Source organism: Balearica regulorum, chromosome 1 (assembly GCF_011004875.1).
Source record: "Balearica regulorum gibbericeps isolate bBalReg1 chromosome 1, bBalReg1.pri, whole genome shotgun sequence".
NCBI lineage: Eukaryota > Metazoa > Chordata > Aves > Gruiformes > Gruidae > Balearica > Balearica regulorum.
Window position 1 is genome coordinate 16843270 of NC_046184.1, and position 288358 is coordinate 17131627.

The window sequence follows — 288358 nt, forward strand, 5'->3', positions numbered from 1 at the left end:
GCCATGCGTGTGTGCAGAAAGGCGTGTGCAATGAGTGTGCAAGAGGTGCGTGTGGCAAGGGCTGTGTGTGAGGTGTACTACACCAAGTAACAGGTGTGTGTGCGTGGAGAGGCGGGTGTGTGAGGGGGACGTGTGTGTGTGGCGAGGGGAGTATGTCGAGCGGAGTGCGTGCGTGTGTGTGTGTGTGTGTGTGTGTGGAGAGCTGTGCCGTGGGCCGTGTGCCCGTGTGAGGAGAGGCCCGTGAGGCGGGCGCCCTCCCGCCCATCGTGCCCGCGTGGCCGGCGGCGCTGCCCGGGGCGGGGCCTGCTGACGCATTGCGGCTGGAGCGGGCGCGGGGCGGCCGGACCCCGAGGGGCGGGGGGCGCTGCCCGGGGCCTGTCCCTCCGCCCGCCGGTGGGCTGACTGACAGCGCTCCCCGCCCAGGGACTGGAAGGGCCGGAGCGGAGCGGGGCGGGGGGAGGAGGAGGAGGAGCGGCGCGAACCGCCCTGTGCTGCCGCGGCTCCTACCTATTCATTCAGGCAACTAAAATGGCTGGAGAGAGGAGGCGGCGGAGCAGGAGGAGGAGGTGAGGGGGGAGCCGCAGCAGTGCCCCCACGTCCTCCCCGGCGGGCCCCTCCTCGGCCCGGCAGCGCACCCCGCTCCGGCAAGACTCGCAGCCGCCCCTCGCCTGCCCCCTGACACCATGTCGGCCGGCCAGGACGAAAGCTCGGTGCGGGTGGCGGTCAGGTAAGCGGCGGCGCCGCCCCTCCTGCGGGGGCTGGAGGGGGGGCGGGCGGCGGCGGCGGGGAGCGGCCGGCCGTGCCCGCAGCCCCGGGGAGCGGGCCCTCTGCGCGGGGCGGCCGCGGGCGGTGCGCGGGAGCGGGGGTGCGAGCTCCCCACCCGTGGGGAGCGGCATCGTCGCACAGGGACATCTTCTCTGCAGAGAAGATCACCTCGGCTCCTGCTGAGCCTTTATTTCCTTGCAGCAGTTAAAAATAGCCGAGGGAGAGGGGAAAAACACCCCCCAAACCCCTCTCTGAGGTCTTTCTCAGTCATTTCTCTAATTTTCAGCAATGACCCTAAAAATATTCCAACTAATTATAGCCCGGTGCTGCAATGCTTACTCATGGAAGTGAAGCAGTCCCTAGGCTGTACCGATGCCCTTTGCATCACGGAGCTTTGCGAGAGTGGATCCTGGCAGGCTGATATTTTTAGAAGGATAAAGGCTTTTATTCCACGGAGGCTGTGTCTAGCCTTGCATACCGGGAGGGATGGACCTCCATGAGGCTGCTCACAGTAAATGAGAATAGGTGTATGTAGAAGTCATGATGGGAGTGGAGCTTATATAATTTTAAACCATCAGCTAATTAAAATTACTTTTATCAGAGATAAAAATCTGTTGTTCATCAGTGAACTCTTGGATCTTCTTGGTTTTTTATGTGAAGATATTATTTTATTGTTTGAAGAACTTCCAGATTAGCCCACCATTGCCTTGATTTCCAAAATGTCTTTACATAATTCAAGCATGAGGGGAAAAATATATATAATGTGTGTGTATATAGGTATATGCATGTCAGTATTGGAGCTTTGATTGTGATAATGACGATTTATTTCTTTCCTTTGAAAAAAGTTTCTTTATATTATATGCTGATGCACTTGGAGTATTATGCCGCAAGGCTTTAGGGGAAGGTCTGTATCTACCGGTGGGTCCTTGGAATCACTACACTCGCCACACCTTGGTGGATAATTCAAGGGTTGTGCAGGAAAACAAAGAGGGTGGATCGTTTTTCCTCTGAAGGGTATAGGAATAAGCAATGTAAGTGCATGCTGTTGTTGGTATGTGCGTGTGGGGGGGAGTGGTTCAATAACATTTTCAATAACCAGAGAAACACCGCCCCTGCATGATAACATGGGGTGTATGCTGCAGTTGTTCGTTTAAGTCTACTCACCAGTTGCAGTAGCGTTTTGTATGCAGAGAGATGCTTTTGTGAGTGGTGTTATCTGTTGAAGCATTTTTCACATAAAGTACAGAGAGGTATTATTCCAAAGCATAATTAGGCTGTATTTTTAAAAAGGAAAATATGAGTGAGGTGTGATCCTAAAAATAGGGTGTGTTACTGGTTTACAGACTGCTCTGTCATTTGAAGAAAATATTAAATATGTTCTGAGCCAAAAAAAATAGTGATGTAGAAGTTCATTTACAAAATACAGAGGTTCGTTGCAGCTAGGAATTAAATAAAACCTACTGGTGCAAATATGTTTATAGTTGTAGGTGTGTGACAAATAGATCAGAAATAATATATGGCAAAGAATTTGTAAAAATTAATTAAAATCACCCAGCAGTAGCTCTTGAAAACAAATCCCTTATGTTACAAGGCATATTTATGTAATGTAATTGTCTGACATCTTATGTCTGAGTGCAGTTCACTAGTAAAGAAGAATTGCATCTTTCTTCCTGTCTGTTTTCTTCCTTTTGGAAGACTACTACTTATGTACAAGATTTCTCCCTTTCTGCTTAGCAATCATGAACAAAAGCATGCAACGATTTTTTTTTTTCCCACCAGTACCTCTTTGTAGATGGTTTTCTATTTTTTTTCTGGCTGTGTATTTTGCACAGTCCTATAATTCAACTGGTCTTGCAACTGACAGTGTATCAGTACCATGCTGTACTGTGCATTATAAATATTATGTTCTCTTTCCTTGTTGGTTTTGTTCTTCAGCTCTTTTTGGGAACTAGAGCTTAGTTCAATGATGATCTCTGCTGTTGTGATGAATTAGTCGTTGTTTTTGTGTGTATGATTCCTGAATAAGGCTTGCTCTGCAGCAGGACCAGCTTCTAGCTTGCAACCCCCATGGTAGTAACTGAAGTGAGATCCTGCCAAGGCATATTGCACTGAGCTTACTGCAAAGCTGAATTGGCTTAGACTTTAAACATGGGTTATAGAATAGACATCACTGAAATTGTTTAGCAAATTGTTTTTTCAGAACCTGGTTATCTCACTTAATTGTATACAACAGGATTCAAAAATACCTCATTCTTTCCAATTAGCACCACCTTTAAGCTATCATCTTGTATGCTAATTGCCCCCCATCTTCTTCAGTGTAATAATGGGTTTGTGAACGATGAACTAAATACTCTGGTTTAGTGAAGCATGAAAGCTGAAAATAGTTTGGCAGATAATCCAGTAACTGATGTTAAATTCCCCAATTAACAAAAAAAATTCTTTCTCTATTGTCAGCCACCACTGAAAGATTTCTGGACTTACAATTTTGATGATGGTGTGCAACTTCAACAATGAGTTTTGCTCTCTGTGTGACTGTGTATAGTGTCTGTTTTCAGATGAAATCAGAGGGATAGTTATCTAATCAGAGGGATAGTTATCTAATCAGATGGCTGGCTTTTGTTTCAACTGTGAAAAACTACCATTTTTGTAAATCTGAAATTGGCATCTTGGTTTTGTAAATATCTTTACAGTATATGAAAACTAACTTTTGCTGAGAGGGCTATGCAACAGTATAAACATCGTAGTACATGTTTCTGGAAGTGAGACCATAAAAATTATATAGGTTATAGTTCCTAATTCTAGTGTGTCTTGCCACTTTAGTGGTGTCCACAGCCAAAATACAGTGTGTAGGCTTCCTGCATGCCGGGCAGATGAAGTTCTCGCCTAAGACTGAGATCCTCAATAGCCAGTGGTCTGTGTCAGTATTGCATTTTAGTGAGTCATTGTACGAGCTATCCAGGGACTGGATGGGGTCACTGCAGTCTGCTCATAACCATTAGGTCGAAGTTACATTACTTTTACCAACCAGACCTGAGCTGTGGCATAAGAATCGAAATAGCTCCAACTGGAGAGGTAACAATTAGTGCCTATTCTCACTCCATGTGGCTGGGAGCTGTGGAGTTAGGACATCCTAGCAGTGATGATCTAAGAAGATAGGAAAGTTTGACTTAGGTTCTCGGCATTTTTGGACACATGCTAAACAAGGAACTCTTGGAGAGCAATAATGTTTGGATAGAGCTCACCAGAAGGCTTGTATGGAGGACTACTATCTGATAAAGGATGGATGTCTGTTATTTGGATCCTGTTGTGGAAAAGACATAACAATGTAGAATATTGAAGTAAACATCTATCTTCTAGTCCTCTAAAGGAGGAAGGTGGCCTTGATTCACTCTGAGTCAGTGGAGGCCCCAGACATATAGATGATAAGCTTCAGTGTTGATTTGCAATACTGCCTTTTAAGATGCTGTATGAAAACAGAAGAGGAAATAATTAAGAACAAAGTGAAAAGATGAATAGCTGTGGAAGCTGACCAGTAGTCTGGAAAAAATGGTTATTCAAATACGCTTGGGTGACACCTCAGGTGGAGTGGATGATAATAGGATGTGAAATGACAGCTAGTGAAGCTAAAGGAAATAGGGCTTTGGCATTGGGCATGTTGCCATTGTGAAAGATGGAGCCCAGTTAAAACTGTGTTAATGGGCAGGACACAAAGAACTAGAGGAGAGAGGAGTTAAGGGATGGTGTTTTATAATCAGATACATTTAACATCAGTAAGTAGTAAAGAGCAGAGTTGTTCAAGTTTCCACTTTTCATCATCCTTGGTATGTTTGTGGATATGTGCCCTCTTCCCTACTTGGGCAAGAGTACCTCACTGCTACTGCTTCAGCCTCTGTGATTGGCATCTGCTCTGTGTTTCACGCCTCAAGCAAAGAAGGAGAGTGTTGCTACCTTCCTCCTCACGTGTGTAGAATGGCTGTGGGATCTGGCCACCCAGCTCTTCCCTGAAGCATCTAAAAAGCTTCCTTAGTGTACCCACCCTGGGTGTCTACAATATGTTGTGACAGCAAAGGTGAAATGTTGATGTTTGCCAAGTATGGAAATTACGTTTCGCAGACATAATGAATCTATCAGGAAACTTTTTTAATAACAGTGGGAGTAATAAGTGTAGCTGATGCATTCAAATCACCTAACTTCTATTTCTAGTATTCTAACAGGGAGATGAAGTACTCTAGAAAAACATGTTGATTACTAATTCCATTTAGGAACAGAGATTTTTGCAACTAATGAAGCTGCTTGTGACATGAAATCAGGATACAGTGTTAACTTTTGATAAGGCAAATGGGATATGCTCATCCCTTGTAACCTTAGCCTTCCACTGCAAAGGTTTATTATGGGAACACTGAATTTCTTCTTTTTGTACCTCCAGTTCTTGAACTATGTGACCAGTTGGACCTCTCCCACTTTTTCTCCTTTGCTAGTTTCTGTGTGTTTTGTCTCCTCATACAGAATCTGCTGTTTGTTTGTTGTTATGCCTTTCTCTACCTTTACATCTTTTGCATTCTGCTTTTTCAGCCTCTTTTTCTAATAGCCTTTATGCTGAAGTTGTTCTCTGGGCTAGATCCAGCTACTGTTAAATGCATTAGGAAGGAGCCTGTCTTTTTTGATAGGCGTGTTTTGAATCACTTTGGCTGTTGAAATTGATTTTCTTTCTTGGGCTGCTGTTCTGCAAACAGTTACAGTTGTGTTTAAGCTTCCTTCCATGAATAGATCCTCAAATGTCAGATGAATGGCCATGTATGCTGTACTATATATCATAAGCTCTGGAGGGCAGAGGTACTCATTTCATGCTTTCCATACAGTGCTGAGCATTCTCATAAATCATTCTGTAACTAGATAAGCAACAGCAATAGATCACAGCACTAGCCATTGGCTCCTTAAAATGAACCAAAGTTTTCCTTTCAGTAGACAATAGTTATTACCCATCCATGTGGAGCTGTAATCATGTGAAGCTGTAAAAGGGTGGAGGTATTTTTTGGGAAAATGTCTCCAAGTAACTGTACTAATGAAGTTCAGCAGTCTATCAGTATGCAAGTATGCCCCACCAAAGAAAAAAAAAAAAAAAAAATTGTTCAACAGTATTAAATAGTAATTTTTTTCAGGTGTTGGCAAATACCTCTTTTGGAGAGAGAGTCTGTTAATGGAAAGCTACAAAAGAGATCTTGGTTTTTGGAAAGCTCATGTTGCATCTCTTTTGTTCATTTTGATGTTTCTCTTTGCTCCCTGACTTAAACAAACATTCCCTTGTCTTTTACTGAAACTTTACTCTTCCCCAACCATATGTTTTGCATTTTAGCTGGAAAAAAAAGACACGACACCATCTGCTGCTGAATTAATTCAGGTTTCATCATATCTGACTTGATCATCCGTAACTGATATTGCTTGGGGCACGCTGAAATCTGTGATCTTGCTTTCTAGGAAATAAACTTCCCTTTCCACAACTCATGTGATGTAAACACAAACTCATTCTTTGATGGAGGGGAAAGAAACCCTAGTCGGACATTTCCCTTGATGTCATGTATGCCTTCCCAAAAAGATGGATATGTCTTGAATTTAGGAAGAAGACAAAGCAGAGAGTGGTGTGTGTGAGTGGTCTGTTCATGCTTGTGGATGAATTATATTTTTAAGTTGACATTTCACAATGTTTGTAGAAGACTTGGGAGTTTACTTTGGTGGCTAACTTGATGGATTTTCAAAGCAATTTCCACTTAATGCTGTTTTCTTTACTACTTATGCTCTATGGAGAGTTAGGATTTATATCCTTGGCCTAGACATTCCTTTATTACTGAACTCCAGGCTTCATATTTTCAGTTTTTCTGTGTGACTTCTGTAAATTCTTCTGTAGTAGCTGAATGGCCCTTGTGCTTGGGATCAAGGGAGCCTTGCTCCCTCCCTCTGCTTTCCCTTTATTTGCTTCAAGCGTTTTATAGATTGCCCTTGCTGCCCACTCAGAGATGGCTGCTGGAATTCTTGCTTTCATGTTCTGTTGCCTGATTACTGCTGGGGAAAAAAGCCATGTTAGGTGTATTTTTTTTGTCTGTTGAAGGAACAGCTTCAGTATCCTGTTGTATCTGCGGCTGCTGGAGCAGAGAATTTTTTGTTATGCTAATATTATTCCTATGTAAAATACTTGCAAGAAGTTAAAAGTATCATTTGGACTAGGAACAAGAAAGTTTAATTAGAAATCAAACCAGATCTGAACAAGTCCAGCAAGAGTAACTACGTGAGCTGTGCCTTTTTCTTGTGCTTTCTCTTCTCTGAAATTGTTTTAAATCTTGGTTCATTTTCTTCCTGTCTTTCCTCCTCTTTTGTAGTTCTCCATGTTTATTTCCACATTTCCCTGGTGAAACTTTTCTGGAATAAATGTGTCTGCTCCAGTGTGACTAAAGGAAGAAATGCAGCCTTTTTTTTTTTTTTTCTTTTCCCTTCCCCTCCAAACATGTTCTCTTGTTTGATGTGTTTACCATAGCAACAAGATGCAAATGGAGAACAGTGAAAGGATTTTAAGGTCAGCGTCACAGTGAGTTTGATGCATAGAGAACGTCTATTCAATATATATTTTAAAATGTTAAAAACTGCTGATTCAGAGCTAACCATTGATGAACATGAAATATTTCTTGGATAGACTCTGTATGGAAATAAGGAGTGAGGAGGGGTACCATCTGGTCCTTTATTTTTGTTGGTATCCTCAACAGATTTAGTAAAGTCAGCCACTGCTGGCATAATTAATTTTTGTGTAAAGAACATTTTTTTTTAATCAACTGACAAATGCTTGCAGTATGGAACAATGTCCCCTTTCAGCATCTTTAGGTCTTTAAGTCTACCTGACAAGCCTGTTTACTGTGGAGTTGCAACACAGAAAGCTGAGAGCAACAAAACCCTAGTAAAAGTTTGACGTTATTTTCTACTACACACAGCAATTTATATGCATTCAAATTGAAAAGTGCATTTCCATTGTTGAATTTGTGGTTATTGTCATTATTTAAGCTTGTGTATTTTTTCATTATTTTCACTGACTATTTTGTTCCCTCCCATTTCTAACCATGTTAGTTGTCTTCTGCTTAATACTGCTAAAGGGGGCATCTTAAGCTGAAAAGCTATGTAGCTGTGGAGTATTAATGTCAGTCAAGAGAGTATATTGAGGTATGTGACTTGTCAGCAATGTTGATTAAAAGGTTGTGCAACTCATCAGTAATAGTTTAAAACATAAAAGAAAGAGTATTCTCTAGAAATATGTTGCAAGGAATGAAATAGTCTTGCATAATTCTGGGGTCACTAGCAAGCCTGCTAAGGAAAGTTCCATGTACAGTATAACTATTAGTACTGTATAGAATGTAGGAACCCAGCTAAGACACTTTCTTTAAAGCATTTGGTACCATGTTGCCTGTGAGACTGCATCTTCTTGGAATAAAGTGATAAGAAGTTAGACTGCCTTAAGTAATTTCTTCACTTTCAATATTTTGAGTAAACTATATAAACAGACATCTAATTACTTTTATTTTTCAAAGCCAGTAAGTCTTAACATTCATTTAGTATGGATGTTTCTTTACTGTGGGGTTAATTGGGAGATGAGTCCTGAGATCTTTTGTGTCGCTCTGAGTAGCTCCTTATTCCAAGATCTTGGAGTTGCTAATATCTCAGTCAATAGTATTGATTAAATATATTTGCCAACTGCCTTTGTCTCAGTTTGTGCGAGGGACAGAATCTCTATGTTCTCATCTCCACCCTTACAAGGATATCACAGAATCCTAGAATGGGTTGGGTTGGAAGGAACCTCAAAGACCATCTAGTTCCAACCCCCCTGCAGTGAGCAGGGACACCCTCCACTAGACCAGGTTGCCCAAAGCCCCATCCAACTTGGCCTTGAACACTTCCAGGGAGGGGGCATCCACAGCTTCTCTGGGCAACCTGTTCCATCACCCTCACAGTAAAGAATTTCCTCCTAACAGCTAATCCAAATCTACCTTCTTTCAGTTTAGAGCCATTACCCCTTGTCCTATTACTACATGCCCTGGTAAACAGTACCTCTCCAGCTTTTGAGAGGGCTATGAGTGTAGGTAGTGAGTCTTTTGTCTTTTTTTTAATATTGTCTTCCTGCTCCACTAGCGCTTTGTTTACTGACATCTCAGAATTATGTCACAAGCTCCTCAGGCCAAAGATGTAGCTTCAAAGTGATATAAATAATACATGATGTAGTATCATGAGAAAAGCAACTGCTACTAAAACACCCAAGTTAGTCATTACCTACTATGAAAAGTGTTACAATTAAAAATTCTGTTTTGCTAAAGCATGTATATGGCTTTGTTCCCCCCTCCATTTGTTTCTGTGTGAAGAGAAAAAAAATTAACCCTGTACCAGACACTTTGATCTGTAGGAAATAGCTGACTAATCTTTTTTTTACCTGCTAAGCAAACCGTGCATTGTTTCAGTTTTCACTCTGCATAAGTTGTCCAGGTAAGGTTTATTTCATTCCCTGGTCTCAAATGCATTCTTTTTGAAGTTTGATCTTTAATTTTAAGTACACATGAAATCATTAATTTTAGGCTCTGGCTCTGTAAAGTGATGCCTTTGAATGTTGTGGTGTGTGTGTGGGTTTATTTATTTTTATTTTTATTTAAGAAGTCTTATCTACACACATGACTTTGCAGACTAGGGATATTGATGCCATCTAAATATGTCCTGTATTTTCTTTTTCTAGTTACAATTATATCATGCATGTAAATAACTGGTATATTTGGGAAAGGTTGATTTGTTTTATGAGCAAACTGAAATACATTAAAGACCATAAAAATATTTTCATGTTGGGTTAGGGGGGAGTAAATATCGGAATATATATTTTCTAGGCATGATAGAAAAGAGAGGAATTCCACTTTTAACAGTGTTTGAAGAGGTAGTAGATCAGAGAGAAGGCCACCTGTTCAATCTGTATCAGTTAGAGTGCAGCTTACGCTTCTGTCTAATCAGTCAGCCCATCACTCAGGAACAATAAAATTACCATTTTGATCTTCACTGGCAGAACTTTGAGTTCAGCAAAAGTGGGTTGGTGTTCAGTGAGCTCTAAAAATGAGATCTGAGATAGGGCTGAACTGGTATTGACAGGTAAGCTATTTGACATTTAAACATCAGTATAATTAAATGTGTTTTCTTTTTGTACTCCCAAAAGCTTCAGACTTTAGTGTGGTGGGTGTTTGTGGGATTTTTTTGGTTTTATTTTGTGCATGTCTGTTGTTTCGTTTTCTTTTTTTTTTCTTCCCCACACAGTCCCTGAAGGGATCTATGTTGGCTGGTCACCTAGACAACCCACTAAAACATCACTGTAGATATATTTAATTATCATTGTTAGCAAAGCTTTTGGGGGGCAGATGGACTTTTTATTGCTGTCTAAATGTCAACAAGTAAAGCCTTGGTAGGCCCGAAAGAGGAAGAAACACTGTACAGCTGAGAGCTTCAGATGAAAGTTCTTTGTTTTGTGCTTGCAGCCCTGAAAGCAGGGTTGGCCCATGCCAGGCCAACACTTCTGTCGATTTTTAACTCTTGTGACTGCTGAATGCTGAGATATTTCTTTGGGAAGAGGGGACATAAAGTGGTGTTGGCCTATATCTTGGATGATAGTTGCCTGAAAATAAATGGCCAGTGCGTGCTCTGCTGCTCCTGTAGGCGAGAATTCAAGTGACGATGAATAATGTGTAAAAATTAAGCATGAAACAGCAGTATCGTATGGTGGCAAAAGAAGAAAACTAGTGTACATAGAAATTGGAGTTTCTGTGTTAAGGTGCAAAGTAATCCATACACTTTGCTAATGTCTTGGCTAGTGTTTGGTTTTGGGTGCTGCAGTTCAAGAAAAATGTGGACTAATGGGAGAATTGAAAAGAGAAGGGAAATGACTGTTTACATAGAAAACGTGACCGGTTCCATAGTGCTTGATATGAGGAGTGAAGATTGCTAAGAGACACATCTTGAAATACCTGGAGCCCAATACAAAGTAGAAGAGAATTTTTCTTTGTGTTCAAGGTGAAGTGAATAAAAACTAATAGGTTTAAATTATGGTAAGAAAAGTAAAAGATAGGAAGAAAGCATTTTTCTATTGTAAGGATGGATGTCCTGGAACAATTTATCTGTGGAGCTATGGAATTTGCCATATAGGAGACTTTTAAAAACAGTTCAAGCTGATCACTGCTGGGAGCATTTTGGACATAGCTGATCCTAATTTTGTGCAGAAAGATAAAGTGGGTGAATAAACTCAATGACCTTTCCAGCTCTTTTCCATCCCAATTGTCTGAATTCTGTGAAGCTGCATATTGAGCACCAGGACTTTAATTCAGCACAGCTGAATGATCCCATTCAGATGTCAGAATATGTTTACAGAGGTGTGACAATGTCCACATGAATAATAAATTAGCCTTACAGATTTGGAAGGGTAAGCTTAGACTAAGTCAAGTTTAAAGGGACCTCAGAAGGTTATCTGATCCAACCTCCCACTCAGAGCAGGATCAAAACTAAATTCAAGCCAGGTTGCTTAGGGCTCTGTAAAGTTAGGTCTTGGAAAAACCTCCAAGGATGAAGATTGCGCAGTCTCTCTGGGTAACCAATCCTTAACTGTCCTCATGGGGAAATTTTTTTTCCTTATGCCACATTGGGAAGTCTCTTGCTTTAGTTTATGATCACTGCTGCTTGTCCTCTTCATGTGAACCTCAGTAAGGAGCTTGGCTCTGTCATCTTGGTAGTCTTTTGTATTGGAAGAGGGTAGGCAAGGTCTAAAAGTCAGGAAGATATTGAAGAGCTCTGTGCCTGTGATCTGTTGGAAAGGATGAGATATGGGGGACAGCTTCAGCAAAAGGTGTGCAGCCTCTTTTCCAGATGAGTTCTGAATATGATGGAGCAGATTCTTGGAGGACTGACAGTCATCTAGTGGTGCTGGTGATAGGGTTGCTATTAGGAGGTAACGTGCTGTAAGCATACACAGCATGAAGTACTGGAGACTTGTTTGTTTACATGGTTTCTATATTATTTCTGTTCTAAAGCCTATTCCTTCCCCTCATCCAACCCTCCCCTACCTGTTTTGAAGACTATTTCATGGTAGATGTGATGTTGCTATGAAGGCATTTGGAGTGTGATTCAGTGATGGGTAACAATCCGCTTTCCTCTTCTCCCAGCAGGAATATGTGGCAGTCACCTTCTGCCTGCATTTCCTCTGCCACAGTTTAAGCTCACTTATTCTTTTGGCCAAGCTGACTAACAAGAATAATTTACCTCCATCACTGTTAAACGTTTCTTTGCTTTACACATGTTTGTGCTGTCCTTAGCCATCTCGTAGAATAATTGTGTCTGTTTCCCTGTGTTCCCCCTGTGACAGTTCATGTTTCACTCTTTCGGTTCTTCTGGCTTGTTCAAACAATATCTTCTGTAAGTCAGAAAGAAATGCAGACAATAGTCAGTGGTTTATCACATGAGGCGTGTGATAATCTTGTGAATACAACCCAAAGCATCAGTTACTTGGAACAGTTTCTGATGACTCTTTGGAAATTACTTATTATTTGTGCATTATCAGTTTTTGTCTCGTCTATGAAAAATGGATTTTTAAATTTTACTTCTTTGGGTTTGTGTGTTCATATAAAGTGTGTGGAGCACTGGGCAAAGTTAACATTCAGCTTGGTTTGTATTATTGGATGTCTGCCTAGTGTCTGTGTAGGAGTTGTCCGGTTGAAGTTCAATCTGTTTAAAACAGAGGAATGTATTGGTAGACTGAGGAAAGTGCTACAAAGCTCATGATATCTGCATCTCTTGAGGATATATGCTTTTGATTTCTCAGATTGCAGCTAGGAAATGCTACTGACTTTCAAATTTTATCAGATATGTTCAGGATATTTGACAAATTTTAGTCTAGCCAGATTACTGCCTTTTTTTTTTAATATGTGTATTCTGTAATTTACAAGTGCATTTTATCATCTTAAGATGAAACTTCTTTTGGCCAAGCCTATACATCTAACTAATAGGGCAGAATGCTTGTAATGTACTGCACTGTTTTAGTGAAATTTGTTCTCCTGTGTTGCTGCCTCCTTGGTGTAGAGGGCGATGGTCACTCCAGCACAGCAATGTGTGTGAGAGGTCCTCTCCTTTGTTTACAAGTTACGTGAATTGGCATTGTGTTACTTTTCCAGCCTGATAATAAAAAATAAACTGTAGGATCCTGACTGTTAACCCACTTTCTGTTCAAAATAGCAACAGTGCTACAATTTGAATTTAGTGTGTTTAATACATTACATGTGTTAGTGATAGTAACTGTATTTCAAATACTAAATTTGTAAACCTGGTTTTTCTTGAGTCAATCTTGCTGTTTTCTGTAGGGTTTTTGGTTTGTTTCTTCCTTACCAGCTAATAATGCATTGGTCATTTATTTGTCTTGCATTTCTGCAAGATCTGCCTCCAGCTTCTGAATGTCAGATCCTTCAGAATTGCTCTGGGGGTGGCATTCAAATATTTAAAACCAATCAGTTTAAGGCATGATTTTAAGTTATGTTGTAACCCAGGGTTTCAGGTATTAATGCATTCAACATATGGTAAGACTTTTTCCCTCTGAGTCACTTTACAAGTAAAGTGCAATATAGAAATTAGATTGTTGAGGCTTATTTTTTCTTATCTGTTTGTCCTTTGAGGCTGAAAGCTCCATTTCTGGACATCTTAAAAGTAGATGAGGGAAACACCAGAAGGAAAAGTGCTAGGTTAAAACAAAGACATGAATATATTAATATGTGAGCACTAGTGTTGGTCGATATAAAGTGATACAAGATGGATAGCTGAGAAGGTATTGCTGGGAGAAATAGCTGGAAGAGATTTTTGTGCTTAAGGGGTCTGTGTCTCTGCTGCAGCTGTTACCAGTAGTGGGAATTCTCTGGGTATACTCCTACCTGTTGAGGTGGGTGATGCTGCACACCCTATATATGCCAGTGTCCCCACTTGTGAGCAAATGCCTGGTTAGGGGACACTGGTTGTCTCACTTTCAAAGTAGGAAATACTTAAGTAATCTGTGTGACTTATTTTAGGGTTTTTTATTCAGTACAGGGCTAAGTGTTGGACATCTGCTGCTGTTTATAGGGTCGGATCTGGTGTTGGAGTATCAATGACCCCATCTTCTGAGTATTGAAAGTACTGTTGCGTAGTGATCTAGGTACAATTGGAGCACAAAGGTAAGGGATATCTTCAATTACTTTGGAAATAGCTGAAAAATTTTCTTCACAAAGGAAACGGCCTTTCAAAGCTATCCTTTTCTCCTCCCCACCCCAGCTAGGTAGGAATCACAGGAGGGTGTAGAGCTAAGGACTTTCCAGTTTTATTGTGAATTGTGAAGGGCTCAAGGACAGCCAGAGCTTTTTTCCTTTCTTCTAATCCACAAATCTTTCTGGATATCCTTATTATGTGCCATTACATACTGCTTGAGAGTGATGCAAAAATCACGGGAGAGCTACAGATTGCAGAAGGACCTCTCTTATATGGGTGTATTTATTTTTTTTTTTTAAAAAAAGGAAAACCAATTTTTTTTTGGGGGGGGCAGATTTTTCTCACTTGTTTGAGTCCTCGTCTGGTTTGTTTACTTTAAATTGCTAGCTAAGGTAGGTGACAAAGGACTTCATATATCAGATTTTTTTGTTTTAAAAAAAAACAACCCATGGTTCCAGCAAGACTTGCTAGAGGTACTGAAGCTAGCAGTTCCTGCTGTGACAGCAGGTTTTAGGTGCAGTGTCACTGCTGCTGAGTCTGTGTTGCTCCATTTCTGCTGCCTTTGCAAGACCCCTCTGCCAACACTGCTGCTGTAGATCAGAGGTCAACAACCGAAACGTGCTGCTTTGCAATGGCTGCCTGGGAACACAGGACTGAAGTCTCATTTCTCTGAACTGAAAACTGTGATACCCCCAGATTAGGAGGATGTTGATAGGTACTATAGAAAAGACATGAGATTGTGTACATTTTTGATCCATTCTGATGCTGATAAGATTATCTGACATATTGTGTAACACCAGTCAACTGGATTTGATTGAGAATCCAATTATGTGTTTAGTTAAAAATGTGATTGTATCTGAAGTGCAGCCAGTTCTGACCTCAAACTACAAGAGGCAGGGAAATCCTCTCCTTTCATTAGTTCCAGGTAATCCTGCTCCTTGTCCTGAATCTGTCGCTCACTTATAATTTCAGTTTGTCTTGTTCCCATTCTTCAGACACTGGTTCTTAATTCAGTGGTTTAGAAATGGATAACTCTGGTAAGTATAGTTGGGAAATAAGCTATTTGTAATTTCCTATGGGCTCTGCTAATTATTCATGTGATGAGGCTTACATAAAGGCTGCATTGCAGTTGCACTTCATTTGATGACAGAGTTCTCTATTTCTGTGTCAACAAAATTCAAGTGATAAGGCATGGACAAGCAAAGTCTATAGTTGAAACCAGGGAGAAAACAAATTTTTCAGGGAAGATCTTAAGGTGGTACTACCTGCTTAACTGTCATATTTCTTCTAAAAATAAAAAACAAACCCTGACAATATTTTATTAAAAAAATTTAAAAATTAAGAACTGAAAGACCCTTCATTGCTATCATTGTTCCTTGCTTTAGCATTTCTCCAGATTCAGTGGTGAAATCAATTAAATCGTACAATTAAAGTTTTGTGTAGCACGAGTTAGCAAAACACTAAAACTTAAAACAGCACAGATATTTTACAATTTCAGTGTCAAAGCTAAAGAGAAAAAGCAGGCTGTTGTGGAAGAATAAGTGCATGTTTTAGAGAAAACTGGAAATTCTAGAAAAAATAAGTAGTATTGTTCTACTAAGACCCTTTTAAGACCTTGCTTAATACTTCTGGACAATTTGTGTAGAACACCAGATAGCTTAAGAAGTTTTGTCTAAATATTCAACTTTTCTTTCTAAATAGCTGTTACCATAGCATATGCTGGAATGAGAGCCTTCTACCTATTCTCCCCATCCCCCAAACATTGTTCGTAGTGCTGAAGAAAATTATTTTAAGTGGAAACAAGGTTGGCCGAAACAGTAGAGCTTTGTTATTGCTGTATATTTTTTTTCCTTTTTCTTTTTTTTATTTTTGAGCTGTACTGTGAAAGCAGTGGTAGGATGTGGCTGAAGCTGAGGCTGGCAATGGAGTAAGAGTCATGTGCATGTATGGGGTGGGAAGCAGCTGCCTGATTCATAGCATTTGGCGATGCAGAGGTTGCAGCTTGTGTTAACATCCAGTCTTCTGACTTCTTGGTGCTGGTGAGGAAACAGTTTGAAAAAGCTTTAAAGTTATGGATTATTATGTGGATATATCTATCTGTAGCTTTTAATAAATGTATGACCATTTATGAAAGCCTTAGCGTAAGACCCTCCCTGGCCTTTAGGCACTCTCAGTATGCCATTAGCGCATTATTTAGTTCTCAATTTCCCAGCAAAGTTTCTTGTTAGCTTAAGTATCGATCCTGGAAAACCTTGTGTGTACCTCCCTTCCTGCACTGTGTCTCATTTAAGCCAAAGGATCTCTTACCTTGTATGATGTTAAGTGCTGAGAGGAATGAAGTATTTGGTCACAAGTTTTGTGGCAAGGACCATAGCCATCGCGGTTTTGCTGTAGTCCTGATATGTAAACAGTTACTGTAAACTTAAATTTCTAGTGCGACTTGAAACAGCTTATTTTATACAAGAATACTTGTTTTAAAAGCATCTGTGCTACCTCCAGTGCATGAGGGACTATGAAGGCTCATGCAGACAAATGACAAGTGATTTGCATTGATGATTTCTGACAGCAGCTGGGAAATGCCTGATTTGAAGTATTATGTGCCAAGAAGAGCTGATTTAATTCAGTCAAGACAAAGAAATGGTTTTGACCCTGAAGAAGCTCATCAGGACAGACTTTTCTTCCTGTCCCCAAGGAGCTGCAGCCGAGTGTTCAGCAGACAGAAATGATCCCAAGATCAGGTGTTGCTGCTTTGTGTGTGCTGGAGCTGAGGGAGACTGGCAGAGCAGTGCCCAGGCTAGCAGCTGCCCACGGAAGAGGAAGATTCTTCCAGAAATGGAGGCAGAGCCTCCTATGATTGTAATGTAAAATTGAGACACCTGTTTTTAATTTCTGTGAGTTACCGTGCTGCATGATTTATCTCTGTCTTTTTTTTTTTTTAAGTGACCTTGCATTAATAGTTTTGGAGTTCTGGCTGGATTTGTAATCTAATCAGGGAACCTGAGCCCTAATGAAAAATTAAGCCTACAGCTAGAACATGAAGCAGAAAGTACTTAGCCTCACTGTTATGTCAGCATAGATATTAGTTGTTTAAAGCAGATATGAGTAGCAAGGAAGTAGCTAGTTCTTTCTAGAATTTATTCACAGTGTGTATGTCATGAGTTAACCGTGTAGTTGACTTGTGAACCTGCCAGTTTACATTATGGTGCATTACCAGGGTGAGCTTATTTTGTGGACATGCTCTGTTCTGGAGCTAAAATTTTGCTGAAATGGTATGACCAGTATTATTTTTATTAGTGCTAATTCCAAACTGTAGGCTTGCTAGTACAGTGAGGTCTACTTGCTAGTAACAATTAAACAACGAGAATAACTGCATTTCCACATTGATTTCCACATTGAATTTCTTCAGCCTAGCCAACAAGAACTTTCTACCTGCCTGGAGCAGAAGCTCAACTGTTAGAAAATCACACAGCCTTTTCTATTTTCTGTGTTATCACAGGTCAAGAATATGAAATTAGCCTTTCCCGATGAGGTAGCAGAGCACGCTCTTCCACTTCCTTTTAGGTTAAAATCTCCAGTGATATGTTGGATAACACAGTAAGTTATTTGTATAGTTTTAACTCTTAATGGAGAACCAGTAAAGTAATATTGAAGCATCGCATCTGTAACTTTAGTAGATGGTAAGCAGTCGATGATCAGTCAATCATTTTTTAAATGTTTTCTTTGACTTAAGCCAATCTCTGATATGTTTCTCCATCTTTACATAGAGGATGCTCTTCTCTACTGGCAGTGGGGAAATTTAGTACCCATTGCCACTAGGCAATGTGGAAGAAGCCATAGTGGCTGCAGCTTTTTTGCCCAGTGTAGATATTTGTTTGATTTGGGCAAATATATACAGTTGAAATATTCCAGTTATTTGTATATTTAGTAAAATATTTAGAACTTGTTTCTGGTTTATCAGCCAGAAAGTTATTTTCCATAGAATCATAGAATGGTTTGGGTTGGAAGGGACCTTAAAGATCATCTAGTTCCAACCCCCCTGCTGTGGGCAGGGACACCCTCCACTAGACCACGTTGCCCAAAGCCCCATCCAACCTGGTCTTAAACACTTCCAGGGATGGGGCCTCCGCGACCTCTCTGGGCAACCTGTTCCAGTACCTCACCACTCTAACAGTAAAGAATTTCTTTCTAGCATCTAGTCAAAATCGACCCTCCTTCAGCTTAAACCCATTACCCCTTGTCCTGTCACTACAGTCCCTCATAAACAGTCCCTCACCATCTTTCCTGTAGGCCCCTTCAGGTACTGAAAGGCTGCAACTAGATCTCCCTGGAGCCACCTTTTCTCCAGGCTGAACAACCCCAACTCTCTCAGCCTGTCCTCATAGGAGAGGTGCTCCAGCCCTCTGATCAGCTTCGTGGCCCTCCTGGACTCTCCAACAGCTCCATGTCTCTCCTGTACTGGGGCCCCAGAGCTGGACGCAGTACTCCAGGTGGGGTCTCACCAGAGTGGAGTAGAGGGGCAGGATCACCTCCCTCGACCTGCTGGTCACACTTCTTTTGATGCAGCCCAGGACACAGTTGGCTTTGTGGGCTGCAAGTGCACACTGCCGGCTCATGTTGAGCTTCTCATCAATCAATACCCCCAAGTCCTTCTCCTCGGGGCTGCTTTTGATCCATTCCCCGCCCAGCCTGTAGTTGTGCTTGGGATTGTGCCGACCCACGTGCAGGACCTTGCCCTTGGCCTTGTTGAACTTCATGCGATTTGCATGGACCTACCTCTCCAGCTTGTCAAGGTCCCTCTGGATGGCATCCCTTCCCTCCAGTGTGTCGACCACACCACACAGCTTGGTGTCATCGTCAAACTTGCTGAGGATGCACTCGATCCCACACTCCATGTCGCCGACAAAGATGTTGAACAGTGCCGGTCCCAGTACCGACCCCTGAGGGATGCCACTCGTCACTGTTCTCCACTTGGACATTGAGCCATTGACCACAACCCTTTGAGTGCGGCCATCCAGTCAATTCCTTATCCACTGAGTGGTCCATCCATCAAATCCATGTCTCTCCAATTTAGAGACAAGGATGTCGTGCGGGACAGTATCAAATGCCTTGCACAAGTCCAGGTAGATGACGTCAGTTGCTCTTCCCTTGTATACCAATGCTGTAACCCCATCACGCTGGTTTCTTGTCTTTCTTCAGGGTAATACATCTGAGTGTATGCTGCAGGTGGTTTCTTCTATGGGAAGTGAAGGTGTATAAATGAAGAGAACTGGATTTGTCTATGCGATGCTACTACCCTGCACTTTTGTAGTCCCATGTATATATTGGTCGATAGCCGGCTGAATATGAGCCAGCAGTGTGCCCAGGTGGCCCAGAAGGCCAACAGCATCCTGGCTTGTATCAGCCATAGTGTGGCCAGCAGGACTAGGGCAGTGATTGTCCCCCTGTACTCGGCCCTGGTGAGGCCACACCTCGAGTGCTGTGTTTAGTTTTGGGCCCCTCACTCCAAGAAAGACACTGAGGTGCTGGAGCATGTCCAGAGAAGGGCAACGCAGCTGGTGAAGGGTCTGGAGCACAAGTCTGATGAGGAGTGGCTGAGGGATCTGGGGTTGTTTAGCCTGGAGAAAAGGAGGCTGAGGGGAGACCTTATCGCTCCCTACAGCTACCTGAAAGGAGGTTGTAGCCAGGTGGCTGTTGGTCTCTTCTCCCAAGTAACAAGCGATAGGACAAGAGGAAATGGCCTCAAGTTGTGCCCAGGGAGGTTTAGTTTGGGTATTAGGAAAAATTTCTTCACTGACAGGGTTGTCAAGCACAGGAACAGGCTGCCCAGGGAAGTGGTGGAGTCACCATCCCTGGAGGTATTTAAAAGACGTGTAGGGACATGGTTTAGTGGTGGACTTGGCAGTGCTAGGTTAATGGTTGGACTTGATGATCTTAAAGGTCTTTTCCAACCAAAACGATTCTATGACTATTGTCTCATAAGTCCTTCTGCATTACTTCCCTCAGACTGGATAAAAGGCTGAGGATGTGCAATGCTGGCAGCTCAGCCCTTGATGCAGGTGTTGCTGCAGCAGAGAGTACTCTTCCTGCCTTGGGATGTGAATTTGTGTGCGGAAACTCGCTTTCCTGTGAAGTTCCAGATTCCAGCAGGTTTCTTGCACAAATGATGTTGAGCAAGGCCCTGATAGTCTTTATAGCAGTACCAACTGCAAACTTGTTTCCCTGGTCAGCTGTGACCAGTCCCTTTATTTTGACTTCTCTTGTTATTTAAGCTCCAATTATTTCAGCTTTCCATGGGTATTTCCATATAAATGCTAAATGGTTTATCATTAACAAAAATATTTCTTTTTTTTTTCTCCCTGTCCCCTCTCCACCACATCTGAAAATCAGCCTGCAGTTAGCAGACCAAAAGAGTATGGCCTGTAGATAATCCAAGTTTTGCACCTGGTTGAAACTTCATGCGGAGTGTTGTTAGAAACAGTACCAAGAGACTTGCAAACATCTCAACTGTTGGGGAAGATGGGAAAACAGAGGAGAGGTGGGAGAGTTTAGGGACTGTCAATTTATGTTTCCTTGCAACAAAAGAGCATCCAGCATCATACTGAACAATGTTTGGAGCATGACTCAGTGTGGAAAATGCTACCTACTGAATTTCTGGCATAGTTTCCTGAATTACGCTGACTTTTAATTAACTTTTTAGAGGCTTTATTTAAAAGCATTATCTGAAGCCAACAAAGAGCAGTGAGGTGGTCAAGTCTTCACAGGGCAGCTGAATACGGTGTCACTGCATAGGAACAGAAGGATGGAAAAATTAATCTTTAATTTTTTGATGCTTTTGCTGCTAATGTGAATGTTTTTGCAGACTTGCAAATAGGATGAATAGACATGTAGGAAAAAATTAAAATTGGGGATTGACATTCAGACATGTAAAAATGTGTAGCTGAACCAGAAAGACTGAAGAAGGTGGATAATATTGTTCCTTTCTGTTTTGCACATATTAAAACAGACAGTTCTAAATAAAGCAAGTGTGTTATTTTCCCTTACTGCACAGTTGGGATTTACCAGCTTAGAGTTTTCAGTCACTGCTTGAACAGTCTACCTTCTGTTTTGAAACAGAGCAACTTCTGTTCATTAGAAACAGTCAACAATAAATACGAAGAAATTTTCTCCAGTTTGCTTTGGAACTTGGTGGATCGGGTGTTATGGATACAACACTCTTTTAAAAAAAAATTTTTTTTTTTTTTACAAGGAGTGGCAGGAAAGTCGTACAGTGTTTTTTGTTCCAAGAATGTTGTACTGAAAATTAACAGAGTGAAGGCAGTATTCAGAGCAGATTATTGAAACACTGGTTTTAGTTGTTTTGTCCCGTTGTAAAGTGTGTGGTTGTTATTTTAGTAGCATTAGCTAAGCAGTTGTTTCAGTAATGATTAATGACAACTTGTAATTTTCTTTTAACCGACCTGGTCCTCCTTTTCTTTTGTTGTTGTATTTAACTGTAATTACTTGGGAAGTGGCTTATAGCTTTAGCTATAATAAGTATGTTGGTAACTTTATGTTTGTTTTGAGTTGGTGAAATACAATTCTTGGACCTGTGGCTCATAAATGTAAAGCAACCAACTGCCCTAGTCTCGAGAATATATAACTGGGGAGATAAATTCTCTGTATGGAGGTGAAAGAAATGGAAACAGTTTTCAGAGGTACAGTAGTCTTGGCATGAACATGTAGTGATTTCTGGACTATTGCTCTAGGGGCTGGGAGAGTAAGTGTATTTGTGTGTTTGTGAAAAGGAAAGGGAAATCTGTGTAAAGGAGGTAATAATTAAGAGTCGTCCTTTGCTGCAGACATAGGAAAACTTTTTAATTTTGTTGAAAAATAATAATTACCTCTTTTTAAAAACTAGGCTATTTTGAAGTAGTAGTGGACTTCTAGAATAGATATACATTTAACTGTTATGAGGAAGAAATTGGATGAAGCCTAGTGTTGTCGTAACTGACAGTTTTTTGGTCATCTGGATAATCTTGCATTACATCAGTTTTTCTCTCATATTAAAAAAATTATTTTCTTATAGTGAATAAACATTACTTTGCTTATTTCTGAATATACTTGTGGTACTTATTCTTGATTTTCCTGAAGGTGCTGTTAACTTGGAATGTGAGGAAGCTCTTAAAAATATTTCACTTATGGTCTTGGTGTGTTAGGCAGATTGGGCCCTGGCTTACAAGAGGTACCTGAATTACCCCCAAATCTCTGAACTCTAAACGTCACATTTAGGTTTGCAGGTGCTCAGACTGTGGGTGTTTTTTGGTGGGTTTTTTAATATCCTTCCTCTTTTTTTCCCCCCGTACACCTAAATTATTGTTATTCTGTAGCTTGGTAAAGCAGCAGTGACTACAGTATTTTTGACAGTACTGTTTATCTCAGCTGAATTCTTGCATTCAAAACTTCATGAAACAAAGTGTCTCTCAAATACTGGCAGCACTTGTTATCATGACTCATTACTGGGCTGCTGGGCTCTGCAGTCTTCAACAAGCTTTCCTTATACTCTTTTTATTAAGTTTTTTCATCTGAAGTTACATACAATGACATTTGTTTAGCAGATTTAATCTGTTAAGCATTCAGTCATACAGCAGAAAGGTGCTATAGAAAGTACATTCCTTTACCTGATACTGCCCTAATTACATAATTAATACCAGGCTCTGGTAAGCTTTACCAGTGGCGTGACTCAGCCACTCCTTACAGTTACACGCTCCAGAGCAGGAATGATGAGAACTGCTAACTTACCTGTTAAAGGTAAATTTTGCTGGAAAAAGTAACTGCAATTTGCAAAAGAAATATAGGGTGCTATGTTTGTTCTTTTGTAGATACAATTACTTTCGGCATGAATCCTTATCCACAGAAAGATACACTTGATTGCCTAACTGGCCTCTTTGTATCCATGAGCGCAGTAGTTGTAGACAGTTGAAAGACCTTGCTTTCCCCTTTCTTTTTGGATTTCACCTATACCTTCTTTAAGCTGTGTGACCATTGGGTGATATTACCATAAATTTTTCATAATAGTAATCTTTACTAGTCTTCGGTATTGTCAGTGCTAGGGATTGATGTGAAACAACACCAGCGAAGTGAAGATGGTGTTTCATACTTATATGCGTGAGCTTATGAGTCATAAAAGCTAACATATATTTTTTTTTTTTCAGTAGAAACCTTAAACTTACAAGAAGCAAGTGCACTCATGTGAGAGGGACAGATCCAACATGCAGTTTAAGGCAGTCCTTCTGTGGTTGGTTTGGGTTTTGGGTATTGAGCTTGGTACACAAATATATCCAGGGCACAGCCATCAAATTGCAGGCTTCTAGCTGGTTGAACCCTCTGGGAAACTACATTGAGCAGTCATCCAAGCCCAGAGCCACAGATGGCTCAGCTTCTTTGTGGTAAATTTTTGGGTTACGTATTTGCCTTGTTCCTGCATTTCCTACGTTGGCTCTGAAGGCATTTCTTTTATTTCTGACAGGCCTTTTGGAGATGTTAGGTTTCCCAGACCTGCCTTTTATGCCTGAACCAGGTATTTGGGATGTCTCTGCTGTTGTACTAGCTGTAGGGTGATGTCCAGAAGTGCGGTGTAAGCAGGCTAACAAACTGAAAGTATACATAGGGTTTTCTAAAAGACTAGAAGCCACTGCTCAAAACCTGAAATGAGCTAGCACCTTCTGGTGCAAATTTTGCTCCTTTTTTAAAAGGTGAAAAAGATTTCTATGAATTTTATTTTCAGGGTTAATCCTTACAGGGGGAGTAGCCTGTGACTGACTTGAATATTTCAGGGTATGTCCACACTAGTAGTACAGCTGAGCACTATGTTCCACTGTGCTGTAATAGCAGAGATACTTATGCTTCTTACTCTCTAAAATTACTTGTTCCTGCTCTCTGGAGAGGAGAGGCAGCCTCTCCAGGCTAGGGAGCTACGTGAAGATCTGGTGTCTGTAGTCCCTTTCAGCACTGGAGTATGTTTGATCCATCATTGCTGGGTGTCTATTCTGCAATTTTTATTGCATGATACAGATGTGCCTGCATTCCTGTGTGGTATGAAATTAATTTTGAAGTTTAGTTTTAGGAAAGACTAACTCCTTGTTTCACTTATGGTAATAAACCATAGATACTTCAGGTCTTAATTCATAAATTAAACTTTGCTGCAGTTGCTTAGATCTCATTTATCTCTAAGATATTGTAGTATTCTCTTCTAGTTTTCTGAGAGCGGTGAGACATATAACACTAGATGTTCACAAAAAACAAGGCAAGTAGCATAGTAGAACAATTTTTAAAAAATGTGTTTGCCTTAGAAATGTTGTTTCCAGTATCAGTTTAGTTCTAATCAAATTGCACTTGGATTTGGAGGTGTTCCAGTTCTGTGCTTGGCAGGCACGTGGAAGCTTATGGTAGTGCTGCTTTTCCATCGCAGCTGTCCTTGTCTTGAGCTAGAAATAATCAAGGCCTGTACAAATTCTGCAGTACAGTCTCCCCTTCTGTCTCAAAAGTCAAATTGTTCCCGAAAGCTGTGGATTTCTTTGCTCACTAGACAGTAAATTAGTCCAGGAGAAATCATGAGGAGGTTTGGATGAAAGCATTCATTCATGTTATAAGGAAAGATGCCGGAGATCTGCTAGATGATCTGGATGGTCTTTTACCCTTCCGCGGGAGGTGGACATGGGGAAGGGAGCCTGTGGGGCAGTAGGAGGTCTGCATGAGGGCAGGCTCGGATTTTCCCCTCCCTGTGTCGTCTTTTCTTGGCAAAAGCACGGGACTGTGCCTGTCAGTGTGAGGATGCCATCTGCATTGCATAGCCTGCTAGGCTGTTACAGAATTGCACAAGAATTAATCTGAAATCATACTGTTAAACTGTTTTCTGGCTAGCTGTAGCGGCTGCCTAGAGATGCAGCTATTGTACGGTGTGTTGGGAACCAAGCAAAAGCAGCAGCCTGTGAAACTGCCTCAGCCTGGCACTGCGAATGTAATCCTCAGCACGAACAGTTAATGGGTAGATGGGCTGATCAGACTCAAGCTGCTGAAAAGGGTAATTGTTTTATGACATTAAATTGGTGTTTTTTTAAAAAAAAAGTAGCTGAAGAGGTAGAGGTTGAGCGTAGAGAGGGAGAACTGGACAAATCTAGTTACAGCAGTGGTAGATTTCCTCCACTTAATTTAATTCCAGTTTTCCATTTGCTGCCTTCTCATTATGTGCAAATTGGAAGTGACAGTCTGCGGCACTGAAACAAAGTATTCTGCATGTGTATTTTTGAATAGGACTTGGGTTTGTTTGCAGTGAAGTAAGTTAGCTATTGAAAATGTAATATCTCAGAGCCCATTTGGTAATTTAGTGGCTGATTTTGCTGGATGTTTGAAGCTAAGAGCTTAATGGTCGTGTTTGATGGCTACACATGGATCGAAGGGATGCTGATACCTCTTTATCAATATCTTAATGGGACTTCTGAGTAAAATCTGGACCATATAGATCCTGTTCTAGCTTCTGTCACAGTCCTTAATTTTTTTTTATGTCCAAGAGCTATCCAGGAAGTTTTATGCTCCAGTGTTGCCAAACTTGCATGAAGATAGCTACTTGACATGCCTGAGTTTCCTGGTGTCTAAAGGCGAGCATCGGTACACGTGCAAAACATCTGCCCCACTTGTGCTTGCCTAGGGGGCTGGTGTAAATTTAGGCTGAGTAACATCTGGGCTCTGCCTAATTTCTGTGGGCTCTGAGCATGCACAACACCTGCTGGCAGCACTGAGCTCAGTCTAGACCATGGCAGCCATGGCAACTTTAGAGAAACATTGATGGGAGCGGTGCCCAAATCTTACATAAGAGTGATTGAGTTACAGTCACAGCGAGCTACTGCTTGTGGCCCCGGCTGGGGGCTGGCGTGTGCCCGTGCCTCCCGCAGGAGAAGCAGGTTCACAGGGTGGGAGCTGACCTGCGGTGGGGGCAAAGACTTGGCGATGTCCTGGGTGGCCAACTGCCACAGCTTGGCTGCTGAGCAGCGTCTCCTGTAATTGCTATGACATGCAGTTACAGACATGCAAGTTCTTTTTACATCTTAATACCAGTATGTGTAATACCAGTGACTGATATCATTAATATGAAATTGTACCATTAACTGATAGCACTGAATATTAATGATTAAGGCATCCAGAAATGGATTTAGTCTTTCTGCTGAAGTGGCCTGTTACAAAGATACCCTGAATTTGTCTTGCACTTTGTTTGCTTTTGTTTATAAGAATGGCTTTTATTTCATTATTCATTGAGTTGTTAAAGTACTTTATGAAGGCTTGTTTCTTCTGCCATTGTAGGTACCTGAAACAAATGGATTTCACCCTGAAGGTCAAATACGTACTGCTAGTACAATGTATTTATGGCTTGCTTGGAGACAACTGTCTGGCATTTAAAAAGAAAAGCAGGAGACAAATGACCTGGACTTTACCTGGAGTTTACTGTAACAGCTAGCGGGTTGTTTCGTTGCTAACCTTCTGGAGAGATTGCTATATGGTATTATTTGTAGGCACTGAGTTTGAATTTAGTTTGTAATTTGGCTCATTCTGAAGTGGAGTTAAAAAAAAATAAAATTGTTGTGATATTTCTTCAGAAGGAGTTGGGCTGGAAGGTGGGGTATTAGGATATGTGTGTATGTATGTATATCTATCTATATTCTTATATATTCCTGATATATCCTTATGTATATTCATCTATATTTAAATCACTGGTACAATTTTCCGTCCTTAGAAATAAACTAAAACACGATGCTTTTCAAAGGGATATTATGATATCTAGTTTAAACAGGAATTAATTCTGGGAAGTCTGATGTCTTGCATAACACAGGGTATTGACCTGATGATTGCTGTAGTCCCTGAACTGTATTATTTGAGTCTGTTCCAGCCAACAATATTTTTAGCAGAGACACTGTGCACTTATGCTACTGAGAATTAGTTCCAGTACAATACAGAGCACTACTGTGCCACCACTGGCTATTTTAGCCCTTCCTAATTAGACAGCTTGTCCCAGTGTGCTGGGGCAGAATAGATTTAGGGGATTAAGTTTCGTGTGTGTGGCCTGGAGGCTCTGCAAAGTACACGTAAACAAGAGTTGGGTGTGTTTCTGCTTTGGAGAGGAGGAGATGGAAGGATGCAAGGCAAAATGCTGTTTGGGAAGCTGCCACATCTAAGGAGATGTGATTGGAAATAGGTAGAAAACACCTGATTGTATACAATTAAGAGAGTAGCCTGAAAAACAGGTGAGATGGGGCCATGTAGAAGACAAAATGAGTGAAGTCAGACTGGTCCTGGAGAAAAATCCCAGTGGCAGACTGCCAGGCTGGGAACTGGGCAAGGAGAGATGACCAAAATGAACTCTTTCACATTTTAAATCGTGGGCCCTGCCTGCTTTGCTGACAGAAGTGACCACATTAAGACATGAGAGTGGAAAAGGTTTGTCTGTAAGCAGAAGGCAAAATCACTTTCCCAAATGATGTGTAGGGTGGAGGAGGAGGAGATGTTCTTATAGCCAGTGCTGGAGCAGAGTCTGACTTGCATGAGGACTGTTACTTGCTGGAACACGCATTCATTGTGAATAGTAAGACTGAGAGCGCCATGAGATTCAGGTAATCCACTCACGCTGTTCATAAGTGGGCAGAAATCAAGTTGAAGGTGAGACATTTGTTGCTTCCTCATTAAGATCACCACATTAGCTTGGTGCTAAGCTTATCAAGAGGACTGTATAGATTTCAGAGCATGAAGTATCCATTGAGCAGACCTTTGGTTGGATGATGATGATCTCTTGTCTGCACATCCTTTTTGGGGAAGATAACTTTCAAACTGGATGCAGGCATGGTCTCTCTCTAGCTGCTACCTCCCAGCCGTGGCAGAGTGGGACATTGTGTAAAAGCAATTAAAAAATGAGAAGGGAGGCTGTATTTGGGGTGAAGCTTTCCTGGTGGGGTGAGTCTTGCTTTATTTTTCCTTTGTGTTGCATATGAGCTGGTGAAATGCTACTTTTTCCTCTTAGCACTGCCTTCAGATTTAGTGGTAAGTTAGGGAGGGAAGGACACTATCATTGCTGCTGGGTCTCTGGATGTTATGTTACAACCCAGGGGAACTGATTGAGCCGATAACAAGCTGCTAGTAGTGACATAGATTTCCATCAGCTCAGCTAGTCTCTGGAATGGTATCTTGCTGTGGCCTGATAATGGTCATACATAACCTGCTTGCAGCTTGCTGTTGGCCTGGGTTTTACAGCAGCGGAGCACTCGGAGGTGCTGCCTGGCTGCAAGACAGGGAGCTGGTTGGGATGATTCTCATGGGAAGTCTCTGCAGGCTGACATCGAAACTGCTCACTTGACAGTCCTGTCATCACTGTAATAATTATCATGCAAATTATTGATATTTTAGGCATGCTGTTCCTCTTGTGGTCACTCTGAGCCTGTACTTAGTAGAAAGGAGAAAATTATTCAGCACCTGTTATGATTGCATCAATTCCTCAGCATAGAAAATAAATTTTCTCTTTTTTTAAAAGACAGAATGAAAATATATGAAGAAAAAAACCTCTTTTTTTTTTTTTTTTTTCAGTTGTCAACTCTCATTCTATGAGTCAGTGCTATAAGCCTTTCAGAACTGGGGGGAAGTTGGGTTTTTGGATGCACAAAAGGCTACTTAATTTTGAAAACATGTTTTCCATCTTGATTTTTTTTTTTATTTAGAAAAGGCCTTTCTAGGCATTCTTGTACTAGAAAACAATGTGAGAAGTACCTCTGGAGCTTTAGAAGCCCTCAGAGTTCATGCTTGTAAGAACAATTGATTGCATTTGTGCTGTCTGCACTGGATTAGTGAAAGAGTAAGAGTGCTTAGTCTTAAAAAGAAGCTTGCCCTGTGACTGACTTAATGGCATTAAAATAAGGCAGTAGAATAGCCTACTAAGTTGGCATTTTCTAAACATTGTTATAGGCGGTGTTCTACAATATTTTATTTGCTCAATTTTTCCAGTTGTGTAGAGTGCTTTTAGGAAAGGCATATGATTGATTTCTCTTTGAAGACTTTCTCTCTCTCTCTCTCTACCAAGAAATAACAGCTATTTTATTTTAAAATGTTCATTAGTTTAGAACAAAGTAGATTTATCACAAGCTTAGGTATGTGTTCATCAGGTTTTGTGTTTAGTGGACACAGGTGCTAGTGGAGTTACGTGTTAGTGAACGAGCTGTGTAACTCCTGAATTATTTTTAGCATTCTTGTTTCATTTAAGGGGAGAAAAACCTTATGATAATGAGTATGTTATTAGAGAAAAAATCTGTGACCTATATTACACACTCCATGTCGTTAAATGCAAATACTGTTTGCAGAATATTTGTGCCTGTTTTACACATCATATAGTCGTTCCCTTTAATGATACTTTTCAAAGGTTTTGTCTAATTTCCACTCTACACTAGAGAGTATGCAGATAAGGGAGGTACCTCCTGATCATTAATGAACATTCTGTAACGGAATTAATGTGCAAAACCCCCATCTTTTTTACAGGATATTGTATATGTGTGCTGAAAAAATTTGAATTAGTCTGCAGCAGTCCGCTCAGAGCTGTTGGAGACTAACTCGCTCCGCATCAGCGAGCATTGGCTCAGTAGGTAGCTTTGGGTCCTTATGTTTCCATTAGATTTTGGAACAAGTCTCGTGTGTCTGGAGTGGAGCGCTTTGGCTTCCTTTCCTCTGAAAGGGGTATAATTTGTGCACACTGAAACTGCTTTGTGATCCAAAGCAACATGTGATAAGTGAAGATGTCGGAGGAATTTGCTTCAAGACAGCACAGCTACTCCAAACCAAGCACTATTGTAGACATGGCCCTTAAAGCACGGAATATGAAATGAATAGCCTTTAAAGTGTACTCTGTATATACAAGTCTTCAACTTTGACATTGTGTAACTAAAAGTAGCCACACAGAGGTAAATATAGATACATATAGATTCTCTATTTATATCAAACTTTTAAAAAATACTCCATGAGTTAGTTTGTATGTACCTGTACTGCTAACATTTTATCACTCTTATATAGCCTTATTTGTCCCCTGTCTTTTAAGCTGCACACTTCTTTTTTTAATTTGTTGCTGCTTTGAGAACTTGGAAATACTAAAAAAAAAAAAAAAAAGATAATTTTGTAAACAAATTATTAGTTAATTATAGCTAGAATAATATGTTATGTTGGCCAGAGTGTTTCTTCCTGATAGTTAACCAATTGAATCACAAACTTCCACAGTCTTGTTTAGTCACAAAGCTAATACATGAATTCAATTTTGATGAGACTGCAAGAGTATTAAGAATGCAGAGTAATTAATAAAGTGATAGAATGTAAGAAGTCTGAGATGGCTGTGTTCTGTGAAGTAGTTTGTCAGGAATGGAACAAACTGATATAAAAGCTGGTATTTGTCTCAGTGGGGAAGTAATGAGGAGCGAGACACTTACTTTTAGAACTTGTTAGAAATAGTTCATTTTTTTTCTCCTCTGAAGGTATGCTGCTTCACTGAACCCAAACATTTCACAGAAGTGTTCTGGCTGGGACAAAGCTCCTTTCCTGTCAAACGAAAAGAAATGTGAGCCTTCTCTCGCTCTCATAGCAAGGAGGCTTTCATCTAAGATGATATGTAGGCTTTGGGGGTCCTTGCTCCCAAATTTCTACTTAAATTATCCTGATTTTTTTTTTTCATATTTCTGTTGCTATAAAAAAATTATTCATTTTTACAAAGAAAGCATGAAGAAATATAATAAAACTGGGAAGCTTTATTTTAAAGTCAAGCAGATTGTGCAAGTTACTCTATAGTAATGCGTGGTATACATATAGAAACCTAGGCAGGTCATCAACTTGAAGGTGGTAGGTCAGCTTTCAGGGAAGATAACATCATTTGCATGAACAGTTGTATGAATGGACTTCTGATATCGTTAGTACTGTGGCTCAAACATCTGGAAGCTTCCTTGCTTGATGAAAAATTCTTATTTTTTTCAGTCAGTAACAAATTTTCTTCAGATCTCTTTATTTACATTGTTCATATGCTCCTCTTCCTGATTATGAGAATTTCTAATTGTTCTTTTTGTCTCTTCCAAAACAGAATTAGACCACAGCTAGCCAAAGAGAAGATTGAAGGATGCCATATTTGTACATCTGTCACACCTGGTGAACCTCAAGTGTTCTTGGGAAAAGATAAGGCCTTCACTTTTGATTATGTCTTTAACATTGACTCACAGCAAGAAGAGATCTATATACAGTGTATAGAAAAACTCATTGAAGGTTGCTTTGAAGGCTATAATGCCACTGTCTTTGCTTATGGCCAAGTAAGCTTTACAATTTTGTTTTAAAATATTTATTTTGGAAAAAACAGTTTCTTGTAACTGATCTTTCTCTTAAATGCATGAACCTGTTTTTTAGTGTCTTGCTTTTATTTTAAATGAAAGATCCTGTAGGAGATGCACAGAATCTATACAACTGAATCCCAGAAGATAGATATATATATGTAGGCAGTAGATCTGAGTTAATAGTAATGCTGAAAATAGCATAAATCCATATAATTCCTGAAATCACTCCAATGCAGCAATGCAAACGAGCGACTTAGTTGATATATAGAGATAGGTTGTACTGAGATTCTTTTCTGAGCAATTATCCATCCCTCTGAATTTTCAGACACTTCTGAGAAGAGGAGATTCCTTAGAGCAGATCCTAGGGAACTTCAGGCCACGTTTCTTGTTTGTGGGCAAAATGTAGAGATCACATTCCAAAGTTGGAGAACTTTTCATAGAGAACACACCCTCTCAGTACACTGAGCACACATTTCACTTCCCAAAGCTGAAATATCATTGAGCACAATGTAGAGAATGCGTTATTGTCTTCTGAATATTCCTTTAGGAATTGATTGCATAAAATTTGGTGTTGAATGCTGAATTTCACTGCTGTTAAATGTCATATCTCAAATTAAATAGATGAAGTCTAGTCCTGGTGAAACAAAGCAGCTTGTAGATCCAATTTAGTAGATTATGTTCAGCTGCATGATGCTATCTTTGTCTTAGACTTGACCCACTAATTAAGTGAAAACACAACACTACCTTGTCTTCTATAGGACTTCACATTTAATTAAGTTATCTTCCTAGTGAAGGTACAGCTTGTATTCTTCAGTGCTGTCTGTAAATTGAGAACAATAGTAATATTCTGAGATATTCAGTCATCATAATTACGGGAGTCATTTGATCTATTTCAGTAAAGAATTGCAAATGCTACTTCTGCCTCCAAAATATATGCTTTAATTAACAGTCTCAGTTGAAAACATTAGCTATTCTTTTGACCTCAGAGCTGATAGCTCAAGGTTGATGTAAGCAGCTTAGAGGAAGTTTGTAGAGGAAAGGTTATGAGGGATTGAACTGGTCTCTGCCTTTTTGTATGTGATCTATGGATGAACAGTGGAGGTTGTCCAACTTCTGCTGTTTATCCATTTTTCAAAATGACCTGTTGTGCATGTTAATATTGTAAAAGTGACAGACTGACTTAGTTGCTATCTAGCACTAGTGTTTGCAAACTGCGTTTCTCTGTGATGATTTGGTACTATTAATGTGTTCTAGTAGCTACTCTTTTTTTCAATTTAGACAGGTGCTGGCAAAACATACACCATGGGCACTGGATTTGATGTCAACATAACGGAAGAGGAACAAGGCATTATATCGCGTGCTGTTAAGCATCTTTTCAGATGTATCGAAGAAAAAAAACAAGCTGCTATTAAACAAGGATTTCCACCTCCAGATTTTAAAGTGAATGCACAGTTCTTAGAGGTAAATGTGATCTGTGGTTGTGTGGGTAACTTCATGGTGTGGGTTGGGGTTTTTTTTGTTTGTGTTTTTTTTTTTTTTTTAAAGCCAATTAAACTTTTTTTTTTCTGGTTACTACTTTTACATTCTTTTCCCACAAGATGTTTTGAATTAATCTTCAAGATTTCAAAACGAAACTTTATGGAGTTTGCTTTGGCTCTCCAATTTATGAAAAAGAACCTTTTTATCTTATTCCAATTATTTTAGTAATTTCCTTTACAGCATTATTTTGAAGTGTGGAAACAGTTATATTAGTCATCACTTATCCCTTTCTCCAGCACACATTTGTTTGTGGGGCCTGTTGCTCTTACCTGTCTGTAATTCTTTACAACAGTGACCATGTTTCACCTGCTGGTGTCACTTTGCTATAGATTTCTTTAGCTTTCAAAGTCTGCTCAGGAGACTTGTTATATTCCTTTCACCAAAGAAGAAACCCAGCATAAATATACTTCTTTCTGTGATCCCCAATGGCTCAGGACTGGGTTTCTGTGTCACTGTTCCCTCTTTCATTAGGCCCAGAGAAAACCTGGGTCAGTGCTGTGGAAAAACCTGTTCCATTTGTGTTTTCTTGTACACACAGCTACTGGTAAGAGAGGCCATAACATCTATGATCTTTCTGACCTGCAGCAGCTGTTGGTTTAAGTCTTGCAACTTTTGTGCTGTGTCTCTTGCCCAGGGAACTAATTTTTTTAAATTGATTGATTTGGGTGTAATATATTTACATTCGCTACCAAGCTGCAATTTCTGATACTTTAAGCACATGGAGAAGAAGAATCAATTTAAGGAAGAACAGGTGTAAATGTGTATTACTTAATTCAGTATTTGCAACTTTATATACTTTAGGGGGGAAACCCAACTTTTATATTACCCAAGAAAAAAGCGGTTGTTTTTATTAATGCTGAAGTAAACTAGGTCCTTTAGTCATATGTTCCTATAATTGTTTTAAAGATTAACAAGCGGGCATGAGTTTTGCATTAGTATAGGTTTGTCACTGCTAACCTTAAGCAGAGCTTTTTGTCTCTCTGGCTAATGATTACCTAGAGAGAGTCGAAGCCTGAGCATGGGCTGTGGGAATGCTGTACTCTTCTGTTCTCTCTGTTTGAACATCGGGGGACTGAAGCTTTATTTCTGCGTAGGCAGCTGCAACAGTAGTAGTGTAAGGAGTAGTAACCGATGTAGCTTCTGAATTCCTTATGTTTTTTGACATAGCACTACAAATGTGACTGCTGGGGGTCCCAAAATACAGAGCAGTAATTGAATGTTACAGTGATAACAGAATCATAGAATGGTTTGGGTTGGAAGGGACCTCAAAGATCATCTAGTTCCAACCCCCCTGCTGTGAGCAGGGACACCCTCCACTACACCACGTTGCCCAAAGCCCCATCCAACCTGGCCTTGAACACTTCCAGGGAGGGGGCCTCCACAACCTCTCTGGGCAACCTGTTCCAGTGCCTCACCACCCTCACAGGGAAGAATTTCTTTCTAACATCTAATCTAAATCGACCCTCCTTCAGCTTAAACCCATTACCCCTTGTCCTGTCACTACATTCCCTCATAAACAGTCCCTCACCATCTTTCCTGGAGGCCCCTTCAGGTACTGGTAAGCTGCAATTACATCTCCCCGGAGCTGCATTTTCTCCAGGCTGAACAACCCCAACTCTCTCAGCCTGTCCTCATAGCAGAGGTGCTCCAGCCCTCTGATCAGCTTCGTGGCCCTCCTCTGGACTCTCTCCAACAGCTCCATGTCTCTCCTGTACTGGGGCCCCCAGAGCTGGATGCAGTACTCCAGGTGGGGTCTCACAAGAGCGGAGTAGAGGGGCAGGATCACCTCCCTCGACCTGCTGGTCACGCCTCTCTTGATGCAGCCCAGGACACGGTTGGCTTTGTGGGCTGCAAGTGCACACTGCCAGCTCATGTTGAGCTTCTCATCAATCAATACCCCCAAGTCCTTCTCCTCGGGGCTGCTTTTGATCCATTCCTCGCCCAGCCTGTAGTCGTGCTTGGGATTGTGCCGACCCACATGCAGGACCTTGCCCTTGGCCTTGTTGAACTTCATGCGATTTGCACGGGCCCACCTCTCCAGCTTGTCAAGGTCCCTCTGGATGGCATCCCTTCCCTCCAGTGTGTCGACCACACCACACAGCTTGGTGTCGTCGGCAAACTTGCTGAGGGTGCACTCGATCCCACTGTCCATGTCGCTGACAAAGATGTTGAACAGTGGTGGTCCCAGTACCGACCCCTGAGGAACACCACTCGTCACCGTTCTCCACTTGGACATTGAGCCGTTGACCACAACCCTTTGAGTGCGGCCATCCAGTCAATTCCTTATCCACCGAGTGGTCCATCCATTGAATCCATGTCTCTCCAATTTAGAGACAAGGATGTTGTGTGGGACAGTGCCAAATGCCTTGCACAAATCCAGGTAGATGACGTCAGTTGCCCTTCCCTTATCCACGGACGCTGTAACCCCATCATAGAAGGCCACCAAGTTTGTCAGGCATGATTTGCCCCTCATGAAGCCGTGTTGGCTGTCACCAATCACCTCCTTATCTTCCATGTGCCTGAGCATAGTCTCCAGGAGGGTCTGCTCCATAGTCTTGCCAGGCACGGAGGTGAGACTGACGGGCCTGTAGTTCCCTGGGTCTTCCTTTTTACCCTTCTTAAAAATGGGGGTTATGTTCCCCCTCTTCCAGTTGTCGGGAACTTTGCCAGACTGCCAGGAGCTCTCAAATATGATGGCAAGTGGCCTGGCCACTTCATCCGCCAGTTCCCTCAAGACCTGGGGATGCAACTCATCAGGTCCCATGGACTTGTGCCCCTTCAGGTTCCTTAGATGTTCTCGAACCTGATCTTCTCCTACAGTGGGCAGTTCTGCATTCTCCCAGTCCCTGCCTTCTGTGACCTGGGCAGTGTGGCTCAAGCATTTGCCAGTGAAGACTGAGGCAAAGAAGTCATTGAGTACCTCCGCTTTCTCCGTATCCTGGGTAACCAGGTCACCCGTTTCCTTCCGGAGGGGACCCAGAGTTTCCCTCGTCCTCCTTTTATCACTGACATACCTATAGAAGCTTTTCTTGTTGTCTTTGACACCCCTGGCCAGACTAATTTCTATCATCAGGGCTTTGTCTTTCCTAACCTGCTCCCTGGCTGCTCGGACAGTTTCTCTGTATTCTTCCCAGGCTACCTGCCCTTGCTTCCACCCTCTGTAGGCTTCCTTTTTGTGTTTCACTTTGCCCAGGAACTCCTTGTTCATCCACAGGGGCCTCTTGGTGTTTTTGCTTGACTTGCTCTTTGTTGGGATTCATCGCTGCTGGGCTTGGAGGAGGTGATCCTTGAATATTAGCCAGCTGTCTTGGGCCCCTCTTCCTTCCAGGGCTTTGTCCCATGGTATTCTACCAAGCAGATCTCTGAAGAGGCCAAAGTCTGCGCTCCTGACGTCCAGGGTAGTAGTGAGCTTGCTGCGCGCCCTCCTTGCTGCCGTGAGGATCCTGAATTCCACCATTTCGTGGTCACTGCAGCCAAGGCTGCCCTTGAGCTTGATGTCCCCTACCAGGCCCTCCTTATTTGTGAGAATAAGGTCCAGCATGGCACCTCTTCTCCTGGGCTCTTCTATCACTTGGAGGAGAAAGTTGTCATAATAGTATGTGGAATTGCGGATGTTGCAACATATTTCAGATGAAATGTACATACTAAAACCCTTCTTGTTTTATCTAATTTAGAGAAAGGTTAAATGATGTATGTAATAGTTTTTCCCTTAACAAAATATCACTTTTTGGTAATTTTTTCATTGTACTGTGGCTAAATTGGAGCTTTCCCAGAAAGAGCTTTTTCTGATTAGTTGCATGCTATACTGTCTTGTATCAGAAACTATCCTCTTCCTCCCACCCTATCTACTATTAGAACTGGATTACATAAATGATAATGTATTCATTGAAGCAATGTTTTATTCTGGAGTAACTTTAAAGGCTGACAGCTGGGTAACTTTTGGGAACAGCGACTTCTGTTTGATACGTTCTTGCTTTTCTTTAGTTTGCTGCAGTCTGCTTCTGGTAACTCCTTGCTTTCTTGCTAACTTTTCTGAAAGAGAGGCATATGCAGTCCCATGGAATTGTAGGTGCGTTATCAGGATCCTCTCTAAATTGTGGCATGTTTGTTTGCACTTAGCAAGGTAAAACATTAGTAAGAAGGCTGCTACTTAGAATATTTATCCCTAATAATTAAATATAATTCCTTTTTGATATGTAAAGAATTAAAAGCACCACATTCAGAAATGCTGAGCCTCTTCTCAGGGAAGGATTTTCACTCGTGAGAGGAGATGACCTCTTGCTTTCAGTGTGTAAGAAAGGTGTGTATTCACCCAATGTACTATTGCACTGGGCCTTTGGCTTTTACCTAGGGACTTTGATCAGAGATTTAATCAGACCTAAGCTCTGCTGAAATGAATTGGTATAACCAAATTGAAGACTCTGTAACTGTTCTAGTGTACATCAGCAGAGATCTGAGCCATGAGATTCCCAGTGGGATGCTGTTTTTTCTGGGTGGGTTTTTTGTTTCTTTGTTGTTTTTTGTCTGCCCTGATATCTTCAGTTGGATCTAACCACCTTTCCTAAAACCCAGAATGTTCTTATGAAATTATAATCTATCTCCTCTAACACTGAAAACTGCACAGGAATTTCTGATGTCTTTGGTTCTGATATCATTGACTGACCTAAAAGTCCAATGTGCTTAATGATACTGAGTTGAAAGACCACTAAATGTACATGTACTTACCTTCAGGAGACCCGGTGAAACAGGCAGTAAATAGGAGGCAGCCTGAAACACATAGTAAATAGTTGCTGTTGCTCATATGATTGTGCCTGAAAATTTGGTGCCCCAGATTTAGTAACAAGTGTAGATATTGTATGGAGGAAAATACAAAAGCTCTGCTCAAGAAACCATGTCATAGTATGTTTGGCCTGCTGGTTGGTGTCTTTAATAATCAGCTTGCACAAAAACTATTATATGTTAAATTCCTTCCAGAACAGGAACAGTTTATCTAAATGAAAGAGACATAAAACTACTAAGGTGTGAGAGAGATGAGAAAAGGTATGATGGCAGGGAGAGCAAGTGGAGTGAGTTTGAAGTGTTTGGAGGACGGTGCAGCCAACTGAATCAACAAAAGAAAAGAAAAGTCCAAGGTCAAACCTGAAGGCAGGGGTGCCTGCCACAGAAACCACTGCCGCCGTTGTTCTGCTGGCATCGAGTGCCTCCCTTTGCCTGGTCCCACCATAGAATTTTCTCCCAGGTCTGATGATGTGGTGGAAGTTATCGCTTCTTTAGGCATCATAATAGTAAGGTGTGCAGGTGACTTAATTTGTGGCTGCTGTATCATCCTGTTGTCCTTGTAAGCTTGGATGTTTTGCAGCATCCTTTTTTTTTTTTTTTTTGAGAGCCTTAGCATTTGGATTTTTAGAACTTCCTGCATGTGCCTTGCACAAACTTGTTAGTCTTTGGAGGAATTCCTTCCTAAAGTAATATAATTTTTTGCTTTTTTTTTTTTTCCTCTTCAGCTTTACAATGAAGAAATTCTTGATCTGTTTGATACCACACGTGATATTGATGCAAAGAATAAAAAATCAAATATTAAAATACATGAAGATTCAGCGGGAGGAATTTATACAGTGGGTGTTACGACCCGAACTGTGAATGGCGAATCAGAGGTGATCATTGAAAATAAATTACTCCACAGTATACCAAGCGCATTCTAAATATGTTGTTTGTGTGTTGTGATAAGCAAGCATAACCTCTATTTTTAAGTGCTAACATCTGCATCTTAGACGATTTAGTTGCAAAATTTAGTTGAAATATTTATTTTCTTCAGTTTCTGTAGATTCAAATCTGATAAATGTTTTCTATTAAGTGTATACCACTTTCACTTAATGCTAGAAACAGACTTTTGCTAACAATATAGTTCTGCTGGGAGAGAAAATTTTGACATGTGTGTAAATCTGATCTCCCAAATCTTTTACCTGTGACAGGAAAGCTTTGCATGATGACTTTGCATGATGACTAATGTGAGGTGAACTGCTGTTTGTGTGCATTGCAAATCTGAATACAAATGTTTTGTACTGTACATTTTTGTACAAAAGGTACAGAAATTGTACATTTTTGCCACAGGTGAATGGAAGGAAGATTACTATGTTACTACCAGGGGACAGTAAAAAGAGGGGTACAAAGATTTAAGTGTTTTTTATTTCAGAAACCACAAAAGATACTTTTAGTTTGCTTATTTAAGAATCTTTGTGCTTTTGGCATATAGGAACTGAAATCACTGCAAAGAGAAAAAGCTTATTTATATCCAAAACAATAAGTGTTATAGGAAGACTTTTTATTTAAACTGCAAGCAATGCAATATACTTCTTGTCTGTCTTCTAGATGATGCAGTGCTTGAAGCTGGGGGCTTTGTCTCGAACCACTGCCAGCACTCAGATGAACGTTCAGAGCTCACGATCACATGCTATCTTTACTATACATTTATGTCAAACCAGAGTTTGTCCTGCGTTTAACACTGTACGTATCCTTGCTGTTGTTAAACTTCACTTTAGTAACCATTTTTCAAAATGTGAATATTGTTTTGGCAGCCACTGCTATTTGAATTGCACTTAGTAAAGATGCTACAGTCATCATCATGCTCGATGAATTTGCTAAGCATTATAATAATTTGATTTAATCTGTGCATATGTAACCATCATTTAGCCAGAGGCAACAATAAACTGCAGCCTCTTACATGAACCTGCCCATTCTCCTCTAGCGTTTTCTTCAGTATTTCATTGCAACATGCACGAGTAAGAAAGTTAAAATGTAATTTGTCTTTAATTGAGAAAGCATTTTTAAGTGTAGTACTTAGTGAGTTAAAGACTGCAGTCAGCTGACTGAAAATGCTTGGATATTCCAGATTAAGGGTTGATATCCAACAAGGAGCAAGTAGAAAAGTATTTGATTCTGAAGCTTAGTGTATTTATTTTAAATAGAGGTATATTTGGTGTTCAGATGTGTTGTTAAGTGTATGCACTTAACCTGAAATTTAAACTGTGAACGTACATGGAACTGTTCTGTAGAAGGTTTTCATGTGACTAGTGTTAGTTGCTGTTGGTGTATCTTGTAAAGAGAAGAGTTCTGAATAAATCCATGCTACTGAAAACTATAGTACCTTCAGGAGGGCTTAATCTGATGATTGTAAACATATCAAAATTTTTAAAGAATTGCATTTTACACATAGATATCGCATTTTTTAAGCATGTGGAACAGTGATGTGGATTTATGGTGCTTTTTGGGGGAGTTGCTTTTTTTTAACACTACAAATAATAATTTGCAGGCAAAATGAGGGTTGCTCACTGGTCTTTCATGGTATGTAGACCTGCTTTATACACCTGTTAAAAACACTTCTTCCTGCTTTCCACACTGTGGACCTGGTTGTGTGGGCAGCTGTCTGTCTTCTCACCCGGGAGGGACTGGCACCACACTTGGAGACCTGATAGGGCACCTGAGTCACTGCGTGATGACACTGTCTGCTTGGAGGTTTTGTTGAAAACTGTCTGTGCAGCTGGGGAGTGAGAGAACTCATCTGTGAGCCTCATTTCCTGCAGGCTGTCAGTCCGGGAATCTACCTGTGCTGGTGCACTTGCAGCCTTCCCCACCAGCTGAGCCACCTGTAGGACCCTGTTTTTTTTAGCCCTGCCTGGTTTTTAACAAAAACTTGTGTTACAAAGAGGAGTAGGTGGCTGCCTTCTGCTTTGTGTCAAAATGTGTTTTGTTCCTTCTTTTTTGGAGGTATGAGCAAGATAATTTGACCATCTGCAGTGGGACGTGTCTAGATCCTGAATCTGAAGACAGCACCCTCTTCTTTCCCTGCAGTATTTAGGAGAGTGGAGATTAGACCTGACATTGGCCTCTGAACGCTCCTGGAATATAAATTAATACAAGCTCCTATATAGGTGGTCAGGAGAGATGCAACTTAAGCTTCTGTTGTTGCTGCCATCTGCGGACAGCAGTTTTGGGAGACCTTTGTAACTGGTTCCTGGGATGACGCTGTCGGCTCTGTGCCTGTCTCTCTGTGCATGGTCCCAGTGCCCGGGGTGCAGGTGGCCAGGCGTGCAGTGCACAGGCATGCCGCTCCTCGCACTGCATTCATGCCGCCTGTGCTTCTCAGAAGTTTCTGGATGTACATTTGATTTACTAAGTGTGAGAGAAGGAATGCATTGATCCTTGCTTTGAGGGCTGGTAGTGATCCACAAGCCACGTAAATGTCAAAATAGCCAAAAAGGTGTGATAGTCTAGTCTCTGGAAGTGGCACAATTCCTGTTCTCTTCTAAAACTGCTACAACAGGAGATCACTTAAGAAGCCTGAAGTGTTTAACTGCTGTGAGAACAGTTCGGTCTGCAGCCACACACATTACCCCTTGCAATAGCGCAGGGAGCTGTGGGCTACCTAAAGACATAAAGATTGTTGCCACAGAATACATGAGGTTTTTTTTAAAGAAAAAACAAAACTATCGATGCTTACTGTGATAGAATATTCCTAATAAAGCCTGCAGATTGGGCTATGTGAATGTAAGTCCAGCATACACTCGATATATGCCTGTTAGGTGCTGCCGGGGCAAGTAGAAATTGCCCTGCAATGGGTATCTGAGCAGGAAGTTCAGGAACTGAGTGATTTAAAGATTTTTTTCATTCACTGTTGATTTCATGACAACAGGTCTAACTACGCTTAGAGTTAAATAATTCTCCATAGTATATGGTACAGCTACACTAATTGACAGAAAAAAGGTTGGGATTATTTAATGAAAAAGGATAACTGTACTGCTGTGCTTTGGGATGTGAAGTGGAAAGAGGACGAGGCTACGGTACCTGCCCGTAGCACACGCTCACTGCACTGATGGAGGTGTGCCTCAAGTGCCAGTCATTGCTGTGTACTTGGTGGGGGAAAAAAGGAAAGGAACCTCTTCTTTCTCCCTTATTCCCTCTGCTGTCCTTATTTCCTGGTGAAGTAAGAAGTGCTGGTGGAATACTGACTGCGAAGAAAACTGACTTAAAAATAATTTCTAAAATACAGTTGAAGAATCTTGCCACAGGGAAGCTGATGATGGGGATTAGAGAGGTATAAAGTCAAAATATCTTTCAGTTATTTGGCAGGTTTATGAGCTGGTAATTTAGGATGGTAATATTATCAATACTTTTTTTTTTTAAATTGGTTTCCTTTGACAACTGTTTTAAAGAGTGCATTCCAGGAGAGGTACAAATTTTGTTGCCCAACTTTCTGATGAGTTTTGCATTTTTTACTATATATATGTTCTCCCTTGCCCTGAAACAATTGTAGCTCATACGTAGAAGTAATTGGTGTATTGGTATTCATGTGCATCTAGAGCCGGATCTTCAAGAATGATATGTTAGTGGGTAGGACTAAAATGGAGACAGTTTTTTGAGAGATACTGGTAATGTTGTGAGAGAATGAGTAAATAGGGAAGGAGATGAACATTACAAATGGGTACTCTGATTGAACTTTGCAGTAGACAGATGTTAATGTGAAAGATCTTACCAAGTTTTTTGGGTTCTTCTTCATTTCAGGATAATGCCACCGATAACAGGATAATATCTGAATCTTCTGAGATGAATGAATTTGAAACTCTTACTGCCAAATTCCATTTTGTTGATCTAGCGGGATCTGAAAGGTTAAAGCGAACAGGAGCTACAGGAGAAAGGGCAAAAGAAGGCATTTCCATCAACTGTGGACTAGTAAGACTATACAATTTGTTTCCATAGGCTGTTGGTACAATCTTCTCTTCCCTTCCCTTTTGGATCACTGGTCTTTAGTAATCACTAAAGTAGAAATGCATCATGTGCAGAAGAAGGAATGTAGCATGAGACATAACAGTATATATTGATTCTTACTGAGTTCTGGCTTGCAAACATTTTCTTGGTTGTACTAGACCCTGACTAGCAAATTATAGTACTTACAACTGTTGTGAAAGATAGTTAGTTACTCTAACTTTTAAAAGATATTGTAGAAGTGTTCCTTTTACTTTTTTTTTTTATTTTTATTCTGTCAAGACCCAAACAGTTGGAGAAAATCTCAAGCAGTTTACAAGGAGTACTGGCATGTAAAATGTGCACAATGAAGCTTAATTGATCAATAAATGCTGGTTCTTTGTTATAATTATGAAACATAACGTAAAACAACCCCAGGCAAAACACTTCTAAGTAGAAATAAAATTTTTAACTTACAGATAGCATCAGTTCATTTTTTTTCTAGGTACTGTCTCTCTATGCAGTTTTTTTAATTAACTATTAAATGTTTTATTTAATTATGACTACACTGAAAAGTAGAGCTGGTGATTATCAGTGGAGACTGTAGTTTCACACCTTTTGTTTTGAGCTGCTTGGCTGTGTGGAGGCTATGTGCAATTCTGTTTTAAAGACTCAACAATACATGTTTATTTTATATGTGAAAACATGTCTCTCTTTCTGGCCTAGTGTGTAGTACCAGAGAAGTATTCTGCAACTAAAACTTTGTTAGTGATTCTCTTGCCATCATGACAGTGATTATATTCTGTAGTTATTTTGGTTATGTTATATAGAATGTACGAAGGTGAAAAATCAACGTGATAAAAGTAATACTTATGATCACAAAACTTTCATTTACAGTGAATTCCAGCCCTCAGCTTTGGGAAACAGATTGAAAGTGATTTAAACACGTCAAAGAAGTCACAGAATGGGGTGTATAGGCAGTTGTTCAGCTGCTGGGTGCAGTAGGACTGTTTTCAAGACTAAGAACTGGCTGTACAGGGTGCCATCTAGAGGAATGTTCTTTAATTTGGCATATGATTGAAGTGCATGCTGTTGCATGTTAACAATAATTTTACAGCCAAATGTTAGGTTGTTTATAAACATGAATTAGACCCTTTTAGCAATAAAATAGGACAGCCATGGACTACATAATTTCAAGCCTTAAGGAATGTCTGATGAAGATTTAAACATTTATTTCATATCTGTAGAGGTAGTAAACCTTGGGGTTTTTTTCCCCCCATATAAATACCCTATATTTTATTATTATTTATTTTATTATATTTTATTATAAAGCAGATTGATTAAAATTAATTTTAAAAATAATATAGCTACTGCTAGAAGTAGAGATCAGCTTTAATAATCATCAAAAGTAAATGTTTGTTACATGAAGTTGTTCTAACTTTAGTTTGCTACTGACATCAATAGACAGTGCACACAAATTGTGATAAGCACTTAGCACTTGCAGATACCAGACTGCAAGTCATCTGATTCACTGTTGATAGCATGAAAATTTATAGATGTCTATTGTAAAATGTAAAAAATCTTCAGAAATACTTTTTTGTGTTAACTTTCATGAATATATTAATTTTTTCACAATATGCAGACCTCAGTTTACAGTTAATTTTAAAATAAAACTACTCAGGAACTGATTCTAACTTGTGTGTTACATAATTTGGTGTTTTATAGCTGGCACTTGGCAATGTTATAAGTGCACTGGGAGATAAAAGCAAGAAGGCAACTCATGTACCATACAGGGATTCAAAGCTTACAAGGCTACTTCAAGACTCTCTTGGGGGAAACAGGTATGAAAACTAGATATTTTATATATTCATTGTGAATGAACTTGAATGAGTACATAATCTTCAGAAAGTAAAATAAACATTAAATAATGATAAAAATAGCCACTCTTTTTGGAGGGAAGTTCCAAAGATAAATTACTGTCATGATACAAAACATGCAGGGAAAAGATTTTAAAGAGGCTTTTTGCATCTGTACTGTATTTTGACCCTGTACTGTATACTTGCTGCACAGAGAAGGAAGAAAGGCTTTGGCCTCTGGAAACTTCATTTAAGCAAACATGTAACATTAACATGTACAAATACAGAAGGGACCATAGAATCAATCACAGAATCGCAGAATGGTTTGGATTGGAAGGGACATCAAAGATCATCTAGTTCCAATCCCCCTGCCATGTGCAGGGACACCCTCCACTACACCAGGTTGCCCAAAGCCCAAGTGTAGTTGAGTGTGTTTTAGCAAGGTAGTACTCTTATTCTTCTGTTTAATCCAATATGGTAGACTGCTATTTTTAGGAGGACAGGAAGTTTTCTGGGCATTTCACAAAGGAATAGGGAGAAGTGGAAGAGAATTCGTAAATTGTGCTCTGCTCTTCAGAGTGAGAACTTCAGCAACACCCTGCAGCACTACTGTGCAAGGGAAAGCAACAATCCAGCAAAACAAGTAAAATAAAGGCTAATAAAGGGTAGAATTTTCAGAAGTGCTTAAGGGAGGAAGAAACTTGAAAATTATGAAAAAAATCAGCAGAAATCAAGAGCAAAGCTCTTCTAAGCTCTTTCTAGAAGTAACTAGAAAGAACACTTCTTGACTAAGTTTTATATCAAATACACTAGCTAATGAGCATTTTTTCTAACCACTTCTAAAATTGTACTTTTGTTGAAATGTTATTTTGACTTTAAAATATTTTCCTGTCTTACAGCTCCACTGCTCCCTCTCCTGTTCTTTAGGAGAAATCACATAGTTTAGTGTACAGAGCATTTACACGGAGATTCAGATATATTCTTTCTGTCTGTTTCTGCCCGACGTTAAATTTGTGGACAGTCACCACCACCTATTTTTATTTGTGATACACATGCTAAGACATGTCAAACTAGCAGTTTGCTGTTAAGGAATATTAACGTATTAACACAATTTGAATATTATCCATGCTTTGGCAACCAAAACGTGTAGGGAAGCTAAATTTTAATAAATATGCTGGTTTTCTTCTGGGAAATGAGATTATTAGATTCTTGTTAGCCTGTTCCACAGCCTTCCAAATTCTATTCTAAGTATTACAGTTCATATTATAGTTCCTATTTTGCAAGTACTTAAAAAATGATTCAGGTTAGATTGCAGTGAGTTCTGAGTTAATGATGATGAAAGCATTGTATCATTGTACTATTTGCACTATAATCCTGACTTTAAATATAATGCTGTAACAGATCTGAAGCACCATTTAAATATGAATGTTTCTTGAATTATTCCAGTAAGAATATGGGGTATTGGTGGTTTCGGAAAGGATTTTTCATAATGTATAATATGAAAAATGAAAACTTAACTTTGGGGGGAGTAGTTTTAAAGAAGTGAAAAATAAAATAAAGAGAGTAGAGTAAAATTAAAGTAAAATAAAGGGAGTAGAACAGTTATTTTAAAAACTAGTTCATTATACAATTCAGATAGGAAAGCAGAGTTCAAGTTATTCAGTTTTCAAGACAGACACCTAGCAGAACCAGTCATCTGAATTTTAGAAAAGTTTTCACCTTCTGAACTGAAAGCACAAGTAATTCTGATGTCAGAATTAAAAATTTGTTCTTAATCTCACATATTCTTTTTTTGAGGACTAAACTCAAACAGTTGGGGAACTGACACAAAGGCCTGCAGGAGGTCTGAGGAAGAATTGCTGAAACTGAATCTTTATTATATCCTCAGGCTAGTTACTATTTCCAGTTTAGTTTCTCAATGTGTATGGTGAAGGTAACTGTTTGCCTCAAAGGGCTGCAGGGATTAATTTGTCTCAGTCTGAAATCAAGGAAGGTGAATATCAGGATCCGGTTTGCCTAATGCAGATATTGCTCCATTGGTTTGGAAACAGTGCTGTCTTCCTAACGCAACCACCTAAGCTTTCACATACAACAGAGAAGCAAATTCCTCTAAGGCTTGGTGGGGAGGACTCAGTCCATCACATGTAGGTGTTTTCCCCTATCTGTTGAGAATTTAGGCTGTGTAGGCACCTTCAGAGTACGATCTACAGCTGGAGCTCTGGTTCTGACCCCTCTAGGCTGTTCTCATCTGATGTGAAGTGAGAGTGTGCTCCAGGGAGTGAGGGAAGGCATCCTGGTTCCTCCATCTTTCCCTGTTGAATGATGAAACTACTTGGTTGGAATGAAGAACTTTTTTGCCTTTTTCTGCTTTTGTCCCACTGGTTCTTGCTGGTTTGTCTGCACAGTCTTTCATTTGGAGCAGGGACTATGTTCTCCCCTGCATATCCCATGATGGGATGGCTAGAGGGTGTTGTAGGAACTGAAAAGGAAGATGGCTGTTCATAGGTCTCTTGGGCCTCGAGCTCAGGTCCTGCTGCTTTTTGTGGAAGTTCTCTAAGCAGTGGTGGTATGAAAGATGGAATAACTAGTTATAGCCAGATGTACTAAGGGCAAGTACTAGCTTTTGTGCTCCTGTTGGAGAATAGGAGATAATTTGCAATGGAAAATTCAGGCAGTTTGGATCTCCGTAGAACGCAAGGTAGACGGACCTTAGGCAGTTGTGCGCATGTGTGGGCAACAGAGATGAGTATTCAAGCATCGCTCACGTTAAGAGGGCAGGAATGTGAGGAATTAATGAAAGTAGGCAGTCCTGACTACTGTGTGATCCAAATCACTGTCTAGGACTTGAGGTGAATCTTAAGGACTTAAAATCTCAGTTTATGTATGATTAAGCAAACTGAATATAATATGAAAAACATTTATAGGAATACCAATTAATTGCTAGTATAAGTTTACATGTAGAATAATGACCTAGCATTTCCCTAGCTCTGCTAGGGTGATACAAAATGTAACAGTACTGAACTTTGTGGCTGACAGTCTTCTACTGTGAGGCCCCTCACTACAAGACAGACATTGAGGTGCTGGAGCGTGTCCAGAGAAGGGCAACGCAGCTGGTGAAGGGTCTGGAGCACAAGTCTGATGAGGAGCAGCTGAGGGACCTGTGGTTGTTTAGCCTGGAGAAAAGGAGGCTGAGGGGAGACCTTATTGCTCCCTACAACTACCTGAAAGGAGCTTGTAGCCAGGTGGCTGTTGGTCTCTTCTCCCAAGGAACAAGTGATAGGACAAGAGGAAACAGCCTCAAGTTGTGCCCAGGGAGGTTTAGATTGGATATTACGAGAAATTTCTTCACTGACAGGGTTGTCAAGCACAGGAACAGGCTGCCCAGGGAAGAGGTGGAGTCACCATCCCTGGAGGTATTTAAAAGATGTGTAGGTGTGGTGCTTGGGGACATGGTTTAGTGGTGGACTTGGCAGTGCTAGGTTAATGGTTGGACTTGATGATCTTAAAGGTCTTTTCCAACCTAAATGATTCTATGATTAGAGGAATATTTTTCACAAATGTTATGAAATCACTGTTCTTGTTTCACTTTCTACTTGAAGATCTATTAGCTTCTCTACTCTTTTTGTTCTTGATGTGTGTAATGCTGACCTATGTTTGTAACTTGCAGTCAAACACTCATGATAGCGTGTGTGAGCCCTTCAGATCGAGACTTCATGGAAACCTTGAACACCTTAAAGTATGCCAATAGGGCACGGAACATCAAGAACAAGGTGATGGTTAATCAGGATAGGGCTAGTCAACAAATAAATGCATTGCGCAGTGAGATTACACGGCTACAGATGGAACTAATGGAATACAAAACAGTAAGTTTATCCTCTTAGGAGTACTTGTGCTTTAAAATGCTTGTTTTTCTGTTGGCTACTTCCACTTCATACACTAAAAAAATTTGAATAGCAACAGTAACTTAATCACTGGAATTAGAAGTGTTGTTTACCAATTGTTTTTAGAAAACTTAGATTGCATCCCCAGAGAAAAGATACATCAATGAATGCTAATGACGTCAACAGATGCTACATGCTATTTACTTTTTGAAAGGCAAAAATTGACCTTGTCATGCTCAGCAATAAGAAATAGTCACTTCCAAAGCAAAACCACAATTTAGATTTGCACATAAATGAATATGAACAGCTGTGTATTGCTTTTAAAAAACTTACCAGACAGCTAAAACAATGTTTTAAAAATACATTTTAAATCATATAACCCACATACTCATATTACGCTATGCCCACTTCTTCCTGAAATTTTAAACAAATAATGTTTTCAGCAATAAATGTGGTTACCAAACAGTGTCCTCCTCCTTTATTATCCTTGAGACAGAATCCTGATTTGATAAAGGCTTGTTTTCTCATTTGTTAACCTCTTCAAGAACTACTATTTCAGACTAAGATGGAATTACACAGGACCCAAATGCTAAGGCATTGGCCAGACATCCATGTTTTGAAAACTATCCATTTATCCATTGTTTTAAATTTTTTGAGAGAAGATTGTCTTTTGCTATGAGTATCTATTTATTTGGAATTTCAAGTAATCTGTGGATTGCCTTTGCCAAGTTAAAAACTTTTCATGTTGTAGGTCAGCCTTTACTAGTAATAAAATATATTTACTTTCTTAAGGGTAAAAGAATTATAGATGAAGAAGGCGTTGAAAGCATCAATGACATGTTTCATGAAAATGCAATGCTACAAACAGAAAACAACAACCTGCGTGTTAGAATTAAAGCTATGCAAGAGACTATTGATGCACTGAGAGCCAGAATAACACAACTTATGAGTGATCAGGCCAACCAAGTGCTAGCCAGAGCAGGTATGCCGTGGATGTGTTGTGCGTGTGTGTAAACTGCTTAATAAGTTCATGGACTTAAATCACTTACATATTCTTGCTTCATAGCTCCCTTGGAATGAAGTGATGCCTTTGTAACAGTAATGCAGGACCTGCTTTGGCAGGGATAGGCCCACATCTAATTCTTTCCTCTGTTTCTGGAGACTTCTATTAATAGAAATAGTTTGGTACCCTGATTTGACCATTCATTTAGGACTACGAGCAACATGAAATAATACCTTTGGATAGGAATTACTTGTATGTTTAGCTATACATGGACTTAATATTTTGCTTTGGGTGAAGACCTGGACATGGCTGAATGTTGGCTTGCTTTTCACCTCATAGAATAATCAACCAATTGACTTACCGTGACTGCATTGTTCTTACAGTGCACCGTTTGTCAGGTTACTTTTTGATTTAGGGTACGTGCATTGTTAAAAAGTGCTTTTATGGAAAACAAATGAAATGAAAAAGTTACTTGTAATAATTCTGATCATATGATGCAGAGAAACAAAAAACTTAGTGCAGCTGAAGGAGGAAATATATTTTGTGAATCAGCTAAGATCTAAACGTGTAGCCCATATGACTGTTTCTCTTTGCTGTTTCCTTGTGCCTAGTAGCTGTGTTCAGATATTTATATTATTGTCCCTTCTCAATCTTTCTTTTTTCCCCACCACCTCTATCTCTCTGTACTTCAAAGGAGAAGGAAATGAAGAAATTAGCAACATGATTCATAACTATATCAAGGAAATTGAAGATCTCAGGTATTTGCATATGTATTTGAACAATTTTTATTGAAAAAACACCCCAAACAAACTCACAAATGAAAACTGTTAGCAAGTAAATACTTCAGCTTTTTTCCTGCGTGGGGATTACTTTAGGACAGTGGTCCTTCAGCTTTGAAGGTTGTCTGGTGTTGCTCTTGGCAACAGAAAATTAAAATGTTAAAATGAAGCTGACAGTAGAAGTGAAAGTAAGATGTTGCCTAAATAATGATCATGACTTGATATTGTCGCACAAAGGACAACAAAACTTGGAATGGTTGTTTTCTAACTTTGTGTATAGATGACAGTACTGAGAAATTACTTGTTACAACTTAGTGTTAAAGAAAAAGCATCTGCTTTCCTTTAAAAAAAAGTATTAGATATTTTAGATAATTTTTTGCATGACACCTCCAAGAAATAAAGAAATAAATAATACTTGACCTATTCCAAATTAGTATTAGAACTACATAATATTGTAGCTTTTGTGTAATGTGTTCATACATACAGTGTATGCAGATATATATCTGTGTGTATATTTGTACAGACATTTATATTTATATGTATTCTGTCTAGGGTATATGATATACGTACAATATACATCACTGTTGTGTAAAATGGTCTCATCACGGGATTTACTACAATTCTGTTTTGTGAGACTTCACCTTGTTTTGTAGTTTCATTTTAAACTGAAGGTAATGCATCACAACTACAGATGACAAAGAGTATACAACTCATGGGTTAGTAATAGTTGTGATTCATGGTCTACAATTCTTCTTGTTTTTTTAAGAGCAAAATTATTAGAAAGTGAAGCAGTGAATGAGAATCTTCGACGCAACTTGTCAAGAGCTTCAACGAGATCCACGTACTTTGGTGGACCATCAGCATTTTCTGCTTCTATGCTTTCTTCAGAGAAAGAGACAATGGAAATTCTAGATATAGCCAAGAAAGATCTAGAAAAGCTGAAAAAAAAAGAAAGGAAAAAGAAAAAGAGGTGGTGTATGAATTATAATGCTATTTGTTTTCTCTTTATTAGTAGAGATGTATTTTTTTTTTTTTAAACCACTGAGACTTTAAAATTCACTCGTTGCTGTGTGGGTTTGGATCCTAAACGGCTGTTCCTTCAAACCCTTTTACACATTGAAGTTATAAATGTTTTTCATTTGCATCTTTCTTCAGTGAAGATGATGCAGTATCTTTAGAGTGAGTGTCTCTGTTGTAATGAATTTTTCTATATAATTATGCATAATAGTAAGAGCACAGGTGCTCTCCATAAATGTTGATTTATTTTTTTTTAATTCTTAAAAATGCATCTGAAATTCAACAGAAGTTTTCAAAAACTAAAGTTATAAAGTTTTTTTCCTACCATGTGTCAAGACTGAAACAGCTTTCTGAAGAAATGATATTCTGAATAGCTGGGAATTCTTTAGTAGCTCTTGGAATGGCTTCTTTTGCTTTATCTTCTGCTTTTATGAATGTTTTTAATTTGAGGTTTCCTAATTGTCTGCAACATCATGCTTTGCTGGTTTTTGCCGTCCAACTTCTCATCTACTAAAATGCTCATAGACATTGATATAAATGCCTGTTCAGACAGCAGTTAGTACAGCAAGAATCTGTTTGTGTACTTTGAGACTCTGATTCCATCAGAAATCTTTCCCTTTTCCTTGAAATTTTCCATGCTTCTAATCTATTACTCTTGCTACTAATGTCCCTTTTAGGCTTCTTCAAGTTCAAAGTAAAACTAAAACAGTATAAGCCTGAAATACAGTTGAAGTATGAAGTAGAATTGAGTTGGTGATATCTGCTATTTGAGGTTATATATCTATAAATCCATTCACCACACAAATGTCTGATATTGTAGAGAACATTCATTTTAATAACAACTAGATTCTTCCATTGTGTATCATTTTTCAGGAAACTCTTATACTTTTATGGGGATTTTAATAGATTTTGTGTGTCATGTTTGTAGGAACTTGAGGGGAGGGTGGAAGTATTAAATGAAATCAGCAGAATCTTCTGGCATCTCTTCAGCCAAACAATTCAATATGTTTGTTTTTTAACCATAAATACCAGAACAGAGAGATTTGATTTTGTATGTTTCAACACATTTTAAAATCAAGCACGAATTTAAATACATGCTTAGATGGAGCCCCAATTGTTAGGTTGGGGCCTGAGTATCAGGTAGCAGCCAGGATTGTGACTATAAAACAGATAAAGATTACTAGATATATTGAGTAATACCTCTTATTGTAGGACATAATCACTTTTTAAAAAAAAAAAAAAAAAAAAAAGGAAATTTTACCCCACATACAGCAGTAAGTAAAACACATGGCTGTTTATGTTTGGGTTTTCTTTCTTCTTTTCTTCTGAAAGAAGCTTCTGTGTCTAGTAACACTTGCTTACACCAGGCCAATAACATTGTGAATGGGATAGCCAAGTGGTCTGATCCAGAAGTAGGGACTACTTATCATAAGCTATTTTTGAGATCAGTTTTCTATCCTAGTATTATAGAATTAGAGAACCGTAGAAAAAATTAAGCTGGAAGAGACCTCTTGATGTTCCAGCCTCCATCTTAAAGTGAGTCTTGTGTTCTATAGAATGAGATCATACTCTTTAAAGTGCTGGTAAGGTTTGAATATATCTATTGGCCCATCTGCAGACTGCTTTGTAATAAATATTTATAAATTCCTGAGGTGCATATGTTAGGAGAAAAATTCCCTGGAAGCTAAGAAATGTTAGAATTTGAGAGCTTACGCATATAGTCTGTCAAACTTTTTGCCTTCAGTGCTTCTATCTAATTAATGAAAAGCAAGGTCTGTGCTCAGGATATGTCACTACAAATTTTTATTCTATTGGGATTTCAGAGACAGTTTACCCTGCAGTTTGGTAGGGATTCTTTGCTCTACTTCTGTCTTCTACAGGCATTTAGCTGCTTTTACTGTACTATTTCTTTTTAGGGTTGCTGTTCATTTAAAATTGTCTAACTAGCATTTTCCTATTACAATGGGATCAATGAGCCTAGTTACTAGTTCTGCCCTATCTGCTGCCTTTCTTGCTGTTTGTTTCCTGGTTATGGGGTCAGTATGATGAAAGGTGTGTAATTTTAAGTACATGCAACTTATCTAAATTATTGTGAGCTAGCCTGAAGATCTAAGAGCCAGTTTCTGAATGAGCAGCAGGTATGTACTGCTATATATCTGTAGCCTTTAATAAGCATCTGTCATAAAGTTTATCGGAAAAAGTTTGCGCAGCAGTAATGTTCTGGCTACTGAAATACCGACATGCTTGATTAGTGTCCCACGGTGTGACCTACTCACCAGAAGCCCCAGAGCAAACCTCCCATGTCCCTTTCAATTGTTAGTCAGCCTTACATACCTGGTAACCTTTTTTGACTGTTGTCTTTTGGCTTCCCTAACCTTTATTAAACTAAATTAGTGATAAATTTACAGGGGGTTCAGCATGTTAGCTCCTAGCTGATACTGAAGGAAGATGGCAGGCAGTATAAGGTGAAAAGGCAGCAAAAGCTCTTGCTCAAAACTTGCTCATGATGGGAAAATGAGGAATTCAGTTGTTGACATTTAAGCCATCTCTGCACTTACACAAGTCATGCAGATGTTTCTTTACTGATACATCCACATTTGTTCAAGAGGAAAAAGTACAAGTAAAAATACTAACATTTTGTCCATCTCATTGCTTCTGATGCATATTTTTTGTTAATTTATGAAAAAATAACAAGCAATCATTGGCATGTACTTTTTGAATCCCAGAAAAACAAACTGCAATTTTCTGCTTTTTATTAAAAACCAAACAACAAAACCCCAAGCAAAAAAAAAATATGCACTTTAAAGATTTTTCTATTAATTATATTCAGAATATATGATTTAGAATATTAGTACTAAAAATTTCTCATTATTTTATATTACAATATGGTATCAGCATATATAAAACTAGTATGTTGTTTTTTTCCTGATCTATTCCTGTGGATATATCACTTTGGTTCAATGGCAGTACTTCTTGCAATTTTCAGTATTTTACCTGCCAATTTTAGGTGTCAAAAGAGCAGAAAGCTTTTTCTAGAGCTAAGAGATTTTTTTTTTTAATCCATATTAGAAATAATACTCAAAGGGAAATATATTGTCTATATCTAAAACATCTTCCTTAGTGTAACTTGAATTTATAATTGTTGACAGTGACAGATTAGTTAACCTACAAATGCTTCTTCTTTGTTTTCTATTTACTTTCCAACTGTGCAAATGTATTGCCTTTTTACTACTTGTTGTCTCTTGATGGTATCTTTTAAAATTTCATTTTAAACTCCACAAGCTCATATATCATTTTTTTTACCTTCTTATCACTTTTGCTTTTCACTGTCTGGTTTGTCCTTCATTGGCTTGGCCTTCCAATACTGTACCTCGTGCTTTTGAAGGCTACAGAAACTTGAGGAAAGCAGTCAAGAAGAAAGAAGGTTGGAATATTTCCCAGGTTTTTAATTACCTGTCATTTCAATTAACTGGTTATCATACATGAAAAGAAGTTGGGCAGATTCATAGGTACTTCAAAAATAGTTAGTTTGGCTTTTCAAAAGTCTTTCCTGTGTTTTGACTTTCCACAAGTGTTTTAACTGGAAGAAACCTCTGTTGTGGAAGTGAGGTTAACTCTGGGATTGCAGTGTTGAGCAAGCGTTTGTGGGGAGGTGGTGTCCTCGGGAATCACTGTAGAATTAAGTAGGCTTCTTTCTTGCATGGCCTGTATGGAATGAAAGGCAGGAGGAAGGTACAAAAGCTCATGTGGTATGAAATGTATAGCAGGATGTATATGACTATATAATAATTTTGGCATGTGAGATCAAGAAGGTCTTGGACATTCACACCTCGGTTGTGCGCTGTTTTTATTTTTGAAAGCATGTGACTGTAGCCTTGACTGTCTCTTCTGTTCAGTTTCAGCCAAAGCAGTAGATAAAGTAGTTAGTCATACAGAGCAGTTCAGTTGAGGGCTCTAAAAAGAGAAATATACTGTCATTAAAAATGCAAGTTACAGAGGTTTTATTTTTCAGCTGTCTGCTTTGATCCAAAAAACCCCCACTGAACTTATGCAGATGAAGTGAATCCACAGATCAGTAGCACACAAATTAAGCAGTACAATTCTGCCTGGGAGAGCTGCTGGCTCTCCTTCCTCCTGTCTCCTTCTCCTCCCCTTTATTAGGCAGGACAGAAATTCTCTGTAGTGGTGAGCTCCATGCTGTATGCACGCAGAACGGAAACTGGGGATTTGCCTCGATCTCTGTAAGGATTGCAGCTAAGATCTGTTATTGTTTAGGCTTATTAACCAACAAAAACCAAACATATGGGCTGAGATGAGAATCTGCAGAAATGAGATTGCATGGCTCAGTGTTCCCTGTTTGGCATTTTTTTCCTGTACAAATCTGGTTAGGCTTTTTATTTTCAGTCTCCCCGGCTGCTGCATGGATTCAGGTAGTCCAGGCAAAAGCTTTCTGCCTTGCACATGGTCAGCTGTGGCTGGATTTGGTTTCACTGGTGATGGGTGGGGCAGAAGGAACCGGTTAGTACTGAGCACGTTAAAATGGTATAACAAAAAATTGTGTGTGCACACAAGTGCTGTGTTACTGAACTCTTCGGAGTAGAGCTCTGTTTTAAAGGTAGCTTTTAGGTGTCACTTGTCAAACTATAGTGTCTCAAATCTGCTGAACATTTCTTGTCACTGCACTGAGTATTGGTTTTGTTTAAGAGTTAGACCTTGACTCTGAGCTTTTTTTGGTGTCAGTGGAGGAAGATGCGCATTTGTAGTTACCCTACCTGATCAGTGACAGCATATAACTTGCCAAACTTTTATGCAGCTGAAGTTAGGTGAGGTGGATTCTGCATTATGCAGTCCTAACCACATTTTTTATTATTACCACCTGTGGTGTCTAGCCCTGTTCTATCACAATTTCCCATCTCTTGGGGATGGTTCAGGTTTTGCACATGTAGTACTAGAGGAACTGATTTTTGGTCCATGACAATTTGCAGAGTTCCGTTGACTTTTGAATTTTACATTTGCATATGATGTCTCAAATATGCACTTAAAAATGTTAAAACTTGTCTTAATGGCTAATACACCAAACCTTTAAAACAAAACAGAAAAACCCCCTGCTGTAATTTGCATACGCCGTCACTACAGTTCAGGTTGCCAAGAGAGGAAAGAATATAGAGATATTTGACTTTTAAATAAGTTTTGAACCATAATCTGAAAAACAAAAGCATGGGAATATACTAAAATGTAATCTTAATAGTTGGGAAAAGTTTCTTTTTGAGATGGACAGTCCTGTTGCAAAAAGTCAGTATTTCTTAACTCTTTGTTGTTGTATCAATGCCTATTTTGAGCATTCCCTTGATGTCAAAGTACATAACTGATCAAAAGAGTAGTTATAGAATGATAAATTAGAATATCATTTAAGGCGTATAGATAAATTTTCAGATTAATGTAAGCACAGTAGGCTCTGTTATAGCTTGAGAGTGAAGCAATACCTGTAATGTCTGTTGTACCTGCACACAATATTCTTTATCTGTTTTGTGAAAGCTATTCTGGGTACACTGCAACTTCCATCCAAAATACGTACTGCTGTAGTATATGAAGATGTACATTCTGAATGTCCTAGTTGTGCAATATGCCCTAAAACAATGTGCTAATCATTAATATTATTTTGTAAGATTAAGAATAATTAAGCATTATTTTCTTATCTGTGGGAGACTGGAAGTTGTGTTTTACCCATGCCCAACACCTGTAACTTTGTCTAACTACACTTTGGTTTTAATCTTTATTTGGAATTACAAATTACTGGTTTGGGGGATGGGAAGCACATGCCATTTCAGTTTGTGAGTATTTTGTGTCTGTACCTCTTCTGCTAGTGTTAAAGAGGATAACACAGATAATGAGCAGGAGAAGAGAGATGAAAAAGGCACCTCGGAGAGAGAAAATAATGAATTGGAAGCAGTAAGTATTGATTTAAGTTCATTGTCTGTTTAAACATTTACAAGGTTATAGAAAGGAAATTAGGAATGGGTCAGGTGAATACATAGTCAGAAGTGGTTGGGGATGGAAAAGTGGTGGACGTGCTTCAACATCTTTCTGTTTTGTAGGAGGAAGTTCAGGAAGTAAGTGATCATGAGGATGAAGAAGAGGAAGATGATGAGGATGAAGATGACATGGAAGTTGTCGAAAGCTCAGATGAATCAGATTCTGACTCTGATGAAAAAGGTGATGTCAGTGCAATATTTTGTAGAATTTTACAAAATACTATCTGTCATTTCTTGGGTTTTGGTAGGAATGATTGCATGCTGTTAACCCACTGTCCATAATTCTCTGTGGATTGTATGTCCAGTGAATTATTTTTTGGTTATGGTGCTAAAACATGTAATATACATCTGATCAAGTGTCTCCATATTGGTTTTAAAATTGACCAGAGGCCATCAGGTGTTTGATAACACATTTCTTCCTTAGTTAAGGTTTAAGTGCTGCGTTATTTTTAAGTCTTGAGACTAATCACCAAGGTGATAGCTCCCATTCAGCTAATTTGGAAACTGGTAGAATTTAATTTTGAAAGGCCTCATTTTCAGAGGCTGTAGCTTTATGTAGAAGCATTAACAGCTGGTTTGTGTGTGGCATGCAAATTAGGACTGCTAGAGTCAGAGACAGCATCACCAGCAATTCTCTCATGTGAGTAAGGCCAAATGGGCAAGCCAAGTCTGTTGGTTCCTTCTTGTTTGAGAGTCACGCAAACTGTTATCAAGAGTTGCAGAACCTGGAAAAAAAAATCCTCAACTGACATCTTTATTCTGGGGCACATAATCTTAATCCAAAAAAAGGATGTAATTGATTAAAGAAATCAATTAAACTTTTATAAAATTAGCATGTGGGTTAGTCCTTTTTCCTCACTTTTTCCTCCTCCTTCTCTTGTTCCCTTCACCATTCCACTTCCATGATTGAGGTGGCTCCTCTCTTCTCAGAATTTTGGCTGTAATTTTCTAAGAACTAGAGAAGGGACAGTCTCCCCTTGGAGTGTGCCAGCAGTCAAATTTTCCTTTTATAATCTGCTGCCTTTATGAATGACAGTTATTCTCCAGCCCTGAGATGTGATTGAAGTCTCGCAGCCTGTGCAACTTCTGTATGGGGCAGGACAGATTGCTGATGTTGAGATCTAAATGTGAAGAGTTACAACATATGGGCAGCTGTGATCCAATGAGAGATATCTTTCCTTATCTCTTTCTCAGTTCTAGGATGGGGAGAGTGTTTAAGGTGGAGACTTTATCATGAATTGCAGATAATAGTTTCACTTGCTACATTGTGCTTTGTGTAGAATTCTCCAATGCACAATTTATGCGTCAGGAAATGACCCTAACATTGCAGGGGGTATCTATAGTTACTGATTTTCACTGTCTCTAACTTTTCATTACTCAAATCTCTTTATTTTAGAAAATTATCAAGCTGACTTGGCAAATATCACCTGTGAAATAGCCATAAAGCAGAAACTGATAGATGAGTTAGAGAACAGCCAGCGAAGGTTGCAAACACTGAAAAAACAATATGAAGAGAAACTAATGATGCTACAACATAAGATTCGAGACACTCAGCTTGAAAGAGATCAGGTTCTTCAAAACTTGGGTAAGAAGTACAAAATTATTTAAATCTAGATGTTGTGTAAGATATTCACATCGAATTGTTTGCTACTTCCCTCACTTCCTTTTTCAAATGTGATAAGAAATTGCAGAAAAGAGGAACAGGTTTGTACCCATAATGCCAGTGAAACGTACTTTACGCATGCTAGTTTCTACCAGAATTGAGAGAGATTGTCCTTAAAATATACTGCTCCTAACTGGTATTTGATTTGGTTGAATAAGCGTTTTCAATTTTCTAGGAGCTCTCATTTTAACATAGTCCTTGAAATATTTCCTGAATTAAAAGTACTTTCCTGCTTCCCCACCTTTCTTTTGATTTGCATGAAAGTAAGCACTAGGATCAGTGTCCTTGAAGAGATGTTTTACTGACCAAACTCTTCTGAATATGTAATCATATTGAGAAGAAGAACTAACTCTAGGTCAGGAAGTCCTAAGTCACAAATAGCTGAACTTCAGGGGAGTACTGTGGGAAGCATTTTCTTTGTTTGTTTCTTTTTAAAATCATACTAATTTACTTTGTAGTTATGTACTTTATATGCTTTTGCTGTTCCCTTATTCTTCCTTATACTTTCCCTTCTGATCAGTGCCAGAAAGGGGATATTAGGCTTGATGGCTTTCAAGACTGTTGTTATGATCTTGTGCACATCTGTGTGAACAAGCATGTGCGTATCTGTGTCTTCATGTACTCAGATATTTGTTGTCTAGTGAAAAAAAAAAAAAATCAGAAACAAAGTGTTACTACTTGGTCTCTTATCCAAGAAGGCATACAAGGTGGAAACTCCGAAGCAGTGCAGGTGACAGGAGCTAGAGACAAATAAAACTTTTCAAAGATGTGCAGATAATGCTAAAAGCAGAGGAATCAGTCATCTGCTGTGGCTGGCAAAGTGAAAATATCCTGAACAAAATCAGATTAAGAACTCCCTTTTGCTCTAGGTTCTGTAGAGACTTATTCAGAAGAAAAGGCAAAAAAAATCAAGTCAGAATATGAAAAGAAACTCCAAGCCATGAATAAGGAACTGCAGAGGCTTCAAACAGCACAAAAGGAACATGCACGATTGCTTAAAAATCAGTCTCAATATGAAAAGCAACTGAAGAAATTGCAGCAGGAGGTGACAGAGATGAAGAAAACCAAGGTATGTGTCAGTATATTGAAGTGTTGGTCAATGAGCATTTACTGAAAAATGGGTTGAAATCTCCTGTGCGTTTACCTACCAATAACTCAGTTCTTGCTGTCAGCTGTTCAAAAGTCTGAAAACAGAGAAGATGTGAAGACTAGGCTATTCCTGGGGGAGAGGGGTGGCTTTTAGGTTTAATCAACAGAAATTACAGTATCAAACATGGAGAAGTTTGCACTGCTTATTAGCTGTTAGCTGAGTGAAGAAGACACATTGGACGGAGGAGGTAAATTGCTAAAAGCATGTAATATGCTGGAAAATGTCAATTTGAGGAAGAAACTCTAGATGAGAGGAGGCAGGGAACAGCACTTCAGTGCAAACAGCTTTTTGAAATGATGGCCTCTTTACAGGTTCGCTTGATGAAACAAATGAAAGAAGAGCAGGAGAAAGCTAGAATGACTGAATCTAGAAGAAATAGAGAGATTGCACAGCTTAAAAAGGAGCAACGCAAACGAGAGGTGACTTGACAGATAAAGACCTTTCATTTGGAATAAGCATGTATTATTGCGATGTGGTTCTGCTTGCAGGCACACACCATGTGTATATGCATTCACTGAGGCAGGCGTGTACCTGTATATTTTCACCAATCAAAATGCGCATAATTTGATTTGACTTCTATGATAATCAAGTTCCTAGGTTCAGGTGGTAAGTGCAACAGAAAATAGAAAGATTATTGAATATGTCTATCAGTATTAATTTATTAGTAAATCTTCACAAAACTGTTGCTACCACCTTGCTTGCATGCATTTTTTTAATAGTGAATCGATATAGTGAAATACTTACTCTGCACTAGAAAGAGCAAGAAACAATTGTGACTCGACCTCTTCACGTTAACAACAGTTTTGCAAACTTGTATTAATGGATAAAGGTCTCTTTTATATAATACAGTCCTTGTGGCAGATAATGGAAGAAATATCATGTGCTGCTTCTTTTTTTTTTCTTTCACAGCATCAGCTGAAGCTTCTGGAAGCTCAGAAAAGAAATCAAGAAGTTATCTTACGTCGCAAAACTGAAGAGGTATTGTGGTAAAACAGTAATGCATCTTTGAAAACAAATTGATATTGTATTGCTGTAACTTAGAATGCAGTTTTGGGGACAGGTAATTGTGTCTCTACGCTCTGTTTCAGGTTACAGCCCTTCGTCGGCAAGTAAGGCCTCTGTCTGATAAAGCGGCAGGAAAAGTAAGTCGAAAACTGAGCCTGCCTGAGCATCCTATACAGGAAGCAAGTTCTAGCTCATCAGTCGAGCACGATGGTTCAAGAACAGCAGCACAGCAGAAGATGAGAATTCCTGTTGCAAGGGTTCAAGCGTTATCTGTAACCACAACAAATGGAACAGGGTAAGGATTAAAACTGTTTAGTACTCTCTCAATTGCATGGACTTCCTAGCAGATAATCTTGTCATGATGCATATTGCAGTAGCTGTTATTTTTCAAACTACTGTTATGTATTAAATGCAATGTGAGTTTTGTGGGTTTAATATGGTGTGGAATAATATAAAATGGTATTAAAGAATAAGCTATATTAAGAAATCCCAAAATTTAAAAGTCCAGTTAATCTGCTCTTAAAGAGAAATGCCCTTCGTGGTCCCATGCCTGCAGCATTCTTAAGTACAAAGAAAAACTTGTTGGAAAACACAGTTTAATGTATTGTGGTTTGAAGCAGATCCCCTTGTTAAATAGGGAACAACTCTTAGATGGCATTTGGTTTGAATGGTGCATCATACAAGATCCCACAGTGTTTGATACTTGTTTTTCAAATGCAGTATATTAGAGTTCAGTAGAGTTCAGGGCTGGGTGCAGGTAGTTGTCTGGTGCAGTGAAAAACATCAGGAAATTCTGCAAGAAATTTAAGTTGTCTGTGAAAAATATTCTGGCCTGATCATTTCCATATTCGAATGTGTAATATGACTACTTTACACTTAGCTGTATGTTTCTCTTGAATTTATCACAGAAAGAAATATCAGCGGAAAGCAGTGACAAGCAGAGTTTACTCCTCAAAGGCAGCCAGGATGAAGTGGCAGTTACTTGAACGCAGAGTGACTGATATCATTATGCAGAGGATGACCATTTCCAACATGGAGGCAGATATGAACAGGTTACTTACGGTAGGTGATCTACTACACACTGTTGGCTGTATCATCATATTAAAGAGAGAGCAGTGCATTTGTTTGCTGTAAATGAATTGCTGTGATTGTGGCATAGGCAAAGTGATTGGAATCTATTGCAGTCAATGAATGAGCTCTGAACAACTCCAGTAAGTATTTGGACCATGGGATTGCTGTGCTTAGTAAGAGATTAAAAAGCACATTAATGGAATAATGCTCAAATATATAATTTATTTATCTGTATAAATTCTTCCTGTAGAAATCATATGTTAGTTAAAGTATAGCCAGGATTAAAAAAAGGCACTTAAATGCCTTGTTTACTAATTCCTTTTTGTGTAATATTATGTCTTTGGGGAAAATAGCAACGTGAAGAACTTACAAAAAGAAGAGAAAAGCTTTCAAAGAAAAGGGAGAAGCTTATCAAGGATGGGGGTGGCAGTGAAGCAGATAGAAATGTCCAAAACATAAATGAAGAGATGGAATCACTAACTGCTAATATAGACTACATTAACGACAGCATTTCTGACTGCCAAGCAAATATTATGCAAATGGAAGAAGCAAAGGTAGGTCAAATATTAATGCAAAAATGGTAACATGGAGAAAAGACAAAACAACTGGGTTAGCCTTGAAAGTGTTCTCATTTAGAAATGAATTTTGGTTTGGCTGTATAATTATTGAACCAGGAAGTGAGAATTGGTAAAAACTTGTGTAAAGTCTGAAATGAAGAGTGTTTGTGCAACTGAACTTTCAGATCTGAGTTTTAGCATCAATAGTGTAATGCAAGTTAAGATTGCAAAGCATTTAAATGTCAAAGCTGATGCTTTCCATTCTGCTGGCATTAAATTCACATAATTCTTGGGACTGAAGGCTAACAGCTTGTGTCATCTTCCTGCAGCTGTTGATATGCTTCCACTCCCTTGTATTGTTTTTGTATACTTGAAATAGATTGTATTTTTGTATGTAAGAATTACACTAAAATGCAATATAATTCATATAATTCTTACATGTGTATATTTTCAATTATGGAACAATGGCTTTCTATAACTAAAGAGCCTCTTCAGGCCAAGTTGCTTGTTTAGGGTTGACTTTTCAAATAGTAATTTAGTAAAGGGAAATTGTCTATTATGATTGATGTAGAAATTCAAATATTACCAAAAGCAGTGAAATCCAAATGTGAAAACTCTTATAACACACATCATACTTTACATGATCTAGCAGGAAGAATCCACCTTGTCTTTTGGCACATGGTAGCATGAAGTCTGAACTGTAACACTTACCAGTATTTTTATATGACGGTGCTTGAGTTCTTCCTCTCCCACCTTGGACTAATTTGTGCTTTAATGCATGTTATGTTGCCAGCAGCTCTTACTATTTTACTCACATCAGGGTTTCTTGAATTTTGGACAGCATGGTGCAAGGTTATAGGACTTTACCAGTAAAGAAGTAGTGAACACAAAAGGCTTAATAATCCTTAAGGGTACCAAAGTGCTTACTACTGACTGAGAATAATCAGAAGAAAAATGAGGAAAAGACTACAGGGAGAAATCTTCAAATGCACGAAGGCTTCAGAGAGCGAAGAAATGCGCTCATTTCTGCATCCACTGTGAATAGCTTAGCTTGTAGAAAGAAGGGCTCTAAGTTGGAGGTTGATAAGAGCTTTCTAATAGGAAAGGAACTGAAGCACTGGAAGAGACTGGGAAGGCTGCAGAATCTGTACTGTGGGGTGTGTTGGGGATAGTTTGGAAAAAAAGTAATCCTTTAGACATGGTTTAGAGGTACCAAGGGGATGAACTGGGCGATATTGCAGCATCTTCACTGTTTCTATTTTGTATGACTACTGTAATGAATTTTAGAAAAATAATTAAAAAATGTATTTTTCACCATCTGACTGTTGTTGCACATGTAGGAAGAAGGAGAGACCTTGGATGTAACAGCAGTGATTAATGCATGCACTCTGACAGAAGCTCGATATTTGCTTGATCACTTCCTCACAATGGGTATCAATAAGGTAAGGCATTAAGTGAAACATGCATATACTAGGACTATGCAATGTACCATGAACAGAGCTGTGCTGACATAAATTCACATTACTTAGTCTTTATACCTGTGGAAAGTGAGCCAGACAAAACAAAGCTGGTCAACGCTACTGAGTCACGCTGGTTCTCAGTGTGAAGGCCCTTGAGATCCTGTGTCCCCTTCACTCTGTTGCCTGTTTTTCAACCCCCAGTAGAGCCTACTTCATTAATTACCTCATGTTGTTCTTATAAGAGCACTAGCTTTTCATAATCAAATAAATAATGTCCTTCTATGTTTTCCAACAAGCTGCAGAATGCTCAGAAAATTCCCCCACTCACAGTGGCTTCTGCAAATTCAGTCTTTTGATTTCCCCTGCCAGCCCTTGGGTGGGTTGAATGGATATCTGATTCCTTGCAGCACAGTTAATATGAGAAATGCTTGTGACTGACTTGGTTAACAATTTCTCCGCATAATGGAGTTTTTTATCGTGATAAGAAGGTGTTTCTCCTCTTTCTGATAAGTGATTATCATGTAGAAAAACTGAAGACACGCTTTCATGCAAAATTTGTCATGCCTGATGTCTATTCTATTGTTTGTTTCCAAATGCAAGATGTTTCTATTGATGCATTGTTTTAGTTCATGATAAAACTGGAATCTAATGTGTAATTCCAAAGTACTACACTTTTCTCAAGTGCTAGCACTCAGTCCACTGTTATCCTACAAGTCCTTGAGAAGATGTGTTGTACCTTCATTTTTCCCTACTGTTTCTTCTATTTGGAAACAATTTTCTGTAAATTTAATTGGCTACATTTTCTGCAACTAATTCCTGCTAATCCACAGGTCTAGGGAAGCTCCCTTAGAATGGATTCTCCCTTAAGTTAGGCCATGAGATCTTTCAGCAGAAGCTGAAAGTTCACCGAGTGATTCTCCAGGAAAGATTACTGTTCTGGGATTGGTGTGGGTTTGGTTTTTGGGGTTTTTTGTGTGTTTTTTTCCCTGATGTTTGTTATAAAGTATCACAGGTTATAATTAAAAAAAAAAACCAAAAAAAGTACTTATTTGTGAAAAATGGAGGTGTTGATTTTTCAGATGCTTGCTACTCTTTAAATGCAAAGAATCTATGAATTGTATTTGGGAGTCACATCCAACTTAGCTACTAGATGCATGTTTTCAAGGCAGAGTCTGAGGAACACAAGTTAAATGAATGCTTAATGAGTCCCTTTAAAATAAATTTAAAAAAAATTAAAAATTTCAGGTTCACACCTGATTTTTAGGATATGAGAGGAAGGTTACAATGTACACATTGTTTGTAGCTTTTAAAGTTTTGGCAATTCTTGTTTTGTAACAAGAGTTGTAATACTTTTGTCATCTCTCTCCTCTCTCTCCTTGCTGTCTCTCCCCTAGGGTCTCCAAGCAGCTCAGAAAGAAGCTCAGATTAAAGTTCTTGAAGGACGCCTTAAGCAGACTGAAATTACTAGTGCTACTCAAAACCAACTGCTGTTTCATATGCTAAAAGAAAAAGCTGAGTTAAATCCTGAACTTGATGCTTTGCTGGGTCATGCTTTGCAAGGTAATTTTATCATCTTGTATTCTGAATAGTCAGCTGCATGTCATGTTTGCCTTTCATGCATGCTGTACTGGGCATTCTAGGCTATTTCTTTTCTGAATAGATGCTGTATTTTAACATCTTAAACTCTATTTCACAACTGATGTGCATGTATGTAATTTTTAACTATGTCCCCTTGGTAGTGAAATGTTAAAAATAAGGTTTTTTTATTATTGAGACTTTTTAAATTCAAATAATCTGCTTGTTATTTTTACAAAAGACTATGCATTTACAATTTGGTATGATTTTAACTTCTGGATGTGAAATTCTAAATATGCAATCCTGTTCAATCCCCCATATGTTAGTGATTTTGAAAATGGCATCACGTCTGTTACGGCATCTATTCTACTTCTCATGAGATGATATTTAGAAAAATTTAGAATACATTTGGGTACTTTTGTTTTATTTCTTTTTATAAATGGATATGTTTTGATTGGAGTGTTGCTTTTGTTTCCTTGTTGCTGTTATTTACACAGACCTAGATAGCATACCGTTGGGTAAGTATATTTAGCTTTCTGTGTACTGTACAGCTGCATGAGTTACTAATTCATTCATGTTCACTAACTCTGGTGCATCTTAGAATTTGTGAGTTTGTGAAGTTTGCATGAAGCATTCTGTAAATGTACTCATTATCAGAGCATTTCTTTCTTTCTGAAACCACCCATAGCCCTCATGTTAGGTTTGTCAGATAAAAGTGAACACAGTAAGCAGAGCTGTATTTCAAATTTATGACTTACAGCTTACGACCCTAGATTATGTTCAGACTACATAAAGCTATTTCATGATATACTGCTGCTGTAGTTGTGACAAATTCTGCTCATCTTTTTAAGTCCGAAAAAAAGTAATTCGTAAGATGCAGGTCAGTTTAACCTTTTGCAGATAGCTTATTTTGTTATATAAATATTTTACAGAATGCAGATTATATCTCACTTTTTCAATTGGTTTTAGTTACTGACTTCACTGATTTTGAGATGAGTCTTTTGTTGTCGCTTTTAAATGATTCCCAAATAAGTGACGCTTTTCTCCCCTCCTTTGCTCCTAGCCACAAAATCAGCTGTGTTTGAAACCTGAAAAAAATATTCCTGATGTCAGTAACAATTCCTTTTGTATTGCCTTGTGTTACTTCTAATCCTATTATGCTGTCCTGTGCTAGTTTGCATAGGCATTGGATACAGTTCAAAAGCACAAGACTGCCTGAAGTGTATAGATCATCATCTGGTGTAAACTGGTGAGAACTTTGCCAGCTTCCTGACAGGTGACACTGAAGATCTGTGCCATGGCATCTTGCTGCATATAGCCAGTAGTTATTCAGGAACCTCAGTGGTTATTAATATCATAGTGTATCTAAACTAGACCCTCGATGCGTGTGCACGTGCGTGTGTTCACCCCTGTTGGAGTGAGAGCAATGCTTCTCCAGCCGGGAAGTTAGCATTGCATTTTGTTTAGCTCTGGACAGGTTTTCACTTATTAACAGCATCTGGAGCAGTGAAAGGAGACTTGTTAAATGCATTGAAACAGGAGCTCTATTGTGACAATTTTTGTAGAATACATCTCATTAAAGAAGCTTTTTAACACTTTGCACGCATGAACAGGCTTTTAAAATGCCTAAGCCACTCAGTCCTGTGTTAACACTTTATAGGAAGAAGACTTCGCTGTGGGTGTACCTTGGCTGAATATGCCACACTAACCTCAGTCCACACTGAAATCCAAACTGTTGATAGTCTGTGTGTTGTAAACCATTAGTGGCTAAACCTTTTGATCTGCAAGGAGTTCAAATGCTGTTGTAGTGAGGCTTCGAGGCTGGGCCTGCCAGCTGGTCAGCAAGGACTTTGTGGGTGCAGGGGCTCCCTGGTAACCTGATGTGATTCCCAGGGGTGGAAGTGTGGGTGGCAGCTGGTCCCGAGACCAACCTCACCAGGCTGCCTAGCAGCTCAGCAGCAGTACCCAGCCAACCCCATCCCAAGCAGAGGGATGGCACTTCCAGGGTGCTTGTCATCAGCTGCTTGTGAACCACTCCCTTGATGTCTACTTTCAGCTTTGATATCTTCAAAAGTTCTTAGTCATTTGAACGTACTTGGCTTGAAGAACTTCGGGCATTCCCCAGTGTAGTTGGGCACCTGCATTCAAGCATAGACTTGAGAAAAGGGTTCAGTCTGCAGCAAAGCACACCACAGGTTTGGGTTTTGACCCTCAGAATGGGTTTTGAATGTGCACCTACTTTGGATGAACTAGCTGCCATTCACTATCCCATCTACTCTTATGAAAAGTTAACATGACCACAAAGTTGAATTCTGAAGTGTTGCTGGAGTGACTCCTTTCTGAAGGATTGTAGGAGCTGCTTTTCCTTCTCACCTGTGACATCTGGATGTTCATGGATGTGACTCACAGCCATGTATGTGCAGATCTTAAGAGGGCTGGTCAAATGTCGTCTCCTCTGGATGAACTGTGCTGGTGTACTGCACTGTACTGGTACTGTCCACTTGCCTCTGTGTGAGGATGAAGACAAGTCATCAGAAAACCTCTCCACTGTTCTTCAATCATTGATTTATTAGCAGTCATCTCTGCTGCTTCTTGCAAGCAGTACTGCCTTTACTAATTTTATTGTTCCTTTCCTCTCTTCTTGTTCAGAACTTCTTGCAGAATCTTGCCCTTCTTCATTTCTTTTTGTTGATTCTGCATGCTGGTTTCTACCTGGGGGCTTCCTGCAGTCTTCCTGTGCTGAATTGCAGACAAACTGAAGGAAAATATCAATATACATCAGGTCACATGAGTGTGAGCCGACAAATAAAATCCCATCTTTTGTGGCCATCTCACACTTTCTACTTTGTGACCTGTAAAAGCTCATCACAAGTTCTTTATGAGAAGGGGATGAAGTCACATCACCCTAATATGAATCTTATCTTTAAAAAAAAAAAAAAAGGCATTTATTTTATTGACACTGCTTTTGTGCCTTGCTGGAAGAAGTAGTACTCTAGATCCCCTCTTCTGCAGATGACATAGAATAATAACGCCCATAGAAAAGATTTAATGTGGACTCAAATCCAGGATGGAACAAAAACGAAAGTTCAGACTGCTATTCCTGTGACCCTGCTTTCTTTATAATATTGTTCTGTTTCTGATAGTTAAGGTTACATTGCTAAAACTAATACAGTAGTTGAGTACCTCTGAAGCGCATTATTGATGTTGGTGCTCAATTGACGTATGTTTTTGACTTTTTCAGGAAACGTTTTTAGATATAGCATACACAAGAAGGCAGAATTTTCCTTTTCTTCATTCCTTCTCATAATTCAACTGGAAACTATAAATCCTTCCTCCCTTTCTCCAAAGCATGAACTTGTACTTAAAACATATACACGGACAAACTTATTTTAATATGGGTACCAAATATATTGGTTCTATGCATTACAAATGGTATCTGCTTTCTTGCAGAAATTAATAAACCTAAAGCATCTCTAATAATAAAGAAGAGAAGTAATGGAATTTCATGAGTATGTTTAAAAAAAAAAAGGAACTTTACCTGTAGGAATGTATTACCTATGTCCTTAAATTATGCTTAATATATATTATTAGATTAATATGCAAGTTAGGGGATTTAGTTTCCCAACAGTTTGGAATCGATTGTACATAACCCCTGGACTGGTTGTCTGAACTTAATGTTTTGCACTGTTTGCATGCAGACATGTTAATCTGATGTTTGACAGTGTTAGTGTGTGACATGCATGCTGGTTTGGTCTTTTGTGAGCAGCTTTGTGTACCCATTTTACTTCAGGAGCATTTCTACTGAAATGCGCCATTTTACCATTAACTTCAATATAATTAATCTCTTTAGGAAGCAGTTCTAAAGTCTTAAATGGTGGCATCATCCTGTTTTGAAACCTAAATATTTATATGTTAATAAAGTGCTTGCTTCTTGTCAGCCCAAATAATGCCATTCTATATAAGCTGAGGCCGAGCCTCAGCTCCCTAGCTAGTTAAAAATACAATATTTTTTTTTTCATTATAACCAGGCTGATTCTGTCTTAGAGCAAGAAAATAAAATAAAAAAAAGAGGAGGAAGAGACATCCTTACTGTCCATTGATTTACATCCTGTCTCTTCCATGTCTTGCAGTTAATTACCTTTGCTTTATCTTCTTTCTTCCAGATTTCCTTCTAGAATTTATTTCTGGTTCTCTGTCATCCCTGTTGCTCTGCTACAATAAATAAAGGATTGCATTTAGCACAGTATGCCTAGGTGTATGACTTACTTATACTATATGAAAAAAAACCCAAACAACTTAGAGATACCAGGGAAATTCAATGGGAACTGGCTAGCAAATTGTCAAGCTATTTTGAAATTCCCTGCCTTTCGTATGCTGTTCATCTACATTCAACATTCTGAGCTGTTTTGTATAGCACTTAAAACCTGCACATCCTGTTGTAGATGGACAGACTAATGTTACTCTTTCGGAAATTTTCTAGAAAATTTGGAAGATAGTACTGATGAGGATGCCCCATTGCATAGTCCTGGGACAGAAGGAAGGTGAGAAATCTTCGTTAACCGGTAATTGGATCTGATTCTACAAAAATTACTGTCATTTCCTCTTTTTGTAATGCATCATGTATCCATTAGAAGATACTTCTGACATTGTTTCATTCCACTTTGCCCACAATTTCAGTAGAAAGAAGAATTGAATAACAATACACATTCTGCAAAAATAGGACTATTTTCTGTCTAACTGTGATGCAATTTTTCTTTCAGTTCATTATCTTCAGATCTTTTGAAGCTTTGTGGTGAAGTCAAACCCAAAAGTAAGGTAGGCTGTACAATGATGATAATAATTCTTACTTTAATGGCACCTTCTGGGGAATGCTCTTGCTTTTGCTCTAGAGACATTACTGAACAAAGACAAGCAACAGGTGAACTGACATACTGCTCATGTGATTTGTATGTAATATGCTTCTGTCTGATACTCCTCTCTGAGAAGCAATGATAAAAATGTACTTTTTCAATATTTTGTGGTTGAATGTTTACAGTTTCAGAAAGACATACATTCTTCCAATTATTAACATTCAAACTGGAGTAGATTTGCAGGTTAGTATTAGTTAGGCTGCAGTTTAATGTTAATGCCAGTGGGAACTGTGGACATGCTTATTGTTTGTGATTTGCTTCTGTGGTCATAGAAATGTAAAGTTTATAAAATAAATCAAAGTTTGACCTCCAGGCTCTTAATTACAGTTGGCATTAGAGGAATATACCCAGGCTGCAGTTTAATATTAATGGCAGTGGGAACTGGAAACATGTGCACTGATTGTGATTTTTTGCTTCTGTGCTCACAGGAGCATAAACCAAGTTTGCAAAGTAAATAGAAGCTTAGTCTCCACTCTTCTAACTGCAATTGGCTTTGGAGGAATATATCTAGGATGGCTGTTGCATTATTGGTAGCATTCATTGGCGTGCAGCTCTTTGGGCAGGTAGATTGAATGGGTTTGGTCTGAAATTGTTGGCATAAAATAAACATGTCATTTTTGTAATGACTCTGTTCAGAGCGGACCTTTGTCTTTCCCAGCAACCTTTCTTTCCCTGAAGAATAGATCGTAATTTCACAGCATCATCACACCTAACGTGTATGATCAGTTTTTTTAAGAATGACTGTGATGCATAAAGGTTGATTACTTTATGAGGTTTTCTGTTGTTTTCAAATTGTGGAATTGCTGACTGAATATTAATTCATGTTGGCCTAAACTACTTTTGAAGTGACATAAACTAAGCAAGAAACAGAGGTTTTTTATATTCAAAGAAGCATCAGTGTAAGAAGTCATATCAGTATAATTGTAGTTATTTAAATTCACACTTTGCTTTATAACATTTAATTTGGCTAAACCTTAGGAGAATAATATTGTACTCCTGTAGTATTGACATGCACTTGTAGCTGGTTGAAAGGATATCCTTGGAAACCAGTTGTCAAATCGGTGTTTCATGCTGTTGAATTTGACTTGCTTCCTCTGAAATCGTTGCCAAAGAGTAGAGGAGAGCTCCTTGATTTAGTTTCCAAAGGTAGTTGCCAAGTGAATTGAGGGGGATGCTAATTACCAGCTGATAAGCCCTTTTGACATGTACCACAAAATGTTTAAGTCACAACTTGGTTTTTATTTGTCTTCAGGCCCGCCGGAGGACCACTACCCAGATGGAATTGCTATATGCAGACAGCAGCGATTTAGTCTCTGACATTAGTGCTGCAGATTCTACTTTGGCTGGCCCTCTTGCATCAGTTGCAGAAACCCAAGAAAGTGGGATGGTGGCTGATACAAATGATATTTCTGCTAGGGACAGAGAGTTTATTCCCCCACCATCTGGCTTACCTTCTAAGATAGGCAGCATGTAAGTTTGGCCATGCTGTACTAATTTTCCTTTGCTTTTAAAAAATTGCATGTTGCCAATTTCTTGTGATCTGTTATTTTAACTTTACAAAGGAGGTTGATAGACTTGAAGCTTACTAAATAATACTGACAAAGCTCCTCCTTCTTTTCTACCATCACCACTCTAAAAAGTATAAATGCACTGTTGTAAGTTCTGATAAGTTGCTTTGTCATAGTAAAGTTATTGTAGCCTTGTTTCTAAGTAATGGGAAAAATGCATCTAGTACCTTGGATACTTTACTTTATTAGTGCTATGGGAAATACACATTCTAGGGAGGTAATGAGAATCTGCTTGGAACAGCAGAGAAAAAAAACCCACCCCAAAATCTTTATATAACATATAATATGTATATATGGTCCTAACTATTAGGTAAAATCTTTCTGTGAGTCATCTTGTGTGGACCATGCTTAAAATGAAGAAGTCTATACAATAGAGTGTGCAAGTGTAAAGTTGAAAGAAGCACGTTGGATATTATGAATCCTCAAAAATCCTCTCTATTTGCAGGTCGTACTTACCTGCAGAACGGTTTTACTAATTGAAATTATTACTTGATGCCAAATATAACTAAAAATATTATTTTTGTCTTTTTTGGGGGAGGCCAGCAGGTCTCTCGCATGCACGCTCTTTTTTTCTCCTGGCTCTTGTTGTTCTTTTTATATCTACCAATATCACCATTGACTATCAGCCATTCACTGCCAGAAACCCTTTTCATGCGTTTTTAGGTCCTAGCTCCTATGTTGCACAAACTCATGCGTAAACTGAGTGTGCTTGCCACATTCAGTGATAAAGAAAAACTGCGTCCCATAGTTGTCTTCATGTTACAGATTCTGGAATTATGCATCTTTTACTATCTGTCTGTCCTATTTGCATAATATTTTTACAGCAGTCTCCATCTAATGCACACTTGCAATTTGTATTATTTTTACTATGTATTTCTAGCATGTGCTTGAGGTGGCAGTCATGAACAGTAAAACACTGCTGACAGCAATTATTAACCCAATGCTGATGGCTTCAGTGCATTTTACAAGTAGAATCTGCTTGGAAAGAATGCTCTTGGGGGTGAGGATAGGTGGAGAAACCCACTTGTTTCAGCAGTTAGTGTGAGATCACTAGAGACTTTTGAAGCATCGAGATGTAAATCATCAAGTGTTATGACCTGACATCCAAGACTCAGGTAATACCAACTTTTGCCTCACTCCATCTTATAGAACATATCCATTTATGAAAGCGAGCCAGCAACGAGGCAAAATAGGATTTTCCCAAAACTGCGTTCTGTGAGCATTAGTTACGTGCTGTCAGTAAATCAATTCAATCAGCAGTAGACCCCACATATATTTTGGTTTGTTATTGATCATGTTTTAGCAGATAAGTGATCAAAAATTCCCATAATCAGTCTGCAGTGACTTTCTCACTGTAATTGAGATGCTTTTTCAAAACTAGAACTCAGTATAGTTTATATAGTATTGCTATTTTTGCTGGTCATTGTTGAAGAAAAGTTTTTTGTGAGTGATCTGGCCTTCCTATGTGGGCCTGTGGTGCCATCATATCTCTTGTAATAAAATACAGGCTTTGGGAGCAGAGTGTGGTCTTATCTGCAGTAAATATTATCTCCCTTGTGCCACTTTAAGTAGCATTCAGGGATTTGAAGCAGTAACAGTGATCCAAAGCATGCAATTCTCTGGAAGCAACAGAAATTAATTATATGCTTAGGTGCAAATTTAGGTGTCTGCATATGTACAGACTGCTCCACTCGGGAAACTCCTCAGTTTTCTCAGATCTGTGGTGATTCAGAGAGGCACCTAAATGCATGTGGGCAACAAGTTAGTTTGGTTGGAATTCTGTTTACAAGGATGGCTAGCGCTGTTGGCCTTTTGATATGGTCAACTCACCCACAGCAGCCTCTTCAGAGTAGGGTGATCTCCTGTAGGTCTTGTGCCAGCTCTTTTTTATAATACCTGCATTTCCAGGCTTTCAAAAAGAATTCATAATGTGATCATGCTCTTTACACCTTCTTCTGAGAATGTGCCCTTGCGGAGTCAAAGATGGAAGACTCAAGGGGCAGGTAGAGAGTGGACAAGAGGGAGCTGGCTCTGTATCTGAGTATGCAGAACGCTGGTGTGAGGCAGAGGAGCTTGAGTTCTAGTTTCTGGTGTGGTTATTTAATCTAGTAGCTGCACAGTGGACACATAGGCAGCCATGGCAGCAGAGACTATAACCAAGTTTGTCATCCTTGCTGAAACATCTACCTATCAGGCTGATCCTAGGATTTGCCTTGTGACCCCAGAATTTTTGCGTTCCCAAATGCATACTGGTCCAGTGTAAAGAGAGGGAGGGAGTCTGTCCTGTTCCACCTCTTTCTGTGTCCTTTGCAGAGTATGCCTAGAGGTAAGGAAGCCCTGCAGAGAAATGGGTGCTCTGGTCTTGAGGAGAGAATTGAACCCACCTTCCTCTTCTTTTTGTGTATGCTATCTGCTAGGCTCTTGTGCAAAACCAGACAGGTTATCACTTGTCCTCCTTGTCCTGTCTTGTGAAGACCCTGGAGGGACCCTAGGGTCTGCATGCAACTCTTGGCACTAGGTCCTACAGGTAGGACCTTCACCTTTTAATTAGGACTTGTTCAGGGTGCATGTGGTTGCTTGAGATAGTCAATCTCAGCTACTTAAGTAGCTGGTTTTGGTTGTGCTTTCCTTGGTCAATCATGTTATTCTGCATGCCAGTCTCCAGATGGGTTTTATATAGCACAGGGAAACTGCTGCAGCTTTTCTCATGTAGATAATTTGCAGTGATGTAGATCCAGAGCCTGTAGAGCTCTGAGATAAGATGCTGGTAGCAGTGTCAGGCAGGTGGCCTGACTGGACTTTGTCTGCTTAATAAAGTTGTGTGTGTGTCACAAAAGCACTTTCAGAATCTGCTTTCTCTCTTTTAGTGAGTGTTTCTGGTCCTTATATTCATAGAGCAACTTCTAAACACAGAAAAAAGATAAAGCAAAGTAAATGTTGCTTTTTTGATTGCTCAGCTAGTGAGAAACAGGAGTTCATAAGAGTGGAGACAATCCAGATTACTTTTTTTGATCTGACTGTGGTCAAATGATGACATCCAAATGTCATCATTAATATTGCATTTTGAAGGAAGAACAGAGAGAAGCAATGTTATAATAGTCACAACGGACAATGGGAAATAATTTTTCTCAGTTCATAATTTTGAATTTGATACTGAAACATGAATGTATTTAATGGAAAGTGTAATTCATATGTAAGGGTCATCGTGATTTCTCTGTTCTTCATGTCTGTAAGTGGTCTGTTGTAAATGAAAGTTGTGGAATCTGAAATTTTAGGTTTTAGACTTTCCATCCTCTCTGTGGTCTTAACTTGAGATGTATATTCTGCTGTATTTCTTTTAGTTGGTCCTTTTTATTATTCAATTAGTACATCTCCTTTGCACATTCAGTATCTGGCTCTTCATATGTTGATGAACTGTGAAAGTTAATAAATTAGGCGTATTTTTATATTAAAATGTGAGAACAAATTTAGAGTCCATAGATTCAAGAAAGACAATAATAGATTAAGCACATTCTGTAGTTTGAAATCTGTGTGGGAGAATGAAAGCTAGAAAGAAAAGCAAGAAAAGAAAGAGAAAGAAAGAAAAGCAAGTCTGTAAAGAGCCTTAAAGTAAGATAATGATTCCTCTTGCTTTAGTTCTAGACAGCCATCTCTGTCAGAGAAGAAGATACCTGAGCCTTCACCTTTAGCAAAGAGAAAAGCCTATGAGAAAGCAGTGGAAAAGACAAAGGCAAAAGAACAAAAACTGTAAGATTCTTTCAAATTTATATTCTCTGAAATAATTTAAACCTTGGGTAAATTTTCTTGAACAATAAATCTGTATTTTTCTATTTCTTTAATTCTAGGACAGTTTTTATTGTTGGCAGTGAAATTATTCACTGCGGAACTTCTGTATGTGAGTTTGTTCCAGAATATTTTTTGTACAAAACAACTCAGGAGCAGAGCCCTGAGCAAATGTCTGCAGCATTTGCAAATGACTTTTTTTTTTTTTTAAATGGAAGTCATCAATTTCTCTAACAAAATGCAGCTTTATAACAATTTCTTCATTTTACATACATGTGTGTTCTGCCTGGAGCTGTCACTGTTAGCACGTAAAATTTGAACGTTGTGCCACCTTGCACTCTGCAGCAGTTTGTAGTCTTAAGTTTATTACCTTCTCTGGGAAACATCTGTAGCTAGCCTTATTTTATTTATTCGCTTAAGAAAAGAGCATCTAACATTTGAGGCATGTTGCATTTAACTTCTCTAACCATTCATAACCTATTAAAGAAGATGTTCTTTTTTTCTTGTAGCTCAGATTCTGGAGCCCCAGAGCCTAGTCTGTCACCTCCTACTTCCCCACCAAGCCGGCCCCGTAATGAAATGAATGTTTTTAGTCGTCTTACTGTTTCTCAGGGAAACACATCAGTTCAGCAGGATAAGTAAGTCACAGAGGGAAGCCTCAGCCCCCAACCAGGGAATTGCAAAGTGCACTTAGTGTAGTATCTGTTAGATATTTTGCTCCTCTCCTGCTAGACAGGAGGAGACATTTCTCGTGTTTTCATGTAGCTTTCAAAGAAAATACTTTAAACTTCACGGAACCATTGTAAAAATTCAAGAAAAGCAATTTCCTGCTGAACCTTGTTTTCTGTTTTCTAGGCTATGTCTGGTATTTGTAGTTTTAAACCCAAAATAGAAAAGAATGGTAGAAATCTTAGATGTTTGTGTATTTGTGCGCGTGTTTACACTTGAAAGTAGGTTTTAGCTGACAATTTAGGAAATAGTGCTTTTGACAGTTATTCGGTTACTCCAGCATTGCTCCAAGTGCTGTCACAACAGCACCCCAGAGGATGGGACGTTGAAATGGCTAGAACACATGAGAGGTTATCCAAATTATTGAACAGACTGACTTTAGGAGGTGATCTGGAGGAGCAGATGCTATTCTTGTTTAGAAGCAGTAGAGCTCAGTTTCCTGGTATGTTAGGTATCTGTTTCTGTAGGAGCCTTCCTCCAAATTGCAGTGGACTTGACTTGAGCAGAATCTTTATTGCAGGTTTCAGTACTGACACTAGTGCCGTGCAACGCTTATCAACTGCAGCTCAAACTTAGGATAAACCTTTAGTTCTGACTGTAGCAAGACAAGAAATTGTTCTGGTCTGTTTACACTATTGTTTTTTTTATAAAACTTTGGGGTTTTTTTCAGTGGTCTACAGAGTCACTACATACTGAGCAGTAGCTTGCAAGGCTTTCGGTAGTTTAACTGTGCTTGTAACTTCTTTATCTCAGCTATGTCACCTTTATTGTATTGCTAACTCCCACCTAACACTTTTCATTTTCTCTGGACTGACTTTGAAGTCAAACTGAAACTGCTGAATCCAATTTGAGTTGAAAATGAAGGACATCTTAAGAGATACTGCAAATGTTCATACCTCGGGGGGGGTGGGGCGGGTGAGATTTTTTCTTGTTGTGTGTTTTCTTGGGTTTTTTTATTTTTAAAGATTTTTGAAAATGAGAAGTGAAGGATTTTGAACGTAGGATCGTTTGTAAATTGCTGTTCTTAGTGGGCTATCAATATACTCAATACTTATATTTTTATAATTAACATTTTACCTGTTTCTTTTACACTATATATATATTATACAATAGGAATTGATGTTCAGAACATTTTTTTTCCTTTTCATATTTTCAACAAGCACTATGTTACAGAGGTTAAATGATGCATCCATCTTCTCCTTTTACTTTGTTGCCTTTACTGTAAGAAAAAGTTTGGGAAGTAAGAAATGGTTCAGCTGGTGTTAGGCAGCTTCTTGGGCTGAGACAGTCTACCAATGTAACTTACTGCTGAAAGTGCTATTTTAAGATTATTATTCTGCTCTCCCCCCCCCAATATTATCACGGTTTTAAGGTATACTCTGAGCAATGCTGCATACTGTATGTGGATTTGCATTGCTTTTCTGAATTGGCCATGCTGTTTGTTCTTCTCATATGGAGGCTTTACTTTGCTGATACCTATATTCTTTCTCCTCACAATTCCATCACTGTTGATTGTAGGTCTGATGAAAGTGATTCCTCTCTGTCGGAGGTACACAGGTACTCTCTCTTTCTCTTTTCTGTTTTCTTGGCATCTCTCACTGAAGTTATTCCAGTTCTTAGGAAATTTCATTTTGCTGCATGAATTTTCCTGATACTTCTGCACTGTATCTCTTTTGTTTTTGCCAGAAGTTTAAAAATCTGAAATTTTGGTCAAGCATGTCTCCCCCTGTCATTTTTTAGGGTGTTCTTTATCATTGTTGAGCATGTCAGGTTTTTTCTTTTTAAATGAAGTAAGATATAAACCTTTCCTAAGACATATTTTTTTTCTTTCTTTAAAAAAATGAGGAACAGACATTTTCTTAGGTTTTATATGCTTTTCTCTCTTTTTGTTTTTCTTGTTCAGTTCTATGCTTTGGTTACTAAAAATTAAATCCCAGTGTAAATAAAAATAAGTAGACTTTTTTTTAAGTTTCTGACAGAATGCACAGCGGCTTAAGAGATGAAAGGAATGTCCCCACTTGCGTTCATAAAATGGGGCTTAGGGTTTTGGTACTCAGTGAAAAATTAGTTTATCAAGAGAAGGGCAGTGAAAGGGCTAATGATAGTGTGATGTTGGCTTTGTCTGGTCGTTGTAGCAGTTGTAGCATTTTTGTCTGTAGATTTCAGAGCACTGCACATAGGTAGATAAATAGCTCCAGGATATGTATTTTACACGGCTTGTCAAGGGAAAGAGTGGGTGAGAACAGCAGTAGGAATAAATCAGGCTAGAGACAACATGATCCACTGGGGAATACTACAGAGAAAACCATATCAGTTTTGTGTGGTGTTAGAAAACAAAAGCATAGAGACCTAAATTAATAATAATAATAACGTAAAATCTTCCTGTATTCTTGAAAACACAAAAAGGTGTTGATTGAAAGGTGAATGCCTTTCCAAAATGAGGAAGTTAATGTCAAACAATTTAAGGCTATATTAATATTAGCAAAACCTATAAAAAGGTTGTGGAGGAGTAATGACTTATATGAATGAAGATGTCCTGAGCAGTAAAAATGTATAAAATAATACTTTCCAAGACTGTACTAGAAAAAACAGATAATTGTAACAATGTTAGATAGTATCAGGAAGGACTTTTTCATTCTTGTAGCAAGCTTCTGGGCAATATTATGGAATTTTTACATTTTCCTAAAGCATCTGACACTCTTTTTGGTGAGATAGGACTATGACTTAGTTCTTTTTTCTCACAGTTCCATGTGTAATACCCAGAAAAGCATGACAGTGAGTCTTAGCTGCAAGCTGGTCAGGTCACAGCATTGTGCTGCATGTTTGTGGGCATTATCCTGAGGCTTTTCTACACTTCACAGACGTCAATGGGGTTCACGTGTGTGTGCAGTTGTATGCATGGGATTTTAGTCTGCTAATAATTTTTGTTTGGTGATGAACTGTAATTTTTTTTTTTTTTTTTTCTTCAGGCTGAGTTAGTCTTTTGGCATCACCACAGAACTAGCTACAAATCCCCAGGAAGATTTCTCTGGGGTATCTGTACTCCAACCATAGTCCTTTTAGCCATTTGAGTACCAGTGTGGTGTTGGGTACAGGGTGCAGTAGGAACCTTCCTCAGGCACAGAGTTAGCAGCAGTTCTCCAAGCATGCCTGTAGAAGGCAGTTGATGTGAAATGCCTGCTGAGTTTGGGATTGGCAGTGGACACTATGCTTGCTCTGTTTTTCAGACGTGCCATTTAGACTAAGATGTCTTTATGCAATTTGCAGTTTTAAGGTTAGTCCTATGAATCCAGGAGCTTTAAGCATCCTGGTTTTTTTAGCATTATGCAGACTTTCCCATATATCAAATACTCAGCATCTTGTCTTTTTCATTTGTTTGGTTTTGTTTATGATTTCCTTTAACTGATAGTCCAGAGTTGACAATTCTTGAAGCTAAACAGTAAAAATCCTTATGTAGCTTATGAAAGGCATTCAGCTGTTCTGCCCATGTAGGAAAATTAGATTAGCTTTTTCCCTACATTTAAGTAAACTAATTTGATTTGTGTCTATCGCTATGCCCAACTCACATTCTCTTTTTTATTTAGGGGGATAATTAACCCATTCCCTGCTTCAAAATGCATCAGATCGTCCCCGCTTCAGTGTATCTATACAGCTGAAGGACATGCCAAGGCTGTACTTTGTGTTGATGCAACTGATGATCTTCTCTTCACTGGATCTAAAGGTTAGGAAAGCTTCATGCATCCGTGCTGCCTACAGAGACTGCTTTGACATCTTGGGGTATTGTGAAATTCTCAGTTTCTGCTTAGTGCCATAAACACACTGGAAAATTGTGAGGATCCATTTTGCAATATAAGCTGAAGAAGGATTTATATTAACTGTCTACAGGCTTTTAATTCCAATGGCTAGTATTTGGCTTTTTATTTGTAGTGGAAAAAGTAAATCTCAAGAACAACATTCACTTTTGTTGAGTGATATGATGGAATGAATTATGGTAAGGTGTGCACACATGACGTGCAGTGCAAATAGCCTGAGCGTAGGGGCAGAGATAGAAATTAGCACATCTTTGGCTGTGCTACCTACCGAGTTTGAATAGATTCTTCCTGCCATAGTTGATCCTTTGACCAGAGCTAGGGCCGTCTTCTGTTTCCCCTGTGCACCTTGTCCTGTCCCTTGTGGGTGTAAGAGTTGTATGGCTATCGTAGGAGGGACTAGATCTAGTAGTCAGTAAATTCCCTACTGGATGGAGCAGCTGCTCTATGAACTCTTCAAGCTGGTAGAAATAGGGTTTTGGAAGAAAGGTATGATTTCCATGGCTATTCTGATACCTGGCTGTTAAAAATACCAAAACATGTTCTTACAGTGAATTGGCAAACTTTTGGTCTAATAAGTTTTAAGCCAATGTTTTAGCATTTGTGCAAGTGCGAAACAGGACATATTTTAAATTTCTGTTTATGGAAGAATTTTTTTCTGTATGTATGTATTTTAGGAGGGGAAAACTTTACAAAGTGTACTTGTACTCAAGAGTACAAAAGCGTAGACGGCAGTATAATTAAAGTTAAATCTTTTGGAAATTGTTGCTGAAGCAGAAAGCCTTAGCTCGCTGACAGCCATAACGCTAGCAGACAGTGACAATTCAGGAATGCCAATAAGTTTTCAGGTGCATTGCGGATATTGGGCTCTGGTCTTGATAGTTGGCATTTTTAAAGTGGCTGATGAGTTTTGGTATACTTACCTTCTTCGTACTCTTACGAACACTGCCTACACAAAGTTTTCTCTTCATCCTCCCAGTACTTGTTCCAGTAAAAATGTACTTCTAAAATATATGGAGTGACATAGTACAACAAGGAGAATTTCCTGTGTGGACTCCATTTGTGTTACAAAAGTCTTGAAAACTTCTAGGCACCTGGGTCTTTAGTACACAAAAGGTTGCAGTATTTAAATTCCTTTGCTCCTGAACGAAAACTGTGACTAAAGCACTTACGCTGGGATTTTCAGAGGCTCCTAAAGCACCAAATTGTTTGGATCACATCTCACCTTTGTAATTTTATTGTGGCAGTCAGACCTGTCATGCTGAGGCTCAAAGCCCCTCCTGAACTATGTTCTTGATGAAGAATCCTTGAATTAAAAATTGAGTAGTACTCTTCATCTGTCATCATCCAAACTTTACAGCCTCCAAACTGTTTGACAGTTTGGGGTTGACATGGGATTTTATCCTTTTAAAATGTTATAGGAGCTAATATGCACATCCTCAACATGACATTTAATGATTAATCTTGCTCAGTTTTGATGATGGTAGATATGCCCATGTGTGCTCTACAAAAACAGATTAATTAAATAGATTTTTAAAAGTGCCTACCAAAATGGAGGGTTATGTATGAGTGCAAATTAATGTATGGATTTTTTTTAAATTAATTGAGTTCTAGAAACACATGGTTTTGGTGGTGTTTCTTGTTTGTTTAATTTTTTTTAAATTTTTTTCCTCTTTTTGCTTGTCTTTATTTAGATCGTACCTGTAAAGTCTGGAATCTGGTAACTGGACAAGAGATTATGTCTCTGGGGGGTCATCCAAATAACGTTGTTTCTATAAAGTATTGCAACTACACTAGCCTGGTCTTCACAGTCTCGACCTCCTATATCAAGGTGTGGGACATCAGAGATTCTGCTAAGTGTATTCGGACGTTGACGTAAGTATACTAAACCTCCAATGCCAAGAGTTTAAATGAATCTTACTTTTAGATTAAAAGAAAATATTAGATTCAATATTGCAGCACAGTGTAATTTAAGTATGCTGTTTGGGGCTGGAGGCCTTCTTTACGTGTTCAGGCTAAGTCTGTAGGGCATTGGTAATATAAGGAAACAAAACAATTTGCATTCATGCCTATTTATTTGACAGGGTTTTATCAAATGTTCAGTATTCATAATTGGGTTATTATGAATACATAATAAGGAAGTTTTTATTTTTAATTTATTTTTTATTCTCCTGCCTCCCTGTACTCAGGTCTTCGGGCCAGGCGATGCCTGGTGATGTGTGTTCAGGAAGTACTAACAGAACAGTCACTATCCCAGCTGGAGAGAACCAGATAAATCAGATTGCACTAAATCCAACTGGTACATTCCTCTATGCGGCTGCTGGAAACTCAGTGAGGATGTGGGACCTGAAAAGGTACTGAGCACCAGCAGAAGAGAATGTTCTTTAGGTGGTTATATGTGCATACGAAACAAAGTCAATGAAGTGTTTCCTGTTTATGGTAATGTCCATAACCTGGGCAAAATATGGTCAAGATATGGATCAACTAATCCATGCTGTGGTGGTTACTGAAATAATGGAGGGGCTTATGATGTCCTTGTGTGTTAAGGTTATGGTGAATCGTTTCAGTAAAAATGATTGGAAAAATCATAGAATAGTTTGAGTTGGAAGGGATCTTCAAAGGTGATCTAGCCCAATCCCCCTGCCATGGGCAGGGACACCCTCCACTAGACCAGGTTGCCCAAAGCCCCATCCAACCTGGCGTTGAACACTTCCAGGGATGGGGCATCTACCACCTCTCTGGGCAACCTGTTCCAGTGTTTCACCGCCTTCATTCTAAAAAAAACTTCTTCATTAGATCTAGTCTGAATCTACCCTCTTTTAGTTTAAAAACATTACTCCTTGTACTATTGTTACAGGCCCTACTAAAAAGTCTGTTTCCATCTTTTTTATAAGTCCCCTTTAAGTACTGAAAGGACAAACACAGGAAAGGAAAAAGGACAAAACACATTAAAAGGAAAACCACAAGATTTCAGGCGTTATAAAATAGACTCTTGTAAGGTGACAGATGCATGAATCCTGACTAATAATTGTAGATGAGATGATGAAAGCCAACTGATGTATTGTAATATGGGTTTAAGCTGAAGGAGAGTCCATTTAGACTAGATGTTAGAAAGAAATTCTTTACTGTTAGAGTGGTGAGGCACCGGAACAGGTTGCCCAGAGAGATTGTGGGTGCCCCATCCCTGGAAGTGTTTAAGACCAGGTTAGATGAGGCTTTGGGCAACGTGGTGTAGTGGAGGGTGTCCTTGCCTGCAGCAGGAGGGTTGGAACTAGATGATCTTTAAGGTCCCTTCCAACCCAAACCATTCTATGATTTTATGAATATAATATGCGTCTATGATTGATAGCCACACTATAATGCCATTTTTCCAAACAGAACCCACACCCAAAGAGTGCGTTCAAAATAGAGAATACTTTGAGGTATCTGATTTGTCTTTAATACTTTTTAATTCTTGTTTTACATAAATAGAAACTTTTGTTTACATTTAACATAGATTGAATATTTTCACATGGATATGAGCAATGGAGTATATGTAACCAGGAAAAGAATATTGATTACATGGGGAAAATGAAAAGGTCCATTCTGGTAGAAACTGTGCTATAGATGGTGTTTGATATATGAAAAACATAACAAATCCTCATTTCTTCTCTTATTGTTGAAGATTTCAGTCTACAGGAAAGCTAACTGGTCACCAGGGTCCTGTTATGTGCCTTACTGTAGATCGAATTTCCAATGGACAAGATCTTATTGTCACTGGTTCAAAGGATCATTATATAAAGGTAAATTGTTAGTATTCGCTTATTTTTTTTTTAACTCTTCACATGAGCATGGGATGCAGACTTCAGCAGAAGTGACTCACATCTCCGTATCTGAAACGTGATAGCCAAGATGGAAATTATTTCATCACTTACAGATTATGAATTATGTTCAATCTTAATAAATGCGTATTACTTCAGTGCTATTTTTATTTGGACGGTTGTCTGTAGTTAAACTGTTTCTTCATCCCCAGTAAGGTGGATGTGAAGTCTTAGAGAAATATTCATAACACCTACTCTTAAGTAACATTTAGCTCTTGAAAGCATATTAAGCTCTGTTTTGGAGCGCAGACCCAATTGCCTCAGCAGAGACACTCTGTGTGCTCCCCACAGGAGAGAGTCTGGGGTCTGGCCCAGGCTCTCGCTTAAGTGTTACCTGAGTTCTGGAGTGAGGAAGCAGAGAGGGATCAGCACATCTCAGCTGAGGTGCCCAGTCTATTTGATGTACTCATTAGCACGCAGGTTGCTCTGTGTTGTGTTCAAAGCATAGCCAGTGGTGTTATGATACTTTTCTGCTTCTTGGCATTGTGATTAATTTGCTCAAGGATAGGGAGTCTGGTTTTTTTGGAGGGGTGTCAGTCAGGAGTTTTTTTGGTTGGTTGGTTTGTTTGTGGTTTTTTTCTTCTCTTCTTTCTTATTTCTTTTTTGGGCCCACCTCAGCCAGGGGGTATTTGAACCCACTAGCTCCTGTTTCTTAGGACTATGCCCAAACCACTAGACTACAGGAACTATACATCGTCTTCCCTGTAAAGTTGACCCTCACACTGCAAAGAACATGTGATTCATGAGGCCAAAGGGAGAATGAGCAAGATACTCAAGCTTGTTGTGAGGGGCTACCCTTCGTTCTGGTCTTTATACTCGCACACTGGAAAAAGGGTATAAACACATCTGGGAGTGGAGCAGGAGCAAGTACCCGAGTGAGCGTTCTCGTGGAGCTGGGCTTTCTCTTGTTGACATTACCCTGGAATTCTTGGACACTTGGCTGCGCACTGGCCCAGCCTCAGCAGACTGCCTGGGAAGTGGGTGTGTAGCTTGACAGTTTGGCCATGGGTTTGAATCCCATCAGCAGTCCCTGTGGTTAATGGCCAGAGGATTCTTAGGCAGCAGAGCCACAGAGAGGCACTCTAATAATTACTTCTCTGCACAGTTCAGAATATTGGGTTGGTTAAGAGCTACCATCCTGGCACAGTAATGAGTATAGGATGTCAGTGAGGACAACAGGATGTGATCATGTAATGCAAGTTTGTCATGCTTCCAACTCATGTGACTAGCAAGGAAGTGGAAGGGCTTTTAGAAAACAGAGCTGTCAACAGTCAGACAAGTTTATCTGCCATTCTTGTGTGCTCCCTGGCTGTGGATGGGCTATGTAAATCCTTATGAGGCTGCCTGCTTATTGACTTACACCACTAGAATATCCAGGGATATTTTGGCCATGTGTATGTGCTGCAGAGGAGTGGGTGTTCTGCAAGGTGAATCCATCCAAGGCGCTTTGAAGAGTGCAAATGATCTGTACGTACATGGTCAGTGCGGCAGTTTGGGAATTCTCCGTGCTTCTCCATGTGGGTAGGTCCACTCAGGGTAGTAGGTCTGGTCACAGATACTACTTTCCCCTGCCTCAGGAAACTACTGTCTTATCTACTGAGCCAGGAATGTTAGTCACCTTTAAGTTCCTAATTTTTCTGGTGTATCATTGAACTTTTTTGTTACAACTGGAACTGATGTATGTTAATTGAATGTGGTAACTTTTAAAATACCTTTATGTCACTTAGGGTATTCTTTTACACTACCAAGCTGTCCCTTTTTTACTGCCAAGCTTATTAATTTTAAAAGGTCAATGAAGAGCAAATAATAGGGGATGAAGTCTGACATTTGATTGTGAAACAGAGGTAGTGTTCTAAAAAGCTACGGCTCATCTGTTCCTCAGTCTGAGTGAGTTCTGGCTTGCTACAATGCAAGATGAAACAGGGTTGCTTACATTGCTCTGGGGACAAAGAGCTGATGGAGTTGATCATGCCTTAAATTGTTAAATGGCCTCACTTAAAGCAGATTCTTTAAGACACCATTCTTGGAGCACAGGCAAGGAGAGAGGTGTGTCTAGTCCATGGAAAGCATTAGCATGTAATGGTGTGTAACCCTTGCCAAAACACCTTGTCCAGAACAATGTGTTAATGCCTCTTCCTGCAGCTGCCTGTACAATTCTCCCAGTGTGAGTTGTTTCCCGTACTCACTCGTGAGCTTTGTTTCTCTAGCCCACCACACAGTACATATAGCCTCTTCCATGTGAAGGCACTGTGTATTTCATAACCAAGTAGTAGCACTTTCCTGAAGTCAGTGAAGCATTCCTGCTTCAAGCAAGAGGTAGAAGAGGAGAAAGGAGTTGTTCTGGTAGATAAATTCTGTCAAATATACATCATGATACAGTGGCCTGTAGTAAAACTTTCCAAGTTTTTCCCCTGAAGTTATTAACTGCGTGTCTTCCAAGCTGGTTAGATGATAACTTTGCTTAACATATTTGGTCATTTATTTATGTATTTTAGATGTTTGATGTGACTGAAGGGGCTCTCGGAAGTGTAAGTCCTACACACAATTTTGAACCTCCTCATTATGATGGCATTGAAGCACTTGCTATTATGGGAGACAACCTTTTTAGTGGATCCAGAGATAATGGAATTAAGAAATGGGATTTGACTCAAAAAGACCTTCTTCAGGTAATGGAAAGAGTCATACGGCTAATGTGACAGTCATGCTGTAGAACTGTTTTCAGGCTGTGTAAATGTTCAGGCTCGTACAATGACTATTCACTTAGATACTGATGTTTTTAATAGGGAAGGCACAGAGCACCAACGAAGAAAGAAATCGATAATGTACTTGATCTTTACACTAGGAACACAGTTGCTTTCCAGCCCATGTCAGGAAATTCTGAAGTGGGTAGCCTTTTATTCTGGCTCCGAGTATGTGGTTTAGTTTTTGGTGGTGGGTTTTTTTGTTTTGTTTTGGGGTTGGTTTTTTTGGTTTTTTGGGTTTTTTTGCTTTGGAATGCAGGCAGCAGTTTTCTCCTCTATGATTGGAACCATTGGATATCAACCTTGTCATTGACAGGTTGCTAAATTTTGGGCTGGGAACTCATTAATGACAAACAATGCCTTAGATCAGGCTACAGAATATTTTTTTTTATGAAGAGGGTTTACAACACACCTTGCTCCACCTGGTCTTGTTTCTAAAAAGCTTACTCTTTAGATCTCCATTCATCTTGTTATACAATGCATATGTTATTTAATGTATACAACACACATAATAATCTACTTGCTGTTAGAACATATTTGCTGTAAGTTCTTATTGTTTAAAAAAAGGGGGGGAGGAGGGAAGCAAAGGGGACTTCAAATCCAGGGAAACTTTGAAGTTCATTGTAATTCCTCTGACATTGAGAAATTTGATTTTTGGCTACTTGCAATAAGCCAGTCTCTTTTAGGTCTTATGAGAGGTTGTTGAGGTAGATACAATTATTGAAGCTGAGACTGTGTGAGAAATGGAAGGCAGAAAAAAGCAGAAGATACTGCTGTTTTTGCAAAGGTTTGGTTAGATACAAATCATTTAATAAGTTTTGGAGGAAGGAGGAGCATGTCTTATGTGCATTTAATGTGCAGACTGATAGCAAGGAAACAAATAGAATATTAAAGCTTTTGGGCATGAGAGAATAATGGACTGTTCACCTTAAGAAGAAAATTTCTATATGGGCATACATCATATTCCATAAATACACAATCTTTCTTGACCTTCTTTCAAAATTGCCCAATTAGGTGCTAGTTCCTTTTAAGAATACTAGTAAGACTTCACAGTTAAAATAAGGATTCAGAAATGAATCAGCTTCTTACAGAAAATCTTCACTTGGCCGTACTGGGACATCGACCCTCATATCCATCTGTCTATGGAAACGTACTAAGCAGCTTGTTAGCAAAAACAGGAGGACTGCAGGAACAGGAAAGATTTTGCATTCTCAGGATGACTTTATTAAACTTGTAAGAAGCGTCTTCACTCTTGCATTTTAGGCTCATTAAAATATTATGCAATGTGCATTTTTACTGTTGCAATTAATTTAACGTCAGCAAGAATACATGGGCAGGAGTGAAGCAGTATGTAACAGTGTTTCTTATTTTCCTTTCAGTATGTGTACATCTAATAATTTCTGTACTTCATGTTCCCCTGTTTGTTGGTTTTAAAAGTAGGACTTAATAAAAATGATCTCACAATTCCTACTTTTTTATTTTTATAAAATGTGTGAGGTGAGACTAAAACATTTGACAAAACTATAAATAATTGTTATTCACTGTCTTTTTGGGGAATGAAGAAAAGTGCTGTTACTTTTTCTAGTCATGGGGTGATTCAGGATGAAAGGGCCCACTGGAGGTCATACAGCGTGAAGTTGGCCTGCTGATCCAAGCAAGGCCAACTTTGTTGTTAGGTCTGGTTACTCAAGGCCTTGCCCAGCTGAGTTTTCACAATCTCCAAGGTCACAGATTGCACAGCTGCTCTGGGTGACCCATTGCAATCCTTAAACTACTCTTGCATGAATTTCCCCCCCCTCCCCTATATCCAGTCAGAATTTCTATTGCTGCTACTTTCTTTTGGCGTGTACACTGTTTTAGGTGAAGGGTAAAAAAACCCAAACAACCCCACCCTGAAAACAGAGCTGCCCTGCTTTAAAGTATAAATGCCTACATTTCAATAGCAGTCCTGGTTTTGCATTCATGTGTTAAATAAGGTTGGTCCTCTGTAATTGATGATAAACATTTAACAAACATGCTATTCAAAAGAATTCGGACATCATCTACTTCACCTGGCACTATACAGCCCAAGCCACAAAACGCTTCTGTGACAGAATTAAGATTTATAGTAACAACCTCCTCCCAGTTTGAAGCGCTGCAGGACCAGACCACCAGTGTTGTGACAGCAGTGTGTATTATAGGTAAAATGCCAAGATGATCCTAGAAAGCTGAATGCGCCTCATAATATGAGGAAGGCAGCAAGCCAAAGCAGCTCCTGCCAAACTGAACTGGAGAAGAGCCACTCCTCGTCCCCTTAAAAGACAGCAAACTTGGGCTACTGTTTCCCCAGTGTTGTTATCAAATTGGTGGTGTTCTCAGCTGGTCTGTGCAGCATTTTGCTTTCTGGATCAGCAGTAAAATGCTAGTGTCCTTCCTCAATAAAGAATTAATGTGTTTTTGTTAAGTGCTACATCACAAAATCAATTTATAATGTGTAATGGGAAAAGAACAAAGGAGGAAGGCAAATACAGAAACAGTTTCTGTCTCCCTGGTGTATTTTCTGAGCAGTATTTTGGATTTTCTTTTTATGTGTTTTATAACTGTTTTACAGGCAGACTTGAAACCCATACAGGGACCATATGTTCAAATATGCATTTGGACGTATGCAGATTTAGCATTATACTAAACTAATTTCTGTTCCACGTCAGGTCAGTTGTGTATATTGGATTTTATTTTTGTTTTGCAGCATTATCTCACAAAGAGAAGCAAACTCATGGCATAGGAGTAGCCTCATGGAAGATAGCACCCTCTTTGCTCTAAAGGAGGAGAAGCCAGAGGGCTGGGATATACCCGGCATCATGTAGCAAATCTACTGCAGCACAGGAATCAGGCTTAGAACTTGGGATTTTTCCATTTCTGCTAGAAGCTTTTGCAGCCCTGTGAGACATGCCTGCCTTCTCTTTTTCAGCAAGTTCCTAATGCTCATAAAGACTGGGTGTGTGCTCTTGGGCTGGTACCTGGCGCTCCGGTTCTGCTCAGTGGCTGCAGAGGTGGCACCCTCAAGCTCTGGAATGTGGAAACCTTCGCACCCATCGGGGAGATGAAGGGGCATGACAGCCCTATAAATGCAATCTGCACCAACTCCAGCCAGATTTTCACAGCAGCTGAGTGAGTTTTTCCTCTCTGTGAATCTTTCTTTTCCATAGCTCCTGCTAGAATTCTGTCCATGCAAATGTATTCAGGAGACTTCCAGTTGTGTAAGTCACTTACTAGTCTATGCCCGTAAATGCTAATAATATATGGCAGTGATCCCCAAAGTGGGGTGCATACACCGCAGGGGATGTACAATATGATCCATTGGGGTGTGGGAAGAAAATATTAGAACTTCAATAGTACATGTATATAATTTATAAATGAATAAATACACGAGGGTGTATGCTCAGAAATTTTTTAATGGCCGGGGTGCACTATCAAAAAAGTTTGGAGACAACTGATCTACAGGATGGCAGGGAGAATTTGGCAATAGTTGAGAACTTCACCAGCTTGTGTCTACCGTTGGGCTATTTACTGCTAGGACTGATTCCTGATCTGTGGGAATTTTTCTAAAACATATAGTATGTGGTTGTGTTTTTCTTTTTGTTCTTAAGTGCTGGCATATAGCAGAAGCTTTGCAAGCTGTCCTACTGTCCTTTAAACACCTTGATTTGAATATTTACTTCCTCAGCAAAAGTGACCATACTGAGTACCTGAAACCTCAGGAGACTTGGCCAAGAAAAATACCTCATTCTGGAGAAAGTGCAGGAGACAACAGCAGAGCTCGCTGAGCAGTGTAGTCAGCACGGCAGCTGTGAAAGCTGTCGTGTTATCCGCTAGCGCCAAAGGCGGAAGCTTCTGGCCTTCTGAATTGAAAGCTGCTTCGATTCAGAAAGACGTGGATTTCAAAGTTGCCAAGTTTCCACATTTAGTGGCCTATTTTTCTGTTTAAGCATTAATAGATAGGGGTGGAGACGTCAAAGCTTATGTCTCTGTTTGCCTAAAGATCATTAATAAAGTCTAGAACATACATGCACCTGAAATGTATTCTTTATTACTAGTGAAAGAAAATCCCAGCCTTTTGGCACTTGCGACATTGTGGTGAAGGTTTACAGAACTTAAGGTATTCCTGCCGAATTACAGGGAAGTGAAGGCTCAAGTCAGAAAACCTCTATTCTGTGATAGAATCTGTCCTGACTGCTGCCTCTGTTTTTTTTGTTTTTTTTTTTTTTGAGGGGGTATACACTTTCCAGCACCTGGCAAAGGGGCTGTGGTTTTTCTGTGGGTTTTTTTTTGGGGGGGACGACGATGGCACGGTTTAGAACTTTGTGTCATCTCGTGGCTCTGTACTTTTTTTTTAATCTTTTCTTATTATACAGTGACACCTCTTGTGCACGGAGCACGTTTCAGGTCCTGTTTGATTTAACCTGTTATAACTTTTCATGCTTCTGTTTTGATGACAGGAAGTAGTCTTGTCCTGTTGAGCCTGTCTCTCTAATTCTGTGGTACACTGGCTGTTTGCCTGTGGTCTGCTGAGTTGCAAATAGTTACATGATGGAAGCTCTTCTCTGATGGCAGCTCTTCTCTGATGTCAGTCTACTTCAGCCTATTACCATGAGCTGTATTTTAAGAAATTAAGTAATAGAAGAATAGGATTTTTACTTTCCTTAGACACATAACCATCCAAGCAAGTATACAGATTAAAAGTAGTAGCCAGTGCTGTCATAAGGTTAGGGAATCTTAAATGTTGTACGTCTTGGATTACAAAGTCTCCTGGAGGTGGAATGACCCTTGCATATCCATTAAGGAAATATTATTTTGCTGACAAAGCCTTTCTGAATAAGACACTTGAGCTTTTAAGAAAGCTTTGCTGGTCCCCTCGCTGTCTCCCTCCCTCCCCACTGTAATTACCTAGCTCTAATACTGCTTTGGTTTGGTTTTCAGTGACCGGACTGTGAGGATCTGGAAAGCTCGAAGTGTAATAGATGGACAGATCTCAGATACAGGAGATGCAAGTGAAGATCTTGCCAGTAATTGAAAAGATGGGGATAAATGAATATATTGATGAATTTGAGGTGCACTCTATGCAGTTTGCTGCATGCTTATTAGGTAAACACTGATGACTGGAATGAACTGACAAATAAGAGTGAACTCTTCTACTAGACCTGCTGTCCTTAAAATATGTACTGTATTTAAGGAAAAAATAACCTCTTGGTAACATGCTTGTGTCTCAATGATCACATATATATGTCTATATATTATGGTTGAATTTGTGTGCATATGTAACACTTGCAGTTTAACTGGAAATCAGTCTTCTCTAATGACCATCTCAAAATTTTAACTTTGAATATATAACAAAAGTGCTCTGCTGTATTTCACTCACAAGAATGATCAGTTGTTTTGCATTTTAGGGTAGCAGGGGCATGATGAGCCCCAGTAATGAGCCTTTGATTAGGAGAGGCAGTTTCAAGATTCTAAAGGTCACTTACACTGTTGTTAGGAAAGCGGAGTGGATAAAAGATGGGAAGAAGCTGTTAATGACACATCTATCTGACATGGCTGTATCCTGCTAACAGCAAATGCCATATGATTTGTGTTAATGTTAGCATATAATCCTTGTTGACCAAAGTTGTGCAGCTACGTATACTCTGTGCTCAGGACTAGAACTCAAATGCTCATAAATTGGTACGTTTTATTAGTGTTTTGCCTATGTTCTCTAATGACTAGGTGTTCTTAATGTCATGACAGAAGTATACCCGAATCTATTTTTCTTATGGATTTGTTTCTATCATCTCACATTTTCTTTATTAAAGCAAAATGTCTTTCCTTTTTATCTAATTTTATATGCTGCTAAATGTATTTTAAATACACTGTTTTGCAAACCTTGGCAGTTACTCTGAGAACTGAACCACGTGTACTGGAAAAAGCTATGTAAATAGATGGTTGTACAAAGAAAAATATCTTATCTTGTGCCTGTATGACTTTTAAAGCTCTTGGAGTGTGGATATAGAGGGAGGATGTATAATTTACCCAACTGCTCTGAATATTAATTTGTAAATTCTGCAAATTTTAAAAATTTATGTAGATTCAGACACAGTGTTTGAATATTGAGGTTTTTTTGGTTGGTTTTTTTTTGTTTTATTTTTTCCAGAAAATATCAGTCTGTAAATTATAGCTTATGTAGGTAACACTTAAATAAAGATGTGAATGTGAACTATATCTCTTTGTGTTTTTCATCATACCTCCTTATAAAAAATTTACTTCCCTTGCAAAGGCCCTGAATATAAAATGCACAATTTTACACAATGCAGTAGATTAGCTTGCTGAGTACTGTAGCCCAGAGGTTGTGCTGGTATCCCACCTCTGTGTTCTCGTTGGCCATTATTGATAGTACTTAGGAACCCTAGTAGGATTCCCTCATACTAAGCACAGTACAGACTTAAAATGAAGCAGATGGCTCCTCTTCCTAAGAGATGACAGTTCTTGCCTTATTACATATGGTCTGTCAAACAAAGAAAAGTTCTGATGCCTCTTGCTCATCGTGGAGGAATTATTTACTTCTCGGCTCAGCTTAAAAGGAGATGAAAACATGTAGTGCTTGTGATTTTGAGGTTACTGATTTATTCCAGGTTTTGGCAGAAACGAGTAATGATGCATATTGTTAAACAACAATGTATAGGTTAGTTCAAATAAACAGCAGCAATACCAATTAGTGTTTATCTGTCATGCTTTTTGACTACTTAAGGGCTGTACACACAGAAGATTTGGGACCATATCACAACTTTGAGCAAAACTCCTAGTGGAGAGTGGATTTATGTGCACAACTCGTGAGAGGCTTTGTGTGCCTGGGACAGGGTCCCTGTTCCCCCTGGCGCAGTGGGGAAGGGCCACCCGCAGTGCCACGCTACACAAATGAAGCCAACAGCTTGGTGAGCCCTGGTTTTGGAGCTGAACACTTGTGGCTGCCAGCTGGGAGCCCTGGGTAGTTGTGGTTTTTTGCGTGTGTGCGTGTAAGATTCATATGAATCCTGTGGTTTGCAACTGCAGGACAGAAGTCCTTACAAACCGAGGAAATGAGTACCTGCTCTCAGGCTGCTCTACTTTTAACAGACTGTATGGTGACAGGCTGTCCTGGCACCAGTTTGCAGATGCTTCTCTCTGGTGATGCTTGGCAGCACAGACATCTTGTTTTATGAAGTTATCTCCTGATCGGCACCAATGTAACTTAGATAATGTGTGTATAGATTTTTATAGGCCAAGTGCAAGGTCCTGCACGTGGGTTAGGGCAATCCCAAGCACAACTACAGACTGCATGGAGAATGGATTGAGAGCAGCCCTGAGGAGAAGGACTTGGGGGTGTTGGTGGATGAAAAATTCAACATGACCCAGCAGTGTGCGCTTGCAGCCCAGAAAGCCAACTGTGTCCTGGGCTGCATCAAAAGAAGTGTGACCAGCAGGTCAAGGGAGGGGATCCTGCCCCTCTACTCCACTCTCGTGAGACCCCACCTGGAGTACTGCGTCCAGCTCTGGGGGCCCCAGTACAGGAGAGACATGGAGCTGTTGGAGAGAGTCCAGAGGAGGGCCACGAAGCTGATCAGAGGGCTGGAGCACCTCTCCTATGAAGACAGGCTGAGAGAGTTGGGGTTGTTCAGCCTGGAGAAAATGCAGCTCCGGGGAGATGTAATTGCAGCTTACCAGTACCTGAAGATACCTACAGGAAAGCTGGAGAGGGACTGTTTACAAGGGCATGTGGTGATAGGAAAAGGGATAATGGCCTTAAGCTGAAGGAGGGGAGCTTTAGATTGGATATTAGGAAGAAATTCTTCCCTGTGAGGGTGGTGAGGCACTGGAACAGGTTGCCCAGAGAAGCTGTGGGTGCCCCCTCCCTGGAAGTGTTGAAGGGCAGGTTGGATGAGGCTTTGGTCAACCTGGTCTAGTGGAGGGTGTCCCTGCCCATGGCAGGGGGTTGGAACTAGATGATCTGTGAGGTCCCTTCCAACCCAAACCATTCTATGATTTTATTTTTTTTCCTCCAGGAAGACATTCAACCTAAACCAGATCTCACCATGTAACACAGGTTTACTCTGAAAGTTCTTGCCATTAAGTAATTGGAAGAAAACTGTCATTTTGTAAAGGTCACAGTATGAGTGCATTGTTTTAATGGGGAATTCTTCAACTGTTTGTTTTTCTCCAAACTTTTCATTTGTACTATAAAACTACATATGTGAGAAAAGGTAATATGAAATCAGAAAAAGGTAAGCACTGGACTCAGATTGTCTGAAGATGTTTGTTTAAAAAGAATGGAAGATGGTCTCTGAAAAGTTAATTTTCTCAGAAGTCATGGGAAAATCATGTTTTCTCGCAAAGTTGGAATTCAAAAGTTGAGCAAAGTTTGCAGACAAATTAATAACTACATCCCATCTTATCTGCTTAGATACATTCTTAAATACAGGCAAGGTCATGTGTTATAATTAATCTCATGCAAGATAGGAATGCTGAGAAAATATTTGCATTGTTTCCTACTGTGTATCGGAACAAATGCTTATCATGCCTCTGCCTCGTATAAAAGCCTCCACGCTGCCTGCAGAAATCGGCGTTCGACCATGGAGAGGATCAGGATTCCGTGTTTCTTCGCTGTTGTGCTAGCAGGTAAAAGTATGGCAACTTGTATTTTGTCATGGGCTTCAAAGCAAGGTATAAATGTGATAACGACAGGAGAGCTATTAGGGGAGATGATCTTTTTTACATGGAAAAGGAGAGAACGGGCATGGCTTTAACTCCACCTGAGGTGGCTCTGTGGGGAAGACAACAGGGCTGGCTTGTAGAGAAATATGTCCCCGTCCACGCTTGGGCACCAGCAGAGACGCGCTGGAGTCAATGGGACCGTTCAACTGCTGAAAGCTACCCTGTGCTTTTGCTGTGCTTAGTACCCCCGTACACCAGAGGTTAACTCTGTCCAGAGTCCAGTAAAGGCAGAGTACATCTCACCCGGGCGCTAGATAAAGGAAGAGGGAATCTCTGCAGCAAAAGCCTTCAAAATGTGTGGATGAATCCAAAATGTAAAGACTAATACTATCAAATTAAAAGGCATGTGTTAATACTTTAATTCCTTGCTTATGCCTTATTGCAGCATTTTCTAAGCTAATTTCATAAAATTGAAGTCAGGGTTTTTAAAAATCAGTGGGGATAATTTTTCACGTATATCTTTCAAACTACCTTGCTTTAGCTTTGTTCCCATGGAAATTATCATGGAAAAGCAGCAAATAGCTACTGCTAAATTCCACTGCTGGTTTGCATTTCATCTTCCATGTACATTTACAGACATGGGCCATAAATGCACTGAAAATGCATTGATGCATTGAAAATGGAATGATATGGAGATTTTAAAATATTTTTTTTAAAAAGTAGAGAAGGAAAATTACATCTTTCCACTTGCTACTATCCCATTTGTACTATAATAGAAATAAATCCAGGAACAAGGGATGAATGAGGTTGCAGCCTTGTTCAGCTGCTTATACCTCTAAGTGCTTGTTTTCAAAATTTGCTGGAAAATTTAAGCTTCACATTGATGAGGTAAAAAAAAAAAACCCAAAATTCTTGGCTCCTGCTGGGGCAATCTTTTTCCCCTAGAACTAGCTTTTTCTTTCACAATATCATTCTTATAAAGTATTTTGAAAGTATTTTACTATACAACTGGGTTGATAAAAGTCTCCTGTGAACTGATGCTATGTAAAGTGATGCCAAGTTAATAACATGCTCAGTCATATTCTTTGATTTCAGCAATGAAAACACTGATGCTGCATTTGGCTCCCATTAAAAAACCCCACAAACCCAAACCTAAATTAAATGTGATGGGTTTACTCTATTTTGTGCTTTGTCTGCCAAGGTGTTAACTCGGATGTGCAAGGCACGGCAGCGCAAAGCTGCTGGACCCAGAAGCCATGCTTTGACTGCAGAGGTGGTGCTTGGAACGGCGTTTTTTTAGCCTCTGGGGTTGCACAGGTTTAAGGACCGCAGGAGATCCAGAGGGCTGCAGGAGGCCTTTGAAATCCTGTCACCAATAAGGAAGGCATGGCAGTTATTTCTACGGGACTTGCAATCTGTCTGCCTGTCCCACATCTACAGCAGGGACACAGCACAAGAAGGCAAGGCTTGTCCCATCTAGCCCAGTCTTTAGTGTTTCATTAGACCATTGACGAATCCTTCCCAATTTCCGCTCCAAGAAAAAATAGTTTAGGGATTGCAGAGGGGTGTTCATATTCCTGTTATGCTTTGGATGAAAAAGGGGATCAGAATTTAGGGCTTTTCTATGTGACAGATCACGGGGGGGTGAATGCTGGACAGAAAGCAGCCAGCCTGTGGGGCATGACTGCCCACCCCAGGAACCAAAGGTGGAACCAAGCCTGCCTGCCTGGCAGCTGGTGAAGGTTACCAGGATTTCACCCATTAATTCCTGTTAATTCCTGCCTCTCCAAGGTGGTACAAGATGTAGTGGCATCCGGGGAACATCAGACCTGAGTGTCAGATGCTCCTGCATCAGAGGAGGGATGAGAGTTTTCTCAAAAGACAAATGTAGACAGCACTCAGCTCCTGTTTTCTGCATTCCCACCCCTACTTGGAACTCAGCTCTGGCATCACAGCGTGATGGCATTTTCTAGTTTTATTCTCTAAATTTTCCCAGTATATACAATTATTGCTTGTGCACATCTGCTTGTAAAATTCTTTATATGGAGAAGCCCAGACTGCATCAGCAATCACGTTTTCAGCTTTCAAGCACACAACAGTCCACGTAAAAAAAAAAGTAAAGCAGAGGTATTAGTCATTTTATTGAAAAGAGCAATTATCTTTCAAGTAGATTGCATTTTTAAATATTGCTGTAATGACTAAAATGACATAAGTTAACTTCAAAATAAGTATGCTGCCTGTGGTATGCCTGATCTCTTTAAGAGTATTTGATAACCGAGTGTTTTGTCGGCACGGCAGGGAGCTGGTCTCACAGTCCCCCTGCTCTCAGGAGGTTTGCTCCGTGCTGGGGAACCACAGGGCTCGACCTGCAGCTGCAGAAAGGAAGATTTAGGTTTTGTCAGGATGCTTCTGCAGATGACTGATTTGTGCCTTTTCTTTTACTGCTGGCATTTTTCCTTTACTCATAGCCATTCCTGTACTAACACAAACTACTAATACACTATTACACATGTATAGCATTCATATAATATATAAAAGAAATCTAATACAGACATATGTAATCAGTATTTTTATATTTATACATATCATCTAGGTGCATGCTGATTGCATATATTTTTATACATATATGTCTTCTCTGTATCACACAAGTGAGAATAAGAACACAGAAAATGTAGTATTTTAATATCTTTAACAGTTCTAGTCCTTACTGATGTAGACCTCCTGTTCAGCTAGCCTGAAGTGCTGCTCTCGCGCCTCACCAGCAGTTTCATCAGCCCGCTATTTAACTTTCCATGATTACTTCAGAGCAAGTCGTGCTTCAGCTGAGCACCAGCAGCTCTGAGCACCGAACAATACAGACCGACTGCCTTGGTTTGTAGAAGAAACCGGTTGCTCTTGTCTCGGTCATGAGCAGGCATGCTGCTCTGCCATCATCTTAGTCAAAAGAATCGTGTATTGGCCCCCAAATGGGGAAAAAACATCACAAAAATACAATCGATTAAGAAGGTTGGATGGGGCTTTGGGCAACCTGGTCTAGTGGAGGGTGTCCCTGCCCATGGCAGGGGGGGTTGGAACTAGATGATCTTTGAGGTCCAACCCAAACCATTCTATGATTCTAAGACTGCATTGCCTTTTTTTTAAAAAAAACACCCTTGGTTTTCTATGGCTCTGACTGCTTTACCCCCGGGTCCAGCCCTAGGCGGGTGCCTCGGCTCCGACCAGGACGGGCAGTGTGCCGGGGCTGTGGCGGTGCAGAAGCGCATCGACTGCCACCCCCAGCCGGGCGCTTCCCAGGAGGTCTGCGAGGCGCGAGGCTGCACCTGGTGTGCCACCGATGTGGCCAACGCTCCCTGGTGCTTCTTCCCTGAGGACAGTCCCTACGGGTACTCCCTGAGCGGGAGCTCTGAGAAGACAGACAATGGCTGGAGGTAAGCCTGCGCCGCGCCTTCCGTGCTGCAGCCCGGCACTGCACGCCGACCACCGCTGCCGTCCCGGGGGCAGCTTGGCAGACACCTTCCCCAAGCTGCTTCACTACTGCGTGCTCAGCTTGCGGTGAGGAGGGTGATGGACGTATTTCCCTGCGTATAAGCCACACAGAGTTGGGGTACTGTGCTCGCATCACGCCACCGGTGAGGAAACTGGTGGTCCCTCCCAGCCTGAGAGCTGTGTCCCAGGAGATCACGATGTCTCCTTGCTTCAGGAGCACCTATTTTATCCATTAACGGCAAGGAGAGCCTAAGCTAATAAAGCAATGATTTTTTAAACAGCTGAGGTAGAGTAGCTGAGCTGTCCCCCCCGGCCATGCCAGGGTGCTCGCAGGCAGCAAGTGGTGGTGGTGGGCAGCAGCGCGTGTTTCTGCCACAGGGTAACACTGAACAAGCGCCAGGCCTTGTCCCTCTTCGGAAATGACATTTCTCCGGTCGTCTTGGAAGTAGAGTTCCAGACAAAGGACAGGCTCCGGTTCAGGGTGAGTATTTGGGGGTGGTGGTGGCATCATTTAACCAAAGCAGTGATGCTAATGAACAAGCTAACCTGCCTCCTCCTTGCCTTGCTTCAGCTCTATGACCCCAACAGACAGCGGTTTGAAGTCCCACTGAAGATCGACTCCCCGGGGGTTACCGCTGATGAGGCCAGCTACGACGTGGAGTTTGTGGATGACTCCTCGCGCTTCAGGATCAAGAGGAAAAGCACCGGCACTGTGCTGTGAGTACTAACATTGTTTTCCACAGAAATTAGATGTGACGGGGTAAGCACTATTTCCTCATACCCTATTGCTTGGTTTTATGCCTTGTCCCTGGATAACACTCATTATTAATAGAAGTATGTGCCTGTATAATAGATGATTATCTACGAGTGTGTAGGAAAGGTTATTCAGCAAGTCAACTTTTGAGGCTACAATTTCACAGCTTGGGATGGTGGTAGACTCAGCTCATGAAAGCACTGAACTAAGTTTTCTGAAATTTGGGGTGTTTTAATATGTCAGAAATTGAGCATCAAATCTGACGCTTTCCAAGACCTAGGTCTAGGAAACTAGAGCTCAAAGCCACAGGGGCTGTCAGCCTCTAACTTCCACTGACTTCAGTGAAGGGCATCTATGGGTCTGGTTTGTCACGCTGCAGAAATACCAGTTGTATTGTCAAGCTGGAACTGTAAGTTTAACTTCAGCTAAAGCCCCCTTCACCAGAAAATGTCACCAAGCATCATAATTTCCCATTTTGTTGGCTTCCAATGTGTCTTTAGTGTGTAATGCTATTTAGCAAGAGAGTGTTTTGGAAGGAGCAGCTCCCTGCGTCCCAGTTGAAGTGTGCTCCTGGCAGTTGCCTTCAGGGATGCTACAGCATGGGGCTAGCAGCAGTCTCTGGCTGGCTGCGGTGACAAATGACAGTGTTACAGACCGCTCTGGGTTATCACCGCTTGACTCAGGAGGGCGAAGGAGATGCACAGAACATAGAAATATGGGTACTGTTTGCATCAGGCTGTGGTTGTGTCTGTATCAGCATTTTAATTCAGATCAGCAGCATCTTTTGATGTGAATATCCTGGTTATACCTACGTCTTGCACACTGGCTGACCTTGCAGTGGTCCTGAGGAGCATGGATGAGGTCCCTTCCACATGACCTTACCAGGAGGTGTGCTCCAGCTGCTTCAGAGCAAGCCCCAACACGTGTGTGGCCGCTGGGTCCTCAGCACCAGCTCTGCCTGTCTCACACCCCACCACTAGTGCAGGTGCATTCCCAGAAGGTCATTGGGATCCAAGTGGTTCATTCCATTCATTAGAAAAATCTAACCCCAACCCAAGAAATTAAAAAGGCAGATCAGATTTCCCCCATCCCAGGAAACTCTTGGTTAAACAGAATCAAAATATAAGCATTATCTTTGTGAGCAATGTAAGGATGACTTAACATTTGTGATGCAAGACAATACAGCCTCTAGAATGGCTTGAGTCTGCAGATGGAACCACCACACTGGGTTTTTAATTAGCTGCCCATCCTTCTAAATTAGAGTCTAATGGCATCTCTTTTCATACACGTCACAGCCAATTCTGTAAAGTTTTCTTTTTTGCGGGCTATTGTAAATGTATTATGCATTACTCCGATAACAAAAATAATTTCATTCCTTGTTAGACTTAACAGCTTTGTGAAAAGAGTGGGCTTACGTTAAAGGCCCAATTTTCTTCTCTTTGTAGTAAGAGATTTTTGTAAAGGCTCATTAATTGGAATGGTGATGTAAGAGGTGAATGCATAACAAGATGTGGTGAGCAGCTAGCTCATGGCCTGTTCCCATTCAGCCTCCTCATCTTCACCCAAACCTCAAGGGTTTAGCCTCGGTTAGTCAGGGCATCCTCAAATTTGGGGCGTCCCAGTTAAGGGAAGGGGCCTGCCGTGAAGCAGCCGCAGGGTTTGGTCCGCCGAGCTGCCAAAGGCACAACCCCAGCGAGAGGCAGAGGAGCACGAGCCGGTCCCTGCTGAGCGCGTTTCCAGGAGGGCACGTTCACCAGCCCGCCGTGAGCCCGGGGAAGCCTCCTGCATAACCCTGGCTGTGGGGCACCCCGTGTCCCCCGAAATCTGTACTCGGCAGCAGTGCGGGCATGGGGTGCAGCAGCGATGTGCTGCAGAGCCCGGGGAGGTAGAGGGCAGTCTTGGCTAGTAGCATCCGCGCAGCGCTCGGCAGCGATGCTCTGCAGCGCGGCTGGAAAAGCATATGCTGCCTCGGGGCAGGTAAAGGAGTTCTCCTGAAACCCAAGTGACCCCAAAAAGAGGAAATTGCGAGTGAATATAATGTGCAGTTAATGGATTTTTATCCTGCAAACAATGGCAGGGCTGCTTCTGAAAGATTCTCATCAGCAGAGACACAGGATTTTGCATACAGAAAGGGAAATTATATGTTCCTGGGAATTTTTGTTTCGTGTGAAATGGCACAGTCGGTACTTAGAGACTGAAGGATCACATCCCGGCAGGGAGCCATTCCTCTCACAGCTGAATCATATTTGGAGTTAAATTCCCTGTGTGAGGAGCAAAAATTCTTCCTTTTCATTTGCTTGCCTGTCCATCCTGTCAGAGTGAGTGAATGCAGATGCTCAGGGATACCTCCACAGCCTGACTTAGAGGGATTTGCAACCTCCTTAGCCACCAGGAGAGCTGTGCAGATGGAAATCTTCTTTCAAACCAGGAAAGCAGGTTATATATCCTGGCCTAAAAGCTATGGGTGGCTGCATTTTCCTGACTGGGGAGGATGAACCCTCAGCAAGCGGCATTACAGGAGCATCCCCACCAGTGACGGCACCGGCTGGCTCGGTCCAGGGGAGCACTGGTGGCATCTGGCATGTTAAGTAGATTTTCGTGTTAGTTCAACCTGCCTAAAGGCAGGCTTGCGTGAGTGGGAGGTGGGTCTGACTGTGCTCCACGACTGCAGCAAGGGCTCAGCAGGAACCGCTGCAGAGCATCTTCATTGTTGGCTTGTCCCCCGTCCCAGGTGCAGTCTGCAGAGAAGGCATTGAACCCCAAATCTTCCTCTGGGCTCTCTCCAGAGGTGGGATCTACCGCTCTCCAGGACACCGTGTGCCCGGGGCCAGGCGCCGAGCTGCGCAGCCGTGGCTGTGCCGGGTTGGGGCAGGCTGTGTAGGCAAGTGTCCCTGAGAAACAGGCAAGCACGTAACAGCTGCAGGGACTTCAGTCTCCTATTTTAAGATGTGAACGGCTGTGGCCTTGCTGTCTCAACGAACAGCTGAATCAATCGTTATCTTCATATGCACACAAATATCGCTCAGAACAGCTGATGTGGGCAAACAAAACCTCTTTGACAGGTGTTGCTGTTGCACTCCCCAGGTGTGAGTGGATAATAACTAGTATCTACACCAAACCAGGTCCAGATGCTCTGCTGGACATTTCTAATATCTCTGAGGAAGGCTTGTAAAGCAATCCCAAATACTCAGAAATCTGTTTTACATGATGCTCCTTATCCTCACCAGCAGCTTCACACTGCCGGATGACCCACCCGCCAAAAACGGCCTAAAATCCCTCACGATCCCCAGTGTGCTCTGGCACGGCTGACCCAGTCCACGTGGGGAGGGAGCAGCCCGTCCTGACCAAAAATGTGGTATAGGTTTGGGTGTTTTTTTGAAAATCCACGCTTGTATTTCTCTCCCCTCCTTTCCACGGTGCAGTCTACCCCACTGCCAGTGTCTTTGCAGCGACTGGGTAGCTGACAGCAGGCTCCCCGTCTGTCTGCTTGATATAAAACCCCATCCCAGCTCTGCCACTCGTGCGCACAAAGCCGCCTCCTCGTGAGGAATGATTTAATACCATGTTGGAAATGTTGCAGGGGAGAGGCGGCGGAGACTTTGAGATATTCCTGAATGTGCTTCACAGGCGTTTCTCCTCCTCGTTGAGCTCGAGGAGCCTTTGCCGTACCTGAGCTACCAAAGCATGGGTTCAAGGAGGGCAGGACAAACTCAGGGCTCTGTGTAATCACAATAACAGGGGAGAGGAATGAATTATGTGAGGGGAGAGCCATTAAAAGCTGATTGCAAACCTCACGCAGAGCCAGAAGCAAGAATAAAAGGCCAAGTCCCGCTACATTTTCAGCTTGCTCCGAGGTAATCAGGTGACAGCCGCTGCTTCGCCTGCATGGGGTGAAAATTAGATGGGGTCGTGCAGGGAAATGATCCAGGCGCTGCTGGGGTCTCCAGGACCAGGAGCTCTCGGGCTGCCTCCCTTTCTCCTCCTGGCAATGTCTCTTGGCTTCCTCCCTCTTACCTCTCTCCTTCCCCTACACTGCTGCCATTTTGTCTACCCCATCCAGTCCTGCCTGCTCCTGCCCCTCTTCCCCCTCTCCCACGCTGTGCTGTTTTGCTGGTGGCCAGGGAAGGTCCTTCCCTGTGCCAGCAGCTCTCCAAAGCCATGGGGGTGAGGAGGTGCCACCTCCATGCATTTGCCGGTGAGGTGCTGAGGAGGTCAGATGAGACGAGGGGCAGGCAGAGCCCCCGCTCCCGTACAGATGTCAGGTGTTTTCCATTTTGCTGGGAATGTAACCCAAACCTGCATCTGATTTAAGGCTCCAAGTTTTAGATCTGAACCAGGAGGGACAGGGACTCGAGCCTGGGTCTCCCACTCCAGAGATGAACCTCCCAAACTACCGGCATTGTGTGGCAGTGGAGGCTGTGGGGAACCTCTCCCTGCTCCCATGATGTTTAGAAAATAGCTCTTTTGGCAAATCAGCACGATCAGTGGCAAAATGTTTTGTCAAGAAATTTGTAATCAGCTATAGTTTAATAAATCCTTGCTCGCACTGTCCTAGCTGATCTTGTGGCTCTGCTGGGAAACTGGCCCATTGCTGGACAGGGCTCTACAGTAATAAAAAACAGAAGAGAAAATATTGGGTTGTAATAAGGCAGGCAAGGGAGCAAAACGGAGCCTCTGTGTTATTTAGTGGCATGTGCTCTCAGGTTGAGTACTATTCTCCTTTCTGCACCTGCCATGGAGAGCAGCAACCACTGGAGGAGGTACTATCGAGTGTGAGCATGAAGGCTTCAAGAAAGCATAGATTTCCTCAAGAACAGAGAGTAAAAGGCCGGGAACTGTTTGCTTTAAGGCAGCGATAAATAACAAAGACATCCTCATTTTGCAGTGTGTGATTACTCTGTGGGACTCGTTGCCCCAGGGCAGTACTGACACGGTAGGCTTAGCAGGATACACATTCACGCATAATAAAAAAATTATCTGTAAAAAAAAAAAACCTAACTATTTTTGTCTCCATGTCTCAAAACATAAGCTAATCCTATGAAAACAGCCAGAAACTTCCTCCATAAGCAGATTATTGCAAGATTGGCTCTGAGTGACATCTTATGCCTTCCTCTGTGATATCTGGCCTGGGCCATTGCTGGAGACAGGCAGCGGAGGGATGGACTATTGATTTGATTCTCCACTTTAATATCCGTTCTGCGAGTGACTTTTCCTTCATGATGTCATACGAATAATGGAAGGCAGAACACTTTTCCCAAGCCAGATAAGTGCTCCATTCTCTCTATTAAGAGTTTGGAATACCTTGTTTGCTATCACACTTGGGAAGACACGACACAAATAAAAATCTAATCAAGATTTTCCCTGATTTCCAAAAAGGCTGCTGCAGAGTTTAGCTGCCTTTTTTATTGATCATGGTAGTAAGCACAGATGCCACTTACCATGAAGATGCTTTTACATAGGCAAGGCTATTAGAATGATTTATAATGCTATTGTCTTAAACTGCAATTTTGCTGAAAGCAACAGGAGCAAATTGTGTGCATCATGGGTAGCTTGGGTTTGCTCCTAGTTTGTAAGAGCCGTTATTTTAGTCTTCTAATCATTAAGATTTATGTTACGTAGGCAAGAAGTATTGTAGGTATATCACTTACCCAAGTGTTTTTCAGAACAAATATGAAGCATTATATATCCAGCCACTTATAGGAGATGCCCTGATACTATGACAATGAATACAGTAGAAGTAGAGCAGAACTGTGTCAATAACTGCAAATATACTCTGCGATTCTTTCTTTTAAAATGTCACATCTGTGGAAAATCTGTTGGTTACTCATGCTGACTTTCTCCACCTATTTGATAAATCACCTTAAAAGTAAGATAAGCATATAAAAATTCATTCTTGGTGTGCCTTCTGCAGTCCAGTGGTGCCCCAAGACTTACAGCTAATAAGGAATATGGCTGTTGTGAGAGAGTAGAAACATTTTTTCAGCAATCTGAGAGCAATGGAAAATCACAGAGCTGATTTTCTTAATCTGATGCTCCTCCACAGCTGAAGTGGGGCAAGTCAGGGGCCAAGCACATTTGAGGTTCTTCTGAAAATAGGGCCTATATTCCTCAATCTCTAAGGTGCTTTACTGCTTTGTAGGCAGCCAGTGCATACAGCGATAGCCTGTGCCCTCTGCACAGGTATGCCCAAGCTCTGCCAGGATGTTAGACCCACTTGTGATAGACATGTGAAGGTTCTGCCTGAATTCGCACACAGATAATATATATGGTGTGCTCCCTTTCACAAGGCTATGGTTTCCAAAGAGTCTGGAGGCCAAGAACAGCAGATGTTAGAGAGGACATTTTCTCCAAGCAGCTGAGTGGGATAGATGTTCACACCTTAATGAGCTCATTTCTCTTGAATTCATTGCAACAAGAAGGAAAAAAAAACCCTCTTCCAACCTAAAATGACTTTTGAATGTCTAAATAATGCATTATGCATGTCTTAATGGTGCATCATATGCATGTCCCAAGTCTCCTAAATCTGGAGGTTTTATAAGACCTCTCAGTGTGTGCCACCAGCTGCTTGCTCACGGCAGGCGAGAGTCCGTGCTCTGAGCCATTGCATACACCATAGTTATTGGTCTCCAATAAACTTCAGAGTGAAGTCATTCAACCAGGCAAACCGTCACGTCCAGTCTGTATTACAAAGGACTGATGATTGCACTTCTCAAAACTATTTTATATTGCTTTTAGTCATCCCGCTCAAACATTGTGACAATGTTAGTCATAAACTGCACCTTCAACATGAACAGGATGTTTTATCTATCTGCCTACCCACCTTCCTTTAATACTATTTCCCTGGTCCGCTGCAGTTACGTTTCGTCCTGGTGGCCTGAGGGTTGACTGCTGGATGTGAGACTGGTTTACTTGCTGCCCAGAAATGTTAGTTTTCATATAGACCTTTTCAATCCTGAATCATTCTTTTTTTTCCTTAATGCAAGGTTAAAAATTAGAGAGGTTTACTCTTGAGTATAGCGCACGGTATTTGGAAGAAAACACTAACTTTTATCAGTCAGACTTTCCGGACAGGCAGCAGGCAAATGTCAGCAGGCAATGGGCCAGGCAGATGTGTGGGGAGCCCGGTTTGTATTTCCACAGGCAGGAGTGTTCCCCACACAGAGGCACTACAGGGTTAGGACTTTCGGCAGTGAACCTTGTGCAAAGAAAAGGGTTCTTGTCTTCGTAGGCTTTGCCATGTCTGACTCCTGGTAGGGGGTGAATTTTTGACAGCGAACAACTGCTCAGCTGTATTTTTAGATTTTTTAGATTTTTAGATCCCTTCTGTTGTCCATCACAGCACTCTTATGGTTTGTAGGACTGTTGGAGGAGGACTACGCAAATTCCTGCGCACATGGTGTCATTTTATGCTTCCTCCTGTTTTGTTCCTTCTATCTGCTTTAAACCAGCAGGAGGAGAGGTGGGAGAAATATAATGTTTTCTTTTATTGTCTCCAAGTGCTTAAGGAATGACAGACATCATTTTTTCATTTAAATGATTGCTCTTTGCCAACACAACACAAGCAAACGCATGAAGTAACACAACACTTATCACAGTGCGCTGCCAAGCACAAGGGCAGCCACTTGGGAGTGGAGGCAGAGAGGGATGCCAGGGGAAAACCTGTCCACGCTTTCCTTCAGATGGAGAAGACATAATGGTGCCTGGAAAAAAAGAGACAGTCATTACCAGTCTTTTTATGTCATAGTTAATGTTATATTTAGCGCGTGGCTGTTCTGGCAAGCAGAGGTCTAATGGAAGACGAGGCTGATGAAGAGCGATGGCTCGCAGCCCGGCACAGGGAGCTGTGCTGTGGAGAGTGGCAGCCCCCGGGGAGCTGAGCGATGGAGGGGTGCAGAGCAGGGCGCTCTTTTGGTGATGCCATGCAGGAGTTGAGTGCGTGATGGTGGCCCAAGGGAATGCATGAGATATAAAACTGTTTCTCCGTGCCATTTAAAGACGTGGTGGGGCAGAAGGGTTGTTCTTAGGGTTGTGGTTTGTACCATCCCAGTGACACTCCTGGGCAGGGAGAGGAGTTGCTGAGTGGAAGGGGCACTTTTAGTGCCATGGTAACACTAATTGCTCTCATGACGGGAAATGTCAGTGTGTAACGTGGGTACCATGAAAGCACAGAGCCTCACGTCCTCTGAAGAGGCATCATGGAGAGCGCTCAATGAGTTAGGACAGATATTTAAGCTCTTTGCAAAGCATTTCCCCTCCGGCATCCTTTGCTTTTTGCATAACCCCGTGGTCTGCTCAGAGCGGTGACTGTGCCTGCCTTGGCACAGAGCAGAGCTGTGTGACAGTGCTCCTTTGGACAGGAATATAGCTCCAGAGCCCATCCCCATTCCTACACAGCAGCACCCTCTTGCAGAAAGGCCTCTGTTTGCCAAGGGCTGGATCTGATTCTCAGGAATATTTTGTGTGCGTTAACCTTTCTATAAGAAAATAACCTTATTCACTACTGTGTGTAGGTGGAGGAGATGATGGAAGGGAGGGTTGCTGCTGGCAAACAACCAAATCAAGACTTAAATGCAAATTCTTACTTTTCCTGCTTGTGAGAAAGGCCAAACAGACTTTAAAAAAAACCCACATAGACTCTTCAGTACGTGTGCTTGACTTAGGACTTGTCTAGGACACTTTAGGGATAGATTGTACCTGCTTTTTGCATGGAGAGGCAGGAGGGTGCCTTGGATCCACCTCTGGGCACCCCTGTGAGCGGTTGTCCTTGCTTCCTTGCGGGGAGAGCAGAGCTGCCCGAGGCCGGTGTGGTGGGAGCGGCGGTGCCCTCCCAGTCTTCCCAGCAGCAGGGACTTGTCCCCAAGCAGGGCTGCCAGTGGCACCGCGGCGGCCAGGGCTCACCAGGGAGTGGTCCCCTCCCGGGGGCGGTGCTGCTCCCCACCGACACAGCCCGTCTTCCACTTCTCTGATTTACCAGTCAATTTGATCAAACATTTAATTTTGTCAAAATCATTGACAAAAGACCATTAAAAGGAGAGTTATGCCACTTGCATGCTCTATGGCTTTGGCTCATTTATTTTAATTAGCTGTAACAAATTCATGGTTAAACAAGGCTCGAGAGGGTGCTATCTAAATGTGGTACTCATGGCATACGCAGTACCATTAACGAAACACTTCTCCACAGCTTGACTATGTTCTCCCCCATCTAGCTTGCAGCTCATTATAGCACTAGAGATAGGAAACAGAATGTAACACCTAATTAAAATGTGAGCTTGTGTCCACAGATGATTCAATAGAAATAAAGGCATTAAGCTGGCGAGAGAAGCAGGAGAGAGTCATCACAATAAAAACATCTCATTCAAGCAGAGTCTGGAGGAAGCTATCCCTCTGCTTTAGGCGCCTGCATAAAGTTGGGGGTAACAAGAGTATTTGGCTCCTCATCCAGCAAAAGATTAAAAAGTAAAAACTGATAACAACTAAATGTCTGTTGTTCTCAACCCCACTGCGTAATAACAATTTTAGCCTGCCCCGTTGGTTGTCATAGAAATAGCAAAAGCAACCACTTATTTTGGTAATAGGATTATAGACAGTGTCTTCTGTTTTTTTAGTTGTTCTTTTCAAAATTATACTGATGCATTTTATTGTATAAGTAGATGAGATATCTGCAGCCATTGCAAGATGAATTTAATGTGTTTTAGATTAAGCATGTTAGAGGCATGCATAGAATTTAATGCTTTTTTAATGTTGTTACTCTCCAAGATACAGAAGAAGTATAAATAGCCAGATGTGAACCCAAAATGATGAATATCAAAGATAAGCAAACTAATCATGCCTCTGTTTGTTACAGGTGGGACAGTCCCCTGGTTGATCTGTTTTTCTCCAACCAGTTTCTTCAGATCACAACTACTGTGCCATCCACTTCGGTGTATGGGTTTGGTGAACATGAGCACCTGTCCTTCAAACACAACATGGACTTTGTTACCTACGGCATGTTCAGCAGGGATCAGGCACCAACGGTAATTCACTTCATACAACTCTTTGTCCTAACTCGTATCACCAAAAGGAGATGGTGAGGTACAGCGCTGCCGAGGGAGCGCCTCTCTCTGTATGGTAATGCTGCTAATGTGAATCGATGGCAAACATGGAATGTCACAGGTTTTGCAGGTGTCGTAAGTTTTAATTAAATGACAAAACCATGAGTCATTTTGAGGGGACTTTGAAACCTTTCATCAGAAGATTTCTCACAGTGCAGTTAATTTTCAGAAAAAAGTATTTTGTGTGCCAAGATCCTGGTTCAGGAAAGCATTTAATTTCATGTTGGGTTAATCCCTGTTCTTCCAAACGAGCTGGACTTCAGCAGGCCTCATTCATTAGACGTTTGGCTAAACTGGGGTCAGTGGCTGATGAGTCCGTTTTAACTAGCAAAGTATTTCTTACCCATGCCATTTTGGAGGATTTGGCAAAATATGAAGGGTTTAACTAAGATTAATAAGAAGCACTGTGTTGAGGCAGAAAAAATAACTCTCTTCTATCAATTTGACTTCACACCAGTTCAGATGAAAAAATCCCAAACCTTTCAGAACAAGTCTCTATCTATGAATGAATTTATTTCCTTGTCTTTGCGTATGTACCTAACTGACAAAAATGGTGAAAAATAGCAAATTCAAGCCTAACTAATGTGCTGTTTATGTTTCAGTCATTTGCTAACCTCTACGGAGTTCACCCTTTCTATATGTGTGTGGAAGCCGACTCTAACGCTCATGGTGTTCTCCTTCTGAACTCCAATGCACAAGGTAAAAAGATACCTGGATTCCCTATATGGACTGCATATAGAAAGATGGTAAATTAGTAAATATAAAACCCCCTGTTTTACTGATCGCTTTTTCAATGTGGTACAAATATGAGTGACTGTTCCATAACTGAGGCTCCAGGAATTACTATAAAGTCTTCAAAGGGATTTCATTAGAATGACTGTTTAACAAGGTAAGGTGAAAATATACCGTTAAGCTTTTTTGGAAAATAGATGCACATCCAGGGAAAAGAGAAGGTGGGAGAAATTTCCTCTGGGATTGGCATAACTGAATCAAATCAATTTAAGTTAGTCCTATATTCTGCCTGTGGAGAATAGTTTTGTGCGTTGCCATGGTCACCTTACTGTATTAATCCGGTGGTATAATTTCAGAAAAGGGGAATCTTCACTCAGTCTATAAAATCAGTTTCCTCTGGCAGGCAATAACTTTCAGTAAGAAGATTAAAATAGCATAGAGGAACCCTAAACACAAGCTTGTGGTTCCTCTTTATATAAATGAAACTGACACAAATGGATCTGCGCAATCTACTCTGTGTGGGTTTCTGTGATTTGTTGCTGCATATCGCCAATCTGAAAGCCAAGATTACAGAAGCACTGGGCAACTGCTAGCCTATGTACAGGTCCTGTTTGCTCATCCAATCGTACCCACAAGGTGTTGGGTAGTGACTTGAACTTGGAGCCACCTCTGCTTCGGGATATGTTTATGCACAGAAGAGCCCAGTGTGCATGCATCTAGGATAGGATAGGATAGGATAGACTAGACTAGACTAGACTAGAATAGAATAGTTCAGTTGGAAGGGACCTACAATGATCTTCTAGTCCAACTGCCTGACAAACTCAGGGCTGACCAAAAGTTAAAGCCTGTTATTAAGGGCATTGTCCAAATGCCTCTTAAACACTACACAGGCTTGGAGCATTGACCAGCTCTCTAGGAAGGCTGTTCCAGTGTTTGACCACCCTCTCGGTAAATAAATGCTTCCTAATGTCCAGTCTGAACCTCCCCTGATGCAGCTTTGAACCATTCCCACACATAGCGCAGAGCTAGTTTGTCCTGACAACCTGTTTTTTCCCTTTCAGATGTTACTCTGAGTCCAAACCCATCCCTAACTTTCCGCACTATTGGAGGGATCCTTGACTTCTATGTCTTCCTGGGACCAACTCCCGAAAACGTAATTCAGCAATACACAGAGGTTAGTAGAAAAGTGCATATGGCACATGGGGCAGTACCTTGTAACGAACTCCCACCAGTATCTGATAGATCAGCAGGTAGTGCAGCCAAAGCTTCGTCCTGATCTGTTCATACAAAGCCGTAGCTTCAGGTCCATGGGCAACCTGGCCTGTGCTCAATCAACTGCAAACGGTCTGAGTGTAGCTGGCTGGGTGTTCAATGCCTGTCTCCAGCCTTTCCTGCAGCATTTCAGTAGTGAGAGCAGGAGTGCATTAAAGGGATGCAATGATTAGTAAGAAATTTTTCCAAGCTTACTCTTCTCTGGGCCATGATAGTTTTACAGTCTTCACTATATGACCATAGCTGTGTTTTGACACTGTGGATGGAGAAAACAAACTAGGCAGAGCACAGATGGGAATGTTTGAGAACTTTGTATCTGCTGGACTTCAGAAATGTTGAACGAACTTCAAAAGCTTCAAGCCTTTTTTTGTCAGTAGAATTGCCTGTTGATTTTGGAGCTGTCAGCCTGTTTTTTACTAATGAAACCCCATGTAATTGCACTGGAGAGCATAGACATGAAAAAAACATTTACTGCTGTCTCACAGAGCTTAACTTACTTGGCTTTCCAATTGCCCAATGTTTTCCAAAGAACTGAGAGTACACATGCATACACATAGCTGTTTTGGGAGCGTACAAGCAATCCTTATCCACCGAGGGCCACCCAGAAAAAGGTAGCACGTAACATGTTTTTCCTGGTCACCAAATGCCAGGTGGGGTGTTAGCTGGCCCCTTGCACAGAAAATTGCCTCAGAACCAAGCTGTGTGCTTAAAGAAACCAGTGCCAAGACTAAAGAGTGTGGAGCAAAGCTGAGAAGGGGCATATCACTGTGAGAAGGGGATTCATGTGTGCAGACCCTCAGGATTAAGCTATAACCAGAGGTGCCGAGCAGCCTGCGGTAGGGTGTCCTGGAGCCGGGCAGCCAGAGCTTGCAGTGGGGTGTGCATGTGCTTTGCCTTCCCCTTCGCCACCCCACCAAGGGGCCTGAACTCTGATTCTCAGCAAACATTTTGTCTTTCCTGGCTTTTTAAAGCCTCCGTATCCTATGCTTGCCTTCTTTTAAAGTGCCCGAAATAGGAACAGAAATATTGGGGTTTGGACTGAGAGAAAAAGAGGATTTAGCCCAGAGGGAAAGTATTGCTGGCTTCTGGTTTGGTGATGGAAGGCAGAAGCAGCCTTGTGCATGCCACTGTTTTGGGAAGGCTGGAGCCTCCCCAGGGTGGTGGGGTCTGCTAGACCTTCCTTTTCCAAGCAAAAGTGGTTCATGTGGTTCTCTCCCAGAGAGGTGGGAGGTCCCGGAGTGGGAGTGAGTGCTCTGTTGCTCAAAGGTTTCCAGCTCCCTCTGCACGTCCTCCCCACCAGCCACCTCTGAACCCGGTGCTGCAGACCAACCGGCACACTGGGTTTTGGACTTACACATTGGCAATCAAACAAACCAACCAACCAAACAAAAAAACATAGAAAGAAAGAAAGAAAGAATAAGTAAAGCCACAGCTGTGATCCCTGTGACAGAAGCACCTATATCAGGGGAGTCGCTGCAGCAGCGTGATGGAGACTAAAGCCATCCCCATTTCTTTTCAAAGTCTTTCGCTGGTGTTTGAAGGCAGCATTTCTGTGGTTAGCAGGTGGCCAGCAGCTGAAAATAAAATGAGAGAGTTCTCACTCCCCAGCTGATGGGTACTGGCAGCTCACTTTCCACCCCTGCCTCCCTGGAAATGGAGCTGGAGCAAAGAAAACAAGGTGAAGGGGAGCTGGTGGGTGTCTCCTAACTAGACATGTCACACGCCAGGACAAAAAATCCCCTGTTCTGTATTCTTCAAGCTTGTGCTGAGCTCTCTAGGGAATCTTCAGGAATGCATGGTAGCAATTTCACAGTGAAATAATAACTTCTTCAGTAAACATCCTGAAATTCCTGGATCACAAATGTTACAATTACCATATTATTAGTCTCTAGGGTAATGATTTGGCTTTTGTGTACAAGATATGTGGGAAGGTGAAGGAGACAGAAAAGACTTTATTTTTCAATTGTATTTTCTGTCACACTGAGAGGACACTCCTGCGCAGACATTGTCATGCCCCAGGGAAGGAGAGGGTAGAAAGGAGCAGTGTGACTGATGTCTGCAAGGCGCCACTCAGCAGCATCCCTCAGCTCTCTCAACTATTTGCATGGGTCTCCTGGGAAGTGGTGTTTTGGGAGCTCCTGGCTGCAGGGGACCCTGGTGGGGCCAAGCTGCCCTACTGCAGCGAGCTCCTTGGGGGAATGGCATCCACCTCCCGCCTGTGCAAGCATCTGCCCAAAATTACTGCATGGGGCTTTTTGCAGGGACCACCCGTTGCATATTCTCCAAGATGGCCCCAGTGGTATAGCAGGGTGGTGAAGTGCCAGCCCAGTGCTTGGCCGTTGAGAGCAAGGGAGAGCAAGGGAGTTGTGTCCAGAGCAAAGTGCTCCGCACCTTTCTCAAATATTGTGTGTTGTCGCCTTCAGTGCCCCTTCAAGACTTGGACAACACCCCTGGGCCCCGCTATGCTTGTTTCTGTGAAAGATTTAGGAACTTAGCTTTCAGTGCTTTTATGCAGCTCCCTCCAAACCAGGGAGTTAGGACACTTTTGTAATGAAGCTCTTTACTGGGTCTCTGGAGTACACAAACTTTCCCCATGCACCTCTCCAGGTTGCTGCCAGCACCCAGTGGTGGCCCACGGGCTCTTGCCCAGAGCCACTGCTGTGTGGCCAGCCAGGGGCAGCTGGGCTGTGCCAGGCGCAGGACTCCCTGCATGGTGATCAGGGATGATTGCGGCTGCACTGCCGGGGCCACCAGCCTCTCTATGCATCCTTGGCACGAGGACAGGCGGCAGAGAAAGCCGTGGTGGCCCTGGGTGCCAGCCTGGCCCAGGCTAATCTGCTTTAAATAGGTTCCAAAGGTGATGCAGGGAGTGGGAAGGGAGCAGAGGTCTGGAGGCCGGTGCCTCCATCCCTCCTGCTGTGTCTTGCATGGAGCAGAGGGGGACTGTAGGACATGTCTCCATCCCTCCTGCTGTGTCTTGCGTGGAGCAGAGGGGGGCTGTAGGACATGTCTCCATCCCTCCTGCTGTGTCTTGCGTGGAGCAGAGGGGGGCTGTAGGACACACCCCGCCAGTGGCACCACAGTGCTACAGCAGTGACGGCAGCAATAGGGCCTGTGCTGGGTGTCATGCGATGGGAAGGAGAAATCTCCATCCTGATTCTTCTGCTCCCTCCGGCCCCTGAGCCCGGCCGTGAGGAGCACTGCTCCTGGCACAGCAGAGACAGTCCTGCCACAGCTATATATATATTTGACAGTAATCACACTTCTCTCCTACTACAGAAGAGGTCCAGTGTGCAGAACAGTTATATAACACAAATCTCACTTTTTATGGCAAATGCCTTGGTTTGCAGGAGGATGGGAAAAAGCAGTAATAAGCTAAAGAGCTCAGCCATTGAGCTGAGCCTAGCTGAGGCTCTACAGCCAGATCTAATACCAAACCACCATTGCTAAGTCCACTGGTGGCCTTTTAGGACAGAGTAACAGTCCACGGCAGTAGTGTATGAGCTCCATAACAAGACACTCAGGAAAGTTATCATTCAACAAATGGACATTTAACAACTGTTGGGTGAAGGCCATGAATTTGTTATTTTATCACAAATTATCTGATGACAAACTTTAAGGGAGCATACTGCATGTCTCCTAATCCTGGTTTGAGAGCAAATTGCTGGTTTACTTCCTCCTTACAGAACCACAGGATAGTTCTGGGTGGAAGGGATCTCAGGAGGTCTCTAGCCCAGCCTCCTATTTGAGAGGTAACATGGGCAACCTGCTTGTACCTACAGTTTATCACAGATGATTCAGTGAGAGTCTCACAGTTGTATTCATGGGTCCCCCAAGAAAGACCGAGCAGCTGATAAGTGTTTGTGCAGCAAAGAACAAGGTTTGAAGACCTTGGCGTTGAAAGTCCTTAAAATTTTTAGACTCCTGAGGTGGTGAGCATCTTCTCAATGGTTCAGCAGTTACAGGGCCTTTCTTCTTGCTCTCCTAAAACAAAGTTCAGCTTCTGCGCATAGAGTTTGAGTGAAGGTTACCCCCTGCCTGACCAGGTACCCACAGCACTCACCTGCCTGCCTCAGCCATAGGGGATGAACTGGATACAGATATCTGGGCCATAGGAGCAGCCACGTCATTTAGCCATTGTGTGACTCTCCAAACATGCTATTCCTATGTCTAAATCCACAGCATTAGCCCACTTGGATTTTTATAGTTTCCTCCTACAGCTCTTCCTTAAAGAAAGGAAGTTTACGCAAATATCAAGCTTCAAGAGTCATTTTATATGGCTAATTAGGGTGCAACATTAGCAATCTTTCATGTTGAGCCCCTGTACCTGCACTGCTGAAGATCTCAGCTCCTTTGTAAGCATGGGAAAGAGTCTCTCTCTCTCTACGGTGTCTATGGTATATAGGGCATAACTCTTCAGCCATCTCTCTCACATCAAAGTCTTTGGTCATAGTGTTAATAGAATAGGATCCTTATTTACTATATAGCATTTATAACTTAGTTGATATCCTTGATGCTTATAGTAATAATTTTTCATCCAATAACCCAGCACAGGGAAGGTGAATGCAGATCACTTGCTCCTTGGGCACAGATTTTAGCTGTTCAATATATGTACTTTCACTGAACTTTGTTCTTACTGCAAAATGCTTCCAGGGTACCTTCTAGATTCATCAGCTCTCAGGTGCATCTGAAAAAAAAAAATTGAAAAAATTATATAATGCCAAGTTATGTAAACCTGGAAAAAGTAACAGTGAATTTATTAAACACCACCAGGAGTTATTTAAGAACCAAGTGCAGGAGGAATTGTGGTACAGAAAATAGGATCTATTTTTTTTTCTGCTTCTGCACTACTGTATCTTCCCCTTTTTTTTTTCTCAGTTTGGATACCCCATATGTTTGCTGTTTCTGCATTTCTCATGTTTTCCTCCCTCAGTTCCCCTGCCATACCTCATTTACCTTTTCTGATTCTATGGGAGTCAATTTTGCCAAGCAGGCTTTCTCTGTCTACTGCATTTTATAATCATTTGTATGCAGAATGCAATCTATATGAATTAACTAGATCCTAAATATATATCAAATCAAACATGAATTTTCAGGTTTGCAAAATTGCATCCCTGCCTCTGCTGATCCATCTGCAAGTAGGTACCATATGTCAGTTACTTTATCAGGAAGCTTCAGGGGGATCCATTAGAGAGAGTCCGCAGCATAATTAGAAAAAAGAACATTTGTTTTCCCAGCTGCCCTGTTTTCATCCTTCCTCTTCAAATGTTCTGCTGATTTCAATTAAGCTCACCATAGATGCACCAACCTGGTGAACCTGGGGTACTAATTGCTTTAAAACAATACCTTGCTTGCAAGGTGGATTTTCTTCAGTTCTTTTAGATGTAATCCCAAACTCCTCAAGGGATGCTGTCATGAAATACCACCTTGCTGTGGGGCAGCTCTGTGGTCCACAGGTGAGACGGCACCGTCACGTAAGGGTTAGCAGTCGAACCTCAGCAAACCCCAGCACTGGGGACGTGCCCTTTGGGAAGGATCCTGGCCGGCATGCTGGTGGCCACAGCTCCATCTCCAGCCCTGCTAGCACCCTCCCGGCTGCTCAGTAAGACATGGGGGCAGAAGTTTTTGAACCACGTTGTACTGACAATGTCCTGGGCTGACCACTCCCCTTAGCTGGGAGCGACCCAGGGTGTCACAGGGCCCGGAGCAGGGCTGTGTTCAGTGGTAGGATTAATATTTCTGGTTTTCCCTTTTCTCTTGTCCAAGGGGAGAAGCCTGTGCACAAAACATTTTATTTCATTAGGGAGTTCTTTTGTTTTGGTCTGTCTTTTTAACCCTGTTCGTAGAGGTCACTCTCTGTTTACAGCAGAGAAAGCAAGGGCAAAATGCGCATCTGCTTTAGGAGCACAACGTGGTGGGGTTCATGGAGCTCATCTTGCAGCCTCAGCTTGGCTAAAACAAGCTCTGCTGCCTCCTCAGATGAATTTATCCTTAATATGGTGAGTGCAGTTGTGACACAGACTTCTTGCCCTGAGGCTTGCTGTGCTCTGCTGGACACCTCGGTGCCGGCTCCCAAGGTGTGGAGGAGATGGTCCTGAGCCATCGCACGCCATTCAGCTCTCCACAGGAAACACCAGCAGAGCTCAAAGGATGGTCTGTGGGATCCGGCACATCTGCACAAGCTGGAAATAACTAATGACACATGTAACCACACAAGACTGCACCGTGGTGGCAACAGTGTGTCTCTGCACACCGGCCTCCCTGCCTCTGTCCAGGGTCTCTCCTGGCAAGGGTGCAGCGGTGTGCGGTGAGGGCTAAGTGCAGCTGCATCGGGAGCATGCTGCTGGTAGCTGCTCTTGCTTCCTTCGAAGGGCTTAGACTCCAGCTAAGGTGGAGGTTGAAGTAGGTGTTGAAGTGGGTGAAGACAGTTAAGTCCGGTGGAACGGGATGAGTAGCAGGCATACAGGGCAGCTGTGCTGCTCAACTGGAGCATCCCTCCTGGAGGGACTCAAACCATTAACCTCACCAGTTGTTCTGGCCTCCTCTGGCTTTTTCTTAGGGGAGATAGCAGCATCTCAACAAGCAAAAGCACACTGTGTATCTAAATTCGTAATGCTTTGTGCTTAAACTTCACCTGTCTGTCCACAAGCCATTCTCATTTGCAAGAAATTTACCCTGTGTGTTGCCCCAGGTCAGGTGCATTAAAACATCCTCTGCTTCTCCCCACTTCTCTCCTGCATCTGTTTTTCTGCTCGGTGCAGTTTTGACAGCCCACCAGCTCTAGCATCCATGATGTATTTTAGAGCAATTTCAAGTTCAACATTTTTTTCCCAGGTCAGACTCTTACTGGAGAAAACCCCATAGGAAAATGCGCCTTTACGCATTGCGATGTCTAGAGAGCTTAGCAACACAATTGATACAGAGTGCCAAGAGTGCCTCCTTTTATTTAATTAAAGTAGATGGGGTTTAGCTGTCAATATACAAGTTTTGTTCTTTTTCAGTTCTTAGCATAATTACCTCACTGTGGAGATCCACAAGGCAACAAGGGAGGAACAGTTATTTAGCCAAAGGGAGTCAATAGATGCAAGTGACTAATAAGTCATGGGTGCTTACTAGCTACTTAATTTTCATGTATTGCCTGCAAGGATGTTAGAAATACGGAACAAAGGCTAATTTCATGGGATCTAACTGTTTAAAATTGAAGTAAGGTTTTCAGGAGATGTCCCCCAGAAAACACCAGTGTGTGCTAATGAGGTAATGCCAGATTTCAGCTTATTTCTACAACAGACACATTGTGGTTGCTTGCTGCTTGTCCCAGGTTGCCAGAGCAGCTCTCACCAGGGGAAGCAGAGCAGGATGCCTCGCTCCCCTGTGCTCTCAATCAAGTTTCCTCATGCAATTTACAGCTGGATTAAGTGGAGCCAGTGGAAATAAAATATTTAGAAAATCATATTTAACTCATTACCTCATGTTTCAGTTCAGAATTTGGGGACCAAACAGTAACTCTGACCTTGAAGAGGTTTGTCAATGCCTGGCAACACAATGCTGTGGGCCAGCAACAATAGCAGTCAGTCATAAGTAACTGAATTTCATCAAGGTGGTGTGTAAATATAATTAAAACTTCAGAGAGATCAAATAAACATCAGACTCTGATGAGTTAGTTCAGCTGGATGTGGCAAGAGAAATTAGCAAAGCTGGTGTTGCTGCATGGCATCGGTGATTTGCCTGCTGTTGACCAAAGGGTTTGTGGTCTTGGCACGGGTCAGGCGGTGTGAGGCTCCACGCTGGGTTTCCACCGGCCTGCGCTGCGTGAGTGAAGGCACGTGCTGCTGCGTGGAGGCTGAGACCTCAGCGAGACCCTCATTTAATGTTAGACTGGGTTTTATACACTGTGTCTTTCACTGGGGTGTTCTTACAAGTGATGGTCAGTGTGGGTGTCACTCAGAGCCTCTGCTCAGGACAAGGGTCCACCAGGAGAACGGCTTTTTTGAAGCCAAGCATACTGTACAGTGAACCGTTCTAAGAAAGGAAAGAGTATTTCATGGGGGTGTGATACTTGTGCACTGATCTTTGTGGCTTAAATGACCTGGGAGCCTCTCCTGGTGTTTCTGAATAACTTTTCTCTTCAAAATCTTCATCTCACCCTTTGCATTTCTGTATTCCTCATTCCTGCTGTAGGCCATCGGACGTCCACACATGCCTGCCTATTGGTCTCTGGGATTTCACCTCTCCCGATGGGGTTATGGCCACATTGATGTTTTAAAGAAAACTGTGGATCGCATGCACCACTATGATATCCCATATGTAAGTATGACTTTTTCATGGTGTATGCTAATTTTACAATCCAAAGTGAGATAAATAAAATTACAACAGAGGACAAGTGATTATCTTACAAAGAGAATTGTAGGATAAAGGGATCTTCATAATCTCATGTAGTGGTTTTGCATGTAATATCTTTATAATGCTTAAAAGAACATTTAAAGCAGGCTTTGAACATGAGGTTTAAGTGCTGCTCTTGGCTGCATAGCAGGTGTTTCTGGTGTGGATTTACTGTTACGCCGTATGAGGTGCTAGCATTTTGAAAATAAATTATGGTACTTCTGATGCATATCACTGCCAAACAGTTGCTAAACTAGGACTTCTGCATTTCCATTTTGTCCATTGCTACCATGTAATTTTATGGGAGCTGAATTTGGCCTGACAACTATTTACAATTATTATAGCTAACCTCTTGGGTTTCATTTCACACGTTAGTTACCTTTCAGAAATACAGTTGCATACATTCTGATTTTCTGTAATAAATACTTCAGTCATAGAATTATAGAATAGTTTGGGTTGGAAGGGACCTTTAAAGGTCATCTAGTCCAACCCCCCTGCAATAGGAGGGACATGTTCTACTAAATCAGGTTGCTTAAAGCCCAATCCAACTTGAGCTTGAATGTTTCCAGGCATGGGGCATCTTCCGTGTCTCTGGGCAACCTATTCCAGTATTTCACCACCCTCATTGTAAAAAATTTCTTCCTTATATCTAGTCTGAATCTACCCTCCTTCAGTTTAAACCCATTACCCCTTGTCCTGTCACTACACTCCCTGATAAACAGTCCCTCTCCAGATTTCCTGCAGGCCCCTTCAGGCACTGGAAGGCTGCTCTGAGGTCTCCCTGGAGCCTTCTCTTCTCCAGGCTGAACAACCCCAACTCTCTCAGCCTGTCCTCATAGCAGAGGTGCTCCATCCCTCTGATCATCCTCGTGGCCTCCTCTGGACTCACTCCAACAGCTCCATGTCTGTCTTGTACTGGGGCCCCCAGAGCTGGATGTAGTACTCATGTAACGTCTACTTTCAAAATGTTTAGGATGTCCAGCATCTTGATATCGACTACATGGAACGTCGCCTGGACTTCACCTATGATAAAGTGAATTATGCAGGTCTGCCAGAGTACCTCCAACAGCTGAAGAAGGAAGGAATGCACAATGTCGTGATTCTGGTAAATTAATGATGTTGCTAATTATTTCTCTGTTTATAAGAACTATTTGCAGCATAGTGTTCACAGCAGTATCTAGGTGCTAACACACGCATGCTATTGTAGCTGATTTTCCTTTTTTGTCATTTGTTGAGAAGAGCTAAGAACAATTTCTCACAGGTTTCATATTTAAATGTGTTGCATTTATCAGATATCTGTGTACCAGCACCATCTCTGTACCATAACATTAATTCTCTTTCATTTTTTCCCACTCAGTTATGAGAAATTTTGCTTCTGTTCAGGGCTGAGTTGAGATAGGATTGCTTTAGTGCAATCTTTCCAGAAAAAGAATAAATTAGTTTAATACACAGTCAAAAATAGTAGAATAGTGGAAAAAAGCTACTCATAATCACTCTGGAAAGCTAGTAGCTACAGTTCATGTTGCTTTATATTTACTCTTAGTCTGAACTAATGTAAGAGAAGTTTGTTTGCATGAAAATCAGTGGAAAACATGTTGAACCTGTAACCAAAACTGATATATGACCCAATGAATTAATTTGGGCAGAAGTGAAAATCAGAGATTTCTGTCTTCCCCCATCAATTTTTCCAACAAAGGTAGCTGCTTCTCTCCAGCAAGTTCCCACACAGGACCTTGCACTGAAATTACCTGTTGTCACAGTAGCTAAGTGAGTGACAATGGTGGAAAGGAAATCAGAGGCCAGAATTAAAGAAAAGTCCTTGACAGATGCATAAGACCTGGCCCAGGACAGGCTGGGGCAGTCACACCACTTGGGAGGGATCCAGGTGGGAGGCTCAGGAGTGCCGAGACCTGGAGCAGTGCACGTGGGTGTGAAACATCGCCACAGAGAAGAAAGGCATAATTTGTTCTCCATAACAGCTAAGGACAGGATAAGAAGAAAAGTGCTTTAAATTGCAGCAGAAGAGGTTTAAGGTAGACATTAGGATAAAGCTGCCTGTCTGCAAGGCGAGCCGAGCACCCGGCGGTTCCTCCCTGAGAGGGTGTTGCAAACAGGCCCGACATGCATCAGCCTCTCGTCCTGCTACTTTCTTTCCTGATATACTTATTCAAACCAGCATATTCTCCCTCAGCTTTTTCTGCTAGGTTAAACAAGCTGAAGTATTTCATTCTCTTTTTACCATGTGAGGTCTTCAGACCTCATTGTAGTAGCTTTCCCTCACATGTGCCCCAGTTTGAGTGCATTTGCCTGTGTAGCAGATAACTGGATTTCACAATGCTCCGGCTGATGCCCCCGCAGTGTTTGCAGAATGAAAGAAATATTTTCTTCGTTCTGCTAAAAATCTCTCACATGACAAAGCCCTGCATCACATTTACCTACATTCTATTAGTAGTTCATACTTGTAAGGAGACCAGTTAATCCAGCTGAATCAAGAATGGACAGGCCACCAATGCTTGGGCCCTAAGTTGATCCAGTCCTTTTAAAATAAGGGCCATGTTCCTCATCTTGTTGTGGGGGTCCTGTCAAAGGCTTGTGGGAAGACAATCTGAATAGCAGAGTCCTAAACTGTGGGACAGTTCCTCTTTCACTTATGGTGGTGTATCAGATGTTTACTGGAGTCAAGATAACTGAGACCTACTGCAATTTCCTCATCTAAAAATCACATTATCTTGTCAAATAGATAGATAAAGTCAGAAGTGCCTCACCGTCCTTATTTTTTCCTCCACAATTTGTTGTAAATTTTAGCATATGACTAAGGATGAACTAGTCAGCACCACAGATACCCATATCAGTGTTTCCTTTTTAAAATACAGTTACGAGGTTTGCTGTTCTTCAGTCTGCTGAGGTTTTGGTTTTTTGGGTTTTTTTTAGTATATTCATTAAAAATACCTGCTCTGTATTTATTACTGGCCTAATCTTCACTTTGTTGTACTACAATTGCATTCACTGCTAGGAATCTCAAAAAACCCCCACACAACCCAGGTGATCAATTACATATTGATAATGGAAATAGCAGCCTATATAGTGAGTGCTGGTTGCCAACAATTTGTCCTCAAAGATACATTCCCATGAAGATTCCAATTCTTCTGCAGCTGTAAATCATGAGAAGCTCTAGGGTGCAGCAGTGAAAACAGTTTCCATCAGTGGAGGTCCAAGGCACAGAGTTTAAACAGTAACAGATTACTAAGTCACTCTGATGGAGAGCAACTTCAAGACAAAAATAGTCCAAAATTAACTGAGTATATCATTGTAAATAACCAAGCAGTAGAGGAGCACGTGTGCTGTCAGGACTGAGTGCTCTGTCCAACTATTAGGCAGTTTATGCTCCCTGTATCTTCAATACTGCTCTAAAAGTTATGTCTTAGAGCTGTAATGTTAAATACCACTTGCCTATTTATTGGCTTATCTGAAAAAAGTTTGAGAGACGTGAATATATCAGCAAAATACTGTGAGTTTGGGGTAGCTCTTCCTATGCACGCTCTTGCCCTTCAGTAAATACACGGTAGTCACCTCTTTTTCGTCAATGTTAGGATGCCTCCAGTTGTTTTGCACTTGCTGCTGGGTAAGAAGCTACAGGCAAGCAGTCATGATTTAGTGGGTGAGCTACGTTATCTTCGTACTTGTGAGTTTAACTTCAACAGCATTTTTAAAGCCCTTTCAGTTTCTCAGATGGCACATGCCAGAGCAGTGCAAGGAGCTGTTGCTATATAAATCTAAATCCAGCTGTTAGGCAGATGTAAGGAATATAACGACAATTCTCAACTCATGCAATGAGCTAATGGGCATCCAGATAGGAAGCCCTGCTTTCTTCCTTCCATCAACCAGTAACTAAGGACCATCACCTGCTCTAGTTCTTTAGATAAGCTTGTGAAAAACAACAAAAGCTGATCCAGTTTGTTCTTCATCTTTTAAAAGCTAATGGGAAGTATAGGTTGCACCAGTAGAGAAATTTTCTATTTTCACTTTACTACAGTTGCTGATATTTGTCAAACTCTGATTGTTAGCGTTCTTTAGTGATGTAAAGCATTCTCATAAGTTGAGTCAGGAGCTGGAACAGTATGAAGCATTTCATTCCCAAGTGACAGCAAAGCCATGCTAACTGCAATCAAGGCAAATGTAATCCGGTTTGATACCGAAAGAACAATTTTCTATTTAGCTCCCCTTTGGGTAGTGACAGTAATGAGCGAGTTCCCCAAGTGCAGCAGATTGTTGCCTCCCTCATGATGATTTCAGGAAATGTGCTCTGATTGCAGTCACTTAGTGTCATGTGAAACCTCTACTAAATGGATTTGGGCGAGATGGGTTCAGTCCTTCTCATCTCAGTCCTTCTCACAAGCCAAGTGCAGCTCCTGAGAGCCAGCAGTATTAACACTGGTAACCTGCCTGAGGATGGGACGCTGGGTTTGGTTGTGCCACCACTGCGGAGCTGGCTGGTGCCTCACCACCAGGAAGTCCAGTCCCCCTGCTTGCATCCGACGCTGAGAGCCCTCTGTACCTATGGTCACCTTGATGGTAGTGTGGCCCCATTACCAGAGTCTCTAAACACAATCCTTCAGCGCTTCTCTCTCCTGATCTCTTTCAGAGGCCACCTCCATTTAAGGGAAATTTTGTCTAAGAGTGTCAATACTTGGTCATCATTATTGCACTGAATAATGTGCGTGCTTCAGCTGAGGCAGAACAAGTATATTCTTTAGAAACAAAGAAGTTCTAAAAGTAACAATGACTACAATGTAAAATGATAAACATTATTACTGAAGAGGAGCTTTAATGAAAGACCTTGTATACCTTCCATTAAATCACACTAAAAATAGAAACAGCTAGGAATGACATGAGCGACAAATTACTTAAAAGTCAATAGCAACATGCTCATGATTCAAAATAGTACTTGTTAGCTTCAACATTTTAAAGTCCAGCTCTATGAGCTGTAGAGGCTAAAATTTCCAGAGGTGAGTTTTTATGGATGTGCATCAAAAATCTATGTTTGGGGTCATAGGAGGAAGTGCATCAGTCTGGACAAGTGTCCCCAGGTCTCAGGGCAGTAAGTTGGAGTTAAGGATGTTCAGAACTGACTTTCCAAGAGCTGCTAAAAAGATGAGTTAGGGAAGATTTAAAAGACATGAGCTTCCTCCCCCACAAACAACCTGTGAATGGATGGGAGGGTTTTGTTCTCTTTAGGACGTTACTAAACCTGCATAATATATTAGATTTATGCACTGGAATAACCTTTCAGCTAAAGGAAACCAGAAGTTTGGATTAGGAGTAGCTAATTAAGCTGACTTCTTCCAGCCTTCAAGTCCCTTGAGAGACATCTTTTCTACAATTATAAGATCATTATTGCAGATGGACATTTTTCTCTTTTCCAAAGCTTAACTATTAAACAAGTTAAAAATGTAATGGACACTTATACTTTTTATGGAGGTGACACTGGAGGTAGATAGTTAAAGTTGAATAGAATTTTCCACTTAAGGTAGGGATTTAGCAGGGGTTTTTGTTTTTGAGGCATGGAAGGATATACTTTCCTCACCAGGGCTATAGCTATCAGAAGACTTACAAGTAATTTGGGCAATTAATTTAGGTGTTAAAATGAGCTTTAAAACATGCCTTTAAAGAAATGTACCATTTGGGATCAGATATTTTTTGTTCTTAAGAAGTTTATTAGTTAGACTTCTATGACATTTCAAGTAAAATTCACTTAAATTACTGCACATCTATAGGTGAATGGAAGAATTTTCAGTGGTGTTTTTCTCCATTGTGTTTCATAACTGAAAGTTTTTGCCTTAAGCAGAACCTGAGGGAATAACATTTTCTAAGAGAAAAGTAAAGAATTCCCTTCTCCTAAAATGGCTGCAATCTTCCTCTGTTCTAAATAACACAAAGCAGACAGCTGCTCCCAATTAGGGATATACTGCAAAGTGCACTTATCTCCTTTTAGTCCCAGTTGACTGCTGAGCAAAGTTGAATAGTATCTCTTCATTCTCTGACATCTCAGAGTATTCCTAACTTTATTACTTACTGGCATGGTGGGCCACCATCTTCCCCAGGAGTGGATTAGGCTCCATTCCGATGAACTTGCTGGCCATCCTGGGGCAGAGAAGCTGTTGGTGTCAATGCCACTGGCAGCAATGGGAGGTGGTGACCACCCCAAGCAGTGAAAGAGGCAGCAAGGACAAGCTACGGGGTGTAAAATGCTGTGGTCTTCATGCCTAGGGAGAACAGAGATATATACCCCCCACAGGCATGCATGAGCTGGGTTACTCTGCACCAAACTGACATAAAACACCCTTGTCTGACACTGGATGTGAAGGCAGGGCTGGCGAGGTCCTTCTGAGGTTGGATGTGTCCCAACTTCAAGCCCCTTGAGAAGCTTTAGTTATTCCAGCACTGAGCTGCTGATGCTGAGGCGGCTGGAATGAGGATTGCCTTGGAGGACACCCAGAGGTGTCCAAGTGTGGGAATGCCCAGAGTGGCACCCCGCTCTGCCAAGCAGAGACCTTGGCAGGGAAAAAGTAAAATCCAGTGCCCCTCTAAAATCATTTGAACATAGAATGTCTCACAAAAAATAAACATGAAGGTGTTTAATAATTTCACATCACTTTTGCCTTATACAAGAAATACAGCATATCTTTAATGATTTTTCCTAAATTATTACATGCTCTCAACTCTTATTAAATTTTAATGCTGTTTTCTTCCAATATTACTGCGATCTGCATTAAGAACATAATCCAAATTTTTCTAAAATACACCAATAGAAAAGTAATTGTGACCTTTGGGATTTTGATAATGGAAATGTAATCACTGTTTTCAGGACCCTTTCATAACAAAGGACGAAGAACCGGGCACTTACAGGCCTTACGATCTTGGAGAGGAAATGGGAGTCTGGGTGAACAACTCTGATGGCATAACTCCTGCGGTTGGAAAGGTTGGTTTATTAAATTCTCTCATGCATTTGGTCTAGTGCTGCTTCAATGTGACAAAGCAGCTGTGTAACAGAAATGAGAAGATAACCAGGCGTTATACCTGTGACCTGTAGGCCTGGCCCCCCGGAGACTCGGTGTTTCCTGACTACACCAACCCCAGGACAGTCGAGTGGTGGACCCAGATGTGTCTGGAGTTTAAGAACGTCCTTGACTACGATGGGATCTGGATTGTACGTCTCATTATATTTGCCCTCCCTTGGTTTAAAAAAAAGGAAAATGAGGCTTTTGACATGTGTCTTACTCTCTTTATTAAAGGATATGAACGAACCATCCAATTTCTTAAAAGGCCAGTATCCTGGATGTGCTGATAATGATATCAATAACCCTCCTTACATTCCCAGTAAGTAAATTTTCTTTGACACCTTTTTTTTTTTTTTTAAATCCTGGATAGGCTATTTCTTAGAAAAAAAAAATCCATCCTTCATTTTCCATCTTTCTCTGTGTTCAGTTACATATTTGCTCAGGGCTTCATTGGCTCAGCTTTGATGGAGTATCAAACATGAGCCACTTTTTCCTCTGTCAGCCACTGGGGCTGCCTTAAAACAGGACTAGAAAAATGGTCTTCCCTACCATCCTCTGAGCAACTGGTCTGCATTGGAGAAGGGGCAAGATACCTATATACTGTAACTCAGCTACAGATTTGTGGAAGGAGAAACCCTTTTGCCTTACCATCGCCCTTGCTAGTCCCAGGGATAGGCAATCTCTGCCTTTTCCATAAACCATGACATGGAAGATGGCATCTCCCTGATGCCTTAATTCAATGTATTTCCTTTCACTTAGGAAAGGAATTTTCATTGCCTTACTAGAAATGGGCTAAAAATAAGTTTTAAGATGCCCAAGCCTATGGGAGACCAATAGGAATGGGAACACCTCTTCCAGTTGCCGAGTTAATGACATGCTCATTCCCCCACAGGAAGCCATGAGTACTTACAATTAGTGCCAGTGGTCCTGGCAATTAATCCAGCCAATATTTCCCCAGGAAAGCCCTGCTGCCTGAGCAATGCTAATATGCAGCAGAAAGTTGATACATAAATGAGTTAGTGAAGTATTGGAAATGCCCCTTTTCCCTTCAGGCTATTGTACTGTCATGTAAATTCTTCATTTGATTTATTAAATCTCATTTCACTCCAAATACAAAAGAAATGTAAACATCACAAAAAACATCACAAAATATTATAAGAAGATTGTAAATTATTGAAACCAGAAGCAGAGCTTTTAATTATGATTTTGGCGTTTGCTCTCTTTGTAGGCAAACTGCTGATTGTAACTGTTATATGCTGGCCCTGTGGGTCTTTGTCATTGACCAAAGCCCAGGAACTGATGAGACATTTCCACCTTTGCCTTAAGTTACCTCCATTTTTGTCAGCATTCAGAGCTCTGAAAAAAGGTGTGAGCCTTTGGTGAAGATGGCCAAAATAGCAGAACCCCTTTCACCCTCACAAATAAAGGCTGCAAAGCTGAGCTTTGCAACACCTAGCACTGAAGTCTGAGCCATTATGGAATAATCAGATTTAGGGACCTAGATATCTATGTGGCGTGTAAGGGCAATGAGGGATGCTGAAGAAAGGTGTGTTTTGAGCCCAGTTTCTCTGATGTCCCTTCTTGTGCAAGGATGCACCTACTTCTGCTTGTGACTCACTGTGTTGGTGTCCCTTCTGCAGACAGGAGCCTGAGGCATTTTTTCCAAGGTGTAGGTGATCTAAGCTGCTTAGTCCAAGAAGACATTAGGACCTTCCTGGGGCTGGCAGGGTTTTGGGTCCTCACTGTTTCCTTGGGTGCCTGAATCTGCACAAGTCCCGGTCTCGGTGCCTCCGGCTTTTTGTTGATGTAGCCTTCAGTCTCCTTATGTAAATTATAACCACGATTACATGTAACCGTGGTTTGAACTTCCAAAACCAGATGTCCTTCAAATCAATTTTATATTAAACACTTTATACTGAAGATCAGTATGCAATTGTAAAATAATCATTATTACTGAGGCAGAATAGAAAATATTCAGAATAAGAATGAAGCATGAAAGCATGATTCGTGGCAGCATTTTCTTTCATATCCCACCTTAATTTTATGGGGCTAATAATTAAGTGCCACTGGGACATAAAGTGTGACTTTCTCCAGAACCATAGTGTCTTCTTCAAAGCCGTATCAGTCAAAGTTACTTGGAAATTGCCTATAAATTAAGTTATTTCTGATGCAGATCAGCCACATTGGAGTCTTTGTGTCTAAAGACCCAAACACAAGGACTCCAGCTGTGGTGGCACAGCAGAGCAGAGAGGCTAATGGGTTTCCAGGTACAGAGAAATGCACTTTGTAGTAATGAACTGCAAACATACAGTAAAGTGCGATTAGGCAGTGAGATTGCTTGTTCACCGAAAGATATTACAATAGTGCATGCACCTAATTAAGCATGCAAAGGAAGGATATTTGAGAATCTACCTTCTTTCTTTTTTGAGAGGATTTTATAACATTTTCAACTCCATCTCTAAAAAATACATTGTATAAACCAAGCATCTGACCTGCCCAATTCCTGCTGAACTTCACATGGCATTTTCATGGAGGTTACCTGCGGAGGCTGAGAATCACATTTTCCTCACCAAATGGGCTTTGCCAGCATCTCCTTAATATGGGATCAAAGACCAGGCAGCATCTGTGCAGCCAATTTATGCCTCATATTGCCTCCCCTTGGCTCAGCTAAACCAGTGCTGTGCCAGCAACATCAGGGCTACTCCTGACTATTACTGAAGGCAAAAAACTGCTGCTGCCTCCACTGCCTGTGACCTGCCGATAGAAAGAGTTACTGGATAATCCATTCACGTGTGAATATACCCATTATAATCTGTCCTTGCTCTCTTCTGTGCTGCGTATCGGGCCATTGCAGATGACACCCTGTGGACTGCTGCACCTCGTGCTTTTTCCTCCCCTGCACACCTCCGACACTCCCCACTCATCGCTCGCAATGCTGCTCGGGGTCGTGCCAGTAGTCCTGCTGTCTTTTAGCCCTAGATGCCTCAGGGGAAGAGAGAGGCCAGAGTTGAGCTGAGGTGTGAATTTTGCCATGATAGGACAGAATTGTGCTGCCTACCTACATCTGCAGCTGAGTGATACGAAAACTGAGGTCTCGTGATTTCACACAACCATGCAAGTTCCCTGGGCATCTGAATTTCTGGTTTTGTTTTGTTTGTTTTTTTTTTTTTTTCTTGCAACATTTTTGCTTTTAGGTAAAATTTGTCACTATGTAAAAGAACATGTAGGCTTATTCTTAATTCAGCAATGCAGAAATTTTCTTTTCTGGCTAGTGCGTACTGAATACATGATATCTGTACAGATGTTTTTAATTATTGGACATAAAACTTGAAGTTAGCAGTTGGTCCTCTCACCCTCTTGAGGACACATGTGCCTGTCTGCAAGCAGGTATTCATGGCTACATGCTAATCAGCGCAAGCCTGGCACTTCTTCAGCTTTTCCTCTTCCCAAATCCTTTGGTGTTTTCATCCCTAAATGAGTAGAAATATGAAGAGATTTGAATTGTGATGTATGTAATTTTACAGTGTTATATATCATTCTCAGGCATTACTGATCGTTCCCTGGCGCAAAAGACGTTGTGTCCCGACTCCAAGACTTACCTCGGAGAGCATTATAACACACACTCTCTCTTCGGCTGGTCGCAGACAGAACCAACTTTCGAGTAAGTTTTCTAAGTATTTCTAAGCAGATTTCACATGATTGAAATACATTTTAAAAGCCACCGATGTTACCTGGGAAATCTGTAATAGGATCTAATAAGAAACAGCCTCATGCTTCATTTTACTAGTTGTCATTTAGTAAGAAGTTTCAAGAAAAGAGAATCTTGGAAGAAGATACAGAATCTTTCCCAATTTTACTTTTCTTAGCTAAAAGCAGGATCCACTTGTGGGGCTTAACTCTTCAGCTGCTGCTTTTGTACAACTAGAGCAAGATGTTCCTATGGTCGGTTGGGGCTGCTCAGGTGCAGCTGCTGCAGACCCAATCTTGTGTGGCGCCAGGGGAATTTTTCCATCCCTTTGTTACCATTGCCCAAGCAGAGGAGTTTCTGTCACTGCCGGTGAAGGATTTGAACCGTGCAGCTCCCCCGGCTGCTTCTGGAGTTGCCTCCAGTTCCTGGCAGGCAGCATTTTGCATTTTGGCTTGAGGCTCAGTTGGTTCAGGAGGGCAGAGCAGCATTGCAGCACAGCTGCTGTCGGCTACTGTAAAACTCATTTTGCAGCTGGGAAGCACTCAAAACTAGCTTACGCAGGCAGACTGTTGCTGTGAAGCTGGAGTGACAGTGGAAAGCTAGCTGTTGGATTAAATCAAATGGGCAAATCATGCCTTTTCCAGCAAGGATTGAGCTAAAACACGGGTAAGTTTAATACCGCAATGTAAGTGCCAAAGCAGGCGTCCTTGCGCTGGCTTATTTCAGTATTTAGCACTCATTTTCAGCAGTTGTGTTGTGATACCATCCAGAGGACACAGTTAAGCGACCCTGCTTGCAGTGGTGATGCACTTGTATTTTGTACGCCAAGCCTGGGGGAAGGGCAGAACTGGGTAGAAGCCAGAAGCAGTTTGCCAGCTCTTGTGGGCCTGGCTGAAGAGCAGCCCAGCTTTCGAGAGAAGGAGCAGAAAGCCCTCGAACCCTGAACCTCACTGGCCACCCAGGCCAGCTAGGACACACGGGGTGTAGGATGGTTTTTGGATCCTTACATCCCAATCTCAGCAAAGATCCTCCCATCGTGGTGTCTCCACTGGGATTTGTGCCCCACACGCTGGGATCCAGCAGAACACATAACCATACGCTGTCTTGGTAACTTTGTTCAAATAGAAGCTTTGGATTTGCTCACCTTCTTGAGCTGTTTTTTTTTAGTTTTATTCAGGCTCTGTGCCAGCAAAGCCAATTGTCTGAGACAAACCCTGTGAATTTAGCAGGAAAAGCTTGGTGTGCCAGCACATCTGCCCCAGCCCCTTCGGGGTGCATTCTGTCCTGGCTGTGCTAACCCGGACCAACGCCGTTGGGACAGTCACTGCTGCACGGCTCCTTGCAGCCTTCCCCAAAGTTGTGAACCTTCCCTGTTCCTGCAGCACTTGCTTCCAGGGCTCCTTCCAAAAGAAACACGTATTTTGCTCAGCCAAATGTAGGGAGTCCTTCAAGGCTGGATACCACCACCAAAAGCACAAATGGAGGCAGGATTCGCTGCAGACCTGGGAGCCTGTGGTGAAGCATTTTTCATACATAGTCATTTGGGTTTCTCAAGCGCATTTCTTTCCCAGACTGGTTGTATACCCTTTCTGCATTTGCTCTTCACAAATAATATACTAAATTAAATTACTGACAGGAATATTTAGCAAACCGGCATCAATTGCAGGATATTGGCTGAAAATGAATGACAAGTTCATAATTGTATAAAAAACAATTCTAAGAATTATTCTAATGCAGCCAGAGAATAGGAAATGTGTCGTCTGACCCCATGTCAAATGGCTTGAATTTGGATACACGAACTAGCAGCAATCAACTTGTGCATAGCTTAACGCCAAGAGTTATTTGCACATGATATTCTGTATATAATTTCAATCAACAAATACATTTGACAACATTATGACCTGTTTGGCAATGATTCACAATAGACTGGAATTTATTCAATAAATTACTTGTTGCAAATTGTTTGTGCAGCTCTGGGTCATAGTTGAGTTGATCCAATGTTGCCCTCATTAGCACCTGCATTTGCAAATGGAGCCAAAGACTTGTGCTGCACAGCCAGAGGAGAGGACTCATTCATGAAATGCCTCCAAAATACCATTTATACAAAGCACATGGAGTCTTGTGCAGTTATTGGGTCCAGCAGTGCACCAGCAGGTTAATATGTTTAGGCTTGTATGAAAACTTGTGGTGGGTTTTTGGGGTTTTTTTGTTTGTTTGTTTGGGGTTTTTTTTGCTTTGGAAACAAACGTTGAAGCATTTTAAAGGCTCTGAGCCATTACAGAACCGATACCAAACATTAGCCATTATGAATATGGATGAAGGAGCTCTTGATCAAATCTCATTAAGGAAAGGGAGAAGGACGTGGATGGTGAACATGATTAATATTTCATGCTAGGATTTCCCAGAGAATCTAAGTTGTGTTGCCCAAATCATATTAAAGCAGAGTTGAATTTGAGTTCCTGCAGCATATAATAGTGCAATATGTAATTACGTATGGAGATCATCCTATGTTGAGGAATTTTGTAACAACAGATTTGTTAATAAGGCATATTGCACTTCCTTGATTTTCTGATGATGTACAAAAAATATTTTCAAAAGGCAAGGAAAAATTCATTACAGAACTCATTCTGTAATGAAACCCCATATATCAAATAATGACAGGAAAGTAGAGGAATGACTACAAGGAAGGCATGACATTTTGAATGATTAAACTTTTGATTTCTATATTGATTATTTCCTTTTTTAAGATGTTCAGATATTGTTTTGATGTTTTGATTTTATATCGTACTTTTAATTACAGGATATTAGAACTTTATTTGCGAATAAAAATCTCTAAATAAATCCTATATTGAAAAAAATACATGTTATCTTGGTTTTTAGTAGCTTGTAGGTCACTAAATTAAATGTACTAATACAGAAAGGAAATTATGTTTCAGTTTTTCAGTTTGAAACACTGTTGAGAATAAATTAAACACAACTTATTTTTTAGGAATACTAAAAATACCTGAAACAAATTGTTCTGTCGATCAGATGATAGATTTTAATTTTTTATTTTGGCCACTGAGTAAAACTTTCCATTATTTGCAGTTTTGCAGCCACATTTTCACATGACTCGGGACCACAATAATAATTGTTTCATGAATAACACCCCTTCTGATAAAATTGTGCCTAAAAGCTCAGGTTGGTCATATGACTCTTTCAGTTACCATTCTTATTTTTAATGATCTTATTGCATTTCTTCGCAGCGTTGTCCAGCAAGCAACTGGAAAGCGAGCGTTTGTCTTGAGTCGGTCTACATTCGTTGGCAGTGGGAAGCACGGGGGTCACTGGCTGGGTGACAACTTCTCTCAGTGGAAGGACATGCACCGGTCAATCATTGGAATCCTGGAATTCAACCTCTTTGGCATCCCCTACGTAAGTCCAGTGTCCTTCAGGCAGTTGCTGGCTCATACACAATATCACTTTAAATTAACTCAAGTGTTTTCTGAAATAAGCTGCTTGAGACGGCCAGCAGTGACGGCCTCCACAGCATAAGGAACTGCAGATTAGAAAAAGCTAAATGTCATCAATCTTGGCTGGCTGAAGAGAAACAAAAATAGCACTGCTAGATTCAGATTAAATCACTGTATGCCATCCAAAACTGATCTCTTTATATTATGTATTCTATCATTGAGGTCCCTCTGTATATTTCTGGTTTTGCAAGCTGGGCTGGAGAATTTGTAGAATTATTGAAATACAGTTCAGATCTTCCATAGTGATGTTAATGCTCTAGAAGCCAGTACAATCTCAGTCCTGGAAAAATTCGTATCATTATGGACCATTCTTACAAAGTCATCAGAAATAGGTATCTCCATCTGAAAATTATTTTTATTAACAAACTTGTGTGATTTCTCATTTTTTTTGGCCTCAGTCACAATCACAAACACTTATCCAATGATGTTGGTTTTTTTTTTAGATTGGTGCTGATATCTGCGGGTTTAACTATAACACTACCTACGAACTCTGCTTGCGCTGGATGCAGCTTGGTTCTTTCTATCCATTTTCCAGAAACCACAATGCAGAGGGAAATAGCGTAAGTAAACGAAGTTACACAAAGCTGTAGTCTATGGTTACAGTAATGATGACAGTGATTTGTATTACTTTCTCAGAAATTAACCTGCCATTCTTGGGTAAACTGGAGCGGTGGGTGAAATGGAGTGCTGCAGTGAGAGCAGGAATTACATAGTGAAGTGTAAATTTTTCCCCTCCATAATGTAAAGATGACGTAGAAATGCTGAAAAATATGCAGTATCTAACATCCAAAAGCCATGCAGAAATGTGTACCGTGTACTTTGAATGACAGAAAATTGTCTTCCCATGCTGTTGGTAAGATTTGTCCCCTCCATCTTTTACCTACTGAAGCCCAGGTTTTAAGAGCCAGTGAGTGTCAGCACATCTTCCTACTCCATTGTTTGCCTCAATTTTTGTTTCAGTACTTCTGTAACTATAATAGATATTGCAGGAAGGGGAGAGAGGACATTATGCACCATCCTTGCTGTTTAAAAGCGAGTTTCAGACAAATGCCACAGCTAGAAACTCCAGACAAACACGTGAGAACTCCAAGGAGAGCCAGCAATAGCGACAGCGTTATCAGCCAAGAAGCAACAAAGACTAAAAAAAGCCAATGAGCCCATGAGAAGGGTGAAAAAAGCGCAGTCTCTGTCCAGACCCATGCCCTGGCTTCGACTTATCATAAAGTCCTTTCGAGACTTGTCTCAGATAGAAAGGAGTATCAGGTTGTTTCTAACTATGAACAGTTTGAAGGTCTTGCAGCCTTTGTAAGTACACTGTGTTTATCTGCAACCACGAGGAAATGGTTCTGTCAGTTCAATAAATGCCTTTTTTTTTTTCTTTTTCTTTTCTTCTTCTGTGAACCACTCTGTGCAATGCTGGAGCTCAGGTTATTAGCTAACCTTCAGTTTTCTTTGAAGTTGGGTCATCCGAGTGTTGCAACATTTACACCCCCAGAAAGGCCTCTGGCTCTGCATGAAACTATGATGGACATTCAGCAACTGGGCAAATGCAGGAATAATAGGCTATAGTGCTGGCATTAAGAGCGTCAGCATTTACCTGTAGATCCCTGAGATATGCTGAGATATTTCTCTCTAGGAGAACAAATGTCTGTGAGGTGCTACCTGCTGCTGTTGATAAATAGTTTCTATTTACCTCTCTTCACTAAAATTAGAAGTACCTTATCTATAGATGTTTGCTTGGCCCTTTGGGCATGCAAATGGGGTCTGACCTGGGTGAGTGGATATTAATCACATATGCACAATTTAATAAGCAGGAAAAGAGCAATGGGTCTATATGACGGGAGCTGCACCTCAGTGTTGAGTGAGTGACAGAAGCAGCAGAAGATACATTTTGTTTTATTGGACTACTTAAATCCATCTAAAACATTGTGTTCACTGAAAGAAATGAACAAGGCAATTTTGGGTGACTCAGCATCACCTAAGAAGTCTGACTGGGTTTTTTTGTGAACTTAGGCAATATTTGTACAGTGTCAGAATACTGGTAAAAATGTAGTGCAATTTTTGAAATAATAGATGGATGCTCTGGAGCTCAGAGCCAGCAGGGAATATTATCAGTGACTAATTCTGATGTAAACATAATAATGGAGAAATTTAACTTAAATATTGAGTTTAATTAATATTAGGTTTAGTGTTAAAATAAAATCTTAAATATCCATTTGCCTAATCCATTGGGGATTTCAAATGGTTTAATTAATACTTTTCTTGTCTGAAAAGCACTACATAATATAAAAAGCTTTGTTACTTCTGTTCCTTTTATGTTTCATTATCCTTGGAATTCATCATACGTTCTTCAATTTTAATGAGAAAACTGAGTATTATGGGAAAATTTTGTGAAGGAGGAAGGGAGCCGTGTGACTCCTTAGCTGACTCAGTTTAGCACTGGAAAGGTCGCACAGGAGGAATTAAAGGAGATGTAACTCTTTCCCGTATCAGCACTGCCCCGGGCTGCGTGATCCGCATCCCATCGCAGGGGAGAGTCAAGGTTGCCTTGAAGTAGATCAGAAGCAGCCAACGAGTGTGGACAGATTGCTTAAACGTGTCCTCTTGGCGGTGGGACCCAGCATGCGTGCCCTCTTTCCCAGGAGAGCGAGGAGGCCAGGGGCACTGCTGATGCGTGGCCGTCCCCTCGGTCGGGGCATCTTAATATGGTGGGCACAGGAGGAGAAATCAAATTTCTTTGTATGGATGAAATGTTTTCCCCACCACACGCAGTGACTTCGGTCATTCTTGTTGGCCTCAGCAGGGCCACGAATTTACTCTTTCTTTTAAATAGATTTGCCTTTATGTTCTCGGCCAACATAATTACACCTTTGCCTTTGCTTTGCAGATTATCAGTCTTCTCTTTTTCCTGTGTTTCACCTTCTCTGTCCCAGAGGGCTTGCGTCTCCAGGATGAATTAATTTCTGGAGGCAAGGTGTCTGTTCCTGAGTACAGACATGACACAAGGTTAGGGGTGGTTGCCAGCAGCTCACATACACCATGATGGGGCCTGATCTCTCTAAACTCACTGGAATTTTTCAAGTTGAAAAACTTATGCAAATATTAGTTTGCTGATAATGGATGTTGTTCTTAATACATCTTCCAGTTTGCAAATCAGTGCCTTTTCTTATTTAAACATTCACTTTTGTAGTACCATTATGTCAGCCACTGCTCTCCTTAGGTTACACATAGGTTCTCTGTTGTATTTGCAGACCCTAGTTATAATGCTCAGTAGAAATCAAAGCTTTTCCCTAACAGGAACAAGACCCAGCGGTGTTCGGAGCAGAGTTTGCCAAGATAGCTCGCGCTACGCTTCGGATCAGATACTCGCTGCTGCCGTACTTATACACCTTGTTCTTCGAGTCTCATGTTCACGGAAACACGGTGGTGCGGTCACTCATGCACGAGTGAGTTTGGACTCTCTCTTTTTTATCATATTTTACTCACAAAAGTAGTCGAGCTTCTAGGTATAAACTAGGTGCTACCTGTTTGAGAATAGCCACAGTAATGTTACTGCATGCTCTGTCTTGAAAAGAACAATTTTACAATGAAAACTAATGAAATTATATGCACAACAATAACTCTTAACATATGCAATGGATTTGCATTAAAATATAACCTATATTTGTTTCCAGTGGGGAAAAATCCTCCTAAGGAAGGAGAATTCAGAAAATTTCTTGTCTTAGGCAAATATGCAGTTCCTTTTTATTTTAAAAATAGGAATCATATACCTGTATTTTCTGTATTTGAATGAAAACTATGAAATCTGTATTCTGGTCCAGAATGCCAAGAAGGCCTCACACAGAGAAGTCTCCATTTTTCAATCATCCACAGCATTTGCATTTTCCAATTTAGCACTTGCATCTGGCTATGTATGAAACCTACATCTGTGTCCACAAATTGCATAGAGAAAACAGAGATAGAGATGTTTGAGTGTAGAAGCAGGTGCAAAACCGAGATTAATAAATACAGACTGAAAAACCCCTTGGAAAACGTGACCTCAGATTTTTGGAACAACTCATTTTTTCTGTTTGGAAGAAGCAGGAATCAAAGTGAGGTTTAGTTTCCCTCTCAGCATCTTTTAATTAGCTTTTTAACCTGCTTTTGGTAAATTTTCTACTTCAGAATGCTTTATGCAAAGACTTGAGCAAAAGGAGTGCAAACAATACATATGAAAGGCCACTGCCCAAAGCTCTGACACATTTTAGCCTCATTGGTGCCAGCTACATCCTGGACTGTTTAATGTTCTTTTTCCCTTTAGGTTAAAAACATTTTGGTTAAAGGGTAAGGCATTTTTTGCAAATTAAACTGAGATTACACTAAAGTGCAGACCATTTGAATATGTAAAAGATATGCACAAAACCTGTTTTACCTACTCAACGTAATGGCTAACTGATAATTCTTAAAAGCAGTATCCTTCCCCTTCCTACTCTGCTACCTTATTTAACTGGGTTACATTAAGGAGAAGTTTTATAGGTACTCATGCCTTACAAAGGGCTATATGCTATTTCGAGTATTTTAGCACAATTTTTGCTTAATGAGATTTGTGTTAATATTGGAAATGACCAAGTTCATTTTGGCATTAATATTAGCTAATCTCTGCTAATACAGAATTACTTTAGTGATGTTAAAGCTGCTTTTCTGGCTGTTCCCAGCATACTGTACTCGTACTCTAGTTGGGTAGCATCTTCATTAGCAAATTTCCCAATTTGCTTTGATTCGAATTGTAGAGCAATCTCAGATGCACCAGTGGAGACTTCCGTCGGGTGAAACCGAGCTGAAAGGTGCGCTCCAGCCATTAATGGGAGTTTAGTCAGTGGGACCAGACTGGGATTACTAGGAAATAAAACCTCTAAAATGCATGTAGGGAGCGTAGGCATCAGGAGATCGGCACAACCTGTTTCACTACCAGGTCCCACCCTAGTGGGCACATCACTTGCTAATGTTGCCTTAGCTGGATCCTAAAATGGCTTAAAAGTATTTCTTACTATTATTAGTTAATTCTGGTTACTATTGTCACTGAATGAGTATTTTTTACTATTTCTAATTAATATTCCTTGGTTTAGTGGGTCTGCTCAAGTAGAGAAGGTGACCCAGATGCTAACAGGAGGAGAAAAATGGGTTTTAGAGAAAGAGAGAACTGAAACAGAATTTTCGATGATGGAATTTTACATCAAATCTTTCCCTCACTTGTAACAAATACAAAGGAGAGCTAATAAAATGGCACTGGTTTTTCAGGTGGAGCTGTTATGAGTACACAAGCCTCACCGTGAAAACAACTCAGCTTGGACAGGGAGTCTCCAAGCAATAGCTTTTTCTTGTGGTCATTTCAGATTTTTCATTTCATTTCAAATATTTAGGTGCTCGTTTCAGATAAAAAACAAGAACAACATCTCGGTAGATTCCTAGAAGTGTTTTAGGTGCCTCTGAGGCCTGTACTCAGTTGAAACAGAGGCGCCAGTAGCACAGCCGTCCAAAAAGACCTGGAGGTGGTAATCCATTACTGGAAAGGAAAGCTCTGCTTAATAGCTATAAAAGGGAAAAATAAGACAGAAGGGAGGCCAGCATCTAACCATAGGAAGCGTGTAGATGGAATTAAACACCTTTCATAGATCACAGATATGGCTTAATGGCTTGTATTTTCAAAATGGGAAAACTAATTTGTTTGCTGAATTTGTGCTCATGGTCACTATAATTGCAAGTGAAATTAGTGCCAAGTTAGATGGCGAGACACTTGTTTCCACGTGCAAATAAGATTGACTTCTCTTTTGTCATAACTTCTTGATCAGCTTTCTCTCCTGAAATCTTCCACAACAAGGAATATTGAATTAATATTATAATTTTATTACAGCAAAATTAAAAACACAGAGATGACAAGAAAAAATAATGGTTTATGTTTCAAAAACTTTAAGACAAGGTAATACATCAAAAACGACACCCGACTTTAAATGTTTACAATGCACTATGTCAAAATGCAATAATGATCAAGATTAAGGTGTCCAAAAGAGCTACTGGTTTAGACAGAAAAAGAAACTCTGAACAAATTGAGATTTCTTTCAGGCAGAGCCTGAGGCATGCCTTCAAGAACATTTTTTCCTGAGCTCCACGTACTCCCTGAACTTGCAATATTTTAGAAATCTGAACACTGAATAGACATCTTTTTATTGCTAAGGTGATTTTGGTCATTTGGGGTAATTTCTGTAAGTCTGGATGGGGTGCACAGTGTATCCCTGTGCTGTAGCCAGTGGGCAGGACGCCGACACTGACCCACTGCTCCGGCCAGCCTACAACAGCAACCTGTCTTTAGACAGGGGCAGCTGCAAAGTCAGTTAAACAGACACAATAAATACTTTTTTTAAACAAATATTTTGTACATCCTTAGAGAATAATGCGTTAATATGCAACAGCCAGTACAAATTTGTCAAAAATGGTAAACCAGCACAGCTGTCGTCTTTGACAAGGCAGCAGGGCTGTTGTATGAGAAAGGAGGCAGAGGAGCAGGAGAAATCAGGAGGTACAAGGTACCATGATTTTAGGAGGGCTTGGGACACGCTTCACATGGTATTCTTATAAGCTAACTAGGAAATGAGGATCTGTTATGAATTTCCTCAGAAACAGGTTTAAAAATGATTGAAAGCCTATTTAAATTCTCAAGGATTTTATGCCGGATGAGTGGAGGTTGCTGAGATGGGGAGGATCTCTCCCCTTTGCCAGGTGGTATTCAGTATTTTTATTAGCTGAGGCATGGTGGAATAGCGATCTCTTCCCAAGCTGGCAGATGATGCTAGGCGAACGGGACTGTAAGCACTCTGGGGAACATGATCAGCATCCAAAACGATTTTAATGCATTGAATAAAAATGGACTGAATTCCGTTAGTTTTTATCCATTCAGGAAAGGCAGCTAAAAAGTGCAATATGTATGAAGGTTGCTTTGTGTTTGTCCTGGAAAAGATTTCTAATGCAAAGCTGTGGAATGTGCAGGGAGCCAAATCCAAGGTTTTTCACAAATGCTTTAGGTCCTAAAGCACAGTGTTATGGCTGTGTGTTTCCCCTCTTGGTCTTGGCCTCTACCCTCGATGAAGTCTCAACCCACTGGACAGAAATTAAGTTAGTTGTTTTCCCACCGCCGCTATTCTGAAAAGAAATCAGCTCCAGCATTTTGTGAGGGCTCTGGTCTGCTCCAGTATGGTAGGTGCTACTGTAATTTCTGAATCTCTGTCCAGCTTTTGGCATTCCCTCAACCAGGAAAAATATTTGGTGGTGTTGAAGGATGTATTGAGACAGCAGATTTCTTGTCACAGTGAGTAACATGAAAATATTCTGCAAGTTCTATAAAAATATGAATTAACATTGCATATCTCATTTTCAACACTAGATTTACCTCTGATCAGCAGACTCATGGAATAGATACTGCCTTCCTTTGGGGACCTGCTTTTATGATTGCTCCTGTTCTTCAAGAGGCAAGTACTGTAATTAAAAAATGCCATCATACTGCAATAAAAGAAATGAACTGTGCTTAGAGCATCGGATGACATTCAGGACATGTTTCCTCGTATCCACCCATTTCTTCCCTCCACTGTCAAAGCTTGCAGAACGCAGTTCTGAGCAGCACAGACAGCACAGAGTTGCCCAGTGCTTGAAGTGGGAGGATGAAAGTGAGGGCACGGCATTTCCCTGCTACTCTGAGCGCCGAATGGATGTAAACAGGCTGGATGCTGCCCCTCGCATGCTCCTGTTACTGTGCTGACGGCTGCCTCCAAAGACACACACAGAGCAGTAATTGTTGAGCTAGGAAGAAACATGCAGATATGAAAGCAAACTGGTTTCCATATTACCACTCGCCCATAGCGTTTTGGAACTGCAGCATCTCAAGGGCTGTGCTAGGAGTTTCCCAGCATCACAGGCACACAAAATCATTACGGAAATGGTAATGACAATGTTAGCTGCTAATATGACAGGTTTTAAAAAGCAGCATTTTCCTATGGCTGTGCTGGGCACAGCAGTAGGGTCAAGGCTCTCGCTGCTGGGCTGGAGCAAGGGTGGGTTTCTTTCCTTGCCTCACCACCAACTGCTGACAGCACCAGAAAGGTATGTCTGAGCAGGCTAAATATTTGCACGTGAGGTATCCTAGAGCTGTTTGCGATCAGCGTGCTGGCAGAATATCTGATATCTAGACGTTGCTGATGATCAAACATATAAATAGGCCGCTGTTAGTCACCTTTTTTTAACCAGCCCTTGTGCCTCTGTGAATTCAAAATTAAATTCTTATTCCTGCATCTAAAACCATTCTGACTGAGGCACTCAATTCGTCAGTCCTTCATCTTCAGACTCCCCCAGGTTTCTAACAGCTGATGACTAACAAGGAGATTCACGGGGTCTCAGACCAGCACAATGATGAAAGATGTGACAGAAACCTTCCCATGAAGAGAGGGTGACAAGCCAGGTGGCTTCCTGCAAAGAAATGAATGAAAGGGAATCTTATAAGGATACATAAAATGATGGAGGGTCTAGATTAGGGGTTCCTAATGTTTTTTGGGGGACTGCAGCACAAAAGAAAGGCCGGGTGCCTGTGGCCTGATGAGGGAAGCAGAGCTTTGGAAGTGACACATTGCTGGGTCCTGCGGTGGGAGGGAGGTGGCAGCCAGGGCTCGTGCCAGCTAGCAGGGTACAGGACAGAGGTGAGCTGCAAGTCCCTCACCGTGGCATTGCACGCCAGCGGCGACTGCGTCAAACTGCAGCATGGCACCTGCTTGTCTAGAGAAGATGGGTCAGGGACAGCTTTCCCTTTGGGTCAGGGACAGCTTTCCCTTCACTCCTTGAGTCCTAGAGTGTGAGCAAGTGAGACATCCATCAAAATTAAAACAGGGGACTGCTTTACACGCTGGCTTGTTATTTAGGGAGTCATGAAGGCAAGGTTCATCACAATTCAGATGGTGGTTACACACTTCTCTGGAGACCAGGATATCCAAGGTTGTCATAATAATGCAGGAAAAATATGGAGAGGGGGGTATCTTGACTTTATAGCGTTTTTCCTTCAAGTTATTAAGGCACTTATAGATTAAGCCTACCTCTAACTGTTAAACAGCTAGTAAGATCTAAACAGACGGAGCAAACTACTGCAACCTTCCTTACTGCAGCACTAGGACACTTTGCCTGAAACACCTAGCACTGCCCGCTGTGGGACACAGGCTGCAGGACAAGACATGTTTCCAGTTTAGCAGTTCTTATATTCTAATGAGAGATTTGCATACTTCAATAAATCAGTTATTTCTTACTCTTTCCATTGGTTTAAATATATATATATATGTATATATATATAATCCCTTAAACACCAAACAGTAACTTTGCCTTAACTCTTCTCCTCCACCTCTACTTTTTATGCTCCACCTGCTCCCTGGGGTAAACCACAACTCTGCAAAGGGGCAGACAAAATTAATCTGTTTGTGAGAATAAGCAATTCACAACAAAAAAGGAAATATGTTTTAATAATTTCAACTTTTCCTGGAGTTATTAATTCGAAGTGCCTTTAGTGTGAGTTCATCCCTGCAGCAATATAATACAACTCATGCTGCAAAATGAAGTACAGCAATTGTGCAATTAGCAGCAAATTATTTATTATTATTTATCTGCAACTTTAAATTGCTGCCAAGAAGACGAATATGTGTGCATCCTCCTTGTCAGATCTTACTCTGCCTGTTTCTGCAACAGGAATGGTGCACAAGGCACTGAGTAGTGGTGTCTCCCCACTCCATCGTCAGATGGGAAGTCCTGTCTCGCAAAGGCTGCCGTAGCCCTCACTGGGATTGCTTAGATGTTAGAAGAGTGCACCTCGGCCAGTTACATTTGCAAGACATAGAGCTATGTACTAGACCGAAATAATCACATAACGTTGACTCATCCCATGGAACGGCAGTAAAACCCCCAAATAGGACAGGCTTGTCTGTTTAGCGTTACAGATTAGCCAGCACGAGTCCACTGCTATGATAATAACTCAGCCATAATATCCAAGATTTGATATTATTAGAATATTCAGCATACATTTCTCCGTGCGCAAATATAATAAAGCTAATATAATATAAGAAATGTAAAAATAAAATAATCACTTTATAACAATTACAGGGAGCAAGATCTGTGGATGTGTACTTCCCTGAAGCACAGTGGTTTGACTACCATACCGTAAGTATTTTCAACATTCAGTTTCTTGCATTTTTTACATAATTTAAAATGGTACAGTTCCAGCAAAATAACTTTTAGCAATGTTCAGCATTATTTTTACCTCAGCATCTGTGTTTAAGTAAACTAGAGCAGAAAAAGTCTACACCAGGCTAGCTGGGAGAGTAAATTACACAGCTTTCAGTAGCACTTTATTTTCTATTTTTGGTTTGTAAAGCTCTAAGACACAGAGAACTGAATTTTCAAGAGCAGCCTAGAAATACATGAAACTGTCAAGATTTCTTTCTTCCCCCCCCCCCCCCCCTTATTGCATGTTTTAATTCTTGTACTGATACACTTCCCTGCATAGAAACAGAGACAGAAACCCAAGCCGTACTCCTGAGAACATGGTGCAAACCATTTTGTGCGTGCAGTTTTGCACATGCATCACTTTTGACAGAAAGCATATTTAGAGAGCAGGATGAGGCTCCCCTCTGAAAGATGCTTCCAAGAGATGCAGAACAATCTGCTCTGTGGAAAATGCCAGCCTCTTCTACTTTCAGGGACTACAAGTTTTGACCTTTTAAATGCCATCAGCCCCAGTACTGCATTTCCAAAAAGCACTCAGTTTCGACCTAACTATGCTCTGCTGCAATCTGCAGGATAAGACCAGTGTTGGCTTCAGCAGTAGTTGGGCTGATGCTAAGAGCTTTTGGAAATACGAGCCCAGGAGCATGAGGTGGTTGTTAACTACCCTGAGCAATGCCGGCAGAGGAACAGACAAGACAGAAATGCTCTCAGAGGAAATTCAGACTTATTTTTAAAGAAGTTGGGTCATTTTCAGCATTTGGGTGGTGTCCTCAGATGGATGTTCACCCAGCCTTTGCCCTTTTCTCTTTTCATAAGCCATCGCACAGCAGGGTCGAGCATTTTGTTCAGCTCTCCTTGTTGCGGTTCCCTCTGAGCCCCCTTGCTGGGCTGGGTGCGGGACGGCAGCCCCGGCGTCCCTTGCCCTGCCCACGGGGCATGCCCCCAGCGTTAGCAAAGCTCAGCTCCCAGCATTCGGAGCGTATTTGCCATACACACGGTGCTTATCCAAAAGCAAAATTGAGTACTTACTATAAGTTAGAATTCCATTTACAGAGGGCAAAAGCAAAGCCTTCCTGTTATCTACTCTGTATGTAAGCCTTGCCTACACCTGGTTTTGAGGCATTAAACCAGAAAGGAATGATGCAGAGAACTTATGCTAATTGTCTACACATATATGAATTTCACTCATTGAATGCTGTAATTACTTTTTGAAAGGGGAAGACTTGTCCTTAAAAGCAAAGAAAATCTACAGTTTACATTCCCAAATGATTATGAATCACCTTAAACTGAAATCTGACAGGCTCCATATGCATAAAAAAGAGGAAGCAAAAGTTTCTTTTGCTTTTTTGCTCAGTGTCTTGATGATGGGGTTTTTTTCCACAGCATATGGAATAATGATACCATTTTTAAAGATGATTTGCTGTCTTTCATTCATAATGCTTCTATCTCATGCATATGCATAACTGCAAGGGCTAGATCCTCTTCTATGTTAAAAAAAAGGAACTGGAATAATATCCCTGAAATCTGTTTTTCTGTTTGCATTTTCACTGATGTAATTGAGATGAAAATGTACCCCTTGGTCTCTTTTTCAGTGGTATATGGTCACAATCTATAGTGTCCAGATTTGAGGTTTTTTAACTGCATTAATTTTTGCGGTAGGGAAATAAACTACCAAGTGCCTGGAACAAGAACTATGTTACCGTGGCTGCCCCATTGAACAAGATCCCTCTGTTCATCCGTGGAGGCTACATCCTGCCAGAACAGGCACCAGCCACGACCACTACTAAGAGGTAACGTCATCTGTGTCCATCACCAAACAACCACGGTGCGGGTCAGACCCACAGACAGCCAAAAGAGCAATCAAAACAGAATGCAGGAAGGAGGCTATATCTGCAGCTCCCAGCTGCCATCCCAGGTGATAAGCACAGTATTTTTATGCCACTATTCGCTCCATTGCATTAGAAGTCACCCCAGACATGATCCACATCATAGTTTGAAAAGTTTGAACCTACTCCTGGCTCTGTGCTTATGCTTGGAAAAGCTTTTGCACCTCTTACTGCCACACTGACCTGCTGCCAGCCATTCAAAGTAGATACGTGCAAAGGGAAAACGCAAAACTCTTCTCCTTGGGTGTATTTATCCAATGCCACGGGCAAGGTGGAAAAGCTCGAATCTCTTTTGAGGAAAATGATTTCCCTGTGCCAATGGGTAAAATACTGGGCTCACAGCTGAATCACGCTCAGAAGCCAATGTGAGCAGTGAAGGAAGGGAACAGCACAGTGCAGCACCCAAACCACACCACAGTAAGGCAGCACAGGAGAGCAGTTGCCTCCCAGACTGCCCAGTTATCAAACATTAAGACCATTAAAGAAGGGGAAACTTGTCCACATGAGCACTCAAAAAGTGGGAATTTTACACTTCAGTGGGAGAAGGCAAGGTAAACTTCCTATCATTTCAGGAGCCATTCTGGTGAGCATGGTTGTCATTATTCTGCCATAGCCCTTTTTGTAACCTTAAAATTGGAGTTAATTGTGTTCAGAAGTTTTTGCTAAATAACTTGGGACAGTGCCCACCAGGTTGTACTGACACTTCTCAACATGTTTGTCAACAGCCGTCTGAACCCATTTGGGCTCATTATCGCCCTGGATGAACAAGGAGAAGCTTCTGGTTCTCTTTTCTGGGATGATGGTGATTCAATTGGTAAGCCTGGTGCCCCGCTGTGAAGCAGTGTCTGTATACAGGCTCTCCTCAGGCCGCCTTTTCGGCACTGACTCCTGCTAGAAATAGCTGGAGAACCGGCCCCAAGTCGAACGTTCTGGAGGTGAGAAGCAGATTGCTTTTGAAGTCAACATTTTGATATGAGAAATGTGTGACACGGGGAACAGCCGGTCTGCTAGAGAAGACAGTCACTCATGTCGTGTCCCCCTGAGATCACCCGAAGGAGACCAGAGGAAGAGATTAAATAGCCCACAAATCATCTTAGTCTGACGTTAGCCACTCACTACAATTAATGTGAACTGATTATGGATTTTTGGATACCAATCCTCCTTGTTCTGTGTTTTTACAGATACTATTGAAAAGGAGAACTACTTCTTGGCTAAATATACATACAGCAAAGTAAGTAGCAACATACAAGGTTCCTGCAAACATGCAGGTAGCTGTATTTTAATGTAGCCATTGTAAGGTGCTGATGTCTAACTCTTCTCTGGAAAGCTTTTTTCTTATAGCTCAGCCTTTAAACCTGGTAATCTACCTAATGCTTTCATTTACAGACAGCTACAAAATAATCCAACTATGATGCTGCAGGTTTGTGTTTGCTTCATTGAGTATCATAGTGACACATCATTAATGTCCCTGCTGTGATGGGAATCTGAAAATCCACTTTTTCAACTCAGATTTTTTTTTTTTTTTCTGAGTCGCTGCTTCTGGGGATGGAACCTTTTCCTTGTCTTCCTCCTGTGAACACTTGCAGTCTGATGGGTGGGAAAAGGCTACATCCCTCTCTTCAGGATATCCCAGCAACTTTTTGACTTTGATCACTTGAAGCTTGCATTTTGTGGCCCAGAGAATTACATAGCCTCACTTCTTTCGCCTGCGTTGTCTGACAGCACGGAGATTGCTCCCATGGTCGGTCTCCCGTGGAGCGATTCAGCACGCTACCGGCAACCCACCGTGCTGATCAGATGCTCCATGCAGCCCAGAAATAGATTAGCCCAGGGTCAGTGCACTAATGCCTTTCATACAGCACTCACTTCTGCACAGACACGCGCTGAGAAGGCTCAATAGAAAAACTCAACAGTCTAGGCTTCAATTCAGAAAAATACTAAAATATAAATCTACTAGAAGCTCATTAAGTATATGATAGTAAGTTGTGGGGGTTACTGTAAAAAAACTTAACCTACTTCAGCAATCTCCACAGATCATATTTGATCTAAAATTCCAGCATCTAGCAAGAAATAATGTATGTAGACTGTGGCGTGGTTTTCATGCTGTGTATTCCTAAAAGCCCCAAAGTACTCTACAGAAAATATTCAAAGGAATAAAATTGTGTTAACCCCTATTGTGATATTGCTCTAAGAATGTATGTCTTTGAGGAGCAAGAACAAGCCAGACTAAGCTGATGGGTTTTATTATGTAGTCTTGTATATTCTTGAGATATTTTCCTGAAACTAATACCACGTGTCTAGACTTTAAATTTAATTTTTAATTTATTTTCGTCTTGATTTACCAAGAAAGAAAATTTTCTTCTTCTTCTTCAAAAAAAGGATATTTCAACAGCAAAAAGGAAGAAAAATCACTTTGGCTTTCTGTAGTCTGTGTACAGTAATTTATTGCAGGAAGGCTACAGAAAAACAATATCCAGTTTTATATTAAATTCTGATCTGTGCAAATTAGATCGTTGATTCACTGGCACTTCCATTTCTCATTGCTCATATTTGACTTCTGCCTGTAAATCCATGACTGAAGTCCCTATCTGCATTCCAATAATCTCTAATGTCAATTTTTTATTATGTGTTTATAAAGAAAAAAATTCATCTCAAATAGCAAATTGTAGAGGCATGAGAAATGTATGAAAGTCTTGGTATTCGTTGCATGTTTCTATATTCTTAAAAAATTGTGGATGAATAATTTAATCACACCTAGTTTTAGGAGAACACACAGGTTTTGTTACTTAAGAGATTTACTGATAAGGTCTGACATCATAGCATTTACTTAGAACCCAGCACAGAGTGTTGTGCAGGTAACAGCTACAAGATTAGACCCTCTCATTTATATTTTCATTTAAACAACCCAGAAGTACAAAAAAGAACTCAAGACTAGTGCAGGCACTTAAGTATCAGAGAATGATTCAAGCTGCCTGCTCTTGGATACTGTCTCACTGTGGTCAGTATTTTAAGTCACTTGACACCTCCATTTCAACACACATAACGGCTCAGTGACCTAAGTCGAAGGGCCCCAAGTCAAAGTGCCCCATATATTAACCCCACCAGTCCAGAAAAATACGTGATCCAGGTGTACAAGCTTGGCTGTACTTCAGGGATGAGCAGGGTGAGCCATAAACTCTGCCTCCATCCCCAGAGGCGGCAGACAAGGCAGATGTGCTCAGACCGTAACAAGTGAGTCCAAACACAAAAGGGACAGTGATGGGAAGGCCTGCCCAAGGAAATGGGAGCTTCTGAAAGAATACACTAGCCACTAGGTAACTGAATAGCCTGTAAGCAAGTTCCTCCTAAATCTGGACCAATTTTCAGGTGGAAAATGTTCATAGGACCAGAGCAAGAGAGTAAGAAAGGAGTGTAGGAGGAAGTCCTGGCTTCTGGCCTTGGATCCAGAACTTCTTTTTGCTTTGCATTTATAGGGCTTTGAGTGATATCCATAAGTTCCCTCCCTCTGATGAGAACTCAGGACCTTCCTAGGCAAGTGCTTTAACCACTATATGTCTGGGGAGGAGAGGGTCACTGGACCCTGGACCATCACCTCCCTGTCTTCTTAAGACCTTCAGTTCTAGACCATGCTCAGAGGCACAATGGTGCCTCCTGCAGAGTCCTGGCTCAGAGCCTCAGAGCTCGTGTGCAACCTTATTTATTAATACAGTTTTAATCACTGAGTTCAACATTGCACTGAGCTTACTGGGTCTATGTGGCCACCTTGAGCTAGCTCTCCTGCTTAGCCACACCTGAGACAGCAATAAATCACTGTAGGGTGGTCTTTCTATACTGAACCTCCTTCTGCTAAAGGGGAGAAGACACCATATATAATTAGCCTAACATATTCTCCAAAGGCTTTTAGAGGCATCTCCCCATTTGTTCCATAATAGCCAACATTCCTTATTTAGGCAGTTTAAATCAGTGTGCTGAGGATTAGCACTTATTTTTAGTGTGGGTGCCTGAAATAAGCAGTCTAAGCACAGCCCTAAGTTACAAATACTGTGATCTAGCTTCTGCTCCCCTCCTACCATGCACCATCGAAATAACATAAGCTAATTTATGCAAAAGGTTCCATCATGGGTTTCTCCTTGGCATATTTTTAAAAAGTCATGATTGCATAGCAATTCATCATTTCCCGAGCAGTGTAATTCATCTTTATTTCCTTAACAACTTTGATAACATAACAAATGCAATGATTCCTCTTCATTGCTTGTATGGGAAATTACTGTCACTGGTGATGCAAGTGAATTTGTTTAATGACTTTGTATGTCCTGTTGGTACATGCCTAAATACAGGATATATAGTAAATAAGAAGTACAACAAACAAGGCTCCATGGACATGCAGTGTGCCTTCAGTGTCCCTAAAGCTGGGACATATATAGCAGAGATTTCTAGCAGGAGCTGTGGCGATGTGGGACATAAAATAGGGGCGAAATATCTAGTAGCTGATGTTTGAGGAAGATGCTAATGGTTTAAAGCAGTTAGTTCTGGATGTTAATTAAATCTGCCTTAAGGTCATTAATTGAATCTTCATATCTGGATTTTGGCTTTGCGTATGCCACTGTACCCTGTAAATGGGTATAAGAACCAAATTTGCATTGATTACAAGTAGAAAAAAACATGTCCAAGAAGATTCCAAATGAATGTTGTAAATGCTATTTTGTTTCTTACTTTGTTAGTTTATAATGATACACTAAACCTTTCTTATGTGAAAATTAATCATACAATCATAGAATCACAGAATGGTTTGGGTTGAAGGGACCTTTAAAGACCATCTAGTTCCAACCCCCCCTGCCATGGGCAGGACACCCTCCACTAGACCACGTTGCCCAAAACCCCATGCAACCTGGCCTTCAACACTCCCAGGGAGGGGGCATCCACAACCTCTCTGGGCAACCTGTTCCAGTGCCTCACCACCCTCATAGTAAAGAATTTCTTCCTAATATCTAATCTAAATCAACCCTCCTTCAGCTTAATGTGACTTGTTTTTCCTTTATGGTCTCAGACTTTAATGTCTACATTGGAAGACATTCTATACATTCACTGACAAAGATGAGACCATGACAGTAACAGTAGGCAGTAAGTCACCTCCAAAGAGTTGTTGTGGTTCTAAAATTTTCTCTGTGGCTTTTTCCAGGGAACACTGAAGACAGAAATACTTAAAAATGGCTACCGAGGGGCTGACACTCTGAAGTACAACAAAATTACGATTCTTGGCCTGAAACTGAGACCTCATGCTGTTGCTCTGAATGGAAGAGCCATCCATCAAGATGCATTCTTTTATGAGCTGAGTGGGGTAAGAGCTGCACTGAGCAATCATGAAAAAACTTACGGAAGGGGGGATAGTCAATGAGTAACAGGAACAGTTTCTCATCCACACCCCTTTACAGTTGCAAGTATAAGCAGACACCAATTCTTGATACAACAATTTGAGTTTTACAGGGTGGGGGGGAAAGTGACAGCAAGAGCTTTTTCAGGAAACTTTAATCTCTGCTATTACATATACACTCATTCTCTCTCTCACTTAGTGTCTGCCACTTACACAAGTTTTTAAACTAATGAAAAAGAAGATATAGCTCCACAAACTAGGACAGATGTTAGCCGTTTTATGGGCATTATTATCATTCTGATAAAATGAGAAAACTTGTCAATGTTATTTATCAGCTGCTGAAAAGACATGGTGGAGATCTTTTCTTATAATTACTTAGTATTCAAAAATGATTACAGCGTAGCTGGCTCTAACGGTTGTCTCCCTACCTTCAAAGGAGGGAAGGGCGAATCTCTGCTGTACCTCTGTGTTCCTAAGGAAACTCACTACAGTGAGACAACAGTTACAGTTTCAGCATCTTAAGGTGTTTGACTTCAGTGTCCCAGACCAAAATGCATGACTTCTTTGTGCAGTGCTCCTCCTCTAGCACCACCAAGGAGACACCCCAGAGGGGATGGACTGAACACCCCTAACAAACAGCTGCAACAGCCTCTGTGGTCCAACACTGAGCAAACATCCCTTGCTGTGGTCACTTGTCCCATACCTGTCACCAACCACGCAGCTGAAGGGGGTCGTGCACACTTTGTGTGAGACGTGGTACTCACATCTCAGCACTGGTCTGCATCTAGGGAGCTCTCAGTACGAACACTGTAAGATGTCACTAACTCATCATTCAGTCAACGATAGCTGAGGCAACAAGCAATGGATGTCACTTCTTATGTTACTCTACCCACTTTGCTTAATGATTTAAGTTTATTTGTAACCAAAGTGTGATCCCCATTATAGGCACCTGGTTCTAACATTTATTTTATTGAAGGAATCTGTAAAGGAAGAAGATTGCTAAGAATAAATTTCTGCCTTGGAGAATCGTAAAAAACTCACTTTCAGAGACGATGTCATAAATAAGTGTAATCAGCATTGCCTCAAGGGAAGAAATTGTTTAACAGCCAAACTGCCTCTAAGCAAGCTGAAAGCAACATAAATGTGGCAGGGTAAAGAAAACGCTCCATTGAGATGTGCTTGAAGGCACCAATCACAGAAATCCAGAAGATAATTGCATACTAACAGCATCACATAAAAAGATGATTAAGAAAGACTAAAAAGCTTGTCACAAAAGTATAATTTAAAATTTGATTTAAGCGCAAAAGATGATCTCAGTGACTTAAGAACTACTTCACGCAACAGAGAAAAAAAACCACCAAGCTGCTGTAGTCGGAAAGGTCCAAAACTGCACAAAATGTACATTATTGAAATCAGACAGTAACCTAAACCAGCTAAATTCCTCTTACAATTCTAAGAGATTCAGTCAAACCTCTCCCACCAACCCTGTACAGATGTTGCAATGCCATTACCTACAATCCTCTCATGTTTGACTGTCTATTAAAAAACCCACAATAGCAGCTTGGGTTTAGATCTTGAAAAAACTTACAATCCATGTAATTAAAAAAAATAACAAAATCTAAAGGGCAAATTTGCCACTTTCTCACAGGCTTAATGAGATTACATACCGTATAATAGTTTAACAAGCACAAAAACTGTACTGTTTGAAGGGATGTAGCAGAAAGTAACTTCTACCGTATTCCTTTTGCTTTGCAGAAAACAAATTTGCCTGAAAGGAGTGCTTAATTGAGCCATAGTTATTTGTATATGAATAGAAGCAGTTTGCTTAATAATAAGCCACTTCTTCCTCTCTGATGTATGCAGTGCTACTCTGATCTGACATATGCAATATCACACAATCTTCCTATTATTAGGACTCTATCTCCCCACCCCCCCCACCCCTGAGTATTGTACCTGAAGAGCCAGAGGAGCTGTATTGTAACTGCAGCGGGGATGCTGGAGGAGCATTTCTGGTGACCAGGCTTGTGCTGACAACAAAATGACCTGGGCATGGGAAGAGTCTCCTTTTTCCTCCCACTCGCATCCTCTGCTGGGAAGTGCAGGGAGGTTCCCAATGTCCATGCAGGAACGCAGTCTGGAGCAGCCCTTCTGGCTGCCTGGAGTTTTTTGGTTAGTGTTTGGATGAGGTTGCAGTTTTTTTGTCTGTATTTGAGTAAAAGTGGACTTCCTACTTACCAACTAGTTGTAGAGAACTGTTGCTAATGAAAGATGAAAACATCACATACTTTGAAGAAGTGATCTAAGCATAGACTGTTAGAGTGATGTTAACACAAATTTGTGGGTGGGTAAAGAAATAGCTAAGAGGTGTGAATGGATATCATGCATTTTAAGAGATTATTAATTCTGAAACCTAAAGATAAAACTGGTGAAGTACTGAAAATGGAAATTATGCAAGTACCATAAAATACATCAAATTTATCACTGAGCAGAAAGAGAGAGGAGGAGAGGTATTGTATTTATAATTTCATATTTAATTCATGTTATTAATTAATTTTAAACTGTTCCTGAATTTCTAAAAGGGATGTTCAGTTGGGTACAGACTAGAAAGATGCATACGGACACCAAGTCAGTCTTGCCTACCAGATGAGGTTAAGGGAATTATGAAGGTCTAGGCTCAGATTTCCTTTCTTGTTCTCTGTTTTGAGCTGGTCTTTTTAAAGTTAACATAAAGTTGTTCATTATTTTTGTGTCTCTTTTTTCACAGAAACTCACTTTATGGATTTCTGCCCCACTTACTCAGGAACTCAACATTACATTTTACTAGAATGGTCAGAAAACGCTGACATAATTTAGCAACCTTGGCCTTCAGATATTGACCTTACTTTGATTTGAAATAAAAAAACATTTAGCCATTAAAATGTTGCTTATGTACCTGATGAGTGTTCTTTTCGTATGTAGTATTTGTAACTCAGTAGTCTTCAAATAAAATTTCCAGTAGTAGTTAATGAGTATTACCATAAACTGATGTGTGTTCAAAATAGCATAAAAGAAATCATCCTGAAAGTTCTCTCTCACCACAGATGGACATAATATTTGGAAATGTTCTCAATGAGACCATATTCTGGACAGCAAACACTGTTTCAAACCTATGGTGGCAAAAAAAAAAGGAACAACCAGATGGTCAGCTTAATTCACATAGCCCTGCTCTGGGGGAGGTAATGTGTGTTTGTCAGGAGAATCATAGAATCATAGAATGGTTTGGGTTGGAAGGGACCTCAAAGATCATCTAGTTCCAACCCCCCTGCTGCGGGCAGGGACACCCTCCACTACACCAGGTTGCCCAAAGCCCCATCCAACCTGGCCTCGAACACTTCCAGGGAGGGACCATCCACAGCCTCTCTGGGCAACCTGTTCCAGTGCCTCACCACCCTCACAAGGAAGAATTTCTTTCTAACATCTAATCTAAATCGACCCTCCTTCAGCTTAAACCCATTACCCCTTGTCCTGTCACTACATTCCCTCATAAACAGTCCCTCACCATCTTTCCTGTAGGCCCCTTCAGGTACTGGAAGGCTGCAATAAGGTGTCCCCAGAGCCTTCTCTTCTCCAGGCTTAACAAGCCCAACTCTCTCAGCCTGTCCTCATAGGAGAGGTGCTCCAGCCCTCTGATCAGCTTCGTGGCCCTCCTCTGGACTCGCTCCAACAGCTCCATGTCTCTCCTGTACTGGGGCCCCCAGAGCTGGACGCAGTACTCCAGGTGGGGTCTCACCAGAGCGGAGTAGAGGGGCAGGATCACCTCCCTCGACCTGCTGGTCACGCCTCTCTTGATGCAGCCCAGGACACGGTTGGCTTTCTGGGCTGCAAGCGCACACTGCCGGCTCATGTTGAGCTTCTCATCAATCAATACCCCCAAGTCCTTCTCCTCGGGGATGCTTCCAATCCGTTCCCCGCCCAGCCTGTAGTTGTGCTTGGGATTGTGCCGACCTACGTGCAGAACTTTGCTCTTGGCCTTGTTGAACTTCATGAGGCTCCCATGAGCCCACCTCTCCAGCCTGTCAAGGTCCCTCTGGATGGCATCCCTTCCCTCCAGCATGTCAACTGCACCACACAGCTTGGTGTCATCATCAAACTTGCTGAGGGTGCACTCGATCCCACTGTCCATGTTGCTGGGAAACATCTAATCAGAGGCTGGGCATACATAGATCCACTTTGTACTTCAGCTACTTCTGGCTGCACAATGATCTCCTAAGACCATAAAAAGCTCCAGCTTGTGGAAATGGCTCTAAGGCATCACTGTTATTTTAATAATAGAATACAGAATCAGCCATTAATACAATATATAATAAATATTAATATATTATATAAAATAGTATATAATCTGCTGGTATAAATCAGCCAATAGTTCCAGACTACAAAATCTACAACTGTAGTGATCACTTGCTTCTGTCTCCTTTTCTGTGTTCCTGAACTGTAATAAACTCAGTCTGGGCATTCTTAGGATCCAGCGATCATAGAGAGAATTTCTTGAAAACTTGGAGGATTTCTTTTAGGAATCTATTTCTCTCTGGAGACTCTTCCCAGTGTCAGAGAGCTCTTACCACAGCAAATGGTTGGTGCCCTTAAATATACACTGTGACTTCTGACGGGAGGGATCCACATCACAGCAGGGTCAGAGCTTCACAGACTCAGCTGTTCCCACACTTTTAACTCTCTGCTAAAAACCTCTTTTTACCTTTGTTGATATTTATTCATGAGAAACCTGAGCCACAATCTGCAACCGTAAAAGCTTTAATAGTAAACAGATACTCCGGTAAGGAGGTTGGGAAGGGACTGCGATCCAGTTTAGGTTGCTAGCACCAGCTCTCCTGTCCGCAGCAGCAAAGCTCCCCCCAGAACATTGCAGGTAGTGTTAAGCTTCATCTCAAGCTCCTTAAGGTGCTTGTCACTCTTCCCATTCCTGTCTCCCACCGTAACAATAATGTATGGAAAATCCTTTCTGTGGTAGAAATGCCATGTCATTTCCCAGCAGATTAATTCTGCTTCCAAAACTCTGCAGAGAAAGGCCTCAGCCACAGTCTACTCTTGCAGAAAGCTCCCCAACACAACTTCTCCATGGGAAACTGCTCTGAAGTGCAGACATGAACACAAGTGCAGCATGTTTTAACAAGAATGTCTGATTTTCACAACGATCGGTTCTAGACCACTCAATGATAAGGATTTCATCCAGGTGTTTTTACATGATCACGTTTCTTCTGAATTAGGCAGGACACACAACACAGCAGTATGAACTTCTCCAGTTTATGCCAGCTGCAGGAAGCCAAACACAGTTCTGGCTGGCTGCTAAAGGTTGCTTTCTCAAAGTGAGCTGGTTCTTGTGGAGAAACCTGAAGACCTGGGCCTCTCCAGAGCCTTTTATAGCATCAGCAAGGTCTAATGTGAAATATGTCTGCTCTGCACAGTGCAGAGAAAGTGACTTGCTATCAGCTCTTTTGTGGAAGAAGCTGGAGAAGATACTACACAAAGGTATAGCTAAAGATGGTGAGAAAGGGCTGAGGAAGAGCAGAGTATGGGCAGTGGGGTGAAAGCTGATATAAGGTGATGGATGAGAGAACCATCTTGCTTGTATAAGAAGCGTATAACAAGACTCCTTGATGAAATAAACACTTAAACGTAAGCCCCTCTGAGTCCGTGGGCTGGGCAGACTAAAGACCTTGTGCAAAGGAAAGATGTCAGTACAGTTTGCAAGAGCTGTGTGTATTTGGGAGAGGAGAACCTCTGTCAGAGCAGACACTGGAGACGGGCAGCCGGAAAGAGCAGTACTTGTTGTATAAATCTGAGGAACAGCAGACACCCAGAGGACGTGTCTGTATTGTGTGACACAGCTCTGCACCAGAGAGCTCAGAGTGGGGCCAAACCAGCCGGAGGCTCCAGCTGGCACACGAGGTGCCGGCCCAGCTGCCACCGGCCACACACATGTTGTCTCGGGGCTCGGCCACCCTGCCAGTCATCCTCTCGTGCTGCCTGTGTGAGCCTCGTGGCTGCTCACCCCGTGCGTGTTGCAGACGGAGATAGCTGTTGGATGGCCTGATGATGTGGGATGGATGGGGACAACTAAAGCAGACCAGTCCCGTGCAGAACCCAACCTGTCCCATGTGATCTTTGCAAAGGTGGCATCCAAGAGGTACCTGCTCTCAGTTTTCCCCCAAAAGTGAGGATGTTAGCTCCTCACCATGCCAAAAGAGCAGAGAGGTAAATCTGAGCACTGAGTCAGAGAAAGCAAATCTGTAAACAGATTGGCTGGCGTGGGGGGATGTGATATTTGGGTTTGTTCGGGAGGAGGGCTGGTGGTTTTTTTTGTTGTGAAGGTTTTTTCTCTAATCTGCCTTATAGTGTGGGTAAAAGTGGGAGATGAGAGGGGAGGTGGTAAATTTGCTGACAATTGGTGAAAGAGGAGACTGCTCTTGAAGTTGGAGCATGGATGTGGCTGAAGAGCAGGAGAGATGTCATGTCCGAAAGAGCCCTTGGCTGGATAACTGTGTGGAGCCAGGCAGTGCTCACTGGTTTTCTGTGAAATCAGTGACTAACCTTGCAATTTCATATATATCTTAATAAAATAACAGCAGAAAAATACACTCCTACTGGCATCAATATGCTGTTCAGGCTTGTATTACAACTTGGATTTTATTCCTTTCTTGTTATCTTGCTGCTTGTAGCTTCAGTGAACACAACAGGCAATCACTAGTCGGTAATACATCTGCCTTGGGCTCTGATTTCACATGTTTATTTCATAAAAGTAAGCAAGACAGCCCTTGGTTGGCACTTGCAGTAGGGACATCAATGAAAAATGGAGTTTGTGTGCATGTGTGTGTATCTGGCTATTTATCCTCTCGGAGCATCAAGTTGCAGGTGTAATTTTAGATCTTTTACACTTTTTTTTGAAGTTCTGGTTACACTGCTTGTTCTTTCCCATCCCAACAATTTCTTTCTTTTTTGTTTTTGAGAAAAGGATAAAAAGATTTTGACAAAAAATACGGAACATTTGTTACAAGTGATAGGAGCTCGATCCAAGAATCTACAGCCAAATATTTTACTGTCTTTTAAGATTAGATTAGATTAAACATGAACTTTCTCAAGTGTTGGTGTAGATTAAATTTATTACAGATACAGATCTTCAGTGCAGAGAGAACTTCTCAGGCTGGGATTTAAATGTGTCCGTAGTCAGCTGCTTTCTCCAGCCTGCCTTTGTAGGCCATAAAAGCCACCAGCTGAGTCCTTACAGACCTGAAGGAGTTCAAATGTAAAGGGAAAAATCTCGCTTTGCATTTCAAAACCCAGTTAATTCTAGGCTACTACTTTACAAAGCCATAAAGGGGACACAGAAAATCACCAGCCAATGTACACTGACCACTAAGAATATGGCCATTATGCTTCACTTCTGCAGGGAAAGGAAAAGTAAACATTCTCCATGCTACTCCACATACACTTCATTTTTTTTTTAAAGCTAAAACAGGTGATTTAAGGTTTAATCTCAAAGGATCCTGCTGCCCGTTCTTGCACAAGATTCATGCTGATTTTGTATAATGTGAAAAGATGGTGGTAGCCCGAATCAGTTACACTGAGAGAAGTAGCACAGCTGAAATGCAGGGGACAAGGACAGAGGGCTCTGCTGTGCTCACTAAGCTGGACACAAAATCCACCTTTTGATATAGCCAAATATAATATTGTGCATTTTGGAACAAAGAATAAACAAAAGAAGATGGGACACTGCTAGAGCAGAGACACACTGGAGGAGATCTGGGGTCCTGTTGTACGACCACCTGAGCATGAATTCCCAATGCAAGGTTTAATCAAACAGGAGGTAGAGCATTCTCAGATACGTAGACAAGTAAAGGCAGAGATATTATAATTCATCTGTTTGTTGTACTGGTACCACCTTGCTGGAACACTGTACCATTCTGGTGTCAGAAATTTGCGGAATATACTGAAAAATTAAGCTTGGTACAAAGAAAAGCCACAAAAATGGATTCGAAAAATACATCTTCCAGTGAGAGCATCAAGGATCTCAACCTGTCTTTAATGGCCAAGAGAAGGCTGAGTCCCATGAGAGTCTCAGTGTAACTACGGGGGCAGAAATCTGGTGGCAGAGCTCTTTAAACTAGCAAAGGTTAAGATTCAGTGTCTGTTAATGAAACTAGACAAATTCAAAAGCTGATATTTTAACTCTCAGAACAGCTTGTCAAGAGCTGTGGTAAATTCTCCTGTAGTAGAAATTTTTAAATGAGAAGTGAAAGCTTTTCTGAAAGAAATGCTCTTGCTCAATAATTCAGGAATTTTTCGGAACTGTATCCCTAGCTGTGTTGTGCCAACTGATCACAGCGGGCTCTCTTGGGTTTGCAATTATGAATAATGAAAGGGGTGTTTTGTAGGTTTCCTGCAAGACATACTAAGATTTCTGTGACAAGTCAGTGCTTTTGGAGGTCTCCACATAGTTACAGAGATCATAAAATGGCATTGATATAATCAGTTTTTCAGTAAGTTTTGATATGCAATATATTTTGTATGTTTAACTTCTTGTGAAAGTTTTGTCAATTCCTTTTTCCTGTCACCAAGCGTAACTGGAATCTCCTTGAAAGAGGAGGCATGCAGGCACTATTTGCCACTCAGGTTGCCAATGTGTCTAGAACAAAAGAGAAAAACGACTGGGTCTGCAATGAGCACGCACTGGAGAACAAGACAGCGCTACGGCGGAGCTGCTGCCCGGCGGTGTGGAGCAGTGACCCTTTCCTGGCCCAGGGGCAGGCTTGCAAACAATGCTGGGCTGCTGGTGTGATACAGAAAGGTGAGTGTGATATCCACACATGCCAGTTACCCCTGAGGTCTGGGGCAATGTGACCAGGGGTGGATATACAACAGTCACACGCAATGCTCAGCACTACGATGCGTTGCCCTGGGATGCCCCTGAGTGCAGGGTCCTGCCAGGATCCCTGCGCTGGGCTGTGAAGTGGCTCCTTGGTTTCCCTCACTGCAGATCCATGGGTGAAGGTGGCTGGAGCCACGGCAGTGGCTGGGAGACCCGTCACTGTGATCACTCAAACGTGTAAAATGGAAATGTTGTCGTGGAGGATTATAAAATGAGGGCAAGATGGGCACATTGGGCTCAAAGGGAAAGAGACTCCCAGAGCTTTCTCTTGCAGGGGGCATTTCTGACACAAGGGGGAAATAGAGCTGCCAGAGGATGCGCAGACAAAACTGGGGTCTCTCTCCAGGGACTAACAAACTATAGGGATTAAAACTAGCACAGATGCAAAATGCCACCTTTAGAAGCCCTAGCAATGACCCCAGATAATGCCTTGGCTGTGGCAGCCACTGCCCCATGGCCGCTGAGGAGCCATCCTAGAAAGGTCTCAAAGAAAAAAATGTATAGCAGAGTATTCTAGTGTCCTCTCCTGTTTGAGGTCACTCGATAAACTGAGCAAATCCTGTGAATTCCAGTTCCAAACAGTAAGGATGGAGGTCCCCAAATACTCCTGTGTTCTGTCCTGGCCACTGCACCCAGGGCTCAGTGAAAGCCATGAAGGAGGGGAGGAACGTGCCTTGCCCCGAGAGCAACCGAACACGGTCAGCTGGAGAAGTGCTGGGAGTGCAGAGGCAGGGAGAGGGGCACAGCTAGCAGGAGCAGAGCCTGGGAGCTATTCTGAGCAGCGTCAGGCCCGAGACAAATGGGGAGGTTTTTCCTAGTGACCCAGAAGGGACTGTGTAGACCTCGTAGCAACTAGATGGTCTCTAAAGGTTGTTGCAGAGTCACACTACAGAGGAAGATCCACGTGGAAGTGATCCTAAAGTAATGAGAGTTGTAAATGAGTCTCCTCTGTTCATTGAACTTTGCTCAGGAGATAGTTGTGGTTATAGCTTGTGTTTGAATATAGTGGAGCTTCAGGGATTTATCAAAGCCATTTTGGGGTGCTGTCTGTAAAGAAAAGACACAGTAGATCCATTTAAAATCTCTGGCTGGTCCCTCATTTGGGCCCAGTTTCCTGCTGAGGACGTTTTCTCCTGTATCCACTCCTTGTTTGGTGCTGCTTCACCTGTACTTCCTGAGCACTCGTTAGCAGCCCGATCTCCACTTCATGAGCAGAATATAGCACTTGTGGGATACAATAAAATCTTCTCATGATCTTGCTGCTAGCTTAGAAGAGTTACTCTGCTTCCTCCCACCTCTTTCCTCCCTGTTCCCCGTATAAGCACACATATATAGGGTGGGTAACAGGGATGTGCAGAAATTATACATGCCACTGACTTTGTACAAACTCCTGCAGACCCAGGGATTATTTGATGCATGACGGAGGTCCCTCTTAGATGGAAAGTGCTGTGAAATACAACTTGCTTGTCATTTGTGTTACCATACGTGGTGACAAAGCAAGGATTGCAAAGCACTGCAGAGCTGGGTGTTCTGGGATACTGCTGAAACTCACACCTGGAAGGCTGCTCACATCAGGAAGGCTGCTGAGTATTTTACCCTTCTCTTCTATGGCCCTACTTCTACTCCTTAGTGTCCCTCTGGTTAGAGCTCCTGGTTGACCCTTTCATCTTTAGAAGTGATTAAATTACATTGTGTCTGTCAAGTGAGACATTTATTTAAGGGGACATCTATGATCTCTGAAAACCCAATACCAAAACTGTCACAAAAAATATCCTCTCAGTTGCTAGCTGCCTCCTCCAGATCCTGTCTTCATCCATAGGTGATGGTGGATGATGAGGTTCCACTCAATCTTGCCATGGTTTCCTGCTGTAGGTCTGTCTGAGCTTCTTCCTTTAAATGTTGGTCCTAATGCCTTCTCCAAGCAGTAATAACATCATTTTGGGGTATTTTCCCTCTATATCAAGAGTCCAGATAACACATTTGTAATACTTCTTTGGTAAACAATGATGTCACAATAGTTTTCCAATTATCCATAAAAGATCTCTAAACTTCTATTTTAAAAATCAATTTCTAAACCCAGATAAAATATAGAAATTTCAATAGAAATTCAGAGGAAGCAAAAAGGAAAGCAATTCTGTTCTCTACTCTTTGACAGGGTGTTGATCAGTTTTTTTCACCACCTGATTATGCTTTCTGGAGAATAAATCTGAGAAAGCTGAGATCTATATATATGCGTATGTACACATAAAAAAAAACTTTACACAATAATTTTGAAGACACAAGCAATGTTCCTCTCTTTTTCCTTCCATAGGCAAAGTCTGAAAGGAAAACTGTTATGAGCCATTGCCAAGTTAGCAAAGACAAAAGAACACTTCCTTAATACTGACGTGGTTGTAGATCAAGCAGCTGGAGGTACTGTACTTTATGGCAGAGAAGAAAAAAATTTTTTAGTAATACATAAAAGAAAATAATACAGTGCATAAGCTACGCAGCATTTCATTATTCCTTAATCTGTTTCATGTGATCATAGAGGTTTAGAGGTTAGAAAAGGAGAAGGCGTTTGAGAAACTCCAATTTACAATGCCTGGAATTAACACGTAGCTGAAAAGCAATGGAAGTAAAAACAGTGTTTACTGGGAGATGCCAAGAGTCTGTTTGCCTGAAACAGATGCTTCCTATTTTTCAGCATCTAAGGGGAGTTTCAAACAGTGAAACAACAATTTGAAGATGACTGTTATGTCTTCAAGAGCTCTTTTATATGTGGATGAACCTTCTTTTGTGTACACTTACCAGACAACTGTATTATTTTGTGTATTATAAGTATTTCTTAGTGAATCACCTGCAGCTACACATTTGAGCCCTGTATTGAAAAAGTAGCTATTTATATATTCATAAAATATACTGGCACATTAAATGTTCATGTCAAGCTGGCAATAAAAATAGAATAACAGGATGTTTTATTTAGGATTTAAAAGGAGATTACAAAACTGCTGTTATATAAAATATTTGCATACACTCTTAATTTCAAATTGTCTGAGGGCTAAATTTAATATTTTGGGTGATGCACAGAATTTCTACTGACTTTTCTGCAAGTGATGTATATGACAAAGGTGCATTTCATTTGAGATGACTGTATTAGCATTTCAGTTCAGATGAGGAGCAAGCTCTTGAAGTGAACCTCCTGACTGTCTCCATTTACTGCACTGGGGTCTGGGAGCATGCAAAGTTAATTTCTTTCACATGAGCTAAACCAGAGCAGGTGCTCTAGGACAGTATGCAGTGCACTCTGACCATCGAGGAGCATTCAGGCTATATGGAAGTAAATTGTCCATAAAGTGTACAGGGTAGGTGTTTGCTCTTCAGCACCTAGCCTTTCACTCAGCAGTCTGCTCCTATTGCACTGTATTACTTTCTAAGGTAGACAGTGGCTTCAAGGCCAAATTTAGCCCAGTAGCTGGGCTAAATAGACTGAAAATTGTTTGAAGTTTCCCCTAAAGATTAAGAGAACTGATGGGGGGACAGAAATAAATAATAATTAAAAAAATATTTAGAGAAGGTTGGGCTTTTTGGTTTTGTTTAAGCACATCCTTACACATCAGAAAGGAGGGGTAAGCTGCACATACACTGCCTTTTTTCGCTCTGAAACCTCATCTGTAAAAGAAATTTGGAAAACTTTCAGCCTAATTGCTGGAGAGATGATGTCAACCCTGCACTCCCAACAGAGTGTTAAAATTCTCCTAGTTTGCATAGTGCTCCTCTTTCTGCTTTATTAGTTTAGCCTGCTACTGCTAATTTTTCTGGGACAGTGAATCAATTTTCATGTTACATCTGTAACACAGATGTGATATTTTGTTCTTAGGTGCAGAATTCAAATCAGCAACTACTGAAATACTGCTTTATGAAGGACATCCTTTTAAACTTGACATCAATTTTTGTTTTAATGATACTCACGGGTTTGGCAAATATAGACTCCTGTAGGCCTTACAGGTACTGGTGACACAGTAGTTTTATTAACCTACTTCAGATATCCTTTAATAGCCTTTTGTTGTGCTGTGTTCAGTTTCCAAGCAGAGCAGTTTATCTCTCACTTCGGTCTACTTTGCTGTTCTTCCTTTTACTGCTCCAGATCACGCCCTTTAATTGCAAATCTTGTGAGGCAGGACAACTGTTGATTATTTGGCTCTGTGTTCTTAATAGAGCCATTATTAAACATAATAAGTATATCTCCTGCTGAACCTTAAAAAGCAATAATTATCTTATTATAAGTAGATGTTCTTTCTCTACCTCTAGAAAACAGAAGATGCTAATTTTGAGATAGTATGATATTAATGTTCGCTGTAGTTGTTATTATCACTGACATAAATACAATGAGTTCCCATGCAACCAATGCTTGCATAGGTTTAGCAAGTCAAACCTCTTACAGTTCCTTTTCTTAATGCTGTTTGCTTTGTACCATTTAGGACTAGAAATTGCTGTGGGCTGATTGGTATGCGCTGTACTTGCTTTGGTCTTACTGAACACAGGGAAAAAGAAATACGGAGATTCCTCCTGCTTAATGTACGCAATCACAGTTCAGACTTGGAGGTGAGCGGGGTGCCCCTTGCAGTCAGTGCAGACAATGGCACCTCCACAGTGTCTCACTCCCTTCTGAAGCAGGGTCCTACTTCTGGCCAGGCGAATCCCACCCTGAATCCCATTGCTAGTGTTCACCAGTCTCACTGACCACAACAGGAGCCTAGACACTTGGCCCCACGTACATACCTACTCTGTAGGCATCTAATATTAGGTGAGATGATTTCCATCCAAGGAGTTTCAACTGCTTCAAAATTGCAGCAATTCAGATTACCAGGCACTAGATTGGAACTGGATTGCCAATCCCACTGTGATATTTTTTTCCCTAGATGAATTCCCAACAGAGGGAAGGAGGGAGAGCTCCTTCTTGAGATGGTCTTTCACTTCCCAGGAACTGATCCCTAGAAGTTCCCAGGCGAGCCAGCTTTGCACAGCAGGTAAGTGGTCCATAGTTTTCCACATACTGTCCTTCATCATGAAATGCATGGTGCTGCAGAAAAATAATGTTAATTAAAACACTGAAAAGCAATTGCAAGGATAAAGTAGTTTATGGTACTCGTACTATAAAAGTTTTGTCAACAGATAAGAAAGGAAACAATGATTGTGAGGAGCAGAAGGAGTGAGGGTGGATTTATGAGACAGGAAAAGGGGCTATTAGCACTGTTGGGAACAGCATGGCTGGTCGCATAGCAGTAGTTGTATAATTTTTCCTCTCTTCCCCATTCAACCCGTGGCTCTGCTTTCAGCCTTGCCTGGCTTGGGGAACCTAGAATGTAATCCACAGTTTTAGAGTCATCTCTGTTTTTTTGAAGTTTCCTTGAAAAGGAATTTTTAAATGAAATTGTTGTGAAGAAGTGAAGAGCAAGGCTAACAGTTTAAGCATTAAATTTGGGAGATATTTGCATCCCGTATGTATGACAGCAGTGACTGTCATAACTGGTTCAGTTCAGCTAAGCCATCTATAAGACCACTGCAGGGTACCGATTAAAGGTTAGCTCTAATGTTTTGTGGCATAACTGGTTCCTTAATCTTGCTCTGACGGCCAGCCAAAAATAGGCAAGTGATTGGTCTTACTGAGGTGGCCTAACAAGTTTGTTCTTTCCCTGTGGCTTCCGTACTGCAGTGAATCCTACAGCTAGGAAAACTCGGATATTTTACCTATGTGATTGAAGCTGTAGGAAAACCAAGGAACGAGGACTGTTCCTTCCAGAGGTACACTCCACATGAAAAAAACCCCACAACTCAAAGCGTTATTTTACAAGCATATTTTTGCTGTTTGTTGTGTTAAATACAAGTACAGGGACGCATTATCCTCTGGGCTTTTTTTCTGCCTGGGTAAGCCTGAGCTGTGGAGAGACCAGGGGACCTTCCTTGGGAGCAGCAGGCTGTTGTGTAGGACACAGCCACTCTGGGCACCTGTCGGACAGTGGGAGCTGCTGGCGAGAAAAGGCAGCATGTCAGGCCCCAACGGATTTAAATTTCATAGGTATTCTGTAATATTCACAGCATTTCTGTTAAAATTACCTAAGGTATAGGAAAGGGACAACAGCCTGACCTCCGATCAGGTGGACTATATGATGAAAAATGGGAGATGATTAAAGGAGGAGGGTTGTGGCTGGTAATGTCTTTGCTCTCTGGGGCGCACCAGGTCAGGACTGCAGCCAGTATATTCTGAGGGAGGGCAGTTTTGTTTGCTGTAAATTGTTTCTCACCCAATCCCTTAAAAGTTTCTATTATTTAAATTCATGTGTGCAAAATATTGTTTGTGAATGGGGAAACATTTTCCTCTCTTAATTTCCCTGAGTTTCAGGCTCCTGTTCCGTGTTTCCTAAGGCTCCTTGGAAACAGCATCCGCTGCTTGTGGCCAGTCCGTGCTTTGGGAAAGGGCTACAACTCGCCTTCTCCTGTTCTACAGCACTATAAACTCTTTACAGCTGTTATCCATCTTGTCTCCAGTTCCACACTGGACATGCTGCTCCCTAAAACAGAGCTCTGTGTATTACATGTATGATCTATATCTTTGCATCTTATAGGCATATGTTTACATCGAACTACATTGCACCATTATTCCAGGGAACTCAGCTTAGCATGAAATTCCAATCACGTTATAAAACTTTTTTTTTTTTCCCTATTAATGGTCTCCATTATGTTTTATCTGTGAAGTTTCCCAGTAAATGATAAATACATTGAACTGAGCTGATCCCACAACACACCATTATAAATGCTCTCTAGAATTACTTTCTGAGTCAGAATCTTTTTAGCATGTGCTGCATTCATTTTGTATAGTGCTAATTTTTAATCAACACATCATTTGGCAAGAAATTATATCAAATCCTTTAGTAAAATCTAGATGTATTACATTGCATTGTATCCATTCACTGATTTTATCAATAGAAGTAATTATCTGGCATTATTTGTTTTCTGTGTGCTTTCTGTTGCCCATCCTCTGCAGTTATCTTTAAAATCCACATGTTGAACCTTAGCCTAATTTAATCTCTTTGAGGCAGGAACAATTCCAGTGTTAAGACAGTGCAGAGCACAAAGGGAATTCAGAGAACTACTAATAATAACCATATGCCGACTATTCTTCAGCTCTCTGCTGTGATCTAGTTGTTTCATATTTATTGCATTACTTTGTCAGGACCGAATTTGAAGTACCAAGTCCAGAAAAGGACTTTGGTACATACAAGTTACAGCTTGAAGTGTCCACATTATAGGATTCTCCCTATAAGAAGAGTTTTAAAGAAGTCTGCAATTCTTAAATGGAGCATATATCCGTATAGACACCCGGAAAAGACAGCTTTTTAGAATTAGCCTCTAAGAAACACTGAAAAAAAGGCTGTGCTTGAGATCCCACCACTCTCCATGACAGATGAATTTTGCTGCATGTCAGCTCACTATCCCAGAGTATTTATTCTTTTAGAAACAGAATAAGATTCACTCTTTCCCTGTAAACCATGAAGAACATCCTTCTCTCCTGTCTTCTACATACAGTTGCAGTGATCTGAGCACTGAGGCGGATCCATTTCCTTCCCGAGTCTGGAAGTTCAAATCCATGTCTTGTGTCACAGGGCTGTAGTGCAACACCAAGCTGCCTTGAAAGAGGCAAGCGGCATCTGTTCTGTTTGGGAAAGGAATATAAGATTCTCAGAGAAGGGGTCTTACAGTCAGGTCGACTCCCCAACATATGGATACAAAAGAAGGATGCCATGTACGCCAGCAACCCAGTACTGCTACTGCCAGGGACAGGCCCCAGATTTCACATTAACTGTGCAAGTCTCGGGACTTGTCTTTGCCTACATGGAGCTTTGTTTGGGTTTGCTTAGCTGCAACAGCATTTTTTCTAATGACCAGGTAGCTACTATCTAGTATCAAATCATATTTTTTCTACAGACAACGGTAGCAAGTAATTGTTCTGTGTAAAATGATTTATTTGTGACCTCAGAGAACAGTGTCATGCAGAGGAGCATCGGTGGTGTGATAACAGAGGCCTTGCAAGTGGGGACACAGGATGCGGGTCGGAGGAGCAGGAGCAGAGGCTGAAAAGAGGGGGCCGGGGGTGCCACCGGAGACCCCAGTGCTGTAAAGAGCTCACCAGGGGTTGGTAAAGAAGTGCAGGCTGGGAGCTGGGCAAAACCAAAAGAGCTGGAAAAGCAAGTCTCAAGCAGATGTAATGTACACCAAATACAATAAATGTGGATGTGAAGTGGAGTTTCAAACCCATGAAGCAAGAGCAAGGTGTAACCGTGTGTTGGAAACATAGCCCAGGTGGGGGTCCTCAGAGTGGGTAGGAAGAAGCCATCGACATCACACTCCTCCTTCCTGCAAAGAAGTGGAAGAAACTCCATGATGAACATCACACTTCTCCTGGCATAGGGCATGGGATGCTGATGACTTGCTGCAATTCCCACCTTCTTCTTTAGCAATATTGATACCATCAAATATGGGACCAAGAATGGAAGTCTAAGGGAGAGTCCAACAGCAGAGAGACATACTGGGAAGCTTTTGTACAACAGTTTTAACTCTATTATGAATGTCTGTCTTTATTAATCAGATAATTTGTACTGTGGCAGGTAGTATTATTGTGACTAGACTAATCTTAATAACTGTCTGTTGTATTGTAATTAGTCTTAAGTTTTCCATTAGACTAACAATAAATTCTTGGCTTCCCATATAAGATATGTTTTCTTTCCTGAGTTCACTTTCATGCAATAACCATGGTCAGGAGCAATGGCAACATAAATAATCACCACATCATAGTTTAATTTATTAACTTTTTTTTCATCTGAGCAAATGATTTTTAAAAGGTAGAATTGTTTCTGTAGTCATAATTGCACAGTTAGTTAAATAACTTCTGCAATCCTAAACTCTGCAGTAAACATGATATTTATAAAATAGAAGCTGACTCTTTTTATTGCAGTGCTTCTTTTACATATCTAATCTATTCCTCAGCATGACGAACAGATCATGAAAGTATTACTTTCAGTGTGATTGTAAATAAAGTGTATGCAGTCCATTGACATCAAGAAAGAAAAAGGACTGAAGAAATAGGACACAGTTAAAATCTGAACAATTCTGCAGCTGTAAAAGGAGATATTTATGTTTCAAAGATCTCTCTCCCCAAAGGACAAGGGGTATTTAAAAATGTTTTAAACATCAAAAATGAGAGTACCTGCGTATCTTCTATTTGTTTAGTAGAACTACTTTTACTATTTTCATTTGCATTGCAAACTGGAGAGCATACTGGGGAAAAAAAGCCTTTGATGAATATGCAATATGTAATATTTGCATTTCTCAACCTATCTGTCTTCCTTTAGTACAAAAGAAGAATCAATTTAATTAATTAGATTTAGATAGCAAATGTCTGTAAGAAGCTTATTTTGGAAAGCAACTATAAAAAGAACAGAATATTTTAAGAGAGCTTTTCAAAGATTAAAAGGGGAATATTAGAAATAGAGTTTCAGACAATACAAAGAATAGAGTAAAGGTAAAGTGCAAAGATTTACTGCATAGTGCAATATATATCTAAGTCACTGCATAGTGAAATACATATCTAAGTTTTGGAGAGTAATTCAAATAGATTCTTGTGCTGTTTTTACTTCACAGGAAAACCGAGGGCCATGGGGCAGACATAAGGCAATGGTGCCCAAGGTGGTTATGGCTTGGCTGCCACAGCCATAGAGACTCTTTTAGTATATGAAGTTCATAGACTGGTTGGGAAGTTGCACCAAGGCTGATATTAAGACCAATGCTACATTCTGCCTATGATTTGGACTTCTGAATGAAATAAAAACAAATGGTTTAGTTAAAAAGAACAAATTGAGCTAATTTTTGTAGTGTGACTAATATTTATTTCTCTGCCGTACTGTGCTGGGCTGTGAAAAGCAACTACTGAAAACAAAAAATACAATTAGGTCTGAGACAATAACCAATAAAGACTTTTTGCTGTGTTGAGAGAGGCTCCCGTGCCACAGCTAGGGTTAGGGTTAGGCTTCAGCATCTACGGTGCTGATCTGGAGGACCAGGCCAACAGGACCCTCATGGGTTTCAGTGCAGCCAAATGCAAAGCCCTGCTCTTGGGATGGATAAGCCCAGGCATGGGCACAGGATGGGGTCCGAGTGGCTGGACAGCAGCTCTGCAGCAAAGGTCTTGGCAGACAAGCAGCTGAACATGAGTGAGCAGGGCACCCTGGCAGCCATGAAAGTTAACAACACCCTGGGTGCATGACTGACAGCATAGCCAGCAGGCAATGGCAGCGACTTTTTCCCCCAGGTCACAGCTGGGTACAGTACTGGGATCCCTGCTATAAGACAGTCAAGCCGCAGAGACACCAGTGCAAGATCAAGGTGATTGGTGAGGTGATTCTCCCCCTATACTCTGCTCTCGTGAGACCCCACCTGAGTACTGCATCCGGCTCTGGGGGCCCCAGTACAAGAAAGACATCGAGCTGTTGGATGATCAGGGGGCTGGAGCACCTCTGCTATGAAGACAGGCTGAGAGGGTTGGGGTTGTTCAGCCTGGAGAAGAGAAGGCTCCAGGGACACCTTAGAGCAGCCTGCCAGTACCTGAAGGGGGCCTACAGTAGAGCTGGAGAGGGACTGTTTATCAGGGAGTGTAGTGACAGGACAAGGGGTTTAAGCTGAAGGAGGATCGATTTAGATTAGATGTTAAGAAGAAATTCTTCCCTGTGAGGGTGGTGAGGTACTGGAACAGGTTGCCCAGAGAAGCTGTGGATGCCCTCTCCCTGGAAGTGTTTAAGACCAGGTTGGATGGGGCTTTGGGCAACGTGGTCTAGTGGAGGGTGTCCCTGCCTGCAGCAGGGGGGTTGGAACTGGCTGATCTTTAAGGTCCCTTCCAATTCAAACCATTCTATGATTCTATGATTAGGGATCTGATGATTAGAACATAATAAGCAAGAAGAGCAGAGGGAGCTCTCCTTGTGTAGCCTGGAGATGAGAAGGACGAGGAGGACTCTAACTGCTGTCTTCCATTACCTGAGTGGAACCATCTGATAGTGTGAGAGTTGCCTCTGAGGTGCACAACAAAAAGGACGAGAGGCAACAGTCACAAGCTGCAGCAAGGGGAATCCTAATTGCATATAGGGCAAAATTTTACAAGTGGTTAAACACTGGAAAGGGTCACCTGGTGAAGCCACACAATACCTGCCTTGGAAAGTTTCAAACCCCAGCTGAACAAAGCCCTGAACAACCTGATGTAGCTTTGAAGATGGCCATGCTCAGAGCAGGAGGACTAGATGAAACATGGAGGTAACTTCCAAGCTAAATGATCCTATCATTCTTTGACAAAACCAGCAGGTTTCCATGTTTTGGACAATGTGAAATAGTGCTTTCCTTGCTAAGTTAGCTACCATGCTGAGACGGCCTTGTGATTCAAAGCTATATTTAAGTTTTGTGTTAGATTTATAGTTGGACAGACATCTACAGAAATAAATAAAATAAAAGTTACCGAGTTTAAAAAGATGGATTAAACTAAGCTTTAAATAATAATGAAGAATAACTAATTTGCATCATTAAGATTCTCTACCTGGAAGGACTGTTTAGACAATGCGAAATATAGATGTTACAATCATAGAATAACTAGGTAAAACATGTTTTTAATTTGAAAAGGGATGATAAAGTAGGTTTTGAAGCATGACTCCTAAAATTTCCTTGCCATACTGAGTTTCTGCGATGTGAGTGGCTTCTCACAGTGACAACGCTAAGCCAAGGCAAGGGTCAGTCTTGCAGAAGGTAAATTCAAGACTACTGATGGAGCTGAGAAAAGAATGCTGAGTTACAGTTCAACTATAGCTGAGAGTGACCCTTTCTGGGTCACAGTTCATGATCCAGTTCTGGGGATCTAGCTGGCACCAAGGAGAACACTTGTGCTGGGAATCTGCTTCTACAAAATGCCAAGTAGCAGAGGAATTTAATTCTGTACTGAATTCATGGGATGGTTCTAGGAATTAGGTGTGCTGCAAAGCTAAAACTGGACTGAGGGTTATCTTCAGCAATTCAGTAGAAACATTTTAAAAGTAAAAACTTTTAAAGTGCCTTTCCCTTTTAAAGCGTTATTTATGTTTCTTGGGAAACACACAAACTGGACTAAAAAACATATTTTGTAATCAAACTTCTTCTAAATTTACTCTATAATTCCACTCCATAATTATATCACTATGAAAAGACACACCAAAACTGTAAATGACTAAGGACCTGAATTTAATATTTAAAGTTTAATATTAATTTGTACTGAATTATCTGTTAAACTCAAGAGGGTTAATTAATTCACTGTTCATTTCTGTTCTGTTGAGTTCCTATAAGGACGAATTTGGCCTAGGTTGTTTAATTTTCTGCAATGATTTAGATATCCAATATGTTTAAGAATCGTTCTTTTTCTAATTTTTCTCTTAGTCATGCAAAGTAAGATTATTTTCCCATTTTAAAGCTACTGAACTAGCATATTTTTTGTGTGTGTTTATAGTTAAATTCTAAATCAAATATGCATATATGTCTATTTTAAAATCTGCCATTTCCTTTTGCTTTACATTTGTTTCAGCATTTTTGGTGGGGCTTTTTTTTTCCACAAAAGATGAAGTGTTCATGAAGTTACTTTCTTAGCTTTGACAAATGCTGGTTGCGCTGGCAGCTAGCCAGCATCTTTTTTGCAGAATAACTTTAACACAACTGTGCTATGGTTACCTAAATAGTAGGATAATTTTCATAGAATTCTTGCTACTGTGACTCTGGAATGTATGCTGCTGGTATCTGGCAATTGCCCCAAACTAATTAGTTCTTTATTTTTGAGGATGAATGTTTATTCCACAGTTGGATAAATAATGGTTATGAAGTCACTTTAGGGAAAAAAAAAAATATCGGGATGCAAGAGCTTTCTGAAAAGAAGAAAAAACAAAAGGTTCTCCTTTATTGCAGATACAGAATTAGAAGTCGTGACAGCCATCGGCACAGTTCAGACTATGGTACTGATGCAGTTTAAGCTTTCATATTCTGTTAAGTAACAGAATCTAATTTGCCTCCCATTTGAGAAATATTGTGCAATTCTAAGTAGTATTTTAAAACTGAAGATAAGTAATGGATCAGGTCTCATTTGAATAATTTGTGGATATGAATAAGTACATTGAGACAGCAGAATGTGACATGTGAGAAAACAGAAATATCATACCTGTATTTTTCACACAGAAATAGTACAAGAAATCCTCCAAACTCAGAAAATGTTACGTGTGGGCTTACACCTCACTAAGTCAGGAAGGCTGTTGTTGCTGCCCAACAACACAGTTATGAATTCAAACATACGGTTAAATGCATTCCAGCATTAGTGCCACAGTCATTCTGGAAGACAGTCAAACTCATTACATCGTTTGGGCTACCAATTTTCAGCCTCATTAAAACCCTAATTGCTTGAATGTTGCCATGAAATGAGGAAAATCCGACGGACAGTACTCCTGAAAGACAATCCATGTGCTGTCAACTGTTTGTTTAAGGTATTTTAATGTCATGGAAAATCATATAAAATTAAAATTCATGAATGACAGAATAAATGAGGATGGAAAAAAGAGGAATGTTTTTTAAAATTCACTTTCCCATCTGAGGTCCTTTTCTGTTTCCATGAAAGAAGGAGAAACAACTCTGAAGCTCTCATTTCTTCTCTAGATATTTTAGTGAGTTGCTAAATGTCATTACTATAAGTCACACTGCCTTTTTGATAGCTTATTAATAACGCAAAATCAACCTATATCATAAATTAATGTTTGGTAACTGGGACTGTAACTGTCATTATGAAATGCAATCAAAATAAATGTTGTAAAGGTGGAAAATTTAGTTCATAGATATAAATGAGTCACAAGTGATTAAAATCAGCTTCTCAGAGAGTTAGTGTATTCACTCTGGAGCTTGCATCTGGTATACGGGCAGAAAAAGAAGACTTTGCCCTGCAGGAACTGTAATTCTTCAAAACACCTCGTGTACCAGGACCTCACTTTTCTGCAGAAGCCTCCCAGCTGTGTATGCAACAGCCAGGCTTCCACCCCACACCAGGGGCAGAGCAACCCAGACCACGGCACAGCTCCTTCCCTGCCTGGAAACCTGGTGTCTGCATGCTGGGAGTAAACTATGGGCTCTGTAGAACCCATCTAGACTGAGTAGCTCAGAAAATTACAATTACTCTAAAATGATAAACTTTCTTTGAGTATCTGAACAAAGACCTTACTGCTGGAGGCCTTTCCTGGAGGTGAAAGCCAAAGTGATTTACTGGATTAAAGTCTGCTTTGCCAGACTGAGCATCTGACCTTAAAGGTCCTATCAAGGAATAATGATTGATAATTGTGGGAGTGGAGGTTTTTAACAGTATTCCTAGAATTTCAGTTACTGTCGCTTGAGTCCTTGTAGGTTGAGACATGAAATCAATTGCAGAAGCCAAATCAACATCATAGATGGTACTGATAGGGTCTGTGATCCACTCAGAAAGTCTTTCATCTGGAAAGCAGATATTTTATATCCTCTCACAATTTCACAAATCTTTCCAGATACAATTCCTTCTGTTCCCAGAATCCAGACGATGGGAGCCCATCATGGGACAGAGGCATGTGCATTCTGGTTCCATGTCTAACAGTGGGCTATCAAATATGACAGAGAGCCTTAAGGAGCCATGAAGTTTTTCCTCTATGAAAGCAGAGTCATGTTCTGGGGCATTTGTTGGTTTCTTCTACAAAACAAGTGTAATCTTGGGGGAAAAAAAAGAATCAAGAAGTAAATGAAGTAATTAACATAAAAATCAAACACAGCTTTCAAAATTATTTTGGGACAGAGCTTCACTGTAAGCCTGACTGCATGAAAAATAGTACGTGGGGGACCTGGCAACATGCTCGGATTTCATTTATCTTTGACGGAATACAAAACCACCCACCACTTCTTTTCAAAATGCTGAAGCAATAGACATGGTATGGGCACATAAGGTGACAGGTTTTTTAAAATTCTACTATCTTGGCTTACACTGAGAAAATCATGAAAGAAACTGTTAAAAAGCACTTGCCAGAAAAGTTTGGGTTTTTTTCTTGCTGCCTATTTAGAATATACAGTGTTAACATGACTCCACTGCAATCCTTCTGGGAGGCTGAAATGGTACGTGAACCTGATATATCATCCAGATTTTATGTTTGTGTGAGTTTGAGTGTGTGACTGCTGACAGGCAGTGGGTACAGCACTTACCCAGATTAGTCCAGGTTATCACCCTCACCATGTACACATATATCTGAATATTTACAGGTAGGTACTAGATCAGCAATTTGTGCTCCCTGATGAAATCTGTGGTGGAGTCTACACTCAAAGATTAAATCTGTGACTATTTTGACAGAGATATTGATTCCTTCCCTGCTCTAAACAGTGTGAGCTGAAGTCTCCTCTATGGTATTAGGAAATGAAGTCATGTGCATCAGTAACGAAAGGCACAACCTGACTGGTGGAGAAGGATGGTTCAAATGTAGCAGTTTGGGTATTGCTGCTCTTGGGTTCAGAATTGCTGTAATTAACTTTTTTCCTGAAAGAACTGAGTTTGACTTTAGTTGCAATGAAGAAAATAACTGTAAAAAACACCTATTCGCTGTAGAGGCTGAGTGTGCTAATTTCCTTTGAATTAGCTAATTCACAAAGCAAGTTTGACATATAAAGACTTTGCCTCCAAAGATGTGTTGCTAATGGTGGCAGTGATTTTCTGAATATGCTGGTGGCAGGCTGAGGGAAAAGATGTGGGTAGAAATTAGGCAGAGAAAGAAACTGAAGTATATTATTCCTAAAAGATTTGTAATACATATTTTCTGCAAATCAGCTGATATTTCATAGAAAAATGAAAGTCCTAGAGGTAAGTGGGCATGGCAGGGAAGGATAGAAAAAAATAATTCCAGTCTTCAAGGGTAGCCCAAGAACATGGGAAGTGACTGAAGAGGAAGAAGATTACCTCTTCTGAAATTAAAATACTTTCCTTAAATGCTCAACTGAACTTGTGATGAAGAGGTTTCATTGTGGGGGTGTCTGATGTTATGTTCATTGAAAGGAAAACCCTTGATTGTTATGTAGACTTCTCAAGATAAATTGTATGCAGACAATCTTTTTGTCACCATCCTTGCTGCCATACTAAAAACTCTTAAGCAGCACCTGAAATTGCTGCCATGAGATAGTAATGAGTTGTCTTTCTAGAAAAATGGCTTTAAATGCATCCTTACATTTTTCTGGCAACCTGTCGAGAAATGAAATCAGTCTGGCCTATGGTACAGTTGAAGGTGTATGAATAATATTTCTTCATTCAAAAAGACCTAATCAGTTTGATTTCTTGTCCTTTAAAATGACATCTGAACTGTAATCTGACTTCGTTGACTGCTAAAAACTAAAAATACTCCCAAATCACATGCTTAGAACTTGAGATCCATGTGACATGCTTCCCTCTGAGACGAGAGCCAGAAAAAGTGCTCAGTAGATCTAAAATTCCTCTGTCATAGATGCAGAGACCTTACTATGGAGTACTAAGTGTGAGACGTGAAATGGATTCCATGACACCTCCTGGATGACTCTGAGAGTGCTTCAGGGGTCTTTGCCATTTTGAAGAGCTCTTGAGCAGACTGAATACTGTGACAGGAACTGTCACCACTACTTAACCTGGAATGGCTGTGCCGATCCAATGGAAGAATGCTTTCCTTAGGATGTGGAAAGAAGGAGCCTTACAGTTGTGATGCTGCTGATCTGTCTCTTCTGGCCTGGATCAAACTGGAAGAAAGTGTGAAATAATCCAGGACACTTCATCTAGTGCTAAAGGTGCTTTGATAGATAACATAGCCAGCTCTGGTGTAGATAAATATAATAGAGTGAGATGAGAATATTTCTTGAATAGCTATCCTTTGTGTCTTTGGAGAGGGGAAGCGGTATTTATATTTTGTGATTTTATTTTGCATAGAACCAGTAGAGAGTTATACAAACAAATGCATTACTAACTTTGTCATGGTAGAGAAATGGAGAAATCATTAGCTGTCTCTGCACTGATGACTCACTAACTTCCTCATGCTTATGCCATGGTGACTAGGTGCTCTTTTCTCCTGCAGACACCAAGGATAGCTTTCAAAGGCTCTGAAACATAGGCCTAGATACTTTTTACTGAAGAATGTATTCTCCTTGACGCCTGTGAGATTGCAGACGTGAGCCCTTGAAAAACTAGTATTTGAAGTGAAAACCTTGAAGGAGTGGAGATTTCTTCATGTCTGACCTCTGAGTCAGACACCTCCTTTAGACTTTACTATCACAAAATCAGAGCTTCATCAGTATTTGTGTGTTTTGAAAGTGGATTAAAAAAATCATGGAGTTCTAGGACATAATTGATACTAGAAGAATAAAGGCACTAAACATATCCATCAGCATGTTGTATCACAGATGTTTTTTAAAGCCTGTGGTCTGGATTCAGCCACGGTGCTTGCTGATGGTTCCACCTGCCCTAGGAAATGCTAAATGCCTTGTCTTTGGTCAATGAATTAGAGCAATCAGCAGTAGCAAAGCAAGAGGAAGCTAAGTATAGTAGTCAAAGGCTGGAAAGAAAGAGATAACAATTCTCAAACCGCAGTGTTATTAGGATACTGGCATTGTTTTGGCGCTATGTTCAGCTATCAGAATGGACCAAGTTATGGCTAAGCTCCCTCCGTTCTTCAGGCTCTTGAAAGAAGCAGTTTGAGAGCAGCCAGCTTAAAAAGATGGTGGTTGTTGGATGTTAATGAAGATAATTACTGAAAAATACTTGAGGAAGAACCAGGGAATATGGTATGTTCATCACAAATTCAGACTTAGTAAGCAGTATTTTGGTTGTCAGGAAAATGGTATTGTGTTGTACTCGCAGCTGTTTTGTTCCAATAACGCTAAAGCTCGCTTCTAAGCTCACTTGTAAAGTCATCCACATATTCTTTCACATCCACAGAGGAATAGATGCCATTTCCAGTTCCTTAACTTCCTACAGAATAGTTTGTGTTGGTTTTGTGGTTTTTGGGTTTTTTTTGAAGTGCAAAGATTGAATCATAAAACTTACTTTCTTGAGATGTCTAATCTACAAGGCAGAAAGGTGAGGGGGTGGAGGGGAGTAATCAATGTTTGCATCCTGTGGCATTCGGGTTCAATTATACTGCTGAAACCTGGAAGCAATGATGTTTTAAAGCAATCATTCGGTGTTACACATTACAGCTATTCTGGAATCTGTAGTTTGTTCATAGTTTATGCTGTAATTACTGCAAGTATATCCCTCATTCCTTAAATTAGGTTGCACATACTGAAACAAGTTATGTAGATATCTGATAATTAGCAACAGCTTACAATAATGAAGTAACAATCACAAAAGAAACCGAGGAAAATATGTCCTGCTTTCCACTGCAAAATGTTCACAGAATCAGTAATCTCATTCAAATGTCAGCGTAGCATCTACAACACACAGCCTTGATGATTCTTTCGCACTGTAATCTGATAGTTATTCTGTATGTAAATTCCAGGTACTGTCCTAATACTTTGGCATTGTTCCAGTCCCTACACCTCAGTGCCATTTAAGAATGAGCAAATACAAGGTGCCTCTCTGGAATTATAATAATGTATATTTAGCCCCTTTGGTGCATGTCTTTCAACTAGCCCTCGTTTCAGTTTTTAGTTTCTCTCCCATACAAATCACTCTCAGTGCTTGAGAACTATGTACTTACTCTAAGCCGAAACATTAGAAGACAAAATAGCCGTGCCTTTATGAACATGATGAGAGAAGATGGATATCTCCCCAGCAACACCGATGACTTGTATTTCCTTAACTCCTCCATTATTTTCACAGGATGCTCTACTTATGGAATCACCGATAACCAACTATTTCTGGTTTTCTAAGCAGAATAAAAAATTAAGATGAGATAATATAAAAATGATCAAAGCAAACCCCCACCTAACCCAAAATAGTGGATTAGTAGGGAAGAATATAAGATCATATCACACTTACATGATATACTTTTAAGTTAGCCATGCCTATAGTTATTATAATAGTTATATAATATATAGTAATATATTATTATAATAACTATTCATGCCTTTTAAGTTATTCATGCCATGCCCTGTGGGATCCACTGATTGTGTTTAGATTTTTACAGTAGATTATAAAAGAGGGAGGAACAGTTCTATAATGCTGAAAAAGAGTTTTAATTTTTTCTTAAAAACTGTTCTTTAGTTTTTAGTCATCTAGTACCCTATTTGTACTCGGCATTAGCCTCTCAAAAGACACCAGTGGTCCTTCACTCATCCCTTGACACTACTGTATGAACGAAGACAATAGTGAACTAAATTTGCCTTTGTTTTTGTTACCAATTTCAGCTGTAGGCTTACTGGTTTGGCTGCCTGCAGACACACCTAGAATACTTGTGAAGGTACGTCGTTTCTTGGCTGTAGCGAAAAATTCAAAGAGGCTGGTTTAAGAGAAAATACTTTGGTGATACGTGATGAGAAATTGCTTTGAGTTCAACTGGACAAGAGAAGGAAAAGAAAGAAAAGTGACATCAGGTGTTAACTTCCCAAAAACAAAGAGGCAGAAGATTAGAAGTAGGGTGTGAAGTCAGAAGTTTCTGAATAAAAATATCAGTGATATCTTCGCTGAGTTTCTGCCACTGACGTTATGTTTCAGACTGCTCACAGGGAGTGTACGTGCTGTAAATAAGACCATGTTACTGTCTTCTGTAGTCCCACTGGTTAACCTGTTGGCTAGGAGCCAACTAGGTATCTACAGTCAAGTTGTCCATCCATCGTTACTGTGATGTACTACCTGAGATCAGGCATTGAACTTGAATTACAACACGAAGAAACTAGAAATGAAATGCAAAATGAATGTATTCTGATAATGTTTGTGGCCTTAGAGTTACATTTGTCTTTTATAAATGAAGACATTAAACTTCTTTATTTCTACCTGTAAAACCATTAACAGCCAGAGGAGTGGAGGACTTCTGGAGAGGATTTGGGGCAATATCCTGTGATCTTTGACCTGTCCTACATAGCGTGTGACTACAGACAAGGCATTTAATTTGCCTGGGCCTTACCTTCCCATCTGTGCCGTGGGGATGGTAGCACTTCCGTCTCTCATCAAACTGCTATGAGGAGAAAGGAATATTGGGAACTACTTAGATGCCGTGATAATGGCTACAAAATAAATGCTTGAGATATAAGATGATGAAACCTATGATTATTGCAAATTATTGTGAATGGATTCAGGGCAACTGGATTAGTGGTCTTTAAAAAGAAGGTAAAGGCCTGCACAAGTGTGGGAGAGTGAAATTCCCATTTTTCAATGTGTTGCGTAATGCATATAATAACCAAGGTAAAAACACATCTTTTCCCTCAACTCCCTTGTGGTAATAATTACTCTTCTCTTTACAAGGGCAATTAGCATTAATGTCTCATTTTCTAGGTTTGTTTTTATCTTTTTCGCTCTCCGGAGGAGCCGCAGCCCCGCAGACCGCTCAGGGCCGCGCAGGCAGCGCCGGGGGGCACCGCGCAACCCGTCCGCCAGCGCGCGCCCTGCGCCCCGCCACGCGCGGCCCCACGCGCTTTCCCGCCGCGGCCCCTCTGCCGCGCCCCCTGGCGGGCGGACTCCGCCCGCCTGGCAGCCGAGCCGCCGCGCCCCGGTCCCTGCCGTGCCGTGCCGTGCCGAGCCGAGCCGCAGCCGTGCCGTGCCGAGCCGAGCCGAGCCGAGCCGAGCCGAGCCGCAGCCGTGCCGCAGTCGCCGCTCCCCGGAACATCCCTGGCGTTTGCAGCCGGGCTGCATTTTCCTTTGTGGCCCGGGAGAATAAATCTGCCTCACCGCGGGCCCACGCGCAGGGCGTTGCAGTTTGGGACGTTACCGGCCGGGGCGCGGCCCGCCCGCGGTCTCCCCAGGGGGCGGGAGTTGGTTGGTTGCTCGGGGCGTGGGGCCCGATCAGTCACGAAAGGGGAAGGAGGGGATTCCCTGGCTAGCCTGCGGGACGGGACGGGAGTTTCCGTGCAGGGGGCGAGGGGGAAGACACCGGGGAAGTGCGGCAGCGAAAACGCCCGGGACCGCCCCCTGGGCTAGCTCCCAGCGAGGTCCTTCCCCGCCCTGCACCCTTTGGGGTCGCGTCGCCACCGGTGCCCGAACGGGGCAGGTCGGCGGCGGGGCGACGGTCGCGCTGCGTCCCTTCGGGCGGCGACGAGCCCGCCCGCGGTCGCTGCCCGCCCGCCCCGGCCCGTCCGGCCGCCCCTCGCACCGGCCGTCGGGCACCTCGTGCCCCCCGCGCTGGGGCAGGCACGCGCGGCTCCCGCTCGCGGTGACGTCACCGCCCCGCTCCCGCCTCAGTCGGCGGTGGGAGCCCGCGGGCGGCGGTGCGTGCCGGTGCTCCGCGCCACGGGCGGCGGCCGGCGGCGTCGCGCTGTGGAGGGGCGCTTGGCGCCGCCTCTTCCCCTCCCTCTCCGCCGGCCTCACTCCCTCCCTCCCTCCCTCCCTCCGCTGCCCCATGTTCGGGCTGGAGAAGCCGGCGGGGCAGCAGAAGCCGGGCAGAAGTGGTGGGTTTCCGAACATGGCGTCCGTGGGGGATTTTAACGTGCTCAGCTCCAGCATCCCGGCCACCAAGGTGGAGCTCTCCGTGTCCTGCAGGTACGGCGACGGCTCAGGGCCGCCCTGTGCGCTCGTCCCGGAGCGTCGGAGGGGGCAGACGGGCGAGCGGGCTGGTCCCCGCGGTGTTGCCGGGGCAGCGCGCCCCTCGCCCCGGACTTGTCAGCGGCGGCGGGGAGGAGAAGGGGCAGCGGCCGGGCGCGGGGCTTGCCCTCCACATGCCCGGCGCTGTGCGAGGCGCTTTCCCCCCCTGTCCTCGGAGAACGTGCCTAGCGCGGGGAAGTTGTAAATCCTCCGCCTCGGGCAGAGCCTGGGAGCGGCCCGAGGCCGGCTGCCAGCCCGCTCGCCGCGCACTAAGCGTGCCCGCGGCAGGGGTGCTGCCGGCGGACCCCGCGGGAGAAGCGCCGGCTCTCGCAGCGGCTACGGGCAGCTGTCGGCTTTGCCGAAACGGGCTGCCGCTGCTGTCGCCCCAAATCCTCGCCGTGCCTCTGCCGGCACGGGGGAAGGCGGCCGGAGCGGAGCGGGAGTCGCATCGCGGTGCGCGCAGGGGGTTTTCTCCGGCAGGTATTGAACTTCTGGAGCTGTCCCAAGTGCCGCGGTGGGGACGGAGAAAACTCCCATCCGGAGTAATCCTTTCAGAGATTGTTTAAGGCTTTCTTGCAAAACCGTTACGAAACCGGGCGTGTTAGCTCGTCACGTTTTATCGTAACGCTGCTGCCGATGAATTAAAAAAACGCCAACTCGTAACACAAAACCTAGCGTGTGCAGTTTTGTTCCTCGACATTTATTTGGCCATGGTTTGTTTATCGGTATTTCAAAAATCCTGCTTTCTCCCTTGAAGCGCAGAGAATTTCCCGTTAGAGGTCTAAAAATATTTTTATTTGTGGGCTTTTATATTCATAGCTTCATTCACGTTTTGCAGCTTCCTTAAGTATTCCCTAGTAGTTGGGGAGCAGTGGTTCCTTTCACCAGCTGAGTTGGCAGCTTCTAGCGGATTATTTGAACTGTTAGTGTTGTTTCCTGATGGGAAATGAGACAAAGTTTCTGCTGCAGTCCATTGCTCCATTTTCTAGCGTAGCTGCTCGGGAGTTGCTGCTGTTAACACTCCTTCTCCCGGAACAGAACGCCAGTGCTCTAAACTTGTCAGACCTCTCCCTCTCTTTCCTTAGTAAATAAAGTGTGATTTGATGTTTTACCAAGGGAGCATTTCAAAAGAAGACTAAGACAATGAGAAATAGAGTAAGATTGAGTTGGGAGTACTGAAACAGTCACTAGGCTGACATATGAACACCCTGATGTACTTACTGCCTGTCTCTGCAAAGTTCACTGGCAGCAACCAGAGAAACCCCTTGGTTGTAGGAAGGACCTGCTGCTATGTGTAAAAGCAATCCATGACCTTTAGGATTACTTTTAGGTTCTTCAGATAATCTGTCACAATTACAGATGTCAGAACATTTATGGTGGATTTGACCTAATTTATTTGTAATGGGGGTTTCTTTCATTCCAGGTATTGTTCGTATATACCTGCAATGATTTCTTCAAACCTTACTTTTATAGTGATCTGAGAATCCATCAGGTATTTACAAAGAAATGTAGGTATATGACACAGTCAATCAATTCTGACCTTAGTTATCTTACTTGTAACTAATTTCAGTATATAGTTTACAATGTTAAATTCTCTGTAGGTATCTTCAAAAGCCATGTCTGTTTTGTTAAAATTGCTTTTTTCTCTTGTTTTAAAAAAATGGTATCTCGTCCTGATATGTCTCGATGTCAAGTGCAGAAGGATGGGAATTTCCATGGTGATTCCTGTCTTCTTTATGTGCTGGCATTACAGCTTTTGATTACAAAATCATGCTTCAAAATTGAGTTTAAAATGAATGACATTGGGGCAGAGATTAATGATTAACAAATGTTTGTGATTCATCTGGAAACATATTCATTGGCTAAAGCTCTTGAAAAGTAGTGTTAAGTGAAATTGTGAAATACAGCAAGAGCAAATTGCAAAGTTCAGAGAATTCTGAAAAATCTCAATAATTAGCAGTTGTGTGTTCCTCAACGTCTGGAGAGAAATGCTTTTAAAACAGTTTGGGTCATGACATTAGTTTTCCCCTGATACCTGAAGAGTTGGAGAACCAATTTGGTCACTAGTTTACATCAACAGTTATCGGCTGATAACTATTCTTTCTTCCTAGATTTTTTTTTTTTTTTTGCTTGTTTTCAGGAAATATGGGAACTTCTTCAAGTTTGTACAGGTGGCGTGAGTTACTGGTCAGTGAAGCAGTGCAAGCTGTGCCCCAAAATAGATTTGTGACTCTAGACAATATTGTTTCATCTCTCTGCCTCCTTATTCAGTAAGGATACAGCTTCTATTCACTTACCTTTTAATTCTGTATGGTTCATCTGTCAGCACTTCCCAAGTTAATTTGCGCTGCATGCCCATACTGTCAATGTTACCAAATTAGCCAGGTTCCAGTATTATGCAGATGGCTTTGCACGACTTCTTGTTCTGCAAACCAGCCTGTTTTAGCTTCAGGGCCACATCAGGTAGTGTTTAGGAGAAGTGTATCTCATAGGATGAGAAATTGTCTATGAAAATTATAAAATCCAGAAATGTTTTAGGTATCAGATGATGCTCTTTCTGAGGTTCCTTTATCACTAAACACTTCATATAGCTGTAATTTTACAAATGCTAGAAAAGCAAGAAATGAATTTGATTCTTTCTAGTTATTACTACTCAGTGCCTATGAAACAAGAAGTTCAGGATTCTTTTCTGACTCTTGTAAGATGTAGATTTCTAAACCTCTGAGGTTTTTTATCAGGAATTTATATTCTTTCACTCAAGAGCCAGATCTAATGTGTCAGAACAACTTAAATGTGTCATCCCAGAGGATTCTCTGTGTTGGTAATAGTCCACTATTGTCTGGATCAATTGCTCTAGTAGCGATCTCCCTCTGTGCCCTGTAGCTCCCTTCGTCACACGCCCTGAAGGGCATGCATGGTCTAAGGAAAATTTCACTGTCACCTGCTATGCGATCTTTATTTGTTGTGGCCTGGCATAATTTTGCACACTTGTCATGTGGTGAAGGATCAGGACCTTGGCCCTCCAGTCGGCGTGGAAGAGAGAGTATAGGCTGCTCCTTACCTTTTACTCCACTACTGTTTTCCAGCCCAAAGGTTCCTCTTCCTCTAAAGTGGTATTTGCTCCTGTGCCTAGACTTGAATCTTTGCTTACCAGTTGTGTGTGTAAATTTGTGGTGCCTTGTGAGCTTGAGGTAAGCTTCTGGCCATGTGTCTGTCATCCTGTATCTCCCTCTCTGGGGATGTTCTTCACTGATTCCAATCTATTTAAATCTTGGAAAAACTTCATATTCTTTTCCCATCTTCCCTACTATCAGTGGACTTACTACCTTGTTGATTGAACTAGCATATTTGATGTTGAGAACACAAGTAGATGATGGTTCTCACATATTTTGTGCTGTGTGTGAACATACAATGTAGTTCAGTGGGTTCTCGAGTTTTTCACTTTTTGTTGTGATCTGTATAATGGTGATTGATGCTTCTCATGGTTACTGTGTAGACTGACCTACTTTTTTTCCTGTAGTCTCCTGATTGAGCCACAGCCTTTATGAAACCCTCTCTTACAAAAAAGGCCAAGAGTTTCATTATGCCTCATGTTAACATTTATTTACTTACTGAATGAGGTTTTATCAATCAGAATTATCTTCCTGCGAGTGATTTTTTTAGTATCTATAGGAAAGTGAAGCTGTAGTTTGATCACTTTATGACTTCTAGTAGTGTATCAAAGATGACATGGTTATCTGAAAGATGGTAAAAGTATTGTAAAATATTGACACAGTACAGGATGACTTTGCTAATTCAGAAAGTTTGTCATGATAGTATTGCTCGGCTAGGCTTTATGCTCAATCAGGCAGTCTGTCCTCACCATTCTAGGTTTATGCTGGATAGCCTCTCACTGGCTGTATTCCCACACCAGGCATAATGTGTGTAAGGGGAGCATAAACTTATCATGGTTAATTCAACAGAAATACAGTTGGTTGTCCATGCCTGGTTTGGATCAGTTCTATGCTGCTTCATAATTTGTACAGAAATCTAATATTAATGAATGGGCTAAATGGAATTAAGCAACTCCTATTCTCAGTAATGAAGATCATTTAAGTTCAAGTTCCTTGCACAGAGGAACAAAACGTACTACTTTAGAATTTTTGCCTTTCCTTTTGTTTGGCACTCTGAAAGTCTTAACCAACCACTTTCTAGTGGTTGTGGTACCCAGAAGTATGATTAATTATATCCTTGATTGTCCTAGGCATTGATTTCTGGCAAGATTGCTTCTCTCCATGCCCCTCCCTGGAAGTGTTCAAGACCAGGTTGGATGGGGCTTTGGGGAACCTGGTGTAGTGGAGGGTGTCCCTGCCTGCAGCAGGGGGGTTGGAACTAGATGGTCTTTAAGGTCCCTTCCAAACCATTCTATGATTCTCCAGCTGGTGTACTTACCTCCTGGGTTGTTTTTTGAAATATTAATCATTTGTTAGAAACCCTGTTGCAGAAAGATGCAACGATAAAAGATATATCCATAACACATTATTTGAGCTTGTAACTTTGTATGGTACAAAATACAGAATATAAAATTCATGCTGATTCTAAGTCTGGTTTTCATTTTCCTGCTTTCTTTCTGTTCGATTAAAAGTATGTAGAGTGGTTATGTGTGACCAACAACAGAAAGTTGATCTTACGTGTTTTTTCTTTGAAATGAAACTGCCTAGACAACCAGCTGGCTTCAGCCGAGAAAAAGAAGTGTATTGTGAGAAAAAATATAAATGAGTGACAGTGTCCATCAAAATAGTCATGGAGATGCATTCCTGATAGCCTACATGGTTTGGTTTTCACCTATGTGTTTATATTGGTTGAACTTTAAGCATGCAGCCATCTGACTTCTAGAATTTAAGGCAGATCTCTTCCCCTGTAAATTCAGCCTTGTGATTGCTAGGAGCAGGCCCCAGGTTTCACACTAACTGTGCAAGTCTCAGGACTTGTCAGGTTTTGTCTAAACTTGTCTTTGCCTACATGGAGCTTTGTTTGGGTTTGCTTAGCTGCAAACACAAGCTTAGCAGATTTTTTCTAATGACCAGGTGGCTACTGCTTAGTTAGTTTCACTTTGGCTTGTCTTTGTGTAATTGTGTGGTACAACCATATTTTTTCTACAGACAGTAGTAGCAAGTAATTGTTCTGTGTAAAATGATTTGTTTGTGACCTCAGAGAACAGTGTCATGCAGAGGAGCATCGGTGGTGTGATAGCAGAGGCCTTGCAAGTGGGGACACAGGATGCGGGTCGGAGGAGCAGGAGCAGAGGCTGAAAAGAGGGGGCCAGGGGTGCCACCGGAGACCCCAGTGCTGTAAAGAGCTCACCAGGGGTTGGTAAAGAAGTGCAGGCTGGGAGCTGGGCAAAACCAAAAGAGCTGGAAAAGCAAGTCTCAAGCAGATGTAATGTACACCAAATACAGTAAATGTGGATGTGAAGTGGAGTTTCAAACCCATGAAGCAAGAGCAAGGTGTAACCGTGTGTTGGAAACATAGCCCAGGTGGGGGTCCTCAGAGTGGGGAGGAAGAAGCCATCGACATCACACTCCTCCTGAGACTACCTGCTCCACCCCTGCCACCACTGTAAACTTCATGCTTCTCCCCCGACAGGATGTGGGACACTGTAATGCCCTCTCGCAGCTGAAGCCACAATCTCAGGCCTCAGAAGGGTGGTATAAAGGAAAGCTTGACAGCGGGAAAAGGGCTAGGTACTAGGAAGTAACAACTTTACACGTATTATTGTGAGGACTTTCTGCAGTAGTATTATTTTCCTCATTTGCTTTCTTTTTCTGCCCCTGTAAGCAGTGCCTCAGCCACCCACACCCCTGCAATGGCTGAGAAAGCACAAGTATTGCACTGATGGTATACATTTGCTTTCTAAATTACTTCTTTGATGTATACCTTCTAAAGAGTCATTTCAGAAAAAACTGTGCAAAACCAATCTGTATGTTTTATATATTGTTGTACATTAATGAAACACTGTATTAACTATGCATTCCTAAAGAAATCAAATTTAAAGTAGGACAGTGTATTCCTGGATTTGGATGGGCAGGGTGAAAGTAGCTGGAAAGGATTGGTGAGTTGAGTAGAATGAATAGGTCTTTTGACCACCAGCAATCCTTAGTGCCATCCCCCAGGGCACATCACTAGTAGCTCAGAGCCAGAGACTGTTTACCTGCCTTAGAAACGTAAACATAGATGGTTCATTCTGTTGGTTTCAAATAATAAATGGGTTGGTATTGAAGCAGAGTTTAACCAGTTTGCAATATTCCTAAATGAATTTTTATTTTTATTTAAACTGTAACAGTCCAAGATTGTGTTCAGATCTGCTTCATCTGCAAGAGTATCTTTTCATAATCCAGTGCTTCCTGTCTGTTTCCACAGAATTCCTGTGAAACTATTACTATGTTTAAGTAAATAAGCTTGACAGTTCCTTTTTTTTGTGTGTGTGTGTGTTGTGTTTTTTTTTAACCCCCAGGAGTAGTCAGCAGTTTTAATAGAGGTTTCATCCTAAAACTGTTTGCATACAGCTAGCCAGAGAAGATTTGCTGTGGGTTGCCATAAAACTCATGGAAGCACTGCTGGTCTAACCCTTCTCACTGCTTCTCCCTTTCTTTTTCCCTTAAAAGAATGGCTTCTGAACCAGTATATGTTTAAATTGACAATAAAAGTTATTAGGAGGCTGAAAAGTATTTCTTCGACTCAATTACTTCTCCAAAGGTTATGAAGAGGTATTGTGGAAGTTTTCTTAAGCTTGCATATCAGAGATATGTTTGCTTTCTTCCCAGTCCTTCTAGTGCCCCAAATTGTGGAGACAATCTGAACAGAAAGAAAGAGGTCATCCCAATTGCCTCTTAGTCAGGAGAGCCACCATTTTCTCACCTGCGAGCCTTTCCTAAGAGAACCAGTTATTTTGACAAGATAAAATTCTGAGAAATTGTCTGATCTGCATTTAGGTCCAGGACATTTTGAGTCTAGAGATCTGGAGGCTAATAGCTCACTTTTTATTGTGTTCTGACAGAATACAGGAGAGAGTAAATAGCTAGGGAAGGGTGACTACTTAAGTTAGCACTACAACTGTTTGTGAAATTACTCTGCAGGAAGTCAAGTGGACTCTTCACTCAAGTAAGCTCTTTGGATCGTACGTTGTGGTCTTACCTGGGACTGACCCTTGCAAGTCCAGTAATATCAGTTAAGGCTGAGGGACAGTGACGACTAGGATGTAATACAGTTAAGTTACAATTAGTAGTAGAATGGATACTATTCTGCCCAGTAAAAAGTGAGGAGATGCTTCTTTTTTTCCCCAGGATCTTCCTTGAAAAAGCCACGTGGGCCCAGCATTAAGCGAGGGAAACAAATGCATTTGTTTAATGAACTAGGGACAATTCCTCTTCCCAGACAGTGATACAAGTGTACTATGAGAAAAGTAGTGTATGCTTCTATGAGAATATAATATATTGAAAATGTATATTTTCTAGAAAGTAAAAATAATTTTGTGCGGGTAACTATCTTTTGTGTTTGCAAACTGCTGAGTGCTTTATTTCACAACTGAGGAATCTTTGCATGCACTCAAGTGTAATCTAAAGATGAAGAGAAACGTAAAACCTTAACGCTGGAGAGATTCTGACAAATTAATCTGAAGTAAACCATATTTTTATCATTAAGGATTGCAGAGCAGTTGAAAGCAATGTATAAATAAGTATTTTTCCAGTCATATGAACACAGTTTTTGGTTTTTTGAAACTAGAGAAATAGATTTTAAACTATTCAGTTTTATACTTACAGTAGTCTCTTCTTCAGTGCCAGAATTCTGTCATTTCTGAAGGGGGAATTGGATTTACTTCTGCGTAGCAGTTGGGTTTAACAAAGGGTTAAATTTAAAACAAAAAAACTACAGAGCAGGAAATTCAGATATTGATTATTAAAATAAAGTCAAATTTGAAGTAAAGTATCTATGAATAAGGTGAGTAAATGTTACTTTTGAACATAGGTAAGTCTTTGTCAACATACATATATTGCATAGAGTACGTGAGATCGCACAAAGCGACATAGGCTGTCATGATTTCTATTTAGCTACCACTGCTAACTGGATTAGTGAATCTTGAATTATCTGATTTATACATATGAGATGCTTTTACATTAAACACAGTACAAAAGACTGGACATTAGGAAGCATTTCTTTACCAAGAGGGCAGTCAAACACTGGAACAGGCTCCTAGAGAGGTGGTCAATGCTCCGAGCCTGTCGGTGTTTAAGAGACATTTGGACAATGCCCTTAATAACAGGCTTTAACTTGGTCAGCCTTGAGTTGGTCAGGCAGTTGGACTAGATGTCCGTTGTAGGTTCCTTCCAACTGAAATATTCTATTCTATTCTAAAACAATTTTTGAAGCAAAGCACTGGGCAGAAAATGTTATTTTGACAAATCTTTATGGAGTTCACGAAACTGTGTGAACAAAGTGATTCTGCAAGGCATAGCTGAATATGTTTTAACTTTTCTTATTTACTGATTACTTTTTTTTTCCTGAGGAAATTGCTTTCATTATACAGAAAAATAAATCTTTATCCCAGCATTTCTAATCTGTCTTGTGCTTTCCAGTTTAGACTTTGTAGGTGTTATTGCCATGGCTCCTATTTGTTTTTTCTTTCCCTTAGTCATCTATGCTGTTGCAACCATTTTTGAAGGTCCACTCCAGAATGGGCAGGTGCAGAATGAATTCCTTCAGGATCTGTGATGGTAGAATAATGATTTCTGCACAGATGTTCCTAGACTTCTTTGCTATAGGTATTTGATGTGTGTGTTTCTCCAAGTAAAAGCATATGTCTCCTTTTTTTTTTTTTTCCTTCTTCATAATTGATAGCAATTCCTTCTCTTTTACATTCTTTATCTGAAAGTCTTAATGGGCATAGAAAAAATATGCTCACCATGTTCAGTCAAAATAGAAGTCTTTCTCTTGATACTTTGATTAGGAGGAAGAAACAGAAGTTTCAGATATTTCTGGTTTCTGAGTTTGTGGGCTTTCCTAGGAGTGTTTCCTGAGACAAAATAGTAAGAGAATGCTTTTCTCAGCAAAAAGGGAAAGAAATACACCCTGTATCATGCAGCCTGTGCAGAAAGTGCCATTAAGGGGATAAAGACTACATAAAGCTCCAGAAATACATCCAGTCTTCTTTCTCCTTTTGCTTTTAGCATTTCTTTTGGATGTAGATTTTCCTATGCTTATGCGCCATGCAGTTTTTATATATTTAAAGGAGCACTTTGATTGTTTTCCCCTTAATGAAAATGCACAAATGAAATTGAGCAGCCTCTTGAGCTGGTAGGTCATTTAGTGGGCAAATCAGACTTTTGTTTTTCTTTTTTTTTTCTTTTTTTTTCTTTTTTTTTTTTTCTGTTGGCACTAATCTTTAAGTTCCTTCCGAAACTGGCTGCATTGCTTGAACAGCTTGTTAAGTTCTTATGTTACTATTTTGGTTGGTTGTTAATGATTTGGAAGATCAGACATGTCTGCAAACTTTGTTGAAGACATTTATTTACAATAAAATGTGTGAAGGGTTGATTGAGGATATTACAAGCTGTATTAGTTCAAAACTGTGAATTAATGACACTTACTGACATGCATTACAATGTTAAACTTTGATATCTCAACCTTTACAGTCTTTTCAGGGATACTGTCTATGTAGAAATGTTCTTAATTCAAGAAGTCCTGAGCAGCTAATGGTTGGTGACCAGGAACATTCTCAGGAAGTATTAAAGATTCTTACCTTCTTATTATGCTATTCCCATGGTGGCTACTTTTTGCAACTGGTAGAACAAGAGTATCGGGATAGACTGAGCTTCACAGTACTGGTATAGTCAGTCTTTATGTTCTTATATATATAGGAAAATAGAGGAAGAAAACTTAAAAAAAGAAAAAAATGACGGTAGGAAATATTTTAAAAACTCAGAGCACCTTAGCTCAGTATAAGAGTCATTAAAATGGTTTAATCTTAATCTACAGTCACAAATACTAATATATCAATTATAAGGTCATTGTAGAGTATTTATGCAGATGAATTAAAATTGCTTAGAATCCTAATGGTGAGCATGGGAGGCCTATCCCAAAACCTAAAGTACTATTTCTTTCATATAACCCTAATTCTAGGTTTTTACAGCAATTAATTTTGGGATAATAAAACCAATTGTAGTTACCATGAATTAATAGCATATCTAAGTATGTATAACTAAAGATGAATAGGAAGCAATTTTCATTTTGGATTGGCAATTCTGATATTGCAGAACTTACTGTACTGTCTTTTAAAGCAAATTGTAGTGGTCATTGTCAAATACAGACTTGGAATCACTGATTTTCCTGGGTTTGTTAATATTTCAATTTATATTTGTACATTTTTGGTTAAGATGGATTACCGTCTCTCTGAGTGTAATTAAATGCATATATAAAAATCCCACTTCTGAATGGATTAGAGAAGTTCTAAAGAAGTAGCATGTGAAGACTTCAGGTTCATTCACAAATACTAATTTTAGTCCTAGTGCCTACTTTGGCTAAAGTAGATAAACCAGATGTGCCTAGTATTCTTTTAAAGCTGTCTTATGTTCATATTGCTTGTCCTGAAATGTGGACGCAGCAGTACCTAAATTGGGAATACAGTATCTTTTCCTTGTTGAAGTCCGAGTGCTTAGAACACCTGTATTGAACAACATTATTAATATGCTTTTCAGCACTGTTCAGTAGCACAAAAATAATGTGATTTAGATTTGAATGAGAGTAATAAATAGTGACCGTTGAAAAGGCTGTATTAATTATTAAAAATAATAAGCTGTAAGGGATGTAAACTTGTTATTTAATCCTTCCTCTTGCTCCAGGGTAGGATCAAAGAACTTATTAGGACTTGCAGCTACCTAACATGTTCTTAAAGATCTTCAGTGGTGGAGATTTCACATCACATCTGGCCACCTTTAACAATGAAAGATGGTAAAACAATGGAATAAATCTCAACTTCTGCACCTGCAGTGTGCAAGATTCAACTCAGAGTTAAACCTGTTCCTACTTGCTCTGTCTACGTGGAGATCAGCTTCGATTTGCAGCAGTGCTTTCCTCATAGATGTATTTTATTGACTTCTGGTAATTTCTGCTTCCGCTGGACTCTGGTGGCTCCATGTCTGTCTTAGATTGCAAGAAATTGGAGTGCCCAAAACATTATTGCTTGAATTGAGTGTTTACCAGTATTATGGAGATCAGGCAATTACTCTAAACTAGCATTTTTGTTTATGATTTCCAGTATGCCTTTTTCCCAAAGGCACAAGATTCCTGACTTGCATTCAATTTGTGGTCTACTGTGATATCTAGAACTGTTTTTTACGTAACTGCTGTATATCCAGCTATATGCAGCTAGCTGGATTTTTGCTGTTGATTAAGTTTAATACCTAACTTAAACTACCTGCCTAAGTTTAATAGCTCTTTCTTGTCCCTGTTCAATGGCATCCTGCTTTCAGACCATTTTTCTAGTTTGTCAAGATAATTTAATTTTATTTTTTTTTTAATTTTTATTTTTGAATGATGAAATGTTGGTAACTGTTCTGAGAATGGTTTTCTGGTCAGTCTGATTCTCTGTGCTTTTTGTTAATTTGAGTCTCCTCATCTGTGTATAATTCTCAGTTGGCTGAAGTGTGGCTGTGACGTTGGGACTGCATTGCATAGCAAAGAAATTAGTTCTTACTACTTATTCCTAGGTATTTTTTAGATATTTAGAAAATTCCTAATTTTGGTGTATGTCCTGTGTATGCTGTAGTTCTCTTTATCTTACTCATCCATGACAGATTCTTACAGATATTTCCTGATGGCTCTGAGAGCTCATAGCCATTCTTTTAAGTAAACTGTAAAGTTTTTGGGTTCAACTATCAAGTTAATCTCTGGTAGACATTTGTGATTTAAAGGTATTTCTGTTCCTGATGTCCATTATATATCTTTAATGTGCTTGTCATGTATCACTTTTCACTCTATGGTATTGGAGTATATAAGTTTGCTCAAATCCAAAATATATAATAAAATTAAATGTAAGATGACTCAAGTGTTGGTGCTGACTGACGTAAAGTAAATCTTACATATCAGGAGGGCAGAAAACTAAGCTGACTCTTGATCAAAATTGTTGAAAACATATATGCATTGGTATCTGATTTGTATCTTTCACCATTTTTTTATAAATAAGGTTATTTTTATCTCTTTTTTTAACAGAAATCTTTTGGACAGAGATACATTTTCTAAATCTGATCCAAGTAAGTACACAGCATTTTATTGTTTCTTCTCATCATATATTCCAAATGTGTAAACACTGGATTAAAAATTAGGTGGGTGATTTTCTTCAGTGTCAGTTAGGTTTACATTTGACAATTATTTAAAGTAATTAAATTACAGTTAAATAAGTTACATTTGTAGTTTCTGTTATAGGAACTGGAATTTTAAAGACTCTGTATTCAGAATTGATTTCCTGAGCTATATGGTCCCTTATTTAGCAGTCAATCTACATTTTCTAAAATTAATAAATGCAGAAAAGTATTTATTTTATTATTTTTTTTAGTATCTGTTGTTGTAGATCTCTTTCAGAGCTAGTAAGCAAACTTCTAAATAAACTAGAAGCATTTGTTGCTGCTAGTATGTAGTGTCCACTAATCTTAAGAGTCAAACACTGAAAATTAAAAGTAAGTTAATTTGTCTCTGGGAAACATGACTTTCCTGATCAGAAATAGTACGATGGTTGCCGAATTAATGTTTTCAGATACGTAAAATAGTGACACTCACTTTCCCCTTAAGTTTTATTAATACGTGACTGGATCCTAAAAAATTCCTGTGCCTATGAATTTATATATGATGGAAATTTTGATTTAAAATCCATTACTATCTTCTTGTATTAGACACTTTATAAAACTTTTATCAAGGAGCTGAGACCACAAAAGATTTCCTTTTTTTATGATAGTGTTTAATCAAAGTACTTCTGTGATGTTAATTGACTAGTCCTTCGATTATGGTGTCCTGGGTCATGTTGTCTCCCCTACAACTTTCCATATGTCTTTATCTGTAAGTTCTTTTTCTTTTTTTTTTAGCCTGGGCTTTTCTTCTTTAGAATACCATGTAATGTGCTTAGTGACATTGGAGGTAACCCGAGACACGTACACTTCTGTAAAGTGTCTGCACATGTAACCATGTCCTGATGGGATGTACATGAATACTGAGTCTTGTGACAGTATGAAACATTTGAGTACTTTTGTGAGAGTATGTCTGTTCTTAACTGATAGTTGCCTGAGAGAAATTGCATGATACACTTTTAATGTGAAAAGCTTCTATTTCCTGGGAAAAAGCTGCAGGAAGTTAGTAGTACCTGTGACATTCCTAACCTATAATTTATTTATTTAATTTTTTTAAAAGGGGACATAGGCAATAACATGCCTCCAGTGTAGGGAGATAGTGCAGAAGCAGAATTGAGTTTCTTGCATATTACTAACTTTTTAAGTTGGCTAATTAAAACTGAGTTGTCTAGGTTAAGCAGTTTTGAAGCGTGGTCAGTGACCTATTGCCCTTGATAGATGGAATTCAGAGATGTCTTTATTGAATCAAGGCACCTTTCGACAAAAGTGATGAGGTGACTAGTTTTTAAGCTCAAATATTATTAGGGACGAGTGGTTTGAGTTTTTATCAGATAGGGGACTGTATTAGGCATAAATTGCAGGGTTTGAGTAGGAGGGGGCTGCAGTGTGACCTGCATGGGAGGATGCTGTGAAGCACCCTGTGGCTGTCACAGCTGGTTCCAGCCAGCTCCGAAAGCCATGTGAGTACCCATTGCCTGCCAGGACCTCTGCCAGCCAGGGGAGCACACCGTGCCCCTGTCCAAACATCTTTTATAAAAAAGTTGGCAGCAGCTCAGAGTTAGAGATACAGCTGCCGAGGATACTACCGGAGCCACACTTCTGAAGATGTGCTGCTGGAGATGCATTCTTGCAGGACACACTCCATGCAAAAGGCAGCACACCTCTGAAGGGTCTGTGGTCTACGGGCAGCCCAAGCTGGGGCAGGTAGGCAAACCCAAGCTATCGTGGCTGGTGGGTGACCCACGCTGGGGAAGGGACACAATGAAACAGACTGGCAGGAAGGCCTAAGGAAGTCTTAATATCTATCTTTAAAATATTTCTGAGGAGTAAACTGCTGGTATTTTTTATGGATTCAAAGTATATGGCAATATTTTTTAAAGTGTCATAACCTTGCCTATCAATTCAAAACATACGGCTTTCTTGTTTCTGGTAAGTAGCTTATTTAAAGCACTCAAATTGGTGGTGTGCTTTCGAGATCTGGTCTCAAGTTGTGAGTACCCAGTTATGCTGCCAGTCAGGCCTATCTGTCACAGGTTAGCAATACAAAAACATGGAGTAAGTAATACTGTCCTTGATAAAGAGAGAAGGGGGAAACTGTTGGCTCTGGAAGTGCTCATACTGTATTTGCACTCAAGAAATTACTTGGCAAAGAGGCTTGGATTGTGGGTACTCTCCAAACAGTGTACATTTAGTTTTACTATTATGCAGGGGTTTTTATTAGCCAATTTAGTTTGTTTGCTCCTAGTGTCCTTTATTTGAGCACAGAGATATGTTCCCACTGTAAAGGTGAAAGGGGTAAGGATGTCGCATAAAAAGTGCTATTCTTTTCTGTAGTTGGAAGTACAGCAGGATAACTTTCTTCAGTGTCTGTTGCTTGGGAAAAGGCCATTCTTAGACTGGTCTGTATACAGTAACTTTATCCTGCTAGCTAAAAAAGGTGTCAAAACCAGCATCATACCACTTTCACAAGATCCACTGTTAGACTCGCTGAATTTGCGACCATTAGATGTCATGCAAGATAGAACCATATACAGTCACTCTGTATGTTGAGGTCTCAACATGGATTTGACTAGGCCAATTCTAATATGCTTTTCAAACTCCATTGTAGTCATCTAAAGATCATACCAATAGTGGAAATCAGATTTTATCCTCTTTTCTTTTTCTCAGCGAGATACACACATAAATATAGTTGACTGCCATGTCAACATAAACAGCCTTCTCCTGGAGTTAAAAAGGACCTTGTGATTTCTCTGGTTCTCTTAGGAAGTCTGCTTAGCCTTTTTTTGATACTGTAATTGCTACTCAGTATTTATTCCAATTCCAACCACTTTCCTGCAATCTAGAATATTCATGCCAAGAGGAAGCTGGCACTTTGCCTCCTTAGAGGCAAGTTACTGAAATAATGTAGAGATAATAGATATAGATGGAACAGACTTGGATAGCCCTTGTTCATGGGAGAGCTCTTGTTCATGAAGTATTCTAAACAATACTGAAGTCTCTACTGACATTGTTTTCTCCTCAGTGGAGTCAAAGCAAGTCATATATGTATAGATTTATATTGATTAGCATTTGGACCATTCTGTTCTTCCAGTTTGGAGACCATTTTTTCTAGGAATGTTTTTGAGAAAGCCCTTTTTTTATTATTTGAATAATAAAAATGAATGAGCTAAAGCAGTGCTTCCCTGATGTGGCAGGGGTAAGACCTGCGAAGGACATACAGATTAATGAATTTGTCACGTTTCTTCGTCTAATGACAGTTAGGCAGAATCATTTTCTTCCCATGCACTGGGTAGCCAAACTGAGCCACTGTACAGCTGTGGTGGCAGCACCATGGTCGGGGTGGAATGTTCTCTTGTGGAGTCCTGTGACTCCGGAGTGTGATAATAGAAAGAGTCTGATGTGAAAGACTGGAGAGGTAAAAACTCTTCTCTTGGAGGATCTCCCCATGGAAGAGAGTAACAATGAGAAGAATATCATGACAGCTGGGACAAAGGGACCTTCAGGAAGCTCTGCCTAGAAGGTATGGGAGCTGGTCAGTGAAGAGTAATGGGGAGCCCCTGATAGAACTGTGTGCAGGATCATGGAAGGATTTAGGCAGCATGGGGAAAAGGCCAACTTTATTGTCACTAAGACTTCCTTGAAAGGGAATAGATGTGTTGTTATGTTTGGGAAAACTAAGGTGGGCACTTTGGATGTAACAGTAGTTGGTCAAGCTAAAGGATAAGCATATATGCATTGAATGGGAAAGGATCAGAGTAGGGTAAGGGAGGCACAAACTATCTGGGAAAATAAGAAGGTGTGGACTATAATATTTTGGAGACTGAATCTACAACTGAGTGATAACAGTTGACAGTTCCACTCTCTTCTTCATTGCAAGCTTTTACCTTGAATTTGATACTGTGGTATCAGTGTCCAGAGTTAAAAATTACTAAATGTTAATATTTCTGACTATAGGTTGTATCTTCCCTTGGAAGAGCTCATATGGCAAAGCCTTCCAAAAGGGTTTCTCAGCCAGCTTCCTTGTGAGGGTATGTTACTCTTCGTCAATGCGCCGCTCTGAACTTTCTCATTGCTCCCTCAGTTTTCCGAATTACAAGAGAGGAACTGTTTGTTCAGTACCGTCTTAGGATGTGGTTGCATGATATGTTGGCTTTTGAAACTTAAGAATTTCCTGTTTATCCAACTTTATTCCTTCCCCTCCCATATGGCAATACTATTAACTATATTAAAAACTCGTTGCTTCATGGCGCCTTAGATCTCTGGTTTGAGTAGTTCAAGTGCTTTAGATTAACTTCAACATATTTATCAGCATTTCTCCAATTGGATATGACTTCGAAGAAGCTTTTGAGGGATTATTGTAATTAGTATAATATCACGGTCTTTATAAAACCATATCTCCAAGAGTCTTTAAGGGTAGTGAATCTTACCACTGATGGAGACCAGTATCACGGATGGTTTCCTGAGGATTTCTGGGCTGAGTTTTAGAGGAAAGATAGAAGAAGTTTTTAAATTATTCTAAATATGTGAAGTATTTGCCAGAAGGTCTGGAATGAATGTCTTTTCTATAGCTTTCATTAGGACTGACTTTTTTTGAAATCTCAGTTTGAGATGCACGTGAATGTATCACTGTCAAATTCGTACCTTGTACTTAAAATAAATATTACATGAGATGATTATTAGTCTGTATCTTCATTATATTTAAAGTACCTGCCACATCTGCAGCCTAGATAAATATCAGAAAATTGTTAGTCATACTACAAATTCTTAGCTCTTTTCTCATCATTTAAGGTTTTATATAAATGATTCTTAAACTAGAGAGGTGGTCCTACTCCTGGGATATACCTTCAGAAGCAGTTGCAGAGCCACTGGTAGTGGAAGGCAATAGAAGTCTACTAATGCCTCAGCAATGAAAAGGTGAGAATGATAGCATTGCTTGCTATAAGTTCTCCAAAGATTAAAAAAAAAAAAAAAAAAAGATAGTAAACTGACTATGAAGAAACTGAATTTAGAAACTAAGATTCTAACAGACAGGTGTGAGCAGCCTTCCAAAAAGTGGGAATAGAGTAAGAGGTGAATTAGTTCTAAGGTGGAGCTTTACACCCAGTTTTTCACCTTTTATATTGTGTGACTCCCATCTCATCAACCATGGTAGGAGACTAAAATTATCCTATGGTAATCTTTTTTAGTATTTTTGTTCACAGCTGTTCTTTTATTTGGCTTCATAAACTAGGGAGATAAGGTAGGACCAGAATGTTTCTTTTCTGAAAATTTGATGGTAGTGGATATTTTACAGTTGTATTGATGCTTTCTTCTCCTCAATATTAAATCTCTCATTTTTCAATATTCTTTTTGTACCACAGCTGCAATGCATAATTGTTACTTGATTTACTGTATTAACACTAAGACACAGGGCAGGATGTAGTACAAAAAATAAAGCAGCAAATTGTTAGTGAAAAATAATTATGTTTAAGAAAAATCTGAACAATACAAATACCTGAATAGCAAAAGTGGCCATTATTTGTAAAGAGTGGCTTTCAGTTCTATTCTCAACTGGGGTTATAGATATGAGAAATTTCTAATCGAAAACTTGGATGTAAGCTCTTGGCAAAATGGACAAAATCCACAATTATATCTGCTTTTGAAATTAGTAAGACATTTGCATTCTTGGAAACCACTACTGAAAATTGGAAAATATTCATTATTGCATAATTGGTAACATTAGTTTAAAAAAGAGTTTCCAATGGGGAAAGTGAAAGGAATGTTTGTGAGAGCCTACCTGATTCTATGGTAGCAGTAGAGGTATTTCCAGAGAAGACTTTTTGAGTTGTTTTTATCTATGGAAGCTTCCTTTGACAACATTTCCTTCTTCTCCCAGGGTTACCTTGGCACAGATCTTACTAGATGCAAAAGTTAGTCAGAAGTTCAGCAACCTTCAGACACTTCTGTAGCTGTTTTCATAGCTTCTCTTTCACTCTGTTTTCTCACATTTTCGCATTTAACTTCGTTCTTCATGTAATATATTTCAGCAATCTGCTCCAGAGTGTGCTGTAAAAATAGGCTTGTTGGTTTGGATTCATCCTACTATAAGCAGGAACCAAAGCTAGGAGCACGATTGCCCAAGGTTTAATTTAGAGTAAATGGAGAAAGACAGACATCTCCAGAGAATGATTTTGAAATTTTTCTTAAAAACTTTTTTTCTTCTACAAGACATCTTATTTGAAAAAAAAAAAGTGGAATTGTGTTAACTTTTAACTTCTTTGTGAGCTAAAATATTGAACCTGCTTTTTTCTGTTCTTGCTCTTATTTGCTACTGCCTAATGGGATTTTCTTTTTTTTTTTCTTTTTCTTTTTTTTTTTTTTTGTGTGTGTGTGGAGCAAATACCTTTCAAGTAAGAAGAAAATGTAGTTTGAAGCTTGACTTCATTTCTGCTTTGGTCTGTTGATGATTCTGACTTCATTGAGAACAAAACCGGGCTTCTACCTTTATTGTTCAAGGCTGCAAGCTGAAACAGTATTATTTTTAACCTTCTGCTGAAAAATAAGGATTGGCACAGGAAAAGAATTTTTCAGGAAAAAAGTGTTCAAATATCTGTATTTCCATTGTTGTAAAAATTGCTTTATAGTTGCTAGCTGCAACTAGTTCAAAACTATAGAAAATAAAGTTTATAGTACTCATTCAATGCAAATGTTTTGTACTTACAATAGTGTTTAAAAGACCTGATTATAGTCACTGTACCTCTGTCACCAGTGCCTGTGATGGGAGCTGCAGATTAATGTGTAGTGGGTTTTGTACTGGAAAAACAGATCTTTAAGGAGAGTGATGCCTGTGGGAATATGCTGCTTGGTCTTTCAAAAACAGCTTAGGTTGACAAACTTCATTGATTCAATTTTTTAATTAGATTTTAGGTTTTTTTTTAAAAAAGGTGTATGCAAGATACTTAAATATATGTAAATAATTCAAAGCAGAATTAAGGAAGAAAACCTGAGAAGTTATTTTCTTCCTTTTTCCAATTTTATTTCCCCGTCTCTTTTTCTAGTAGGGTCCTCATTTGTTTTTATTTTAATTCACTCATCTCTTGAAGGAAGCGTAATTTAAGGTAATTATGCATTAGATTAACTAGGATAGCCAGACCATCCACATTTAATGAAGACCTGCTTTTATCCAATTTGACTAAGGATTGTGAAGTGGTTTGCTGGAGGTCAAGCTTAAGTGTGGCCTCGCATTTTAGAAGCACTCTATTTATTAGCTCATTGCTGCAACAACTAGACCATATTGTTGCTGATCTGGTTAGGCAACTGGGGGAACATATTACTATTTGATTGTCCTAGTTACTAATTTCAACAGCACAACAGACTACAAAGTTCGTTCACTTAATTTAAGAATATGTTAAATTCTGAAAATGACCAAATATTTTTTTCTTTTCACAGTCTGTGTTTTGTACACACAAGCCATTGGAAACAAAGAATGGCGAGAGGTAAGATGCATACACATAGATGTATAAAATTTTTGTGTATACTTAAGGCTGGTCATTTGCCCTAGCAGAAAAGGGCATGTCAGCCTCTTGAATGCCATGCTAAACACTGGGAGTCCTGTATATCAATAAACACTTAAAACCTAGTCACATTAATCTCAATTTCCGTATCTGCATTGCATATTTCCATCAAAAAGGAAAATAAAATTAGAGAAAATACATGAGTTTCTTGTTTTACAGTCTCCCTGATAGAAGTGAAATCAAACTTAGCTATCAATTTGGACAAGGTTTGTGGATATCAAGAGAGGAAGACACTCAAACAGTACAAGATCTATGGAAGGATGCAACTGTGGGGATGGTCAGTGTCAGCAAAACTAGCCTGTAGTTGTGGTAGAGATCTATTTTTCCCATGTAGTGTTTGGGAGAAGTTAGGTGTTGCTGAATAGAGTATACACCGCACAACAAGGGAGAGAGGGCATTATGCATAAGTTGGACTATGTCTTCTTAACCTGTCGGTGTAACACTGGAGAGATATGTCTTAAGAAACTAAATCAATTACTTCTAAATTGGATATCAACATTTGTAGCCTGGAACTGTCTCCCTGTACTTAGTCATCTAATTTTTCTCCTTTAATTTTATTCTTTGAAGGAATTGATAGTGTTGAGGGAAGGGTTGTCATCTTTCAACTGATAAAATGTGCTATTTAGCTGCCTTACAGAGAGGATTGATGGAACTGTTCTTCACTGTAGGTGGTCCGCTGTGTGGCCGTGCTTTCTAAGAATAAAGCCAAGAGATGAATGAATTATCTTACTATTTTTCCCTGTAAAAGAGAGAAGGTCTGATGTTCTTGTTTTCAGAATTGATATTTTATGTGATTACTGTGTAAAAAATCCAGTGGAGAGGCCAGGGGCACAGAACCCAGATCGCTTCCCTTATATTTGCTGTACTTGCCAGCTGGCTGGAGAGACATGTTTTCTGCTTTGCTGAAACATGGTGGATGTGGATTCAGTCTTGTTGAGATGAGAGAATTTAATTTGTCTCCTGCTTGGAGAAAAGCTCATATAACTGGGCAATACGTGAAATGTTGTACCTATTTCATTTGTAGTTTTTAGTTAAATGCTGCTCTCTCTTGTTCTGAACTGTGTACTAGACATCCTCTTAGTATACCTACTGGATCACATTCCTCTGATTTGTGTGCAGAAATGTCAGTTTGAGGACCCTAAATGGGAATTCACTAATCTTAATTAAATTGACAGAAGTAGTGGACATACACAGAGTTCTAAATATCTGGATAGCTAACTCTGAAAACAGAGGAGTCTTCAGGCATTCAGGTGAGTAGGTGGATTGGTGCAGTTTGGTAGTCAAGCCTAGATCATCACTAAAGCATTCGGGTCCTTTTCTGGTCTAGGCTTAAGGGAATTTTGTCAGAAATTCTGGCTTTTATTGTTGTCTAAGGTTCATATGCAATTCTGTGGAATTTTCATACTACTTTAATGTAACCAGTACTAACCATTTTTAATATGATAATAATCCTGATGGTAAAATGATAACATTATCACCTTTCTTAGAAAATGTTCCATGTGCTGATTTTGAAGTGGTTTATGAGATTATTGATGGAAGGATTCCTTCTGCTCTCGATTTTAACAGATCCAAGTTTGTAATGGTTGAAGTGTTTCACCATCTTATAGTTCTGTATTGTCTTCTGCCATTTTGTCTTCTTGACCAAAGCAAACCCACCTGAACAGGGTAGTGTGCAATGTTATTGCTTGTATTGCATCTTCACACTGATTAGAGAATATCTTGGCTACGTGATGCACTTTGCGTGTGGTTATGGTATCATATGCCAGTTTGGGAACTAGAGGGGTTTAAACAGACTTTTGACATGGCAGTTGCTAGAAAATCTTATGTGGGGTTTGTTTCTTTTTTTTTTTTCTTTTAAGACATAATTATCTCTATCTTGTCTATCAGAAGAAAGTGTAGGTATAGATATTTACAACTCAGTTGACTGTTTAAACTATTTATAGTTAATGGAAAAAGCTAACATCCTGAGGGCAGTTCATCAGACCTAATTTAGATGTCTGCATTAGATCAGATGAATCATTCTTTAGAAATGGCTCCAAGTGATGATCAAAAGCCTGCACTTTTGACTATGTCAGATGTAAAGTTTGGTGAGTAGAAACCCATTCCTAGTAGCTGTGATGACAGTCAAAATTCAGAGGTTGGCATAACAGAGGGGCTGAGTCAGGATTGCATTTTATAAGTTGTGGTGTATTGTATTTATACCAGTGGTAAAAAATAAGGTGGTAAGTAGATTAGTTGATATATACGTTAGATGGGTGATCTCGTAGCTTTATTTTTGTGCTTTTTCTGCCTGCAGTGGTGAATACACTAGTACAGTGTTTTTTCAATAAAATCCTGTATATGTGTCTATTTTGTTGCATTTAAACACTTATTTAATATTTTACAAGCTTGTAGAGGTGGAAGTCACCTGGAACTGTTTGGATAAGACAAAACTGAGACAAATAATAAGCTCCTGATGATATGTGTAGACGTTGAAGAATGGTGTTCAGTCATGGCAACATCCTTTACCTTGTTTCTGTTCCATATCCTTTTATGCATATTCCTCTTCCTTCTTTTGCCTAATTACTTTCTTTTGAACACTGCAGAAAATGCTTGGGGATCATAAACACAATAAATAATTTCACAATCTCCATAATTTCCCTAACACTTTATTCTAGCAGTGTGCTTTTTTTCCTCTTCAACTAAGCTATTCAGATGGATTCAATACAATAGTTAAATCAAACCTTTTGTTTAATGAAGGGTAGATGTTGTCTGGGCACTGATTCCTATTTGCCTGTGGTACAGATTCCAGTGTTTTTACCCAGTGTTATTCTTGCACACCAAATCCTCAGCAAAGAATTAAAATGTTTCATTCTCAGTTTAGTATGGTGGTGTTTTCCAAAACAGTTTCCCTGTTTTCACTTACAGTGTGATCATCAGGTATTTAAATTAATTTAATGGGAAACAAATGCATCACAAGAATCTAAGCTTTGGTTTTAAAATATTTATTTCCCCTTACTTTTTGAGGACACGTTTGAAATATGGCTAAGTATAACTTACTGTTATCTACAGAAGCCTTAAATAATATACTGAAACAGTCTGAATTTCTTCATTTCAAAGAGGGTGTTAATTCTGAAAACAAGAGGGAGCACTTCAAAGGTGAATGTTAAATAAATAATAGACATTGTAAAATACTCAACCAACTGCAATTTTACTGGCAATATCCACCAATGGGAAGTGTTAAGGAACTACCTGTGGAGCAAGGCTTTGAGCTTCTGATCCATCTACTGTAAGAATGCATTGGATGCAAATTAAATTTGTATACCTGTCTGGAAGTCTGTTCTCTCACTGGTGCTCATCATGCCAATTTCCAGCTTCATGGGCTGCCAAATGTTATTTTATATCCTCAGCAAATTTCCATTGTGTCTTGAAAATTGTTCATGGCTTCCCATTCTTCAGGTCTTCCTGTTCATTAATTCTGTTAACTTTTTTTTTAAAATCTGGAGTAAATATGATGGAGACAAGAAGAAGCATCTTTTTTTGATTGAGTCACCAAATTGAGAGAGAAGGCAGTTAGGCAAGGTTGTAGTGGAATCCCAAGAGAGCAAAGGTGACCAGTTTGTAAGGAAATAAAAAAAATACTGTCATGAACTGTACCCAGTCCCTATTCTGTACAGTTTATCAACATAAAGACTTCCCTTTTTATGTGCTCACATTGCTTATTCAGCCATCCTAACTTCTGTATTGATAGCTGTCACTTTTTTTTCCTCATGTGTATACAGTGTCTCATTCATCCATATGGAATTTCATCAGCCATTTTATTGTCCGATCACTCAGTATGAATAACGTTGTCCTGCCAGATCTTCATAGTTGCCTTTTATATATTTATCATGTTTAATTCTGCAAAAATCTATTTGGTTTGTAACTTTATTTTTTCAGTCTCTTGTCCAGATCATTTAGGCATGTATGGTACTGCATGGGTCCATCCATGGACATCCAAGTCCATAGGAACTTGTTGAGGCCTTGGAGGGAGTTTTCATCCAGCAAACTGACTGCTTGTTCTTATGTTTTCTTTCCTATCTACTAATAAATCAATATAGTATTGTAATAATAAAAATAATTAATTTGTAAATTATAATGATAATTAACTTGTGATATTAACTGATCTCCAAGAGATGAATATCCTCCCTTTCTATCATAAGGTTTAGATAATGGTGTTCCCCAGGGCTCAGTATTGGGGCCAGTTCTCTTTAATATCTTTATCAATGATCTGAACAAGGGGATTGAGTGCCCCCTCAGTAAGTTGGCAAACACCAAGTTGGGTGGGAGTGTTGATCTGCAGGAGGGTAGGAAGGCTCTGTAGAGGAATCTGGACAGGCTGGATTGATAGGCCGAGGCCAGCTGTATGAGGTTCAACAAGGCCAAGTACCAGGTCCTGCACTTGGGTCACAACAACCCCATACAATGCTTCAGGCTTGGGGAAGAGGAGCTCAAAATTTTTGAGAGTCTAAACTGGCATTAAATGCCTGCATCGTTCAGGAAACTGGATCCCACTGTTAATACAGCTGTCACTTTGTATTATGGACTCATGACCACAGAGAACTTCATTCATGGCTTACACAGAACCAGGAAAGCTCTAACAAACTCTGTTAGAGCAAACCTGCACTGTGATCGCCTGATGTTTTCAATGACCATTTTGTTTCATATATCATACAACATATGTATGGAGAAAAGGAGGCTGAGGGGAGACCTTATCGCTCTCTACAACTACCTGAAAGGAGGCCGTAGCCAGGTGGCTGTTGGTCCTTTCTCCCAAGTAACAAGTGATAGGACAAGAGGAGACAGCCTCAAGTTGCAGCAGGGGGTATTTAGATCGGATATTAGGAAAAACTTCTTCACTGAAAGGGTTGTCAGTCATTGGAACAGGCTGCCCAGGGAAATGGTTGAGTCACCATCCCTGGAGGTATTAAAAAAAAGGTGTAGATGTGGTGCTTAGGGACATGATTTAGTGGTGGACTTGGCAGTGCTAGGTTAAGGATTGATCTTAAAGGTCTTTTCCAACCTAAACAATTCTATGATTCTATGATAATCTGATTTTGTTCAAAGTGGACACTTACTTATGTGTCTAGTAGTTAAGCATTTCACTGCAGCATCTACCAATTTGATTACTGTTTGAACCATAATAAAACATGCTTTCGAGTCTCCTTTGTAGATTTCAAAGGATGTCTTAATGAAAATGATGAAGGCTAGACATTTTATAATTGACATTTATTGGAATTTAGATTTTGGTTTTTTTAGAGTACTGGTGAAGTTTCTTTGGAACAATAGCTTGCATCTTCTTTAGCAGAGGGACATGGCATAAATAGGAATGTAATTTGTAGCAGGTTAGTAGAAAATGTTTCAGTACAAGGAAGCAAAGGATGGAGAGCATGGAAGAAGCCTATGCTGTCCCAGTTGTGAAGAAAGAATAAATTTTGCTGCCAGCTTTCTCTGGCAAATTTCTCAAAAGAATCAACTGTTTGAGGGAATTAAGATACTTGAAATAAAAGAATATCATCTTTTCAAGGAAGTCAGGTTTCCTTTCAGAGGAAACAGTTAATGGGAAAAAGCCAAAGCACAGAAAAATAAGGAATTATTTCTGGTTTTTATATACTTATGATTGTACAACCATCAGTTAAAAAGGTTTACGTAGAAATCACTATCATGTGTATATGCAGTATACAGATTTCATATGAGTGCCTGCATGCATGTTAGAGGAATGTTGTGTTTTTTCTGATAATTAGTATGAGTTTATATATTAAAACTATTATTATTCCTTTAGGACAAACACACTGCATAACATTTTATGACTATGATTTTTCTAGAGTGGGGTTGGCAGTTGTGAATTTTTTTGCTTGTTTCCCTGTAGTTTCTGTAATTCTGATTATTAAGAAAAGTGGGCTTACTAGATAATATTCTCAAGTTCACTCATGGCCATAAAGTTGAAGGAAGAGTTAATTCAGAGAATTCATATAGAAGGTGGTTAGCAGAGGGTTGGAGTGTTGGGTTAGACCCGGATAGTTACAGTAGTTGCTTTGATATGGGACCTACCCAACTTGCTACTCTTCTGTAACTCTGATGTTAGAATGAAGGTTATGATTTTCCATTAACCTCATAGTCCTTTAGGCTGATCACTAGATTGAGATACTATAAAAATTCAAATTACTAAATAAATTTTAAAAATCCCCTTCTACCAGCAGAGCTTGCATTATGAGGTGGCAAAGACTCTCCATCTCAGGAAATGTAGAAAAGGGAGTCTGTCCTTGATTTTCTTTGTTGAACATTTATTTTCCTTTTAAATAGTTAAATTGATTTTGTTACTCTCCTGAATGACATTTCTAAAGGTATTTGCTTGTTGGCCATGTTAAGATTTTAGCTTTACACAACTGCTAGTGGGGAAGCTAGGCCATGTGGAGAACTAATTAATTAGCAGCTATGTTATTAGTCATAAGTGACTGGATTATAGAAATAACTTGTTCTGCTTAAAAAAGGCTATAGGTAATTGGGAAAACAGAGTTAAAAAGATGATGCTTCATTTAGCTGAAAATGTAGACTGGTGATTTTTAAAGGCTGGCATTTTAATGTCATGTATAAGATAAATTTTAACAATGATTTGTCAGCTAAGTAATTAGTTGTATTAATTTAATGTGAAGAAATAATTTGTGTAGCCCTTGGAAAAAAGTAAACAGACTAAAAAACCTGAAGCTTCAGTTAAAAAAAAAAATTAAAATAATTTAAAGAAAAATTTGCAGTGCCCCTGAATTTGATCTCTTGAGTTTTGTAACAATTTCAGTATAACTGATGAGAGATAAAGGTAGCAGTGTAACGGGCATTCTGTTAGGCCTTCTCTGGTCTCAATCTGATTTAATCATCAGCATATAGCAGATTTATCTTCTTTTACTGATATACTTCTGTCATGCAATTTAAATCAAGTCCAAAAGATTTCCCAAGTGTAACATGGTTATAGTGTAAAGTGAAATATTGTTTACTGGAAAAAATGCAGATTTGAAGGGAAGTACTTACAAATTTATTATATTTTACTGTTTTAAAAAATTTTAACTGACATTTAGCTGCCATTTTATAACTATTTTTTTTTCCTTTTGAAGTAACTTTTCCTTTGAATACATACATAGTTCTATTTCTAGTGGAACTATAAAACTTAAAAACCTGAGATATGAAATATGACATAATCATGGAATAATTTAGGTGAAAGGAACCTTTGTGTTTTCCAGCCTCCTACTCATCTGCTGTGTGGTTCATCCTCCTGATCCATGCAAAGCTGTCTTCAAATTTAGGCCAGGTTGCTCAGGGCCTGTCCCAGCTAGGGTTGGAAATTCTTTTATGGCAGAGGCTGCACAACTCTCTGGATGACCCCTTCCAGTGCTTAATTGCTCATTCTGGAAGACTGTTTCCTTATATCCCTTCATAATTTCCTTTGTTGTAACTTTTGACTATTGCATCTTGTCCTTTTGTTGTGCTTTCTGTGAACTGTCTGGCTCTGTCTTCCATCATGCTGTTTAGGCAATGGAGGATGATAGGGGAAATAGATCCTCCCTAAACCTTCTCTTTTCCAAGCTGAACAAACTGAGCTCCATTGGCTTTTCTTCAAGTTGTGTGCTGCAGCCTCATGATTGTTTTATTTTTAGGGTCCGTTTAACTGAACTGTCTCCAGTCTGTTGATTCAGTTGTATTCAGAGCGCCAAAGTGTACCCAGTTTTCCAGGTGGGACCCCACCTGTGTTGAATAGAGAGGGGATAATTGGTGCCTTTGATCTGCAGGCTCAGCTGACCCTAATACAACCCAATGTGTTGTTAAACCCCCACGGCTGTACTAGGACCTTTTCTGCACAGCTCATACCCCACCACTCAGTCCCCGGTACCAGTACAGGCCTTCAGATTTGTCTTTGAACTTTGTGAGATAGTCCACAAGACTGTATAAATAAGCTGGGTTTTTTTGTCTGAGGTGAGTGTCCATGTCACCCTCCAGTCACAATCATTTTAGGGTATGTAGGAACAAAGGGAAACAGTGCTTTCCTTTACCTAGCTACGTGCGTGGGTCTTGATTGTTCATGCACTTGCACGAGTTGTCACCACCCCATGTCCCTTAGTACCTTCCATCTGAATGAAATGGAGAGGTTTTTTGAGTTTCCAAGCCCAGCCTCCTGTGCTGCATTAGGGACAGCATTGCCAACAGGCCGGGGGGGGGTGATCCTTGCCCTCAGCAACAGTGAGACCATAGCTGGAGGAGTGCTGTGTCCAGTGCTGAGCTCCCTTGTATGAGAAAGATACAAACATACTGGAGTGGGTCCAGCAAAGGGCCACTAAGATGTTAAAGGGACTGGAACATCTCTCATATGAGGAGAGGCTGAGAGCTGGGATTTTTCAGCCTGGAGGAGGTTTTCATTTTATCCATGTTTATAAATACCTGATGTGAGGCAGAAAAGAAGGCAGAGGCGCGCTGTTCTCAGCTGTATCCAGTGGAAGAACCAGAGTCAATGGGTACAAAGTGAAATACAGAAAATTCTATTTAAACGTAAGAAAAAAATCTTTTTACTGTGAAGGTGATCTTATACTGGAACAGGTTGCCTAGAGAGGTTGCAGAGTCTCTCTCCTTGGACATACGCAAAACCTGACTGGACAACCTACTCTAGCTGATCCTGCTTTGAGGAGGAAGGTGGAACTGGACAATCTCCTGAGGACCATTCCAACCTCAAGTATTCTATGATTCTTGTCTGTTTTCCTTAGCCATTAATTTTCTTTTCCTCTGAATGACTTTTCCAAAGACAAGCATATCCTCCTGTTGTGCAAACTGCCTTTACTATTTCAGGAAGGATCATACTGTTAGAAAATGAACTGTTTATGAAAGTGTCAAGCCCGAGGTTTGTCAAGAGAGGTATTAGAGCCCCTAAATGGACTCTTCTGACAACTTATCCTCACCTGGTTAGTTAGGGTTTGTGCCTTTCAGTTTAGATGATGACTTTGGCAGCAGAAGGTAAACTTTCTTAGGCCACAACTCCCTAAGTTCTTTGTTTCACTGTATCTTCCGTGTATATAGAAGTGTAGGTCTCACATGATGGAAGATCCTCTTACTCTCATTCAAGCTTGTCCTAATCTGAGGATTTAAAGAACTTCAGTAACCTTTCTTTTTCTGTCTGGTGATTAAGCAGTCTCCAAGGACAATTAGCTACTTGAATCTGCACAGTTTGGGTATTTTCATGAATATCTGTGTATGCGTGTGTCTGATTCTGTTGGACGTAGCATGAGAGACTACCAGAACTCAATACTTGTTCTTTGCTTACTTGCTGTGCCTCTGGTAGCTTTGCTAGTTACAGTGCAGTCATCTTTGGATCTTCTTTTTGAAGGCCCAGAGTCCTTTGCTTGTAGAGTAGGTCAATGTTTATCAGATTTCAGTACTAAGGGTAAATCTGCTGGTTCCAGTCTTTGAGAGAGTTGGGACAGTTTGCTGTAAGAGTGCAAATGGAAGAAATAGTACACTTGAGGGGAAGAAATACACAGATGAGAGATATTCCTGTTCAGAACTGCAAACTGGATGGTCCTTATGACGCCATTGCTTTAATTTCTCATCCCTGGTATGATGAACTGCTGTTTACTGGCTTGTGTCAGGAGAGTGGCTTCTCATTTTCAGTGCATACCTGCTAACAGTACTAAGTGCTTAGATATTGCTGCATATTTTATTTTATCCTTCATTCCACCTTTCACTTTTTCGTGGCTCCAGTATTGCTGAATGTTATAAAGCGTGCAGCTGACAGGAAGATTTTATTTATAAACATTGAAATTTATTTGACCTGGAAACTGATTGGAGACTTTAAACACTTTAAAAGTTGAATGCTGCTATTCAGAGGGGAAAGAAGGGCCCTTTAGCCCAGGCAAGTATTCCAGCCATACTTATTCCCATAGAAATGCCAACTTTCTGCCACTGCTGTTGTTTCTCAGTGATTAATACTTGGCCATAGTAGTCACCAGTGCTGGTTCAAGAGAGTGTTTCTTACAGCACTCTGCCTGTCAACTTTATCCCAGCGTTTCAGAGAATACCTTGAACCATTTCTCAAGAGACTGACTTTTTTCATCCAAAACAAACAGTAAGGATCAAACTATTTGTTCATGTTCTGATCTGTTTCCAGAATCATATGCATCCTGTGCTAGTCCTCTCTTAAGAGACTCAGGAATTTTATTTTGAATATCCAGTATCTTCATCACTCTGGAGAGCTTCTGGAGATTTCTCCTTCCCACGTCTGTATAATGCTTACCTCCTTCATAGCTATTGCTTTGGCTTAGGAGAGCTGAAGAAATGCAGTGATTGCTAATGAGTAAACTTGCTTTCTAAAAAATTTGTGCCTTGGGACATATTCAGATGCCTTCTTGCAGGAGATACCAAGGTTCCATTGAGACCAGGGAATCATTCCACCTAGATTTTAAGAAATAATGTAAAGTCTTGGCAAAGGAGTATGCTAATTGATACTGTATGTTAAATATTCTTTGCCTTTTTATTTGGAGATGGTATCGTTCATTGGGAAGATAGTTTTGCTTCTTTGTCTTTTATAGGAAGTGCTGCAATATGGAGATCTCTGAATAAGACTGTCACAATTGAACATCTCACAGCGTAGCAAAAGTGAAGGTACCTAACAGGATTCAAGCACACTCTGTAAAGGCACAACTCACCACTGTCACTTCTGAGGATTGTTCCTTTTTCTGAGACTTTATAGAGCTGTGTCTTGAAGATGTGTTAACTGTTGTTGAACATTTTATTGTACCTGAGAGCTTTGGGTGGGTAGCTGCTTTTTGCAAAGCAGTCGTCCTCTTAGATACAGGTCTGTGTGAATGAGTGGTGCTTTGAGTCAGTCCCCTGCAGTTTGAATGCATGCGTGCACAGCCATTCAAAGGAGAAAGAAGAGTCGCTGACAGAAATGGAGTTTCTTTAAAGCACACAAATAATGTGGCTAGAATTCTTTACCATTTTATTTTAGTAAGAATCAAGCAATGGAAGGAAGTTGCTTAGTTTCGGTGAGAAGAGACGGTGGAGTATGCTCTGTCCTTTCATACCACGTATATGTTAACTATGCAGGGGCTGGGATTGGGAGGCTCCGATTGGAGGCTGAGGGGCTTTGTGCGGGTTATAGTGGTTAGATTCACACCCGTGATGTGAAAACATTTTTAGGAAATACATCTCAAAAACCTTCAGTTATGAGAAGGTTTATTCTTTCTTTATCCATGTTTATTGATTTAGTAAAGTCCTGTCAATGAAGAGGTTGGCAGTCTTTGAGTCATTCAAAAGTCTGCAGTCCCAAATTGCAGTTTTGAGGACTCCTTAATGATGATCTTTCAGCAGACTGTCAAAAAGCTTTTCAGTAGGCTATATTCAAATATGTCTTGGTATGTTCAATGTGTAGGACAAAATGAAATGCTCATTTCCGTAATAACTCATTCTGTTTTGTTTTCTGAGTATCTTGAAAGAACAGCTAAAACAAGAACAAAATTATCACATTGATATTTTATGATAATTTATATTTGTGATATATATGAACTGAGGTCAATCAAAAGTTATTTATTTTTATTTTAAATTAAAGTATTCCTAGCTTGATGAGAGCTGAGACTCTTCCTGTAAACACCAAGAAAGAAAAGGCATTTTGCAGAAAGCTCAGAGAGAAGAGAGATGAAGAGAGAGCTGAACTGAGGTGAAGTAGGAGCTGGATAATAGAAGGACTGTGTTCCCTAATATTTAAAGCTATCTGAAATAAGCAATATATGCAAGCTTTTGCTTGCTGTTGCCTTTTTTTTTTTTTTTTTAAGAAAACAGTGGATTTTTTATGTCACTGAATTTGGGAGGTGATGTTTATAAAGTTTAGGTCATATGATACAGAGTGTGCACCACTCTTTATATTGAAATATGAGGTCTTCTGTTGTCTATCTTCATCCACAGATAACTGATCTATTCGTGTGAACAGAGTGATTTTCTTTCATGACATCTGTTTAAGAGAATTTTTTACAGGCGCTCTCATATCTCAAATATTGCTGGTATTGGCAGTCTACTGAATTATACTTCATTATAGCATGTGGCTTAAACTTACACTTTTCTTTTACAGTTTGGAAGAACAGAAGTAATTGATAATACTTTAAATCCAGATTTTGTAAGAAAATTTATAATGGACTACTTCTTTGAAGAAAGAGAGAATCTGCGATTTGATTTGTAAGTTAACAATCTTTGACTCTAATATTGCAACCTCTGTAAACACCTTAAGTTTTGTCCAGTGTAAAATTAACTTGAAAAGAAGAGAGAGTATCTGTTGACATGGAATACATTAATAAACATGATTGATTGATTTGGCATTGCTTCCTCAGAAATATAATGCATAACATAATAATGACCGAGTTTTAAGAAATTGGCAGATGTTAACTAGTCAAAGTACAATCATATTCACAATCATTACTTTTAGAAAATAGTTGGAAAATTAAGGATGTCAAAATGGTAAATATTCTTGCAGCCTAGCCAGTAAAACAGGTATGGACATACTGTCCAGAAATAAAACATTGTACAAATAGTACAGACCCAAAATTTTCTTTACTAAAATAAATGCCACTATGCATTTTAAGATTTTAAAATGAGAGCAGTTGTTGTAGAAGTAGATGGCTTTTGACATTATTCCAGATGTACTCATTTCATTCCACTGGTGGAATTGGTTTGATTTTCAATTTATTCTTTGGAAAATAGAATTGAGAGTCCAGTCACCAGGTCACCTTGCATGTCATCTGTTACATTTTGCCCCATTCTTATTATTTCAGTCTTTGTGATAAACAAGCTTGTCTTGTGGGTTTTTTTAATTCTCATCTTTTTTATTAGGAATTCTTCCTAACCTTGCCCTGTGAGAGAGCACTTGATTAACCTTCATAAATAATTAAGGGAAAGTCTTTCACTCAGTTTTGCAGTATAGTATGTATAGTGGCCACAATTTTTCTTAACATGTCCTTTTTAGTTGAAGAACCCTTTTCCTGTCTCTTTTTGTTTCCTTTACGAGATGTACTTTAGCTTGAGTTTTGTCAATTCTTATTTTGTGTTCCTAAGATTTCTGCCTTCTTGTGTATTTCTTTTAGTTTATTTGTTCTTGAGGAAGATTTAGGAGAATCATCTGTTATGTTACTTACCAAATAAATGTATCAAGAAATATACGGTGTAGTCTGCCTTCCTGTGCTTTCTAATCCTAATGAGTGAGGTCTCCTGATACACTCTGTGGAATTATGACAAATCCTAGTCAGGTGTTGGTTATAGTAGTGGTAAGCTGTAGTATTATCACTTCCCAATTTAAAGTTAGGTTGCAAGTTTGCCTTGATATAGAAACTGCATTTATTGCATTTCTGTCTTGTAGACAGCAAAACAGATGATGAAAGACTTCATAATTTGCCTAAAATCTCCTAGCAAGTTCATGATAAAACCATTTTTAAATCTTCTAGGCTTTAGTCTCAGTATGCCATTTTCTTATCCAAGTAGTTGCTTCAAAGCAACTCTGACACTTTCTTGATTTTTTTTAAACCCCCGAGTTTCTGGAATGCAAGTCAATCTCTGTACAGTAAGCAGGGCACAAAATAAATAGGACGATGATCACATTAATGATGATTTTTCCCATAGCAGTGGAAGAAAAAGTTTGATGCCTGATAGATGTATGTTAGTAATGTTAATTTTGTTTTAAGTTGCCAGCAGGGTGTACTGAAATCATCTTGAATGGCAGCATTTTCTGTATCGTGGAAACAATAAACCCCATGTCTAATTTTTCTTTAGCTGTAAATGTCTCTTTATAGCATGTCAGAATGCTTCCTAAGTTAACAAGAAGTATTGGAGGGATGAGTGAGGAAAAATGTTCCATTGTGTTCAGTACACAGATAGCAGTTAGCTGTTTCCACCTAGACTTCAACTATTTCAAGGAGTGAAAGGAAATACTCAGTGCCAAGATAGATTACAGTATGCTTCTAGATGGCTCAGTACAAATTCTTTCATCTTCACCATGGAAGCCTGGTGCAGACTTTACTTTTTATTTTATAAGTTGGGTTTAATGTCACTAAATCTGCTGAGTATAATTCTTGCCTGCTATTTAAAATAACTTTAAGATCTAGTCACTTTGTGAAACAAAGGATTCTCCTCCACATATAGGTAGAGCATTGCTGAAATAAAGACACAGTTGGGGCTGTATAGGAATCTTGATTTGGTTGCCTCTTGCTCCTTGTAGGATGCATGTATGTTATAGGGAGGAGGCAGTGCAATAGAAGAGAAGAGCAAAAGAAATGAACCAAGAAAGAGAAAGGAAGCTCAGTCTAGGCAAAGAAAAGAAAGTCTGTAAAGAACTTCTGGATAAGTGCTATCTGAAAAGGACTTGGACCTGGAAGGGAAAATACAGTCTCCTGTTTGATTCCTCTTCTACTCAGAGAAATGGACTCCTGTTTGTTCATTTAGGAAAAGCTGTAAATACCAAACACGCTCTGTACTTATCAGAAAGACCTGACTGCTTTCTGCTGCTGTTCTGGATTACCTGGACACAAATCCATTCTGAACTCAAAGCTGAGTAACTGCTTTTAATGTTTGCCTGCAAGTGACCATACAGCCATTATCTGTGAATTTACTTTAGAGCCCTATAAAAATGAAATACTGCAGAACTCAAAGTTAAAAATGTGGATCTTCATATAGCTACTCATGGATTAAAACACCAATTTAGATCTGGAAAGAAGCATCTTTAGAAACCTTCCTTTTTTTAAATTCCGCAGCAAAATTGTGTACTGCTGTCGGCCAAAGTGTTATTTTTCAAAGAAACTCACTCCTCATATGATTCATATTTTTTGCAACAAAAAGAAAGTGGCAAGTATATCTCTGATTTTTGGTGTTCTGATAAATGAGCATGAGCCCCTGCCTATGCTGTACAGCCACCAATGTCTCAGGCCCCTTTCTGTTCATATTTAATGATATTTAATGATTTCGCCAATGAAGTAGTTTTTGGTTTTAGTTGTGCAGCTAGCCCTCAGATCAAATCACCAGTTGTGTTTTTCTGTTCAATTTCCCCAGGCAGTATGCAATTATTATATATTTTTTTAAAACTCATGTTAGTTATAGTCATTCCTTTGTTTACAAATACCTTTCTAAAACTTTGACCATGCTGCACCACATCCAGCTACGTTATGGTATTCCTGTCCTCCTGACTCATGATCTGGTCCGTAACACATCCCAACAACCTGCTGTGTGGCAGCACAACCACAGGGATACCGTACCTTGCAGGGGGGTGGAAACACACAGGGGAGCCTGAAGTGGGTGTAGAGGGTACTTTTCCAGTTTAGTTACTGGTATTGAATCTGAATGTAGGATTTGATAAAAATATTACTGGAGATTATCTGATAAAGATGGAAGACTATGAAAGTATAGAGATTAGTAATCCTCCAAGAATTTCTTATATTAACTTTTTTTTTTTAATCTATCTTGAATTCTCAGAGTAATTTTTTTGAAATCTGACTTGATAGTGGAAGGGACACAATGGCATTTTCTAGCTGGAGGAAGAACAAGGTTATGATAAGCTGGAAAGAACAAGTCAAACTCTTCCTAAAAGCAATTTAGTGTATTGTCAGTTATTTATATTTAATTAGTCAAAAAGAAATATTACCTGAGAAAATAGTTCACAAATAATTCAGTTTGTTTTTGAAGATTAATTTTTAATTTTTCTTCTGTTTTTTGGCAGCTTTCATTGTTCAAACAGAAGTATCAGAATAATTTCTTTTAGTAGCATGCACTTTGTTGTAAACTATTTCATTTCAAATAGCTAGTCAACCATAATGCTATAATCTGTGATGATTCAATTGGCCTTCTTTACTGGTGAGACTTCCATTCACGTATCTATTTGTGCAAATTTCACACGTTGAAATAGGTGAAAAAATTGTTTCTTTACATTGTCCTCAGACCTATCATCTGGCAACTCTGATATGACTTTCCTTTTTCTTTTTTAAGCTATGATGTTGACTCCAAGAGTCCTAACCTATCAAAACATGTAAGTTTTTCCTTGCTATTATACTTTCTTGTGCTGAAATGCTTACACTTTCCTAAATATGTTTATTTTCTTTTGACTGTAAGTAATACCAGAGACATAGAGACAAATACAGTGATTGTGCTGCGGTTAATAACATATATAATGCTTGTGAGTATATTTTTAATGGGACGGTCCTCCTGTAAAGGGCATATTTAAGCACACATGTATACCTTTTCAGTTATATGTGATACGCTGCATTTTGTTGATAATTCTCTGGGTCCTAAAAATTGTAAACATGTTTTGATTGTGTCCCAATTAATATTAGTGGAAAACTTTTATGCCCGTGTCATCTTGAAGTGGAAGGGATTAAGTAGTAACTTTAAAATTTAGAGATGCAAGAGTAGAATTCAGAGGCTTCTGAGTGATTTTTTAAAAATAAATACAGGAAGGCTTGGGTAAGAGAATGTTTAAGAATCTGGAGTGAAGGAAAAGAGAATAATGGAAAGAATGTTGTGTGTGTGTGCGCTTCTTCACAGTGAAAAGATAAGACTTTTAGCTATTGATTTCCAGTTAGGTCCTCCCTGTAAAGGTTAAAAGGCCCTGGCAAACTGTTTTCCATCACTGTCCTCGTGGAAAGGTGTCTGAATAACTGCAATGCTGGCTAGGAGAATGCAGAAAATAGAAATCTTCCCTATACTGTCTTCAGCAAGGATAAAGCCTTATCCTGAGCTTCTGCCCAACATTGTTTGCACTTCTGTAGTAACTAGTTTATCTGAATTATTTTCTTTTTTTCCCCGAAACATGCTTCTTTGTACAAAAACTTCATAATTAAGTTTTAAGAAAAAAAGGTAAGACACAAGATAAGTCTATCGCTATGGCAGTGCAAACAAAGATATATGCAAATACAGAGCCATTGTTTGATTACTGGAACAGGAATTGAAGGTTTGAGTATCTTGCTGAGCTTATGGAAAAAAGGACAAAACGAGAAAACGAACCACTGTTCTTCTGAAGACTATTCAAGCAGATCTTGAATTGCATATGTGCATGTTACATTCTAATTAGTACAGGCTAAGCACACTCAGACGCATTAGGTCCTGGTTTTTAAACAGTGCCGATTTCCTGGAATCTTCAGTTGTTGAGGGAAGCTTTATTCTTTAGACTTTAACATTAGTATCAGAAATATCTATTTCCTATGAGTGGAAAACTGTACAAGCTGGTGTAGATTTGGTATCTGTGCTTAAGATGTCCAAACTATGCCATATAATATTATGTACATGAAGAAGACAATGGCTCTGAGAACCCTCTGAAAGACGGTAGCTAAAAATGTCTTTCTTAACTGCAGCAATTCATTTCCAACATTTACTAAGTGCTCAAGATTGGTCTGGATTGTTCCTTTTGCTGCCAGCTTCCTGCATCTCTTTACCATTGCTCTTAAGAATTTCGGTAGTGAGTAGGTAGTGAGCAGAGCTTTGCTCATAGCAATGCACTGCAAGCTTGGTGTTTCTGAAAAATGTCAGGGCCCTAATATTTGCATAGCTAGACTGCTCCTGTGCTGTACTCACCTCATTTTGAATAAGGTCTTCCTTGTTCCTAAAAATAGCTGTTGACCTAGTCCTTTGGAAATACTGGGCAGTTTCATTTAATAGTTGAACAGTTTGGGGGATGAAAATAGAGTCAACCTGAAGAATTTCAGTGACTCAGTTCTGGCAAAATGAGAAGCAAATTAAGTAAGTCTTATAAAGGATGTATGAAGTAACTAGACTAGACAGTGCTGCCATTGTAGGTGTCTGTAAAACGTTTATAAAACTGGCTACCTGAAATTAGACTTTTATGTTCATGGTAACTTCCTGATTTAAGAGAAAAACAGCTGAGTAATGAACAATTATCATTCGTAACAGACTGTGGAACTGGTAGGATTTAATCATAGAAATGCCACCAAAAAAAAAAAAAAAAAAAAGAAAATCATGGAATATATAGTTTCAGTGTAGAAAATGGTGTTATTTTAGAATATGTCATGCCTGATGTTTTTAGAAATGAATGAGGAGCTGAGTATTTTCAGATGAATTTTAGCCATTTTATAAGACTTAATCTTTATGGAAACAGTGTCAAGGTATCAGATCAGTTAAAGGACCTAGTTCAAAAATTTATTTTTTGCAGGGTTATTTTCCTCTTCAGGGGGGATTAGTTCTCAGATCCAATTTGCTATACGGACCCATAAGTAACACAGCTCAGAGATGGGAATGAGTGGCATGGGCTGAGAGAAGAGTCAGAACTACTTGTACAGATATTTGCTACTATATACAGTATCATAAAGTTATAGTTTGCTGTATAGGAATTATAGTATCTTGATTCTCATTACTATTTGTGAACAAATCTCACAAGCTACTAATATTACAGTGTTACCACCACTGCCGCTGATGCTGGGAAGAACAGCTAACAAGCTCTTTTCACTTGCAAGATAAGGAGTTGGACTGCAGCATAATCTTTTTTTTTTTTAATATACATACAACAGTTTGAAACTCCATTCGTATTTTTATACTAATGTTACAGAGAGATATAATATGAAAATTAGGTGATTTTTAGTGATACATTTAATTATAAATCATGAAAATGAAGTCTGTCATTGAAGCAATGTTTGTGTACAATTGTCAAGCCAGGATGCTCATACACATCATGCACAGGCTTGAACTTCTGCCAACGTATTAACTTCCAATAAATACATAGAATCCCTATAGAATCTCTTCATAAAAGAGAAATTTGTTAAAATGCTGTAGTTAAAGAAAGTAAACAGTCATGTTATTAATACTTTTAATTTTTTTCCATGTTAGTTTCTTTTTTGTTGATGAAGAAGGCAATATAAAAATAGTAAGCGCAGTGCATTAGAATTACTTGTGTAAATGTAACCCAGTGTTATGTGAAATATGTAATAGTGATTCTATTTTGTGATTCATAATTGCATAATTATTATTAAGATACAATGTTCAGCAGACTGTGTTCTACAGTAGTGAACAGGCCAGATAAATGAGAAACCAAATTTGTTTCAATGTGAAATATGAATTCTGAGTTTTTATGTTACCGCTTTTCAGGATTTTTTGGGACAGATGTTTTGTACACTGGGAGAAATAGTTGGGTCACAAGGAAGCAGACTGGAAAAATCAATTGTGTAAGTATGTCATTCTTGAATGTTGGATGAATACATACTGATTCATGAGGTGAGAGTTCTGAGGGGTTTTTTTGCTGTGAGGTGTCTTGATATATGGAATTGACAGACATGGCTTCTAAGAGAATAAATTGTTAGGTACAATAGAAGTCTTTCTTTATAGACTACGATAATTTAAGTTTCAATTTGGACAATTAGTAAAGGAATTGACTCATCCAAAATTTTTGTCAACTTCATTACATCTTGCATTAGAAATAGTTTGAGTATACTAATCTTAAAAATGTTTTTCTTTTTAGTTCACAAATTAACACATCATAAATCTTTATTGCCTGTTGTTCAAGCATCAAGGAAGAAAATGCTCACTGTTTCAAATCCAAACATTCCTATTTGTATTTCTATTGTTCCAAATAATACAATTCCCAAACAATGAGTCAATCTGGAATATCAAATATTTTCTATTTATCCTACTAAATTTATCAAAAACTTTATGATCAATGGATTTTTCTCCCACTGAGAGGATTTTGATATTTGCAAACCGTTGTTCTTAGCAATGTACAGATATTTAAAATAAAATTATTTGAACAACCTTCATTTTCTATTCCTAAATAATATTTGAGTAATTGGCAATATTTTACAATTCTTATATAAATTTATGCTACAAATTCACATATGACATTAAAAACAAACATTTAAAGGTATAGCTGGACATTTCATGTGATGCAGATATCTTTTTGATTTGGAATTTTTGTTGGGTTTTGGTTTTTTTCTTTTAATAGTAATTGCACTGCAGTGAATGATCATTAATTTGTTTACTCTGGCTGATGGAACATTCTTCTTGTCCCGTTTTCCTGGGTTCATTATGAGTAATACACTAGGGTTACTTCATTTACTTCATCACTGATTTCCCTATAAGGACAGAAGTTTTCAGGCTTAGCAAGCCTTCTCTTATTCTGGGCCACAGGACTTTGTATTCAAATAACAAGAAATAGGATCTGGGTGAACTACAACAATTTGCAAAATTCAGATTATACTTAGATATTATTTTAGTATAAGTGCAAATAGAGGAAAACTCTCTAATGGAGTTATATTAATGGTGCACTATTGGTCTGATGTAACATTCTTAAGAAATATGTTTCTAGCTGTACATTTTCTTCTATGTATACATTTGATGTAATTAATAATTTCTGTTACTCAGATGACCCTTTTATATCTATCTTTAGTCATTTATATGATTTATACATTACTTACTTACCTTTTCATGAATGCGTCTTGTATCCTGTACTTGTAAACTTCAAACTTAAACATTAGTTTAAGTAGTAGCTTTGAGGTCTGTGAAAAATCTCAGAAGTCAGTATTTTGTTATCAGTGTCCAAAATATATTAATGGTAGCCTTTTTCCTTAGATTTTATTAGAGACTTTTTTCTTGTTTATGTAAAGAACTTAATATCATTGGTGAAATAATTTTTAAAAAAGCATTTATCTAGTTTGTATCAAATAGCGTTGTGATGTTCTGTGGAGGTGGCCCTAAACTTTTATTCTTGGTGAAAACAGTGGCTAGCTTCAAGGAGACCCACATATGATAGCTATAATTTTCTCTTTCAAGGACTTTGAAGTGTTGAGCTGTCATGATAAAAACTCTTCTCAGTACTTGAATACAAATAAATTCTTAAAATTTTTATGATTCCAATGCAAGCGTAAGCTTGGAAAAGCATCTGAAGTTTTCTGTTTCCATGCCAAAAATAATTTCAGGTTGTCACTAGAACTCTTTCTGGATGAAATAACAGTTCAAACAGACTGTTTAAATTGATAAATTGAGAATTTACATAGTTTTCCTTTAATCTAAGAGTCCTTATGATATCATAAAAACTTTAAAATAAAGTAAAAGAAATATTTCCATTATGAAAACTATTGTAAACTTTCTTGAATTATATTTTAAGTTTAGAAAATATTTTAATGGGATTGAATCTACTTGAATTTCTGAGACTTACGCATACCTGAAACACAAATCCTTTTGAATCATAAATGTTGGGGTTGGCTACAACTGCTTTGTAGGGAGGCATTCCTGTAATTATGCCCTTCCAGTCCATTAGCCTCGACTAAATTCTGTCTGTAAATGTCTTATTTCCAATAATTTGTTTTTTGTACAAAGGCAAATTTCAGCTATTCAGCAGGACTCATTTATCATACAATTCATACTGAAAAATTGAGTAATATGAAAAAACTTGAAAAGTCTTTGCAAAACATTTGCACTTAGTGTTTTATCAAAATAAGCCTTTGATTTAGTTTCCCTAATTTACGGCCAACTGCAGATGATTCAAAATGATTTGTAACAAATGTATGCTGTTCGTTAGCTTGCTGAATTCCATGAGTGCTGTGATCATTACTGCTGCAACATCCTTTAACAATATGATTCATATTCTCTTTAATATTCAGAATTGAAGTCGGTAATAAATGCATTTTTGCTGAATTTTGAGGGGTTCCAAATATAGTACAGTCACCTGATCACTGTATTTACAGACTGAATCTTTAGGATAAGTTCCTAGTAATCCTCCCTGCCCCCTATCTCCCCTCCTGCAACCTTTCCTGCCCTCCTCACGCTCCTGCCCCAAGGACTACCTCAGTACTTTTTACACCGTTTATTTTTATATCAAGGCCTTAATTGTCCTATACATAAAGAGTTCTATTAATATCACTGCGTGTTGCTTATTATTTTCCTTCTCTGTATTGATGGGACTGTGCACACTGGGAACTACTTCATTTTAAGGGTGAATAAATTCTTCAACTCTGCAGGTGGGGGTGGTTTCAGTATCCACAGCATAATTCAGGAAAACTCTTACAAACACACTATTTAAACTTAAAACCACACCTATGCACACAGTAACATATGTTAGAAGTAATAGTACTTAACTGTATCACTTCCTTAAATAACTTGAAAAACTACCCAGAAAAAGGTACTTTTAAAACTGTTACTTTGTTATCATCAAGGTTTGCAGATGAACTTTAACTTTTTAAGATGTCCTTCAATTTCAGTAGTTAATCACAAGTTGTCTGCAATAAAATAAATACTGTATAAAACTTAACACTAAAAAAAGTAACCCCCCCAAAAAAACCCCCCAAGAAACCCAAAACAACCCTCAAAAAATCTAAAATTGACTGCATCAGTATTATGAGTGTTAAATTACTGTTTAATAGATTATGGCTACTGTGGAACAGTAGGAAACTGCTAATTGTAATCTAGCTCCTGCAAAAAAAGCCAATGATACACAAACAAACAATGAACAATCAGCTGATCAGATTGTAGGATTTCTAATACAATCACACAAAATGGTTAACTTCAGCAAATACTGTTGTTATTAGACAACAGTGTTTTGTGATTCTTAATCCCATTCTGGATATTAAACTTTTAAAAGCCTGTCCAGGAAATAGCCTTGAGGGCAAGTGTAATAAGTGGTATAATAGAAGAGGCGTGTTAGGTTATGTGATTAAAAAGCTTTTCTGCAAACAAGGAGAAGAGAGGCACAATGGCAGTACCTTGCCCTGGCTACTTCCAGACCCATTCCAGGAGAGCCATAAGCCCATTGAAGTCCCATCTCCCCACCCACAAAGGAGCACAGAGGTACGAGGCAGTACCAGGTTGCCCAGAGAAGCTGTGGATGCCCCCTCCCTGGAAGTGTTGAAGGCCAGGTTGGATGGGGCTTTGGGCAACCTCGTCTAGTGGAGGGTGTCCCTGCCCATGGCAGGGGGTTGAAACTAGATGATCTTTAAGGTCCCTTCCAACCCAAACCATTCTGTGATTCTATGGGTTTAGTTCTTGATGAGCAGGTTGGTTGCATAGTTTGACTGTCTGCTTGAGCACACAAACACTATCCTGTTGACTGGGACAAGGGATTGGCCCTATTTTGTTTACTTCTACTAAAACAGAAGTTCGCTAACTAGCGAAAATTTCGCTATCTAGGCCTAACTTATGCTATCTGCCACAGTGAATTGTACCGTTGCAACTCCATTGACTGTTTTGACTAGTTATCAGTTGACTCTACTGGAAGCCTGTAGTGACTTGGTCGGAGATAGGTGCTGACTTCGAAGACGCCTATATTTAGTAAGACAAATCTTGCTGACTTCTTGAAGGTCTTTATAGCTCTTTCTGTCTTCAAAGTGGTAAATTATTCATCGCACTACACTTTTTTTTTTTCCTGAGAAAATTCTTGAAATTTATTTTAAACATGGAGTTTAAAAATCACCCATTCAGCAGCTTGTTATCACTTGGTATAGGTTAAGTGAAGTCTGAAGTGAGTAACAGATTAAGTTTAAAGTTTGAAATTAGCTTTGAGAAAGGAAAATATATCAGTGAAGATTCTATGGAAAAAAGATCTTATAAATATTTCACAGTTGTGTGGGCCTGTGTAATACATTTTCTCTTGGGTAAACAAGCATTGTTCAGGTCTGGCTTCTGATACTCTGTTTGTTGTATAGCAGTTCCTAAATGGACCCAAATCAGTTGTCCCCCTGAAAGATTTTGAAATATACCTTCCTATATGTCGTGTGGGTAGATATTTGTTAATGGGAAAGTGTTCATGACTTTTTATCAGCTCTTCCCAGTGTTCAGGTTTTATTTTGTCATTGGAGCTTTTGGCATTGCTGTGGCTAAACAACTGTGCTTGGTTGACTGTTCACTCTGGACTCTCTGAAGTCTGGATACCTTGGTGTCTGGGAGACATTTGCTGTCTTATTTTATTCATCAAACTGTTGCATTGCGTTTCAGGATTGTTTGCTTATAGGCATGTGTTTAATGTCTCTTAATATTCAAATAACAATAATTCAATTGGCAATATTGCATGTCTTCTGTTCCTAAAGATATTTATTGCTTTGAATTTACCGTTCTCTTTACAAAGTAAAGTCCACATTCACGTAGCTTGAATGTTCTTTATGATCTGTCACTTGAGATCAGAGAGCTCTTTCTCTCAGTATTTCTGAAGTTCATTAACATTTTGCCTTTTCTGTTCTCTGCCAATGGATGTCCAAAGAAGAGAAGACCCGGTGCTGTTTTATTCCCAATCAGCTACCCTACTGAAGTTGTACTTTTTGTACTTAAGCAACTTGAGAAGCTTAAATTCCGTTCTCTGATTGGCATTCAAGTAAGCTCTGACATTCTTTCAAAATGAAGATTAGAGAGACTTGAAGCTTCAACTTCAGATCTATCTACTTTGGGCATCTACAAAAGCCTCGTGAGATTCAGGTCTCCATGGCTGCCATGAGCTGGCCAACTCCAAGTCAGATTGTATATCACCAGGGAAAGTTCCCTTAGAAAGTCTAACATGGAAGGATACTCTTTTCTTTTATCAAAATGAAGGTAAAACACCTCAAGCCTAGAGGGTCACCATTGCAGTGGTCTGTCAGGGAGACTGAAACATACCTTGCTACTAACCTTCATGGTGAGTGCAAAAGTGAAGATATGCAAGCACATTTTTCTTCTTCACCTTCATGACAAGCATGACCTGCAGTTTCACTGGTCTTATAAGCACCAGTGAATTATGCTTCTGAGGCATGAACCTAGTAGTATATGGTCTTGGCCGCTATGAGGATGTGTCCTGAACCTCCCTCTCTGTTTCTGACATCATTAGGGGCTTTGAATTTAATGGTCTGTCACAGAAGACTCTTGTTCCCGTTATGGTAGTGTGCTAGCCTGTTATCCCTGTGACTATGAGCGTTTTTGTTTTGTAAAGTATGTTTTTGTTCAAGAACATACTTTAGCGTGGTACTTTATTTTACAGACTGACTAGGTACAGAGGTGAAGATTTGCTCTGAATGAATAATTTCTCTTGGAAAATAAATCTACTCATACAGAGCAGGTGAAATGGAGAATCTGGCATTTTAACGTTTACTCCCTTTCCCTATTGGGTTACTAGATACATTAAGTGCCTTCTCAAGACAAGCTTCATGTGCAAGATTTACTCAGACTGGCCTTTTCATGCCCCAATTGTATTAGCATGAAAGGATGAGGTTCAGATATATCTACTTCCATAAATGACACTGCTTTATTTTTCTCTCAAGAGAGCATCGCCTTCCCAGACATTATTCAGAGTTAGATATTTGCATGTTCTGTCTTCTTAGAGAGAAGAACCTACCCACATTTATAACTCTGAGCAATGCTTCGTTCAGGATCGAAGTGCATTCCTGTAGGGATTCCCTTTAATGAGGAGGCAGAGCCATTGCAAAGCTTGATGAGCATTCTATGCTAGTTATTCACATCTGAGTGCCATTGCCTGCTAATGAGGCTGTACTGGAGCCAGCTGGCCTATTTTGGGAAGTTCTTTCTCCTGTCATCTTGCTGTGAACATAATTGATAGAAAAACATCTGAACCCAGGAATTGGGACTTCCTATGTATTTGTCCTACCCCCTTATCTGTGGTTGTGACTGCCAGAGGGCTAGATTCTGTAAATTCAGGGATGAGACTGTGAATTTTTGAATGATCTGAAAAATGTTCTATCCTCTGCCTCGTTGCAGTTTCAGTTTGCAAAATTGGAGGCTCTGTTTAACCTCTCAGGTTTGAATTCCCAGATAAATTGTCATCTTTCTCTGACTTTTTCACCAACTCTGGAAAGGTCCTCCTTTTAGTCCTTGCTAAAGCCCAAGTGGTCTTCAGAGTGTGCTTTTAAACTTCTCTAGGTGCTGCAGATGTAGTGTCTCAATCATGGAATCATTTGTTCTAAGGAGATAATAATTACTCCCCAAGACTGCATCTTGCCTAGAAACATGCCAGTATTGTTGAGGACCTTTCATTTACACAGATTCACGGATTGGCAGGTGTTGGGAGGGACTTCTAGAGATCATCTAGTCCAATCCCCCTGCTAAAGCAGGATCACTTAGAGCAGGTCGCACAGGATGGTGTCCAGGTGGGTTTTGAATATCTCCAGAGGAGACTCCACAACCTCTCTGGGCAGCCTGTTCCAGTGCTGTGCCACCCTCAGAGTAAAGAAGTTTTTCCTCGTATTCAGATGGAACTTCCTGTCTTCCAGTTTGTGCCCATTGCCCCTTGTCCTGTCACTGGGCACCACTGAAAAGAGTCTAGCCCCATCCTCTTGACATCCACCCCTTAGATATTTATAAGCATTGATGAGATCTTCTCTTCTCCAGGCTAAACAGACTCAGCTCTCTCAGCCTTTCCTCGTAAGAGAGATGCTCCAGTCCCCTCGTCATCCTCGTAGCCCTCCGCTGGACTCTCTCCAGTAGTTCCCTGTCTTTCTTGAACTGTCAAGCTCAGAACTGGACACAGTACTCCAGATGTGGCCTCAGAAGGGCAAAGTAGAGGGGGAGGATAACCTCCCTTGCCCTGCTGGCCACAGTCTTCTTAACGGACCCCAGAATACCATTTGGCCATCCTGCTGGCTCATGGAGGGCTTGTTGCCCACCAGGACTCCCAGGTCCTTCTCTGCAGTACTGCTTCCCACCAGTTCAACCCCTAGCCTGTACTGGTGCTTGGGGTTGTTCTTCCCTAGGTGCAGGACCCTACACTTGCCCTTATTGAATTTCATATGGTTCTTCTTTGCCCAGTTCTCTAGTCTGTCCAGGTCTTGCTGAATGGCAGCGCAGCCTTCCTGTGTGTCGGCCACTCCTCCCAGCTTAGTATCATCGGCGAATTTGCTGAGGGCACACTCTGTCCCCTCATCCAGGTCATTGATGAATATGTTGAATAGGACCAGGCCAAGAACTGACCCTTGGGGCATACCACTAGATACAGGCCTCCGACTAGACTTTGCACTGCTTATCACAACCCTCTAGGCTTTGCCATTCAGCCAGTTCTCTACTCACCTCGCTGTCCACAGTGGATCCACTCAGTGGATCAAATGTGTCCACATTTGATGATGGTTTGCTGTTCAGTTCCTCTAACAGTCAAATTATTTGCTCCCTCAAATACTGTCCAAAAAGAGGTAATCACGGTAGAACACCTACAGGTGTTCTGTAAAGACTGGTCTGTAATGCTGAATCTCTAAGTAATGTATTTTCATACAGTGATAAGACTAGCTTGAAATTATTTTCTATTTTCTCACAAGGCATTATTGCTAGTTAAAGTTCTTCCATTTGGCTGATCTGTGACCACTGACAATTTTTTCAGGGAGCTGACTTTACACTTAAGGATTTTTTTTTGTAATGAATGGTTTGTAAGGGAATTTGTAAGAGAACAAACTGTTTAGTGTCTGCAAGTAGTCCGGTACTTTTTTCGTGCTTGTAGTCTCAAGACAAGCATACAAAGTTCATACTTAATAGCATCACAAACCATAGAGGTCAATTGGTAGAGTTTTTAGTTCCTGAATAATGAGAACTTTTTGTTCCATAGAGAAATTCTGTGCAAATCTCAATTAAGGATTTCACCTCTTTGCCAGCCATCATGGTAATATTATCCTTCTTTTATAAGGTGTGTGTCTTTGAGAACCTTGGTGATACATCAAGCCAAACCTTACCCCAAGTATTTTCAGATATGATTATACTGTTGTTGTGGTTTAGCCCCAGCTGGCAGCTAAGCACCCTCTGGTGGGATGGTGGGGAGAATGGGAAGGAAAAGGTAAAACTCGTGGGTTGGGATAAGGACAGTTTACTGGGACAGCAAAGGGAGAGGAAAATAACAACAGTAATACTAATAACAGAATATACAAAGTGGGTGATACACAATGCAATTTTCTCACCACCTCGAAACTGGATGCCCAGCCCAGCCCATCCCTAAGCAGTGACCCCTCCTCCCTGGCCAGTCCCCTTCATATGCTGAGCATCACATCATATGGTATGGAATACCCCTTTGGCTAGTTTGGGTCAGCTGTCCTGGCTGTGTCCCTTCCCAGCTTCTTGTGAAAATTAACTCTATCCCAGCCAAAACCAAGGACAACTGTGTGTACTTTTCACATCTACTCAACAATCAAGAATTCCTTTTTTTCCTGACATACCCACCCAAATATCTTTAGGGTATTGCTTCTCCAGTCTCCCCCATACTTCAGAGTGATAATTCCAGACACATGTATCTCTTGGGGTTGGGTGACCCTTGGCCTTCATAAGATGAAATGAAGCATGTCTTCATTATAAATGTCTTCATGTGCAAATCTCAGTTTGAGACAGGCAGGCGTTGCCTGCCATGTATTATAACTGCAGGCAGAGTGGCACAAAGTTTTCTATCAAATGGCAACTGTTCGGTGACCAGTTTGTCAGAAATCATGGCAGGGGGGTGGAACTAGATGAGCTTTGAGGTCCCTTCAAACCTAAACCATTCTGTGATTCTATGAAATGGGACTTGCTTATCAACAGTTTACTTCAGGCCTCCAACTTTTCAGGAGGTAATCAGAGTTGTATTTTTCACAATCTAGCATCTGACACAGCAATCTTTTGGAAACGGGATAAATCCATTTGACTTCTCATATGAAAAGAAAGATTTGATGTGTTTTCTTCAGAGTACTGTCATTTTCCAGACTACGTCTCAAATATGTCCCTAATTGCACAGTTAACTGGGCTCAAATACTTAAGTAGGAAGAATTTTGGTTCAGGTAATGGTAATTCTGATACTAGTGCTTTCTATTTGAGTTGGCATAACCTACAGAATTGTGGTGCTGGGAACTTCTGGGTTTTTAGCTGCAGTTTTGTTTCTTCCTTCTCCCTCAAAGCCAAGCTCATGGTCATTTGTTCCTTGAAACATTTTACTGTGTAAAGTCAATATCACTCTGATAATGAAGTAATTTCTACTACTGCTGTTACTACCAAATTTTAGAAGTTTTTGAAGTTTCAAGAAGTACTGTTCAAAAGAAAAAATACAGCTTTTTTGTCTTTTGAAAATCTGAGATTTCAATTTCAATATCCCATTGCTAGAGAGGCTACAATGAGTAATTTTCAGTCTTGAGCTGTTGAAGGGTGACAGATTTAAAACCATATGATTTGAAGATGCTGATAAAACTGAATTGTACTGTGTAACATTTGGAATGACCAGATTCTATTTTTTTTCTGTTATTTGAAGAAAATTCTCCTGTTTGGTCTTAAAGTATTGTACTTTATAAGTCATACCACATTAAATGGAAGAGTGCCGTAAGTATTGTATGTATTTAAATCATCATTTAAAATTTCACAACAAAAACTATTAATTTAATAGTTTCGCTACCCACTGTTTTCCTTGTGAAATTCAGGCTTACCATGTAGCACTGAGGAGGTCCAGGCAAGCAGTCTTGTATTGTTCTGGTTAGTGGCAAATGACTGCCGTAGTATAGGAGCAGCATTCAGTGATGTATTCCTTATATACTTAAACAGCAACTTCTTAACAAGAGTTTCAGTGAGCTTGTATAAATTTGCGTCAGTATTTGCTCCTCTCTTCATAATTTCTAAACTTTTATCTGTTTCCAAGAACTTCACACCAGTTCTTTATTGTACCGCAGGCTTGCTAAACTTATTTGAAGTTTGTAGAGCATTGCAAAAATTTTGAAAGGATTAAGGAAAATAATAAGTGAAATAAGAACAACAGTAAATGTTTACATTAATGTTTTGTCATAATGGAAGAACTGGAGTGCCCTCTAGTTCTCTTAGAAAAACCTAAAAAATACAATCAATTTGAAAATATAATTTCACCTTAATGTCTTCTTGGAAAGTAATTTTATTAAAATAATTATTTTCAAGAAAGACATAAAGAAATAAAAAACTAGAAATAAAATGAGCATAAGCAATACCATTAGTTTTGAAAAAAAAATCTAGAAGTAATTGCCAAGGCGTGTGCTAATGGGCATGCTAATAGATATTAGGATACTTCTCACTTATACTATAGCATTAATGCAAGAAGTTGCATCTCAATACTTGTACTTCCTACACACGTGTTGTCCCTGTCCCCGCATAAAAGGCTGCTGGCACTGAATACTATCAGGTTATGTGTGGCTTTTCCATTACTATATTGTTCTTTATACTAAGGGTCTATTTTGTGCTTTCTGGTGTTGCAGCAGCATTGCTTTGATTTACTGGGTGAATTATAATTTATTTTGCAACTACTGTATCTGATGGTGAGATTATTATGTGTCTTCATAATCATTTAATAATAGATGTTGTAAAATAAGGCTAATGTGTAGTTTTAAATATATTTTACATTTTTCGTAAAAAAATTGCAAAAGGATGCTTTTCACAAATCCGTAAGTTGTAGAGTCCTCTCTAAATAAAACATCAATGGGAGGGTGGAAAATAGAATTCTGATATTGTCATTTCATCCCATTTAAACTTATTGTGCTATTTCCTTTAAAATTGAAACTGATTTGTTTCTTGTGACTTAGAATAAATATGCAACTCATTTACGGATTCACTTAGGATAAACCAACTTTTTCTACACAGGACAAGTGTCAGAAGAAAGAAACAATAGCATGCTGTCAGTTTTATGACTTGAAAGCTTATGTTGTGCTTATCTGTGCCAGCTGTAACTTTCATAAATGGTATTAAGGAACTGAGGTGATGTATTTTCTTGCAGAGGAATTCCTGGGAAGAAATGTGGAACAGTTATAGTAACAGCAGAAGAACTAGGCTGTTGCCGAGTAAGTGTGTGTTTATTGCTTTTTGAAAAATAAAATGAAAATGATTTTGTGTTATACACTGCACCAGATCATCAAAGGTGTAATATCTAAATTTGCATTTTGTGATATATGTAAGAAGTTAGGATACTTTTTTCCTATCGGTTACTCTTTTAGGTAGAAGAAGCAGAAAGAAACAGAAAACAATACAAACCATTTTATTATTATTATTTTTAGATGAGTTTTAAATCTAGTCTTTGTTTCCCGAAGTAATTAATCACATTTTAATCTCTTAGTATCCACTTTTTAACAAAGATCCATTTGTTTCAGCCATGGAATTGTATTTCCATTATGGAATATTGACATTACATGAACATCAAAGTAAAATTTTGGAATTTTAACCTTATAATTAAAAGATTTTGTGCTAATAGCGAGTCATATTATTTAAAAAATGTGAAATTAATATTTACTGGAAAAATATAGTAAGGTATTTCAAAGAATTGCCAGAAAAGAAAAGTTTAAACATTTTTCTTTAGAGAAAGTGAAGACTTCCATGGCCTATTAATGGCATGTGCCTACTTATTGAATAGAAAACAGAAGAATATCGGAAGGGGGGGTGGGCAGGCAGTGGGGAATTTGGCTAGTTAAGGGGAGAGACATGTTGTGGTCATGACCTTCCCCAAGAGTGTCACTGCTCCTGCCCCTCCTAGGGTTCATGGAGAAGTGGATTGGACAGAGGAGGAGGCTTACTGCTCAGAAAGCACCTGGCAGCCAGGCCAGCACTGAGTGAGCGAGCAGCAATCCGTAAATCATAGGGAAAGAGACTGGAAGGAAGAATAAGGAAGGGTTGTAGATATGGGGTGATAAAGGCTGCTTGGAATCTGAGGAGGGACGCAGTTTGTCAAAGCATGGTATATATTGGATGGGGCTGCAGAATTTCCAATGACAAATGCAAATCTTAAATGAAGAAAGGCAATAGTATCAGACATTTGATGAGACTGTGCAGGGGATCTGGAGAGTACAAGATTAGATAGATAAACCTACAGAAATACCTTGAGGCTTGAAGAGAATTATTTATGGGGCTTAGTTTTTGTAATTTAGTGGTGTTGAGGAGGTAATGCTTCACCTTTTGTATAACTTCTGACTTCTATACCACGTCATAAGGGGTTATTTTTTTTTATTTATGCAATAGTCATGTTTGTCTTTTTATTAATATATCTGATAGCTAATCTGTTTAGGCCTTATTTTCTTAAGTTCATTAGATAATTGAAGTAAACAGAAATCCTTAATTTTGTGCCTAATTTCCAGCTTAGTCAAGTTTGTATTACTTCTCTGCATAAGTGGTATAGTGGTATATTTGAATAGCAGACGAGCTCATTATTTATGTTTTGCAGACAACCTGCCGGTCCTGCACAGTTATGTTAATAGGGTGCACCAACTCAGTCTCATTTAACTGCCATTTAGCAGTAGGAAATTCCCATGCTACTAGTATGAATGAATATGTATGGTCATGGAAAACGCCTGTCTTTTCTGTGTTTTATATCAGCTCAAACTTTTGTACATAGTACACAATCAAAACGTTCGCACTTCTAACAGATGACAAAACGGGTACATCATTTAATTGCTTTCCTGCAGAAATTGTGCTTCTACATTTCTTAAGAAGTTAAGCTCCTATCATTCTTAAGAGGTTTGCCATCACCCCAAGCAGTTACTGGTAACCTTGAAAGAGACCAAAGGCATTTTTTTCCTGATACTCTGAGTTTATCCTCCAAGACCAGCATTTATATCCCAGTTGTAACAAACTATTTAAAAATCACAAATATGTTTCTAAATCCATAATCAGAACAGGTTGTGGTGGGTTTTTTTCTTTCCCTTTTAATGAAGACAAATACTAGCTGTCTTGCAAGGCCTTCATATGCTTCCAGATTGACCCCACTCAAATTTTACGTATATGATGACTAGTTCAAAATCGCTGAAGGGAGCTTGTAAAGAGTTTGGGACTCAATCTCTTCCTCTTGCATGCTTTTGCGTTCTCGGTCATGCTTTTTCATGTGCACGCTCTCTCACACAATCTCTTGCGCTGTCTCACCACTGTCACATACTTTTTCTGTGATATTTTCTACCTAAGGTTATTCAGTGTTTGGATTAGTTCTTATCTGTTCTGGGATTTTTTGCCAAACTTTTATAGCTCATATTCAGAATGGCAAAGATTTTTAGAATCATTGAATTGCTGCGGTTGGAAGACACCTTGGGAGATCATCTAGTCCAACCCTCAAGGGCTCTGTGCAATCAGGTTTGCAGTATGTCAAAGGAGATTCCACAGTCTCTGTTTCAGTGTTTCACCACACTCAGAGTAAAAAGGCTTCTTCTTGTATTTAAATGGAATTTCCTGTATTTCAATATGTACCTCTGACCACTTGTTCTTCCACTGGATACCACTAAGCAGTCTGTTTACTCCCTTCCATCCTGTTTGCATATATACAAATTGATAAGATGCCCCTGAGCCTTCTCTTCTCCAGGCTATGTAATTCCAGCTCTCTCAGCCTCTCCTCATATGAGACACAGTCCAATCTCTTAATCATTTTAGCGACTCTTTTGCTGGAATGGCTCCATTATGCCCATGTCTTTCTTGTGCTGGGGAGCCCAGAACTGAACGCAGTATTCCAGGACTGGCCTCACCAGTGCTGAGTCACTTTCTTCCACTTTGTCAGCACTCTTCCTGATGCAGCCTATTGGCCTTCTTTGCTGCCAAGGGCACATTGGTCAACTTGGTGTCCACCAAGACCCCCCAGTCCTTTTCTGCAAGCTGCTTTCCAGCTCCTTTTTTTCTGCCTGCAGCCTGTACTGTTGCATGGGGTTATTCTCCTCCAGGTGCAGTTCTTGGCATTTCCCTCTCTTGAACTCCGTGAGATTCATGTTGTTTTCCAGCCTGTACAGGTGCCTCTGAATGACAGCAAAACCATTTGATGGTTAAGCTGCTACTTCTAGCTTTGTATCATTTGCAGACTTGCTAAAGGTCTATTCTGTCCTCTCATCCAGGTCATTAATGAATGACCCCACTTTTGACACCTGGGGTACACCACTAGTGACTGGTCTGCAGCTGGACTTTGTGTCACTGATCATGACCCTTTGAAGCCCAACAGTTCAGCCAGTTTTCAGTCCACCTCACTGTCCAGTTATCTAGTCTGTAATTCATCAGTTTGTGAACAAGGATATTATGGTAAACAGTGTCTAAGGCCATGCTAAGGTCAAGAGAAACAACATCACTAGTCTGCCCTCGTCCACCGAGTGACTACTCCTCCAATGAGTGGCTGCTCATTTCATGAGAGAAGGCTTCAGGTTGATCAGGCATGAATTTCCCCTTTGTAAATCCATGCTGATGACTCTCAGCCACCTTCTTGTCTTTCATGTGTTTGGAAATGTTTTCTAGGATTATTTGCTCTATCACCTTCTCAGGGATTGAAGAAAGACTGGCCTGGATCCTCTTCCTTGCCCTTTCTCAAAGGCAGGAGTGACATTTCCTTTCTCCCATTCCTCAGGAACTTCTCCTGAACAACATGACTTTCCAAAGATAACCGAACATGGCCTCACAGTGACATTGGCCAACTCCATCAGCGCTCACAGGTGCATCCTATCAGGTCCCATGGAGTTTTGTATGTCTAGTCTGTTTAAATGTTTCCTTACCTGGTCCTCCTCTACTAAAAGCAAGTCATCCTTGTTCCAGACCTTCTCAGGTGCCCAAGATTCTTGAAGGCAAATCTCACCAGTAAAGACCAAGGCATGGAAGGCTATGAGAAACATGGACTTTTCCATGTCCTTTGTCACCTGGTCCCCTGCTGCACTCAGTGGTGAGCCCAAATTTTCCCTACTCTTCTCTTGCTGCTGTTACACCTGACTTATTTATGGAAGAGTCTTCCAGCAGCCCTGCCCCAGTTAGCTGGTGAGCCTGCAGGTTTATCTTTGCTTTTATAATCCTTCTTGCATTCTTGACTCTGCCCAAAGAGGTGACCATGTGTGACTATCAGTTTGCCTGACCACAGCAAAGAAACTTTTCTCCTTCTTTGTTATCAGAATGGGTGTATTTGGTATCTTCCAGGCTGATTTCCCAGAAGCTTCTAGACTCTTAAGAGCGAGCTGCTAAGCCATTTGTTTTACAGACAGCAAGAGCAGACAACTGCAAGTTTAAGTCACTGAAGGAATGAGGCTTAGTCGTGTCTCATTGGAGTTTTAAAGTTGATTCTAATATGCGTTCCTTGCCTGCACATCTACTTCCCTCAGAATGGAACTTTCGATGTCAGAAAACGCTGGAAAAAACCTGAGGCATTTAGCATAGAAATTAACCCTTCCTCTGCACCCCCCTACAAAGGAATTTGTGGTTTCAGCAGTTCAAACTGCACTATAAGGACATTGCAGGAATGTGAATATGTAGAGGGCATCTAGAAGGCAGATACCTTCATTTATTTTGTTTTCTATTTGTATGGTTATTAGTCAATTTATTTTTTTAATTTATTTTATTTTAGTGTAGTAAACTGCATGTTGTATGTAATTTTTCTGTATTACCCATTTCAGGATTCAGTTTTAATGCAATTTTGTGCAAACAAACTCGACAAGAAGGACTTTTTTGGGAAATCTGATCCTTTCCTTGTATTTCATCGAAGCAATGAAGATGGCAGGTAGATGCCTGTTAAGTATTTCTGCTGCTAAACACTAGGCAACTTATGTATTTGCAGATGGTAATATAGTTTTAATTTTTTTTTGTATTTGTCAGATTAAGCTGTGTTTCTTTTATAATGTTTGTTGGATTTAAGTATATCATGTTATGCAGTATAGTAATAAAACTATTGTATCAAAAAGATCAAATACAAGGTTTTAAGAGTTGAATGTGTGACAGATATAGAGCACTATGAAAATTAATTGTAATAAAAATAGTTTAATAGCATTACTTTTGTTAAGATGTAGTGTGCCTTTAATTAAATAGAATTCTCAAAGAATATGCTAATGCTTAGAAATTGTTTTTCTGTAAAAACATTTTATACTGTGAATTTGGAAATATCTTTTGTGTTTTTGACCAAGTTCTAGGAAACAGAATTTGAAAATACCTTAAATAATTTTTTTATTTTTTTTTTTTTTTTAAATCATGTGGCTGTTTGCTACATTCATTCTTTAATTTGTTAAAGTAGGCTAATCTCCTGTTCTACTGCTAAGACTTGACATAGTAACTTCCGGTCAACATGCTGCTTATGTGGGGGTCTACTGGCAGGTTAAGTTTTCTTGGAAGCTAATAGTCCTCACATACAACATTGTATCAAAACACAGGCTAGACATGTATGATACTACTTGTTTCAGTAGCTTTTCTGGAACAGTTATTAACATAAACCTATCTATGCCTATATGTGTGTCTGTTCCCTGCTCTTTTGCTCTCAGTGGCATACTATAGGAACAGCTTCCTGAGTAAACACTGAGTATCTGAAATTGCAAGCCTGGAGGAGTTATGGCTCCTTTGTGAGTGGCATTAAGGTCATTAGTGGAATTTCTCGGGGTGTTACTAGGAGTGCTGGTATATGCATTTTTTCTTGGCCTTGAGAGCCATGCTTCTCCACTTCCTTCCAAGAGGTGAGTGGTGAGCCACTGATTCTTTAGTGGTCTCCTGAATCCAACAGGAGTTTGGGGCAGTACTTTTGCACCTGTGGGCAGGAGGATGCTCCCTTTTCTGTCTCTTAGCTTCAGGCATGCCTTCTGAATCATAGCCAGGATAAAAACATATCCCTTTGGAACGTAAGGAAGATAGTCCCTCAAAGGACAACTTCAGTTACATCTGTATGTAGAATTTCAGTAGCGATTTCACCAGTGACCTTGCCTCTTATTTTCTTTCGAATGATTCAGTCCCCCAGATGAAGATTCAAAAGAAGTATTTTAATTTTGCATCATTTAGAGAAAGCAGAATGCATTAAAACAATTCATTGTATTTCACCTGAGAGGAGGTGATCATGCGATCTCACAGAGGCTTATATGTTTTACCTGAGGCAGCCCTGGTTAAGAAATCATAGACATAAAATGGGGAACAAGCATCAGAAAGCCATGACTCCGTTGGCTCAGTTTCTTAACCTTAAGCAAGTGTCAGATCCTTACCAGACTGCTTGCTTTCTGGAACTGTGACTGATTCTTGGCTGTGCAAGGCCTATTTAAACAATAGAGATGGAGACTGCTCTCGCCTGAAATAACTCACTGAGTGGTTGCAATTCTTGTCGAAGGCTGAGGTAAAAACATTTTAGGTATAGAGTTATTTAGCACCCTAGTCTGTAATCTCTCTTGAACAGGTCTGTCCTCTTCAGTCCTCCCTTCTCTCTGATTTCACTGCATTTCTTTTTTTCTTATCTTAAATTTTATGTGGACATTGTATGAGTGAATACAGATTACAGCTCTTTTGATTCCATGTTTGATGACATAAAAGAACAAGTAAATAAATACAAGATATATCTTTTTTATTACAGTTTTACAATTTGCCACAAAACAGAAGTTGTAAAAAATACATTAAACCCAGTGTGGCAGGCATTCAAGATTTCTGTCAGAGCACTGTGTAATGGAGACTATGACCGGTAAGCTACAGCTTAAGCTTTCTTAGCATATACGATTTTTTCCCCCAACTCATGTATTCTTTTCTATTTAAGTTTTTCTATGCAATTCAGTTCCTGATGTTATTTAGGTTATTTAATCAATATTTTGAAAGGATAATATGTGTTCAAAACCATTCATCACATTAAAGAATTTAGAAAAATAAAGCCAGTACGCTAAAGCTGTAGGAAATCTTAGTGGTGATTTCTGGAAAAAAATGCTTTGCTATGGTGTGATTAAGAAAGTTAGAAAAAAAGACTAATTTGAAGAATGGCCACTGTTACTAGTGTGCATAAGTATTTTTTAATAATGTTTCAATGAAAAACAACGATGATCTCTCTTCCTTGGGTGACATTGTGATGTCAGAGGATGCTGATAAATAAAAGCCCCTAAAATATGTAGGTAAGTAGATGAGAAACACAGCAGGTAATCATCATCATCTTGAGATTGGAAGTTTTCAGTGATCCCATGCAAAAGGATCCATCTTTGAAAAACATGGTAATAATACCATGTTTTTAACCAATATTTTACCAATAATAACAAGCAAGTTAGTTAAGTTGAGGAATGATGGATATTTTTGGACATGTTAACTTATGACAGTATCAACAAGAAAAATATTTAACTCCCTATTGATGACTTCTTGTTATGTTGTCACCATTCATATTTTTGAAATGCATTTAGATATTCATGTTGTTATTATGTACCCAGTTAAATGTCTGGTAGTTTACCTATCTCTGCTACCTGAAATCTGGAGTACTGGAATTATTTTAGTAAGGCTCTGAGGAAGTATAGACTTATCAATTAGTCATAATACTTTTAGCAGTATATAGTGTAATATTTGGTTTAAAATCATGAAGGAAATATATGAATGCTAGAATAAAAATATGCATAATACGTAAGTTGAATGTAGTTGATGGATAGATGTGCTAAGGTTCAATTCAGCTTTACACAGACTGCGAAAAATACAAAAGACGCAATATGTGCTTCTCTGCGTATTTCAAAGATGAAAGGTCAAAAATCTGGTTTGAATGCCTTGTAACCCCTAAACATCTGTTTTATTTTATTAAGTTGAGATTGGTATGATCATATCTTATTATCTTATATAACTTAAGGTATTTTATCTTATTGATTAAAAAAAAGAGGTTTAGTATTGCATTCTTCTAACCATGAACTAATGTTTCCATCAGCAGAAGCCAAATCCTTTGTTGAAACATATTGCTGCATGTAGGGAAATTAAGTAAGACTTTGGTCAAATGGATAATTTTCCTATGAGTGTGTCTTTGAAACAATCTTTAATTTGGAATTTAAGTAGTTACTTTTCTACCTCAATTTTTATTTTCAGCTTCCATGTACGTGATTACCATCCATTCATATATATTTTAGGTTACTGTAGCACATGACTTTGCCATGTCGTAACCCTGCTGCATTACTTTATCAAACTAATTATTTAGTGAAATGTGTACACTAAAATGATTTTAATCGGTTGCCATGAAATCCTAGTCTTCCTTGAATTTGTAATTTACTAGCTAATGCCAGGGGATAAACAAACCAACTCTTGAATCAACTGACTGAATCTCAGTAGTCGATACGAAGATGCAGGAGAGTAAGAAGTGCTTATATTCACTAAGCTAAGCAGAATGCTTTCACAGTAATAAACTTAAAGCTCTATCTTTAAGCTGCTTATTAAAAAGTCAAAAGCTAATAATTGACTTGTGATTATTTTTTTCCCTAGGAAAGTGGTATTTTTTTACCATTTTTGGGGGTAATGGCCATTTTTAGTCTTTCTTACTGGATCTTAGCTGCTTTATTTGGTCTGTGATAATCTTCCAGTACTTAATGTCATGTTCCCTCAAACTGAAGGAAAAAGCAGTTCTACATTGCTAACACTCATGAAATACTTGATACAGTCGTCGTTAGCCATGTTGGTTACTCTTTCAATTAGATGCAATAAAAATGCAGCAATTTCATAATAAGTACCTTCTAATCAAATAGAATTTTTAACTTGTGTTTGGTTTCATGTGCATAATGCATAAGCAAAATAGTGCTCATGAAGCTAGTCACTGGACACTCCACTATTTATCATATTAAAGCAAAAAGGTTTTCATAATAATTAAAAAAGATATTGTGGTAGAGGCATACTGAAATAACTCCATCATTCCAAAAGAGAATTAAAAAGTATAATAGCATGCCTCAAATTATTGTGTAACTACTGTTTTCTCATGTTTATTCTACTTTGAATGCTTTCAACATAATGTGCTCAGTGAATGCCTTATAAATAAAAGACTGCATGGATCTTCATAATTGTGCCTACAACAGTCATGTTTCAAATCAATAAATAATCATTAGCTGACAGATTAATTCAAATTAGTATCTGCTGATAGTTCAGAAAAAGCATCCAAAGTTTGGGGCTTTTTTATTTGGAAACTTTTCTTTCTAAAGATAAGGATTAGATTCCTCAGTTGAACATGGTAGTACATGAAAACACAAACCCCGCAAGTATCTTTCAGATAATGATAGTTTCACATATCAAATTTTGGTGTTCTGGGTTCAATGATAGATGTGAAAGGTGGGAATAATGTCATTAGTAAGAATGTATCACAGTAAACATTCATTCTGGTTTTGGGAAGAGTAAATCTTGAGTTAATGTATGCTTCTGAGTGAACTCTGTCCACTTTTTCATGGTGAAAAGGTCAGAATTTTCTTAATTTTTCTCAAACTATATAATCATACAATATGTTTTCAGCCATCATAGGGATGGGATTTCAGAACTACAGTAGTACTTACTATCTCTAATATTTTTGTTCTTTCTTTCTTTCCCTTAATATGAGCTCTCAAATAGCACTTACACAGTTATTTTCTGCTTAAAAGTTTTAAGACAGAGATATCCTAAACCCCAACATTCTCTAACCTTGATTTTTTTTAAATTAAAGATTTTTTTTAAATTAAAGTAGTCCTCAAAACTGTGTCCGTTAAGATAAATTGCAATGTAGAGAGGGTAAAATACTTGTATGTGAAGATTTGAAGGGCCTTTGATATCTTACATGTCATGCAAAATAGGTAAAATGCAAGATCTGCAATCAATCCTTTTAATGTGAAATAAATTTCAGGAAAGAGGAGCTTTATTCAAGGAAGAATTGCTCTTATTGAAGTTGCATGTCTGAAGATTCTTTTCAAGACTTTATCTTGATAATCTTAAGAATTTATCTTAATAATTCAAGTTTGCTGTCTGAGATGATTTGGCTGTTTAAACACAGATTTGTAAGACAATTCAAAACTTAAGTCCCACTAAACCTTATGTAAATCTTTACTTAGTAGTGTGCCCTGTCTATCTTAATAGTAACAGGTTTTGAAACCTGGAAGTAAAATAATGGTTGTTTAGGGAAAAAACCTCTGTGATATTGTCTTTCTTACTAAATCAAATATTATTTCCTTCAAGGGTCAAATACATGGTGAGATAAAGTAGATTTGGAGATGTTCTTGTTTTAATTCCAGAGAACTACTTTCACTTTAATCAGTTTTCATTCTAAGGTAACAACCCCAAAGTGAAATTCCACAACAGGGGTAAGATGTAACAAATGGTGTGGTCAGAGCTATTAAATTTGAGTAGAAAAGAGAAATATCCAAACAAAGCAACTCCGTCTTTGCCTATTTTGGAATATCATAAAAAGTGTGAAAAACATGTAGGCATGAATTTGTTGGTATACATAATATCAGCTGTTGAACAACCTTATCCCCAAAGAGTCCCTTCCTAGAACAGAAAATTATTCAACATATATTCAACTGTGTCTCATAGGAAGAATGGGGAGCAGCTTTCGTGGCATCAAGTTATAAAGTAATTGCTTGGATTCCTGTCCCCACTAGTAATACCACAGACCTGATCACTTCATGTGAAACTGTTCTGAAGAATAAAAGTAAACAAGTCATTGCTTAAAATGTGGGAAGTGTGGAGGTGTTATTTTTCTATCCCATGTTCAGTTCATTTTAGGCTGGATAGAATCATTATTACTGATCACTGAATTTACTTATATATATGCTCTTTCTGTAGTAAAAGGAGATAAATAAAACTATATATTGTATCCATCCTGATATATGCTTCCTGTTTCATTAATGATTTTGATGATGATATGCTGTATAGTATTTGCATTTTCAGAAATCCCCTCTTCAAGTAAAATAAGATTTATTCTTTATGTGGGATTTTTTTGTTTTCTACATTTTGTCTATTTTCCAGTCATCCCTGAAGCAGAAATAGTTAGAGCTATCCTCTGAGATTCACTTTGCTCTTAAAGAAACAGATCATTTCCACTTTTATCTTCTCTTTGCAGCTTTTCCATGTGTATAGAATCATAGAATGTTTTGGGTTGGAAGGGACCTTACAGACCATCTAGTTCCAACCTCCCTGCTGCGGGCAGGGACACCCTCCACTAGACCTCGTTGCCCAAAGCCCTGTCCAACACTTCCAAGGAGGGAGCATCCACAACTTCTCTGGGCAACCTGTTCCAGTGCCACACCACCCTCACTGTGAAAAATTTCTTCCTCATGTCCAGTCTAAACTCCTTCATTTTAAAACCATGACCCCTTGTCCTGTCACTACAGGCCCTACTAAAAAGTATGTCCCCATCTTTCTTAGAGGCCTGCTTTATATATTGAAAGGCCACAATAAGCTCTCCCCAGAGCCTGCTTTTCTCCAGGCTGAATGACCCGAACTCTCTCAGCCTGTCTTTGTAAGAGAGGTATAATCTCGTAAGTATGGAGAAGAGAAGGTTCTGGGGAGACCTTAAAGCAGCCTTCCAGTACCTGAAGAGACCTACAGGAAAGCTGGAGAGGGACTGTTTACAAGGGCATGTGGTGATAGGAAAAGGGATAATGGCCTTAAGCTGAAGAAGGGGAGCTTTAGATTGGATATTAGGAAGAAATTCTTCCCTGTGAGGGTGGTGAGGCACTGGAACAGGTTGCCCAGAGAAGCTGTGGATGCCCTCTCCCTGGAAGTGTTGAAGGCCAGGTTGGATGGGGCTTTGGGCAACCTGGTCTAGTAGAGGGTGTCCCTGCCCATGGCAGGGGGTTGGAACTAGACAATCTTTAAGGTCCCTTCCAACGCAAATCATTCTATGATTCTATGGTTCTCTCATAAGTAATGCATAGGAGGTGCGTGAGCTTGCTTATTGAATCATACTTTTAGTTAAACTGTTTTGGTATCCTGTCTCAGTATCCTGATTCCTACAGTAGCCAGTTGCAGATTCTTAAGAGGGATGCTCAAGAAACTGTATGAAATCATTATATACTTAAAATTTCTCATGAGGTGCTTCTCTGAAAATTTGCCAGTTATTGTTTTATACTGTAAAAAAATATTTTAGATCCATGTATTATTTTTTGTGTATAATAATCTACTAGTTTGTCTTTCAATTCTGATTTAAATGAAATAAATTCTAGTCAGTTCTCCTATTGAAAAAATGCTTGCACTGAGTACTTGTGTCTTGGCAGACTTTAACATTTTATTACCCAGCTTGCCCACCAGCTCCTGATTCACTAAGAGGAGGGTGAGTATTTCCACAGTGCCCAGGGCAATCTCTCTGTTTGGGAAAAACTGATACCCAGAGTCTGCCTCTGTCGTGTTCCCCCCATACCCAACAATCTGCTTGTCCCATTTCATTCTAGGAAGCCAGAGTCATGGTTATGTATCATCTGATGATTATCTAGTGTAGTCTGATGAAAGAACCAAGCAACTATCCTGTTGGCTTTGTAGGAATTAAAAAAAAATTCTGCTGCACTTTTCTGTCCTCTGGTCATATAGCCAAGCAGCCTTCTCCTCTATTGAGAGGTAGGAGGGAGTTTAAGAGGGAAAAAGTGCTTTAAAGAACTAAAAATTTCTTTCATCTGCAGCCACAGACAGGACCTTCACAAAATCTTGGCTGGATCTCACACAGTTTTCATTTGTCACCACTGCACAATACAGTCAATACTGGTTCTGTTGTATTCTGGAGTACTTACTTTCATTTAAGAACCAAAATGTATGGACTAGAATTCCTTACTGCTTTAAATGTGCTTTATTTTGTATTGTGAACATTGCTTTTAATCTGTACTTTGCTGTTTAATAATTTTGTTTTTATAAGGGCCCTCTCAATCTCTGCACACTTCTCAAGTATGGATATATTACTTTTTTGTTTTCTGTAAGATGTTACTACCCTGCTTCCAGATAGCACGTACCAAAGAAACCTTTGCAATAATTTCCAGTTTGTTAATGTTCTTAAAAACTTTGATAATACTTTAAGGTTTAAAAAATCATTTATAAAAACCCAAAATCAAAAACAACCCCAGAAAATTCAGAGCATCAGCAAGTAAAAATGTATTGGTTAAACTTGCAATGTGTTTAATTGTTTCCTTAGCTTCTGCTGTATTTTACTATTAATTTATGAAGATATATTGAGGAACCTGAGTGACTTGCTATTTTCTGCCCTGTGAGAAATGACTGGAAAATTCTGCCTTCTGGACTTGGCACAAATGATGCACTCATATGTTATTAAAATACAAGTATTAAAAGCAACCCTGGTACATTTGAATAAATGTGTTTTTTATCTTTTTAGGACAATTAAAGTAGAAGTGTATGATTGGGATAGAGATGGAAGGTAAGACATTAATTCTAGTGTTAAACTTTAGGGTTATCCATGCATATTTATACACGTTTTAAAATATATAAATATATAGTGGCCAGAACAGGGCTAGAGAATTGTCTTTATCAATATTTAGAGGTACCGGTACTGGGAAAAAAGTTTTGCTGTGCTACAGTTCTGTTTTGTTTTGCAGTTGTGGTAAATGCTGATGTGTTAGCCCATTTCAAACATGATGTGGGTATATACATACATGGAACGAGCAAGATGGAATGCTTTGCGATCTGTAAGATCAGTTTTGTGAATCTCGTTATGTTACCAGTTAATGTACATGTATGAAAAGAGGGATAATCCATTTTATAATCTTTCTTTTGCTTAAAACACTGCTTCAGAAACTGTTGCTTTTCAAGTATGATAAAATGCCTGAGCCTGCAATTGCTACTTCGTGGCTGCCTAGGTATTGCAATGGAGAAACTACCTATTCATTAGCATAATTTCAGATTAGGTTTAAGTGTTCATTTCCATGCCTGTCTTCATCAAAATGTTGTAAACTCTAGATCTGGAAGACCTGGGTTTTAAATAACTCCATTGCTAGAAAGAGAATTGTGGAAAATACATAGAATTTCTGTTGCTAAATTCAAGAGGGGCAATCTGTTATGATTCAAGCTTGCTGTCTGTACTGAATGTATGTTTTTTTCTGAAGAAAATAGTCTTTCAAATTGCCTTTATTTTGACAAATAAGATGATAGAATTATTTTTTATCAGACTGGATGGATACGTCTCGTTCTTTTAAAAATGTTTGAGCTTGTATCTTAATACTTTGGTTAGAAACTACTCATAAATCATGGTACTAGAACTTGTATGTAATACAAGAATATGTCAATTTCTATTTATCTTTAAGTTGGTCTGTCTTAGTTATTTCTGATTAATCTTAATTTATATTTTTAAATATATGGATATGCACTTACCTTTGGATTTTTAAGAGTGTATTATTTATTATACAGTAATGGCTTTAATATTGTTAATGCAATTTACTGTTAGTATTATAGCTAATGATATTGTGCTTCTGTGACCCGATAGATCTTGTAATCATAATTAGCAAATTTATCCTGTGCTGCCATTCATTTCTTTGCTGACAAGGTCCAAAACCAGTTTCAGCTTTCTCAGCTTATACTTCTGATGTTTTGGTTCCATCATGAAGCCTGTTGATTTATAAGCATTCTTATCATTTGTTTACCCTCTATAAATACCTGCTAGTGCAAATTCATCCTTCTTGATTAGATGTTCCCCAGAGTGACAAAATAACATATTCTAGCAATTAGAAATACAAGTATTTAAATGAACAAAGTCATATTAGCAAAAAATCACTGCATCGATGTAGTGATGAATTTCTATTAACATCCTCTGTTCCTCATTTAGATTTACCAAATCCTTAAAAATGTGAAATATTTTCACTTTTGTGTATAAAATACAATATTTTTTTAAATAATCTAACAATGAAAAATTAAATTATACTACCAAGTTACCTTAATAAAATATAATCTTTATTTTTTATTATCAAACCCTATGTGCTGTCCCATTTCTTCCAACATCTGAAACTAAGGTATGATTAAAAAGAAAAGGAAGAAATCTGACAAATAATATTGTATAGCTGCAGTTGTGAGTGAAAGCTTCAACATACTGTGGAATTCAGGCAATCATTAGCCTCTACACTCTCCCAAAGAGTTTCAAATATCTACTTTTGCTCACATCCCACTCTGAATATGTGTAAAATTAATATCTAAAAAACAAAAAGTGAAGAATACTATTTACATGCATTCTTTTTTATTCTAATTGTATGATTTTTTTTTTTGCCTTTTTCTTTCTACTTTTTAATTTAGAAGCAGGCGGGACACTGACATCTTACCTGTTACATTCCTCAGAAAGATGAGACAGTGCTCATCTCATGTAACTTCAGACAATGTAAAACTCAGACAACTAGATGGAACTAATCATTTAGGTTACTTCAGTAGCTTCCAGGGCAAAATGGTCTGATTGAATCCATCCTAACTGGAATAAATTGCCATTTGGTGGTGCCTATGACTGACTAGTGATTGTAGCAAGAACCTAAGTACCTCATTTAACTTTGACATTGCCAAATGTATCTGAAGTGAATCCCATTCAAGAATTAGTCTGTCAATTTTTTGTACAATGCTGCTGATACTCAGTGTATATTAATTTCCATTTTTGATGGACTCTCTGTTTATAAGCAGATCACTAGCTGATCACCTCACTAGGCTGAATCCATTTGCTCCAGAGATGTGCAGTCAGGGCAGGAACAACCTTTGAAAGATCATCAGAGAGCTTGCTAGATAGCAAAGCGAATTATACTGAAATTGCAGGTTATTCTGCAATCAGTAAGGCAACATTACAGTGCATATACTTGATTTCTTGAATCTTGACTTCTTGAGTTTTGACTTAGAGGGTTTTTTTTTCTTTTTCCCTGTTCTGTGTTATCTGTTCTTTGGGAAAACGTCACCAGGGTGCTTTGGGTTGAGCTTCCTACTGTCACGGTCGTGAATTACATTGTTAAAAGTAATTGTATATTATTAGCTCTCATTTATTTTCAAACATCACTTAACATTTCTTGACTGAAAAGTAATATAGGACCTTTATAACATTAGCACTGTTAATTATTAAACATTTCTTTGTCTCAACCAGTTTTTGCACAAAAATTGTCAAAATATGAACCACTTGTTCTAATTGACACCTTTTATTGCTTCTAAGAGCTGTGACAAACAGCAAAATATTTGATGCTGTAAGAAGTCACAAAAGTTGGTTTTGTTACTTTGGGCAAGCCCACTTGTGTGCAACAGAGTGCCTATTTTTTGTTGAGTGTCTTCACCAATAAAGTACTTGCAGGCAGGTCTTACAGAAGGGAAAAATAAGATGTGCAACTTTACATCAGCAATACTCTGATGTTTTTATTTCTCTTGGAAGGCTTTTTCACTAATTTTAGAGAAATTGTTACTTAGCATACATGGTGCAAAAGCCATTTCACAGTCTTGATGTTTATGATCTGTTACACAGAATTTTTTTTTCTTGAATTTTAAAACTGTAAATATTACTGTCCTAACTTGAGACCATCAAAACATTCATCTGAGAATCTAAACACTGCAGGAGAGATTGTAAATCTCAGATTCTAGGCACTCTCACCCTATCTCTTGTCCTCTGTCTTCATCCTCCTTCTCCAGCTACGTAGTTGATTTCTAAATTATTGCACTTTTCCCCTTACTCACTGACATATTTCTGGTGATGATTTTCCTTTTCTCCATTGTTTTTTTCCTTTAGATCATTAAAAAAAAAAATCAAAGTTAATACAATTCTGAAAGTGATTTTCAGCCCTTCAAAGCATAGTACCAAAAGTGGCAGATTTAGAGAGATGGGGTTCAAGTGGTTCTGATTCAGCGGTCTGATATGCCACTCATGAACAAAAGTCTTTAAGTCTAGGAATATTTGGTATTAAGAAGGCAAAGAGAATAACTTCTTTAGATTCTCAATCCAGAGGCTAATAAGGAGATTCATTTGGCAAAGTGTCATCATGAATGTTGGGAGGGATTGGTGCCTTGTGTATCTTAGCGAGTTATACTTCTGGCAAAGGCAAATGTCTGAGAGGCACTCATCATTCAGAGCCAGCCTAGTGAGTGGGCATACATCTATCTGCATACTCAGTGTTAAGATCCAGTTCGATGATCTTCTAAGTGCAGAGAACTCCGAGACTGGATATAGATGCCCATACCTTTTTAATGTGATTAGCCAGAGGAATTATATCTTTCTAGCTGAGTTCTTGTCAATCTGTGTATATTGTCCCTCAAGTTCCATAGCCTGTATGGATGGCTTCCTCTATTCCCCTGGTTCAATAGTCATTGCAATCTGGAGGGAGTTTTAGAAGAGTCTGTCTGTCTCGGAAAGAATTTCCTGATCTCCAAACTGGAAGGGGAGTGTTTCATGAGAGGTGGTCCCTTCTGAATCTGAGTAATCGGGAATATCTTCACCATCTAGTATTTCTCAAGCTTTCTTACAGGATGCTTTGCTTATTTCATGTGCATTAACATGATAACTGGACCTTTTAATTGTTTGTTTTACATATTTTGTGCATTCATGCTGGTTTCAGAAAATGAGATTTACATTTGGGGTTTGTTTTTTTTCATTTCATTATGAATAAATCAAGAAAGAAATCTCATATTGCTATGGATTATTTCCATTTTTCCTCTTCTTGCAACATTCAGATTTATTTAAATTTGCTTTTAATATTTATAGCTTAATTAGAACTGTGCTATATTTCTTGAAAACAAATTTTACAAGCAATAAAGTCGTAAAATTTTGACTTTCTATTCCAGTTTACCATTGGAGGGAAGGTAAAAGAGTTAGTTTCATAGCTCACCAGATGTGGAGGCAGAGTGTAGAAGAGATAAAACGCCTTGTTAGGGAACAACTGTGAAAACAGAGGGAGATGGGGACAGGGGGACCAGGAGTTGAAGCAGCAGTGAGGAAAGTTCAGCTGGGAGGAGTGGAGAGTGGGAACAGGTCTTGTGCCTTGGGGGTTGTGTAGCAGCTATTAGGCACTCACCCCTGCGGTCGCTTCCATCCCAGGTACCTGTCTGAGATACAAACCTGCAGTTCAGTCACTTCTGGCAGCCCTCTGGTTTCTGTGCCCCAGCTTCCTGGCCCCAGCCACCTTTCTCAGCGATGCTTCATCCACTGCACTCCCTCTGCCCCCCCTGCTCACAGAGGCTCCTTGGCAGCCTGCTGTCCCCTGGTTAAGAGTTGACAAAGCAGTTTTCAAAATGTGGGTGACAGCACAGGAGTGTCAAATGTATTCTTGGAGCAGGAATAGAATTTAGAAAGGAGGAGCTTGGTAACCACTGCTTTAGTGTTAGGTTAGGATCTACTTTCCAGTGGTTTCTAATGCCGTAACCTGAGTAGCCTCAGTGGATTGCTTTTCTCCTCCCAGAGGGGAAGATATAGCAGCTGAAATAAGCTTTGGGTCTTCCCCTTAACAGTACCATTCAACATCACATTACACAAATTGGCAGGGCTGGTCTTTTCTGCTTTAAGTTACTCCTTTCATACTCTTAATACCTCCCTTTCTCTCACATAGTCTCACACGCAGCTCAGAATCTGTTCGGCCAGTGGTCATCCAGTGAGAAAATGGTAATAGTCTTTGATAGTCCACTCTGGTTTTTCAGATTCTGTAAACTTATATTGGGGTCAGATCATTAATTTGCAACCTGGTCCTCACTGTGCACAAAAGTTAAGCAGAAGCCATCAAAAAGATTTAAGCTAATATTTTTCATCTCTAAATTTTTATTACTAATAGAGTGAACACACACCAGAGGGAGAAATAAAGATTTTTAAGCAAATTTCATCTTTTGCCATTGCTTCTTTCTTGGGTGTCAGTTCATGTTGGCTGTGCTTCTCTTTTTCATAAGTAGATGTAATACATATTTAAATTACTAAATGCTGTGCATTTGATGTGAAAACTTGTTTTTTATACAGCCATGATTTCATCGGAGAATTCACGACAAGTTACAGGGAGTTGTCGAGAGGGCAATCTCAGTTCAATGTGTATGAGGTAAGTATTGTATTTACTCACTTTCAGGAAATAATTTAGAACATTTCCATTGTTTTCATGGCAAACTGGTAAAATCTGCACAATGCTTGTCAAAATCAAACTTTGGAGTTATTTAACATTTCTCCTTTTATAAAGAAGAACAGTGAATCTAAATGTGTTGCCTTGTAAAAAGATTTAAAGACAAGTAGGTTTGTGTGCATGTGTACACACTGAGCTGTGGTAGGGCAAGATGAGCATTTCAAGCAGCTGGGTTGGTATGATATAACTTGGCGTAAAGACTGAGTTACGCCCATTTGTGTATGAACAATTTGTGATTTATTTCTCCTTTTGCCAATGGTGACGTGTTGTATGCTATTTTCTCCTATCCAGAGAGTATCTGGTGATTCCTACATCAGATGCAGTCACATGCCTTTGGTCTTAAGTGCAGATTTAGAATCCTTAGAGTTTTGATGCAGGGCTTACAAGTGACAGAGTATTTAGCTTACTTATTGCTAGGGTTTTTCATGTGGTCAGTTACCATCTTTGCTTAAAAATTTGCATCTCGTTTCTGGTTTAGGATTCATGCATCTGCCAGCTACTGGGATTGACAGACAGTTGTCAATTTAATTACAGAGTTTTATATTATTAGATGATTTCTAACTGTGGTAAGACCTTATCGTGTGTTGTAGGTGAATGCGGACTGCATCCACATTCCCTCTTAAGTCTTCTCTCTCTTGTCTTTTCTCCTCAGGGTCACGTGGCCAGAATTGTGCAGGCTTGTTTTTTTTTTCAAATCTAATAAATCCCTATTTTAAGATTTCTTTCTTAATGTAGTCTGGGATTATTGGGATTTGCAAAAAAGTGAACTTTTTTTTCCCCCAAGATCAAACTTTACTGAATATTCAAAATATGCTGTAATTTATTCTCAGAAGCAATCAATGAGTTTGTGCAAACAAAAATTGAGATGCAAAAACTTGAAGTGTCATAAAGGGACTAATTTTTGGCCTTTTTTTTTTAAAAAAAAAAAGGTCCCTTTAAAAATTATCCCAGATTTGGGCACAAAGAATTGACTGGGAAAAAAAAAAGTCGAAGCATTAAGACTCCTGCATTAAAATTTCATTTTTAAATTAATATCCCAGAAGAATCTCAGTGTGGAATGAGAAATGTATCATGAAACTTCAAAATGTGTTAAATAAAGAGAGGCAATAGGAGGAAAAGATTTAAAATGTATTTTGTCACTGAGAAAAAGTATCAACTTACAGACTCCTCCTAAGGAAATACGTTACATTCTGCAGTGTTAAACTCCAGCTGATGTCTTTATAGATCCAAGAAGTTTCATTTTCAATTTTGAGTCCTCATTATTTATATGCATAACTTAGATCACTTCAGGTTTATCTTCAGTAGGTAACAGTGTGTAGTACTGTAACTTCAAGTGCTGTGGATGTGCTCCTCAGCTAGGAGCAGTACAGGTGAGTTAGCGTCACGCTGCATCTGATCTAGTAAGTTCTGCCTAGGTTGTCTTAGTCTAAAGATCAGTTCTGGTGCCGATATGACATGGTTATTCTCCTTTTAGGACCAGAGGTAGTAAGTCTACCTACACTATGCTGTATACGCATACTGGCTTGTCTAGGTCCGTGTCAAGTGTCTGCTCTGTATTGCACTGTGAACTTCGAGTTGTCTTCCAGAATTCCTGTAAAAAGAATTTGTTTCTTTCCCATGATAAAACAGGCTCAAGAGTAGCAATTTTCACATGGAAATAAAGCATGTATTCCAGGCATCTGTATATTCCCCTGCGTGAAAATACCTGCTATTGCATTTTCACATATGTATGCCTATGTCCAGCCATTTGTGTTAAAGCTTTTTAGCACCCTCCATCTCACACATGCTCATAGACCAAGTGTGTGGATTGTGCTAGATGCTTTCAGTTTCTCTAAGGTGAAGTGCTGAAGGTTTTGTTCTGTAGGTATTTCACAGCCTCACTTACTGAGATTTGCAGAGAGCTGCCTTTGTTTTATTTTTAACTTCACTATTTTGTTGTCTTTCTCAGTCAGTTCTTTTCTCCTTTTTGCTGTCTTTCATTTCTGGATATGAGCATTCATACAACACAAGAAAACTTCTGCTTAGGCAAGGTACAGTCTGTGCTGTATTTATTGTCCTGAGGTGTTTATATACCGGGAAGAGAGGAACCTTAGAACTGAGTTTGAGTATGAAGTTCATATTCCCTGCTTCAGATCATGGAGTCATCAACCCAAAGAACTGTGTGTTATAGGTACACTTTTTTGCTGTGCGTTTTTTTATGATTTTCAGATGGTATATCTGTCTGATAACTCTTTGACAGATCATTTATAAGAATAAACTGATTATAAAATATGAGATCTTTTGTCCTTGTCAGACTTCACAAATAGTATTAAACACAGAAGTGGTCCAGTTTTGAGTTGAGTTGTGTTTTCCTTTCTTTCACATTGAAGAGGCCATTGTCTTCTCTCTAATGAACTTGCAAGATGTTTGTATCAGCTGAGTGATGAACATAACCAGGAAAATACAGCATCTGCCAAAGTGCCTAAGGGAAAGATAGGAAAGGTGGCAGTGCATCCTACCAGAAGTTGCCTTTGTTTTGCCTTGGTTCTTGGAGCCTCGCTCTTTTGGGTTAGACCTTGACTCTTAGCCTCATGCTATAGATTGCGGTCAACACACCACAGGACAAATGCCCATTCCTAGGTCTGATTTTTCGAATTATTCTAGTTAAAAGCAGCCCTCTCTTGGAAAATGTCATCATACACAGAGCCCTCCTGCTCTCTAGAAGTTCTGGTAGCATAAAATCAGTCCTCTTGCTGCATCAGCAGCTTCAATCCTTATCTTATGTAGTGCAGACTAAGTATAAGAACTGAAGATAAAGTGGGGCACTTAGCTCCCCCCTTCCCCCCCCCCCCTCCCCCGTTTTGGAAGTCCCTAAAAGTATTTTTTCTTTCTCATATTTTGGAGCTCCTTCCCAGCTTCTACCTGGGACATTGTGTGTGATATTTTTCTTGGTATTTCTTTAGTGACTCTATCCTTGACCTCCAGTGTTACCAGAAGTCAGGATTTGTATCTTATCCCTCCCTTGCCACCTTCCCCAGGGGAAAGTAATATCTAAGACTCCCCAACATCAACAATGGTCATATATGCCATCCAAAAAAAACAAGAATAGCTTTTTCCACCAAATCTCCCTTTAATGTCATCTTGTTAGTATGAGCATTTTCTCTTTCAAATTAACAGCCAATTTGCTTTCAAATTATTACGCAGGTAACAGGCACTTCTGCTATATGATGCCATCTGGTGACTTGTGGATTCGTATGGGCTGTAGTTGCTTTTGGGATGGTTCCACAATTAGCTGTCTTGAGGCTGCAGTTCTATTCCCTCTTCATCCATTCTGGTAGGAGAGCCTATTCCTGAATTTAGCCTCACATATGTGTCCAGATTGGTGAAACTCCTGGCAAGCCTGGAGTCTGCAAGATCTTCATTGATGCAATCTGAATCCCATGATCAGAACTTCTTTCAGTTCTGCTTCTCCCAAGGGTGATTCAGATGTAAGAGAAACCCGGCTAATTAGTCATCATTATCCTGGTAGACAGTTTAATTTCAAGACCTCTTACATCCCTCAGAATAAATTCTTATGACCTTCTCCTGGGTTTTAGGTATGCTTTTTGAAGGATTTAGGTCAGCTTCTGTATTTGCACCATGAGTTCCAGCATCATGCAGTTCACATGCATGGTATCTCTCCGAACTGAAATGTGTTTTTTCTTCCTCATGGAAATATATTCTTCCTAATCATGAGAAGATAAGCATATGTGGCTATAGCCTGGTTTTTTTCTGTATGGTGTGCAGATCTTTTTACTCCTTATGCTATCCTTAATTGGTCTCAGACTACTGCCATTAAACATCAGTATTTTGAAAAATGTCATATTCCTAATATAGGTGATCACAAATATGATGGTTTAGGCAAGCACTGATGCAAGGTAGGGATGAAGGGTGCTGCAATTATGTGCTGCACTTGTATTTTGAAGATGAGCAAAGGTGCTGCTGTGCAAAGCAGAACAAAGATAACCGAAAGCCATGGGTTGTTGGGGTTTTTTTTCTTATTTAGATCCAGGATCAACCCCAGAGTTACTGTAATTTACAGCAGTTTCCTGTGGATAGTGTCACAGCACAGATTACTGTGTTCAGTGAAAATGTCCTCTCTTGTTGTATCACTGACGTGACTCCTGCCTACCAGGAATATTCTGTCATAACATTTTAAGTCATTTTGCAGTTTCTGAAATATGGTATCAATATCTTACTCCCAGCAATAGCATACATTTCCTGAGCATTCTGGGTTTGCCTCTCCGAATTGGTACTGCTTCTCTTTGATCAGTCTGTGCAATATCAGAACAAAAGAGAATGGACAAATTCTTTTTTGACTGTTTTGCATTTACAAACTGACCCAAGGCAGGAAGGGAAATTTGTGTTTGAGTGGGTGTCCCATATTTTCAGATTACAAGCATTGCCATAACAAGCTGGTTTCAATTGACCTTTTTTTTTTTTAATAGGTAAGAGTTCCTGTAGCTTCCTAGGTTACTGCAGGGGTGTAAGACCTTCAGAGGCTAAAAAATGTTGGTTTATTTATAAAGTTATCTGAAATTTGAGGGGAAAAAAGCACATAATAATTATAGTAGCTGGAATTATAAGAGACAAGCTGTGATTTAATTCATCTTTGATCCCAAGTAGATGCTTTGTTTCCTATAATATTTCACTCCAAAATCTAGTGCATTTCCTAGCAATTCCTAAGAAGCCAGTTGTCAAGATACCTGAAGCAGAAGATTCAGATGAATCTCCTTTTTGGTATTTAATGACTGCTGGCAAGAAATATGCTGCTAACTTAAGCCTGACCACTGGATTCTGGAGAGTTGTGAATGAAGGGCCACAGGGCAAGCAGGCAGTCTGTTACCTTCGTCTTCCTCTTCTGGGCAATTAGCAGGACTCACTTTCTGGCTAAGATTCTGGTTTAACAAGAATTATTGCATTGTGTATAAACCACCATTGTGGGGATTTAATCCATTGGTCACCAGTCAAGACACTGGTAATAGGAGGGACAGGGGTTGTTTGGGGTTTTTTAAGTGTTAAAGGGCTTATGTATGTGTAAGGCAGTAAAAGCTTTGAAGAATACTTACTGAATAATTGTGTGGCATACTGAAGAGAGAGTCACTCTCGTTTAGCCTGTTTGGGAAGACTTCAAATAATAGTTACCTCTTTCTGCCTTACATTTCACAGCTGTTCTATGTTGTACCAGGAATATGGTCTTTAAATGTAATTTCATTTTGGTTGGGGGGAGAGAATTTTTGGAAGACATGTTTTACTATTTTTCCCATTTTCAGGCAAAATTGTTTAAATATTTTATAGCAGTTAAGTGACTAAGATTTCAATTGGGAATGTTTTTATTCCTTGTCATTCACAGAACATCTGTGAGTAGTTTACAGTAAAACTTGGCCGTAAGCCACAAGGATTTGAGTTTCCTAGTTATATAGGATATAGTTGATCAACCTAATGAACAAAATAATGTTTTAATGTTTTGCTTCCAAAATTTTGAAAAAGCAGGAGTACATTTTAATGTGTACCTAGTGAAACTGTCTGAGACTTGCCTTTGAATAGGTAGGTATTCAGAAGGGAAACAATTTTTATTGGTGGCTACAGTGGGAAATTCTATAGGTGTGGGCTCAAGACATTGAAGACAACTGTTTAATGCTTCGCAGTCCAGTTCTGTGAAGATTCTTGTGTATGGGGAGTGCACTGAGCCCCCACAACTCCTGTCTGCCAGTCAGCTGGTGGTCTGTGTCATTTTTGTGAAATTACTAACCAGTTTCTATTCTGGGACAGTGTGATCTGTCCCTCCAATTGCTCTTCCTGTCAGCCAGATCCTGTCATTGCACCAAATACAGAATCTAGGAGTAGAAAAACTCTCATGTTTCTCAGGTAATACTGTGGAGGGGACGGACGCAGATTAACTGGAATGTGAAGAGGTGCACTGTGAGATGAAGAAGTGGTGACATGGTAAACTGGAGCGTTGGAACCAAGAATGCAGAAAAATGCAGAATCTTGTGAAAATTCAAAGAAGTGTTTTGCTGAGCACTCAGATTTAATTAACACTCTCACCTCTGTTGCCCCAGTCCCCTATTTGTCAAACGTGAATAACAGCACTAGCTTACCTAGCAGGTACCACAGAGATAAATTCACTGGTTTTCAACTATGCATATATCCCAGCATTGAGGTGCATAAGTAGACAGTATGCTGAATAAATTTAGAATCCACTGAAAGTAGACTGCTTTCTGCATTGAAAGTATCTTAATACTTACCTTTATGTTAAATCATAAGTCATACTGCTTTAATATTTGTATCTGTGTTTCTAGGTAATAAATCCAAAGAAAAAAGGAAAAAAGAAAAAGTATATTAATTCTGGAACAGTAAGTAAATATATTTTATGTTACTGGTTGCTTTTCTTTTCTCTTAAAACAGAGTATAATGGACTTGTAATTTAACAGGATTAGAACAGAACCTTCTGTGAAGGCCACAACAATAAACTATTTACTGTTATACAGCATTTGTTTTCATGTTTTTTTAATTTGAAGAGCCTGATAAAAGCTGTGTCCAAGTGTGCTGTTAAGTTGCCAAGGATTTCCAAAATGAATTATACCAAAATTTCAGTCAAATTCTTGAAATTATTGGACTGAACACTATTATTTTTTGTCTGAAACATATCTGCACTTTTAAAAGAAAATTTTCTTTTTTAATTTAACTGCTGAGCTATCATCAGTAAAAGCTAGTATGCTTATCATGGGTAAACCAAAAAGAGTCAACATTTTTTATTACCAACAGGTTTTTGTAAATTTATGTTAGAAGATCTATTAGTATAGTTTGTCCTCTGTTCGTATTCCATATTCTGTTTTATGAATTATTTGCTAGCAATGCAAATAATTCCCCTCAGCACTTTCTCAGCTTCCATGTTCTGGCATCCATGATGTTCAAAACATAGTTTACAAAAAAATGAAGATAAATGTGGAAGAATTGTATATTGGAAAACCTAATCAGATATGATATGGTTTTTGAAAATACATCCAGCACGTGGGGTTTTTTTCCACGTGAACAGTTCCACTGAAGTCAGTAGGGCTACTTCCACTCTGAACTGTCACCTTGAAGGAATGTTTTATCATTCTCACATTTTTGTATAAGTCTGTTCATCAGTAGGAAAGTAAACACTTATTTTGTACCTCTGCTTTGAATTGTAAAAAATAGGCAGAAGCAGCATGTCCATGAAAATTTGCCATAAAGATCTGATTCATTAGATAATTTATTTTTTGCTAACGTATTCCTTTTACTACAATTTAGCATGTTAAAATAAAGTTCTATTATGTTAAATTAGTGAGTCAGAAACTTAGGAAAAGTGATTATTTTAAATCAATACTAAAAGTAAGAGTACTCAAAATTGTAGGTATGAAATCTGGCTTAGGGGGCAGAATAGCAAAAAATGCATTTACATGTTCCATTTTCCTGTTGATTTTGGTTTTAAATATTTTAACATCTTCACATGTATCTGCATTTGAAAGAACGTATTTTACTCATGTTTGGACAGACAAAATCAACTGTGTCCTTTGTCTCAAATTACATGGAAATTTCCAATAAACGGTTAGCAATTTTCTTTCCTCTTCCCTTCTCTACCTGTGTTCTCTATTGTTGGTTTTGTAATTTCTTTTCCTTATCAAGTCCTCTTTGCCCCCATTTGCTCTTACTTCTATTAGTCCTTCAGGCTTCCCTTATGCTTCTCCAAATTGTCACTTTCCTGTGTGTTTGCGTGCAGTTTTGGTTTTCTTCTCCCTGTCATTCACCCAAGATATTCTTTATCCCACAGATGTCTGAATTTCCAAACCAGGCATCAAGACCATCATTCTCACTAATAGGAAGTTGGCTTCTGGAAAACTTTAAATGAAGTGGATATAGATTATTGACTGCTGTCTCACTGCTGCTTTTAAGGACTATGTACATACAGCACCCATCTCAATTCATTAATACTTAAGGGATCATTTTAAATTCAGACAAACTACATACTAAGCAGAAATGTTTCAGAATACGTGATTAGTCTTAAAGAAAGCAAAGTAGTGAAATTTAAAACTCAGTGTATAAAACTTGGAACATTGGTAGTCATTGTCGGTATGGAAGTAAATACTTTGGCCACTTTGGAAGGATGTTATCTGTTTCCATTTTTTTACCTTTTTTAATTAGACATTTGCTTAAACTAATAAGGAGCAAGATGACCAGCCTCAATAACAGATGAACCATTAAAATTACTGTGTCCAGTGGGAAAATGCATAGAAATTTCAGTCTTATATGCATGACTATGCTACTGATAGTCTGGTAGAACTTGGTTATGGTCTTCTGTTCTCAACTAGAAGGGTAATCTGATGATTTTAAACTTTGCAAGTCAGTAAGAATCATGGAGAACCTGTGACAAAGGAAGTAAGGTAGAAGACAGAATTACTACCTGTAATCTCATTCTGAGTCCAAGTTTACAACATAGGAATATTTTCAATTTTTATATTTTGCTGCAGTTGGAGGCAAATCAAATTTTGTGACAAACTTTCATCTCCTTTTTATTCCTTGTATCATTATCAGTGAATTTGCTTTGGGTAGTTACTTAACCGGTTTTCACTGACTACCTGATGCACTTATGTTGTGAGAGAGTTTTGTGTCACTTTGTAAATAAAACAAAAATAATTTGGATTGAATCCTTTGCTTCATAAATGTTGTGCAGTATAGGAAGATCTTGAATGCTGGATCTTTTCCACTTGTTTATACTTCTGTGACTCGAATGCTGGAAATGCCAGTAACACCTGTAGACTACTGTCTGTGTTTTGGACCTATATCATTTCTGAATGATAAAAGCTGGGACTAGAGAAATTTCTTATCTTTGCATTTTTTATATATTCCAGTTTAAATTTTTTATATATTTCATATATATGTATAATTTACTAGATTTTTGCATTCTTGGCTTGCATCAATCCTCAATACCACTTTCAATGTGAGATGATAAATGACATAAATAATTGTAATTGTGTTCTTTAAACAGTGTTGGAGTACTCATAGAATAGATGCATTATCATCTAGCCTCTCATATTTGTGTGCAGTGATCAGAAGACATGCATGTGGTAACCTGCCCTGGAATACAATCTGCCATCCCCTACCTTTTTCTTTAAAAAAAAAAAAAAAAAAAAAAAAGACGCAACTGTAGTAGACTTCCAAATTTGTCTCTTCCCTTTCAAGAACTGCCTATTGAAATGGTTGCATTTTGTTTTAATCTTTTTTTTTTCCCCTAATACTGTAGGAAATTACATCTCCAAAAATATTGTGCTTATGTCTCTACTTGTTCAGCGGGGAAATGACAATTCATGTCTGACTCTCTTTTATTTGCTTTCAGGTAACATTGCTTTCCTTCCTAATTGAAACAGAAGTTTCATTCCTTGACTATATTAAAGGCGGGTATGTTATTAGCAACAAATCTTTCTTGTTTTCACAGTCTCGTTGTAATTCACTAGTAATTTATATATGTACTTTGCGTATGATGACTCTAAGTAGAATCTGTAAAGAGCTGGAGTGTTTCCTCATTTTAGAGGCTGTGCTTTCCTACATAAAACCTGCAGATAGTTACTGATGTAAGTTAAGTTATGGAACTTTGCTTATAAAGTTGGAATCGGTGTTGGTACAAAAAAACACTGAGATTGAGTAATGACCTCTGATCAGCTGGTGAAAACTGGATTAACTGAAAGGGAATTATCTATATACTATTAAATTAGTAAAATGCTGTTTTATTTCTTCTGATTACACTGACCTTTGGTGCATTTAATGTTGGTATTTATTTAGAGCCTTTCCCCTTCAAAGGCATTTTTTCAATACTAATTATGTAAAATTTCTAACACATTCAATTTCTCATTTATCGTCATTTTCCCAAAAGGGAAGTAGAGACAGAAGCATCAAATGGCTTACCCTAGAATGTACCTGGAAATGGGATTGAATCTCAGAAATTCCTGGCTCTTAACCTTCCTGCCAGAGCACAATTCTTCTCTAAGATAAATGGAAATAATTTGTTATACATTCCTAGGCACTTAATATGGATTTTTGAGGCATACAGTCTGAATATACATTCCACATTTATTTTATAGCATTGATTACCTGTGAAGAAGCAAGTTACCTTTTTTTGTGCCAGTCTTCAACCAGGCTTTAGCTGAAATAAAAAAGTCTATGTTGTGTTTTGGCAATAGCAATATAGGGCTTTGTCTTCGTTCCCAACCGTGGTAATCCTACAGATGAGAATGTGTTTATGGTTTATTCCTAACACATTCATCACTGAAGTTCACTAAGTTGAAGTGATGCCCCCAACCATAATAGTTAGCTACAGAGAAACTGTCAGTAAGCTGTCTCGACTGCCATTGCATTCAAGGTTTTGAAAAACCGCATCCTGGGGTTGTACTCCATACTGCACTGATAACTTGTAGAGGGAATGGAGCACTGGTAAGATGTACTCCAGACTGGTGACCCTAACCCATGGGTTGCTGCAGAGTGTAATTTTTTTTTCTCTCTCAAGTACTAACAGCCTCTTTGATGTTTCAGTTCTCCCAAACAGTTAAATTTTAAAGTTAGAAAATCCAAATTCACTGCTATTGGATCTCCATCCAAGAAAATAAATATTTTCACTAAGGGTGAATTCAGTCTGTTACGTATCTCAAAATACTGTGTCTTTTGGTTCATTAAGATTAAACCTGACAAGAATATTTTATGCATGGTAATTTAAAAAGGGAATGCTTAATTAGGGTTTTTAGCATGGATGTAGACATATACTCTTTAAAATTCTTATTCAGTATCTTTAGAGAAAGTTGTGATTTGACTTGCTCATTTGCTTGCTCTTTGGTGGCTGAACATATTTTCTCATTTGGATAAGATGCAGAGCCTCCACAATGTTTCAGATTTGATTGTTTGATATTTCAATTCGACGGGTTATGGGTGACCTTCAGAGGGAGTTGTATAGGCCCGTCATTCAGGTGTGTAAGTCGTGGGACACGTTAGTGTAGGGAGGTAGTGGGAAGTAGTGGGACACATTAGTGTAGGGAAGTAGTGGGACACATTCATGTAGGCTGTGTGAGGAGCAGCCATCCCTCCCCAGAATGGCCGGGGAGCTGGCAGCGGAGCTTGGGAGCATGGCTGGCAGGGCAGGGTCTCACCAGCCAGGGCCCAGCTGTACGATACACAGGCAAGGCAAGCAGGGCAGGCCCAGAGATGGTGGCCAGGCTCAATTAAGAGTCCAGATCATCAGGGAAATTTGTGGTGATGAGGCAGACTGAGGTCAGGCGGGGAAGGCAAACCCCAGATCTGGGTCAGGATCAGATCCAGCGATTGCCAGGGAGGCCTACGGTGGACAGGGCAGGGAGGTAGAGCCAGGAAGTCAGTCCATGGGTCAGGATCTGGATTAATGGAGCCCATGGCCAGGCATGGGCTTGGCTGAACTGAAGACCCATACTCCTCTGACATAGCTCAGGCAGGCACTGAAGGTTGAGATGAAATGGGGCTCTTGAGACAATGGGGGGAAATGTGGTGGAGGGCTGAGGTGAATCTGTTTAGAGCCATTAAAAGACTTTTTAGTACACTCAGGACCCCTCCGCTTTGTTCTAGGATGCTTCTGGACTGCAAACTATCAAGCTCTTCTAGAATTGCTATCCTTACCTCCAGTTCAGTTCAGTTAACTGGAAGCAACTGCTGCTGGAATGCTTCCTGTCTACATTTGCACTCTTTGGATCCTACAGTTTCTCCCAGAGAGGATTTAATTCAGTTGTTGACTGCATTAGATCCATTACAGTTTAGCAAAGGTAAAACTTCCTAATATAGGTCAGGCATGCTGTCAAAGTACTACCGCATCTTTAACATCTGAAGAATATGTTGACTCTATATGCTATAAAGAATTCTATCAGCACATTTGCTTGACAAGCTGTTCCGAGGCACCTAGATTGCCATGGTTAGGAAACCAGTTATTTCTGTGTTTCTGAGTCCATTTCTAATGATCAGTACGGTTTGCTGTGCCTGCTTTGAATCACTGCCAGTAGCAGGTAGCTACAGAAGAGCACTTGGAGCATCAAGGTTCTGGATGTGATTTCATAGAATCATAGAATGGTTTGGATTGGAAGGGACTTCAAAGATCATCTAGTTCCAACCCCCCTGCTGTGGGCAGGGACACCCTCCACTAGACCAGGTTGACCAAAGCCCCATCCAACCTGGCCTTCAACACTTCCAGGGAGGGGGCCTGCACAGCTTCTCTGGGCAACCTGTTCCAGTGCGTCAGCACTCTAACGGTAAAGAATTTCTTTCTAACATCTAATCTAAACCTACCTTCCTTCAGCTTAAACCCATTACCCCTTGTCCTGTCACTACATTCCCTCATAAACAGTCCCTCACTATCTTTCCTGTAGGCCCCTTCAGGTACTGGTAAGCTGCAATTAGATCTCCCTGGAGCCTTCTCTTCTCCAGGCTGAACAACCCCAACTCTCTCAGCCTGTCCTCATTGGAGAGGCGCTCCAGCCCTCTGATCAGCTTCATGGCCCTCCTCCAGACTCGCTCCAACAGCTCCATGTCTTTCTTGTACTGGGGCCCCCAGTACAAGACCCCGGTACTCCAGGTGGGGTCTCACCAGAGCGGAGTAGAGGGGCAGGATCCCCTCCCTCAATCTGCTGGTCACACAGGTGATGCAGCCCAGGACATGGTTGGCTTTCTGAGCTGGAAGCGCACGCTGCCAGCTCATGTTGAGCTTCTCATCCACCAACACCCCCAAGTCCTTCTCCTCAGGGCTGCTCTCAGTCCATTCCTCGCCCAGCCTATAGTTGTGCTTGGGATTGCGCCAACCCACGTGCAGGACCTTGCCCTTGGCCTTGCTGAACTTCATGTGGTTCGCACGGGCCCACCTCTCCAGCCTGTCCAGGTCCCTCTGGATGGCATCCCTTCCCTCCAGCGTGTTGACCACACCACACAGCTTGGTGTCGTCGGCAAACTTGCTGAGGGTGCACTCGATCCCACTGTCCATGTCGCTGACAAAGATGTTAAACAGTGCTGGTCCCAGTACCAACCCCTGAGGAACGCCACTTGTCACTGTTCTCCACTTGACCACAACTCTTTGAGGGCAACCATCCAGCTAATTCCTTATCCACTGAGTGGTCCATCCATCAAATCCATGTCTCTCCAATTTAGAGATTTCTGTATGAACAGCTGTCACGTGAAAGGGTATAAGTCTGGTATGTGGCTGAGGGAGGCCCTCCTGTTGAGTCACGAGGTTCAGAAAGGACCCCCTTGCTTTCTAAACTCCTTCTCAGAGAGGAGCCTAGGTGCGGCTAGGTCCAGTCTTAGTCCCAGACTTGGTCAACGGTTTATGTCTAAAGGGTTATGTGTGTAGCCATTTATCAGAGTCAACGTTTGCCTGTCAGAGCCCCACTAAGGACTTTCACTGAAACAGTTTCCCAAAGTTGAAAAGAAAAATAGGTAATTTATTGAAGCGACAGATATAAAAGTTCGGAATTGCCGTTGATAAATGCACTAACTGCAACAATTTTGAGCTCAAGTTAATAGTTCAGCGCTTTTGTTAATGATAGTTTTCCCAGGGTAACATCCGACATAATCGGAGGTGCAAGTCTTACTAAAGAGGCGTCCCTGCTTGGGGAGGAGAGACGTCCAGGCCTGTCGACCCATCCGGATAGTTGGAGTTCTCGTCCTCAAAAAAGAGGATTCTAAATGCCAGATTTATACTTTTGGTGAGGTGGAACTAATTGTGTGTCGATTGGCCCTTAACAAGGCTTGTTGTGCAGTTGATCGGGGCTGCAGGGGGGGAAGTGGTGGAGAACAAAGGCATTCAGTACAGAGGAGCGGTGGTCTGTTTAGTTTTACCAAAGTAATGTCAAGCTGTGAAGGCTCCCCCTCACCCCAGGCGTCACTTAGTTGATTAAGGAGCAGACCCATCAGGCACTGCATCTTGTTAAGATGAACAAATTGCTCATCTCCTGCCCCTGTTCAGGTCCAGTGCTTATCAGCGCAAGATAAGCAAGTTGCTCAATCCCTGCTCTCGCCCAAGCTGGACTCCCCCAGGGCCCCTTCTGCTGGGTCATAATGGCCCTGTATTCGGCACCAACAAGCCTGGACAAGTCCGGCATCTGACAACAGTCATGGTCAATCTGTTGTGGAGCCCTTCTGATTTGTGCAAGTGTTCTGTTTTTATAGAGAATCCTAGAGTTTGAGAGAAACAGGTTCCTTTTATTAGGACTGCTGTTGCCTGTCTCCGGAACATTCCTGTTGTGGACTTTAACAGAAGTAGAAAAAGGCCATCCATCCATGTTTACCAAAAGTTTGTATTGAGTGAAGTATACATATACACAAGTGCATGAAGAAACAGTTTTACCTCTGGTGTAGCTGATGGTTCTTTGAAGTGTGTTGTACATATGTGCCACAACCATCTATTCCCCATTCATTCAAAATTCATCTCTACAAGAAGAGTGTGTATAAGGAACTGAGGAATTAAGTTTTATATCTAAATTTGGAAAGAAAAGAATATAGTGGGTGCATATGTAATCTTTTAAGGGTGGTTTATCACATTTCTCGCTGAGATGTTACAAGTTAGTAAGCCTAATTATCTCCATTCTATAGACAAATAATAGAAATTTTGAATCAAATAGTACTTTGTTGTTCTTATTGATATTTTGCATATATCTCTGTAACTGCAAGTCAAAGAATACTTGTGATATTAATAATTACCGCTTAAGCTTTTTTCTTCTCTTTTAGATGAGTATAATTCCATAGAATGCTCTGTGCTTAGAAGTACGAGCAGTAATACTTATTGTTTAATTATATTACATAGAATCTTATTTAGCGATTCATACAGTTATTTCTATGTACATGCCAGTGAAAGCTGTAGATGTACTTGTATAAAGTGTTACCTTTCTTTCTGCAACCTATACAGTTTTGTAAACGTGACCAGGAGGCTGAGACTCAAAGTAATTTTCTTGGCTTCTCTCTTCCTTTGTTCGTCTCATTTAATACTACTACATATCAGTTGCAGTGCAGTTGACAAATTTTGAAAGAAGAGAGAAGATTTTGTCGTTAATCAGTTGTTTTCCCATCAAGTATGTCCTCCAAAATTGTTTTTTTAGTTCCCTGTTTTTCTTCCATTTAGTTAGGCAAGGGGAAGAAAACACTGATTCTGCAATATTGGCTCTTCCATAAATGGATGCTTATGAAATACTTCATGTTCAGAACTTCCATTGTAATTGATTTGAGGTGTCTAGAACTAATATGGATTTAATGGAAATCTTGACAGCTTTAACTGTGACAAATTGGGATTACAATATTGATTTCATTTATGTTTTGAGTCTGCATCTGTTTAATTGGGATATGCCATTGTAAGTATCATCAATATGACTTGTTTTTTTAAAGAACTTTGAAGAATGAAATAGAAGCTTGTCCATAAATTCTAATTTTGTTTTACTACATAACACTGGATTTTATAGCAATATGGCAGGAAAGAGGTGGATGTCTTTTGTATCCACCATTAATTGGTGCCATCTTAGTAGCTGCAAAAAAGTAGTTTTCCTTACATCTTGATACTTAATCACATATTTTGCCACATTGACCTTCCCACGTTTAAAATAGGTACATTGTGCTAAAAAGTAATCTATATTTCAAAATCAGGTTTCTCCTGCCACTTACCAGTTAGTAACATATTCTCATCAAAACACCTCCAAATATATGAATAAGCTCAGGAATGTAAGGGATATGGTCTTGAAGAGGAATGCAATTGAAATTATCCTGGTTTATAGGAATGACTATCAGACAGTTTATAGTCTGCTCTGTTTTTGTCTGGAAGAGAGGCCAGGAGCCAAAAAGCTGCAATACTTAGTGGATAGAAAGGATATTTCCATGCAGAGGTTTCTAGTCTGTTTGACTTGTTAGAACAGGGAGTGTGCTAACAAGTTACTGTAGGCCTTTTTAAATCAATAAAATTCAGGAACTGAATCCTTTTGCAACTCAACTAAGTCATCTCTTCTGTCCCAGATTAGTGGAAGATAAGATGAAATGTTTTCCTCCCGTCATGTTAAAAGCTTTACCTTCACCCAGGATTTTGGAAATGAACACCCACGTGTTGTTTGGATGCTAAGGGCTTTGGACATACATTTTTAACTGTACTGAATCTTTGATGGTCAAAATGGAAATTTAGAACTCCTTTCATGACAGCTATTTTCATCCAATCCATACCATTCTTGTATCCTTGGAAAATAATGAGTAATGAGAATACATAAGAGGAAGATCTTGTAGAGACAAAAAAATCTTTTCAGAAAAATCTTATCTATATTGATATGGGATTTGGCCAATCAAGCATCTGTAAAGCGGAAATTATAAAATAACTGTTAGTGGGGATTTAAATGCTATAGAGAGGATACAGCCTCTTGGTAGTGTTAGTGACTCCATGAGCTCCATTGTAGAGTGGTAAGTAAGTGGTAGAGCGTTGTAGAGCGCCGTAAGTGGTCCTCAAACCTTGAACAGCTCCACCCTGCTAACAGACCAGCTGGTTGTCACTACAAAGCCACAGGAGGAAATTCATGTTTCCTTCCAATGTACTGTTTAAAAACCCCTAATCATTACAAATGTTATCAAGCCTAGACAAAAGCTACATCCACTTAGTTTGTTCCCTTATGTATACCAGGGCTCACATAGCTCTTCTGAAAAGATGATAGGCTTCACCTTGCTCTCCCAAAGAAACAAACAAAATGGCTGCTCTGTGGTTGTGAGGTGAAGATTACTGTTGCTTTTAGCATACTTTCTTCATTTCTCCTGACAGTATAGGGTAAAATCACCTGTCCAAGTATCAAATAGATCATGTCTTTCTATACCAACTAAATTCTGGCAGAGTAGTCGTGATCTATCCAGCTCTGAATTCATAAGGCACATTGCTCTGCTCGGATATTCTACCCAAGTTCTCCCTCAGGACAGGACATGCAGCAGCTCACCCTGCCTAGCCAGGTGTGTCAATGTTTTAGCAGCTTTTGTGCAAAGCCTCATGACCTCACAGCATCACTGATGCAGTGGGTGTCATGAGCTTTTAATGTAGCTCCTTGGAGAATTATACAGCTGGAAAAGCAGGGACACAGCCTTAGCCAAAGAGTTTTCTTATCAGAAACAATAAGTTTTGTTGTCTTGATGTGTTTTAAAATTTGTATCATTTAATCAGGCACCTAAATTTCTCTCAAGGAGTTCAATTTTAGATGCTTTTTAAAATTTTTTAGTGTCCTTACTCTGAATTAATGATTTTTCAGCTAATGTTCCTTACACAAAATACAGTAATCAATAATCTTATAAAAAAGTACATTATTGTTGATGGTTAATATGTTAATAATAACAGTAACCTAATAACATGTACTTCATACAACCTAAGAATTAGTCTGTTAAAAAGAAATAAAACATGTAGTGGAAATAAAATCAGGACAGTGGACTTTCAGATATATTAATTACATTTCATTTGGTTCTAGAATAACATGTGTTACCATGAAAACACTTCTTAAAATGTCATCTTGATTAATTTCTCAGTCACCCCATTTGGCTTCCAAAGTAGTTGTATCTGATGTTTTCATGACGCACAGCTTTTAAATTAGTCTTCCTGGATTAATTTTTTAGTTATGGCTGGTTAATTTTTTTTAATCCTGGTGAAACAGTAGAGAAATGAATACCTTTTCTTAATAATCTTTTGCAGAAAATTCACATATTCACAATGTTACAGCCGCTTTTGAAAATATTTTCTCCAGTGGTACTAATTTGATGTTGAATTGTTTGTTTGAAAGACCCAGTTTTCTGTTCAAAAAAGCTTTAATTATATTTTGATAATATTGACTATAAGGGTTGACCTTTATTTTGTACCTTTTTGCAATTTATTATTCCTTTCATCATGCCTTGTGTAACTTAGACTTCTATGTCTCTTTTCCATGAGATCATATTTAGAGGGATGTTTCTGATATAGAATCATAGAATTGTTTAGTTTGGAAAAGACCTTTAAGATCATCAAGTCCAACCATTAACCTAGCACTGCCAAGTCCACCACTAAACCATGTCCCTAAGCACCACATCTACAGGCCTTTTAAATACCTCCAGGGATGGTGACTCCACCACTTCCCTGGGCAGCCTGTTCCTGTGCTTGACAAGCCTGTCAGTGAAGAAATTTTTCCTAATATTCCATCTAAACCTCCCCTGGCACAACTTGAGGCCGTTTCCTCTTGTCCTATCACTTGTTCCTTGGGAGAAGAGACCAACAGCCACCTGGCTACGGCCTCCTTTCAGGTAGTTGTAGAGAGCGATAAGGTCTCCCCTCAGCCTCCTTTTCTCCATACATATGTTGTATGATATATGAAACAAAATGGTCATTGAAAACATCAGGCGATCACAGTGCAGGTTTGCTCTAACAGAGTTTGTTAGAGCTTTCCTGGTTCTGTGTAAGCCATGAATGAAGTTCTCTGTGGTCATGAGTCCATAATACAAAGTGACAGCTGTATTAACAGTGGGATCCAGTTTCCTGAAACATGTAGGCATTTAATGCCAGTTTAGGCTCCCAAAAATTTCCATGGTGTAGTAAGTACCCTGGGGGCTCTAAAATAACATTAGGAGCCTATATTTAAGAAACTGAATTCTAATCTATGTACAGTCATCTATAAATTGTTGAAATCAAGTAATTCATTTAAGTTCTTGCATGTTTTTCTATAGCAGTGTAATTTAAACGTACATACAGGTGGAAACAAATTCTAGAGATGTAGACATCTGTTTTGATCTTATTTTATGTCATGATTTTTTATAGTCAAATTGGCAGATACTGTAATAGGCATACTCTTCTTCTTAGATAAAACTCATAGTCCAGATTACAGTGGATTGTAAATGGGAGAGGGAGTTTTTCTAGTTTACCAGATGGGTTTCTGTTGTCTGGAGCAGTCATAGATACACCGCTTTGGGGAATACTCCAGAAGGTGATGCTGTCAGTCATTACCTGTAGTCACATGAAAATTAGCTTTGTTCTTTTTGCCATAAGATGTAGTTATAATATTTTTTCTTTTACTTTTGTTAGCCCTTTTTTTTTCATTTTCCTTTTTAGTTTTCTTTTACTGTGCTTTCTCTTGTTTCTGTCTTGAATTCAGAATCTGTGAAATTCTATTTCTTCTTATCAATTGGATCAGAATAGCTGATCCAGAAAATGAGTTTACAAATAAGTTTTGCTGTTCTTATGCAGAGGAAAAGCCATTTGATGTTTTTTTTCTCAGTGACACATTCTTCAGCACGCTGAAGGATTTCTCTACTTGATGTACGTAACATGTAATGCTTGGAGGAGTCTTGTTTTACTCTTCAAATTTGCACCACACCAAAGGCCTTAAAATTTCAGTACAAAGAGATTATAGCCCTAAAGCAGTTTTGCTTAGTAGTGCCAATAAGGACTCTGAGCATAAATCTAGAAATGGTATTGTATTAGACTTTGTTGTTGTTGTTTTTCCTAACTTCTTGTTGTGGTTTAACCCCAGCTGGTAACTGAGCACCATGCAGCCACTTGCTCATCCCTCTGCCCCCCAAGGGGATGGGGAGGAGAACGGAAAAAAAACTCATGGGTTGAGATAAAGGCAGTTTAATATGAAAGGAAGAGAATAATATTACCACTAATAATATACCACTAATAATAGAAGTGATGCACAAATGCAATTGCTCACCACATGCAGAAAAAACACCCCGATGCCCAGTCTGTTTCCAAGCAGCAATCCCACCTCCTGGCTAGCCTCCCCAGTTACATGTGGAGCATGAATTTACATGGTGTGGAATATCCCTTTGGCCAGGCTGGGTCAGCTGTCCTGGCTGTGCTCTCCCAGCTTCTTGTGCACCTGGCAGGGTGTGAGAAGCTGAAAAGTCCTTGACTTAGTGTAGACACTACAACTATCTAGCAACAACTGAAAACATCAGTGTGTTATCAACATTATTCTCATACTAAATCCAAAATACAGCACTATACTGGCTACTAGAAACAGAATTAACTGTCTCAGCTGAAACCAGGACACCTGTTCTTATCTGAGGAAGACAGCTTTTCTGCACACTATAGTGACAACGATAGAAAACTAGTTGACATGCACTTCTTAGGATCTTTATTCTTACAACTAGCTGACAGTGGAGAAGGACATTGTGATTAAGAAGCCACAGGAACTGACATTTGGGTACAGATCAAACAAAATCTGACTTGTAATGCCCTTAAAAATTTTTTGGTGAAACTGCATAAAGCAGAATGCAGAAGTACTGGCAGAAAACTTGTCTCATAAAGCTTAAGTCTCTTAACTTTTCAGAGATTGCAGCAGCTTTCACTGGTTTGTTCTTTTTTTTTTGTCAAAGTCCATATTGAGGCCGCAGCATTTTTAGACATATTGCAGGCTGACCATGTTCCAAGGAGTACTCTTGATACTGTGGGTATTGGTAGGCTTTTACCACTTTTTAGAGACAGAGTCCACCTGTAACCTGGCTTCATTTGTGTTAGCCTTGAGCAGTATGATAGAATGATTCCATGTGAATTCTTTTTCATACCTAGCTTTTTATGAAATAAGTAGTATTTTCTCTGGGCACGTCAGGTTATTTGAGCAGTAGAACCACTACTGCAAGAGCAGGTGTCAAATTGTTGTTTAATCTAAATGTGCATGAGTTAAATAAGTTCAGTAGCTTTCGAAGAGCTTTAATCTTTGCTAATTTGGTCGTTAAGTTCATAGTTGCTTGCACTGAGAGGCAGAATTTTGAAGGAAGATATAAAAGACTCAATTTGAGAAAAAAAGTCAATTTTCAAATTTATACAAACTCTTTTTCCTGATTGAGTTTTACTAGCTAAGAGATTATCTCCAGAACGACAGTATTTTGTCCTGAAGGAAGTTGTGGAACAGAACTGAGTTTAATTGGATTGTCACTCTGTAAAAGTCTGTTAACGATTAATTCTTCTGACAATAACTCTACGCTAACAATTGATCCATGCACGATAATGGCTTTATTTAGCTACTGCTCCAAATACAGATCTTTATATTCCTGCTTCCAGACTGTGCTTTTGTCTTCCAAGAATTACCTCAGTACACTCACTCAAAGTATTGCCTGTGTTCACGTGAAGGAAATCCACTGCCAAAAACTATGATATCCTGTCCAAAGATTTTATGCATACCATGATTTCAAACATGTTCTGAATGAAGACGCAGTTTTAGTGTGAAGGAATGGAGCAGATTAGTAAAAACCTATTTCCCTTCTCAAAGTCTTCCATGACTAGGGCTAAAATATGTGCAAGGAAAAATCAGTATTACTGTTGAAAATGAATTAATAAAGTTTATAGATCTTAATAACCTTATTAACAATTCAGGATTTTTCATAAACAATGAAAAAAGGAACGATGGAGTACAGTAACTGTTTTCAGTGTGTTAATAATAGTGTTGTATAGCTCTTGGCTGAAACCTTATAAAATAGTATTTTCAGTGTTTATTTCCTGTATTAGAAAGTCATTGTCATACAGTTTGTCCACAAACAACGTTATCATCTCTTGTTTATTTTTCCACACAACAGTAAAACTATTAATAAGATTTCTATTTGCTTTTTCCACAGAACTCAAATCAATTTCACAGTAGCTATTGATTTCACAGCCTCAAATGGTAAGAATAAAAATAAACTTCTTGTGTATGTATGTGCTGTGTTCAGTTTTAAGTGTATGTGTGTGTCTCTATGTATCTATATTAGTATTCTACTTAACTTCATTGTATTATTGATTATCTGTATGCCTGGCAGCACATGGAATCAGGATTCCATTTTGCTGAGCAACAGACTAGAGGCCAATTCCTGTCCAGTAAAGCGGGGCAAACAGAACAGATAAAAATTGAAAAAGCTGCATATAAAATTGAATAAGTAGGAGCAGTTTGCAAATATTTGTGTACTTTCTGATTTTTATTTTTTTTTTGTATCTTTATTATTGCTGGGAGAAAACTGGCTAACATAGAGGACTCCATTGAGAGGGGCAAAGGAAAGGAGTTTCAGGTGGAGTGAGGCTGAAGTGGGGTGAAGCAAAGATAAGTTTTGATCCTCCTCCAAAGCTGCTTTCAGAATGTGATCATACTTTTGTAAATGTCATCTTAAAAGTCTATATCATATTATAAAATGACACAAATTTACAAGTCCATTCAGAGTTTCTTGCTGCCCATTCAATGCTGAAAAGATTTACAACTACTACTCTTCACCTACTAAAATGTATTCAGAACATTGAGTTTTTACCTGATATAACCACAGGTATGTATATAGGAATTAAGTTAATTTTCTTTTAATTTCTGCTTTCTTAGATTTCTGTCATTTTTAAGAGAGAACATTTTGAAGTGATTCAGTTTGAAAGTAAATCTGATCCTTGCTTCAACAGGTAACCCCTCACAGCCTACTTCATTGCACTACATGAATCCCTATCAGCTGAATGCTTATGGCATGGCACTGAAAGCAGTAGGTGAAATCATTCAGGACTATGATAGTGATAAAATGTTTCCAGCTCTAGGTTTTGGAGCTAGACTGCCTCCAGATGGAAGAGTATCACATGAATTTGCACTGGTAAGTAAAGAAATATTTCTATATTGTTTGCATTTCTATACTACAACAAAATTTTGGGAGTTAAGATTGCAGTCTTAGGCAATTACTGGACAAGTAAAGAAAAGAGAATGTGCTAATTCTTCTGTGGAAAAGACTATTTCAAAATACTTCATCATAGTGAAGTTGCTGACAGAAATCCAGACTGAAGAAGTCCCTGTAGGGCAAAAATAGTAATAAAGAAAAGTAATCATCTTTAACCTCAGCTGTAGCAGCATGAGAAACAGATGCTTAAAAGACTTCAGATTGAAGCTAATCTATCTTAAGAAGCAAGCTGAATCATGATCCAAGATAATCTTTCATTATTATTGTTCACTCTCATTTTCTGGGATCTCTCTACCGTTTACAGGCTGCTAGTTTAGAGACATAGAGATAACTAGGTGGACTATAAGCTGAGGTGACAAAAACAAATCTGAGACTGGTCCATGTGCCAATTAAATTACAAACCTAAAATCTAACGGGGCTTGCCAGAAAGGTTGATGTGTTATAACTGATGCTTGTGATTAGCGTGGATGTTTAGCTACTTCCTTATTTTGAGGTTTTTGTTCTTCTGTGAGTAGGATAAAGTTGTCAGAATTATGGCAAGTGTAATTATATCAGGTGAGTTTTAATTAGATAGCAGCAAAGACATGGCAGAAGACTGGTAATTGTAGATGTGTATTTCTTCAGTCTCCCTGTGCTAGAAAACAATGCCACGTGTCTTATCTCAAGGAAGGGTTTTCCACATGGATAATAATTTAACACAGGTGCAATTGCAGATGTTAATTTGAATCACAGACTTTCTTTGGACTTTAGTGTAGAAAGTTCGAATATATTGATACATATAATCTTAAGGCTGTTAAAACAGCAGACTTATTCCTGGCTACTTTCAGTTTTAAAAGTTGTTTCTAAAATTAATTCAGTTAATACACGAGGCATTGTGGTGCTTTTATAGAGGAAAAAATAGTCTTTTTTTCCTTCCTCCATATATAAACATAGATAGATGTCTTCCATTTAATGCTACGCAGTGTTTTCAGCACTCTCTTTTAACATTCTAGATCAATTCCATGAAAAATCTCCTTTGCTTTTCTGGATTGTCAGGGAGGTATACTCTGCCTTGGGATGAGATACTGGCACATTAAGCCAATGAGATGTTGGGACATGAAGGAAAATAAGGTGATTTAGGAGGTTTTGAAGCCTTACGTGAATCATTTGTCTGGCTTGACATAGGTCATTAATCTGGGATTTAGCTTATATGTTTGTATTATCGTCTGTAAATAGGTATCCTCATTATAGAGTCATTATGGAGATAGGTAGTAAAATGCCTGCCCAAAGAATTTACAGGCCCAGCCATTTCAGTGGGTTCCCTTTCTTCATCTGTTTATACCAGGCTGACAATCAGTTTTCTAATGCAGAACAGTGTACCAAAATAATGAAGAGTTTATAGTTTACCTTATACTCACATAGTGTATGAATATCAGGCTCTGGCTACCACTTCTGTTTTTTTCACATTTTTAAAATAAGAAATAATTGAGTCAGAACCGTGGTCCTAAATATGATTCCAGTTGTACATCTGCCCTGTAATTCATACCTTAAATCCACACAGGGAAATGCCTGTTACTGCTGCAGGTAAGAAAGACTGTTTAATTCCACTTTAGATGGTATTTATGTCTAGGAACCAGTTCCAGTGAGTGATTCAGACTGCATATAACATGAGGCTGCTAGAACCTCCTTCCCTAGGCAGTTAACATAACCAGCCATGGCACTTAGCTTCGGCATTTGTACTAAACTCTCTGAATAGATTCTAGAATGGTTAGGTCTTTGCCATTTAAAAACGTACACTGGGTAGTGTTCACTAGCCTACATAATTTTTGCTTCATAATTACTTCTTGTAATTAATCATCTCTTATTTTCATTAGAATGGAAACCCTCAAAATCCATACTGCCATGGAATTGATGGTGTAATGGAGGCATATTACAGGAGTCTAAAATCTGTACAGCTTTATGGACCAACGAACTTTGCCCCTGTAATTAATCATGTAGCCAGGTAAGTGTCGCAACGGGTACTTCACAGAAACTTGTCAGTACAACTATCACATATAAAAGGCTAACAGATACATGATGCTAAACATAGTAAAAGGTATTTACAGTTTTGTTTATTCAGTGCAACGTGATTAACTTGTACCTTTGAGTAGGTTTGAAGACCATGTGCTAGTAATATGCAGAATTTCATCACTGATTAAAAATAAATACAAGTGATCCAGTTGATCCACCCTGTTTTAAAATCTTAGGAGAGATCATAAAGAAAATTTTTGTGAGATCACTGTCATGTTCCTTTTTTGTCCTTTGGAGAACAGAATTTTTGCTTCACAGAACAGACTTAAATCTATCAAAAATTTAAAAAATACATTTTTTTATGCATATGTAGTTCCTCTAATCTTAAAATGTCCAAAACATCAACAAAATTTTCCAGGGTGATCTATGGCTACAATTCCCAGCTGGTAGTGGTACTGTTAAGGCAATAGTACAGCAACCACCACTGGGGAGCCACAGTGCTGTGTTATGCAACACCTTGTCTAACTTCTCAAAGTAAAACACTTGTGTTTGTAGAAGTTTATTAAGAAGGATAATGTTGCCTTATTTTGGTAGAAAAGATCTTGACTTACAGTATCCCTCCATGTGTTGGTGTAAGAAAAGTGATATGGCTCAGATAATTTAGCTGAGTAACTACCTGAACAGATTTTATTTTATTTATAGATATAGAGGAAGGACTAATGTTTCTAAAATGAAGCAGTAGGGATGTGTAAATCATTGTACTGTTAATGTTTTATTTGCGAGCTTGCAATACAGTTAATTGTTGTAGCAAGAAATACTTATTTACTATCTGTTCTTGCTGCTGTTAGTTCTACAGCCCAATGAAAAAGAATTTGCAAATTCTATGGTGCAAAGAATTTTCTGTGCATCCCAGCATGACTAGATAGCTGATTTCAGTTATTTATCATTAGGATTAGTTGTTCTATCTTCAAATCATACCATTCAAATTATGTTCCTGTACATTGCATTTCTTGTCTTTAGCAACTAGCTGTCTCCTTTTAATCTTCCCTTTCACAGGGTCTCTTCAGTTTTCAGACTGTGAGGAGATATGCCAATCCTTATGACAGCTGAATTCCATGTATGTGGCATGCAGTGTCTGCATTAGCTATGTTGACTGGAATTCTCACCCATTGACTTTTCTGGCTCTGCCTTCTTCTTTAGAACTACCATAGCAGCTGATCTGGCTGGTTCAGAGTTTGGCAATTAACCTCAAGCCTCCTGTTCATTGCAAAAATTGAAATTCATCATGTAGTATCATCAAAGCATTGGTATAAATTGAGTTGCTTTTCTCACCAGTTGTTTCTCAGGAATATTTGTCAGCTTTTGCAGAATTACAGAAGCCTCCCACCAGCATTTGTAGTTCTTCCACTGAACTTTTGTCTAAATATCAAATTGTTGCAAATCACACTACATTACAGTGGAAAAGCTAAATATCTTCATGAAGAGTTCTACTGTGTGGTGGTCCTTAATACAATCCATGTACCAGTCCAGTTCTCAGTAACATTTTCCTTCAAGGTTCAGTTTCTTGGCTATTCTATTAACTCTGATAGACATGGTAGTAGAAATTATGATCTAACCTGCAGTTACTCTTTGAACCTACCTTCAGTCTCAAAGAAATTTCTTCTTCCCACATCCCTCCTACTTAAAAATATGCCTCAGATGAAATCTCTGGAAACTCTGTCAGATATTACTATCCTGTTGTGATCTTGGAACTCTTCAAAAGCTCTTTAAGCAGATAATGAGTTTATTAACTCTCTAGGTAGGGGTAGGATATCTAAACTACACCAGATTCTACCTAGTGTCTTCTGTCATCTCCCCTCCTCATATAAGATCTTTCTTGCGGAAGACTTCAGAATGTTTTATGCTGTGGAAAATTTGAAATAACCAAATTTCTATTTCATTTCTTTAGTATAGGTATGTAGACAGTATTAAGCGCTTAGAAAGGATAATAGATTTTTATTTTACTCTCTCATCATCCCTTGTCACTGCAGTCATCAAAGCAAAGATTATAAGCGTTGTGGAAAAATGAGATAAAAGAAGTCACCACATGGTAGGGAAAATGTATTCCACAGTAGGTCTTGTTAATCTAGATATTTAACTCTCAGTCGCTACTGCCAGCATGCAAATAGATGATGTGCAGCAGGTTCATTGTCTGTGTGGCTTTTCTACCCATCTATATCTTGGGGAGGGAGAGGCAGCAATGTGATGGCTTGATGTGAGTTGTAGATTCCATGTCACACACATTCCTCCAAACTCTTGTAAATGTTGTTTACAGCATCTTACTTATTGGCAGTACTCACTTGCAATGCACTGTGTAACATCAGAGTTGGAATTTTCTAAGCACATGCAGTCACCGTGAGCAGCATTAGAACATACCCTGTTCAGTGATGCAGGCCTTCCATGTTCAATGACCAATCAGATAGTGAGTTCTTTGACAGTCATATTCTGTACTTGGGCATATATTCCACAGTATTCATATGGAGACTAATTTTTTTTTTATTTTTTTTTTTGTCCTGCTCTCCATACTACTCATTGCCACTTCTATTACAAGGTTCTACTATATTTGACTCCTTCACAACACCAAAAGCCTTCATGAAAGTAGTAACTATATTGGCTGCTGTCAAGTGAAGCAGCAAGTGGAGCAGACCAATGCAAAAAAAAAAAAAGTTCTTCATTAACTGTATAAGACACTTTGACGTTTGGGAGTTGAAGTCTTAGTTTCTGGTATGCAGGCCATAGAGTTCAGTGAGGCTGCTATGGACTTTCTATCTTTCAGGACTTTCCAAATCTTCAAAAGCTGCTCATTTTCAAAGAGCAGTTCCTTCTTGGGCCCTTTGGCTGAGGCGGGACTGGAACAGCACTGGATATCTTTTGTCTTGTGTTCGTGTACAGCACAGGGAGAAGCTTGAGTCTTGAAAGCACATCTGTGGGTGGTGCAAAGAGATTAATATCTAAGCCAGGGTTGCGGGGTGCATGTTCAGCCATTTTACAAATGTACATATAAGTGGGAACTATAAATCTGCTAGTATGGGCAACAGTAGGTAACCTGGTTTTGTAAGCCCCCCAAAAAATTAATGAAATATTTATGCAATGTGCTGGTTCCTGATAAATTTTATTTGTGTGCTCTAAAACCAACCATTCAGTAGTAATATATTTCCTTCATACCAACTATGTTGCCCAGAGGTAATAACTATTAAATAACTTAGACTTTCTAATGATGCATGATTCTATAAAGGGCATTCTGTCCACGCTCCTCTGAGTAGTGAATTTTCTTCACTTATTCAACACATACAGATTATCACTATCACTATTGTATTAATTACGTTTTTCTAATGTTCTCACTTAATAGTAGAATGTCCATCTTAATTATGAATGTCTTTACTTTTGAAATGCACTGCATCATGTTTCTTTATTTTTATTAGTCCTTAGTAGTCAAATTTTTAAAATACAGCTTCTTTTTGTATCAGTTTCTTTGTATAAAGGGCTTTTTACTATTATAATGTTGTTTTTTCTTCCCTTAGATATGCTGCTTCAGTAAAAGACGGCTCCCAGTATTTTGTTCTTCTCATTATTACAGATGGAGTTATTTCTGATATGGCTCAGACAAAAGAATCCATAGTGAATGTAAGTTTTGCTGAAAGTGTTAAAATTTAAAAGAATTATGTTTCTAGGAATTAATATTTTAGGCAAGAAACTGTATCAGTTAATATTTCAGGCACAAAATTTGTTCCATAAATTAACCATTTTTTCCAAACAGTGAAAGTTTATTATGCATAAAGACAAAAAGAAACCAAAAGTTGAATCTCAGCTTAATTAGTGTTCTCTGGGAAATGATACTCTTCTCTCTAACACTGTATGTTCATAGGATTTTCCTCATCTGATTCTTGCCACCTCCTTCCTCCTCCACATCCTACCATGCAGTTTTTCACAGTGAACTGTTATTTATCTCTCTAGCAATTGCCAGCTTTGATCCCCACCCCCTGCCTTTTTAAAAACTGCCCCAAACTTTCTGATTCCAAATGGCAAGCATACTAGTCATCTGATTAGCTTTTAAATAGTCCCTTGAAATTTAAAAAATTCTTAATTTTCTCAGTTTCTGCATTATTTTCAATATTTTTCTCTTCAAAACTGCTATGCTTATAAGTAATATTTGGTGTTATGAACAGGTTCCATTTTTCTTTTGCCCCTGGAAATGTCAGGTGAAAGTACACAGAAACAGCTTCCAGGCAGGGTTTAAAAACATCTATACTAATAGTTTTGAACACACCACAGTGGATCTAGTTACTAGTGAAGTGGTGAGTGAAAAACCTCCATGAAAATAATTAAGGATCATGTCAAAATGAGTAGTGTAGAATTAGGTGGCATATTTTTGAAGGCCCACTTTCACTACCTCCTGTAGAGATTCGATACCATTCCAGTTTGTCGGGTGCATATGAAAATATTAATGAAATGGTCTGTCTTTCACTGGAGAGCAAGATGCCCTCAAGTTCTAGCCAGCAGCATGTAGAGAGAGTCTGTGTGTCAGTAAGGACTCTTGCAGCCCACCTGGTAAGTTTTTACACCCAAAGCTACAACCGTGTTTGAAGCTACCAGTTTACTTCCTCTCCTCGTCCAGCTTCCAATATTAAAATAGGATAAAGTGACTCTTGCTTTTAAAGGAGACAAACCAGCTTTTAGCTTGGAAGTTCATCCTCTAGTCTAGCCTAGAAGTTTGGAACATAGCTTCTTCTAGGTGACAGAAAGGCTCTGTGGAGAAAAAAGAGCAGCTCTTGATTTAACTTGCCCCTCAATTTGAAGTCCATAAGAGGCCAGCAAGTCCAGTTGGCTGATATTTTGTAAGATTAAGTAATTTGCCACTAAGACATACAGAAAAACCTTCTTTCCAGTAATAGTTCATTTCCAGGAATAATAGCTGTTATTCTGCAACTGTCTGGAAATACAGTAGATGTGTTGTTAGCTTGGAATGAGTGGAAGTTTGGGAATATTTGCTGTCTTTTCTTTTTATGCAGATGCATTCATTTTTCTGTATACTTCTTGAAGTGTGAGCACAGTATACTATGACAAAAATAATTAAATGCTATTCAATAGCAGTTTTTTCTGTCTTAATAATATCCAAAATAATAAAAAAGGCAGTAATGTTCAATGCAACTTGATATGTGTAAAACTGAGGAAGAGTATATTTCATTCTTTAACATTAATTGTGCTTTTAGGCATCTTTCTCATTACAGCATACATGTCAGACACATTCTGTTTTACTGAACTGTTTAAAGGTTATGCTGTCATTCAGGAAATGCCAACACTTAAGTTTGTATGCAAAAGTTTAACTCTTTGTCTGTATGCTGTCCTTGCCACTTACTCTTTCATATACATTATATCACATAATACTGTGTCTCTGTGAGTATTTTAAAGGATGTTTTCTTTACAATCAAGCAATAAGATTCTAGAAAACATCTGAAAAACAGTGTTCTGTTCTAAGAAATGCCTTCATGTCTGGCAAATATTCTATACTCACTGACTTACGCAGTGCACTGTAATTAGTTACAGTTACACTGTATTTATGGCCCTTAATCACAGAATGACAGACTGGTTGAGGTTGGAAGGGACCTCTAGATGTCATTTTGTCCAACCCTCTGCTCGAGCAGGGCCACCTAAAGCTGTTTGCCCAGGACCATGGCCAGATGGCTTTTACTAATACCTTCACTAGCATATTAGTATTTACTCTGCTACAAAATTTTAGCTGGAAGATTGACTATGTAGTAACACTTTGTGATGAATTTGCAGTCAATGTATGGTATATAGTGTATAATGTATAGTGATGTAGTACATTAAATAGTGATTTATAGAATGGCATATTTTCATTGTTTTAAATAAGCGTGTTTACAGTCATTAACTGTAAATCTGCTTAAAGAAAGTTGGTTTTATATGTAGTAATATGACAGATGAAGAATGGGAAATGATGATGATGTATCTAAAATGAGAACATCTTTTAAATGAGGGAGAAAAACACTTTTTATATTCCAAAAGAAAAATATAACAGTATGTTCTAAACCCACTTGACTTCAGACTTCAGTGAAGCAGAGTTTAATTTAGCAGGAAGTGTACATCTATGATTTTTGGCCAGTGTACACTCCTGTTTGAAATTACGGTAGAAATTTCACAGTTCAGCAGAATATCTCAATAAGGAACAGTTGTCAAACCTGACATTTGGTAGATGGATTTTTTTAGTTGCTACCCTCCTCAACAGAGGCAGTTTCAGATTATTTCTGTAAGCTAGCAGATATCAGGGCAGGAGAATCCAATATTTATGATACTGTCTTTGTAATTTTAAAGGTTTTACAGAGAGTTTATTCAGGGAAAGTCAGATATTGTCTTTGTCTTGTTTCATTGAATGAAAAAGATTAAGTAAAATTAAAAATCTTACTGTAAGCCAGTTCGATATCTTGTTTACTTTGTGGCATGGAAGACTGACTTGAATAAAATTTCATTCATTGAAGAAATAATAATAAAATAATAAAAAATAAGAAATAATAAAAAAGAATAAAATAATAATCTGCCTTTCTATCTTCATCCAAGATGATTTGTACCACTTAATCAGACAGTTTACACCACTCACCTTTTTAGGCGGAAAAAAATGTTCTTTAAAACATAACTTCTGCATAGTTTTTATTCAGATTGTCCTCAGATCTCAGATATTATTGGCAGAAGTTATGTAATGTGTTAAACCTCTTTTTCTTCTTTTGAAGGCTTCAAAGCTTCCAATGTCAATAATTATAGTGGGAGTAGGACCAGCAGAATTTGATGGTAAGTGTTCTAGTGTTTTTCCTAGAATTTTTCATTTTTGTTTACATTTTAGCAATATGTGGCTTTTCAAACAAATATTGTTCTTTAAAAGAGCATAATATGGAACAAGCAGTAAGTACTGTTGACATTTCCGGCTGGATTGATTGATAACTCAGTGTGATTACAAGCTACCATGTGGAGCTGTGTAGCCCCTCAGGCTCTCTGTTCAAGTCACAGAACCATATGGGGGCTCAGCATTTGCAGAGCTCCAGAAGATGAGTGGAAAAAAACTCCACAGTAAAGTAAGTATACTCAAGTAATGTTGAATTTCTTCAACATGGATATTTAGTGGCCTTGTGAAGTGTCAGTTGACTGGAAATATTGATGATCTGTTCTTACTGCAGTAATAAAATACGAAGAAAAATAAATACATTTGAGGAGGTGCTCTGGGTTAAACTGGGTTTCACTATATAACATGAGTGAGCCTTACTGTGTAGCAGCATTGAGAGAATATTACAGCAGGAGAGAAATTACCAGGATTATTTACATATTCTTTCATGTGATGTTCCAGAACACCATCCTCTATTTCAATAACTAAGCTACTTCCATTATTTGGAATCATTTATTAAGTGCCATCATGTATATCACTGCACTATGGAGTGTAGACATTCCCTGTATATCAATTCCTCAAAGTCCTACATCCTTTCATTGTAACTCTAGTACTTCTGGTTAGACAGTATGCCTTCTTTTGTACATGAAATATACTTAGTACTACCACAGATGTATAATGTAAATAGTTGTTAATGACTGTACATGATAATTCTTTTACAAATATTCTAAGAGTATGAAAACAAGAGGAAAAAATAACACAAGAAGAATAATTTACTGGGGGTTGACTTTCTTATGCATTTTGGCAAGTGTTAGTGATAATTTTAAGTATCTTATTCGTTGAAGAGATGGTCCTGGTGGACACTAACACTTCAGATGTTTGTATGCCACAAGGAATGAGAAAAGACAGTTTATCTTCATAAATGCATATGAGGGAAATTTGCAAACTTCCTTTTTCCCTGTGAGAATTCCGATGTTAGTCGTACGTTACTTACTTTTCTCTCACCCCTCCCTTGCCTTTTCCCTTTCTCCTTTTTTGTCCAGTCCTTGCGTTTGTCCCTTAACTCAGTCAGGACATGTAGATTCTGTCTTCTTTTTACTTCTGGAGGTTGTCTTTGCAGGGTTCTTGGGGTGTCATTGCTATTGCTTTTCTTAAGGCAGGATTCTGTTTGCAGTGCAGGATGCAGTTTCCATCTTTGGACCCACAGTCCATGAGTATACTGCCTCAGCGAAATTCACCTATTAGATGTGTGCCAAATCTGTAGTCCCTCAGTGTCCAGGAGGGCAGAGAAATGACTTTTTCATCTGCAGAAATTCCTTCTGGAAAAGACAACAGACTCCATGTCTGATGTGGATGCTGAAGAGGTGTGTGTGTAGGAGGGTGTATGTTCCAGGCACACTGTCTTACAATTCAAATGCCAGTCAAGCCTCAGTTGTGCTGTAGAGAGACCAAGCTACTCCTCTCCAGGTATCACTGGTCCCTAGATCTTCCAGCCTCTGGGGGCTACCAGAGGGCTTCTTAAAAGTCTGGAGGTCCCATAGATGGCACATTGTGTTGGTTTTGCGTGGCAAGGTTTTGGTAGCGGGGGGGCTACAGGGGTGGCTTCTGTGAGAAGCTGCTGGAAGCTTCCCCTGTGTCTGATAGAGCCAATGCCAGCCGGCTCCAAGACGGACCCGCCACTGGCCAAGGCCAAGCCAATCAGCGCCTCTGTGATAACATATTTAAGAAAGAGAAAAACAGTTAGAGAGCGCTTTTGCAGCCAGAGAGAGGAGTGAGAAGATGTAAGAACATCTGCAGACACCAAGGTCAGTGAAGAAGGAGGGGGAGGAGGTGCTCCAGGCGCCGGAGCAAGATTCCCCTGCAGCCCGTGGTGAAGACCATGGTGAAGCAGGCTGTCCCCCTGCAGCCCATGGAGGGAGGATGAGGGGGTGTAGCGATTCCACCTGCAGCCCGTGGAGGACCCCACGCTGGAGCAGGTGGAGACACCTGAAGGAGGCTGTGGCCCCGTGGGAAGCCCACGCTGGAGCAAGCTCCTGGCAGGACCTGTGGATCCGTGGAGAGAGGAGCCCACGCCAGAGCAGGTTTGCTGACAGGACTTGTGACCCCGTGGGGGACCCACGCTGGAGCAGTTTGCTCCCGAAGATCTGCACCCCGTGGAGGAGACTCACGTTGGAGAAGGCCGTGAAGGACTGTCTCCCGTGAGAGGGACCCCACGCTGGAGCGGGGGAACAATGAGTCCTCCCCCTGAGGATGAAGAAGCGGCAGAAACACCGCGTGAGGAACTGACCGTAACCCCCACTCCCCGTCCCCCTGTGCCACTGGGGGGGGCGGAGGTTTGAAGCCGGGAGTGAAGTTGAGCCCGGGAAGATGGGAGGGGTGGGGGGAGGTGTTTTTAAGATTTGGCTTTATTTCTCATTCCTCTACTCTGTTTTGCTTAGTAATAAATAAGATGAATTCCCTCTCTAAGTTCGGTCTGTTTTGCTCGTGATGATAATTAGAGAATGACCTCTCCCTGTCCTTATCGCGACCCGTAAGTTTTTTTTTCATTGTACCTTTTCTCCCCTGTCTAATGAAAGAGGGGAGTGATAGAGCAGCTCTGGTGGGCACCTGGCCCTCAGCCAGGGTCAACCCACCACACACATACATTTGGCAGAGCTTTAGATAAGGATGTGAGGATGACTATAATAGGTCAGATCAGGGGTCCGTTTTGCCCAGTATTTTGTATCTATCTGACAAGGCCATAGGTGGTTATCTATAGAATGTTAAGTACAGAATAATATGGTACTTTCCTGAATACTGTTTTCAGATTTGAATTTCCTGAGCAGGATGTGCTTTATGTCTATGTTGGAGATTTTCAGTGGATCTCTCCTTCAAATCCTTGTTCAGTCTCCTGGCTTAACCACATGAACATTTTTTGCATCAACAGCATCATGTGACAATGTGCTCTACAGACATACTAATTTTTTTCTTTGAACAACATGCTTTTGTTTGGTTTGAACTTGGCTCCTGATAGCATCATTTATGCTTTTTAGTTCTTGCATTGGAAGAACTAGGTTTTGAAATGCTGGTTTCAGTGAACTCAGCCCAATTTGTATACCCTTGAGAAGCTCAGTGATGCAGGGCTTTGATTTTCATAGGGCATGCTGAAAGAAGGATTGTAGGATTGCAGTTCCAACAGCTGAGCAATAATCTGTGACCCAAGTCCATCCATTTCAACACTGACTAGAGAGCAGGTATGCCTTTCCACCTAGAATGGCTTCTGGGTATCTGGACAATTTCAGTTTTCCTGAATCATGTTCAGAAAGATATGAGAAGAGTTACCCAATAAATTTGATTATTTTTTTTTTTTTAGAACTCCTCATTCCTGTCATTAACAGTCATTACTTTTCCAGTATGAATGTGAGTTATTACCTCTTCATGCTACATTCTATGATATCTTTGATAAGAATAATTGCTGACAATAAATACTTCTCCACCTGTGAAAGAATAAAGACAGCATTACCAAAACAGATATACTTGCTGGTTTGAGAGCTGGAAAGATAAGGACCTTATCATGGTCTGTTTTGTTCTGAAGATGACAATACAGGCAAAAAGTATGTCTTGTCAGCATGAAAAAGTGCAAAAATAACATCATAAGCATGATGTATTTTATGGCGCAAATGATCTTAAAGAGTTGCCTAAATAACAATTGTTGGTTTTGTTGCTATAAAGTGTAAATTTACTAAAGTTTTTCTCAGTAAGATTGTTTTTCTTGTGTAGCTGAACTCATAGATTAATTCATTTTGGTTTTGTTTTTTTTTTTTAAGCAATGGAAGAACTGGATGGTGATGTAGTGAGGATTTCTTCAAGAGGAAAGTTTGCAGAAAGAGACATTGTGCAGGTGGGAGAGAAAATTTACTCTAAGAGTTAGATTTTACTGATCCTGTTTGCTTTGAATTCTTATTTCCATCTATAGTCCTGCCTTTCATTTTAGCTTAGCACTGACATACTTTATCTTGGGGTGTTCGTAACAAGCTCAGAAGCTCTCTGTGATACCTATAAGCCTTTACATAACACATAGTAGTGGATTTGCATTCGTTAGGAAACGACTGGCAGCACACTGATAGAAAGTCTTAGGGTTATACAGCCATGGGAGAAGAGTTGGTTGCCTCTGTACTGCAATGTCACTATGATTCCATAAAGAAAAACTGCAAATTTTGTGGAAGTTGGCA

General features: G+C 39.9%; 3 protein-coding genes across 12 annotated transcripts in view; all 3 read left to right on the top strand.

Moving 5' to 3' along the window:
* The first annotated feature begins 316 nt into the window (after positions 1-316).
* On the top strand, positions 317-93352 carry KIF21A (kinesin family member 21A). Of its 7 annotated transcripts, none has more exons than XM_075742121.1 (36): positions 317-727; positions 31157-31379; positions 32679-32861; positions 38444-38593; positions 39309-39443; positions 42498-42665; positions 44403-44518; positions 48201-48396; positions 49207-49396; positions 50112-50175; positions 50963-51166; positions 57078-57162; positions 57309-57426; positions 58642-58830; positions 59778-59977; positions 60370-60477; positions 60968-61036; positions 61147-61358; positions 61972-62125; positions 62488-62688; positions 64032-64133; positions 65546-65711; positions 66224-66244; positions 70207-70267; positions 70487-70541; positions 71889-72106; positions 75841-75951; positions 76497-76625; positions 78235-78273; positions 80301-80437; positions 82220-82400; positions 82715-82879; positions 84190-84307; positions 86881-87051; positions 90074-90273; positions 92083-93352. In XM_075742121.1, the coding sequence occupies exons 1-36, from the start codon at positions 684-686 to the stop codon at positions 92174-92176; spliced, it is 4977 nt and encodes a 1658-aa protein (XP_075598236.1). In that variant the 5' UTR covers positions 317-683; the 3' UTR covers positions 92177-93352. The 7 variants fall into 7 exon arrangements, with proteins under 7 accessions (XP_075598236.1, XP_075598190.1, XP_075598200.1 ...); XM_075742095.1 differs by lacking the exon at positions 76497-76625 and adding an exon at positions 54599-54637 and having other exon boundaries at positions 318-727; XM_075742075.1 differs by lacking the exon at positions 78235-78273.
* Positions 93353-95688: 2336 nt separating this feature from the next.
* LOC104635661 (sucrase-isomaltase, intestinal) lies at positions 95689-155251 on the top strand. Its single transcript, XM_075742142.1, has 23 exons — positions 95689-95787; positions 99017-99251; positions 99688-99790; positions 99881-100026; positions 109908-110076; positions 110757-110853; positions 111948-112060; positions 120337-120462; positions 121511-121642; positions 127403-127516; positions 127628-127744; positions 127830-127914; positions 131139-131256; positions 134529-134697; positions 135239-135355; positions 138093-138241; positions 142210-142294; positions 144954-145010; positions 146736-146866; positions 147688-147776; positions 148144-148193; positions 152142-152300; positions 155098-155251. Exons 1-23 carry the CDS (start codon positions 95742-95744, stop codon positions 155155-155157), a joined length of 2667 nt encoding a protein of 888 aa, XP_075598257.1. The 5' UTR covers positions 95689-95741; the 3' UTR covers positions 155158-155251.
* Positions 155252-182514: 27263 nt separating this feature from the next.
* Positions 182515-288358, top strand: part of CPNE8 (copine 8) — a 111959-nt gene continuing 6115 nt past the window's right edge. The window contains exons 1-20 of one of the 4 annotated variants that reach the window (XM_075742176.1): positions 182515-182983; positions 184449-184533; positions 195269-195309; positions 202825-202871; positions 215068-215171; positions 218958-218997; positions 222063-222139; positions 233605-233668; positions 238214-238317; positions 240136-240240; positions 246835-246876; positions 252397-252472; positions 258871-258924; positions 261930-261991; positions 274169-274215; positions 274968-275149; positions 277084-277211; positions 280780-280882; positions 284002-284059; positions 287954-288027. In XM_075742176.1, coding sequence (XP_075598291.1) covers positions 215128-215171; positions 218958-218997; positions 222063-222139; positions 233605-233668; positions 238214-238317; positions 240136-240240; positions 246835-246876; positions 252397-252472; positions 258871-258924; positions 261930-261991; positions 274169-274215; positions 274968-275149; positions 277084-277211; positions 280780-280882; positions 284002-284059; positions 287954-288027 — 1260 coding nt within the window. In that variant the 5' untranslated portion in view covers positions 182515-182983; positions 184449-184533; positions 195269-195309; positions 202825-202871; positions 215068-215127. Of the gene's footprint in view, positions 182984-184448; positions 184534-195268; positions 195310-200194; positions 200311-202824; positions 202872-215067; positions 215172-218957; positions 218998-222062; positions 222140-233604; positions 233669-238213; positions 238318-240135; positions 240241-246834; positions 246877-252396; positions 252473-258870; positions 258925-261929; positions 261992-274168; positions 274216-274967; positions 275150-277083; positions 277212-280779; positions 280883-284001; positions 284060-287953; positions 288028-288358 lie in introns of those variants that run through there. The other 3 variants (XM_075742155.1, XM_075742167.1, XM_075742186.1) reach the window with 3 other exon arrangements.

Excerpts from the sequence above, each read along its gene's own strand:
- LOC104635661 (XM_075742142.1), top strand. The coding sequence starts at position 95,742 with ATGGAGAGGATCAGGATTCCGTGTTTCTTCGCTGTTGTGCTAGCAG. Across the intron at positions 121,643-127,402 it reads TGCACAATGTCGTGATTCTG|GACCCTTTCATAACAAAGGA; the intron begins GTAAATTAATGA and ends CACTGTTTTCAG. Across the intron at positions 135,356-138,092 it reads ACAATGCAGAGGGAAATAGC|GAACAAGACCCAGCGGTGTT; the intron begins GTAAGTAAACGA and ends TTTCCCTAACAG.
- KIF21A (XM_075742121.1), top strand. The coding sequence starts at position 684 with ATGTCGGCCGGCCAGGACGAAAGCTCGGTGCGGGTGGCGGTCAG. Across the intron at positions 80,438-82,219 it reads TCTCTTCACTGGATCTAAAG|ATCGTACCTGTAAAGTCTGG; the intron begins GTTAGGAAAGCT and ends GTCTTTATTTAG. Across the intron at positions 87,052-90,073 it reads CTCAAAAAGACCTTCTTCAG|CAAGTTCCTAATGCTCATAA; the intron begins GTAATGGAAAGA and ends TCTCTTTTTCAG.